Source organism: Peromyscus californicus, unplaced genomic scaffold, assembly GCF_007827085.1.
Source record: "Peromyscus californicus insignis strain IS unplaced genomic scaffold, ASM782708v3 Scaffold_24__1_contigs__length_46423439, whole genome shotgun sequence".
NCBI classification, from domain to species: Eukaryota; Metazoa; Chordata; class Mammalia; order Rodentia; family Cricetidae; genus Peromyscus; species Peromyscus californicus.
In genome coordinates, this window is record NW_026294535.1 from 37,233,246 (window position 1) to 37,521,603 (window position 288,358).

The 288,358-nt window shown below is 44.0% G+C and overlaps 1 protein-coding gene and 1 pseudogene across 1 annotated transcript; one reads left to right on the plus strand and one right to left on the minus strand.

The window, feature by feature from the left end:
- Positions 1 to 2,012: 2,012 nt before the first annotated feature.
- Hmga2 (high mobility group AT-hook 2) lies at positions 2,013 to 124,408 on the minus strand. The gene is made up of 5 exons (XM_052753775.1): positions 123,767 to 124,408; positions 121,006 to 121,092; positions 109,734 to 109,784; positions 14,839 to 14,871; positions 2,013 to 2,153 (listed from the first exon to the last, which is right to left on the minus strand). Exons 1-5 carry the CDS (start codon positions 123,875 to 123,877, stop codon positions 2,106 to 2,108), a joined length of 330 nt encoding a protein of 109 aa, XP_052609735.1. The 5' UTR covers positions 123,878 to 124,408; the 3' UTR covers positions 2,013 to 2,105.
- On the plus strand, positions 105,638 to 105,929 carry LOC128120020 (small ubiquitin-related modifier 2-like; annotated as a pseudogene).
- Positions 124,409 to 288,358: the final 163,950 nt, after the last annotated feature.

Here is a 288,358-nt window from a genome sequence, read left to right on the forward strand (position 1 = left end):
TGTACAAAACTCACATTGTGTAACATACATGAAAATATCTGTCAAGCATTACTCTTACAGGCAACTAATCGTAAAACCCTATTTTATTTTCTGATTGCATTAGGCACAAGCTGAGCTGTTTGTAGCTCACCTACAAAGTTTCAAGTTTCTTTGAAGGCTGGCTTGATCTATTCACTCATTTTTGCAAAAGTACGTAAAAAAAAAAAAAGTGTTCTATCAAGTGTCTTTTTAAAAAACAATTCGTTTTGATGAGGGCTAGGTGAAGTTGGAACTATTTCAAACATCAGAGGAAGAAACTCAGAGAACGTTGCAGGCTACAGGTTCGTTCCTTTTGAAGTCTGGAGGTAGGTCCTTGCAAGTCAATTAGTCTGTTTCTATCAACAACTTCCTTTGAGGTACAGACTTGGACAGTAATATTTGAACACTACAGACAAATTGCATGTGTACCTGCATGTGTGTGTGTGTGTGTGTGTGTGTGTGTGTGTGTGTGTGTGTGTGTGTGTGATACTATGTAGTGTCACTGAAGAAAATTATCCTTAAGAACCTAGGAGCGACTTGCTTAAAAAAAAAAAAAACTGTTTCAAATTAATGTAGCATTCTAGCAGGGAAGCTGCGATAAGCACTTGTAAAATTTTAATTGAAAAAAAAAATCACAGAAACATGCATAGCCACGCTGAGACAGAGTAAGGGCGCGTCTTTGACAAGGATGACAGAGAACTGTGGATGACGGCATTGCCTGCCCAGTAAGTTTTCCTCTCTTGCCGTGCTCTTGTCTAGCAGCGTGTAACAAGTGCAGGACTGTAAATTCACGGTAGCATTCAGAGGTAGTATTGAGTAGTGGGGATTAGTGCATGTCTGGCTAAAAGTGCAGCTTGAATGCAGAGACGGCTGACCGAACCAAGATAATGCACCTCGGCCGCCGACCATCTTATGTCAAAACAAAATGTATTACCTGAAGTAATACACAGGCTTCATTTGAGGTAAGTGGCACTGCGGTCTTTCACGGAAACTGGTATACAATGAAGAACGAGAGAAGAGAGAGAGAGAGGAGAGAGAGGGGCTGGGGAGCGGGGAGGAAAAGGTGGAGAGTGGGCGAGAGCTTTTTTTTTTTTTTTTTTTTTTTTTTGCTTTTCAAAAAAAAATATTGTCCTTTAACTATACAGCAAAAGAAATTTATATTTTGCTCCTCCCACCTCCTCCTCATTTGGGTGAGTTCATCAGGTATTGTACCTTTTCATTAAATTCCAAAAAAGGATAATTTCACTTGTCTAGGATGCTTCGAGGCTGACAAGTGTCACTTATTGCTAAGTAGCTTTCGACTGTGTAGGTCTCCCCAAGAGGGAACGGATGCTTGTGGGTGTATCTCTCCTGCTGATATGTGTGAGCCCATAAACACAGGAGTCAACATCTATTATTTGCTTACTTCCCTTTTTGAAAAATGAGCATAGCCTATCCCGGTTTGCTAGCTGAATGAAAAGATACACCAGCATTTTGTCTCATTTAGAATTAAAAAGAAAAAAAAAAAGTCAAGTAAGTGTCTACAAGATTATACGCAAAGGAGAGTAGTATCTACTTATCTTTGGTGTCCTAAGCAGAAGACTCACTATGATTGGGGTAGGGTGGCATCTGAGGGGACCCGCACAGAGTCACATACAATGCTTGTCTTATACGAATGCCCCTGGTCACTAGAGTGACCTGTTAGGGTTTGAATGTAGTGACTGATTAAGCCCAACACAGAGTTTTCCTCAGCCACCCACCCGTGCTTATCAGATAAACACACTATTAGTAGGTTAAGGAAAAAGAAAAGAGTCATTAAAAGTTGCATTGTTAAACTGTGTCCCCCGTGTTTACAGCAGTTTGTTTTTTTTTTTTTTTTCACTAAACCTGGGACTGTGAAGGGATTACAAAGAAAGTGATTAATATAGTCCTTCTCAAGGTTATGTGATTTCTCCCGCCCCGCCCCCGCCCCCTCGCCCGCCCCGCCCCTGCCCCACCCCGCAGAAAGTGGAAAGACCGTGGCAGTAGAGAGTAAGTGGTCACTGCGATGTCTTCTCCCTTCGAAAGATCCAACTGATGCTGAGGTAGAAATCAAATGCCGGTGCCCCCTAATCCTCCTCGGCCGACTCTTGCGAGGATGTCTCTTCAGTCTCCTCCTGCAACACAAGAGGGCAGGTGGGTTAGGCCTTGTTCTGGGCGCACGCTCTGCTCTTCCTGTGCGCCATCCTTCAGGGGCACAGAGCTGGTTGCCTCCACCATGCAAAAGCTGAGCTTGCTCAACTAGAGGATGGCTGTGACACTCCCCGCCCTCATTTCCCAAGCTCCTGACCCCGCGTCATTGAGGACTCAAAGGGTTGTCTTTTCCCAGGGCTGCCTTTAGTCACTGTTGGCTTAAGGCATCAAGGTTGCTGGTCAGCAAATTCAATTGTTTGCCCTCCGGAGAATGTGGATGTGGGATCCCCGGAAGCTTTACTCACTAAAAAAGAAGAGATTTTTTTTTTTTCCGACAGCATGCCAGTCATTGGTTTTTTAAAAACTGGCACAACTAGTCTTAAGAACAATGTTAAGGAATGTGAACCCATCCGCCAGGTACCTGGAACGGTGTGGTAGCTGGTGCTGTTTTGATATTTGCAAGATTTGTTGTCATAGATGGGAAAGCCCAGGATGTAGACGTGGGACCATACCCAAGTTTCCACAGCAAGCGGGGGCAGGTTTGGGTCAAAACTACTGTTTGGGGACTGGTGTAGGACTCCTCTGCAGAGTCAGTGGGAGGGCAAGAGCAGACCCACCCGGAGTGTGTGGCGGCATCTGAGAGCCGTTTCCTCATTCTTACATTTATTAAAGCACGTTTTGAGACAAGGAGCAAAGCTTGACATAACTGCTCAATCTCAATACTAAATCCGTCAACATCAGGCAAACATTTAATGGTGTGCCAGCCAAGCAGAGAAAACCTAATATATATGTTTTTTTTTTTTTTTTTTTTCCAGGACCTCTTCATATAAATCCAATTCCTCCTCCTTGTGGCTCTGGAATTTGTTGGGGGTTCTGCAAGCCGGTGTGAGCTACAAAGTCCTTTTAACGTTTGCTTATTTAAGAAACCTGCAACACCTTTCAGGACATGGGTGGTAAAGCGGAGACAATAAACAGTTCCGATAAAAAGTGTCATTTCGAGGGAGGTTGATTTTTATCAAATGCTGCTGGCCGGCTCCAAAGACAGCATGTGAAAGAGATCCGGGAAGAGAGGTAAACATTTACTCCCGGCAGCCAAGGGAGCCCCATTTAAGAATGGCCAGCTTATAACAAGCTTATACAGCCTTCATGCTTTAATAGATTTGGTTTTCCACACGGCTTCATTTTGTCTGGGTGGCTAACTGACAGAATTTATACCTCTCTTCCTTCACCAGGTCACTACAGAATACCACTCAGTGGGGCATGCCTTCCAGCTTGTCTGTACTACGCGGCGACCAAACTTCCATTCATTAGTGTCTGAAACACTTCAGCTGTGAAGGGGCTCCTAAATGTTACCATGTGTGACGCTTCTTCTTCGCAAATGGAAGGGGAGAAGACTGCACAACTCGCTCGCTGCTCATGCCCTCCCGTGAATGTGCACACACACATGCACATGACCATGGAATCTTTATCCTGTTTTTTTTTGTTTGTTTGTTTCCACAGACCACCGCTTCTTGTAAGTCAAAAAAGGATTCAAACATTCCCTTTCCCCCCAAAGACCGAAGGAGTTGTAAATCCAGGGAATAAACAACGCATACAAACGAATGGATTACAGCTTAAAACAGAGAATCATGGCAGGCAGCATCCAGTCACGGGAGTTCACACCGGTTTTGTTTAGTCTGCTTTTGGTTTTGTGGGAAATGTGGAACGCATGGAGCTACCTCCCTTCTCCTCCCAGGCCGCCCAACTGCGGGCTTCACGTCTTGACGAGGCAACAGGCCATGACCCCGAGATTCTCTGTGGAGTCCTGGTTAGAAAGGAGGATGTAGCAGGATCAAAGCCAGGGGCAGACGGCATATAGAGGCAAGCCCGGGATCAGCTGCCCCGTGACCCTGTGTTTTCACTTAATAGTTAAATTCCAGAAAGTCACTAAACTGTTTGGCAGATACCTTCTTTGTCCTCTCCAGAGGACTCACTTCTCATAACACGAGGTGTGGGCTCATTTTAGGTTGCTCCCTTGGAGCAGGTGGGCATGTTTTCCTCCATCCTCTCCCAGGGAGCAGATTTACAGGATGAAGTCAGGCTGGAACCCCCCACCGCCCTGGACTGAGCTATGGCTATTCTATTTCTATCAGCTCGATATTCTTTTATCTGTTCACCCGAGGATCGGGAATGAAATAGGATTTCTCAGGCCTCGAACTTGCCGAGACCTTCCACTAAATGGAATGTGATCAGCTTTATAGAATGTTCCCAGGAGCCTTGTTTGATGGGAGCTCCTGCAAATCCTGATAGTCAAACCCCTTAGACACAACTCAGCCCCAAAGGATGGCCCCTTGTTTCTCTTTACTTAACATTTCTTGACACAACATGGGGAGTAGGAGTCGTTTTATTTATGTGTCTTTCCTCTGACCTTGAAATTCTTTGGCTGGTAACTATCAATTAGGACTGGGAACCTAATGAGGAGGTCAGGGTGGGAAGTCCCGCTCCTCCGCTACATGTGGGGTGGCAATGTGGCTCTCCCATGTTCAGCATGGTGGGCTTCTCAAAGGCTTAGGGGAGAGCGTCTTTCCTGGCACAGCCTCGGTGGCGGCGGGCCTCCCTCCAAAACAAGGCCAAGGTGTCAAGAGGTTGACACTGGCAGCGTGGGTGGTACTTCCCAACTCTACCAGCCTCTGTTCTCATCTCTCTAGAGGCCTGGCCTTTTGCTCTCTATGCGGCTGCCCTCCTGTCAGGTGCAAAGATACCTCTGGAAAACTGACTCGAGTCCTACACTCACTAAACTGCACCCAGGGACCCCGTGCCATGCAGAGAACAGAAAAAAAAAGAGGTTATTTTGGGATAAGCAGCCATCTCTGATGTCCCCAAAGGAAGGCGATCACCACCAACCACAAAGAAAATTCCCATCAACCTCCAGGCTCAGTCCTCTTTAGTGGACTGTGGACCACAGCTTGTAACCCCCAGATGTGTATCTTAAAGATGGGCTTCACACTTGCAACACATTGCCCGAGGAACTGCGAGGGATTTAACTCGCCACGGCAGCCTTAAAGTACTAAAGAGATAGAAATACTGAGTTGCACACAGCCTATTAGGGGCTGGCTGGTGAGTGGGGAAACCAAACAGTAGCACTCTGGTCAGAGAAGGATTACCTGTTCAGAATGGGGCTTCGGGAATGTTATGCTCAAAGGACTTCAGAGTAGAATCGTACAGTGACATTTTGATGGGCAACCCTCACTACCTCCCTCGAACACTGAACACATCCCTGCTATTCACACAGCTACTTAGGAAGACAACCAAGGATACACCAAGCTGGGTGAAATGTGTTTCCAGCAGAAAATTGATGGTAGGGAGGAAGGGGGTGGGTAGAGTTAGAGAATTACGTATTTGTTATACCTCTCAGAAAATGGCACTCATTTTTGCCTTGGTTTTTCTTTTGTTCCTGCGGAACTCTGGCATTGCTTTGAAAGCTTTGCAGATAAAATCCCTAGGACATAGTCTGCATCTATTGTTCCATCAAGTTGGTTCAACATCATGGTCGTGTCTTTGGGTATACTTTAAGTGATTACAAAAGCAGGAAGGAGGTTAGCCTGGTACCCAGCATTAATTCTTGGTGGTTAGCGGTATAGGCAAGGATGTGAACTACAAGGAGTTTAGTTAAGAATAGAACCTGGGGCTTAATTTTTGGAGGAAGAGTAAATAGCAGGTCTGTAGTGGAGGAGAGCTTCTGGCAAAGTTGGTGGCAGGTGACATCATGGTGCTTTGTGATATTTGTGGTAAGGAGGGCAAAAATCACAGTTCACACAGGTTCTTATAAACCTTTGTGTGTTTTTTGTTTTAATTGCAAAGAATTCTGCCAGGGTTTCATCACCCGATGCTACAGATCAGAATTGCTTCTGTGAGCCAAGCTCTGTCACCAGCCAGCCCACAGAGGGCTGAAGGGCCGCTACAGTGAAATGACATTCTCAGACACACTGTTGGGATTCACACATATTTGAGGCCTGTCTTCTCAGAAGAGAGGTAAAGGGTTCTCCTCCTGAGCCTCAAGGAGCAGGCACCGATCTTGTCACTTTTATCTGAAGGATCTACAAGACTGTAAATTCAAGTTTTTCTACCATTTTTTTCCTTCTTCTGCCCTATAGTTGGAATCAAAAAATGGACTGGGATTGTGTGACTTCATGAAAAGTGATTGTTCCCTCCAACTCGGAATATTTGGCAGCAGATTTTCAAAAACCATGTGAAGTGCAATATAACCCACGTAACCTGGTGAACGCAACATAACCCATGTAACCTGGTGAGTGCAACATAATCCATGTAACCTGGTGAGTGAAGTGGCAGGAATATGTCCTTCAAAATGGAGATTTGGCAAAGCTGAGCTGTTTATAGCAAGACACGGCTCTTTGTTAGCGCTACATATATTCAATAATATATAACTATTAGGGCCACTCGTGTGTGCCACCTTCCACTCAATGAAGTTGCTTCTGAGGTCTTACATGGGCATGTTTCATATAAAGAAGGCTGTTTTTGTTGTTGTTGTTTTGTTTTGTTTGAGACAGGGTTTCTCTGTGTTGTTTTGGTGCCTGTCCTGGATCTCGCTTTGTAGACCATCTGGCCTCGAACTCACAGAGATCCGCCTGCCTCTGCCTCCCGAGTGCTGGGATTAAAGGCGTGCGCCACCACCGCTTGGCCAAGACGGCTGATCTTAGATGTCACTGACCACAGACACCAACCATGATGGCACTAGGAGGTCAAGTAACCAGTGTCTTATTTTCATTGTGGGAGACCAGGAAGGCCAATACCCATCTTGTGGCACTGTATGGTTCTCTGACAAAAGTGTGCCGAGCATATGGGTAAACACCCTGCTGGGGTGGAGAATGTTGATTATTAACCCAGTCACCTATTCTGTGTTTGTTTCTATATGTGTTATTGAATAATAAGAGTATTGAAAAGAAAGAAAAAAATGTTGTTAAATAATTCGCCATCAAGAAAAGAAAAAGAGCCGGGCGGTGGTGGCGCACGCCTTTAATCCCAGCACTCGGGAGGCAGAGCCAGGCGGATCTCTGTGAGTTCAAGGCCAGCCTGGTCTCCAAAGTGAGTTCCAGGAAAGGCGCAAAGCTACACAGAGAAACCCTGTCTCGAAAAACCAAAAAAAAAAAAAGAAAAGAAAAAGATGTCCTAGGTTTTTAAAGACGTGTCTCATGGCTAGGCATTGAATCTAGGGCCCTGCACTGTGTTCTCATTCATTGCTTATTTTGAGAGAAGGCATTCCTAAGTTGACTAGGCTGGTCTGTAGCCCAGGCAGGCCCACTTCATTCTGTGGAATTACAGGCCTGCTCCATGAGGCCAGGCATAAAATGCACTAATGTTTGTCTCGACATAGTTCTGCCGTGGAAAGTCTTGCAAAAGATGTAGCACTGGTCCCTGGGATAACAAGAATGTCTCTGCCCTGGGATCAAGGGCTAGTAAAAAAAAAAGTCTTGAGACGGAACTCACAATTTTCAATAGTGAAAACAGTACAAATTTTGTACAATAGTACAAACTACTCACACATTTCAGAAGCCATAATTTCTGAGGCATGGATTCTGCCACTTTTCCCATTCTTAGGACAGTAACTGAAGATGTAACAGAAGGATTCATGTGTGACGGAAAGCATTCTGGAAAAACTTCCAAAGTCACCCATATTCCCATTTTAATGCAAAATAATTTTAAAATATGGTTCGAGTGAAGTCCGCTCTTTGGATGAGTGCAGACTTGTTCATTGGTGGCACAAGCCAGGAGAAACCCTTTCTTTCCTTTCAGTTTCTTTGTATAAAACTTTGATTGGCCACTGTGTTTTACTGTTAAGCAACAGAACTTTCCACAACATTAATGAAAACTGTACCAATATTTTTTCATTATCCTGAGTTTTTTCTTTCCATTTTTCTAAGATTATTTTTTGAAATTTTATTTATATTTTATGTCTGAGTGCTCTGCAGGTATACCTGCGTGTTCAAAGAGAGCATCAGATCCTACTATAGATGGTTGTGAGCCACCATGTGGGTGCTGGGAATTGAACTCAGGACCTCTCTGGAAGAGCAGCCAGTGCTTTGAACTGCCGAGCCATCTGCCCAGCCCCACCCCCTCCTTTTGTGTGCATGTTTGGTATACTTTGTGTGTGTGCTCCTGCGTGTTTGCAAGCATGTGAGTACGTGTGTGCGCACACTTGAGTGCACAAGTGTGCACATGCGTTGGAGGCCAGAGGTTGGTGGCTTGTCGAGATGGGTCTTCACTAACCTGCTTGTTGTAGAATCTGCTAAGCCTCTGCCTTCCGAGGCTGGAATTTCCAGCATGCTACAATGCCCACTGGGTATTTACATGAGTCCTGGGATCTGGACTCTGGTCCTGACATCTGTGTGGCAAGCAATTTCACCGGTGATGCCTATCCCCAGCCCTGCTCCGAGTTTTGACTTTTGAACAATACTAAAAACAGCAATAATCATAGTAGATTAACAAGTAGTTATTATTCAGCAGACGTTCGAGGATTCAGCAATCCTTCCCTGCCTGAAACCCATCCTATCCTACCATGGAGGACTTGCTCAGAAAGACTGGGCTTCAAGGCTCATTACTACTTATTCTGTATTTAGTGTGGGTTGGCAAGTGTGGAAGATAATTTAGATATGTGATAAATACTTGGATTTCATCCAGCTGACATCAAAACGCAAAGGCATGGCCAGCCGTCTGAGATGGGAACAGGAGGAGCAGACAGCGCGGTGCTTTGCGGTGCTTTCACCGGTAGGCTGAGTCACACCGCTAAGAAGCTGAACTTAAATAAATAAATACATAAACCAACAACAATAACAGCAACAAAATTACAGCAAATGTGTCAAGTCCACTGTCCTCGCCTCTGTTAGGAGCTACAGTATCTCTGTAGCCAATTCTGGACGAGGCAGCTGGCCTCACCTGGCCAATGCTTCCTTATTAGGACAGTCAGCTAAGCTAATTACGGCATCTGTTTAGGGTTAATGGTCCTGATCTTTTCTCCGCGCTTCCTCCGCCCTCTGCCTCGCCTGTGCTGCTGTGCCCGTGAGCTGGGCAAAACACTGCTTTCGACTTTCCTCTCTCCTTTTCCCTTGACCTCTGCAGTGCCAAGGGGTCAGGTCAGAGGTGAAATCAGACAGTCTTTCCTATACAACAAGACATCGACACTCAAGGAAGTCTTAGATGGAATCCTTCGTGTTTGCCTCTTGGTACCAAACATTTATTGGCCCACAAAATGTTTTTACCAGCTTGGAAGAATGTAAGCAGGGAAATAAATCAATCAGTACCCTTTATGGCTTTGGTGCATAAATCACAGGCTCCGGAGTGAGCCGACTGGTGACTGTGAGTCTGATTTATTATCAACTATTTACTGCATTTTGGCCAAGGTACCATGTAAAAGGTGAGTGTTGGAGTGAGAACGCTCTCTTCTCTCTCTCTATCCTCCGTCCTTCTTTGTGCGTCTAGACTAAAAGTGCCCAGTAAAAATGCCTTCTTGGAGGAGAATATGCTGGCTGTAATTCATCAACTTGCTTGTCCCCCAAATGAAATCTCTCATTTTGCTCCAAACAATGTTTAGGTTGTCTGCCATATAAACATCCTTAAAACTGCCCTTGAAGTTGCTGTAAAAACATTCAACATCTTGGAGGGGGTGAGTACCACGTGAGAACAGGTTTTTGGAGATTCTGTTGCCCAGGGGCACACCTCACACAGAAGATATTTGCAGGTAAGAAAGCTATTTTGCTGTGGAATGCTTTGTTTCTGCTCTTTAAGAAAACGACTGGTTTTCAATTCAAAAGGAAAATTTTTTTTTCCTGCTTTAACAGCTCATGGAAAGCTTATAAATGGACAGTGTGCGCTGAATGATGGAATGTTGTAAAAATTAAACAAAAACAAACAAACAAAAGCTTGTTTTCCCTTAGAGCAAAATGTCTGAATTATATATAAGGGACCACGCCTAATTGCCACTAGACATGTTAAAATGGGAACTTTGAGAAACTATCACATAGAGAAGCTAGTGGAACCTTTTCAGAAGGTAGGGTTAAAGACAGAAACTCAAGAAAAAAAAAGTTCCTTCATTCGATATTAATAACTTGAAAGAAAAGTCTACCATTCCTTCTAAAACTAACTTTTTAACATATGTGGTTGAGGATTTACCTCAGTTTGCTGAAGAATTGGCTAATTTCTAATTAGCTAGTTTCTATCTATCTATCTACGGCTTACTTTATTACTTTAAAATACAAAGTAACATTTCTAGTAAGCCTTGTTTTCTGCAGTTTGGGAATTTAAAGAGAGTCAATGTGAACACAGCAGACATCTTCCCGGTTAGACTGGAGGGGATGAGTTCCTGCCCATAAGAATTATGGGAAAGACTTGCAGTTTGCGATTCATGGAACCTGGTGCACTTTCCAAACTCAATCCCTCCCTTGCAGAGCTTGCCTTACCTTTTATAAACACACATGCTTATAAATACAAACACATATGCTGAGACAGCATTATGCTGGATTTGCCCCCTCAGAGTGACCTTTTGATGCTTTTTATCCCAGGGAGTGCGAGCATTCTTTACCACAGAGCCTCTGTAACTCAGCATTCTTGTGACATATATATATATATATATATATATATATATATATATATATATAATGGAGGTGATCCTGGTGGTCTTCATCTTAAGGGTAGGATTTAGCAATTGCCATACAATTTCCCCCAATTAAAAAAAATCATTTTAAAAACATGTAATGGAAGCATTAGGGGGAAAGGGGACCATTTTGAATGAATAAAAACCTCTGAATTTTTTTTGAAAATTTAAATCTTGAAATATGAAAAACTTAGCAGCCAAAGTAAGCTAGAACAAAGTAAGCTAGTTCCCTGATATTATGAACTTCTCACACTTTTCTTGAGAATTAGGGAAGAGTCGTTGTTATCGGGCCACATTTCCTAGATGGACACACAGGACAAAGTCCAGGGATGGCCAGAAGGAAGCACTGTAGTCATATGCATGGCAGTCTCTTTGCTTTACACGCGACATACTTAATCTGGCTGATTGCCACCATCTCAGAGCAGGACCTGAACGTAGCCCTGAGTGATGAAGAAAGGCTATGTATGAGTCCGAGTCAATCCAGACTGCTGGGGGACAAGCCCTCTGGGGCGGAATTGTGAAAGAAACAGATGGAAGGGAGTCTTCGACTGTTCTGTAAAATTTACATTATCCTCCGTGAACTTCCACGTAATGCCCGTGTTTACATAATTCATCACTGTGCCTCGAGACAATGTAAATTAGGCAGTCCAACGAGCCATGTTCTCTTCCCTCCTAATTCCATCTGAGTGTTTTTCCTTTAAAGGGAAAATTTGGAACAAGGTCTGTAAAACAGCCAGACAGATCAGGGGACGGCCATTGCTTCTCTTGTGGCTTCTTTCAGATTTCTGATTCCCCTGGGTGTGTGTGTGTGTGTGTGTGTGTGTGTGTGTGTGTGTGTGTGTGTGATTTCACTTATATTGTCCTTGGTGTTTTAAAGCCCAATTTACAATCATTTGCAGAGCCGTTAATGATTTCTACCTATGATGCATATGTCTATGATGCATATGTTTGTGCCTTTCTACTAGCCTACAAGCCATTTATTTCACCTACAGCATCTCCTTCTACGTCTCCACTTTCCCTTCTGTGCCTAGATAGGCCACAACAAAATCAAAGAAACCCATGAAGTTCAGCTCTTAGGGAATCCATCCCCTTAATAACCCATGACTTTCTACCCATTCGTCTGTATCCCTTACGGATCACATACACACTGACATTTTGTGGCCATTTGCTCATTAAACAAATGTTCAAACATCTTGCCATGTTTTTTTTTTTTTTCTTTTTTCATCGAGCATGCTCGTTCTTGGCTGCCCATTAGGCTAACGTGGAGAGTTCATAGAAAGTACTTAGGCAAAGGTCTTCCAGCCAAGCAAGCAGAATGGATGACATATGGGGCTAGCGGTTGTAGGTAAGTGTTTAGCAACTTGCTGTCTAGGAAAACAATGGTCTGGATAGGAGGCTTATGCCAATATTCCCATGGTGTAAAGACTCACACATAGTGGACTTTGAGGGAACACAGGATTTGAAAGAGATGTTCACATCCAGCTCAGAGTTTAGGCGCTTTGTATTATATGCATATGAATCTTCTCTAAGCACAGCTGCAATAGGAACCTCTGCACCCCACAATTCTTTTCTCTCTCTCTCTCTCTCTCTCTCTCTCTCTCTCTCTCTCTCTCTCTCTCAAGATTTATTTATTATGTATACAGTGTTCTGTTTGCATGTATCTCTGCAGGCCAAAAGAGGGCGCCAGATCTCATTACAAATGGTTGTGAGCCACCATGTGGGTGCTGGGAAGCAAACTCAGGACCTCTGGAAGAACAGCCAGAGCCTCCCAACCTCCGAGCCATCCCTCCAGCCCCCTGCATCCCACAATTCTCTGACGAGTTACTTTTTGTTCAGTGTGTCTTCCCTATGACACCGAGAGGAGAATTGGAATCAATGCTATCAAACCACATAAGGTTATTAATCTGTAGACCATGATGCAATGCTGAGCCTCAAAGTCGCCTCTGACTAAAATACACAGCACTGTTCATTTACTTTCTCTTGATTTTTCTTCCCAGTGAAGGATGAAAGGCTATCAGAGCATATTGAGTGTTTGTTTACATTTCGTTTAATTAAATATTGCTTAAGAACACTGAACATTTTTAGTACTGCCCATGCCAGGCTGGGAACAACACAGCGAATGATTTTCATTGTTGTCCTAGTACAGCTTAGGATTTATCAAACTCATAATACATTACATGTAATTATTTTCATTCACTTCGCCTGTATCTTTATATGCATTTGAAAATTTTAGAATTTTTTTTTTTTTTTTGCTTGTTTGTTTTTCTATGTAGCCCTGGCTGTCCTGGAACTCACTCTATAGACCAGGTTGGCCTTGAACTCAGAGATCTACCTGCCTCTGCCTCCAAATTGGTGGGATCAAAGCTGTATGCCACCACTGCTTGGCAAAAACCTTAGTCTTATCCCAAGCAGTATTTCTAGAGAGGTGTACCTATGTTAAGGCTGCCTGCATGGTATTTTTCTAAGCAAAGCGATGTAGTTTTAGGAGAAAGCTCTCTAGAGAAACCAACATTTCTACAGCTATTTTTAATTACAGGAAAGAGGTCTACAAAGAACTTCATGACTCAGGACACTACTTATGACACTACTTACTGACTTGCTTTACTAGGTTCTACCTGCATGTCCACATGGGGAGAAAATAGCAGGACCTCTTTTTTCTCCCTGCTTTTCGTGCTGAGAACTGAACACAGGTCCTCATGAATGCTAGGCAATCTCCACCATGGAGTTACGCTCCAGAATATATTCTTATATTTTCTTAGTTTACAGTCTTGGAAATGATGATTAATTTATATGTCAGTAATACTTTCTTCGAGATATATTTCTTCCACGAATACAAATTCCATGCTTCTATGCATACACTGTAGCTTGGACAAGAAACTCCAGGCTTATGGACTGAAAGAAGTGAGGATAATTTTAATTTACTATTGCCGAGTTATTTTTAAGTGAGACCTGAGAGTTCGGGAATGTGACACACTGGCATAATTTCCAGTTGGTCAGTCTCACTGTAGGTGTTTTAGGATATCAAATACTACAGAACAATTCAATGGTCTGCTGTTTTCAGCCATACATCAAGAGTAATTTACAACTAGTAAGTCCTATGGCAAGTCAAAGAACTGTGGACAGTCAGGAGGAAAAGACAAAATTTAGTGTTTAAGATTGATAAAATGGGCTGGAGAGATGGCTCAGCGGTTCAGAGCACTGGCTGCTCTTCCAAAGGTCCTAAATTCAATTCCCAGCTACCACATGGTGGCTCACAACCATCTGTAATGAGATCTGGCGCCCTCTTCTGGCCTGCAGGCATACATGCAGGACGAATACTGTATGCATAATAAAAAAAATACATCTTTTTTAAAAAAAGAATTGGTAAAACAAGCCAGGCACCGTGGCGCACGCCTTTCATCCCAGCACTTGGGAGGAAAAGGCAGGTGGATCTCTGTGAGTTCGAGGCCAGCCTGGTCAACACAGTGAGTTCTAGGACAGCCAGGACTATGTAAAAAGACCTTGTGTCAAACAAAAAACAAAACAAACAAACAAAAAAGAATTGATAAAACATAATAAAATTAAATTCTTATTTACAGCCCTGATATAGTTTTTTTTTTTGCATGTTACTTGTGTTTCTTTTAGACTAAGGCCTTTGATGTTTTGTTTCTGTTTTCACACACACACACACACAACACACACACGAAATCATGATGTGTGAGTGGAGGTCACAGAAAAAAATTACCACAATTGTCTTTCTCCTTCCAACATGTGGACTCCGGGGCTTGAACTCAGGTCATTAGGTTTGGCAGCAAGCGCCTTCACCGGCTGAATCATCTCACTGGCCCTGTTTGGGTTTCTTAATAAATAATCTCAGACTATGTATATTCCTGACTTGGAAGGATATAACAAATGTTCAAGACTATTTGGATGCTGACATCATCAAAAGGAGAAAATGCTAATTGAAGGCATGGAAACCTTTTTTGGTACATATTTTACTTGCGTTCTTTGGGGAGAAAAAAAAATTGTAAGGGATCATGCCTTACCTGAGCAGGCTTCTTCTGAACGACTTGTTGTGGCTAAGGAAGAAAGAAACAAAAGAAATGTTACATTTTAAAAGGAAACATACAGAGGGAAAAAAAAGCCAAGTATTCATGCTTTAAGTGTGGGTGTGGATCTGCAAAGCAAAGGGGAAAATTCAACATTCAAAAAGTTTATCTACGTTAAAGAGTGTTTATTCATAATCTCCACTTGTGAGGGAAAGAATACACGTTCTTTAGTACTCATATTGAAATAAATTTGCTATAAGAATAACTCAGTTTTCAGTCTGCATGTCATCAAACTTGAAGAGGGGAAAACCCCAACATCCTAACATTTTTTTCTAATTCTTTACCAAGATAAAACTTACAAACCACCCAATTCACTCCTTTAAAGTGGCTAATTCAGAGGAATCTTTATTCAACAGGTGCATGATTAGCACCACAACCTAATTTTAGAACATTTTCATTGTCCATACAAGAAACTTTGTATCTCATTGTGACCGCTCCCCATGGCTTTCCACCTCCCTCGGCAACCTCCTGAGCTGAATTTACCATCAACTTACCCTCTGTTACATTAATTGGCTTGTTCCAGACATTTCATAGTGGAAGAATCATGCCTCAGGTCTTCTCATGTGTCTGCCCCCTCTCATTGACGAATTTAATTTCCAAGTGAGGAGGGTAATTCATACAGTAATATCTTAGATGGCTAATCTTAATTGCATTGACAATAACCATGGGAATACACCCCTGCCTGGGTGTGTCTGCAAATGAGTTTCCAAGAAATGTTTAACGGAAGAGAGAGGACCCACCCTGAAAGGGGCAGCACCATCCCATTGTCGGGGTCCCAGGCTGAATGAAAAGGAGGAAGAAGTTGAGCAGCCACACTCATCTCTCCGCCCCCAAAGAGAGAAAGTAAAGTGACCACCTGCCTCAGGCTTCTGCACCGGCTGCAACTGCAAGTCCAAGGCTACCCTTAAGTTGCCTTTGTTGGGTCTTTTGTAACAGAACTGAGAAAATGGCTACTATAGTATCGACAGTTAATTGCTTTGTATGCCCAATGTATACCAACCACATTTTACCTATCTGGATGTTCATGAGTTGGTGTCTATTCCGGCTTTCTTCATCTATTGGCTATTATGAGCGGCTCCTATGAGCATTCATAAACACACTGCAGCATGGTTATGCTTTCATCCACTGTGGATGACGTAGGAGTGGTATTGCTGAGTGATAATGACAAGCCTCCCCAACCCTCTGCCAGCCGCCCTAAATTGAGCAGCTTCTAGATGGGTTTCCAAAGCAGTTACGCTATCTTACAGACCCGCCAGGGATGAAGGAGAGTTCTAATTTTTCCACATATGTCCCAGCACTTGTTACTGTCTGTCATTTTTATTCTAGACTTCCAACTGGGTGGAAAGCTAAATGCCATTGCTCCTATTGAAATTCTCTATTCCCTAATTACAGGAAACATTTTTCATGTGCTTACTAGTCATCCACTTAGCTTCTGTAAAGAAATGTGTATTCTACTGCTTTGCTCATTAAAAAAAAAATGTTATTCATTTTTCTTTCAGCACTGAGACCTGTGCTGGCTAGTTTTATGTCAACTTGACACAGGATACAGTCATTTAAGAGGAGGAGACCTTGGGGCAGGGGGAGGTCTCCCTAAAGTCAAGCCTATAAGGTGGGGTCATCCCTGGGCTGGTGGCTCTGGATTCTGTAAGAAAGCAGGCCGAGCAATCCATAATGAGCAAGCCAGTAAGCACTCCTCCATGGCCTCTGCATCAGTTCCTGCCCCAGAGTCTTGCCCCATTTAAGCTCCTGTCCTGACTTCCTGCAGTGATGGACTGTGATGTGGAAGTGTACGGGAAATAAAGCCTTTCCTCCCCAACTTGCTTTTGGCCATGTCGGTCTCATCACAACAATAGAAACCCCTAGCTAAGACAGGACCCAAGGTTCTTTCATGCTCTGGGTATAATCCTTCATCAGATCCACAGTTATGAACATTGTCCCCTGTTCTATGGATCCATCCACTTGGTTTGTTCATTTGTTTTTTGAGACAGGGTTTCTCTGTGTAGCCCTGGCTGCCCTGGAACTCTATTTGTAGACTAGGCTGGCCTCGAACTCACAGAGATCCACCTGCCTCTGACTCCTGAGTGCTGGGATTAAAAGTCACATGCCACCATGCCCAGCTCAGTCTATTCACTTCTGTGATGGTGTCTTATGAAGATTTATTTTCCTATCTCCACCTGTGCATTTCATTGTCCCGGTAGAACAGGGCTCCTCTCTTCTTTTCTGAATGAAACTTCTGAGTGAGATCTTCCTGCAGCCTAAATTAATTTTTCAACGAAGTTCCAGAAATGATTGTTACTCTTCAGCAGTACAAAATGTGTATTGGAAGCCCCGGCCCTTCAATAGATTGCTTCCTGAGAACATGTTTATGTCTTATTATAAGCCCTATTAATTCCATTTACACATTCCTGAAGTTTGCAAATATAACTAAGCCACCTTGATTCAGAGATTCAAGCGAAGGAAATGAAATTGCTACAGCCCTTCAGAAACATAAGAGATGAATTAGACTCCCTTCATCCAGAATATAGAATGTCTGTAATGGAATGATGTTTTCTTGGATATTGAAAATATTATGTAAAGTTAGCAGAGTATTTTTTTTTTTACAGATGGATTTTTTTTTAAAGAAATTAAAGACTTTTAAAAAAGGGAGGAAAGGATATTTTTACTTGGGGGGGGTTGAAAAGACTTTGAACAGCAGTAGAGATAACATCACCATCATCAAAGCCCAGGTTTTGAAATGATTTTTTTTTTTCCAGGCAGACTTGAACCCAGGAATCACAGGGCTTCATGCCTCTTAGGATTCCAAAGTGTGTGCTGAGAGAGTATTCATTTCCGAAAGTCACTTTTAAGAAGAAACCGCCTTGCTTTTTTCTCTTTTCCCCTGCCACTTACACCTGTACACTTTAACTCCCAAACCGTTTCAAATCCACACACATTCCTGCAGGCTGTCTGGCTCCTACTGCTCGTCAGCCCCCTCCTTTTTCTGGCTGGGGAGCTCCATTCATGCGAGTCCCGCACAGTGCGTCTCAATGAAACTCTCTGAGAGGGCTGCCAGCTCGCCCAATTTTCCATGAATTAGGTCCTGACACTTCAGTGAGGGGAGAGACAGTGTCTGAACCTCTGCCAGCCTTGGCTCCCGGCCTAGTTCATGTCACAGAACTTCTCACAGCTACACTTCATCCTTCTCAGGCCACCAAACAAACAGACCCTTGAATGCTTTCAATGCTGGTTGTGGTTAAGGCTGCCGGGATGTTTTCCCAGCCTCTGGCACCCGATGGCTCCAGACTGTGCCCCAAAAGTTTTTTTGTTGTTGTTGTTTGTTTTGTTTTTATTTTTTTATTTTATTTTTTTTATGAATGGCTTTGGTCTAAAGACGCAGACCAAATCATAATAATACCACTGCCATTCATAAAAACAGAAAGGAAGCAAACTGCCAGCCAGGAAGCTTCCTGCACAACAAACTGTAAGCCTCTTATCTCGCCTGAGGCATTTCTTAGCTCAGAACTAAGTACTGAGACGGGGAAGCAGGATTCTTACGGTTCCTGGCATCAAACACACTTGGCCGCTGCACCTTCGTAAAGATCGAGTGATAACTCTGCTTATCAATCTCTAGCGCAGCCAACATTATGTTTTCATAAATCTTAAAAAGAAAAAAAACCACCTAATATTTTACATATGCATATCCCGCAGAAAGGTGAAAATCCTTTATATTTTTAACACCTGCCCCCACATGCCTGGGAAGTCATGTACCTTAATGTTTTAACTTTCTCACCAGGAAACTAAGGCATGGGAGCGTTAATGTCCTCTAGTTTATTCCTGAGACTGAAACAACCTGAGTTTATTAATTCCCTTGATCTCATGAGGAGACGCATTCACTTCCAACAATACAAAGCAGTTCAGTCTAGAGCCAGCCCAGAAGAAAGGGCTGGGCTTCCTGAGCTACCTGGGGTGGAGGAAGAGGTTGACTTTCGCCTGTGTATCTCTCAGGAGCCCCCCACCTCACCTCCACCCCCTGCTCTCTGGCAGTCACTGCTGGGCCAGGCCCTGCTAGGTCAGCTCTTCTTAGGTACTGATGCCAGTAGTCAAGAAGGGGCCCCCACGTCACCTGCTCTTCTCTTTCTCTCTGGGAGATGTTTTAAAGGCATGGATTCCACTGAAGAGACAGCGGTACCTTTCAAGTTGTTCACGTAAACAACAATTCTGATGGTTCTGTTGCTGGCAAGCACGTGCACCCAGCAGGCTTATACGGCGGAGGGCTGGTGTGCAGCCTGGCCATGTGTGGAGAATTAGAATTCACCGCAAGAGATAAGACACCTGTCACAGTGCTTTCATGAACACCTTCTCATTTAAACTTCTTGTATGTGTTCCTGGGATGTATGTGCTCACCTAGGTGTGCACATGCGTGTGTGGGTGCACGTAGAGTCTAGATGTCGATATTAAGGTGTCTAACTCAGTTGTTCACTACCTTAATTATTTTTACACTTATTTATTTATTGTATGTCTCTGTTCACACACACATGTATGGGTGCCATACCATATATGTGAGGGCTGAGGACAACTTGTGGGAGTCAGCTCTCTTCTGTCCTGTGGGTCCCATGGAACTCAGACCATCCATCTTGGCACCAAGTAGCCCTCATCCGCTAAGCTGTCTTGCCAGCCCTCCATCTTGCTGTCGGAGACCAGGACTTTCAGTGAACCTGGAGCTCACTTATTTGTCGAGGCTGGCTGGCCAGCAAGTTCCAGGGATCCATCTGCCTCTGCCTCCCCAGCACTGGAGTGAGCTGCGAGAACTGTGAGCCGACACACCTGGCTCTTCCTGTGAATGCCACAGACCCAAAGTCTGGCCCTCATACGGATGCATCAATCCCGTGACTCACTAGCCGTCTCCCTAGACTCTTAGTTAAACTTCTAAAATTCAATTCAGGAAACTTTCTCCCAGAACAAAGCATCCCCGTCACCACCAGCAGCACCATCAAGAGACTTAGAAGAAGAAATGCTTTGTGTTAATATAATATTAAAGTGAAACCGTGAGATCCCAAAAACTCTCCCGATGGGACGTATCCTAGAGAGGGGCCTCTCTAACCACACAGCCTTCAGTCTACTGCCCTACAGGTTAGCTCAATCATGGCTAGTCCAACCTTAACCCAAAGCATTACACTCAAGCAAATTAATAACTGTTGAAGTCCACGCAAACAGCTTAGGAGTCAGAATCCCATGACACTGTAGAATGTACATGAAAAAAAAAAAAAAGAAACACATATTTTGGGGATTCTGAGAACTATGCATCAATGCAGTAAAATAGTTCATTGATTGATTGATTGATTTCTTGGACACGGGGTCTCACTATATACCTTTGGCTGTCCTGGAACTTGCTATGTAGACCAGGCTGGTCTTGAAGTCATAGATCTGCCTGCTTCTGTCTCTCAAGTGTTGGGATTAAAGGCACACACCACCACACCTGACTAGGTTTTCTATTCTTAAAAGTTCACGTTGTATTTTTGCTTTTATGACTGTGCAAAGGGACACGTAGGCAGGAAACAGTCCGCCATTCTACCTATGTGTTTTAGAGGGAGTTCCCTAGCGCTCTTGAGAATACAGTCTGTGGTTCCAGCGAGTCGAAGTCCAAATCTGCCTTGGTGCTGATCAGCATTAGCCTGTATGTGAGGCAGAGATGTATGATTCCCTGGAACTTGCTGGCTACTCAGCCTGGCCAAATAAATGAGCTCCAGGTTCACTGAAAGTCCCGGTCTCAGACAGTAAGATGGAGGACTGGTAAGACAGCTTAGCGGATGAGGGCTACTTGGTGCCAAGATGGACAGTCTGAGTTCTGTTACTACTATAGCCATGGCAGCTCTCTTAGGACAAGATTTAAGGGATGGTAACTTTGGGGGTTTGCCTTCTTTCCGGTGTCTTAAATATATCTTCAGGATGAAGGGACCGATCAAGAAGGAACCCTTTTAAAAAATTGGTGTCCTGAGTCCTGATTGGTCCCTGCATCCATCCTGCCATCTTGACCTTGAACTTCTCTACTGGCCCATCCAATAGAAATCAGTGTTTCTCAAGCTGTGTGTCCGACAAGAAACACGTAAATAAGAAACATGACAAGGAGCTCAGAGACACAGGAGGGAAAGTAGTGAGGAGGTACACGGTGGAGAACACAGTACAATTTTCAATTCGTTATTTCTTTTTCCTACGGGACATTCTTACATGTGGGAAGACATGCTCCTCAACGCCACAAACAACAGAAAGAAGAAAAAGGTGCCCAGAAGGTTCCATGGCCACAGGTTCCTCTGAGCGGAGACGCGCATCCTTATGACTCTCAAAGGACAGTGCACAAAGGTCTGAAACAGCGTGATGAGGATTTGCTCCGCACAGACTCGAGACAGATGCTGGAGCCAAAGCCTAAACGTCAGCAACCTGAGTTCAAGGGGCAGAAAGACCCAGGGGCTGTGTGTGATGAATGAAAACATCTATAAGGTAATGGAAGTGAAATCAAATACTATTTGAGGAGAAAAATCATTAATGTACAAATTTGCTGTCAATATTCCAACTCGTTGGTGACAGACTAGAAAATTGGCTTAAGATCCCTACTGTAATTATCCAGAAAGAACTTATGTTAAGTTGGATTTGGACTTGCATTATCATATATATATGATATATATATATGATATATATACACATATAATATTCTGTATAATGTGTATTGTACCCTGTATACTTTCCCATGTGTGCTTATGAGAGGAAATAATGGGGTCATGTTCATTACATTTTACTTTCATAAAAAATTTAGAATTAATACTTCTTTCATTGGACCTAAAAACATTGTTTCAGGTCATATTGAAACGTGAAGTTTTTAATTATTTACTTATTTATTTAGGTTTTGGGGACGGGGTCATAAGTAGCCCAGGTGTAGTGGAGGCTGGTTTTGAATTCTTGATCCTCTGACTTCACTCCAAATACTGTCATAATGGGTGTGTACCATGCCACCACACCCAGTTCTGAAATGGCTTTATAGTTTCATTTGGCTCCCTAAGTATTTCCTAGAAACTACAACATTTAGTCACAGAAACTGAATTTTAAAAGCTGAATCACGATTTTAGGCATTTCCTTTCCTAAAGGATAAATTTACTGTTAATCCCTCATGTTCTCAAGAACTACAAAGGGATGGTCTATGGGCTGGGAGCCCTGTGATACTTAACTGACTCATATCTCTCCTGGAGCCCGAACTTAGCACTGTTTTCTTGGCACTGATGTGCGACTAACTTCAGCTGCAGAGTTATTTTCCTTGGAGGAAGCTTAATATTCAATCTGAGAAATGTTAGCTATTCCCGAACGAGTTAGCTTATATCCTGAAACATTTTTAACAGTTGCGGAAGTGAGTTCTTCCTCTTCCACATTCTCACACTTCCAGAGTGGCCCCAGCATCCCGACTTTTCCCAAGGATGTCTTCCTCTTGGATCTTCCCTCAAAAGTTTTCTCTGCATTTCATGACTCTTTCCTTAGACTCTGAATTACAATGTCTCCATTCTTTTTTTTTTTTTTTTTTTTTTTTATTAAGAAAAGCTATTTGGCTGGCTTCCCGACTTACTCAATTCCAAACCTAAAAGGAACATCAAGTCAACCTCGGAACTATCGAGCTCAATTTGGCTTCTTGGATAGGCAGTTTGTCATCTTCTAACCAAGAAGCTTTGTTTAGAATGGCTGGCACATTCCAGAAATGTATTTCTGAACATTGCTTCATGAGCATATCACCAAGCAAAAACCAACATTAATTATAACTCGGGTGAGATGAGGATGTGGCTTAATTTCCACTGTCCAGATGGGATAGTACAAAATGTGTTTAATTAAGTGATTTAGTGCGTATCGCCCAACGTTATTTCTCACGATGGCCATCTGAAGTACTGCCATTCAGCGTCACACATGAAGGTGGGATGGCCTTCAAAAACTTACAAGGTCAGCCATAGGGAAGTCCCAACTCCAGCCCAGGGTAGCTGGTCCACATCTTTCGATCTCCATATAACATGGTACCAGAGAGGTAGGTCTTTTGGGTAATCATTAAACTTATCCCTTGCTTTTAATTTTTCAAAAATGGAAAACCAGTGTTTTGGTACCTATTGTTTGAAACAGTGTTGTTTAAAGAATATATAATTAAAATATTTCTAAGACTATGATTTCATGAAGAAAAAAGACCAAATGAGAAAATCATATTTTAAAAGTAACATTTTTTTAAAAGAGCAGAGTTAGAAAGAATGTCTCCAATGTATTTTAAGAACAAATCAGCATTAGAAAACTATTTTTATAGTAACAGTATGGCTCAGAAAAGAAGAGGTTTTCGTGGTTATAAATCCAAGATGTCGAACCAGACATGGTGGTCCACACTTGCAATCTCAAAATTAGGGAGGCTGAATGAAGCAGAAAGGTCATGGGCTTGAGGCTAATCTGCACAGGTTACAGTCCCTGGTCTCAAAAATCAGAGACAACCAACTAAAGATTCAAGTGTTTCGCAAATCAAATAGCATCTTGTTTCTCATTAGATTTCAGTTGAAAGTAGAAATTCTACCTCATCAAATATAACCCTATCATTATCTACATACCTGTCTTCATCCTTTTATTTATCTCTCATTCCCTTCAAACTCTAAAAAATTCAGTTAAGGCTGTGAGTGCAAAGGCACCTGTGATGAATGCTAGTGAATTCTTGTTGTATTTTTATCGCTTGCTCTCAGATTTTGATTATTAGCTATATATTCTATGGTGCATATAGCATAGGAAATACAAGATGTAGTTTCTACAACCGTGGAGTTTATAATCTCATGCTGTGTATTATTGTTTGGAACCAAAATGTGAGGGCCCTTGAAGATGCTTGCCTTCTGTACGATGTCATATAAGTCCCCATAGAAGCTCTACAGCATCAGGCTTTTCTCATTTCCCCTCCACGGCTTTCTATTAAAGCAACTGGTACATTTCTTGCCTTTAATCCCTTGTCGGGCATGGTCTCTGTACTCACTGGCTGACGCCTTTGGGAATGTGCACATTCCTTTGGAATGTGACCACCAGCGACATTTAATTTTTACCCATGGTTCATTGCATTGCTGCACAGGGGGAGTTATATAAAACATCCCATTTCAAGTTTGCTTACACATATAATACTTATGCATATTTATATAAAGGTGTAATTACCAGTCAAAGATCCCAACGATGACCATTTCATGCCCAAGTTCAGAGAAAGCTGAGTTCACAACTGGGGACAATCTAGTGCGGAATTTCAATGAGAGTCTTCCCAGATTCTGTCCACCCACTTGACCCAGCCCCTGACACACTTTTTGTCTAATATGTTGAATATACTTTCAATAGAGTTTTCCAAGTAATATCTAAATCCTCTCATTGCCTGGAAGAAATCTTCCTCTTCTCCAAAGCAAAAGGGCCAGACCTCTGTGGCCTTAGATGTCCAGAACTATGAGATAAAGTGAGACTTTCTTCCTTTTCACTCGATTCTCTCGGGTATTTTGTTATAGTAATAGAAAGTTAATACGTGTATTAGAGATGATTTTATCTTCTTATACTTCATATAAACCAGCACATGTGAAAAGGGCTAATGAGAACTACACCAATGTATAAGAACCTAGATAATGGATTCTTAATGAGCCTCAAACCTCAGAAAAGGACTGAGGAAACCTCACCTCCAACTGACTAGGAAGGATATAGTTTATCTAACGTAACAAGCTTATTGGTGATGCACCTTCCATGGTGGTAAATTCTGTGGGTCAAGAGTCATTCAGAGCCTGGCCGGAATTCCACCCTGTCACCTTACAGTTTTTTTCTCAGTCTTTCTCCTTCAGGATCACATGCGTGAGAGTCGTGATGCTTTAGGGATGAAATGTCCAGCCAAACAGGGGTTCTCAACCTTCCTAATTCTGTGGCCCTTTAATACAGCTCTTTGGTTGTGTTGAGCCCCCAACCATAACATTATTTCCATTGCTACTTCATAACTGCAATTTTGCTACTTTTATGAATTGTAATGTAATATCTGTGTTTTCTGATGGTCTTAGGTGACCCCTGTGAAAGGGTCGTTTGACCCCTGGGGTTGAGAACCGCTGAGCCAAAGGTAGAAAAAGCTCCTCCTTCATGCTGAGCAGATTCCCCTGTAAGGTAATAGGGTGGGCTCCAGCAAGTCAAGGCATCCCTGAGCCATGAGAAATGTCACTTTGTGTCACCAAAGAATGACAAGAAACAGAGAATGGCAACAACCAGTTTGGTGGTTGATAGGACCCCCTTCCTGGCTCTGAAATCAGAGCACTGGCTGATTTCCTTGCTGGTTGCTCCATCCTGCCTTTGTGGGCTGCATCTGATGAGGCAGAACAGCTCTTTCCATACAATGTACAGTTTCAGCTTTACAGTTATTAGGACAGAGCTTTGTTGGCCGGTCTGGACCGTTCCTTTGGAAACTCAGCTCTGAGTTCACTTCATCGTGGTCCGAAGAGTGAAGCCTTTCCCGACAGCCAGTGCATGGATGTGCCATGCTGCCTAAAACCCGGCTGCAACTCACTGGTCGTGTCCGGAAGGAATTCCGGAGATGATGGGCAGCCATTAAATCACATGAGCTCCGGCCCCACCCTCAGGAGTCCGAGTTAAGTGTCTAACGGGCTTTTAATTGGAAGTCAACTGGAGTTCTGCTCAGTTACACGGAGGAGCGGAACCCCAGGGTGGGCAGGGCCCCCCGAGCCCACAATCACTGCTCTCTTTGTTTTACGCTGCTCTTCTGACTGCCTTGCAGTTCAGCAGGGAGGATCCCAACCATATAAACAAGTTGTCTATTGAAATGAGATGCTCAGCTCTCGGCAGATGCGGTGGTATTCGAGTCTTTGGCTCTAAATAATGCATGCTTTGGTGTGTCTGGACTTGCTACCAGATATGTGCATGTACCTCTGATCTTGGAGGGGATGTTAGTGCTGGTAGCACTTTTTTAAAAATTTTTATTTTATTTATTTATTTTTAATAAAGGAAGGATGTTTAGAAGGCACCGACTACCATTACCTTTTCAGGATGTGGAAGCTAGTTTGAGCGATTACAAGGCAGGTTTTTGGCCTTGGGGTGGGGAGGGGAGTCCCTCTAAGAAACTCCATTGACTTTTTAAGCTTCAGAGGTAACGTTTTGGTACCCGAGGAGTTCTTCTGGGAAAGGGCTTGCAAAATGGCGTTAGAAAATATGGTTTTGGAGTTAGAAAGACCAGAGAGCGGAGCTGGGACTCACTAGGTACAAGCAGTGTAACTCTTCAGCAATTGAAATGTCACTTTCCTCATGATGCAGACGCCTCACTGGGTGGTTGGGGGTAACTACATCGGAAGTCACCAAGGTGCACAGTTCCACTGCTGGCGGCGAACATGTAATAAACACCACTTAATAGCACTAGGGTGGGCGGCCATCGTGGCAGCAGCAGCCGCAGCAGCAGCAGCAGCAATGGAGGCGCATTCAGTGTTTATGATTTCATTGTTCGATATCAGAGACCTTGGTAGCACCCTTGGGAGTGATCACAGGACTCCGCCCTGCACACTTAAAAGCCACATCGTCCTCCTGTTTGCCAATTTGTCACTTGGGCCTTGTCAAAATTTTTTTGTGGCCAAAACAGAGCGTCCCATGCACTTTGTTCACATACCCCACACGGGACAGTGGCGGGTTTTCTTTGTATTGTGTGAGGCATCGTCCATAGATGCACAGTCCTCCTCGGAGATGGGATCTATTTCCTTCATTCGGCACTAGCCGGGCTATTTAAAGCACCTAACTGGCAGATAGAGATGCCCTCCCTCAACAATCTTAAGGAAAGGAGGGGAGAAAGGAATGGAGCAAGACACATGCACACATGCACACACACACACACACACACACACACACACACACACACACACACACACACACGAGAGAGACAGACAGACAGACAGACAGACAGACAGACGAGAATTCTGGCGTTCATAATAGTCATGAAGACAGAGAGACAGAGACACACAGAGAGAGTCTTTGCATTCACCACGGTCACAAGGAATCAGTACTTCATAGTCAAACAGCCTGCTAATGGTGGCTTACAGATGACATCTGACCTTCGGGTCCTGTGTGTGAGTGGATCTGGCCCCACAAACATGGAAGTGACAGAGGAGGCATGGACCAGAATTCCGTGAAGCTCCTTCACAGTACTGCTCTAATACGACACTGCATCATGGCTGCCACCTGCAAGGCCTGGCTTCCAGTCTTCCCTGTGCTCCTACCTGCAAAGCTCTAGGGTTCTGGAAAAGCGAGGTGGAGGGTTTCTTTAGGGGAAAAAAAAAAAACTTTTATTAAATTTGTGGTTGGAGAGATGAGTCAGCTATTAAGAGCGCTTACTGCTCCCGCAGAAGGACTGGGTTTGGTTCCCAGTACCCACCCTGAGCAGCAGTTCACAAATGCCTGTAACTCCAGTCCCAGGGCACCCAACAAACACCCTCTTCTGACCTGGCTGTGTCCCTTTCTGCTGGGATTCCTGGAAGGGGGAACCGCTCCTGCCTCGTTCTCCTCTGCAATCCCCTCAAGCCCTTCAGAGAAGGGCCACTTCGTGGTCACAGAGTGGCTGAATCTGTCCCCTGGATCCTGTGGAGACACTTGGCTCATTCAGAGTCAACAGAGAGGACTCAAGGAAGTCAAGGCGGTCACTGCCAGGCTGTAAGGTAGGGATTTATACATTCCCGGTCCATCGACCTATATGCAGATCACTTTCAACTCGAAAACCTCCCACGATAGGAGGAAGGCCACACAGCGGCATAAAGCTCCCGGGTTATGCTCGCCGCTCAGCGAGTGACTGTGCATGCTGCAGCAGCACCGAGAAACGGAGGCATGATGAAGCACGGCTTGGGTAAAAACACAGGGGCCGGGGCTCTTAGGAAGGCAAGTCTTGCATTCTCCAGTTGCAGCCACAACATATGAGATAGTAAAACACAGGAATGCAAACAGGCCAGAGGGCTGGGGAATAAAAGGAACCATCCAGGGGCGTGGATTCCAGCGGTGCCGTAAATGAGACGCAAAAAACATCAAAGTATAAAGAGACGCTAACGTTATTAAGCAATATGGTCATTACCGTAACGCAGAGGAAATGGGCGCAGGACACTATCACCCGATGACACGTGCACCAGACTCTCTGTAATTTAAGAATGCCCTGTAAGTCACCGCCGTTGAGAAGCTGTGTAGGGTCTCACTTGTTCAGCTGGGTGGAGCAGTCGATCTCCCAATGGACACCCCATCTAACTCAGAATTAAAACGCTCATGCCACATTCTCTCTAGGTGGCTCTGTTTGAAGAGGTGTGAGGACTGTCTTCTCTTGGGAGGGGCGCAGTGAACACAGAGATAAGTGTAAACTGTGTGTGAGGAATCTGAGCAGTTGACAGAGACCTACAAATCATCCCGGGAAGGACAATGCTGCTGAAAAATGGATGTCAGAGAAGAAGGGGAGGTGTGGCAGTGTGATGGTGGAGCTGTAGTGTCAGCTGGACCGGGTTTGGAATCACCATGGAAACATACTTCCAGGTGTGTCTATGAAGGTGTTCCCAGAGACATTTCATTGAGGGGAGAAGAAGCACCCCGGAGGTAGGACGTACCATCCAATGGGCTAGGATCCTTGAATGAGAGAGAGAGAGAGAGAGAGAGAGAGAGAGAGAGAGAGACAGACAGACAGACAGACAGACAGTTGCTGAGCGAGCACCAGCATCCTCTCTCTCTCTCTCTCTCCATTTCTTGACCACAGTTAAGGCTGTTCTGCTTCATAGGCCTTAGGCAGTTCCTTTTGCTAGAGAACCTAGATCCCAAAGCCAAACGTGTATGTAATACCACAAGACAATTAAAGAGGGAGCTTAATTAAACTATGCAAATTCAATTAGTTGATCCAAGGGTCAGATAGTCAGATAAACTTCAGCGTCTTGGATTCGTTAAATATTTTGGCCCTCCACTGATTGTGCCGGTCTTTCCTATCAACTAATAGATCCCACATTCAGAATTTTTCAGTGGGGAAGAAAAACGTAGATGTTTAATTGGCAATTTGTATGCTAAAAATGCTGTGAGCCTTTGTACACATGGGTATTAATGTACACCTCTCCGCCCACATACACGTACCTTCATATACACAGAGCTATAAACTCAGTTAGCTCCTGGACTCCATTCTTGTAGCCCTTGGTAAACAGGGGAGTTATAATCATATAAAAGATTTTTATGGGGGTGAAACTCTTTCAACCTTGGATTGCTTTATATAGTTGTGAGATGGCGGTTTAGGGAGGGAAATTCCAAAATGTGAATGGTATTTAAACCTCTTAAATTTTTTTTTTCTTCAAAGGACGAGAAAAAGAAGAAAATTATGTTTTCCTATCCAGAGCAATGGTGTGCAGAAGGACCATGGGCAGAAAAGTCACTTTACAAAGAGTAACTAGAAGAACCCATGGCTCCAGCCCCCTTTCATGAAACACGTGGGTTTAAAAAAAGAAAACTCAGTGGCTATAAAACAACCTTTCTTTGATGCTGAACAAAAGGCAAGCTTGAAATTTAGTGCTGCTGAGCAAGGAGAGGAAAAATACACACGTCTTTACCTTCAGCGCAGCTCAGATCTGCCGTCTGAACAGCCTCGTGCTTAAGTCTTTGTACGAGAAATGTGTCAAAACATCCAGTCAATAGCAAAGCCCTAGGGTAAAACCTAAAAATAGGCCTTTTTCTTCTTTTTCAGAGTCTTAAATAGTTAGAGAACTCCCCCGTTCAATATGGTCTTTCTTGTCTTTCCCACGTTACAAAATTAAAGGTAATACATAAGAAGATTTATGTCATTTCCCAGTATAGGACCGCAGTTTAATTTTTTTTTTCAATTGAGATATTGATTACTTTAAATATAGAGCTTTGATAGCGTTTTCATTTTCCAAAGTCAGTTTATAATACGGATTTTTTCCCCAAAGGTAAAAAAACAATATATTAAGGAAATACCACCTGATACTTAGGGCTTGCACAGGAAATTTGCATTTCCACTTTTCATTAGCTGAAGGGAGGAAATGACAGTCTACTTTGCTAGTCCAAGGCAGAGTCCCAATAGCTGCAAAGGAGCAGGCAGAAATTTCGAGAGGCAGCCAAGGGTCCCCTTTCTAGCTGAATGTCACAGAGACTGCACTCTCAGCGGGGGAAGGCAGAGAGCATATATGAAAAGCACCGGATCCCCCAAGGTCTCTCCTCTGCTCCCATTAGTGCTGGAAGCGAGCCAGCCCTGCAGAAGGGCAGGTATGGGCACATTTCTCAGTCTTTCGTAAACAGTCCCGGAAGGATCGAGGTGGTGGTCTTGGCCATGGCCTTTGACTTGCCTCCAAAAGTGAGGAGGAGCTCGCCGTGGAGAATGCCCGTCTACAGTTCACTAGACCTCCTTTCGCAGTTTTATTTACAAACCAAACAAGGTTGAAGATAGATTACTTCCTACCGGCCAGCCACAGGAAAGGAGCCTTTGGTGGGGACATAGGATACGCGTTCAAGAACAAAGGCGCTCTCGCGGGCATCTTTCCTTAGAAGCACTCAGCCACATCAGGGCTCATAAAACACTGTACTCTGAAAATAGTCTCTGCCAGCTCAGCTTCTCTGAAGTGTCCTCTCCCTATCCATCTGCTGTGATTTCCTTCCGCCTGTGGTCTTTACTTATCATCACAGAACAACCTGCTGGCTCCTGCCAAACACCTTACGCTTACGTGCAATGCTATGTCTTGACACTTTAAAAAACTTCATCTAATGGATCATTGATTGATTTGGGCAAGGGTAAACGGCCATTTTAACCAACTGCTCAGTGACTGGATTGCACAGTCGCCTGGAAGGCTGCTCTCCGCTGAATGTAGTCTAAAACTGACCAGAAATAAGTACTCCTCAAAGTCCTTGATGGACATTATTTGAAATACCTAGAAGATTTATTTTATTTCCCTGTGTGTATTGGTATTTAAATACACACATTCTTTTAGAACGATGAAATTGAATTTGATTTTTTTTTAAAAAAAAAAAATTCAAACCAAGGTGAGTATTTAAAGTTAGCAACATCTTTCCAGGATCTGGGAGGAGTTGGGAGAAGGAAAAGGAAATGATAGAAATGCACTGCTTGAAATATTCTTTTAAATCAAAAATAATTAGCAGTATCTTCCTTTCATCTTCAAATGTATAGTCAGTGTGGGCTGCGGAAAAAGTTAACACGAATCACTGCTTTGTAAAGCCCGGGTGGTGGGGGCAGCCACACCGGCACACAGAAGATGGAGATGTGAGGCAGAGAGACATTCTTGTCAGAAGTGGCTCACAGTCCCCCATTCCTAGTATTTAGGTTGGAGATGGCTCCAAGGGCAGAAGGGCGTAGCCCCGTCCCCTCAGAATCCAAGACTATACAAAGAGTCGGACAATTCCCTGTGTTTTGTTTTCGACTCTGCAAGCTTGCTGCACACAGGCCAAGTTAAAACTTTTCACAAACTGAGAAAATGAAAAAAGCTTAAAGTAAATGAGAAGGAGTTGGGTTGTTTAGCTTGGAGGTCAGAACGTCTGTGAGCATGACCTGTCTAAGAGGGAGGGGGAAGCCGGGCGGTGGTGGCGCACGCCTTTAATCCCAGCACTTGGGAGGCAGAGCCAGGCGGATCTCTGTGAGTTCTAGGCCAGCCTGGACTACCAAGTGAGTTCCAGGAAAGGCGCAAAGCTACACAGAGAAACCCTGTCTCGAAAAACCAAAAAAAAAAAAATAAAATAAAATAAAAAAAAAAGAGGGAGGGGGAGAGAGAGGGAGGGAAGGAGGGGGATAGAGAGATAGAGATAGAGATAGATAGAGATAGAGGGAGAGGGAGAGGGAGAGGGAGAGGGAGAGGGAGAGGGAGAGGGAGAGGGAGAGGGAGAGGGAGAGGGAGAGGGAGAGGGAGAGGGAGAGGGAGCGAGGAGAATGTATGAATGAAATGAATGAATGAATGAGTGGCATCCAGTGAGCCTTATATTCTAAGTGGTGAAATCAGGAGACATTTGCACTAATCTGGCTAAGACAGCTGTGGAAAGCCCACATCACAGGGAACTATTGGTCATGATTCCAGCTTCTCACTCATTTTCTGCTTCTGAATCGCTCTGAGGCATTAAGCAAATCTCTTAAATTCTCTGGGTTTCACTTCTCCTGTGCCAACGGAGATCTCTTCCAAATTCTGCAAAATACAGCTTTTTGTTCTTTAATTACCAATTTTATCTCTAACCCGGCCATTTCAAAGGGCTGTTGTGTTGTGTTGTTGTTTGTTTGTTTGTTTTTCAGTGTCCTTTACGCACTGGGCAGCAGAACTGAACACAGGCAGAGGCAGAAGGAGTCAAAAGACACACAAGCTGTTTAAGGAACACCCCCCCTTGCACCCCCTCCACACCCCCACCCCCATCTCCTTATATGACTGTGATTCCTTTCACAGGCCTGGCTTGGTCTCTCATGGCAGCTCACAGGACTACATTTTGGAAAATTGTCTCCCCCCCACACACACACTAACACAAAGGGAATCAAACACAGTTCTTCTAAGTATGGGCCATGATAACCATCTTGAAATGAGGAGGGAAAGAAGCCATTTGTACCAATCAGGCTAGGTTTCAACCAAAGGCTGGTTCCAAACCTGCGATAATGTTATCCTTTGAAAATTAGCACTAAAACTTTTAAAACTAGTGGTAAAACTTGAAAAGTGCTGAAAGCAAGCCACAAAGCACCCTTCCGGCTTTACTGAAAGGAGCGCTGGTGAGGGCCACCTAGGCACTGCCATGATACACCTCACATTGCACTCAAGCAGCAATAAGATTATCACGGTTAACAATGACCAGCGTGACCATGCCAAGGGCTAGAGACAAGAAGACCTTTATTTCTTTTCTAGAGACAGCCTCGGGCATTGCAGGGTGCATTTTTTCCATATGCCATGGCCCCCTCCAAGCCAGTGTCAGGGGATTGGCTGGAGGGAGTCTGGCTGGATGACAACGGGGTTGTTTCAGGGTCCCCCCCCACACCCGCTGTGGCTGGGGATCCCCCGCTTACCCTTCCTTTGTGATCTTGGTAGTTAATAAGACTGTAAACCAGCATCCGAGCTGATTGAAGGCGGGTATAAAGGGCAAGAGAAAACGGTGGCCGTTTAATGATTAAACAACTTTTTATTACTAAACATCTCAGTCGTTACCTTTTAACGTTTAAGTCGATGCTCGCACAGAACGTACAAAACAGTGTGCCGCTGGGAAACAGGCCAAAACAATACAACTTTTCACACTGTAGTGCAGAGGAGGAATGAGTACTATCCCTTTAAATCTCACGTGTGACCTTGGCTCCAGAACCCAGCTCTCCACTCCTCTCCCTACCTCCCAGGAATTGATTCTGCAAAGTTAAACACATAATTTGTAAAGCTATTGAGAAGTAAACTTCTTGTCCACAGTAACTGGAGGAGTTGCCAAAAGCCGATAAATCTTCAACCCCCCCAGAGTAGGAACCCCATGCCGCTCTGAAAACAATTGCTAGACTTTGCCCCTGTGGAGACGGACTGAATGTGGGGGCTGCAGACAGAGCTGTTGGTCTCTCTCATTTATGGCTTTTAGGGGGAAAATTAACACTTGGAAAAAAAAAAAAACAGCGCTTCCTTAATAAACACTGTGATTTGGTGGAGATGTTGACGGTGATTTGGTGGAGATGTTGTATTCCTAAGAACAATGTAAATTATTTTGAGCTGAGCAAGCGGGGTAAATGAGAATAGAGGCTGTGTTTGTTGCTCAGAGATGCCTGGGAGCTGGTAATATATTATCCCCTGTATGTCTTCCCAAAATAGACTTAATGGAAAGAGGATGCATAACATCCCCCCTTCTCTGAGGAAGCCTTCCTCAATACAACAGAAGCAGTCTTTCTGAAAATAGCCTTCTGGGTCTTCAGTCAATAGCTCTATTTTCTCCTTTTTCACAACTTCCTTCCTTCTGCCCTGTAAGAACCTATGTGGGGACTCACACATCCACCTCCCGGTGGTGCACAGAGCTGGAAATGTCCAAGGTCTGCAGCTCCCCCTGCAAAGGTCTGTGAGATCCTTGCGACATTAAGGATTGTGTGTCATGGCTTTTGCCTGAGCACTTTATAATGATTTGCATTTAATTTCACTTTCACTCCCTAATGAAGAGTGAAGTACTGTGACTCACAGGGTTAATCTCAGGTCAGGGAGCAATTACCGAAGTGCCTACTGTGTTTGAAGCACGGAGTCAGCTCAGACTCAGAAGCAAAAGGCAGATAAGGACAGTGATCTCAGAGCGGGGGTGACCTCAAGCCGGGCATCCAGAAGATGGATAAAGACAGGGGTGGGCACAGAATGGGAACTCTGGTGTCCAAAAGGCCTCTTTTCAATTTCAGCCATGCAGGTGAGATGCGGGCCAGGTTACTCATCCAAGGACTTGGGAATGAAATGTCCTGGGGGTCGGGTGTGTGTTTTCTTCAGTATACTTCATAAACCGGTAGGGCATTTCCTCCTGCTCAGGCCTAAGTGCACCCTGATTGGAGCAGATGCAGTTGCAATGGTGATTTGGACACGAACGTTTCTCAGCTTTGGGACACATCTGTATCACGGGTGAGTACAAGGCATAACCTGGTGGTAGTTAGATTCTAAGGCAAAGTGGCCAAGGCTTATCACTTAAATGTGGCACATTTATATCCATCCAAAACTGCTAAAACGTATACCTTGGAGCGGCAGTGTAACGAATTTAAAAAATTAAAAATTTCTACAACGTATTTTTTAAAATTCACCTTGGAATCTGACAGTTGAGGAAGACCAGGGTTGAATAAAAGACAGTGGGCAGAAACTTTTAAGGAGGGTCTGGATGGAGGCTCCTGGGCGTTCTCAAGGGCTGAAGATAAATGGCATTCTTTCTTTATTCTGTTAAGATTTTACCTCAAAACATATGGTTTCTCTCTCTTCTCTGATACGTTTATTGCCAGGGCCACTCTAGAAACATGACAAGATGGTAGGAGAGGCATGGAGTGGGGGAGAGACGTGTGCCCACAGACCTGAGAAAGTCGGAAAAGAGGAAGGGAAAAGAAAAAAAATGGTTGAGAAACTTACAGGGGGTGAAAAATCTATGCAAGAATGAAGTCCGGAAGGATGTGGAGGCAGAGGGAGCCATATCCCTGAGCCATATAGCACAATCTTCTAATCCAAAGAAAATACCCTCTGCCAAACTTCAAATTACCTTCTGAATGGACTCAGGAGTCTCTCTCTCTCTCTCTCTCTCTCTCTCTCTCTCTCTCTCTCTCTCTCTCTCTCTCTCTCTCTGTGTGTGTGTGTGTGTGTGTGTGTGTGTGTGTGTGTGTGTGTGTGCGCACACACACCCATCAGCATGGTGTTGTGGTAGGTAGGGCAACTAAAAGGACATCTAACTGGTAATTATAGTCCTAGGGCTACACAATTTGATTGCCTGTCCTTAGACCCAATTGACACCCCATAAACTACCACACTGAAGAAGTTTGGGGCTCTCTTCAAACACAGAATGAAGAACAATGAAATTAGGTAAAGAAAGGTGAAGAAGTTGAAATTGATTTTTTTTTTTTTTACCTGAATGTGAAACTAGTTCATTTAAAAACTCACTTCTGAGTGTGTGATGTAGCCACAGTGGAAATAAAAATGGCGGCTGCCCACAAAACTGAAAACAGACCGACTGTAAGATCTGACAGACCACTGCTGGGAAAACACCCACAGGAAGCCTAGTCAGCACACGCGTGGATGCTTCCCTGTCTTCTGCGGCGTGATTCCACAATGAACAGGACATGTAACCAGCCGAGATGACATCAACAGTTGAATGGGTCTCTCTCTCTCTCTCTCTCTCTCTCTCTCTCTCTCTCTCTCTCTCTCTCTCTCTCTCCTTCCTCTTGTGTGTAGGAATATTGTGTGTGTGTGTGTGGGGGGGGTATTGAAGAACCTGGAATTTGATTCAGCTGTAAAGAATGGAATTATGTATGAAAAAAATGAAATTGAAGATTATTGTGTTGAAAGAACTAAACTTAGAAGACAAGTATCACGTTTATCATCTATCTATCTATCTATCTATCTATCTATCTATCTATCTATCTATCTATCCCTATCTGTCTGTCTGTCTGTCTGTCTCTCTCTCTCATCTGCCTACCTATCGACCTACTTACCTATCGACCTACTTACCTACCTAGATATCATCTATCTCTCTGACAGGGAAGCTTGGAGGAGCACTGTGTGGGAGAAACGGGAGTCTAAATGGAGGTGAACAGAAGGTGGTAGGGAGGAGATGCCACATGGAGTCTTGGGATCTCTCTTTATGAATGGCCTTAGGTGGTGTTTTTGTTTTTCTTCTCTTTTCCTTGACCGGGCCCAAGTTTACCAATTGTGTCAGCTCGAGGAGCAAGCTACCTTTCTTTGGAGTCTGCCAGTCAGCGGAGATGCACAGTTTCCCCTCAGCATCCAATAGGGGAGACTGACGGGGCCTCCTGGGAATCCATTTCCCAAAGCCATGCTTAGAAGAGCGAGATCTAAAACACACATTGAAAGCAATGCCTTTCCATTTTCCCCATCCGCCCCACCTCTTTTCCTCACGAGTCTTCTAGTATTTTTTAGTATGCCCTTGATATTTTCGAAGACTTGGCGTATCCCCAAATTCACAGCCTCTAAATTTGGGAATCCAGGAAATATTTTGCTCAAGTGTAGAGGGTTCTTCTAAAATCTTATTACTGCCTAGAGGCACAGGTTTCCTGTGCGTACCCACTCTGCAGGTCAACTCCCTTTCTGCACTGGCCAGGACTCATCTCTCACGTAAGAGCAACTTTCACAAAGGAAGTTTAAACACAACTTTCGTCTCTTGAAGAGAGTTGCTATGCAAAGCTCAAGTTAGTAACAACCCGAGCTCTGTGGGGATGTGGCGACAGGAAATGTGTTGAGTCACAAATAGAATGATTTTTCTTTCCAGTACCAGCATTCAGGAGCTTTAACTTCCGGGCTGAGAAAACTGATGAGTGACTAAATCCTGGGGACCTCAGGCTCCATCTTTAAACGCTGAACACTGGTTGCCCAAAGTCTGTTGTGTTCTCTGTGAACCGTGGACAGTGTATGGAGTAGGACGGTGCTGACTCAGCCACAGAAAAAAACGACAGATCTGAAAACCCTCTAATGAGTTGGCACTATCTTTTCTCATTTATTTATACAGATGAGTCACCATTAACATCATTCTATGGCATGTGTTTTAGTGTTATCAATGGAATACTGGGGTTTTTTTGTTTGTTTGTTTTTGGTTTTGTTTTTCTTTTTTAAGACAGAGTCTCAAGCCCAGGCTAGCCTTGAATTCTCTTTGGAGCAGAAGAGGATGAAATCTTGAGCCTCTGACCTTCCTGCCGTTCACCTCCTGAGTACTGGGATTACAAGAATACACTATCACACTGGGGTCAGAGGCGTCTTAATCCTCACCATTTTAATGATGATTTTAGCTTGCAGAGTAAAGAAAACTACCAGATTTACACAAATGGCTGAAAACTACTGGCTTACTTTTCGAAATAACATTTTTAAAAAGTCTTTGATTTCTTCTGTTTTATTTCATGTGCTTTTAAAACTCTGCTCAGAAATCACCTCCTCTTACTCCTCGGCCTCCTCCTAGGTAACCAGAAAATCCACTCTTGCTTCCTCGAAGTTCTATGAGCTCCATGGAGGCTTCTCTGTATTCCTTATTGTTTGTTTGTTTGTTTCTTGAGACAGGGTTTCTCTGTATAGCCCTGGCTGTCTTGGAACTCAGTCTGTAGACCAGGCTGGCCTTGAACTCACGAGATTCACCTGCCTCTGCCTCCCGAGCGCTGGGGTTAAAGGCGTGCGCCACCACAGCCAGCACATCCTTCATTCTTATTAAAGTCGTATCAGAGCATAAACAGGGAAGTGGGGTCAGGAGAGACCTGGTTTTCCTTTAAAAGCATGATCACATTTTATTACATACCTTTCCTGCTTCAATCTCGCTCTTTGAAGTCCGGAGCTTCTGAGCTGCCGCTGTTGCTGTCAGTATGATAGATCTTACACGTTGTTTAACAAGCTTGCCATATTGCCTGATGTGTTTATCAGGGTGAGCGACAAAGGCAGCCTATTGTTCTGCTCAGGAAACCGGTCTATATTTTTATAGCGTTTTCTGTCTGCCATTTGGGGGACTTACACCACACAAATCTCTGTGGTGTAAAGTTTCCAAAGGGACAGGGCTGCAAATTTTACGAGGTCTGAAAAACACTCTTATCTGACGGCAATCTGTTTCTGTAGAAAAAAGTTCTATTAGACGAAGCAAGATGGGCTCAACCTTTCCCTTTTCTAGTCTAAGAAGAGATTTAGCACAGTGGTACCCTTCTTCCATAGAAATTAAATATATATATATATATATATAAATGATAATATTAATATATAAATAATCTTTATATATAACACATACCTGTATCTATCTATCATCTATCAATCATCTATCTATGTATGCATCTATGTATCTATCTATGTATCTATGTATCTATCTACCAATCATCCGCCTACCTATCTCTATTTCAAAGTGCTTTGAAAGTATGGTCACCCCACTGGTAGGAATCTTCTCCTCTACTATTATCACAGCCGTCATTCCTGAAAGTATGAGGAACATAGACCGACAGCCTTTATATGTTTGGTAAGTCACACCATGACCCTCTGGAACACTCTTTATGGCCCACATAGGACTGGTCTGGTTAAAAAAAAAAAAAAAACCAAAAAACTGTCCAACCACATCCAGCTGTCACCCACAAGGCAGTTCTCAGAGTCCTCTACCTCCTGAATTCTGTCATCTTGAGCTCCACCAAGGGTGATTTATTTTTTTTTCTCCAAAGTTGGAGAGAAACGTGTTTGATTGCCTTTGAAGTATATCTGATGTTCTGGGGCCCACCTTTTTTGTCTCTGTTGTACACAGGCTAGTCACATTTTGCCGTCGTTGTTGAAGTGTTCCAAGTATCCGGAATAAAAGAGATCTTGGAGACAAGTTATCAAAGTATTTCCCAGGTACCACTGGTATCCCAAGGCCCTGCTGGCTCCTTCATGGTGCGCCTCTTCCCTTAACAGCCAAGCTTGGCTTTCCTTTATTAATCTTCATATCACCAAATTAAATGAACATGTGATTTCCTTCAAGACCCAGTCGGTTGTTAGATCATTTACAAACTAGCGTTCTGAGAAATATAGCACAAGAACGGAGGAAAAACCAAGTGTCTTTCGTATTGTCCCTTTTCCAGTCATCAGAGAGGGCATTTTGGGGCACCGACTGAGGAGAACATGCCACCAGGCAACGCACCTAATGCCTCTGGGAATAATTTACTTAGAAAAATCCCAACTTAAAACCTTTCTCTGTGAAAAGGAGTGCTTCTGTTTTCTTTATCAAAATGGGAAGTTCCCCCCTGATTAATTTTTCTGGATAATTATTCACTTTTAGTAATTAGTGAAAACTTGCCTCTCTGCCCATATGTCCATTAAGTGTAGGGTGAGTGCTTGAGGGGCTTATTAGTGTCTATAAGGACACTCAGAAGCAAACCTTGTCTTCCCTGAGAAGCTTGAAGTCCCATTAGAGAGAGAAGAATGTACCAGAAACAATTAAATATGTAAGCGAACTAAAGGCCGAATCCATATTACTAAGTAGACGGTGTATCCAATGACCGCACAGGCCGGTAGGCCTGCAGGAGGCCTCCCTTTGGCTCTGTGATAACACCTTCTCTCCCCTTCCTCTACTGTATCTTCTTTCCTCAACTCCTTTTCTCCTTTGTACCCACCATTTAACACTTGGGATCGCTGAGTGATGTTTCTAGGCAGGTATTTATCTTCTCATTCATGAAAAGGAAAAGCGTGATTACGTATCTGCTCATTTGCTTGGGACGCGTACTCATCCCCCCCACTCAGCCACTCATTAAACACGTGCTGCCTCACTGCGGTAGGTCTCATGAGGGATCAGTCTCCTACAGTCTGCTCCAGTCCTGCCTGTGTGAAAAACAGAACACCAAAGCTCTTGGCTTTTGCCCTTTGCTTTCATGAGGGCCATCAAACCCATTCGAAGGGTCCACCGTGGTGGAGAGGCAACAACATCCTTCGGGCCTCGGTGGTGGGGGCCCCGAGGCTCTGGGCTTCTTGGATACTTTCCTGGGCTTTGTCTTCTCACCTCTCCTGCCTCACTCACTTCTGCAGGACCACTTAGTGATGCAGGGCTCAGCCTTCTTCTTCTTCTTTCCTTTCTCCAGATTCCCTTGGTGCACCCACATGGATTCAGTTAGCACCCATCACAGATGAGCCCCAGATTCCTATCACTAACCCTGACCTTTCATCCTCTCTTCAGGCCCACATTTCTTAAAGTCTAGAAAATATATAGAGTAGATATTTCACTGCCATCTACAACAGACAGGGCCAGATTTTATTCTTCTCCTCCCAGAATAGCCTCAGCGGGCTTCCTTTTCACCCCTGCACAAGCCCTAGCGCCCAAGTTCTGGGGTGGATTTCAGCAGCCTCCCCTTTCCTCTGTGTTCTTCCCTTTCCCCAGGATCCTCCCTCAAGTCTCCAATGAAGGCTTGCTAGCTTTTGTTTTCTATATTCAATTTGTGTGTGTGTGTGTGTGGGAGGGTGAGGAGCAGGCATTGAAACAGGGTCTTTCTACACAGCCCCAGGCTGGCCTCGAACCCCCAGAGACCCACCTGCCTCTGCCTTCTGGGTGCTGAGACTAAAGGTGTTCACCACAACAGCTGGCCCTTCTAGATCTTTTTTATTATTATTATTATTAATTTTTTTATTTCCACAACCAAAGAATTGTTCTAGATATTAACTGCCTCAAAGCCAAAACTACATCTACTAACTAACATACTACTTGAAGAGAAGTCCTAAATAAGAACACTTTCTAGGGGACTCTGTGTATTCCACGAGGAATCAGGAACGCTTGTTATCACCTGCTGTTTAATGCTTTATAGAGCATAAAAAAGTGCTTTAAGATGGAACTATCTGACTGTTAGCTTTTACTATTTACTTAACTCAATAGTTGTATTATTGTGTTCTCAGGCACTCTTGTGCGAATTTGTTGAGGTGCTGCCCTCAACAGGCACCTGAGAAATAAAAGGAGAAAAATCTTGACAAGGTACATTTAACGGCATTCCAAGCTTACCAATCAAAAGGTTCATCTGTAAGACATTAAGACGCCAGCAAACTTCACTTTGTCTTATCTTCATATGTCCCAATTCTTAATTTTCATCGCTTTCTACAGTTTTTGTTCGTTTGGTTCAAAAGTAGTCTCCTAACTGCTGGAGATCAGCTCAGGAATGCCTATGAGTTGCAGAGAATGAGCCCAAGCTAGCCAAGTCTTGTAGATCCACTGGCCACCACAACTGATTGGGCCAAGTGATAACTACACTGAGTCCTCCACAGTCCCCTGAGGGGTTTGTTAGGAGTGCAGTCGCTTCAGAAGATCATCCCTCAGCCCCTGTAAACACAGAACTCTCACTTCCTACAAAAGTCACCCACATGTTCATTATCCAAGTACTCTCTTCCCACCCATTGCCTCACCCCAGGCTGTTGAGACACTGAGATTCATGTGGCAGAGGGGGCCCATTAGCAAGGCTGACACACAAGTCCCTGCCAATCTTGTTAAGACCCTGTTAACGGGATGTGGAAGACGTTTGGTAAAGTCTGTATTGTGTAATCTCCAGCTGCGAGACGTTGTTGGAACGTCAAGAAAGGGGAACTCCCCAAAACGTGCCCATCAAGGCAGGCATGAAAAGGCACGCAAAAGAACGGCCCGGGCCAGCAGAATTGGAGCTCCCTCGAGTAAGGGATGCAAGGCTATTTATGAGGGGCATGGCAGATAACAGATACCGGGGAAGCAGACGAAGGAAGGAGGGGGCTGATGCCAGACGGCACTGATGAGCCAGTGCGTGTCTTTTGAGCATCTTATTTATGAAGCTGAACCACACCTGAGCCGGTGCTGTGGTTACTACAGGTACAACGGCACCTGAACGTTAGTTCATCCTCTGTGCTCTACGCTGGCCTCCCCCTCCCAGGCACAGCTCTGCCTCTGCCTCAAGTTAGGCACCTTGTCAAATCTGCACAACGGTGCCGTCAAAGATGGCCGTGCAACTCGGACTGAGTAACTCAGTATCCCGGAATGATCTGAATGACATCCGACGGGCCCCTCATATTGGAAAAGACCATAGATAAAGAACTAACTTTGGAAATTCCTCGAGGTTAATGTGAGATGAAGAGAATGACCTGGTTCCCTCCAACAACAATCAAGCGACTGTCTTGGATAGTGGTTGCCTTGGATGCTCTCTCTTCAGAGCGGGTCGCTGGGAGGAGCGCGTGTGTGAGTGCGTGCGTGTGTGCGTGCATGTGTAGGAGGAATAGATACAGTATGAAAATATCTACTAATGAACACACACACACACACACAAAACCCAGAAAATAATTAAGGGGATGTTACAGAGGCGATAGGCAGAGAGAATTATTTCAAACTCTCCACACTGTGCTCAGATCTAGGAAAAGTAGAAAACAGTGACCCGATGTGGGGGAGGGGCATGAAGGAGGAGGAAGGAAAGGAACCAACATTTATCACAACATTGAGAACAGAGCCAGGAAAGTTATATACATCATAACTTCTGGCAAGGACCCTGTAAGACAGTTCTCATTAACCCCCACCCAACAGTCAAGGAAACTGAAGTTCAGAGACGTTAACTCCGGCCGGGGTCAAGCAGCCAGTGAGTAACGTGACTCCGATCCCGACTCAGGTCTGACTCTGAAGCCCATATTCTTTCAATTACACCATGCAGCTTATTAAAGGGCTGACTGGTACGCCTTATGAGAAAAAAAAAAAGTCAAAGGAAGTTCTATAACTCATACTGGACAAAAAAGACTGGAAAATGATATAATGTTTTTGAAGTACTGTCTAGGAAGGATGAACCTAAAGGATGGTAACCAGCTGTTTTGAAAGCTGTTCTGAAGAAAGAGGAATAGGAAACGGAATTTAGCTGTCACATGAAGGGACGCTTCCTTACCAGAAGGCTCGCTGTTATGGAGTGAGTAGCTGAGGAGCAAACACCATGGAGTCTTCTTCCTGTGCAAGACAAGATGACTGACCCAGAAGAGAGGAAAAGTGGAGTTTGCTGAAATGGAAGCTATGATAAAGGAGTCGACAGGAAAAAAGAAGAGGAGGAAGTCGGCCTTGGAAGACCAGCACAGATGGCAGAGGGAACTGAGCAATTGGAGGAAGGCTGGATGGGGCGACACAGAAAACGGGAATCGTGATTATATATATTAACAAAAATATCCATGCTCTAAGTGTACCTAGTGTAGGGCTGGGCATAGTCAGTAAAGTTCTTGTTATGAAATCATGAGGAGCTGGGTTTGATCCCTGGCACCCCATAATGCTGGGCATAGAGGTGCCCTGTGTCAGTACTGGGGAAGCAGAGGCAGGAGGATTCCTGGGTCTCACTGGCTATTATCACAGCCTAATCAGCAAGCTCCAGGTCTGACTGAGAGACTCTATCTCAACAGTCAAGATGGACAGAACCTGAAGACTGATACCGGAGGTTAATCCCTGACTTATACTGCGCACACACACACACACACACACACACACACACACACACACACACACACACACACACGCACAGTATAACACCACCAAAGAAAGTATAATTGGTATAACTATGCCTACAACACCTGTTTCTCCAAAGATACTTCCATACCATATAGATTTTTATCTGAATGGAAGAATTTAAGAATGGCCCTATTTCCACACAGGAATGGATTAAAGCATTAAAGACTAAACGAGCAGGCAATTTAGGGGCTTTTTTGTTTTTTCTTTCCAAATGGTTAATTTAAAAAAAAATTACAAACTTTACATTTATGTGGGTTTAATAATGCTCACATTTCAAACACTATGTTGCCCCATTATGTCCCACTATATATCAGACAATCCCGTGACAATCTACATTTTAGTCTTGTGGGAACTGTGGCCCAGGAAAGAAAGCTAAGGAACCATCCAGCTAATAACCAACAGAGCCTAGGCCCGACTTGAAGTCCTTGATTTGAAATCGATTTCAAATCCCAAGATATTTTTTCCCCTGTGATTTTTTTTAGCCTATTCTGCCAAGCACGTTGTGAGGGCTGGCTGCCTGTCGACCACAGCCTTACTCTTTTCACTTCCATGGGAACCAAAGTAAGTGCTGGAGATTGCTTCCTAGGGCAGCTGAGGAGCTGGTAAACACGACTTATGATCCCGTGTAACAGAACAACAAAGAAGAGTCCCGAATCTAGACCACTAACGCCACCCTGCAACCTGATGAGACCAGGTTTGGGACACATGGAGAAACGACGTCTGAAAGCTTTGTTCTTTATTTGTTGAGACTGACTCCACTTCCAGAGGGGCATTCTTTCCTTCATGTGTTTACTCATTCATTTATTCAAATTTAACACAGATGAGGTCACAGTGTTGGGCCTATTTCTGCTGCATTGAAAAATTTTGGAGGCGTGTTCTTTGTGAAAAGCCAATTCCTGAATACACTAATTTAAAAAAAAATATTTAGGTTACTGACACAAAAATAATGTCAATGTCTGTCACTTGCCTTTCGAATTGTTCTGTGGAGTGTGGTAAGGAATGCGATTTGAGGACTTTAAGAAGAGCAGGAAGATGAAAGAGGAAAGGGGAGTGTCTAAATCAGGGATCCCATTTCAAGCCTGTACATGAGAGTTTCCAAAATGTGCATATGCATATATGTATTATGTGTATGTGTGCGCATGCGCATATGTGTGTATATATAGAATGTGTATATATGGGTCTATGCATGTATACATGTGTGTTGTGCATGTATGTGTAAATACACGTAGGTGTATGGGTGCAGTATGTGCATATGTGTATATCAACACATGTGTATATACATGGGTGCCTGTTGTATGTGTGTGTGTATACGTGTGTGTGTACACACGTGTGTGTGTTGTATGTGTATGTGTTTGCCGAGATTCACAGAGCATAGTCTTTAGCAAAGGCTTGCAACTGCAGCCGCCTCACGCCTGTTTGGTCATGCTTGTAACATCATTTCAAGCATGAAATTGTCTATACACATACAGCTAAATGAAGTGAATCCCAAATCTTGGATATTCGGTAACACGGGACCTTTATGACAGAAAGCTACTCTTTTCCCCAGAGATGCCCTGGATCCGTGTGGGGAGGAGAAATGAGGGGGGTTTGGGGCTCAGCTTGTTATGGATGGAAATTCAAACGGACTAGTGCTCACTCGGGCCTTGGCTTTGGGGACTGCCGGTGTTGGTGGAGCCGGCCATGCTGAGGTAACAGGAGGAATGGAGGAGCGGGGCGAGGGCGACCCAGCCCTGCTTCCTGCCTTCTAATCTCGCTGTCAGTGCGCAGCTTCCCCTGGATCCCTGCCAAACAATGTGCCAGCAGAGCAGCCGCTCCGATGAGCCGAGGATGTGGAGCCTAAGGACTCCGTCACCTGCTTCCGGGGGAAGGCTGGAAGCGTAGAAAGGTTTTCAGAAGCCCGGGTCTCCGAACAACCAGGCCCATTATGAAGCTACCCTTTAATCCCCAAAACTCACTTTCAACACGCCAAACGGTAGGGGTGGTACGTTTGTTCTCCTGACTTTTGAATATCGGCTTCTCTATGACAAGACCCGGATCTCCCCTGCATCCCATCGTGGGGCCCAGAGGCGTCTTCAGCAACACATTTAACTGGCCCTCAATGCTATAATTATCCAATATCCCCAGTGAGTTGGACGCACAGTGTTGTTCTAAAACGAAGGGTTCGTGGTGTGTGTGTGTGGGTGGGGGTGGGAATAAATACAATCACAATGCTTCATATATGTGTAAGAAAAGTTATAGCGACACCTGTGATATACAGCACTGAAGAGCGAAGCCCCTATTTGCTACATGTTAGGACTGAGCGCTGTTTCTTACTGTACTTCTAACACTCTGGCCCATTACTGCAGTGTGTAAGGGCTCCCCCGGGGAAGAGAATAGGGGTCCAGAGGAAACCCAGAAACGAGTCCCCCTGCTGCTGGCATTCAGTGAACAGTCATTGCGGCTCTGCAGTCTGTGTTTCAGAAACTTGGCCATTGGATTGGAGCTTCTTAATCCAGTCAGCCCACAGAACACTGAGTGGGTCCTCGGCTGTTTCTTTAAGGCGAAGGGAAAGACGTGGAAGATGGGATTGTCCTATAAAATCTAAAGTCAGGACAAACCAGTATCGACTGCCCACAGGTGAAGACGGCAGAGATTTTTAAAGGGTGGCAAAACCCTCTCACAGCACCTAGGTCCCTGGGAGCTGTTGTTGGTATAAGGACCTGAAAGAACCTACTGTCCTTGATAGTGGGGACGTGTGGGAATGTGGAGTGTGGCTGAATTAAGAGAATGAGCAGAAGCCACTGCTTTTGACACACACACACACACACACACACACACACACACACGCACGCGCACACGCACACGCACACACGCACGCTCGCAGACACGTGCATGCACACACGCACGCATGCACGCACACATATTTCTTGCTTTTTCGAGACAGGTTTTCTCTGTGTAGCCCTGGCTGTCCTGGAACTCACTCTGTAGACCAGGCTGTCCTGGAACTCACAGAGATCCACCTGCCTCTGCCTCCCGAGTGCTGGGATGAAAGACGTGCGCCACTAAGCCTGGATTGTCTTCTCCTTTCTAGTGGTCCATTTTCTAAGGCCATGGCAGAGCACCACGGAGTACAAAAACCCATCTGGAACAGCAGGGAGAGAAGATTAGGAACCTCTTCTTGCTGCTTTGGGCTTAGCCCCTCTAGTCTCCTCCAATGCTCCTTCTGGCTCCTTCCTCTCTACCTGCTTTCAAATACCCTCCCCTCTGCTGTTAACTTCATCTACACTATATCGTTCCACTGTAAGTGGGGAGTCTTCACATTCGATATCCAAAACGCAACCCGTACAGTCTCCAACCAAAGGCCCAACTCGTGGGCCTCAGCCAGTCTAGGGAGTGTGAGCTCATATGGAGGGCTGCAGCTTTTCCCCCAGATTCCGACTGACCAGTGTTCTGTCACCCCTTTGAAGGCTAATGTCACGGACCTATCAGTAGGATACACAGTTGTAATAAATGGATTTGCGTACAATTATGTCTCCGAGCTTCTGTTCGTGGATACTCTGCCCTGGCACGAAGACAAAGCAGAGGCATGATCTCATGCTGGAAGCACAAGCCGGTTCATTTGGTCGGAGAGCCCTGTTTTTACTTCACTAAACTTCTCATCCCTTCCTCTCTTCCTTCTCTGTTTTTCTAAAGTTTACCGCTAATGAGAACCTGTCACTCTTGGCCTAAAAGAAGGTGAGAAAATTTGAACTTGTCTTTCCTATGAAGGCAAGATTCAAAATATTCCTGCAAAAAGATTAAACAGAAAACTAGAGACATTAAATATTCTACTTTACAGGAACAAACCTGAGATTGGAAAAAAAAATACAAAAAAAAAACCCCTCAACCTATAGTTTAAATTTCCTGCCTGCAGGGCACACTACACCTTACACCCTCTTAAATGCCACAGGTAATATAATTTATATTAAATGGGGCAGGTCCCAGCAGAAATTTGTACTGGCGCCAGGCAAAACAATTACTTTGATGTGCATTTTTGAAAGTATTGTGGCTCCCAGGTATGGGGTTAATGTGTAGACAAAGAGAAGGCTTGGATGTACAATTTGGAATTAAAATTATTTAGTTACTAACATGATTATTAAGGGTAATACACCACCAAATTAAAGCTAATCTATTTACTCACTCTAAAAAAAATGACATCAACAGTTAAAAAGTAAGGGAAACCTTAACTCGGGCGGTCTGATAGTTTCTTAGGCTGTAGTGCCCTAGGAAACGAGAATTCTCTAGCAGCGGATGTGTCTGGAATGAAACCCTTTAGAGATGATGGCAGGATACATGTTGTAAAGGCAATTACAGGTGGAATTCAGGTGGGGCCACAGTACATCAAGATTAGTTTCGCAACAAAAAGCCTTTCACTGAAGATTGATCACGTTGCAGGAAGTCCTCAATCTGTGTAAGGAGTTGTGTTTCAGAAGCAAGTTGCTTTGTAAACTGACTCATCTGGAAAACGGAACGGACTTTCTCACTGCAATTATGATGGCTGAAACAGTAACAAGAGCATATTGGGTCTGCAGTAAGCCCCAGAAAAGTTGCTGAAGATGAGGAGTCCTTCCAAGACAGAAGCAGACACGTGCACTGTACAGCAGAGTGCCTGCCCCCCATCCCCCACTACCACAGAGGTGTTTTGAGGAAGTAGAGAAGTACCTTCGACGCCACTTCTCAACGTCAGTGTTTCCACCTCTGGGGAACAGTGAGGTAGGAGACATAGAGAAGGAAAGAAGAAAGGATGCTGTGGGCCAACGCCACATGCAGAAGACACCTGAACAAAATTTCAAAGTGGTGGCAAAGACTGGAAAGGCCGGAATGTGACGGAAACATTCAAGAGTAAGAGAACAGAGGGACCGAAGAAGGAAACACGGTGTCTGTGAGACGGCCCAAGCCACAGCTCTTGGTGGCGCCTGCTCACCTGGGAGCAAGGTTAAATCCAGGCAGGACACAGGCTGCCATTCGTACACAATGACTGTGTGAAGGCTAGGTTCTGGTAACCCAAACAGTGCTTTTATGTTACACCGTATTTCACGATGAAAAGTAAGGCAAGTTCTTCCAAAACTGTACCAAATTTTAGGCAAATTCTTACTTTGCTTGGCTGTTGAATCTGGCATCCCCTCTCCCCCCCCCCCCCCGCCCCCGTTAAAGTAAAGCATTTCACTTCCTTTATGTACTTGATCGGTAGATCATAGCTACAGCATCAGTTTTGCTGGGGATCCTAAGAATCCAGACACTGGACGGAGGGGAGACATTGGCTAGAGGGGGCCGGCAGACATCCTTTGTAAAGAGTGGGCTGCTGAAATGGCACTTAGGCCACATAGTAGTTGATGCCACCCAGAAGCAGGGGCAAGACTGGAAATTATGTTGGAAACTCAATTACATCATTACTACCCAGGGCCGCTGTTTAATCCCATGCCTACTGCTTCCCAGAAGCACTCTGCCACAGCACGATTGTTACCTAGTAACGTCCTTGGGCAGGGGGAATAAATGTGTGTCCAGTAATTTCCTGTTAATAACCAATTTCCCTGAACGTTGTCTTAGGTGTCTCTTAAGCTGCCACCCCATGTTTTTGCTCTGCCTTTCCCCAAACCACTGCCATTCACAAAGAGTTCACCCAAGTAGAGACTTCCAGGAGCTCCCAGGGAGGGACACAGGCTCCCCTGTTGGTCTCCATAGCACTTCCCCCATATGGTTATTGAGTGCTCAGTGATACCCTCACTTGGATGAAGACTGGGAGGCTTAGAACTCTCAGCTATGGCCACTTCCCCTTTTACTGAAGACAGAGGCCGAGTACTTGATTTCCCTTTATTCCCTGCCTCCGCCCGAGGAGCCCCAGAGCAGAGTGCTCGTTACCGCCGCCTGGGTCCTGGCATGTTCTAGTTCATCAGTGATTGTGAGGGAAACTCAAGTTGACAAGATCCTGATGGCTAATGCTCCCAGCCATCACAACGGCCTCATCGGCTGTTGGTCAATGGGACTGACTGGCTTTCAGACAATGGGATCCGACCCTAAGCCGATAATGCCTTATAGATAGGATTCTCTGCCTTCAAAGAACTTACAGTCTAAACAAAGAACAAAAGAAAATGTAAAGTCCTTACTCTACAGAACTGGACGGCTGACATAGTTTGTCATTTTTGGCCTTTTGAATGCCCTGGCTTCCCCGTCCCCCTGGCCCCCATTCCTCTCCCTTAGCCAGTACCCAATGTAATCAATGCAAACAAAAACCAAGTTTGTTAATTGAACCACCTCACAACTCAGAATCAAAAGGCTGGATGGTGGAGCCTGGAGTTGCCTTCCCAATGAAACAGAATATCCTGGACCACATCTCACCAAGAGGCTTCGGCCTCCATTTTCCCTGCAAAAGCCACAGAGCCCACTAATGACAGCACAAAGATGCATATAAACATTCAGTAATAAATATTGCCAGTCTTCTGTGGACCCACTTGTGTAGGAAAGGTCTGTTGAGGGCTCACGTAAAACACTCCGTACGCCTGCAAGAGGCTATCTGTGGAGACAGTAACCCCTGTCCCCCTAAAAAAACCCCTGACTGTCAGCCTGCCTTTCTCAGAAGAATTCCAAAGGATTGCCGCCTCTAGCCATGGTTCCATGTGACCTCACATGGCAACTTCCTGACATGAGTTAGCCTTGGGCTGGTGTCTAAAAGTTCAGTCACTATAAAAAGAAAAATGGTTTACTGGATGCAAAAGAGAGTTAGGACTTCAAAGGCTCTCGCTCTGTCAAATTAGATTAACATATGGAGCGGCAGCTAGGCTATGACTGGTATTAGTAGCATCAGCTATTTGGTACAACTCTGGCTGAGGTTGACAGCGACAGCTTGCTCACTGTCTTAAGTGAGCGGTTGCTGAGCTGGTATAGTTTCTTAAAAGAAGAGCGAGCGACGTGGGAAATGCATACAATAAAACGGGAAATGTGCACAGTCAAACACCAAGTTATAAGTAAGGCGAAATTCAGATTTTTCTGAATGAGTTAGGGCTCCATATTACACAGAGTGAAACAAAGCTCTTTGCTTCATAGCTGAAAAAAAACTGTACACTACAACATTCTCTCTGACTTCCTTTGAGCAGGAGGTTTAGGAGAAAATTGCATTTTAATCCTTGTTCTTTTTATGAACTATCCAAGGAAAATGGATTTTTTTTTAAATGAAAAATACTCTAGAGATAAATATAAGGGTGCTAAAAGTCCTGGGTGTGAATAGGTATAAGCACATATGTTCACACACGTGATGGAACATTGTGTAGATACTCAAGGAACAAATGTAGCCAAGAACTAGTACGCCCATGAGATGTAGGTAGTGGCTTTGAAATGAGCTATTTTATCATTCAGTTTTCATTGACTTATTTTTCCAATTTCGAAAGCTATACTAACATGCAAGCCATTCCTTACACCAGTAATAATATTTTATTTCCTGGTTTTGTTTCTAAAAAGAATTGATTTAAAATATAGTGTGGTACCAGTCAAGCTTGGTTGAAAAAGGTAAATAAAAGCATATAGCCTGAAGTCTAAAGAGACAGACAACATTCACTTTTAACCAACAGAAATAGCAATTCTGTTTGGTCTAATTAAATACATTAGTATTGCTATTTTATATATATATATTCATATATATATACATGAATATCTATTTTAATGTTTGTGGTCATTCCCATTATGCATACATTAAGTTCTATTCATTTTAACATATTATTCCTCTAGCCATCAGAAAGCCAATTCTATAAGAAATAGTGGGATACACATTTCAGAGTTTGCTGTATAAGATGGTTTATCCACGGTTGGGGGGGCGGGGCCGGGGGGGGGCTGGACATCAGACCCAAGGCCTTATACATGTTAGACAGGTAGGTACTCTACCATGGACTACATCATATGTACTTTAAAAAAAAAAGTTGATGCTATTTTTAGTTCATAATTTGTCCAAAAAAAAAAAAAAACAGCTGACTTGGCTACAGAGTTATATGTATTCAAAATGTTTGTTTTAAAATAAGTCATCGATTCCATTAGGCTGGCAGATAGGCTAATCTCCCAAACATCAAAATGATGGTTGACATTTTTAACAGATGGCTCCGTTCAGAATCACCCAACCGAGAGACTGGACATAACAGATGATTCTCTCTGTACTTTGTCTTACTCAATTATAACAGAGTAAGATTTGAACGAGAATCAGCTGGGGAATGGAATGCTATGGCTGGGCTATTGTCTCGATGCTAGATACTTCTGGCTGGAAAATTAGGATTAACCTACAACTACATAGGTCGAAAGAGAAGACTTGAGTTGGGTGCTGAGGTTGACACTGGACATTGTTTTAAGTGGAACGCTCCGCAGCCAGCCTTGTTAGATGAGTCTAAATCAGGGGCCACCACGAGACTTTGCTCACTCGCACCCCAAAGACTGGTGTAAAGAAAGCCTTAAGTTCAGACTCTAGCCCTGGCCTCTCAACCCATGGGCTCTCTGACTTTGGACAAATCTCTCCAACTGCCCCAGCCCAAGGGAAGCGAATGATTTAAAATTCTGGGTGAGTAAGTGGTACTTCAAAACATCACTCTACAACTCCAAGATAACATGACTGTCCCTGCAAGATGCATTTTTTCTTTTCTTACTTACTGTTGCTGGAGAATGTAACTCCCCCTTACCTCAAAAAAGAGTGCCCTCTCTTCATTTCCAATAGGAAATCAAGCACCTCTGGGCAGTCAGCATGGAAGTAAATTGGTCAGTGTTGAGCCCTCTTTTAATACAGCAGCAAAAAGGAACAGGGTTGGTGACCTCCGCCATCTCCCCCCAGCTGTGACATCACTGTAGGGTCACGTAGTCTGTGATTTAATCCCTACTCATTCTTGGGGTGAAGGAGCATTGCCATTGGAAGGCAGGTGATCTCTCTAGGTCCCTCTATGCAGAGGGGCAAGGCTGACCCAGACATTGGCTTACATCTGACCTAAACAAATACTCGCTCTGACACCTTAGCCAGGGGCCCATGCTCCACTCCACCCTCCCCAGCTGCATTAGCATGCTCATTTATGTATGATTTAACCCTTTTGGCTTGGTCTATGAGGCATCAATTCCCCAACTTGGATCATTGATTTCACTGTTAGGACTTACAGATCATCAAAGTTTTCCAGTGTGTTTCCATTTATATGCATGGAAGAAAAAAAAAAGACTGAAAAGTCAGATTTAAGAAAGTCCTCTGTTTTCCTTTCTTTTCTAGCACATATCACCCATAGATCTGTTCAATTTTGTGGCATGGTCTTCTGGGCATTGCTTAGTGAAGTAGTACAAGCTTCTGTTTTTTAATCAGCAAAGCCGCTGGATCCAAATTCTGTTGTTCGTGCAAAATAGATAAAGCAACTTTGAGATCTATATCCAGTGCAATATAAAGCAAATAAATGCCATTTGCTGTGATAACTCATGACCTGGTGCCTTCCTTAATAACAAGGTACAAATACAAACATTGAGGTCTGTGCATAGGAGTCTACGTGGACCATGGTTTCGCTTTCTTTCTAATCACACTTCCTGGCTTATGTGACTATTTTACTCTACAGAATTTAGGTGCTGAGTTCTGAATGACTACCAGGAAATAGCACACTGCCAGTCTGCACAGCAACAGAAGTTGAGGAAGAAGTGGAACTTCTCCTAAGGTATGTTGTGCTTTAATAAACAAATGACAGAGCATCTACATGTACGTCAAAAGATACGGTTGCAAGGAGACGCGAACATTGTTCTCCTTCCAAATGTCAAAAGACACTGACACACACAGCTGTCTGCTCCGTTTCCTCATTTCGGGGCAGCTGTTTTCTCATACTGCACTATCAACTGCGGAAAAAAGATCTGGCCACCCAGCTGTCATGTGGGATTGTTCTCACACTTGTTGAAAAGCATTTCCCTGCGCTCAGCCTGTGTTCAGTGATAACGTACAAAGGAATATGATTTTTTGTTGTTTTCTTTGTAAGAGGCTTTCGGGGTAAAATTCTTTGCAAGGAAGATCATTTCTTAAGTCAGAAGGATAGGAACTTGGGTCTCCCCTCTGTCGTTGACTACCAGCATGCAATTGTGCTAGTGTTGCTTGTCATGTGGAAATGGAGATATTAGATTCTAGTCCTTCAAAGATTGGTTTGTGAAGAATGGGGCTTGCATAGAATGTAGCCGTAACAGCTGCTGAGTCCTGTCATATAGTCCTGGGGATATAATTTCAGATTCTCACGAGCCTTCATGGCGTCTTACTTTCCTCAACTGACTGAGACCAGCCTGGTACTTGGTCATTTATTTGGAATGGGGAAAACAAAAAACACAAAGTGGCAGATCAATCATCTGTAAAGTGGGCAGATCCGTATTATGGCAGACCAACCACCTGTAAAGTGGGCGGATCCATACTATGGCAGACCAACCACCTGTAAAGTGGGCGGCTCTGTTCTACAAACAAGCATTTTGACTTTGATCTGGAAGTCAGGCTTGTGTCTTGATTGTGTAAATACAAAGAACAGAGGCCGACACACAGCTAGCTCTGGAAAGCAACCATGAACACTGGGCATGGTGGCCTTCTAGATGCTGAGACAGGAGGATCAGGAATTTGAGGTTAGTCTGGCTATACAGGCAGACCCTGTTTGAAAGAGAAAGAAACCGATCAACAAGCAGAAAATTGATACTTCTTTTTATGAAAAGTAAGTTAATTGACATCAATGTAGACTGTACTTGAAATACCACTTGGGAGGCCCCCTAAAAAATACTTGGTTTTATATCTAGTATGTTTCTGGTATATCAGTTCAGGTGGCTTTTCCTAAAACAAAATAGGTTTGTGGAGCTGGTTTCTCTCTCTTAGGTGTGTGTGTGTGTGTGTGTGTGTGTGTGTGTGTGTGTGTGTGTGTGTGTACATACACCTCTGTGTATACACTAGTGTATATTCACACACTCATGTGTATGTGTGTTCATCTCTATGTGTATATTTTCATGCTTGTGTACATGTTTTCCATTCTGTTTTAAAGGTTCTGCGGGTGCTGGTGTCCTTGGAACAAAAGAATCTAAAAACAGGAGCCAACAAAAATCCTGAAGGATGTATGGTTTCAGCTCATAAGGCTTCCATTATCTTCTACTATCTAGTAAATGTTTAACACCTGGCTCTGTAGGAGGAGAAATAAATGTGTGTGCACGTGTACATTTATACAACTATATGGTAAGTTTTATAAAGGAGTGCAAATATTTTATAAACAGTAAGAGAAAAAACTCTGTAAATTCTGTGTGCATGTAACATTACTTGCTACTTTCATGAAATGCACTACTTTTTCATAATCCCATTATCAATAATATCATAAATTGCCGGGGGTGGTGCTGCACGCCTTTAACCCCAGCACTTGGGAGGCAGAGGCCGGTGAATCTCTGTCAGTTCAAGGCCAGCCTGGTCTACAGAGCTGAGTTCCAGGACAGCCAGAACTGTTTCACAGAGAAACCCCGTCCCGAAAAAACAAAAACCAAACCAAACCAAAAAAATAATATCATAAATCACACCACAAACACAACACTTGACTACTATTCAAATCAACAAAAAAGCAGCTTATATCACTAACAAATGAGTACAATTCCAACATAGATGATAGCTGATAATTTTGCATTTAACACATAAGGCCAAACTGGAAAACCCTCAAAAACCCCATTAGGTCAGAATCTTACTCACTCATCAATACTGTGAATTTTTTCACTGAATGAACTGCAGCAGAGTCTTTGAACACTCAGGGAACATTGACTCTTTTATGCCATTCCCAGTGTAAGTGATACGAGCATAGCACACAAGTTTAACTGGCATTATTAAACCGTTCCCTGTGACATTCTTGTGCAGACAAGCCCTATGACATCTACTAAGCCCTCTCTGCAGCATCTGCCAATTTCTGTGGTGCAAATGCTCTCACTGTGGTGGATTTCACTCTTCCCATGGGTCACCGCTGGCCAGGGTTGGAAAGAAATGAACAGTGGTACACAAGTACACAGTGTCTTCTCCAGACAGACACAGTGAACAAGAACCACCACAGACCGTGACTGATAGGAAAGCAGAAACATCATTTGGAAACAGTGAGCTTTGCCTGCTACTTGTATATTTTAACCTGATTCATTTAATCATGAATTTATATGTTAATTTGCAAATAATGGCTATGCTGAGCAGCCAGTATACAAACTTTCTGAGAATTTAACAATTGGCTCTAAACTAGATCCCCTACACAAAAACAAACAAAAACAAAACCCAACAGACCAAAAACAAAACAAAACCCTTAAACACTCTGACTAGTTTGGGTGATACTAGCTAGCATTATCTGTCAGTGGATTTAATGAGTCTTAAGAACTGTGTCTTTACTATGAAAGTTAAACCCATTTTGCCCTTTGATTTGTCTTTTCCAGACCAAGGAAAAGCAGGACTCTTGCTGTCACCTTCCTACTGTGCTCTTTGAAGTAGTTGCAGCCCCCCTGGTGTCACTCCATCTCCGTTAGCACATTTTGTCCAAGGTCTACCGTGAGCTCAGGGGCTACTCATTGGAAAAGTTAACGACACTAGTCTGATTCCTACTTGAACCATGCCCAAGAATCTAGGCGTGTAAGCTCTGACCAGGAAACACACCTTACCTTGCTCAAACACACCCTGGAAGAGTTTGGAGATGACCTGTGACAACAGTGAATCACGGCTGCCAGCTTGGTTGGATCTGGAATCCGCTAAGAGATACACCTCTGGGCAGGTCTGTGAGAGTATTTCCCGGAAGGATTCATGGAAGGGGAAAGAGCTTTGCCCACAGTGCTCAGGACTTCTCATCACCCCCGCTATAGAAAGATCTGGGGGAAATTCAGTGAGGCTTTTGCCTGTCCACCTCTGTGAACAGGTGCATCCACTCCGTGGCACCTGCTCCCGCTGCCCCCTCTTTCACTGGCATCATGTGACCGAGCGTCTCCTGCCTCCCAACATGGACGGAAGACAACCAGTGGTGTCTAGGAACCTGCAAGGCCTTCAGGGCAAGACTGGCTGCTGAGCTACCCAGCCTCCTGGATGGAGCAGCTATGGGGTCTCAAGACTCTCCAGGGGATAGGCAGCCAACTGCTGGACTACCCAGCCTGTATCTGTAAGCTAATCTATGCAGTCTCCTCTGCAATAGATCTCCGTTCCGCTCCGGAGAACCCTGACTTAATACCCTTGGTGTGATAACAAAACGGAGGCCTCCGGGCAGCCCTACTCAGCCAATGAGTCTTGTCGTGGACAGCGCTTGGAAAGGAAACACAACACATAATAATTCAGAGGACAGTAAGGCCCAACCCGAAAAGGCAGAGCGGTGACTGAAATAATCCAAAAATTGCTTTCTCTGTCAATAGACTAAACATAGACCTGACCTAATGGGGACCCGAGAAATGTTCTAAGTTACATAATACAAAATAACCTGAAATAAGGAAGGATTTACCCCATGGGGGGGAGTTCGGGTGTGTGTGTGTGTGTGTGTGTGTGTGTGTGTGTGTGTGTGTGTGTGTGTGTGCAGGGGGAGGGTTCCTACGAAATACTCCTGTGACTGAGACAAAATACTTTCCCCTCTTTTCATTTTATTATTTGTAAAATTTCCTACATCTCTGCCTCCACGCCTGACTTCATGAGGAATAGAAGCCTCCAAGTGCCTTGAAACCAGTTAGGTAGGTGAGTACAAAGAGTTGGCATTTAAAATATGACTGGTGACCTCACAACGGAATAGGAAATGCTAGCCTTCCCAGCATGCCGTGAGGGGTATCTGAAGCCAGAGATGAGAAAGCTTCGGCTTTCATCATCACAAAAGGAATGCCACGGGAGAAAGACCCCCTCTCTCTCTCTCTCTCTCTCTCTCTCTCTGAAGAAGGCACAGGTCATGGGGAATGTGAGGAAAGGTTTATAGTATGCAAGGCCTTTCCCTAACCAGCATCCAGAAACATGGCACATCTTCACCTGCCTCCTATCAGACCTCGGCTGTTCCAGAGGGGGATGCAAATGCTCCCCTTCTCCATCACATCTTTCCACGATGCGGAAAATACCCTGCGACAATCGGATCACTCAGCAGAGTTTCCAAAGTATCTGTGCCCCGCCATAAGCAAGAGAGCCAGTGAGAACGAAGTGGGGCGAAGTATGAGCAGACTCGTCATGGGATGTTGAGGGGGGCGGCTCAGTGGGTAAGAGCATTCTGGTGAAAGCATGAGGACTTGAGTTCAAATCCCCACTACCCTTATAAGAAGCCAGACGTGGCCGTGTAACCCCAGCATGAGCAGGGGAAACGGTATAGGGACAGGTGGGTGCAGGTCACACACTGTACAGCCAGCCTAGCCAAACAGCAAGTGGGATGTTCATTGAGAGATCTTCTTTTAAAAATAAGGTGAAAAGCAACTGAGGAAAACACCTAATGTCTTCCTTAGGCCTCCACATGCACACACACACACACAGGCGTGTATCACCCCTCCCCGCCGCCCACCCCCACATCCCACATAAGCTAAAAAAAAAAAAAAAAAAAAAGTCACCATGGGGGAAACCCTTCCCATGTAGATACAATAGAGAATATATAAACATCGGAAAGAACTTGACCTCCAGCGGATTGTAAACTACCAGCTACGAAATGGAGAAATAGTTGGAAATATTTGGATACTGGATGGAACCTTTACGTTCTCATGGAGCATCTACTGGAGCCTGACTTAGAAACTTATAACCCAAATCATTTGCCCAGCAGGATCGTCATACAGCTCCCAAAGCTCTTTCAACACTATTTCCGGTGACCCGGTTTTCCTCTCTGTTAAAGCGGGAAGAACTGGGAGGTTCTTTTGCAGGATTGCTAGGGGTCCTCTTCCGGAGGATAAGAATCAGGGTTGGGCGTTTAACACGTGTGAAGATTGCCCCACTGGGATTACTGCGCGTATAAACAGAAGCGAAGCCTTTTGAAGGCTGTCAGATACATTCCACTAGTCCAGAGTGTGAAGTGCTTGGGAACTAAATGACAGTGATTTTCAATTGCATCATGTTGTTTCCCCATGGGGGAAAAGCGTGCCTCCCTGGCACCTCCCCAAGACTTGGTGTAACCTCGTTCTGCCGGAACCTGTAGCTACTTCAGGAGTCTACTGAGGTGGGCAGGTACTCATTTTCACTGACCACCGATGTGAATGCTAGCTTCATGGTTTACAACAGCCTAGACTACAGAAATTACAACAGTATTATTCAAAACACAAACCTGGAAAGATAATAATAAATGCTCTACTGAAGAAAGCAATTTTCGACCCTCTGGTTGACTGGTTTTTCCCCCTCACCCGTCTGTACATTTAGAAACTGAACAGGGGGACAAGGACTCGGGGACTGTAACACATCACTACTGCCACACTTCAGCTTGAAAATGGTCTGCAGGGATGGTTGTTACTCCCATGGAGATGGTTGTGTGGAAACAGCTCACAGCAGAATGAATGAAGAGGTTAGCCTCGGTGGCGTGGAGAACACAGCACATTGTGATATGGTGTTTGAATCCCCCCATTCCCCCTCAATAAATCATTTGGGTTGGCCTAATGCCCCCTTTGAATTTTTAAATTCTGGCCTTCAATGCTTACCGCCTCTGTGTTCTTCTATACTATTTTTTTAAAAGTCCTTCTGTCTAGGCTCTAGTAGCAAAAATTAAACATAAGAAAACAATGTTAAAAATTAGTAAAACAACCAGTAGCCCTGCCTGAAACTATTTCCTTCCAGAAACATGAATGAAAAAAAATGCTTTCCTAGAAACATAAACCCAACTACATATGTTCTAGTTCATGATATTGGCTTTCCCGAACCCCACCCCATCAAAAAATGATGTTCTGGTATCTAAAATCATTTTGAAGAGAAAGAATATTTTTTCACACACCCCCTTTTTTTTCTGTTATAGCAGAATCCAGTTTCCAACTTAGCAGCTCTCCATTCTTCTTGGAAACCAACAGGAAGGAATATAGCAAGGACAATGACAGAGATGCCCGTGAAGTCTGAGGCAAGATGAACCTGGCAGGGCAGTCACATGAGGTCATATTCTGTTCATCTCAACTGTGAAATATTTTCATCAATTAAATGCTGGAAGTGTAAGAAGGCTATCTAAATCAGATCCTTCAGGCAGTGTTCCTCTGATGTTTAATCCATCAGGAAAACACAAATCTCCCGTGGAAGGCCGTGGAACTACTAGACATCAGGTTTTAGAATCATCATTATTTCTGACAGAGGCCTGTAATCGGTTACTGACTTCCCAGCAGCAGCAGAGGTCAGAAGATCAGCTTCTAGAATTGGTCATACAGAATGCACACAAAATGTACAGTCATAGAAAGAAAGGAAAAAGAAGGAGAGAGAGAGGAGAGAGGAGAGAGCGAGCGAGCACATGAGTGTACAACACACCTTCCAACAACAGCAGCGTTGTGATCCCTCTGGTAATATTACCCAGTTTTTGTTTGCCATGAAAAGACCCCATTAATGCCTCAGCCCCATCAAACAGCAGACCCAGTCCATGAATGGCACCTATCAGAGCCCAGGGCAAATCCAATGATTAGAGGGAATTTGCCAAAGAGCCTTTGTAGCCGAGAAAAATGCCTGCTCCGGAGAGGAATGCAGAAAATTCCTGGGCACACAGGCTCCTCTTTGTTGGCAGTCTGGTGGTATTCTGGAGCAAATAAAGGACAAAAATGGGATCTTAGATGCAACGAACATTTGAAGAAAATGGTTTTCAAAGACCTCCTTGAAACATTCCTTTTAACCCCCTCCCAGGAAGGGGGAAAAAAAAAAACCCTGATAAAGATGAATGACAGAACTTTTACCCAAAGTGCCAATTTATAGCACAGCATAACCTTGGCAATCCTCAGCTGGAATATAGTTTTAGTGAGATCTCCCTTGTCCTGCTGAGTGTCTTGGTTAAACAGTAAACCAGAGTTAAAGCTTTACCATAGGAAACACACACACACACACACACACACACACACACACACACACACACACACACACAGCTTTACTGACAGAGTAAACTGAGTTTTAGCATAACATGAAGCAGCCAGCAGGAAAGCGGATGGGGAAGGCATGATGTGTATTAACCCTTTTTAGACCAAAACAAAGCAAAAAGAATATGCTGAACCTTCACTACCATCCAAACATATGTAAGCAACCAGAAAGAGAATCCACAGGCAGGCTAAACAAGGTAAAGATGGGCAGATAAGACACAAAGGACCCTGAGCATCAGTTGGCTGCCCTTGAGTTTACTTCTGTACATAAGAGCAGTGTTTGGAAGTCAGAATCCAGAACGCCAGCCAGATCCACCATGCTGGCATTGTTTTGCCTATACAATGGCCTAGGTCTGCGCGAACACTACCATGCCTCATTCAATATGCTTTCCCAGGAAAACAAACTCTTTCCCTGTTGTTTGGCGGGAAGCAACCAGTGTAATGGGGACGGATCAGAACCTTGCAGCACAATTCCCTTGTTCTATCCGAAAGATTTAGGTAGTCCTGAGCAAGTCATTCTGTACATCTGAGTTTCTCATTTTTCTGAAAAAGACCCCCACACACACCCCACCTCCTAAGGCCCAAACAATTTTAATGACTTTTCTGCACAGTGTGCCCCTAAGTGCAATACCTTTCCTCATAACTCTTGTTATAGACTTATTTTATGTTCCATTTTAATGTCTGCTGGGCTGAGGGGAAGCAAAGTAATAATCATGTAATTCTAGTTGAAGGTTTTCCTCCCCTTTCTCCTGGACTGAAATCTAATAAAATATTATTTATTTGCATCTTTGGAGAGCTATTCACTAACATTTTTCAAATCCATAGGAAAGGGCTCGCAAAGGCGATGTCTTTATTGCTCTGCGAATGTTGTTCATTTTACTGTTTGTTTTAAATGCCATTTTACTGGGACCAGTGGATTTACATTACAGACCCGAAGAAGGATGTTATTTGGGGTGCACACAACAGATGCAAACTTTGGGCTGTGCTTCTCCGTACTCACTTCACAGTGACATATAACCATATAAAACCCTTCTCCCAGACTTGCCTTGCAAATAACCGAGCATACATAACGGTGGGGCTATTACACCCCTGTTTATGGCCACCCCTGCCCTTTCTAAAAGTTACCCCAATAATTCTCTACCTGGGGGTGGATGTTTATGCCTCTGCACACCAAAAGAGAGCTCCATTTTGCCTTTGCAACATTAAACACACAGTTTTGCAAATGCTAATGAATACAATACTTTTGCAGCACACACAATGGTTTAGGAAGACAATGGACACACGCTCTCCTAATGTGTTTAGCAAACTTCCTTCCGGGTCCAGACTGAAATAGCTTGATTACTGGAGTCCTCATGAATTTTTTGCTCCCATTCTCCAAATGCAGAGAGTTGGAGCCGGATGCACACTTTTAAACCAAACTCATTTCATTCTGGCCTGATATTAGATCTGTTGCCCTTAGTTTTGTCCATGTAAATAATAATAATAATCTATTTGAAAGAAATGTCCAGAAAAGAAATACATCTAAATACAGCAAGAAGTAAATGCTCAGAATGATACTAATTCGGATACCTTATAAAGTGAGAGAGTACCTCTCCACCACTCTAGAGGCCTCTGAAATTCTGCCAAATGCATAAATCCTGAATGCGTCTTTTGAAAGATAAGAATGAGCTTGGAAAATGGATCATCAAAGAAACACGCAGTGCCAATAAAACAAACCACACACATACACAAAATTCTCATTCACTAGATCCCCAGTTCACAAATCTAGCAGATGGTAAGAGTTTTAAAAAAACTAAGCTTTGCAAATAGCAATCTGATGTTCCATCTAAGCCAGAGCCCTGAGCATGCTCAAGTCAATGCCGTGCACATCACGCCAACACCAGGGACACACAACCACGCTCACATTAACTTAGACAATGGAAGTAATTAGGGTTGAAAATTCAAAACAAAACAAACTAGCAATCACTATTTATGTAAGTTTTTATGTTTTAAGCTCACTTATAGTAGTATTATAGTTCTTTAAAACTCAACTCAAATGGTGTCATAGACAACTGACTTCAACTAGCAAGATATTTGTTTATCTGTTTTCATTTTGTTATATCTTTTGTTCTTTGTAAATTCTGAGCAAAACCTCCCACAAGGACACACAATGGCTGCCCCATGAGGAAGGGACTCTAGGTCAGAAAGTCCTTTGTTCTTCCTCTTTGAGGATTCAGTCCATTCATTCTAGTTTTTCTCCAACTTGATCCTCATCCTCAAACAACGGCTTTATCCCTTAAGCCCAGGAAGATCTTCGATTTGCTGCTACCTGGAGGAATCACTGCCCTGGGACTCTAACATCATCGGCTCTAACCATGGTGGCAGAGTCAAAGGCGAGGTCCCCCAGGCGGCACTGTTTTGGACACAGCCCCATTTGTAGAAACGAAAGCCTCAGCCAAGAAGGGCATTCTGAAGACAGGTCCTAGTTTACAAATATCTAAGAGGATCACATTTTTTTAGATTTATTTTATTCTATGTGTATGAGTGTTTGGCTCAAACATATATGTGTGCACCATGTGCTTGCTTGGTGCTGGGGGAGATCAGAAGTGGGTACAGAATCCCTTGGAATTGGAGTTACGGATGGCTGTGAGCCGACATGTAGGTGCTGGGAATTGAACCCGGGTCCTCTGCAAGGACAAGTGCTCTTAACCACTGAGCCATCTCTTCAACCCCCAATTTTTAATGCCCCCTTTTTGAAAAAAAATTTTTTTTTCAAAGTGTTAGGACTGTACTCTTAAGGAAGAAAAAAAAAATAAAACCACGTGGAAGACATGAATCTTAACAATGAGAGAGGGTGCGTGTTCTTTTCTAAAGCACCCTTTTGACCTCTTTTCACAAAGGGTGGAATTGTGGGGTGCCCTGCCATGGCAGATCTTGTCGTGAAATGAAACACCTGGGGTTTTAGCTGTGACCACACCTTGTGAGAAGACAGTGGATGTGGCTATGAACAAAGCGGGTCTTGCTATGGTCCTTGGAGGATCCCCTGTATTAACAGCAATTAAAGAGTTTGAGATGTAATTTCAGCCTCCTTCATGCTGGACCCCGCCTCACCTTCTGCAGGAAATGGGGCCTGAGTCAGTGGGGCATGACTATAATAGGAGTCTGTGAGTGGGGCACAGTGCAGCCATCGGTATAAATCTGTCATAGACACACTCGAAGAGGAAGAAGGGCCTCCATGCACTGCAGTCTTTACACTTTCTGATGCAGATACTGATTTATGGCACACGGGAAGCAGGGGGCCTTTGAGCCAAAGGGGCCCTGTGAATCAAGGCCATTTTGTAGGTTTCCGCCCGTTCCAAAGAACTACACATTTATAATTGTGCTTGAAGTCAGTCTCCTTCCAGCCCCAGGAGGCAGCACCATTTGGTTGAAATAAAACTGAGGACTTTTCCCAACAGCTGGCCAGTCCTAGTTTCAAGTTTTAACAACAGGATGAAGGGATTGAACACTGTGGAGGGGATCAAAAAGCATTAGGCCAGACTTTCAGAGACCCCCTTCCCTAGCCACCCCGTTTCCATGTATCAGGTTCACCCCTAAGATGGCCAACCCCTCTTTGAAGCATTCCCTGGCTTTGCTCATCCCACCCAAATGACTCTCACGAAGATAACTTAAAAAAAAAAAAAATGATCCGGATGAGACCTCCAGGGAACCGTCTCCAAACTTCCAAGCAAGGGGAAAAAAAGGAAAAGAGTCTGCTAAAAGTCAATGAAAACCCAGCCCAAAGTTAGTGTTAATTAATTAAAAACACAGTTTCAAAGTATCGCTAATAGAAGACTTCCTCCATGTAGCGCGGACTTGATTCAGAGTGACTCAAACATTAAAATCACACTCGGGGCGACTCTCATGGTCCTGGCAGGCCAAGTGCAATATTTTCCCTGTGAGGCATGCCCGTACTATAAAAAGAATGTGATGTTTGAAAACTAGTGTCTCTGCTCTGGGCTGGCATTCAAAGCCTCCCCTAGCCCCCCTGCCACATTTCAAGAATACAGTATGAATCACGATCATGTGATGAACCCCTCCTTGCCAAATTCTTTCATGCTGCTACCACAGTGTGTTCCCTCTTAGGTCTCTGCCAGCAGCTCCTGTCCCCTAGCCAAGACCATCATCGGGAGTGTTGGTGGAGAGGCAGAGCCCTCTGCTCCAGACTCGCCGGCCCGGAGACAAGGAGGCGCGTTATTGTAAACACTGCAATGGCTGATCTGACGCGGTGGGGGTAGGGGAGGGGGTGGGTGAGAGATGGGACAGAGAAAAGGTAGCAGAAAGGATGAGACATAGGGAAAGGGGTCTGCTGATCCAGGACGGTGGTCTCTGTCAGGCTGGCGTGGGATTGGGTTCCTGAAATTGACTGCCCTTTAATCCTCCCGATAGGATGGCCACGGACAGACATCTTGGGGGAGGAAACTGAGACCTGCTGTTCTAAGTGTCACGCTGCAGGCACGCAGTAAAGGGAGGCAGAGAGGCCTGTAACTCTAGCTTGTCCAGCTCTCTTATTTATCTCGACTGTGCCCCCCGATTCATCAGCTCAGGCTTGGGGTAGCCAGAAATCCCTTCTTTGACGATCTCGGTCCCCTTACGTGTTCATAGTATAACTTTCAACAGGACATATTATATGTAGGCAAGTATCTGTCACCCCAGGGAACAATCACAGGGTCATTCTTCCACAGAACCCTCCTTGATCCTTCCCTATCATCCCAAAGGCTACCCTGGGGTCACCATGGAAACCAGGAGAGTGTCTGAGGGAAAATATTGTTTTTCAACGTCGTGAATCACTGATAGAACCACTCGGGGGTTTATCCCCGATGTAACCACTGGGTTTCCTTGGTGTTCATTTATGGCTGTGGTTCGCGGCAGAGAGCATGGCCGCTTTCTGCAAGTCTTCTGTGGTAAGCCTAACACTACCTGGGTCCTCAGAGGCAGAAATGGATGGGGAACCTGGGAAGCTCTCTGGAGTGACGTCTATCTATCCCAGTCTTCCTAAAGAAGCCCATTAGGTACTACGGTTTGGCATCAAAGCAGTGTTTACATCAGAAGACATGTGTGCCAAGGGATAGATGAAGGAGCTGGAAAAAAAAACCCACAAAAGAAGCACTTGTGTGGACCTCAGCATTTCGGGGGTGGGGGGGACTCAGCATCTCACGGACTTCTGTTTTGCACGAGGGCAAAGTCCGTATGGAAGTGGGAGGGAGGAGGGATGATGGCCTATGTGCCTAGTTTGAGCGTGATGTTGGATACAGCTGCTCCCCGCCCCTCAAAGGTTTTATATTTGACACAGGATGTTAGAAACATAGTATTTGGAATAACACCAGGCGTCGGCTTGGCTCTCCTTTTCATTGATCAAGTCATAGGAATATATTCCTGAAAGATTCAGAAGGGTTATGAAAGGACTCAAACCAATGCCTGCTAATTTATTCGGTCCACTTCACCCAACAGACAGGAATTATACAGCAAGTGTGTCTCAGGCTGGGCTAAGGGTGGAGCGTACAGAGAAACACAAAACACGGCTTCTCTCCTCGGGGTGGTGAAATACAATCCAATAAAATCCAAAAGGAATGGGGGTGAGGCAGTGAAATGGTTCATCAGGTAAAGGCGTTGTTACCCACCGAACCTGGTGGCCTGAGTTCAATCCTGGAAACCCCGTGGGGGAAGCCCAGAACTGACTAGTGCCTCTGACCTCCACACACGCACTCGGCCTGCACACACACAGCTTATTAAAAAAAAAAAAAAAAAAAAAAGAATCAATGAACTCAAAAAGAAACGGGTGGTAAAACAGGATGCCCCTGAAGCCAAGCTGCCCGGCCCTCTCTGCCGTGGCTGGCCGTGGGCAACTTTATCTCTGTGCCTTGCTCTTTTCATCAGGGGAATGAGGATGATGGGAACGCTTATCTCACGGGGTTTCTTTCTCAAAGGAAACACAATCCTCACAATAGCCAGGGTATGCGCTTTCCCATGACCTAATCCACTTCCCAACTACAGCGGTTTGTCAACAACCACCTACCTACAGCTTCAGCTGCAGCCTTCTGCCCTGAGGCCTCCTGGGCCTCCTCTGCTGTGTTCCCAGCATCCTGGAGGAGAACCTCTCTAAACCACCCGCCTGCTTTTATCTGCAGACATGCGTCTCTGAACACTCAGTTACGAGATACGTGTTTACTATGTTACTATATGAGAGTAACCAAGAGTGGCCCATGAACGTCTACGCCCCCCCCCCCCACCATCCTCAATCCAGGGCCAACATCACTTTGTCAGAAGGTGGGGCACAGATGCCGAACCACACTGGCAGCTCGTGGCGCACCGTGTGTGTTTGAGTTCCTAGAGAAAAAATAAATAAAAATTAAATAAAATAAATTCTTTTTTCGGGGGGGGGCGGGGTGCGGTTGAGAAAGGGGAAAAAAAAATGACAATGGTCCTGTATTCATTATACCGGTTTTAGCAAAATCCAAATAAGAGGGGCCTAGAGTGATGGTTCCGTGGTTAAGAGCACTGGCTGATCTTCCAGAGGACCAGGGTTCTATTCCTGGCACCTACATGGTGGCTCACAACCATCTGTAACTCCAGTCCCTGGGGATCTGACCCCCTCTTCTGGCCTCTGTCAGGACCAAGCATGTATGCAGTGCCCAGAGATATGTGCAGCCGAAACACCCGCATTCATTTAAATAACTAAATAAGATTTAAGGAAGTGAAAGAAACCTTAACTGCCAATCAAGATGCCCAAAGTTATGTGACAGGGGCGGTCATGAAGTTCGAGAGGGCAGGACCAAGTAGTCCAGGCCTGTAATCCTACCTTCTCGGGAGACTAAAGCGGGAAGATGACAGGTTCAAGGCTAGCCTAGGGTAGAGCTCAGGGCTAGCCTAGACAGCTTGATGTGATGAGATGACCCCTTGTGTTTCAGGATTGTTTTCATGTACAGGACCAGTGAGAGGGCTCAGTGGGTAAAGGCTCTTGCTCCTCATTCTGACAACCCCCAGGACCCACATGGTGGAAGGAGGGGACTGGACCGATCCCTGCAAATGGCCCCCTCATCTCTGCCTGCTTACACGTGCAACTCCTTGAATTCCATAACGTGCCGGGGCTGGGTTTGAATCCACACCCCATCCTCTAAGTACCTCTCTGCTGTCTTGTAGCCAATCTCCTTCCCTGTAAAGGCCCTGCAAGAAAGACGGCTCAGAAGAATCTCCTTACTGGGAGGAGGTGGCAGCAGGAACTGGGGGAGCTGGAGAACCTTCAATTCAACCGAAATGTCAGACGGAAAGCCGTCTGAGGAGAGCCCTCAAAATTCTACTCAGTGGCCCAACTTCAGCATCTCAACCTCCTACACGGTGTGCCACCTACTCCGCAGCCACTCTTTTGCCAAGTGGAAAAGACACAGCCACAAAGACAGACATGCAATTCCAGCCGAAGGATCTGGTCTTTCTCTTGATTGACTTAATTCAATGACTCACCTTTAAAAAGGGTAATTCCCTGGCATGCTACCCGACATTATCCAATCACATAGCTTTTGAACTTCCGCCTCAACCATTGGTTGTCAATACTCCTATCTTTTTGGTTGTTGTGGTGGTGGTTTTTGCTGTCATTCTTACTTGAGGCAGGAAGCATGGAAGGGGCAGCTAGCCTTGCAAATACCTTGGCCAAAAAGAAACCGATTTGCAATATGGCAGGTGTGCTGTAAGGTATGTGAGTGGTCCAAGGTGTAATTTATTCCCGGGGAGTGTGCACCTTCCAGAGGCCGCCACCAGGGGCGCTGGTGCGCAAACAAGCAAGAGAATGAGACACACATTAGCTCATGTGATAAACCACAGCGCGTGCCAAATGGAAGAGAACAAAAACTTGGAGGAAAACAGTTTGTTTTCAATCTGCAAGGATATTAATAAAAACCAAAGCCCAGCATTGTGGCTACAGTTCCCAGGAAGAACTGTGTTCTCCAGCCAAAAGAGACGAACAACAAAACTCCGTGTCTCCGAACTATGTATCTCGTGATGTCATTTAAAACCTCATTATTTATCATGAACACGGCTGCCTGGAAACACATCTCTCTGCAACTCGGGCACTGGGAAAGAACACCCAAGGACAGATTTCCATGGCAAACTGTGTAATTCAGACGCAAGACAGCCAACAAATGCAATTTGACCTATTATATGACAGTTCAAAAGCAAAAGCGTTTTCAGATGAAAATCCGAAGGAACTCTAATTAAATTAAAACAAAAACTAATGTGCTGTAGTGCCCGAAAGAAGAGAAAGTAGTGGAATAAGCACACTTTTTTTGTTTGTTTTTTGTTTTTCGAAACAGGGTTTCTCTGTGTATCTTTGGTGCCTGTCCTGGAACTCACTCTGTAGACCAGGCAGGCATGGACCTCACAGAGATCCGCCTGCCTCTGCCTCCCGAGTGCTGGGATTAAAGGCATGCGCCACCACTGCCTAGCTATGCACACTTCTTAAAAGACTCTGAATTCGAATATAATTCATACTACAGACAGAAAGAAGAGGGCAGATTATGCAACTGGACAGCATCTAAAAATACAGCTGTGGGAAGGCTAGTTCTGACTGAGCATGCATTTGATACCACTGTAAGACAATTCCCATTTGGAAATCACCAGTGGCTAATGCTTTAAGTCAACATTTATATGATACTTTGTACACTCCAGGTGCAGTGTGAACTACTTCACATATGAACGGATTGAATGGCCTCTACAGCCTTTATCCACAGCATTGTCGATTCCATTCTGCAGCCTGAGCAACAAAGTCAGAGAGTCTGACCGAGTACTCAGAAGGAAGCAAGACTGTTCATTGTGCCTTATCTGGAAATATTTACAGTTTAGGAGGTAGCCCTGGCAATAATGCATCCAGCCCTTTATTGACAGGTGGCGAAACTGCCTGACAGACACTCACCTAAATCCCACTTACGAAAAGGCGGAGATTTAAGAGTCAACCAGGCCGTACCACCGTAGCTTAGCACAGGGTATGTACTTGGCCAGAAGCCCCGGGTAAGCTGCTGAACCTCAAACCCTGCCTTCCTGTCAGACCATTTCCCTGGGCTGTAGGAAGCCAGTGAGATATGGCAGAGTGCTTGCGCAATGCCTGCCACTCAGGGAGGGCCGAGGAAATGCCCTCTGTCGCTACAGCGACTCACCAGTTGGTTTCTGAACAGGGGACAAAACACTTTCAGAGGAAGAGGATGGAGCCTCTTAGCCCTATACGGAGCTGGGCCCAAGGGGACAAGAAGCGTGTTATTACTACGGCTTTATCCTAGGGCGCCATTGCTCACGGCCACCTCTCTCTCCCTCTCCTTTTACTCCTAGGACAATCTTTTGGCCCTTAAGGAAGTGTTTTCCCTCAGGTTGTCACTTTGAACTTGAACTTTTTAAACTCTAGGCACCATCATTAGGCGTGAAGTCTGAACACAGACACTCCTCTCTACCCATGCCCTCCTGCTTCAAGCTGGGCTCTTCTGGGAAACACGAATGCACCCGGCATGCTGGTCCTGCAGCTCCCATGAGGTCAGAGGACAACCTGTTCCTCTATGATACAGGCTTCCTGGGTTGCACTCCTCGGGTCGTTTGGCTCAGACGCAAGCAACTTTACCAACTAAAGCTGCTGTGCTTGCCCAAACAGTCGCTGTGATCTCGATTAAAATGTGTTCCTTAGGAAAAGCGACTCTCGCTCACAGATCCGGTACTTAAAACCAACGTTGACTGAACGGAGGCTTACGGTGATGGACACCGTGCCGTGGACTTTGTTTACATTCCCTCATTCATTTCTTACTACCCTTAAAGTTATTACTGCCATCCCCGTTTTCCGGATGGGACGATGAAGGCTGAATGGCTAGAAGTACCTGTTCTAGGTTACGGGATCCTTAGCCACCGATCTCTTAAAACCCAACAGAAGCGAAGGCGGGCCTTCGGAAGACGCCAGTTCCAGTCCTAAAGGGTCCGCTGCCCAGATGTGCAGCATGCTCGCTCCGTGGGCCTCAGTTTCCCAACCTTGGGAAGATTCAGCCATGCTCCGGGGTCCCCCGGCTTTGTTTTGAGTGCTCAGCTGCTCTGACTGGGCCCCTCTCCGGGCTCTGCCCTGTTTTGTTTCTGCTGCTGGACCCGGGACAGACACAGTCCTGGCAGCCGCTCAGCGGAGCCCAGCAGAGGTTTCCTCCCTCCCCCCAACACTGCTGGCAGCTTCAGTATGAACCGAAAGGGTGTGCAGGGGCCAACTGGCAGAACCGCACAACTAGCAGCAGGATTCTCCCTCCCGGGAGCCACGGAAGGGAGGCACGCCTTCTGCCCGGCTCACTGCAAAGGTTGCTTTGGGCACTCAGGCACCGGCGGTGTCTGGTGCTAGCCTCCCTTAGGGCAGGGCAGACCGACTTGGTGAGAGACTGATTACCGGGAGGTAATGAATGCTCTGTGGTCCCATGCCAGCAGCTGACCGCCCAGGGACAGGAGATGGAAACACGGATCTGCAAAAGGCACATTCAAACCTCACAGCCTGGACCTCCAAGTAGGCTGCAGAACCAGCCCCGCCAGGCTCTCTGCCTCAGGACATGTCTGTGCTAAAGGGAAAGGATGCAGTTGTTAGGGGTGTGTGTGTGTGTGTGTGTGTGTGTGTGTGTGTGTGTGTGTGTGTACACCCCTTCCCTCAAAAGCTGCAAGATGGGGTTCTAGGATCAGCAGGGCTGCTCTGTCTGGGAACTGGGGGCTGTGGAGGGAGGGGATTCTCTTCCTTCTCCCTCCCAGTCTCTCCCCTGGCCTGGGACAACGCTGAGGCCTGGACAGTTCCACTCACAACTGGATCTTCCCACTGCTTAGTAGCACACCAGAGGATTTACTGGAGTGGTGTTTGTTTTGTTTCGCTACTATTAAGCAAGATTGCCTCATAATCCTTTCAGTGTTTTTAGCCAAGTCTTATTTACATATCCTGGCCAGCGAGCGCGTGATTAACCAAGGACACTTGCAGAGAGAAGGTAACTGGGATACTGACACAAACAACATCTGTACTGAAGAACAGGACGACTGTGGTCTCTGTCACCAACAACGGGACCCCAAACTCTCAAACTGGAGATACTCTGGGACAAGGAGAAGCTGCAGAGGTAGGTTTTGAAGAGGCCATTTCTTTCCCGACTCCTCCCTTTCCCTCAGGATAGATGGATGCCCACAGCATCTTCAACATAGTAACAGTGATTCACTGCCCTATTAATACCAAGGCGGGGAGACTTGCTACCCTTCTCAAACTCCCAAACCAACCAGAAAACAAGCTATGTTTACACAGACTGTCCGGAAATGACCAAATGCATCAGCATGTCTGTAAATGAATGCTGTCAATATTTACTGGGTGACGCTCTCATGTGACAGAATCATACCCAACATCAGCATCCGTTTTTCACTTCATGGAAAGGCTGCCATGGAGCCAGTTATGATTAATATCACTTCTTAAAAATGCAACTAATGAGCCACCAGAACGTTAAACGGAGATCCACAGCTGGTGTGGTGGGGTTTTATTGTTGTTGTTTGGTTTTTGTAAAAGAAACCTTAGCTTCAAGATCCCAACTCTTGGAACAAGGTCTGCTCATCAAAGAGAAATCATTTCCCATTCTCCTAGAAATACCAGTGAGATTTTGACTAGACACTGTCCAGTTCTCAGGCAAACATGTCACATACTCATTCATAGTCCTTCCTTTCTCTCTCTTTCTCTCTCTCTCTCTCTCTCTCTCTCTCTCTCTCTCTCTCTCTCTCTCTCTCTCTCTGTGTCTCTGTCTGTCTGTCTGTCTCTCTGTGTCTCTGTGTGTGTGCATGCGTACACGCGCCTCTCTCTCTCTCCTGTTTCCGGCTAATCCTTCCAAATAGCCATGTCTCACACCCTCTTCAAGTCACGGATCCTCTGTAAGCACACATTTTACTCTCCTTAGCGTTTAGGGACCATATTGGGCCCTTCCATTTTCCTACCTAGTCCTGAGATAAAATACTCGAACATGAGACTCTAATAACATTGTTAGCGGCAGCTTTCATTCATTCATTAGTGCAGCAGATGCCTTCACTGCACAAAAATACCGACAAAATATTTTTCACAACATTCACCTCGCCCTTCTAGAAAAAGGCCAGCAAACAAAGGAGAAGCCATCCTGGGAAGTTTGGGGAGCGCCCAGCGGTGGCAGGGCCGACACAGAAGGGCGGGCAGAGGTTTGAATACTCTGTTTCGGAACTGAAATGCTCTGAAATTGATCCTGATTGTCCCTTTGGAAAATGCTTTGCCTCTGGTATCACACAGCAGTGATCTACAGTGACTGGCCAAGCTCCGCGAATGGGATTTCAGGATGTGGAAGAAGGGGCACCACATTTTTTTTTTTTTTTTTTTTTGGTAACTACTTGCATACTTTTGGTCAACCACTGTAAAATAAACAGTCCTTCCCAAATGTTTTTGTTGTCTTTGACAGTGCAGCAATAATTCACTTGGAATGCCGAGGAACAGCATTGCACTGAAGGCCACTGCTGCTGCTGCGGGGAGGCTGGCTTTTTATGATTTCTATTCATCAAGTTGTTTTTTATGTGAAGAGATGCTGGACTGAAGAGAACATAGAACATTTGGGAGCTGTGTTAAATTTACATCTTCACCCCATGGGCCCATCAAAATACACACACACACACGTGTATAAACATAGTTCTATGCACACTTCACATATATCTGAAACAACATTCATCTAAAGCATTTGCTGGTTTTGTCCTTGTACTTTTGTTTCAAACTTGAAGTGTAGCTTCCAAATTATGGTAATTTTTATCCATGCAAATGAAAGTTTAAATTAATATTTACTCCTGCTTGGAAATGTTTGGGGGAAAGCATGTCCTAACATGTTTTATGCTTACTTAGTTAGTACTCTTGATCCATTTTTCTCTTCCATGCATAGTAAAAGTGTATAGAAAAGGTATATAGATATATATGTATATTTCTGTACATATACATATATTTCAAACTTGATATAGTTTATTCAAAAGAGCTTGACTTTCTTTTGGAGTTGGGGGATTATTGATAGCGGTTACTGATATAACCTATAAAACTGAATAAATTAGACTTCTCTGTCAAGAATATGAACCTGAGAAAGCCCACAGACTGCGTGCTACTGCACAGGATGCCTTTGCAGAAGACAACATTGGAAGGACGAGATTGGAGTCTGGATGGTTTGTGCATCTGTGCCTGCCAGCCAGCACCTCATGACGGGAGCTGGTAGTCTTGGCTGCATATGGAAAAATCTTGCATTGAATGGAAGTGCGGTGGCCGGGAGTTCATCATACAGACCATCACACCTGCACTCCTTGAAAGCGATTCACCCGAAGTGTCTGGGCTGGCTTTGGGCTTCTCCAGCAGAGAGCAGTGAAATACTGTCCATAAACCGACTTCTGGAAACCACAGGAGATGGCAAAGCTAGGGGACCGCCAAAGCAGAGCTGGCAGGCCCGGCAGACTCCAAAAGAAACCGCGTTTATAGATTTAAAAAATATTCACTCAAAACTTGACGCCCTGGTATTATTTACACCATTGCATATATTTAGAGAGTTCCATATTAGTGTCACTTGGGAATAAGGAAGACAATCCCAAGGAAAAGGAATGTTTTCCAGAAGGGGCTACCTCTTTGAACTCCACCCTTCCGACAAGGCTGCATGTCTGCACTCAGGATCGTCTTCAGGTCTGTCCTGGAACCCTGCCACCCACCTTTGCCGATCTTCCTGCCTCCTTTGCTGCCAGCGCACAATAAAGGCTTGGGGGATGGAGAAGCAGTTGGTGCATACAAGGATGGAGACAAAACACTGTTGCTAAGAGCCAGCTTGGGAGGACTGAGAACAGTTTTCAATGGCTTGAGTTCAAAATGAGGTTCACAGCTGGGGGGTGTGAAGGGTGCTCCCAGGTGAAGTGATTTATGGCATTAAACATGGTCGTGTTGACAGGAAAGGGCACCTGCTGCCCAAACACCTCACTGCTAAGTGGGGGTGGGGGGGCGAAGGGTGCAGCGTACATAGGTTTTTTTCTTCTTCTTCGATCAACAATAGCCCCATGACAGAGTATTAATGAGTGGAACGGTTGTGCATCGCTGCTTTTAACAAAAACATCCATTTCCACCAAAGGAAATATGAGGCTCTGCAATTCCACCATGTGGCGCACGTGATTTGATCTGATAGGTTTTCTTAGGTGCAAAGGAGTGTAATCTTTTTTTTTTTTTAAGAAAAGATATCAAAGAAGGAATCTTAAAAATCCAGATGAGTCATGCATCTGCTTTAGTAAAGCTGGAAATGATACTGTACGTAAATACTACACAAACTCTTTTGGCGTGTAGATGGGTGCTTTACCCACGCCAAAACTTTCCTCCTCCTTGTCTTCAAAGCACTGGACTCCAATGCCAGCCTCTGCACGCAGGCTGCCAATAAACAGAGTGAGGCGCGGGGCAAGTACACATCAAAGCGGAGAGGGCCGTGTGGCACGGTGCCCGGGGAGCACGCTGTCTAGTGGAGGGAACTTGGAAGAGACCGATTCACATCAAAAGACACGCTTCAGTTTTTTTTTTTTTTTTTCCTTCCCCGTGATCGCTGTCAAGCTCTCCTCTGCCGTTCTATCTGCTGGTCTTGAAGAAAGCCACTCCCTCTCCCTACCCCTTTCCAGCAGCCTCTGTGGAGGAAAAACCTCCCAGGAAGAAGAAAATAGCTCCAGAGGGCAGGCAAGCCTTCAGCCAGTACGCCACTCCGCCCCAGCTTCCTGCTGCCGAGACAGACTCAAAAGCAGAGTTGCAGGTGACAAGAATATTCCCCTATCCCAGGTCAGCGTTCCATCCTTGGCCTTTGCCCAGGTGGTTGTACAGAAAGCCCGTCTTTAACTAACTCTTTCTTCTCCCCCACCACATTTTTTTTTTGTTCTTATCAGTTCAAACAAGAACAATGAATTCCTCAGGCCCACAAGAATGTGACAAGGTGTCAACAAAAGCAGCCAAGGAAGGTGATGTATGGCCCAGGCAGCTCCCATAAATCACTTCACAGCCAGGGCTACAAAGGAAAAGCCAGCCACCCAGAGCCCAGAGTCTGAGGCCCTCATACCCACCCTGCTCCAGCTCCAGTGTCCCTGAAGAGGCTCACCTGTACACACACACACACACACACACACACACACACACACACACACACATGCACACCTTTCCCATCCCTACTGTATAAGGGTTAAGATAAGTGCTTTCCCCAATGAAGCAAATACTACACAGATGTGGTAGAACACTATATAATTTAATGTGCTTTCAGGGACGTGTGTTTACATGGCTTTCCTAAAGGCTGTCTGGAAAATTCTATTTGAAACTTTAATTTAAAAGTTTATGAATGACAAAAGCATTTGTTCTTAGGTAACAATGTGATTTGAAGACACTTTAGGCTTCAGTGGCGCAAATGATTTTAGGGTTCCAAAAATCATAATCCAAAGCCAGGAGAAGCATGAGTTCTAGGCCAGCCTGGGCTACATGTCTCAAACAACTAAAATCATTCAGAAGTAGAAACTGTTGTATTGAAAATTACCAATCTAGAATCCCTTTCTAGGCTCATAAGACACGGATCACTTGAAAGGAGAATTTAGGATGATGCTGTGTACGTACTAAAATGAGGAGTGAAATGGTCTCCTGTGTCACTGTCTTATGCAAAGTAACCTGTGGGCACATATTAAAAATCAAAGAAGGTGTTTTATGGCCGAGTTTCAATAGGTTGAGCTCTGCTCTACAATTTGGGGAGGAGTGTGCCATATATATGGAGTACAAATCTTTGAAAAGATCTAAATGCAAAGGACTGACCAATTCCATAGCAACTTAGAATCCATTCCGTGGAAACCATGATCCAGAATTCCTAATGTTTTTCTTTAAAGTAACTTGCATGTGCGGTAAGGTGGAGCACAGCAGTTCCATAAACTCTTTGTAAGCATATGATAAATATGACGCATGCGTACGATAAACTGAATTGCAGCCGCTACATTCCTGTAAAGAAGCGTGTTTAGAAGAAAGACAAAGGCTTTCCAAAGAAACAGTTTTGTCAAAAACTGAAGACAAAATAACTAGAGATAACGTCCCTCCCGAATTTTTCACAATGAGAGACCAGAACGAGCCAGATAGGATGCAGCTCGATTTCTTCTCTCTAAGTACTTTTTATTTTTGGATAAAATGTTCTCAAATGAGCTGGAGAAGCAGAGCTGGGCTCTTCGCTACTTGCTAATCTTACTTTTTCTCCCGTGACTATAAAAACAACTCAGAGATAAGAGGAAACAGAAATAAAAATTAGAGCATCTGCAGAACTAGAACTTCAGACTGTTGGCGGACACCAGCCGTCATATGAAAAACAAGCTGAATACATGAAACTTCCTATAAAGCATTATTTGTCATAAACACTGGTCTTTGAACTAAGGGACCCATGCTTACTATGAATTGCAGTTTCTAGTGCATGTAAGTAAATCAGATGAATATAGTATCATTTTCTCATTTGCAATCACAACTGCCCTATTAAATAGTGAAACAACAAGGCTATGAGTGTCATTAACACAACCAGAGAAATATACAGTAAGCTACCATAAATCTATCTTCTAGGATGGGAATGGGGCAGTGAAAATTCAATTGAGGGTTGCACTGGAGGAATTATTCCTTGTGTGAACCACTCAATGCTACGTAGCATGTGAAATTCTTTTTACATTTACGCATCTGTAACTTAAAAAAAAAACCTACTGTGTGTGGCTCCAGTGTCAAGGTACACAGTAGGTCTAAAACAGTGTTCGTACAGGGCAAAAATCTTCCTGGCTGGATGAAGGGAGTGAGAACCTACTAGTACCTGTAAATCTGTGAGAGTCTAATATTTCTGCAGCGGAAACACCTGTAAAAAGGCCTCTTGCAAAATGTGGCTCTAGTTACCTGAGATGGGGTTGCAAACTGGAACATGGAAAAGGGGGCCAACCACTTAACGCTGCCCATCATTTTAAGAATCCCTTGAGAAGACATCAAGCTTCATCACATAAGTATACTTATATCTTAGGAATATGCATGTTATACACATGGGCATAATTTCTATGTCCAATAAGGCACTTTCTATCAAACTTTTCTATGGGAAGTTAAGCTTATCAATATATGTGGTTCACTGATAGTGATACTGAAAGTCTTTCTTCTTTCCCATAATGATCACCGTCCTCCAAGATGAAAAGCACACCAGATATCATGAGTAACCATGGCCATCTACAATTAACTTGACTCAATGCCCCAAAGAAAAGATACTGAGAGGAAATCAGGCTTTCCCGTTGATACTGTGTCAGAACATTTCCGTGGTCCCATTTGTTTCTGACATACTGGGCACCAGAATCCAAACAGAGACACAGAATCATGGAGACACAGACCCAGAACGTGGACACAACATTCATTCCTCGGATGCTTTTTACGACGGACACTGTGCTCCGCATTCCAAACTCAAATATCAGTGAACCGTAGTTTCGTGCAGGAAAAGGACATTAGTGGACAGCCGTAGCACACCGTGACCCATGTTCTGCATCAGGTGTGTGTCAACCGCCACATGGCAAAGAGAAAATAGCCATGAGATGTGAGAGGGGGACCACCATATTGGAACTGGGTTTGTGGCAATGCATTGACACTTTTTTCCAGACGGGAAAAAAAAAAAAAAATAAGAAAGAAAGAAAATACAATCTGACCACAGGTGTGAAAGAGCCCATGCAAGTTGGAACGACAGCAACAAATCTGTCCTCTGTGAATAAGGAACTAAAGAGTGCAGCTGGTGGGTGGTGGGAAACAAGATCAGAAGCCAGACCTCGTGCGTGCTGTATCAACATAAAATGCTTGGACTTTGTCCCTTGGTAGAATAGTAGCCATTGAGAGATTTGCTAGGAGAGAGATAAAGTTTCTGCTTTGACAAGAACACTTGAGTGATATTGGGGGTGGGGTGGGCAGAGAAGACTAGAAGTAGTGTAGCCAGAAAGAGTACAGACAGGGAGTGACAGGGACCCTTACAAAGAAGGAAGCAGAGTGGAGGGAGGAAAAGGAAGCTGGAAACATATGGTGCAAGGCATATCTAGGAGTAATGAATGACAGGACACCGTGCTGGAAACAGAGGAAGTCGGATCAAGGGTGATCAGGCGGAAGAGGGTGCCCTCCAATAAGCTAAGGGCATGGGCATTGAGAAGCAGGTAACAGCTGGAAGATAGGATGTGGTGGCGCTAACTCGGCGTGGAGACAGGGAAGGAAAACCAGAGAGATGAGTGACAGCCCCAGGGCAGGCAAGGTGAGAAGCCCATGTTGGACTTTCAGGCAAGAAAACACACAGGAGGTGAAGCTGTTGTTCTGGGATCCAAGGTAGGAAAACGTGTAATAGGGTATTTAAGCACAGACACTAGCAGAGGACTGGGGTGTGCTTTAGCATTTTCAGTGTGGAGTCATGTGACACATCACTTTAACACTGCGTTCTGTCAGGAGTGCTCTGTGAAGGAGGAAGAGGAGAAGCCCACATCACGTTATCTCAGGAGGCAGAGTATTCCCTGTCATGATGCGATGCCTTCTATCTACAGAGAGCAGGGTGTGCTGACTCCTCCTGCTTTACCCAAGCCCTGCAAACTCGGGAATGTTCTGGCACTGTACGACAAGTCTGTGATACCCATAAAGCAATTGGTAGGCCAGTGAGACAGGAGCAGCTCACATAGGAAAGTTAAGTATGTCATTAAAAGCAAAGGTTGTTTCTCTGTTCCCGAGCCTTCCAGAGAGGATAGGGCGTGGACACAATTCCCATGGTGATTTTCACACACCCCAGCAGCCCACTTGACGTAGCTCCGTGGAGCTGACCACCAGAGTACAAACTAAAAGTGCCTAGAAAAAGAATGCACCCTCTCTCAACTAAAGGGAAATCCATGCTTTCGAAACCCCCACGGGGGAGGGGGATGGTGATGGAGAAAACACATTCTACCTCATTACCTTTTTTAACTTTGAGACTTTAGACCTGGAACATTCGGAATTCTCCAGAGAAGGGGGAAAAGTAATAGCTGGAGGAAAAGCCAAAGGTCTCTTACTTCTATTAATGAACTCAAATTCATTTTCCATTCACACACTAGAGGAAGAAATCCATTTAAATGGATTAAGAGGGCCCAGAAGAGACAGTAAGGCAGGTGTTGGGGAACACGTTCTATTGTCAGATAATATTTTAGGCTTTGTTGGTTGGATGGTCTCTGCCATGGTTACTACACACTGCTGCCACCAGCAATACACACAAATCAGGTGGTTGTGTCCTGAACAATTTTTTTTCTTTTTTTTGTCAATACGGGAACTCGTAACATTTTCATGCCACAAAGCACTAGTTTTTACTTTATTTTTTCAATCATTTGCAAATACAAAAATATGCATTATAAACACGTATTTTGGAAGGTGGGAAACACAGGGTCTTGCTATGTTGCCCTAACTGGCTCCATACACCGACCATACATGACCTTACTAAATAGTTGAGGCTACAGGTCTGCGCCACATGTTTTCAAAACTGACTTCTAGAGCACAGAATTGGTATAGCAAATAGCTGTGCCGCTGGCGTCGTTAGACCGTGGCTGAGGAGAGGCCACTGTGTTCACAGCTGTCCTAAGCCGATTCAGATGGAATTAGTCATTCCCTGGCTTAGAAAGTTTAAGTTTCTCATTTGCCATCATGCCCGGCCACCATTGCATGTCCCGTTGGCCCCTCCCAACTTGCCGTCACCTACTTTGGAGGCTCACTGTCTACGTCCACCCCCCATACTGCAGCCCTCATCCACACTACCCAAACTCAACTTGAGGCTCTTGCCTGAACACACCCTGCACTTGCTTACCTTCCCTGATTCAGGGCTACCCTGACAGGACATGGAAGGCCTTCTCCATGAAATTCCTCTACTGGCTGCCCGACTGAAGTCCCTTTCATTCCTCAGTGCTCAGTTGAAGCACCATCCTTTGCATAAAGGCTTCCTTGTTTTACAGGGCTTAAATAAGAGTCTCATTGATCACAGTTTATGATTTACATCTTGACACATACATTAAATAACTACCTTATATGACTCTCACTAGGATTTCATAGTATACAGTGAGACAATGTTAATAAAGCTGACCATGATGCTTGAAACTGACTTACCCCTAAACTATAAAGCAACTAAAAGTCATGTTTGATTTGCTTGCACAAAACTCACAACGAACTGCATGCACATGTGATGTGCTCAGTAAACGTTTATTAAATATAAGTTGAATAATTAAGTGCTATGTCTTTTTTGTAAAGCATAATCGATGGCTTTAATCCTAAAACTAAGAGTGAGAAGGGCTAAAACACAAGATTTCCTTGATTTTTCTAGTTGAGTTGGCTATATGCTACAAAAAAATCATGGACCATGGTGTCTTATACACCCAGGACCAGGAGTCAGTTTGATTACTGTCTAGCTTGTGTATCTGTGTAAGTTGTTTAAATTTGCTTACCTTCTGTTTATTCTTATTAAAACTGTCAATAAAATGTCTTGAAGGAACACTTTAGACTACACTAATACTGCTTTCTATTTGGTAGGTTTTAGTACCTGTGAATGGAGAATATTAAATAGGACCCATGTCTATGGCCAGCACTCTGAAATGATGCTCAAAATAGTATACACCTGAATGAAGTGAAAATTATGTCCCTCAACCATTATTTTATAAATGTAGACAGAGAGCAGCAATCTCTTTGTCTTTCTTGGGGAGAAGAGCCAGGGAACTGAAGGCGTTCTGCAGTCTCCAAGGGTTGACCCAATGGACAACACCCTCTCTAGTGTTTAACCTCAGTAAACAGCTAGAGTGAACACAGCTATGACATGAGATCAGACTGAGAACCCATCCAGCTAGCAGGTGGGACTTGAAATACATCAACAGTTCTTCTTCCATGTCTTCATTATGACCACCATTCTTTCTGAATTGGTCTATGACTACCATCTTCCCTCTCCACTTGGACGTGTGAAGGTACAGGGTGATGGTGACGGAGATAGTATTGCCCTGTACTGGATAACGTACATCCACACTAATGTGGCCCAGGTTGTCTTCCACAAAGCCCAGCCACAGCCTACTTGGCGTTGAGTTGAATGAGTTGGATCCTTAGAAAACTGCCTGTAGCTACAGTCTCACTTAGCTGATTATTTCGTAAATAGTTTTTGCCTCAGTCACCAAGGAGCAGGTTAGGAATGCCAGTCTCTTACAGCATACAGTACAAAAAAAATAATGGCATCTCATTAGCCTCACTTTGATGTGGTGTGCTGGCAACTTGAAGTGCATGGGGTTCATGACATTGTCTATATTTTGTCACAATTCTTAATGTAGTTTCCATCTATTATCTTATCAAGAACATAAGCATATATATATATATATACACACACACATATACATACATACACATATATATACACACACACACACACACACACATATATATATATATATATATAAAACCAACAACCATGTGTGATGGTCATACCTGTAAACTCAGCATTGGAAGTCAAAGTCTGAGTGATTACAAATTCAAGGCCAGCCTAGGTAAAATGGTAATTTTTTTTTTACTTGAAAATGAAAACCAAACATAACAGAATTAATGACCCATGACGGATTACCAACCAGTTCAGCCATCACTGAACTGACAACTAAAACTGCTATGAGCATTCTCACTGAATCCAGTGGGGATTTCAGAGAAAGCGTCTGGGAGAAACAGACATGCTCTGGGTTATTCTGACATCTCGTAGTTGATTCCTTAACTCTCCTTTGAGATGTCTGGAATTGGACAAGAACTATGGAGAAGACAGCTATGATCTGTAGGTACAGTATCTAGAAAAATAAACTCTCATTTCTCCTTTTCTCTATCTCTGAGGTAAATGGTCCTTGGGCCCAAAGGGTGTAACTCATCACCTCAGTTCCCTCTTTCCTGTTTCAAGTTCAGACACTGCTGGGAAGTAACCTGACCCCTCTCGATCTTCCTTGGACAGTCTCCAGAATGAGGGCTTTCTTTCTCCTTGGACTCTGCAAAACCACCTACCACTTAGAGAAGCTCTTTGACATGTTCTGAACTCGAAGGACAAGTGAAATCAGCATTTTTTTTTTTTAAATCTGAAGGCAGAACAAAGGAGTCAGAAACATGATACTGCAAGACCAGGCACTTATCTGTACTCCCGGTGAAAAGGGAGGCTCCAGGCTCCCAAAAGGCAGCAACATACCCACTGCTTTCTCCCCTGGGACGTCACCGGCACAAGAGAGCCTTGCATTCCCAGTAGCACTCAGCAGATTCTCCCCCTTTTTGTGGGGCCAGCTACAGGAGGTCACTGGGTGTCTGTCCCTCCTCAGGTGCGGAGATTCTTTTGTGAGCAATGTAGGAAGACAAAAGGACTTAAAAAGGGGGAACATCGGGGAACAAAAGAGACACATTTACATGGTGTTTCTGATATCTGTTCTCGTTTTGTGCCAAGGTCGGTGACAGATTGGGAACCAAAGTTTTGCCTTTTTAGCAACATGGTACCCAAGTCTAGCCATTCCCGCTCTTGCTGAGTTCTGCTGTGGGAAGCCTAACAAGCAAAGGGGGAATTGCAGGAGCATATGACCCAGAGAGACCATGTGCTAGCCCCTGAGGGGCTCTTTTGTCTTACGTGTGAAACCTGAGGTATATGGATTCACATCTTCTTTTAATTTTCTCCAGAACCCAACCCAAACTTCTTGCTCTCTAGCCATCCTTACAGCGCCAACTAATAGCTCTTGCCTCAACTCTGTGTCCCCACCAGACTCATATCCTCCACTTTCACGCTCTTTGAGCTTGGCAGCAGTGCGCTTCGGTTGACTTGTGTGCGCTCGGTCCAACTGGTTTGTCGGTATCATGAGGACGGGGTTTCCGCCTTCTCGGTCCTTCATGTCTTTGTACACTCGTTCCTTCTGTAGCTCAAACACTATACACACTTGCTAAGGGAAGTCTTGCCGGCCAGTTCTGACAACCCCTGCTCAGATACCCCTCCAAGCATGCTGGCTCCCGACTCTCTCCCTGGCAGACTGAAGCTCCCCTTCCTGACGAGGCAAGTGGATGCCAGGCTGCCCCCGTGTCTGTCCAAAAGCAAAGATGTTCTCGACCGAGCAATCGTGAGAAGAGAACTGGGCGCCACAGTGGGTTTCACCGCTGCTCATCACAGAAACAGGGCAGGTCCACATCATTGGCTACATTCAGAAATACCAATGAACGAGAAGGGCAGGCCCTGAAGAACAGGTAGTGGCAGTGTGAAGTCAATCATGGCATGAGCCGGTGAGCTAACTCAGCTGAGGAGTCTTGTGTTCGCTCTCTGCTTTTTTCTGCCCCCATGCAAACGGTTTTCTCTCTCTGTCCTGCAGCATTTAGAAACCAGAGGCCCAACCACAACTCGTTTCTTTACTCCCATTCTCTTGCCCACCTGTTCTGCTCTCCACAGGAACAGTTAGTTAGTGTCCAGGTGGATGAGAGCACCCAGTGCCCATGGATACACGTTGGCCGCATCTCTGCTAGGCATGTGCGATCTCCTTCACAAGTTATCTCGACTAAGAAGAAGTGTGGCTGATTGCACTCTTGAGGACTCTGAACACTGTCTAACGTTTGTGGTGAAGACCAGGTGAGGTGGAAGGAGCAGGGGAAGATTATAATTATTTCATTCTTAAATTTCAAATTTAAACTTGAACAGAACAGATATAAATGGACCAGGTCCCTTGTTTCTCCAACTCTGAAGATACCCACAGCACATTCTCAGGTGATTTTTAGTGTATATAGGCTTAACTGTTAGAGTACGTTACCTATGGTGTAAGAAGTTCATTCTCATGTTATCAGAAATGTATTAATGTGCAAATGAGCTAATGTGAATAAAGGTATCAAGACATTTCTAGCCTTGGGTAAACAGGATTAAGAAATATAGATCATAGGCTTTCATGCTGCAATTTGGTATGACTGCAGTAGAACCCAAAGGCAAGCCTACCACAAATGCTGAATGAAAGCCCAAAAGTCATTTCATAAGATGTTCCTGGAGAAAGAGGATTATAGTCACGCCACAATGTTAATGCTAGTCATGAGTTCGAACCATTCTCCACTCTGTTGAACATTTCCCTGGGTTAAGAAAAAGCAAGATGCAGGGCAGTGGTGGTGCACGCTTTTAATCCCAGCACTTGGGGACCAGAGGCAGGAGGATCTCTGTGAGTTCGAGGTCAGGCTGGACTATATCATGAGTTCCAGGCCAGCCAGGGCTATGCAGAGAAACCCTGTCTCAAACACCAAAAAAGAAAGAAAAACAAGGACCCGAATAACAAAGCTGGCATTTGCTTGCCAAATGCAAACAGTGAACGTGCACTATTTTATAAAAGAGCAAATCAACAGTGTTGATAGTAGAAGAACTCGAAAAGGCACAAAACCAAGCAAACCACCCAAAACCCACCATTATCTTCTTAACACTCGTAATTCTGTTTCTCTCTATGTGATCTTGTCTGTATAACACTACTCAATTAAATTGACAGTTGGACGGAACGTAACTGTCTTGGCTGCTATGTGGCATTCTGCAAATCTCTTAAAACCCCATACTTAAGTCTGCTTTTTCTGAAAGGCACTTACTTACTCTCCGGGGTGTTATATGAATTAGGAGTCCTGGAACCCACAGTGCCTAAGCCTGGTTATCAGGTTGGAAGCTAATAAGTACAATGGAAATAGGGCCTACTTAGTTACTATGGATACCTCAGACATAAAGGATTCCTATTTGGGGGACTCATCAACCACAGCTAGCATAAAATCCCTCATACTGCTGGGACCTAAATATGGTCATAAATGTTTACTGCACATGTACAATATTCTAGAAGTGCTCTGAAATGGCAGAGCCGTACTGTGGGAAACTATTTCTTTCTTTGGGTGCATTTGCATTGCCTGTTTCTCATCTAGAGAAGCAAAGGTTTTTCTTCTGCAAGTCATTTTGCAGAATCGATTGTTTTTGCTAGATTGCCAAAACTGCTTTAGCTAAAATTAGGCACAAGTGCCATATCCGTGGCAAACCAACTCACCTAGAAACACTACATTTTGGGCTGGAGAGATGGCTCAGTGGTCAAGAGCATTGGCTGTTCTTCCCGAGGTTCTGAGTTCAATTCTCAGCACCCACGTGGTGGCTCACAACTGTCTCTAAGTGTATAACTGTAGTTTCATGGATTCCAATGGTCCCCCCTGGTGTGCAGATGTACATGCAGACAAAAGCACCCGTAGACATAAATAAATAAACCTTTAAAAGAAATAATCCAGTTTACAAAAGGTTTAAAAAAAAAAAACCCCACACTGCCTGCTCAGTGTAGAAGTCACACTATAGTAGCCTGACAAGAGGGTCCTCCTGGAAGTCAGGGAGATAGGCAGGGTACAGAGCCTCGTGGTCCTAATCTTTACCTATTCATGTGAAAACCTTCCAGGTCATTTCTTCTGAATGAATCCCAAATTACAACTTATTTTTCTCCACATCTGATCCAGGCAAAGGAAGTTGCAGTGATTATATATATATGTGTGTGTGTGTGTGTATGTATATGTATATGTATATATACACATACACACACATATTAATCTTTGCAATCTAATGATCCTTGAAGACAAAGCAGTTAGTTTAAACACACCCTGCATATGTTACTCCTCTTTACAAATGTTTAGTCCATACTGTAAAGAGGAAGGCGTGCGGGTAACTTTGGAGACCAGAGCTTACACTTGTGCCCTGTTTCAGCTTAATGACTTTAGTAAACCAACAGAAACACGCCGTCCCATAAAGATAATTGCACAACAAAACTTTATCTTTTCCAGATGGTGAATGGGATGCCACTAAGTGTGACTTAATGATCTGGCCCCTACAGGACCCTCTCCAGCTTCCTTTGCCTGCTCAACCGGGATGCGGATTCACTGGATAGACCTCAACGGGGAGCCTGGTCTGGGAGGCTGACGAAAGTAAGAACCAAGACAACGGTCATGCGCTGAGCATGAATGGAGAGAGGGCACAGACAAGGAGGTGGCTGGGAAAGATGACGGTCATTGGCAGCAGCTGGCCAGCTTCGTAATCTCCTCTGCATGCAGCGGTTCCTGGTCCCTTTCCTCCCCACTGTCTACACTCGCTTTTGTTTTCAAGTTTCTCTTGGGATCTCTACCCACAGCCAAAGCTTTGGCTCTTCCTCCAGCGGCTCCCGGTTTATAACTCTCCAGCTCAGTCCCTAAACTCCATGTATATGTAGCTGGGGACGCAAGCATTGCCTCTACCCAACATTCCACTTCTATTCTTTCTCTGCAGAATTTTTTTTTCCCCTTAGTTGAGGGCATGGGCACTTGCCAGGTGTTAATATCGGAACCATATTTTGAGTACAGATGTTTTCCTTACTTTTCAACCTTCTAGAACAGAAGTAATTTCCAGCAGCTAACTTCCTTCGTATACACACCCTACCGACTTATGCCGTACATATTTTTAAACAGTATTTTAATGTAATTTCAGAAATGCCTACTTTTTCCTTTTGCAACACAGTTTGCATGTTCGCTGCAAGATTTGGAGAACATGTAAATACACCTGATGTGTTTTGGTTGTTCTTGTTAATAACCTTTAAATTTTGAAGTCATGTTGTGGAAATAGGAGAATGCCTGGGTATAAACTGATCTTTAAAAAAAAAAATACATTGGCATGTTGGTTTTTAAAGTATAGTTCATTCAGGAAAGAGTCACATATTTCTTTCCTGAACTTATTCTTTAAGATTTTGTGCCTTGGGTTAAAGGCACTGGCTGTTCTTTCAGAGGACCCGGGTTCAATTCCCAGCAACCATAGGCTGGCTCACAGCCCACCTGTAATGCCGGTCCCAGGGCCTTTGACACCCTCTTCTGGCAGGCACACACATGGGACACAGACAAAACACCCATACACATAAAATAAACATTAAAAATGACCGCAGCTACACAAGCTGCTTAAATTATGTAGGTGAGCATATACATGGATGAAACATAGATAAATGGATGCCAAATACAGTGTTTTGGAAAAGAGGGAAATACATTTTCATAGCAAGCAGCATACATAGAGCAATGAACAAAAATATAAGAAATGTATTCACGTACAAGGTTTGCCAGATGGAAGTTCTGCTCTGTACACCATGACCCCCAAATATCTTTTGTTAAATGTTCCTTTCCCGCTTCTCAATAACCGACTAATGAAATGTCGGAGGAACACATCTCCTTCCAGTTCTGGTGAAGCACCTGCCGCCATGTTACCACAACCTACACTCCACAACTTCATCTTAAGCCTGTGCCCTTGAGCAAAGCCCAAATGAGGAAACCCCGCCCCCCTCTCTCTCAAGATTTTCCCCAACATCTACTGCTTCCTGTTTTGTAGTCTCACTGAAGACATTAGCGGCACTAACGTCACTTATATTTATGCCTCTAAGTGTCAGAGCCAAGAGCTCAGCCACAACAGTCACTCCTCTGGGTCCCGCAATTAATGACATCAACGCTGCGCAAATACGTCTTTAAGACTTTCCATCACGTAGTTTTTAAGAAGTCATTTTGTGAGGTCTGGGTAGCCCAGCACATACTACTTTTTTCTTCTCCACTCAATGTGTGTGAAAGAACTAACATGTAATACCACCTTCGATATTAAACACACACACACACACTGCAAGGAGCCCATGGTAAGGGGCATGAAACATGTTCCAAAAGGATCATTACAAGAGAAAACGTAGTGCTCTGAGCAAGCATATGTGCACCCCTGCTCCTTCTGAGGGACTGCCCGCCTCTGACTAGGAAGTCAGAACTGTTTGTAGATGAACTGAGAACACCGTCTACCCACTCACATTGGAAGGAGTTTTGTGGTGAACTGGGGCCACTAACAGGTGCATAGAGGCTGAGGCTGATGGGGGGGAGGGGAGGGACAGGGCCTTCAGGGCTGAGCTGGACAATGTCTTCGCTTCCCTCCTATTTCTCTGAGTGCAACCTGTGTCCTGTGATTTTTTTTTTTTTAAGTACTCCAAGAAGTCCAGCCCGTAGCTGCTGCTCGGTACATGTGGAGCCACTGGCTGATGAGAGCTTTCAAATGGTCCCCGGCATCACACCGAGGTAATGCCATTTGCATTTCTTCCTAAGATCATGGGTGCCAGCATTCTGGGATTATCAACATCTTCACTCTCAGGAACTCAACACAATATTTCTGGAGAGGCTTTTCACAATCTAGATTAAAATGACACTACATGATGACTAATTAAGGCAGCTTCCAAGAAGAACTGGGGAGGAACACAGGAGGGCAGCATTCTGACTCTGGTCTGGACTTCGGGTGGCTTGGCATTAAAGGGTCCCCCATATTGCAACATTTAATATGCTTTTTAAAACCCCTGAAATGTTGAATTACTGAGCTGTGTATCGCTCTCTCATGGATTCAATATGTAAAGATGTAAGCCTAAGGGTGCCTGTTGAATACCAGAGAGAGGTTGAAGAGGCCCAGCAAGGTCACCCCAGGGAGGTAGGGGGGGTGTTGTTTTTCCCTTTTCGTTAGAAAAATAATTACTACAAAAACAAATAAATAAACAAAAACTAAAACAAACAGAAAATAATGCCTTATTCCCTTAAGACTATACATGAAACCTGAGTATAAATATCTCACTGAGTATGATACTTACAAGACTCAGACCAAACTAAACTGTTTGCTTTCTCTCTCTCTCTCTCTCTCTCTCTCTCTCTCTCTCTCTCTCTCTCTCTCCCTCCCTCCCTCCCTCCCTCCCCCCCTCTCTCTCTCTGGGAAAGTATGGCTGAGAACCATAAAGTCATTCATAAAACATACTGGGGGATGAATCAAAATGGCCTGACCTACACTTGTATGTGTACACATTCGGTTTCTTGAACTGGTACATACTATTGGAAATGGCTTCAAACCATAAAAATAACTCATATGTCTGTTATGTTTTTCCATTTTAAGCTTATAATAGCAATAACGACCTCAGCCCAAGACATTTCCTTGGAATTAATGGCTGGCTGGAGGCAGAGCCCAGGGCCACTGGTTCCTCCCAGCTGGTCACTAATCCCCAGGAAATGCCTGCACCTCCATCATTATTGCTAAAGCACCATTACAGAAAATTCTCACAGTTCCAGTGTATGGAAATTTGAGGCGATTTTGCAAGAGCATGGTATTCATGGGAGTTAATAGGCCACCACTGAGCACAGCGCACGTAATTATCAACACGACAGAAGGGAAAATTGTGTGCTCCTAGGTCTGGAAGATTATAGGAAGTGGGGGCTAGCCTTATGGGAAGGGTATGGTTGAAGCTAAACCATTAATTTAAAGGGAGATTGGAATCCCATATATAAAAGTTAGCGGGGCGGGGGGGAGGAGACAAGGCAATTTACTCCTACTACATAGTTTTAGAATATTCTTAAAAGATACAAACTAAGATCATATATATATATATATATATATATATATATATATATATATGTATATTTCTCCCTAAACTAAACAAATCCTATTAAAGAGAATGAGGAGGAACACAAAGAATTGTGGGCAACCAGTGAAGTCTGAGGGAAGGGACACGGTTGGGTGGGTAGGATTTCCCTTATTTTTCATGTTTCTTACAATTTGTAGGCATCCACCGTTAAACATTTCACACAAACATTCTGTTCTAGACTTTCTGGCTACAGAAGCAAGTAAACACCGCCCCCACCACCACCACCACCACCTGAAGTTCTGCCGTTCGTCTAGCACGTGCAAACAGGCCAGGAAGGAGGATGAGACTCAGTCTACGCTCCTGGCCTTCCACACTGTTGCACTTAGCTGTCTTCTTTAAAATGCACACGCTTACGAGCTACCTTGAAAATGAAGATTAGACGCTTTCAAGTCTATTTGTCCCCAACGTTTAAAACACTGGGCCCAACAAATGGTTCAAAGGAAGGAATTAATCCAAAAATCACACCCCAAACAGCCTATAAATCTTTCCAATGTGTTCTTATAACAAACTACAAATGTTGGCTATGATGCTTCAGATTTAATGAAGCCCCATGTCCGTCCTCCTCGCCTGTTATAAAGATTTGCCTTATTCTAAAACAAGCTTGAAGTTAAGGAGGCCTGTTACAGGTTAAGTTGCACCCCTAAAAAGATTTGATGAAGTTCTAACCCACCCTGCATCTACAGGGGTGAAGGATTATTTGGAAGTCGGGTCTTTGTATACAGAATCAAGTTAAGATGGGGGTTATTAGCAGGGCCCTACTCAAATATAGCCTGACGTCCTGACATCCTCGTCCTCCAAAGAGCAGAGACCTCTAGACACAGGCCTGAAGGATAGCACGTGGCCACAGAGGCATATTGGAGCGTGGTGTGTCTAGAAGCCACGAAACATCCGTGATTATGTGATTATGAATGACACCAAAAGCTAAGGAAAAGGTACAGAAATGATTCTCACCTAGAAACTAGAGTATGTTGGCTCACATCTGTAATCCCAGCACTTGGGCGGCTCAGTAGGAGGATCGTTGCCAATTCAAAGCCAGCCTGTGTGGCCAGGTGAGATCCTGTCTCAAAAAGGAGAGAGAGAGAGAGAAACAGACAGACAGACAGACAGACAGACAGACAGAGAGAGGCACACACAGAGACAGAGGAGAGATTGTGCCAGACAGGCTTCTGGGAGAGCAGCGTGACCCTACAAAACACCCAGATGTACAATTTCCACGTCCCAGAAATGTGAGAGAGTAAGTTTCTATTGTGCGAAGGCACCCAGGCGTGTGGTACTGTGTTACATCAACCCTCAGAAAACCTAGTACAGGACCCAGGGGAAGGAAGAAGCAGGGCCAACATTACACATGGAAAACAGGGAAAAGCCAAGCCAGCAAGACGAAGCCATTCGTTAGCGGGGAAAGCAAAGGATGGGGAGTCAGGAAGCCTGGTTCCTGTCGGGATAATGAGGCTCGTGACCTGGAGCTGGACACGTAATTACTCTCTGACTTCACTTTGTCACCTGCGGAACATGAAAGCCTGGGACTCCGTCCGCGACAGAGCAAATCCAGACTCCTGTTTGGGGAGGTTGAGCACCAACAGGACGGCATTTTAATGCTTTCACAGCTCGAGTTTTGGCACCATGTGGCCTCGGTGACAGACAGCAGGACACAGGGACACAGCTGTGTCTTCATCTGCCGCATCCACACCAGCAATCTGCACACATTAATGTGAGTTAGGTAAGGACAATGAAGGCCGCCGTGGAAATAGTAGCAGTCTCTTCCGGCAGTCTCAGAATTTTTGTCCTTTAAAATGTTTTCCACCCTGCTACACTTCTAAGATTCTCTGAAAATGTCTCTGGTTACTTTAAAAGTGAGCTTTTATTTAAGTAAGATGAAAACCTAAATAAATAAATAAATAAATAAATAAATAAATAGATAGATAGATAGATAGATAGATAGATAGATAGATAAATAAATAAATAAATAAATAAATAAAAAATAGAACATCACTTGTAATTAAGAAATGTTTTCTTTTAAAGTGCCACTATGGAAAAGCATTAGCTCAAAGGCAGGAAATGACTCTTGTAGGAAACCATAGAGCAGGGACTTGGGCTCCAATAGGGCATTGGATCTAAATACAACAGCATATTCTCTAAGAGGCTCCCGTAGTAATTGAATTTAGACTTGGTTCACTGGGCATTATGTTCCTCTAGCTTTCTAACTGCTCCGATTCCAGGCATCACCAGTAGAAGGTAGCAGGCCTTGGCCGTTCTCAAACGGGAATGTTACGACTTTGAGCTATTTGTGAAGCCTTTTTCTTAGAGTGGAAATACAGAGATACTGAGCCAGAAACTGACCTTTACCAGGTTTTGCTATGGCTTTACTGTGTGTGTGTGTGTGTGTGTGTGTGTGTGTGTGTGTGTGTGTATGTGTGTGTGTGTGTCTGTGTATGTGTGCACATGTGCACACAGAAAGACGCATGCACACATGTGTTTATGTTTAAAAAAGATGCTTGCCATCTCTGTCTTCATTATTTATTTATGTCTTTATTTTAGCTGGAGGACCAACGGCTGTGGTACCCATATCTAGCGTTGGTATTCTTGGTGGCATCAAAGTGACAAGGTTCTACTGCGGTCCATATTAGAGACTGGGACAAATGACCAAAGAACGATTAGCAGGACTGTTTGCCCAGTACATATCTGCTTTCGTGGACATATACAATCAATGTGAAACTGGCCGGGTGGCGGTGGCGCACGCCTTTAATCCCAGCACTCGGGAGGCAGAGGCAGGCGGATCTCTGTGAGTTCAAGGCCAGCCTGGTCTACAGAGGGAGATCCAGGAAAGACGCAAAGCTACACAGAGAAACCCTGGCTCGAAAAACCAATCAATAAATAAATAAATAAAAATTAAAAAAATAAAATCAATGTGAAACAAATAAATCCTGGTTCAATTTTTGCTCATTTATTTATGTACTGGTTATTTGTTTGGTTTTTAATGTTGGCAGTCAAACCCAAGGCTTTGTGCATGCAATGCACATGCTTAACCATGGAGCTCTCCCCCAGCCTGTGTTTATGGAGGGGAATAAAGGTTTTTTTACCCACAACTTCAGGACCCTGGAGACATAACGTGAACATATCCCAAAAGTCAGACAGGTACTCGACTAGGAACGGTGTGTGTGGCCTCAGGAGAAGCACGTGTGTTACACTCCCAGGCTAGTTCCCCTTCTTGGCTTCTCACACTGGCAGAACTCTTAAGGCAGTAAAGCACAGGTTACTCCTGGCAAGTCAGGAACGGGATGCCAAGCCCGCCCCTGCTTCTGCTTGGGCTAGCCAGCTATTCACAACGAGGGAATCTGAAGGAGTAGCCATACAGCCACAGGAAGGAAACACGGGCCAGAATCTCTCTGCCAGTGCTCCTACAGCCAGGCAATGCTCTAGTATATTTAGAACACATGACGTATCTCCCCATGTCTGTCATCATGGGATAAGCTGAAAATTCTCAAGCAATTGTCTTAAAAGACAATACTTCTGATGGTAGGTTTCTGAACATGCGATAAAAACTGGTTACAGCGTAATCTGTACACAGACACACACAAATAATTACACGGGAAACTCGGAACCTGGAATGTGATCGTGAGTTTGGTTAACAGCCAAATCCTAGTTGAGAGAGTGTAACTATAGTTTATATGGGCCAGAGCATTGTTCAGTAGTTGAGGCTTTGGGCTGATCCCCAGAGCTGCAAAGAAAAATAAGAGGGGGGAAAAAGCCACCAGTGTTGGGGGAACTGGACAAAGTTTCCAAGGCACTTCTTACATCTGCACATGAGTCTTCTGGCATCTCAGGAAGACCAGGATAATCCAGCTGGATTTGGGAGTACAGAGAGAAGGAGGAAGGAAGGGCAAGAAAGCCCTTTGGGTTTAACAAATAGAAACAAGTAAGGCTATCACAAGTTTCTCCTCTAACTCAGTGTTCCTTGTCTGGGAACCTGGAGGAATGTAGAGCGCTTTTATACTGGCCTTTGGGCGGGCGGGGTGGAGATGGATAAAATATAAACAATACAGGCAAAACAAAGGATGTCACAAAAGTGATACCTATCAGCTATTCTTCACAGAAGTGTTTTCAACTGCCCTGACATTGCGCATAGTTTAGAAAATGCTGCATTAAGTTAAAATTCATTCATCGTGACAGAAACCTTATTAGGATCCACAAGTCCAGGAAGATTAGTTAGCCCAGCTATGAAGCCAGAGCGATGACCTCCCTCCCAGGTTGACCAGCTGGAACTGCACCCGCTCACATTTGCCCCAGCTCTCTCCATGAATTTCAGCTAGGGAACCCGCGGCTCCGGGGGCATGCTCGGATTTGAATGTTTCTACTTCAGCTCCCCAAAGAGACAGAAAAACAACTCAATTTATTGAGTGTTCATGATGTGCCAAGCACTGGGCATTGAGCGTCTCAGACCAGGAAGGGTGGGCCCCATGTGTGGTAAGGACACAGGCTCAGGCCCCAGACATAACATCACCCTACCACCCTGCCTGCTCCGCATCACTGGCTTGAGAGGCCAGAAACAATTAAACGATTCCATGGCTAAGGTCATGGGCAACTGGGAAAGATTCCCTGGGATTTTCTTAAAGACAGCTGCCCCCACGAGAGCTGGTTCTGCTAGATTACTGGAGCTTGCAAAGTAATCTGCAGAGACAATGGACCAAATTCTATGTAGTTAATGTGAAACAAAACTGAGTTGAAAAACAAAACATATATATATATATATATATATATATATATATATTAGAGAGAGAGAGAGAGAGAGAGAGAGAGAGAGAGACTTGTGTTTTGTGAACCCTGGCTGTATATTTAATAGATTTAAAATACGAAAGCAACGGTGTGTATAAATATTCCTTCAGCATGAGAATGTTTACTCTCATTTCCTTTCTCCCCAATTTTAATCCATTCACCTTTATCACTGGTCTTCTAGACAACATATCAACCTTCCTTCCCAACCTTCCCACTTAATGTATCTCTCTGTAGACTTGGCTGTACCCTCTCCTGTCTGGGGTCCCCACCACTGTCGGGTGGCTTTCACTCTAAAAATCCTTTAGTGGACCAAGCAAAATTTCCTCCTCCTTCAGCTGTGTTTTAACCACATGCTCTGTTGGAACTTGACAGTTACTATCTCAGGAGGTAAAGTTCTTCAAGCCTCCCTTTGCATGCCCATCTCTCATCTCTGCACCTCTTTATTTCCACTTACATCATTTGGCTCTTTCTAAGTATTACCCAACTCCACATACAAATAACACCTTCAGTGGTGGAACTTTAACCTTCCGACAACAAAAGAAGCTGGAAATGGAAACAGAGCCAACGCCTCACAACTTGAGTGGAAGGGGCTAGAGAGGTGGTTCGGCAGTTAAGAGCGCGGGCTGCTCTTGCAGGGAACCTGGGTTTGATTCCCAGCACCCACATGGCAGCTTACAACTCCAGCTTCAGGGGATGCCCTCATCTGGCTTCTGTGGGTACCGGGCTCACAAGCAGTGCCCTGTTTGTGCAAGTACAGGCAAAACACTCATACACATAAAACAAATAATTTCTGGGGAAGACGAGGGAGAGGCTGAAGATGGTAAGCAAAGTTTTAAAACGGACATGTGTGACAAGACCAAGTCCATTCTCCTGCTGTGGAATATCGCTTTCATTGCTGAGACTTACTGCCATCTCTTCATGATTGTGTGTGCTCTGTGAACTACAAATTTTCTTCTTACCTTATTCTGATCACAACCCACACAGAACGACACAGAAGGAGCAACTGTTACCCCACATAAGACGTGAGCAGGTAGGATGTTAAGTAACCTATCCAAATCATAAAGCCAGAAACTCATTCAGTAAAAGCCAGGCAGATAACATTTTCATTTCAAATACAGTGTTCCATCTAGCTTACTTGAGAACCATATCAGCAAATTATAAAAAACGAGACTTAGAAATGTCTGGAATGTGATGGAAAAGGGAAAACTGACTCAGTGTGTACCCACAGTTTTTAATAATAATGGCACACGCAATACCATCTTGAGCATCCCGTGGTAAGTAGGCACGTTAGCTAAAATTACAAAGGTTTCAACAATTTCACATCCCAGAAGAAGAAACTTAGGTTCAGAAATGTGACAGCAGCCTAAGGTTAGCAAATGAAAGGGATCAGACTCGATTGCAGATCGGCTAAGATTTACAAAAAGAATGTACTCTTGGTTGGGGTCAGCAATATGGCTTGGTGGATGGAGATGCTTCATGCACAAGTCCTGGTAACCTGAGTTTGATCCCTGGAGCCGACATAAAGAGGCAACTGACTCCATCTGTTGATCATCACATGTGTACCACGGCACCCATGTTTGCACACACACATGCATACACACACACACACACACACACACACACACACACACACACACACACACACACCACGCGCGCATGCACACACACACACACTCCAACAACATATACTTTTCCCTACTCTCAACACAACGGTTTATTTGGAAAAAGAACATTACAAATGAAATTGATAGACATGGGCTAAAACCCATATAAAGAGAATTTAGGATAACTGTATAGAAAGACAGACTTGTATACCTTGTGTTGGGACATTCATGAAATCTTATTTCTAGGAGGCATTTTTCAGGCACACATTGCTATTTCCTTACATTGATAATTTTATGACCGAAAGTAATATAAAAACTTTCTTAGGCTTGAAGGTATCTGACTCAAAAAAATTTTTAAAAAGCCACAAAACTCCTAAAATTTCACAAATGTTGAAAATTTGTGTTTGCTTCATGGATATTTTTAAACATCAGCTTCTCAAAGGAGGATCTCAGTGTTTACTATGATATATTTACTTGCGGGATAGTGAATTATAATTCTAAACATATGACATAATAATTCTTGGTTAAAAAAATCAGTTTTAACCACTGTTCTGATCTCTCTCTCTCTCTCTCTCTCTCTCTCTCTCTCTCTCTCTCTCTCTCTCTACCTGTCTATCTATCTATCTATCTATCTGTCTGTCTGTCTGTCTGTCTGTCTATCATCTATCAGTCATCTATCTATCTATCTATCTATCTATCTATCTATCTATCTATCTATCCGTCCATCATCCATCTATCATCAACTTGACAGAAGCCAAAGTTATCTGAAAAGACTGAACCTACACTAAGAAAATGCTCCTACTAGATTGACCTATGTGCAAGCCTGTGGGGCGTTTTCTTAGTGACTGATATGGGAGAGCCTAACTCACTGTGGGTGGTGCCACCCCTGGGCATGTGGTCCTGGATGGTATAAGCAAGCAGGCTGAGCAAGCCATGAGGAACAAACCAATAAGCATCACTCTCCATGGCCTCTGCTTCTGTTCCTGACTCCAGGTTCCTGCCCTGACTTTCCTGAATGATGGATGCCAAGCTGTAAGATGAAAAAACCCTCTCCTCCACAAGTTGATTTTGGTCATGATGTTTCTAATCACAGCAATAGAAACCATAAGTAAGATAGCCACAAAAGAATTCTTCACTTGTGACTATGGATGTAACCTCAGTCTATACAACCTCTGCGCCTTGAGCTTTCTATGAACCCAACAATGTAGAAATTTATTTGTTTTATCATAGGTACCAGAAAACACTATGAGACAAATGCACATAGCATGAACTAATTCTCTACATACTAAGAACCCCTAAGAACTTTCTACAATGCAGGAGGATACTAGCCATATCTGTTTATCATCACTGGAGGTGTTAGCTTTTAAGAATGGTCCCAGCTGATCTCTATCCAAATTAATGATTCAGTAGTCAAGCAGATTATTAGACAAACTTATTCTTTTGCTGTTTATAAAACTGGGAATTTGACATGGTTTTATGCAGCTCACTCATTATCTACCCAGAATGCAATGCATAAAGCCCTAAACAGAGTGATTCTGTCAAAGCGCACACACACACACACACACACACACACACACACACACACACACACACACCACGCACGCACGCACACTCACACACACACACGCACACACACACATAGGCTAGCACTGAAAGGGTATTAGTAAGTAACAAATGCTGTCTAGGTTTGACTGCCTCCCCATGAAGCCCTGGTAATACTCCCAGTGCCTTCTCATGTCATTGTAAATGCTGCAAGATACACATGGAAGATGAAAAAAAGAAAGCTTTATTAGCTGATTTCCCCCTTTTCTTTATTTTCAGGCTAGTTCTAAAATGTAAGGGCAAGGAAATGGAACACAAAGAAAGCACTCGAATGAACTTCTGTCAACAACACCAGGAACTACCATGGAAAACTCTTTTCTGAGGTTTAACCAACACTGAGCTTTTCTATTTGGGGGGGATGACACAAAGTTGGGTTAAAAAAGTGCTTTCCAGGGACTGTGCTCAAATCTACTTTCGAAGGCAGAATACCATTTCCAGGAGAGAAGAGCTGGAGGCAGTGACGGGAGGGAAAGGGTCAAAAGCCTTGTGGGGCCTGTGGAACAGAGGTGGTACCCCCAATTTATTAAGTGGTGAGGCATAAACCAGCATTTGAAACTATTTGGAGGCTAGGTTTTAATGACTACAGGCTATGCACTTAAACTTAGTATAATTTCTTTAAAAAACAAACAAACAAACAAACAAAACCCAAGCTATTAGGTTTGAAAAGAAAAAGAAAAGCCAAAGAATGAAATTCCAATTTACATGCACAACTGGAAAACAAACACTTGAAGAGCTTGCTTTATAATATGAAAGTTGATATACGCTAGAGAAAAACTGTGTTCTCATCACTAAATAGTTATGAAGCACTGCCATTGGCCTGGCCCGGTACTAATATCCAGAACTGCAGTGTGATGCGTGTGTGCTTGTTGAACAAAGTTTTGGGATGTCTTCTCACTTGGTTCTTCAAAACAACCCTCTGAGGGAGCTTCGTCTTGCATTCATGGAACTGGGGGCTGGCGACAATGGGTTGCTTGCCTTGATGAAGTGGTTATCTGAACCCAGGCAGACTAAGCTCATGACTCTGCCTACTTCTCCCGTCTCTGGCGCTATGGGTCGGAAGATAAATACGATATGCCTCTGACCCTCCAAGAGCTCATTTTTAGATACAAAGGGCATTACTGTTCAGAAATACTCACGTATACAATCAAATGTCCTTAAGACCTGGTCATTTAAAATATAATTTCATAATCATAAATCATAAATCATCTGCAAACAAGCACAGCAGGAACACCGAGACCAGCCTATGTTGAAGTGATGTCTACATGGAACTATTCTAGCCCGATTCCCCTTTTCTTCTCTGTCGAGCTTGTTGCTGACAGTTAATGCCTGTGTTTTCAAGCCTATAATAACTAGATGTACTTTGTCTCATTTTGACACACCAAATAGTATACATTCACTGCTGTCTGCATACCTGTCGTGGTGACAATTGGGTAACACAACACTGCCCCCACTGCTATACACCAATTCATACATTATGTATAAAGAGAGGTCCATTCAACTTATGGGTCTCGCCGGGCAGTGGTAGCACACATGTTTAATCCCAGCACTCGGGAAGCAGAGGCAGGTGGATATGTGTAAGTTCAAGGTCAGCCCGGTCTACAGAGTCAGTTCTACAGCCAAGGCTACACAGAGAAACCCTGTCTCCAAAAACAAAAACAAGCAAGCAAGCAAGCAAACAAACAAAAGCAAATGATGGGTTTGCTTTTCCGATTTCCCAGACTAAGCCACCTCCCATTTCCTTTGTTGGCCCTGACCTTCCAAGGACTTGACACAGGTTGGACTCACAGTACCATGAGAATACATTAGCAAAATGTTTGGAGGGGGAAAAAAAATCACACAATCCCAGAGACTCTGAATTGGAGCCCTGGGGATTAAATGGTCTACCCAAACAAAAGATAAACAAGCAAACAAGGGAACGGAAGTGTGTTTAAGCAGCCTTATCTCAGTGTGGTCCATTGATGTGTTCAAGCTCCATGTTCTGGGCAAAATTATTGAAATTGCAGTATAAATAATCACCTGGACTTCTTTTAGACACATGGTTAAGGTTGTCTTTGTGACATTTTTCCCCCATTAAATTTATTACATGCTTAGGGCATCTAAGCTTTGTAACATTTTTTTTTTTTTTTTTTTTTCAAGACAGGGTTTCTCTGTGTAGCTTTGCGCCTCTCCTGGAACTCACTTGGTAGCCCAAGCTGGCCTCGAACTCACAGAGATCCGCCTGGCTCTGCCTCCCGAGTGCTGGGATTAAAGGCGTGCGCCACCACCGCCCGGCAAGCTTTGTAACATTTTAGCAACCAAATAAAACCCTTTCAGCATCATAGGACAATCCCATGTTGCCTGAACTTAAAGAACCTAGTGTATTAGTAGATGTGGTGCAATTGTTGGAATTTAAATATGGACAGAAAGCCTTAGATCAAGTGTAATGTGCAGCTACTAATCAATGCTGAGGGAATGTTTACAATGGGTTTACTATAGAGCCCTGAAAAGAAACTTGCTATCTAAGTTGTACAAGCATATTGATTATGAGAACAGACAAGTACTTTGCTGTCCTGGCTGCCTTCAGCTCTTCCTGAGGCCAGTGTTTAGGACACTGAGAGGCCTTGAAAACCTTCTGTCGGCCACGATTACCAGGCTTCCTCCCATCATGCCTTGTACCAGAGCTGGCCTCTTGTTCCTGTTCCCATCTGGTGTAGGCGCTAACAGTGAAAGAGCCGAAGAGCGACACCACAAGAAGGCGGCAAACAGGGAGCCCAAAGGCTCCATCATCTACAAGCTCAATCATCGGTCCCTGGGTGATAGAGCTGGCTAGAATAACATAGGGTTGTATGTCTTACAGTTATTATTTGCATTATTTACATTATTGTGCATGGCACTCATAGACGAGGTTTCCACGGGGTCCTTAAGTATGAGGAAATGAAGCAATGTGTAAAAAAGGAATTTAGATCCTGGAATTCAGAGGCCCTTATTTCAGGCTGGAGTGCACAGGGGAGGCTTGATGTGATGGCATAAAGTGTTGGATTTTTTTTTTTATGTAAAATATTGAGGGGTTTAGAATGAAGAGCTTCTGACTTAGGGAAAAAGGGAATTTCAAAACAGACTCCACCCTTAAAAAGTAGAACAAAAGTATTATCTTGCAATGTAAAAAAAAAAAAGAGGAGTTATTCTTATTTGTCTAGCAGAAGTGTCATGGCTGGGCAAGGTGGCATATGCCTTCCACCCTGGCATTTGGGAAGCAAAGGCAGGCAGGTCTCCTTGAGTTTCGGGCCAGCCAGAGCTACATAGTGAGATATCTCAAAAAGGAAAAAAAAAAAAAAAGTGGCATGTCAATGCTATTTATACACTACCAAGCTTCCACTCTTTGGGGACTATTTACAAGAATCCACAAACACTGGAGCCTGAATAACTACAGGTAAATATGAGTGAGAGGGAATACGGAACATTTATTTCCAAAAAAAGACTTAACTGCATTTATACGAAAATAAATGCAGTCATTTGGATTAAATGTCATTAGATTAAACCGATAATGAGGTAACTGTCTAAACCAGGATTCCATGTACCTGATGATACTGTATAAGGACATAGATCACTTATGTTTCTGAACTGCCTCCTATCTATAATTCACTAGTTAGCAGGCGCAGAAGAAAGTATGCCCTCCCTTGATTTAATAAGCTCATCAGGCACCATGACCCTGCCAAACACCCCTCAGAGAGGCCGAGGATGTAGTCATATTATCTGTATAATTGTGAATGGCTGGGGTCTAGGAAAAAGTGACTGTACCAAAAGTGTGCAGATGACCAAGAAAGGTTTGCAATTATCAGCCTCTTTCTTAAATAAACATCATTTAGCACAATAACCTAGGGTAATACTAACATTAAAACTAACCAAAAGAGATTAACTTTGAATGAAAATGTATCTGAGCTAATTCCAGTATTGCTCTATGGGACTTATTAATGTTTTCATAGTTAATCTTGCAATTTCAAATCTTCATTCTGAGAACTTCTTAAAAAGAAAAAAAAAGCTGCTTATTCCATCTTTTCCTCCGCCAAGTTCTGTTAAGGTTTGGACAGTTTGCCACCTTTATCAGAAAACATAATAAAAAGGTGCTTTTTTTAAAAAAGAAAATATTGTATATTGATTTTTAATGTACTCTATGCATCAGGACATGGGCATTTTAATTACTAAATATATAGAAAAATCTATTTGCTTTACTGATGGTGCTTTACGGTAATGAACTCAGACATAAAAAGTGGAACAGCTAGATTAAGTGGCACCCAAACACTTGTCCTGTCCCAAACACTGTCCATCCCAGTGAACGAACACCCATGTTGTCAGAAGGGCCATTCCGAAGCCACGGAGCATCACCTGGGCTTTCATACTTTATTATCAATTGCATTCTTATTCACTTCTCTACCACAAAAGAAAAATGATGACAGCTGAAACTACTAAAAATATTTGTTATTTTAAACAAAAATATTTCTCTTTCATGACTCACATTCTTTTTTGCCTACATTCTGTCCATCCTTATCAACTAATAGCATCTTTCCCTTGGTCTCCTTTCTAAACGTTAGACCCAACGTTAGTCTATACATAACCATGCTGTCACCTGTTTACATACACACATATGCATTACAGGCTAGGATCTGCATATGAGGGAGAACATGTGATTTTCTTCTGAGTTTGGGCCACCTCACTTAATATTATGCTTTATGAATCTTTCCACATTCCTGCAAATTCTATGATTTCATTTTTCTTTAAAACCGAATAGTATCCCATTGTGTATATGTAGCACATTTTCATTATCCACTCACCTGTTGATGGTCATCTAGGCTCGTCCCATCTCCTTGCTATTATAATTAGATGGTAATAAACATGCGGATGTGTAAATATCTCTATGGTAAGATATGGAATTTTCTTGTGCAATAGCTGGGTGGTGTGGAAGTTCTGCTGGTTTTTAAAGCATGTTATTGTTGCAAGTTTTTAAGGGAAAGTGGTCTTGCTTTTATAAATTCCACTTAGCTGGTATTTTTGATGTTATATCAAGGTCATTTCTTCCCCTATGGCCCCAGTAAAAACTTAAAATTATCTGTACTCTGCATTATTGTATATCTCTTCTTAAACACTGAAGTTATATTTCATTGTGAACAAGGCAAGTGCTAAGTTACAATAGGTACAAGTTTTTCAAAAGGGAACAAACATCTGGAAAGGAGAGAAACAGAAACAGAAACCCAATGCTTTGGTTTCAAGGAGATTTCCAGGTTCTTGTGCATGTGAATGCTTGAAGAAAACAGTTTCCAAGGGGTTGGAGAGATGGCTCAGTGGTTAAGAGCACTGACTGCTCTTCCAGAGGACTGGGGTTCAATTCCCAGCACCCACATGGCAGCTCACACCTGTAACTCCAGCTCCAGGGGACCCGACACCCATGGCAAACACCAATGCACATTAAAAAAAGAAGAAGAAAGAAAGAAAAAGAAAACAGTTTCCATCAGTCCAATGAGAGGCAAATTTATTCTGAGTTAGTGTCTCCTGCCTGTCAGCTCCAATCATCTCTTACATTCCGAGATTGCTACAGATCAGGAAAGACCTTGTCTATCTGGACTCTTCACGTGTGTGACTAACAAACGAAATTACATCACTTTCCTGTGTATCACAGACTCCTTACTATAAGCAAGTGCCGCTGGAAGGAGGTGAAGTGGAATTGTGTATTTTTAACTTAACATCCTGTACACACCCCATTGCCAAATTAAGAGTTTCAACAGCCAAGGAAACAGCTGGGCCTGTTAGCAGCTTTCTAATGACCATCTAAGCTCGGCATCTGGTCCTTGGGTCAACGTCTGGGTCAATTTCATGATCTCCAGAATAATTTTTTCCTTTTGAAAAAAAAAAAAGTATTCATTTGTATTATGGTGTATTTTCCTTTATTGAAATATTCTAAGAGCAAAACCCTTAAGGGCCTACTTGTCCTTGCCCACTTATTCCTGGTATCTGGCCTTTGCTGCTTTTCTCCCAGAAGCCCTGGTGGTCTTCCTAAGAAACATCTGAATGGCATGTTTCATGAGTGAAATGAACATCTTTGCTATCTCATGGCGCCCCCGAGCCTGAGCTCCATGTTCTCAGATGTTTGCCGAACATGTTCTGTCCCTATACCAATTACGTGATGAACTCCTTTTTGAGGCAAAAGGGAGAAATGCAGGTATTATCTGAACACAGAAGGTGGGGGAACTGACTGATGGAATGATATAGAGGTTCTGACAACATTCAAGTTTCTATAAGTACATATTAAGGTAAAAAGCATAAAAAAATACTTTTCAAATTCAGTAAGACACAATGTCAGAGAAAGAAAGCCTTTTAGTATCAATGTCAAATTTTCTCCTCGTATGAACAGACATAAAACTAACTTGAATATCACTAATAAGCAATTCATAAACTTGATAATATTCAACAGAGACACATCGTGGTAGTTTGAATGTAATTGGCACCCATAATCTCATAGGGAGTAGCACTGTTAGGAGGTGTGACTTTATTGGAGTGAGTATGGCCTTGGAGTATGGAGGAAGTGTGTCACTGTGGGGGCAGGCTTTGAGGTTTCCTATGCTCAGGATGGCACCTAGTGTCTCAGTTGACTTCCTGTTGCCTGCAAGATGTCGGACTCTCAGCTACCTCTCCAGCACCATGTCTGCCTGCATGCCGCCATGCTCCCCGTCATGATAATAATGGACTGAACCTCTGAACTGCACTCGAGCCATGCCAACGAAATGTTTTCCTTTTATAAGAGTTGTCATGGTGTCTCTTCACAGCCATAAACACCCTAACGGAGACACTTTGAAGACATGGTACCACCAAGAGAACGTGGTGAGTACAGTGTGTGGTTCTCACTTTACTTCATGCGTGACTACCAGTGGCTATGGATGATTAAAGTGCGGGGTGTGACTGACGTTAAAGGGAAAGCACATGCTTCACGATGGAGGGAAGCATAATCTGGGACAGTGACCAAGCATGCCGTGTTATGAGGTTTTTTTTTTTTTTTTTTTTTTGAGCCTTTGCACACATTTCCTCCTTTAACACACACAAGAATTCCTAGAATTCCTTTACCTTTGCCAGATGAGCATTGGGGCCCTGGGACAATCATGTCATTTGTTCAAGATGATACAGTTAGTTGGGGGTGGGTCAACACTTGGACCCAAACCACCTGAATCCTGATCCTTGGCTCTTACATACGAAGGAAATTTAGGTCCCATTCTTTCTCCTTTCTTTACCTCTCACCCCGGACATACACAGACAGAGACTGAAAATCCAGAAACTGAAACTCCTATCAAAGTGATAGACGTGAAGTCTAATCAAACCAGAGGAAAGACTAGACCAAAGGAGGCAGTGGACAGTAGAAGGATCCCTAAACATCTCTAGTTAGCCTGCTTGTAAGGATCCCTGGACCCACCAATCCCCTGTGCAGGATGCCAGATTCTCTTCAGATCTAAAGGTGAACCAGCTCTTGATTAAATATCCGACTACTGACCCCAGTTACACTAAATGCTCTTTTCCAGGTCACTCCCGTGGATCAGTATGATTAATAGGACAGGGTGTGTACCTGATGCCTCTTTTGTGAAGAGGCAGCTGAGGTGACTCCAGTACTTGCCATGGTTGGTGAGAAACCCAAGGAGGGAGTCCAGACTGAGAAGAAGGATCACATTAACTTGAAGGTGGTGGGCAGGATGGCTCTGTGATACAGTTTAAGATGAAGAAGCAAATGTCGCTAGTAAACTAACAAAAGCTGCTCGGAAACTATTGTGAATAACAGGCTTGTCAGAGGTAGATGAGATCCCAGTCTGATGAGCTACACCCGACGGCACAGACACACCTGCACGGTTGGAAGTGGAGGAGGAAGACATGATTGATGCGTTCCAGCAGCAGACAGGAGGTGTCTACTAGAAAGGGAGCCCGCTACTTTACCCCAGGGTTTTGTTGAATACATTCTCAATTAGAAAGTCTCAGTCTGGTTCTATCACATCCTAGTTTTCTCTGTTCTTTCATTTCCCCTTCCCCACTTCTTTATTAGACACATGCATATTGTGTTTTCTTTCTTTTCTCTCCTTCCTCCCTTTCTCTCTCCTCTCTTTCTCTCCTTCTCTCCTCTCCTCTCTTTCTCTCCTTCTCTCCTCTCCTCTCCTTCTCTCTCTGTCTCTCTCTTCTCTCTCTCTCTCTCTCTCTCTCTCTCTCTCTCTCTCTCTCTCTCTCTCTCTCTCTCTCTCTCTCTCGGTAACCGATATACTATTCTGGTCAGCATCACATGGAACTGGTCTGGGGAAGGCACTGGTTCTGAGGAAATACCCCCTTCCTCCTTTAGTGGCACGTTCACTCAGCTCTTATCTCAAAAATCCGGGAAGTTATTTTGTTCACGTTGATTTAATTTAAAAGCTCCATGACATAGACTCTCTGTATACTTTGTTCATTTGGAGAATTTCACTTATCATTGTGCAACCAAAGACAAGCTTGTAATTTGTAATATAGCTGCTCCATGTAGGGAAATTGTCTTGAGTAGGGGTAAATTACATTGGAAAAAAAATGAATCCTTAAAGCCCCTTTAAGTAGGTATCTTCTTGTTTACATAAACTTATTTTTTAAAAAAAAAATTTATAGGATATATTTTTTATTTTTATATTTAGCAAAAGAACTTTAAAATGAAACAACCTATAAGAATAAAGGGAACTAACTATTTGGCCTTTAAGCCAAATACCAAGTCAATCCAGTCAGTCCAAACATCTATCTACAACTCAAGGAAATCAGTGAATGTAACTGTTGGAAAGAATCGTACTTAGCATAAAGCACAAGCCCATTTCCTATGGAAAATGCAGTGATTTCTTCATCCATACAAACCTCCCGGCAAGGAATGCCACCGAGCAGAAGGCCTCGCTGGGACTGCCTGCGCAGTCGCCAACAGAAGCAAAGAGGAAACACGTTGTCTAGGGAAAATACACCATTTCCTTTACTTGCCTCTCCCAAATGGAGCTGCTCTTCTTCGGGGACCAAATCAGGAGCTTGCTACAATCACACACACACACACACACACACACACACACACACACACACACACACACACACACAGAGTTCCGTTTTCACAGCCAACAAAAAATTAGAAGCCGGGTGAGTCAGTGAGGGTCACACAGCTGTTCCCAGGAAGCCAGGGTCTCCACGGTTGATACTTCCCAAGCACTCTTACCCAGCCTGAAGATCATGTCTAGAATCCGGGTACCCTCCAATAAACCAGCACCCCTTAAGAAGAAAACTGTACACGCCCTGTAAGTGTTCTGTATTTGGTAGAAACAGTTGTGTGAGCCACCGAGGAAGTTGGTATGAACTGCAGGGCTCTGAAGCACTGGACTGGGCTGGAATCAACTCACCCACCAGTTCTGGGGCTGCAGACAAGATGGAGATCTATGGAGGACCTTAACTCGAGGACATTGGAGGGGCGGTTCTCAGCCTGTAGATCGCAACACCTTTAAGGGTCACATATCGGATTCCGGCCTATCAGATGGCTACGTTGTGATTCATAGCAGTAGCAAAATTGCAGTTATGAAGTAGCAATGAAAATAATTGTATGGTGTGTGTGTGGGGGGGTCACCACAACATGAGGAACTGTATTAAAGGGCCACAGCATTAGGAAGGTTGAGAACCACTGCATCCGAGGGTACCCCAAAGGTACCCTCTGCATTGGGTATGAAAAGCAGAGATTTATCTGGTCGAAGGTATTCGCCTGGTTGATTTTCTCTGTAACTGATTGCAACTTATTTCATTTTAGTCTTGCTAATCCTATGACTTCAAAGATCTCATCTGTTGACCATTCCGTTGCTTATTAGAAAAAGTATGCGGGTCTTTTGATTCATCAGTGGGAAGGGGTATCCTTTAGCATGCTTAGGAAAGAGCAGGTCTGTATTTAGTCTATGTGCACTAGAAGCTTAGCCAGCCCTGTGCTCACTAGAGTGGAACAGTAGTGGGACTTTTTGATTTCTAGAAGTAAGTTTGTGGTGCCTTCCCCATTACTGACCCATGAGTGTAGATAAGAGGCCCAAGACCATCAGATCATAGTGTGAGCTATCTGAGGACACTCACAGACATGACCAGATTTCCAACCTACCAAAGAACCTGAAGTTAAGAAGCCTTCCAATTCCAGGCCCCGAATGTTAGAGGTGTGTCTAAATGCTGGAGTCCTCTTAGCAGAGACTTTCTGCTCTGCCCTGTCCATACTCATGACCCAAAGAACAGGTAAGCATAATGAAATAGTGTTTATACATATCGGTGTAGTCCCAGAAAATTGATTAAGCAGCAATAGACAACCATATGTACAAGAGAGGAAATAAACCCACTGTTTGCAGAACCCACACCTGGAATACGATCCTTAGCTCTGCGGAACACATTTCAGAAGATTAAAAAAAAAAAATGTACTCAGAAACAAGTAACAAGAATGTTCCTTTATGCAGGATAAGGTAGGGGTGGAAGGGTTGGAGATAGTTAATTGTCCTCAAATATGTGAAGGCTTACTGTGAATGAAAGTGGGAAAAAAATGCTTTACATTTTTCAAAAGGTAGGCATAGAGATGGGGGTTGTTTCCAAAGTGGAGTGCAAGATTTTCTTTTTTTCTAAGTCCTGAGCATTTGTGGAAGGAAGAGGAGGCCTAGGGGGCAGTGTGATCCCTTTGTAATGGGGCATAGATTGGAGGATGGCCATGTAGATAAGGTTGGGAGAGAATTCATTTATTGGAAAACAGGGCTCCATAAAATGCCTTTCCTTTAAGGTTCCAGTACAACACTAAGATGTTTTTAATCTAAAGATCATCCCCGTTTCCTTGTGCTAAGAAATCTAATCCTAACACATGTGGAACCGAGAGGGGGAAAAAAATACAAGATGAATACATTAAATGAAAGACAATACCAAAGTATAAATAGAAAGTGATACGGAACTTGAGAAAGGAACAGCAAAGGAAGAGGGAAAATTCACCCCAAAATTCAAAGAAACGTTCAAAGGTGGGGGGACAGGAACAAACCAGGGAAGAGCTTTAGGGGAGGAGGAGGAGTAACGTAGACAGGCTGGGGCCAGACAACGCCTGCCACCTTCTTGAGAAACAGCGTCGTCCTTAAGGTGGAGACGTCAGTGGAAAAGACATTCCAGAGACTGTGGGTAATGCGCCTGGCACCATTGTCCCTATGCAGAATGATAATTAAGGTTCGCTGGGACTGCTGGAAATGACACCTGTTTCCTGGAGAAATCAACGTGATAAAGAACACGTCAAGCACCCAGGAAATGAGACTAGTCCAAAAGAAAGGCCGGAGAAGAAACCACAAAGAGAAAAACATTTGAAAAAAAAAATTATCTCGTTCATGTTTGGTCTGTGTTTTATCACCACTGTAATCGAATTCTGAGGGTTCGTAATAACTTTAACTCTAGTTCCTCAACCCATAAACACATCATCGTTGTTACCCTTTGCAGGAAGAGTGGGGGACTCCTCTGATGTGGAAAGAGACAGAAGGAAGGAGTCACCTCCAGGAACAGAGGCAGGGAGTTCTGGAGACAAATGGTAAGAAACCATCATTGGTCATCAGCCTCAGTCTCCCAAACACTCATCACACCATAAGGTACCAATTCACATCATCCACGAAATATAAGGTTTTTTTTTCACTTTCATTTTAAAAAAATACATTCTTTTCCGTTGAAGAATGGAAATTGTATCTCGTTACTCACCCATTTCCTAGGTCTGCCTCTTGGCCGTTTTTCTCCAATGGCCTCTGCTTTCTGGAAAAAAAAAAAAGAAAAAAGAAAAAGGAAGTCATGTCTGACATTATTTACAAGTGCTGGACCAAGGGCTCTCTTTCCAGTTAGAATGTTCTGGACTGCATATGAGGTATCAAGAATGTCTTAACAACTTCTTTCTCTTGGATACTCCGTCTTCTGTGTTTTTTAGTGGATGCTTCTTTGCTGTTCGCTGTGTGATATAAAGAGGTATCTATGCAACCCCTCACCATAAAAGACTCCCATGGAGTGGTCTCTTATGAAATGCATGAATACGCTTTTGTGAAATCCACTTTGCCTTTGTTTCTGATCAGACAAAAGAAATATTCCCACACTCCATAATTTATGCAAATTAATATTTTACAGAATGAACATTCTTCTAATGGTCAAGACTCTCTTTTCAGTTACAACTAGCCACAGAAACTAATATGGACATATTAATTATAAATAATAAAGTAGTTCTTTCTATGCTACTATGGAAGGCAAATCTGAATGTAAGAAATAATACATAAACACTTTAATAAGAAACAATGAACATCTATCAAGTTCTATGTGGCTAATTTCCTGTTCTTTGCCCAAAACAATCACCTATTAATCAGTTGCCTAAGGCAGGGAGAGAGGGAGACAGACAGACAGACAGACAGATAGATAGATAGATAATTAAGATAAAACAGTAAAAATCACCAATATTTGTCCCAGAGATTTAAACCATAGCTGCATAAAAATTATTAAATAAAAAATGGGATTAACAATAATTCCACACTCAACAGGACATGGATCTATTTCCTGTTATCTTTCAAGTTTGTTTCATTGCTATACTGTATAGATTTTTCTGATATTAGTAATTTATTTCTATTTTAGTTCTAATTTTAGCATTCATAAAGTAATTAACCTTAGTCACCCTTACTCCATTCCCTAAACATGTCAATACACTGATAGACACACATACACACACACACACACACACACACACACGCACACGCACGCACACGCACACGCGCACACACACGCGCACACACACACATCTACCTTCAATAAAAAGCACACATACTTTTCTGAATAAAGAAAGCTGAGTACTTATTGTTTTGTGTATAAGAACCTTCCCAAGACTTCTCATGCAAAAATCTAGGCAGACTGAGTTGGAACAACTTGTTTTGGGACTTAGTTTTGTTACCTGAGTTAACAGCCAGTGGGTCTTGGTACAGTGATACTAAAATGAGATATTAAGAGCCTATCATGCCAAATGAAACATTCCTTCCCCTCTTCTACTTAATAAAAGCAGACAAAGATAGATAGATAGATAGATAGATAGATAGATAGATAGATAGATAGATAGAAAGAAACATGGATAGAAACATTGACGCGTGGATGGATGGATGGATGGACGGACAGACGGACGGATGAATGGATGGATGGATGGATGGGTGGGTGGGTGGGTGGATAGGTGGATGGATGGATGGACAGACAGACAGGCAGGTTTGGTAAATGATAGACAGACAATCTGCAGATAGACACCTGGCATTGCTATCCAGCCATGGGTTAATCCAGGCCCACAAATGTCAGAAGCTCTACATGATTATAACTTTACCTCCAATTTTTAAGCATTTAAAACACTCTGGTCTAAGTTAGGTACGCATATTACTTTAACCAACTTACAGCAGGCTTGTAACAGGAGCATCAGGATTTCATTTACTCTGCAGATGAGTGACTAAATCCTAAATGAGTTAGGACACACACAATGCCAGTAAGTGATGCACCTAAGATTCGAACCCAGCTCTGCTTGATTTCCAAAACCCCACCCACTGTTTGAGAAAGCTGTGGTAATAGAGCCACTGACTTGGCTCATTTCTGAGAATTAAGAGAAATTCAGGAGCTCTTAGCATCTTTAGCTAACTGCCAGATTTGGCTGTCAGTTGTTTCTGGGTCAATAATCTGAAATCAACAAGGATTTCTTTAAGGTCAAACTTAGTGCACTGTCTCACCTTTGGTCATGAGAGCATGGATTTTAAGGTAAAGGAAAGCTGGGCATGCCCAGAAAACCACACAGCCTTTCTCAATTGTCCTCTGGAGGGATGAAGGTGTCATGCTTTAGAAAGCTTAGGTCTAAGACCTTTCTCAGATATTCTAGCTTTATGACTGGGGATATGTCCCTGGAAGCCTTAATTTGATTTCCTCTGTAAAGTGGAGATGAGCTCTCCTTTGAGGGGACATTAAGGTACTTAGAAGTGCCCACCCTAAACAAGACGCCTCAAGTTAGTCCAATCCCACAGACAAAAATATTCCAGTATACTCAACCGTCTCCTTTAGAAGAAAACTTTGAAGAAACACAGGCTGGAATACAGTGAGTTGTAAAGGATCACAGGCCCTTGGGAGAGAGCAGCATTTGAGTGCATTTTGGAAGTAACTATAAGATTGCACAGTTTACCCAGTGATGAATTACAGGAACATGAAACACAGAAATCCTTTCTCATGGGAACTGGGTGGTCCTTGGAGTAGAGAGGAGGCTGCTATTAACCTTGAAGGTTAACAGTGCTCTGCCAGGGATTTCTATATAATTCTTACATCCTGGGGGCTATGATATGACCTGGGTGTATCTGAAATCTACCGAAGAGAAGGAGTTCTCTAAAAGGGGCTTTCCTGCATTTTAAAGTCAGAGAAAACAGATCTCTCAAAGAGGGAGGGGAGAGGAAGCCTTGCAAATACGATAACGTTTAAATGAGTATCCCATTCACAAAAAGCCCATTGAGAAACAAAATTCATACCATTAACGAAAGGGCACAAGACTGCGATTATCACTTGGACTTGTTAAAAGTAAACTTGCTCCTTGGGCATAGAGGCTGGTGTCCCATGTAAACTGAAACCCTCTTCTGAGATGACATCTAGGAGGAACATGCTGGATGCACTGTGTGGCCTCGATCTGGGAGGCTTGATTGTTCTCTAAAACCCACATTACTGGATCCCTCTGATCAAACTCCACAAAGGCTGCAAAACAAGCTGGGCTTTTAGTTTGTACACCAGAGCAGCTCCAGGGTTTTCAGAGACTGGAAAACTGTGGTTTTAACAGCTTTTGTGTATTGTGTCTCCAATGCTCTTTGGGGCGTTGTCTTTCAAAGAAGGCAAACAAAACATCGAGGGTACTTGTTTTAAAATATCAACATATACAATACTGTAAAAGCGAATGTTTGCCTTGCCTTTGCTGGGATAGATTTGGGGTCTGGATTCCATGTACATGTATAATTGAGACCTAACTACTTCTAAGTGTTTTCAGCTCTTCTAGAGGGGAGCAAGGAGAACCAGTAGGCTTTCTGCATTTGTGAAAACTAGAATTTCAGACTTTGACCAGCACCATTACACAAGTACCCACATCCCTCACACCACAGCTTATTCAAGGTGCTCTCCTCCTTGGTTGGCTCCATTATATTCTTTATGTCTTTGTAAAGTGCATAATTCAGAATTGCGTCCTAAATTTTAGATGTTGAGAAGCAAGTTCTCGAAAATGTGGTGGTGGGGGGGAATGCTGAATGGAAGACGTATTTCTTTATTTAAGAAGTGCTGGGTACTCTAAGCTTATTTAATGTTTTAAAAATTTTTAAAAAGGAAATTTATCTTGTGACCATCTCCCTTGACTTTGGAAATGGTGATTATGGTTAGTGTGGATCTATTAGAGGCGCGATTCACTACCAGTTTGTGAAAGGAAGGAAAAAAGAGAGGCATGGAAAGGGGGAGGAAGGAGAGAGGAAGAAGAGAGACAGTGGGGAGCCGGGAGACCGGGAGGTGAGAAGCATTGGTGTTTCCTGTGTGTTTTGTTGTCCTACTACCATCAAACCTGAAAGCTTCGTAAAACTTCAAAACCATCTCTTGGAGGCCTTTCATTTGACAAAGACGAATATATTTGGCTTATTGCAATCCCCAACACTTGTGGATTTCTTTGGGGGTTCAAAGTCTCTGCGTATTAGTGGCAGAAGGCACACATTTCTTTGCCCTCGTGTCTTCACATTCCTCACACTTCTAATTGAGTCTGTATTCAGGTCATTGAGGAAGCTGATAGACATCAGCCTTGTGGTTGGTAGTGTATAAACACTGACCAGTGCCTGGACGTGAGAATGAGTTTGAGAAGAGTAGAACACTGGACACGTGTCCGTTCACAATTTTGAATCAGTTTCTTTTTTTTTATCATTTGTGAAGACCACAGAGAGAATTCAATGAGAAATATACTCGTGAAGTCTCAGCAAGACTGCTGTATTGAACAGGCACTCAGATGTCAGGTAACTCTACTGCTTTAAAACAATGGCCCTGCGAAGAGTTCCTACTGAGCTTGGAGGTCTCCACAGTGCCATTCCGAGAACATTTCTATTTAACTCCTTCCCTGGTTTCCCACTTCGTGGGAGATTCTGTGACTTGCCGACCTTCGCAGGGAATGGAACTTGGACTCAACCTGATGTCAAGACGAGAGAGCTCTTTTCTTTGCTGAGATAGTCTCAGATATAAAACACAATGGCCACACTCTAGGCAAGGTATGAGGAGAAGAAGAGATTTTTTTCTTTTTTAAGACCAAGAAAAGAAAATTTTAAAAAGAAGAATGTGCCTTAGGATAAATGAGTAGTTAAAGGAAAATGCTTTCCCTCTTCCTGTATTGCTGTTAAGACATGAACGAGGGCGGTGGCTGAGAACTAAGAGACAAATTCAAGTCTGACTTCAGGTAAACATTCAGAGAGCTATCAAATTTTAATAATTCTAAATGTTCTCATCATATTTTTGTGTTACAATGGGCATTACCTATAAGCCAGCCATCCCTACTTCAAACCAGTAAGTGTTTGAACACAGAAAAAGAACTAGGAAAAAAAAAATTTGTTTTTAAAACCCAGCTGCATGAGAAAGTGGCTTGGTTTGTCTTCAGATATTTGTATTTTGATTTTTTTAAAAAAGACTAAATCCTGCTTGAACCCAATAGTATGCAGAAACACAAGAGTGTATGAAACTTAAGGATATCTAATCAAAATCCAGAAAAAATAAACAATTTCTTCCAACTTCTCTCAAAATAAACAAACAAAAAACCATAAGCAGTGTGAACTAACATTCACTGAAACTGAATTCAACTGGATCACTCATTTGGACTAAACATTGAGTAAATTCTCATTTCGCCATTTTGATAACCCAGCTCTGTGGGTTTCCCGAGGTTAAGTACAACCATTTTTAGTCTTGAAAAGATGCTACAGTTTGCTCACATAGTATATTTTCAGTGAGAAATAGAAGAAATTCCCATCATCCATTGCAGCTCACACTCAGTTACCCAAGGAAACACATAAGTGAGTCTTCCTGCCATTATTCCTGCACATGTCTGCTTCCACATACATATACAGTAAGTTAAACCCAGGGGCAACGTTTTGGAAGAGTTCTCGAGTTCAAGGCTGGAGACTTTCCCGCTCTACACTGTCCCCTACCTCTTGTGCAATCAGATACAATAGCAATGATGTAGGGCTCACAGGAAAGGCTGGGAGCGGGTGATATAGATATGATAGGATGAAAGGGTAGATTATTGGATCTACTTGTTTAAAATGGTTCACGTTGCTATGGATTTTAGTTTATTGATACAAGTTTAAACTTAATTTTGTTATACTGCATATATATTTCTATTCTTGTTTGAGGTATTATGTTTATGTAACTCATTTAGATTGTAATGGATAATTAAGAAATAGAGATTAATAATTAGTCTTCTATGATAGTCAAGCTTATAGTCATGTTGTTTTCTAGGTATACATAGATATAATTCAATTTGGTAGGTAACCTTCAAACACTTCAAAGACCTACAGAATATGGCATTTAAAATGTTTTAAAAATTTAGACTTTCTGGACAGTGAGACATGTCCGCTCCTGGCAGTACTGATTTACTTCAGAGAGGAGGATGGGCATCAAAGACACTCTATATGGAGTTTATCTTCTTCTTGGCAAAAATAGCCATTTGGGCAAGAAACTGTTCTTGCTTGGACTGCTTGATCCACTGGACATGCAGGACCCATAGAAAGGTGACCACTGAACTTTGCTTGGTAAAATGGTCCTTCAGGTTCCTGTTTGGAAGAGAGACACTGCCAGCCGCCGCCATGACAAGCAAGATGTAAGGTACCGGTAAGCCACGAGCCATGTGGCAACTTATAGACTAATAGAAATGGATTAATTTAAGATAGAAGAACTAGATAACAAGAAACCTGCTGCAGCCATACAGTTTGTAAACAACATAAGTCTCTGTGTGTTTACTTGGTTGGGTCTGAGTGGCTGTGGGACTGGCGGGGTGAGAGAGATTTGTCGTGACCGTGGGCCAGGCAGGACTAGGAAAACCCCAGCGACAGGCAGAGGGTGCAGATATGGCTCAGTGACAAAGCACTGTCCTAGGATATGCAAGGCCCTAGATTTAATTTCTAGCACTAAAAGATAAACAAATAAGTAACAGAAAATGCCATTCAAAATTGTCTTGTGTGTTAAGGCCATATAAGTAAGTAAAAACCAGTTTTAAAATATTGCTGTTTCTCCGTTCACCTTTGTCTACTGGTTATCTGAGCACAGATGCTCAACTGAGCTTCTTATCATGGTGCGTGCGCGGGGGGGGGGGGGGGGGGGGGGGGTCTGAATTTCTCTTTCCACCCCCATGTAAGCTGTGAGGCTCTAAGGTGAACTCTGGAAAATGTAAAAAAAAAAAAAAAAAAAAGTCCACTCACAAGACAAGACAGGCTTGAATGACTTAACCAGCATAAAATGCTCTTCCTCGCCCATCTGTTCTCAACCAAGATCAGAAATGCAATGGGATCCCAACCAGAAGCTCTGTTGAGACCCCCGTGATAGGAATGAGGATATGGGCCATCTATAGCAACGGGGAGCTTTGGAGGGAAGAGTTCAGAGGACTGGTAGCTGCCAGGGAAATAGAACTGTGGGTCTCCCTGGCACTCAGTTACTACATAAAATAATCCTGGTGTGTCTGAGTCTCCCCTGTTTGCACCATGCGCTAGGACGACTGGGTGGCATTGTCGTGTGGAATTTATAGCTGGATTCAGGCTTTTTCTTCCCAGGCAAGGCAAAGTTAAAAAAAAAAAAAAAAAAAAAAAAAAAAAAAGAGTTCACTGTTGAAGTCAACCTCAAATATCAAGACAGTGGAGACAGCAGTCTTCATTACCCCAGCCTATGTCTACTCTGCTCATGCCCTGAATCTCACACAAGAACTTACCTGTCCTATAGTTTAATGTGACCCCCCTGTACACAGAGGGGTCACATTAAACCAGACTAGTACTATGGAAACTACAGGGCTGGAATCTTATCATCACCCCTAGTGTCATCTTTGACTGAGTCAACCAAGGGTGCCTTTGATCCCTCTCGTCCTTGGCCTTCCACGCTCTAAGGAAAATCCTCACACAGCAACTAGACTCCGCAGCTAATATGAAATGGTAAGACCTACCTCTCTTCTTCATTCCTAAAATGTCTGTGATTGATATTAGTAATAATTTATGAAAAGAAAAACCCAATCACTTCCAGGAATGTGAATGATGTGGAATATGACTCAGTCTATAGAGTACCCAGGTAATCTCAGGGTTTGTTTACATTGTGTATGAAGATGAAATCGAATGTTTATTCTTAATGCATCATTCAAAGTATACATACATTCACCCAGATGCATTTGTCATTCTGTGCTCTGTTCTCTAGTCTGGCCATTATATCTCCAGGATAAGGAGAGGGGCAAGCAAACTGTTAACATTATGAAACAAGGGGACCTCATGCCTGAAATCTTTCTATTAAAATTTAACCCAACCTCAGAAACACACACACACACACCCCTCCAAGCACCTGAGTGGGACCTGCTTTGAAACTTGAAGACATATGACTTGTGACCTGAAGCCAAAGCCTTTAGTGACATCCCCCCCCCCCCCGCCCCCACCAGTATTCTCTCCTGATCATAAAGAAACAATAAAACCCTAAACACAACATAAAAGAGATGATACCTTCCTCCTCTCCAAGCATAAGAAATGTGAAAATATAAAGTGACTCCAGAAAGCCCAACCACATGGAGAAACCAAAACACAATACCAAGATTAGGAGGTAAGCGGTTATAAGTATACCTGAACCTAAAAACAAATGAATATAAATACACTTGCATACTCAGATAAATCATTTACTCCAGAAGATGGCAACTTCTGATTTCTTTTTAATAAGGCTACACTCAGATTGGAAGATTTCCCAGGAAAGTCTATAATGGACACACAAGGGTTATCAATGGAATTAGTTTTGATGAGAGAATAATTATCTTCTCTTCCATAAATTCTAAATAGGACAAATTGCCTCTTTATAAATGTGTTTCTTGTGCATATTACACAAATCTACTTCCTATTGAAATTAAAAGGACAACTAATTTAGTAGGGTGTTCGTGCACCTGGTCTTGCAACATTCTGCATGTATTGTCAAGTTTCTCACTGTTAATTTTCTAATGAGCAGTTTTGCTTTCAAATGCCCCAAGGCCAGTTGCTCAGTCCAAGCATAAACTTAGTTTAAGAAAAAAAAAGTTCAAAGCTTCAAGAAAATTTAAACAGCATCATCAGGATTCCAGTGTACATTGTATCTGCTCTTATTTGAGAATTTGTTTCTCTCAAGTACTTACCAGCTGTGTGTGTGTGTGTGTGTGTGTGTGTGTGTGTGTGTGAGAGAGAGAGAGAGAGAGAGAGAGAGAGAGAGAGAGAGAGAGAGAGAGAGAGAGAGATATGATTACCAGAGTGCAGAAAAATATTCCCTTCCTTAATCTTATAGAAGACTTTTCATGTGTATTCAGCTCAGTCTAGTTGGGTATTTTCATCTTGCATGTTTTGAACTGTGTAACTAACTCTTTCTAAAAAGGTTTTCAGTTCAAAATCATAATGGGCATATGCCTTGTTGGAATACAATACACAGTTAATAACCTAATCATGTGCCTAAAGGCATAGGAACATCCTCCATAAAAACTGATTTGAAAGGGAAACACTTGAATTTTTACCCATTCCAGGAATGACTTTTCAATGTCCTCGCTCTCACCTTCACCAAATGAAGTGTAATTTATAAAAACTGAAGAAAAACAATAGTCATGTTCTAGGCTCATGTATTTGTTCACTCTTACTAAAAAAAGGAACATTTGTAATAGAATTATATGAAATAATTACACCTTGAAAAATGAAAGAGTCCAGAAAAAGTCTTCTTGAGGGGGGGGATTTGTATTTTAGTAATTACGCAAGTATGTGTATATACAAGGAGAATTACTGGAAGAGGGCAGCCTGCTGGGGCCATCTGTAGATGCTTATGGCTAAAGTCACTGAAAAACCAAACAGACTTGGAAATGGATAAGATTTTTTTTTTTTTTTGGTTTTTGGCTTTGTTTTGTTTTGTTGCTTTATATGTTAAATCAGGCACAAGTCTTAACTTTCCTTTTATCCATAAAGATACTCTTAGTCCAAGATCATTTTTATAAGATAAACTTTGTAAAGTGGAAAGACCATGAGAGGACCATTTCTACCTATTCATTCCAGTGAAAGTGTCACACAGAGACATTAAGAAGATAATCCACCTTCCTTTTTATATTAGCTTTCAAACCATTTATTGATGGTGAGCTTTAAAGATTCCTTAAATAGCATTATGATGAGGCATCTGAAGAGTGATTACATCATATTTTAAATATCTGCTGATAACTACCAAGACATTCCTGTGCTGCCCCAGAGCAGAAGCGTCACAGAGTAACTCTGTGTTTTTGTTTTCTTTTTAAGTCCATTTTAGTTCATTTATAAATAAAAGGAAGAGAACGCACTCCTAGGAAGAATATCAGATTGGGTATTATTTCTTAATAAGGTTATTTGGAAACACTTGAGGGTTAATTGGTTAGATACTAACTACAAATCTGAATTTTAAAATGCAGTTAATTCACATAGTAGAGAAATCTGCTCTTTCAACTCTTTTCAAAGCTGTAAAAATGAAACAGCCAGAAGTCATACTGACTTCCTAAGTGGCTTTTGTACATCACTAGTTGCTATGACAGGATACACCACTGAGAACCGTTACATCTAATGTGGTTAGTGGCTGCTCTCACAGAAAAATACGCACAGACTATTAATCCCCCCAAAGATGAACATAGGGTCATTTTGAACAAATGCTGTGTGTTTAAATCTATTGAAAAGTTACATGGGGAGCTCTTTCTAATTTTTGAACCACTCCTTTCAACTGCTACACAGGCTTACAAATAAGATGCAGGACTATTTCCAATTTATTTTCTAAAACCAAAGATGACAGAGGTTCTTCATCACTCCTCTATACAGGCATTTACTGTGGGGTACTTCCTCTTTGCTACCACACACAACCAACATGAGATTATTTTAAAGGTGCAACTTAAAATCTGTTAAAAAAGATGAATGTCAAACTTGATTGGGGGGGGGTCTATCACACACACACACACACACACACACACACACACACACACACACACACACACCCAAAATATTAAGTAAGACAAGTAGTTGCTTTCCAAACTTCTTGTTGTCTAATGAGAGTACAACACTTTGGGGGAAACTTTCTTTTGATTGTGACAATATTTATTATCTTACACATTTGTCCTGCACATACACTTTATCACATTTAAAGTTGTAAAAAAAAAAAATCATGAGTTGTAAAAAAAAAAATCATGAAACTTTTTTCCAGTAACCCATAATTGGATTTTCTTTTTAATTAGCATCTATTTGACAAAGTACTTAACTTTAATAGGGAGACTTGGCTTCCAGTCATCATGTAAATAAGCCCTGAATAAATGAATCTCAATTATTTTTTTCCTCCCGGAGGAAATTGCAGGAACATCATCACCAATCAAAACCTCTAGCTTTGATTTATTATGAACTAGTTCACCATGGGTGTAAATATTAATGATGTCATTTCCACCCCCATCCCACCCAGCCCTGTCCCCACCCTACCTCCCCCATCGGTTCTCCTCCACCCTGAAGATTTAGATTATTGATGGCTCTTTGTTTGTCTAAAAATCACTGTCTCTCCAGGAAACTTTTAAACTAAGCATCCACGAAGGAAGAAGAAGAAAAAAAAAAGTTAAGACCCATCCAGTAAATACAGGAATGATGTCTTGGGTTACTCAGCCGGGACCACTCCTGGTGTGTGGATTTAGAATGGGGAAATTTACAGGGAGGTCATTGGTAACATTAGAAGAACTTCACTTGAAATTTCTCACCTTCTGAGCTGCTTTGGAAGGACTCTTGTTTTTGCTGCCTTTCGGTCTTCCCCTGGGTCTCTTAGGAGAGGGCTCACAGGTTGGCTCCTAATTGTAGGGAGGAAAGGAAAAGCTGTTGAAGCTAGACTGGCTGAAAGATATGGACCCTGACTCTGCCTGTGTCTTGTGCATGTGCTGCTGAACAAGCCTGCTGGAAGTCATTCAGGTCATGCATAGCTGGAGGATGGTGGCACAGCCCTTACAAAAAAAAAGGGGGGGGGATGCGGGCTGGGGAGGGGTAGGGGGTGGGGGGTAATAACGGTAGTTCGAATCCCAGTGCTCAAAGAGGAAACTATATTTCGAAATCAATTGCATATTCTAGAAAGTCACATGTTTTCCAGGTACAAAGTTTACATGGCTGTGCACTTGGCAACTTGCAGAAATAATAAACATTTTTTGTATGACTACCACTACCCAGTCTACTGGGATTTCAAACAACAGAAATAGAACCCAATATCATAGATAGCTGGAAAGATAGATGGACACATTGAAAGGATGGCTTGGAATAACTTCTGTATACCTGTTTCAGGTGGTTTAGGATTCAACCCACCCATGCTGAGTGCAATATTGGAGCGATTATCCAAACTCTTCAGCTCAGAATAATTCCATACCCCGTAAAAATTTCCAAATAATTATGGTAAATCTGAGGTGGGAGGTTTTGCTTGAATTATCTAGATAATTGCTTCAATTCTCCACTTCCTTTTGGAGAGACAGGCATAGTCTCCAGTCGAAATTGAAATATCTTTTCGCAAAAATAAACACGTTGTCTTCAAATTCTTTTAAAAAAGAAAGTCTTGTGGGGGGTGGACGGGAAAGGAAAGGGGGTAATGCGAGAGGAGTGTAAGTATCTGGGACGGAGAAATTGAAACGGCCAGGTCACCAGGTACATCAACACTTTCTTGTATTGGGTGCTAGGCTAAGTAGTCAATACTCCAGCAGTTAAGAAAATGTGATGATTGATACTCCGGGGACGCCGAACGTCTCTCCGATGAATCATCTCCTCTCATTTCATTCAGATTGGGTGTTTAAAACGAGACTAATTACAACTCATCAAAGTTCTCAATGGAAGTTCGCGTTCCAGTTAGAGAGCGTGGGGAAAGGTTTCTTGGAAGCTTCCCTTAGATACTCGCGCCAGTGGGCACTTAGAGCAAGCGCATCGGAAACACATTTTTCTTTGTGAGCTCGGCCTTTACTCAAAGGTAAAAACTCCCGGTCACCTCCGGATCCCCTTGCGTTTTCTTTCAGACTTTTTTTTTTTTTAACTGAGGGGAGGGGGGAGGTGCGATTAGTAGAATTCGGAAGAGCTGGGTGGCTGGTTGGGGAAGCAAGAGGGTAGAGCGGAGACTTCCTGGGAGGTGTAAAACAGGGTCCAAATGCACAGTAAAGTGACGCTAAGGGCAGAGCGGGAAAACTCGGAGGCCTCCAGATTGGCTTGTTTCCTTTGATGATTTTAAAAAGGTACACCCCTCGTTTTTTTCTAACATTCTTCGATTTCCTACCTAGCACCCGGGGGCAACTCGGGACTTTAGGATTGTTTTCTAACCCTTCTTTTTGCCCGAGGAAAGAGATTTAAGGCAAAAGAAGAAAATAGAAGTTTTTTTTTTAAAAGTCCAGGAAGCGAAGTTTAACTGTACTCAATAGTCGGGTCCCTAGGTTTGGAAATTGCTGCAGACTCCCCCACCCCCTCGGCCCCCGGCCCTGGGCGCCGCACACAGCTCTGCAAGAGCCGGCTGCACGCTTAATTGGTTGCATCCGCAGACAAAACCCTCCACTCCGCGGGGTCCTGGGTGCCCCTCGACCGTCTCCTCCCAGCTCCCAGTTATTCGCCCACGAGGACGCTAAACTTCTGCTGCTCTGAAGCGCGGGATCCAGGAGAGCCAAAGCGGGGACGGACAGGGCTCTTGGCGGGGAAGCGATCCTAGCTACCGGGCACTCTCTTGGACTCTCCCTCCAAAGCTCACGGGGCGAAGCGCGTTTCCCGGTCCCTCGGGGACCTGAGATCCCCCGGGCTCCCTTCCCTGCCAGCTTCCCGCGGCTGCAACTCGGCAGCCGTTTAAAGATCCCGAGGAGCAGCCGGCAGGCAGTCGGCTCCGCACGCGTTCTTTGTCGGGAGGGCGCGAGCCTTGGGCCATGGAGTGTAGGGAGGGCACCGAGGGGACGGCCGCCGCGCACCAGCCTCTGGCGGGCAGGCAGCCCCGAGCCGCTGGAGAAAGCCGAGGGGTCTCGGAGCCTCCGACCCACCGAGTCTCGACCCCCCTGAACGCCCCAATCCCTAGCAAGCCCTCTGGCTGAACAGTTGCAAAAGCGGCTGACAAAGCAATGCTTTTTTTTTTTTTTAGTCTGTGGGACCCCAGAAACTCACTGTCCCCCCTTGAGCCACGCCGCGCTGCTCCGGGGCTGCGCACAATAGCGAAAGTCCCGGTACGCGCGCCTCGCGCGACCCCACCTCCCGCCGGGTGGCTGCGGAGGGCAGCGGACCCCCCCACCTCCCGGAGCCGTGGGGGGCACGGGCACCCGGGAGCTCGCACGGCGCACTCGCCGGTGGGGGGAATGGATCTCCCGCCCGCCCGCCCACCTACACCCCGGGGCTTGGCGGGCAGGCTTGCGCCGCCCTGGTCGCTGCGCTCCCGCGCTCCGGTCGCCCGGCTTGTCGCGGGGAGGCCCCCCGGGGCAGAGGCGTCGCGGGTGGGCTGAGTGACCCCCTCCGCGCCGGCGTACTGACTTGCTGCTGCTTCCTGGGTCGGCCGCGTCCTCGCTTCTGCGGCGCCGGGGCGGCAGGTTGTCCCTGGGCTGAAGTGGACGGCTGCCCGGCGCCTTCACCGCGTGCGCTCATCCTTGCCTCCCGCCGCCGTTCCCGCTGCCTCCGCCGCTACCGCCGCTTGCAGCCGCTCGCCCGCCGCCCGCCGCCGCCGCCGCCGCCGCCCCGGATCCGCCCAGCACCTTTCGGGGAGACGGGATGGAGAAGGCTGGAGAAGGCAGGGGCGACGAGAGCTGGCGGAGCTGGCGCGCGCCGAGGGCTGCTGCTGCTTAGGCTGCCGCCGCTGCCACCATCAACACCGGACGTCCAGCGGCTGCCAAAAAGAGAGAGAGGGGAGGAGGAGGAGGAGGAGAGGAGGAGGAGAGGAGGAGGAGGAGGAGGAGGAGGCGCTGCGGGCGGTGGGTGGCGGAGGTGGAGGTGGAGGTGGAGGTAGCTAGAGGAGGCGGGAAGCAGCGAGGGAGAGGGAGAGTGGAAGGTGGAGAGAGGGCTCCTCTCTCTTCTGAGGACCGGGAGCTGCGGGCACTGGGAACGTTTGGCAGCGGCTTGGAAAGGGAGACTCGGAGTGAATTGTGTCCCTTGCAACGTTAGGCGGGGAAAGAATTCCTCCTCCTCTCCCCCACCCTACAGAGAGAGAGTGGAGAGGAGGGGGGAGAGAGAGAGAGAGAGAGAGAGAGGAGAGAGAGAGAGAGAGAGAGAGAGAGAGAGAGAGAGAGAGAGAGAGAGAGAGAGAGAGAGAAATTGGAGGGAGAGCGAGATTGGGAGACAGAGACTAGAGAGACTGAGACCGAGACACACCGAGAGGGGCAGGGGCAGAGAGACTGACCCTTGTGCCGTCAGGAAGCAGGGAAAGGATGGGAAGGAAGGTTCTGCCCGGATCAGGGTAGGGCGCACAACTCAACTCTAGCAAGGAAAGGAGCAGTGGGTGGCACCACGCCTCCTCGGGTGGCGGGGGCAGGCGGCGGCGGCGGCGGCCCTGCAGTGTCTTGGGGGAAACAAGCTGCTGGCCTCTGAGTTCTGCACCCCGTGCGTGCTGCCGGGGTTGGAAGTTTTCAGAGTTCCTGCCCAGGATTCAAGAGCGATGAGTGTGCGCGCGCGCGCGCGTGTGCGTGTGCGTGTGCGTGTGTGTGTGTGTGTGTGTGTGTGTGTGTGTGTGTGTGCGCGCGCGCGCGCGCGCGCGGGCTTGCGGAGATGGGGGGCGGAAGGGGGGGCGACTGCCCACCTCTGGTCGTAGGCGGATAAAGGGGAGGGGGCTGCAGGAGAGGCCCAGAGGAATGGGGGGGGAGGCTGGGCGGACCGCCGAGCCGAGGCGCCTGGCCGCCCGCCAGAGGCAGCGTTCGAAACACAACTGCCTTGGCGGCGGCGGCGGCGCGGCGCCCGAGTGCCACCCGGAGCCCCGGCTCACGTGCTCCCCGCCGGCGGGTGGGGTTTAAAGAGACAGAGCCTAGGCTCTCCAGCCCGGTCTTGCTGCCAATCTAGTCCCTCTGGCCGTCCGAGGTCACCTACCCCTGGCCGGTTGTCCTGGGGAGGCGAGAGAAAAGGACTGTCTCAAAGCCACCTTAGGGAGCGTGGCCTCTACCTGCTCTTCCGCCGAGCGGAACCTGAAGGTGGCCGGAAGCATCCCGGGCCAACCGCCGCCGCCGCCGCCTTCTAGTTCAGCCCCGGGGAAAGGGCGACCAAGGAGTCGGCAGAGCGCGCCCCGAGACAGCCTCGCTCCAAATGAGAGGTGCCCTCACCCCAGAGCGCGCCGGGCCGGTGCACAAACACAGCATGCACAACGATACACATGCGCCCACGCGTGTGATCTCACGCACACTTGCACGCAGATGCACGTGCACACATCCACACTCCACTGGGAAACTCACACGCTAACAAACGCGTGCTTACGCACACTTCCAGGCACACGAATGGCCCCGCGAGCACATTCGCAACAAATGCACACATTTGCACACTGCACACAGGAACGCCAAGCGCGCCAGTTTCTGCATCGGGCTTTTTAATTCCTCCGGGAATGACTACTGGAGTTGGCGCTGCACACCCGTCTTCGGACGCCCACAGAGCATAGGGACCTTATAGATTCTTTTCCCCACCATTGCCTAACTCCCTTTAGTTTACCTTCATTTAACCTTTTTCCTCAGAATTCCTTTCTGCCAAGTCCTAATTTTTATAGCCTGGACTGTGTTCTGGGTTATGTGAACACCATCATGACCACAGTCCAGTTTTTAAAAGGTGGAGAATGTTCTCAAATGTACCTCTTTTTCATCCTTGAATAACACAAAACTGAAAGGGAAAAAAAAAAATCTTAGGTTCAGATTTTCACACATCACACTCCCAAAATTGTCTTGGATTGACTCCAAAATAAAGACGATCATCCCAATGAAGTTTTTTTTCTTTTTCTCACAAAGATGCAGACCACCGTGGAATAAAAATGCCTACTCTGCTGCCCTACAGGCCGGGAGCTAGGCTCTGCCATGTTCCGCTGTACTTGAGGAGCGTTGTAAATGTCTGCCTGGGCGCGACAGTGCTGATTGGTTGGCGTTGCCATTTTTAAATCCATTTCTAGCTGCCCTTTGCAGAGTTGGGACACTTCTCTGTACGTTGAGTGCTCTGCAGGAACCCGGGGCTGGCGGTGGGTCTGGGAATGCTTAGCTCTGATGGAGAGGAAGAGCCCCCATACCTCCAGATGGAGCCCAGCCACTGAATAGCAAGGGGAGGGGGGGGGGGTCTAACAGGCACCAAAGGTTTTGTCAAGGCTTGGCTGAAAGATGGTATCTTCATCAAAGGGACTGAAATTTCACCTTCTAACAAGTGCACTAACATTTCCTAGCTGCCAAGTTTGCACGTTTGCGTGTGTGTGGGTGTGTGGTGTGTGTGTGTGTGTGTGTGTGTGAGAGAGAGAGAGAGAGAGAGAGAGAGAGAGAAGAGAGAGAGAGAGAGAGAGAGAGAGAGAGAGAGAGAGAGATGGTATTCTTACACTTTGGTGCGTGCATTTTACATACGTGAATAAAACGGGCTTCTGGTTTTGTTCTTGTTTAGTTGCGATTTGCCAGAACGACAGACACAGTTCTGGGGTTGGATTTAGACAGAAGTCACTCAGGATTTCAGCCAGCTAATTTTATACTGGGAATCCCATTATTTCCCTGGATTTTTGTTCATTTGTTTGTTAATTCACGGAAGCTAGCAAGCAGAAGATTTCAACTTGTGTTTGGGGGGGGTTGTTTGTTTTTGTTTTTCGTATGTGTGTGTGTGTGATGTTTTTTCATTAACCGAGAATCTAAGAGAAACACATAAAAAGTTGGGAAATCAAGTCGATTGTTTTCATTCCATTTTGTTCTCAGACTTGAACCCTTTTGAGTTCATAGAGACAAGGATAGAAACGAGTTTTGTGTTAGGTTTTATCTAAATTAGCCATCCTTGGGTGCCTATAATCCTTTCAAGTTGCTGCATTTATTTTTTTTTTTTTTTGCAGGCAAAGCATAAGATTTTGTTTTCGTTTTTTAAATTATCAATACTTTTATTATTGAAGTATTATATTTATCTAGTCTTTTAATTAAGCTCAATGCTTATATTTTCTTTTTAAGGAAACATTTTCCTCATTCACATTTGAGAAGTGTAATTCCCAGATTTAAATTTCTCAATCACTATTCCCTCTTCTATATCTTGCTATGTAGTATTTACTCATCACAGGTTAAGCTTTTCCCATTCTAATACGAGATTATGCCAAGTGGTTTCTGTCCACATTAAATTGTTCCCTTTCTTCTTCTTCTTCATCTGCTATCAAATCAAACATTAGCACATCGGCTGTATATGTCAACAAACTTTCTATTGACCTGTGACACATGATTTAGATCAGTGTTTAGATTAGGTACACACAATAGTGGTTGGTAAAATTAAAAGAGTGGACCCAGAACACCATTTAAAAACAATAAATAGAATAAGATAGAAAAATTGGGACCAAATCCTTCCCATTTAATTCTCTGCACAAACATAGAATTGCTTTAAGAGCCTCAGCCTCATGCTTTAGAAATTGGGATGCAGCCTGGCGGTGGTGGCGCACGCCTTTAATTCCCAGCACTCGGGAGGCAGAGCCAGGCGGATCTCTGTGAGTTAGAGGCCAGCCTGGACTACCAAGTGAGTTCCAGGAAAGGCACAAAGCTACACAGAGAAACCCCTGTCTCGAAAAACCAAAAAAAAAAAAAAAAAAAGAAATTGGGATGCAGCCAGGTGGTGCACACCTTTAATCCCAGCACTCTGGAGGCAGAGGCAGGTGAATCTCCCCGAGTTCAAGACCAACCTGCTCTAGGACAGCTAGGGCTACACAGAGAAACTATGTCTCGAAAAACAAAACAAAACAAACAAAATACACAAGGAAGAAAAAAAGGAAGGAAGGAAGGAAGAAAAGAAGGAAGGAAGGAAAGAATTGTGGTGCTCAGAATTCAGGATGTCTTAGCACTGTTAGGATATAGCAGGTAGAATCATATTTATTTTGGTGCTATACTTGATTCAAGGTACATCTTACATTGATAGGCAGCCCTTGCTTATCATGGGTCACAATGAGACACTTTTAAATGCAACTGACTTGGATGGTTGGAGATCTGAATTCATTTAAAACACTCTCTTGATGGTTGTGGTGCTCTCCACTCTCTGTATGGCAGTGCTCTTGTTTGCAAAATGGATGTTCAGGTTCTTCCGACACATTGTAAGGACATGTGTGATACCCTCGTTTTCTCCTTTTGGCATGACTGTATAGAAGTTGAGTGTATAATCCCCAAAGACGGGCAGCACTTCCATTACCTTATTTATTTTTATCTTGCTAGTTTTATCTAGGTGTTACTTGGTTCACAGCAAACTTTCGGTAATTATTATTAAGGGATTACTATGACAAAGGTAATTTTTAACAAAGTTGCAACTTTATTAAATGTACCACATGGGGTAAGAAAAGTATCCTGTAATAAACATCTTCAATATTCTTTTGACTAAAGGAAGATTCATCTGTGATGAGGAGGTCAAAACTTCTAAGCTTCACCCAATATATTATGTTTACATTTTAATATAGTTACTTCAAAAATAGCTTATAGATTTTTTTCTTCATAACTTAATGAATTCATTATGGATATATTTTAATATATGGAATTATTATAACCAGGTATTTTGAAAATGACTTTGTACATGGTCACAAAAGTATAGCTAATATTTATTAAGTGGAATTTTATGCATATGCAAATTTACTTAGAAAAAGTACAGTGAAAAGTACATACTCTTGCCTTTAGAGGCTTGCATCATAATTTGGCTGAAAAACATTTCAAGTGTTTAAGATGAGCTCGTTTGCACACAGCTCAAACCCAATTGTGTTTCTTCATGAGTAGTATTAGGTGATATGTAAGAAAGAAGACCACTGCTCATTTCCCTACAGTGTGGCAATGAAGCGCTAATTTTCACAAAGTCAGGCTTCTGTTGGTAATGATGGGTGTGCGTTATTTGGACCAATCCCCTTCTCCTAATGTAGGAGATTTATCAAGCAAAATACATTTGTTCATTCAACAAAGGTTGGGCTTTAGTGAACTGAATGTATAGTGACTTGGCTTTTACAGAAATGTCACCTGTGGTTCTCCCAGGATTCAGAGGTGTATTTTACCCAGAATTAAAGAACCTTTTTAAAAACAACTTTGGAGTGCATAGTGTGTTAAATACTAAGTGTTTACCCTCTATGTAGTTCATAGTTCCCTCAAAATCTGTTTTACTGAGTGCCTCATATGTGCTGTTAGCCAAAGTCATGGGAGGAAAATAGAATTTCCTGTCTCATCTTAACAAATGGAGTTAGAGACTCAAAGCACAAGGAAGATGTGACCCAATATTGCAAGTCTGAGGTTTGAGGGACCCTGTGACAGGAATGTGAGTGGTATTTAGGAGCTGGGGGCAGCTTTAGACTCATCCGCCAGCAAGGAAACACTGACCTGTAGTCGGACTTTCTTTTCAGCCACCAGCCCCAAATAATGACATGGAAACTTATTAATTATGAAAGCTTGGCCATTTTCTTAATCTTGTTCCCAAGTTACTCTTATAACTTAAATTAACCTGCTTCTGTTAATCTACATTTTACCATACGGCTTTTTAATTCTCTTTCATGCTGTACCTCTGACTTTCTCAGTGTCTTGCTGGTATATCTATCTCTGCCTCTCTTCTTCCCAGAGTTCCTTTCTCTCCCCAGAAGTCCCGCCTACTCTCTCCTGCCTAGCTATTGGCCATTTAGCTCTTTATTAAACCAATCAGAAGGTGCCTTGGCAGAGACACATCTTCACAGTGTTACAAAAAGATTATCGCCCACCAGAACCATTGTGCTCCAACAAGGGTTCTTCAAACAGGAGGCAGTCAATTCTACCAACAGCAAGAATGAGTTTGAAAGCACACCCAAGTCTTCCAGCACCTTGCTGTCACAGGGACCTCAGCCACTGGATAACTGATTTCTGCCTTACAAAGCCGTGAGCTAATCACTCACGTGTAAGCCAGTGAGGATTTTTCGCTTGTTGTACCACAAAGGAGAATTAAAGCAAAGCAATTTGGTCCCAGAGGCTTCCCCTCCTGCCTCCCTTCCATCAGCTGTTCAGAACAGTTACTCGGGCATCTGTCTTGAGCTGCGTGCCCTGCAGTAGTGCCCACTCCTCCTAAGACATGTTTCTTGGAGCCCATAGGGAGGCAGTGACCAGAAAGGCAGTTCACTGTCTTAATTTGCTTTCTGCCCCTCCCAGCCTCACCTCCATGTCTCTTGATTCTTAAATAAGATATAAATATGAATCTCAGACTCGGAGTCTATTATATATGACCCAGACTACGGCACCCAGAAATTTAATCTCAACCTCATCGATGGAGCTTTTAAAACATGTTGGTGTCGGGCATGGTGGCGCACGCCTTTAATCCCAGCACTCCAGAGGCAGAGGCAGGAGAATCTCTGTAAGTTTGAGGCCAGCCTGATCTACATAGTGAGTTCCAGGGCAGGCAGAGGTACATAGTGAGACCCTGTCTGAAAAAACAAACGAGCAAAGGCCAGGTTGGCAACATCTTCACCTTCACCAAGTGTGGCATTTCACCCACCCTTATCTCCTAGAGTAAGTGACTAGCTTATTCTGTTCACTTAGAATCTAGTGACTATACAAAAGGCTGTCAAACCAAGGCTTTGTGACTCTGGGAGCCAGGTAAAACAAGGCTAGAAGAACTCTTACTTGAACTCCATCTCTCTCCCCTCTCTCTCAACACACCTCGGAATCCCTGAAGCAAAATATCAGAAGCTGCCTGGGAGCCGCCATGCTGGAGAGACCATGGGAGGAAGAAGAAAAAGGAAAGAAGGAAGAAGTCAGCTTTGCCTGCTCCTGGGTGTTTATCTTCCCATCAAGTCATTTACACCATTCTACATCTTCCCAATCCCTGCACTGAAAGCAACCCAGACTGATGGGGATTGGGGCATGAGAGCAGAGGGATGAGCCCTCCTCACTTACTTTACATACACACACACATGCATATATATATATATATATATATATATATATATATATATATATATATATATATATAGTTTTTGTTTAAAAACTATGTTTTGGGATGGATCATTAGGCATCGTTGTCTCTTAAAAACCAGATTTGAGTCCAGCAGTGGTGACAGCCAGAGCTATACAGAGAAAACCCTGCCCCCCCCCAAAAACATAACAAAAAAAGCTAGAGTTGATAGACATATCTTTCTAATTAGTATTCCCAAAGGGGAATAAATAAATAAAGTAAAAGCCTCGGATACCTTTTATCTGGGATTTTCACACAGCCAGGAGCCAGGATAAGTCTCCCTTCCACTCAGTCCTCATCCCTATAGTTCTGCCTTCTCGACGTTTCTTGCGTGGTCTGCTGCAGTCAGGGCCTCTCCATTCACTTTTATGTGACTGTGTTATCAGTGCCCCTGAGCTAGCCTTCACTCTCGTCCTTTGCAAATCCACTCTCACGCCATTTCTACAAGATATCTTTTTAATAATTTGCTGTTGTTTGTTTTGATACAGGGTCTCACTGTGTAGCACAGGCTAGCCTCCAACTCTTGTTGTTGTTGTTTGGTTTTTGAGACAGGGTTTCTCTGTGTAGCTTTGCGTCTTTCCTGGAACTCACTTGGTAGTCCAGGCTGGCCTCGAACTCACAGAGATCCGCCTGGCTCTGCCTCCCAAGTGCTGGGATTAAAGGCGTGCGCCACCACCGGCGGGTTTAGCCTCCAGCACTTGTGTTTCTCTTCCTCAGTCATCCTCTGTTGCATTTGGCTTTGGTGAATTTTTCCTCTTGTTTTTTTTTGTTTGTTTGTTTTGTTTTTTGTTTTTTTTTTTAATCACAAATGTGCCAGAAGATGCATTAATGGAAATAGAGGTGATAGAAAAGTAAGGTAAAAAAATCCCTGTTCGTCTATCACTCTGAGATAATCCCAAAACATGTTAGCCTTTCCAGAATTAGGTGAACAAATACAAGTTCATCCTGCACATCTGAAAACATAACCTGTTTTCAACTGGATAATATGTTGTACATGTTCTTCAGATTAATAAATATTCATCTACAACATCGCTTCTAACAGCTCCATTGTATATATTCTAATTTCCATATAAAACAGAACGTATAGAACACAGCACCTGGAATTAAGTAAGCATTTAATAGAAGTGTTTATGACGTCCTTGTGGAGAGCTAAAGAAACACGTCTGTGTTGTTGCACATTCCTTTGTCCTGACACCAACTTCAAAGGTGGTCTCTTCTATCAGCGTCCCGGGATAATTTTCAAATTTTCAGATGTCCTCGAGGCAGAAAGGACCACTCACTCTACCAGTGCTCAAATTCAAAGTCAAGGCTCTCTCAACCAACCATAATACAATCTAAGAAAAACCATGTAGAGTATATTATTGGTTTTGAAGGATGAAGGAAGTCAGCGTGCCAGCACTGGGCAGAAAAAAAAAAAAAAAAAAAGACCTAAAAAAACAATGTCTGTGATTACACATAAGACTGAAAAGCAGATGTTTGGAAGGTCCTAATGTACATTTCTTTTACACGGATAGAGGGTCTACCAAAAGGACATCCCTGGCGATGACATGGACGTATGACCAGCTGTAAAACTGTATCCAATGGTTCCTTGGAGGTCATCAGGGAAAACAGAGGCAGAAGTCTTTGAGAAATGCTTCTGCAAAAACCCTTTGAACAGATGATTCTGCAGGGAGGGTTCTCACAGTGTCCTTAGATCTCTTCCTCATCGTCTCTTCATTTCCAGTCAGGAATGTAAACAAGGTAAGTAAAGCCCCAGAAACCATCTCTGAGATTATGAAGCAGCTACACACTGAGACTAGTAGAGAAGAAATATGGAAAGGCTATGTTGTCCCGTTTACTTGTGAGGTTAGTGTCCCAGCCCTGACCTCTGACCTCTACCCTGGATTTATGGGCAATGACTTGGATCTTGTTTGAGCCACTTCTAAATTCTCATGGAATCCCCAGTCTCCATCAGGTACAGCCGCATGTAATTGCTCATTGACATATTCAGTCACTGCATGACTGGTACAAGTTATTTATAGCAAGGCTGTCTTTTTTCTTCCCTTTAACTCTTAAATTTTGTTTTAGAGAAGTCTTTGGGTCGTACAGAATTGAACAGAACATCCTTCATGTCTTCCTATGTGTACACAGCTTCTCAGTCATGGACACTGGTACCAGTTACATTTATCAGAATCTGTGTTAATGAATCATTAGCAACAGAGTTTACACAAAGCCCCACTGACAATAATGGACATTCTCTTATTTTTCCAAATATGTGAGGTTGTTTCAGCCACTGTAGTTTCCTGTAGAATAGTTTCCCCTGTCCTAAAATTTCACTTTGATCGACCTAGTTATCCCTCTCTCCCCAGTAACTCACGGCAACTGTCTCCTCAGCTTTGGTTTTTCTGGGTTTTCAGATTTTCTTCTACTATTTACAGGCATTTAAGATTCTCTCATGTCTTTTCATGGCTTGATACTGATGAATACTAGTCCATTGTCTGGACCAGTGGTTCTCAACCCTCTTAATGTTGCGATCCTTTAATACAGTTCTTTAGGGTGTGGCAATCCCCAACTAAACATAAAACTCTTTTGTTGATATTTCATCACTGTAATTTTGCTACTGTTATGAGTCACAGTGTAAATACTGATATGCAGGCTATCTGATATACAGCCCGCAAAGAGGTCGTAACCCACAGGTTGAGAACCACTGGCCTAGAGGTACACATATTTGATCCTTTTTGCAGACTAAAGAGTATCTTTTTTTGCTTAAAGCTTGGGCAGTTATGAATACCAGTGCTTATTTTATTCACTGTTCTGTGCTGTGGAGAGACACCACAACCAAGGGAACTCTTAGTAAAGGAAGCATTTAATTGGGGGCTTGCATAGTTTCAGAGGCTTAGTGTATTATCATTGTGGTGAGCATGGCATCATGGAAGAAGACACTGGAGCAGTAGTTGACATCCAGAGGCAGAGTGAGAGAGTGAGAGAGAGAGAGAGAGAGAGAGAGAGAGAGAGAGAGAGAGAGAGACTGGGCCTCGAGTGGGCCATTGAAAACCCAGTGGCACATTTCCTCCAACAAAGCCACACCTCCTAAACCTTCTAATCCTATCAAAAAGTTCCACTCCCTGGTGACTGAACATTCAAATATAGGAGCCTATGGGGGCCATTCTTATTCAAACCACCACATTCCACTCCCTGGCCTCCATAGGCTTGTAGCCATATCATGCTGCAAAATGCATTTAATCTAACCTCAAAAGTCTCCATGGTGTTTCACAGTCTCACCACTGTTGAAAAATCAGAAGTTCAGAGACTCCGGGCAATCCCTTAACTGTAACCTCTGGAAAATCAAAATCAAAAAAGCAGATCACATACTTCCAACATACACTGGCATGGAATAAGCATTACCATTCCAAATGGGAGGAAAGGGAGCGTAATGAGGAAATAATGTCACAAAGGGAGACCAAAAGCCAGCAGGGAAAACTGGAAATTCTGTTTCCACGTTTGATGTCTAAGTGCTCTGTAACACACTTCTCTCTCCTGGGCTGTTTCCACTCCCTGTTATCAGCTTTCCTTGGCAGGTATCCCATGACTCTGGCATCTCCAACATCTTGGGGTCTGCAACACAATCCAGGCCTTGCCCTCATAGCTTCATACAATGGCCTCTCTGGGCCTCCATGAAGGGTCCCCCTTGACACATAGCTGGTCCCAGTGGCTTTCCTGAGCTGTGGAGGAAGATTCCATAATCCCTTCTTTGTAGCCTTGACTTTAAAGCCAGAACCATGTGGCCAAAGCTACCAAGTTCTTCTGCTTGCTGGGGCTGGAACTTGGCCCCTCCTTCAGTTCCATTTGCATTAGCTTTCCTTTGTTGGTGGTTTTCTTCACTGATTAGACTTTCCTTTAATTCCTTTCTATAGGTTGGAAGCCCAGCTGGACGGGGTCTTGCCCTGAGGTCACCACTTCCTTTATGCCCTTTAACATTAGGCTTTTTTAAAAAAAACAAACAAACAAACAAAAGAAACCAAACAAACAAACAAAACCTTTTTATCTCCTTTAGCACAGGACTTGGCTCCAACAAAACACTCCCTGGTGCCCCTTTTCTCCTCAAACTGTACAGTTCGAATTTTTTCTTGTTCTGTTTGCTCCTTTTCATTGTAGATTGGCATAAGAGTGAACACTAATAACCAACCACAGGACACAGTCAATACTAGGCTGTAGCATGAATCTTAAAAGGTCTTATTAATAAGAACAAACCCGGAGCCAGGTATTGGGGCGAATGCTGGAAGATCAGAGAAGCAGAACAAGCCACAGCCAACCTCACCTCACCAATTCCCTCAGCTGATTCTGTTTCCTCAGACTGGAAGCCTCTGAGTCCTCATCCAGAATGAATCTCAGCTGAACTGCTGCTCAAAAGCCTGAAAGCTTAACCAGCTAAAAGCTTCTAGCTTCTGGTCTTTACATCTTATATACCTTTCTGCTTTCTGCCCTCACTCCCTGGGATTAAAGGCTCACTTCTTGGGATTAAAGGTGTATGTCACCATGCCTGGCTGTTTCCAACGTGGCCTTGAACTCACAGAGATCCAGATGAATCTCTGCCTCTGGAATACTAGGATTAAAGGCGTGAGTGCCACCATTTTCTGGCTTCTGTATCTAGTGGCTGTTCTGTTCTCTGACCCCAGGTAAGATTATTAGGGTACACAATATTTTGGGGAACACAATACTACCACACTAGGCTATCTTGAAATCTCCTCTACCTATGCCAGTAGTCTAAAGCTCTTCAATTTAGCCTCAGGCAGATTTTTAGGACAAGGGCCAAAAGTACCCACATTCTTTGTCAAAATATCACAAGAATGGTTTCTAGGTCACATACGAATGTTCTTCCCCTCTGAAACCTCCTGTCTTAGGGTTTCTATTGCTGTGAAGAGACACCATGACCACAACAACTCTTATAAAGGAAAAGATTCATTTGGGGCTGGCTTATAGTTTCAGAGGTTTAGTTCGTTATCATCATGCTGGGAAGCATGATGGCATACAGGCAGACATGGTGCTGGAGAAGAAGCTATGTCTCGATTTGCAGGAAGCAGAAGGAGACTATCCCACCGGGCATGGCTGAGCGTATATGATATCTGAATGCCCACCACCATAGTGACACACTTCCTCCAACAAGGCCACACCTACTCCAACAGGCCACCCCTCCTAATAGTGTTATTCCCTATGGCCAAGCATTCACATACATGAGTCTATAAGGGCCATTCCTATTCAAACCACTGCACCTCTTTTCCTGGACCCCTATACTCCACATCACACTCAGCACCACTGTTTCCCATGCTCCTACCACGACGGTCCAGTAAGTCTTGTTTAAAGCATTCAACTACTTTTCTCATCCAAAGTCCCACAGTCCTTCATATTTCTCCAAACACTGTGGTTAGGACTGTCACAACAATACCCCACTTCTGGTACCAATTTCTATATTAGTCACTGTTCTATTGCTGCGAAGAGACACCATGACCAAGGCAACTCTTATAAAAAGAAGCATTTGATTAGGCTCTCACTTACCCATCTTCAGGGTGTTTACTCACCAACCCCACAGTTCCCCAGAGTTTTCTTGAGTGCAAGCAGCAGGAAATATTAGAGAGAAGGATTTGGAGTGTAGAGATAAACAGATAGAAAATACAGGATAGCCTCCAGAGGGCCTGCAACCTATTCCAAGGAGCTTTGACTGTCTCTGCCCTAAGGTATTTATAGCAACGCCAAGGGGTGGAGCAAAAGACCTCCCCCACAGCAAAGCCAAGTGCAGACCATCTCAGACACCTGCATTCAGGCCCGTGGTCCTAATCATCCTCTCTACGCAGACCTGCTGGGTAAAGCCACGAGGAACCTGAAAATGGGCTCCCACACCCATCTCTCCAGCCCTCTGCATTTATTTTGAGACAGAGTCTCCCTTAGTTGTACAGCCAGCCTTGAAATCATCTTATAGTCCAAACATGCTTTGAGTCCTCCTACCTCAGCCTCTCAAGTTGCTGGGATTACAGATCTGTACCTTCAGTTTCAGGTGAATATGGGAGCATACATGAGTTTTTCCTTTGATACCGAAGGGAAGTATTAGAAGAAAATTAAATTTATCCTCCGAAAATTCTTATATAAAATCATCATGGTTTAAATGATGAATGGTCCCCATAGGCTCGGGTATTTGAATACTTGGTTCTCTCCCTGTTGGTGGCACCATTTGGGGAGGTTTAAGAGGTAAAGCCTTGTTGGTGGAAGCCCATCAGAGGGGGTAGGCTTTGAGAAGGTCATAACCACTACATGCTTCCAATTTGTTTTCTCTGTTTCTTGTTGAGGTGAAGGATATAAGCTCTCAGCTTCCTGTTCCTGTCACATGGCTGCTACTTGCTGCCATGCTTCAGCACCCACCCACCCCCACCCCACCCCCTCACCCCCCAGCCAGGTGAACTTTTATTTCTCTGAAACTATGACCCCAAATATGCTTTTCATAGGTTGCCTTGGGCATGGCGTTTTATCACAGCGACAGAAAAGTAACTAATAAAATCCTCTACCATAGACAGTTGGCCGTCTGCACTAAGAGTTCCATGTCCTGACATTCAACCAACAACTAATCTGAATTTTTTTTTATCTGCACAGAATATGTACAGACTTCCTTTTTGCCACTATTCCTTAAGCAATACAGTGGAACCACTATGTAAATATTTAGAGAGTAGCTGTATGGTATCAGGTATTATTATGATGAGCAGTGTAGATGCTTCGAGAATATTAGAGGTGTGTTTACAGGTCCTATACACTATTTTATAAGGAACTTGAGCATCAGCAGATTTTGTCATCTACAAGAAGCTCTAGGACAAGTTCTTTGCAGATACCAGGAGGCAGCTGTGTGGATCATAGGTGAACATTGCCCATAGGTGTAATAAATGCATCACCGCCAAAGAAACATTTATACATTAGTTGTAAGTGTCCATCAACAACTAGAACATATTCTAGTTCTGGGAAGTAGCCCCAAGTAGTAAACAGGATGTAGCACTAAACAGTAAACAGGAAGTAATGATAAGGAAGTAGTCACTAAGTAGTAAACAGGATGTAGCACTAAGTAGTAAATAGGAAGTAATGATAAGGAAGCAGTACTAAGTAGTAAATAGGATGTAACACTAAACAGTAAACAGGAAGTAATGATAAGGAAGCAGTACTAAGTAGTAAATAGGAAATAATGATAACCATGAAAGATCGAGCATCCATTTCGCATCAAGCCTTGCTCTGGAGAACAGCCAAAGGCTGGAGAGGAACAAAAAGAGAAAGTGGGGGGGATGAAAGCACGTCAGAGCAGGATGTGGGTTCCCACTTGAAAAAGTTGAACAAGTGGCCAGAGTTCCGTGTATACAAGTCAGTATAAGGGAAAGCAGAGAAAAGAATAACTATCAATTATGTGTTGAGTGTGGAGGACATGGTAGACTCCTTGTGGGTAATGGTCCTCAAGAGGGTCTTGAAGAACAGCTAGACACAGAGGTGGGGCAATGGGATTTCAAGCAAAGGGAGCGTTATGAGAAAAAGCTGCTGAAATGAAAACCTGAAACCGTGCACCGGAGAGGTTTTATTTTCTGTCAGGCAGATGGCAGCTGGAAGCGATTCCCTGCAGATGGTCCTTGCGGAGCTGCAAAGGCTAAGTATAGAGATCTTACAAGTTTATAGGCACCAAAGAGAAGTGTTGAAGTAACTACATATGAATAACGCTGAAGAGCTATGGTCACCATAGACTGGAAAGAAAAGAGGGAGGAAACCATGTTGAGGACCTGGGCACAAGTCAGAGCCCTTGAGGAGGAACTTTGTGTGATGATAGGAGCCTAGGCTAGGAAAACATGTGACCAGTGTCAGTGAGGAGGCTCCGGAGAAGGGACGAGGTGAAAGGAAGTACCCCGACCTCTTCACGTGTCTACTTCGAATTCTTAGGTCATGCTTCCCATTGCTCAAACTCATAGATAGGCACAGTCAAGGTACCTTGGGTGACTGAGGGCACCAGCAAAAGTGTAGGACAAAACAGCATAGAAGGGTGAGTGTGGAAAAATGTCCTCCAGACATGGTATGGCTGTGACTGTCTTGAAATTAGAATTATGATTACCTACAGAAGACCCTCAAGATAGGACTAGCCTACCCAACATTCCTTAATGGAGGAGGGACCCAGCAGGAGCTCAGGTTTCACGTGAAGACCTTTTTCTTCCCAGGAATATTTAAGTGACTAATAAGTGCTCGGGGGAGAGTGCTTTTTAGTGGTGTAGCCATCTGTAAATGAGTTGCCTGTGGCACTATGGGTAACCTCTCACCCATGCTCCTCTAAATGACCCCAGTTACATTCATGGGTTCACCAAGAAAAGCTTGTGGGGAATTGTTTCTACGGCGTTTTGCTGATGCCCTACCTGAACTAAGCAGACATTTGTTCAAACCTCCCCAGGAAAAGGGAACTCAGTAATGAGGAATAGACCTGGAGTGGGTAGCCCATGAGGGATCAAAGGTTAAAAATTTGGAGAAATGTTAAATACCATACTAAGGAATTTATCGATTACCTGGTGGGAAATTTAAAGGCAGTGATGTCTTATCAACAAGAATGTGACTTCCAGTGGACCCCAAGTAGGACAGAAGTTCATGAGTGTCCCTGTCTGCCTTCCTCCTTCCATGCTGTGCCCAGATTCTTAGCCTCACCTGTAAAATATGGCCACTTCACCTCGGGTTCACCAACCATGTGCCAGACAAAACATGAACAAAATAAGGAAAACAGCCTTGCCCAGAAATCCACATCAGATTTCCACAAGGTCAGTCTTAGCTTCAGACAAAAGAGGCTGCAAAAATCAAATCAAACCAAATGTTTTACTACTCTGAATATGCTTACTTGGGACTTGTTTATTTATTGAGACAGGATCTCACTATGCAAGTCAGAGTGATCTTCAACTCACAATGTAGCACAGGCTAGTTCTGACCTCATGATCCTCGTGCCTTAACCTTAGAAGCATTGGGATTCCAGCCATGTGCCTGACTCAGAATCAGTCACTTAAATTTTTCTTCATATTTATGTCTACGTGCTGTGTGTGCATGTGTTCACAAGTTTGGGGTACACTTGTGTGTGCAGATGCACGTGTGCACAAGCCTGTGGAAACCTGAGATTGATGCTGGATAATTTCCCTATGGTTCTCCACATTTTATGCTGAGGGGCTCTGATGAACACGGAATGGATTGTTTCCCCTAGTCTAGCCAGCCAGTTTGTTCCGGGGAAGCCCCTGTCTCTACCTCGGCACGCTGGGATCACAGCTGGGCATGAGGCCTACTCAGCTGTTAGGAGGGCTCTAGGGATCTAAACCCCGCTTCTCACACTTCTCCTATGGGTGTTTTATTGGTTGAGCCATCTCCCCAAACTCTAGAATCAATGAATTTTAAAGAAGGAAGGAAACAGATAAATTCTGGGTAGCAACTAGCAATATCTGATACGAAAGAGGAGCTTTGGTGAAATCTGGCACTCTGATTCTTAATCATTTCAGCTTCTAATAATTTCAAATTTCAGTATGTTCCCCCAAATGGAGAACTTGAGGTGAGGCATGATTTAGGGCAGGGATGAAATTTCTGGGATCTGGGAGGATGCCCTGAAGTCTGAGTGTTAGTAAATAGGAAATTGGGTAGAGTTGAGACAGAGAACTCAGTGGGGGAACAACTATTGTTGTTCCTAATAGTTCATTTCCTTTTTTCATAACATTATACTCTCTTGTTCTTCGATTCTACAAGCCAAGTTTACTCACTGGCTGAATTGAAATTGGGTTTGGTGACAGGAATTTTTTTTGGACAGCAATTTGAAAGCACGAGTGTCACGTGCCAGATCCAGACCACTTGAATGTTTCTGCTTGTCCCTTGAGAGCAGATGCCCACCGTGACAGAAGCAATCTCAGTTCTGGAATGAAGACACACGAAATAAAATCAGAAAGGCTACCCAGCCTAGCCCCGCAGAGGGATGCCAGTGGTTGAAGCCATTGGATTTCGTGGTTGCTTTTAATGCAGTGCTGTTGGAGGGAAGCATAGTGGGTTCAGGTGTCATCCTGCAGAGCATATGGAAATGACTTCAGGCCCACTAGGATGCCGTGGTCATAAAAGCTGATGATAGAAATGCTGCCCAGGAGACAGGGAAACTGGGACATGCAGGCATTGCTGGCGGTGGTGAGATGTGATATGGTTGCTTTGGAAAACAGTCTGACTGGGCAGTTCCTTAGAGCCTTGCAAGTACAATTTCCAAATGACCCAACACACCTAACCATACTACATCATATCATTTACATACATGCATGGATCTATGAAAAGTTTAAACATACATCCTTGTCTTAGGGTTTCTGTTGCTGTGAGGAGACACCAGGGCCACAGCAACTCTTATATAACTGTGGCTTACGGTTCAGAGGCTTTGTCCGTTGTTTTCATGGCAAGACGTGGTGCTGGAGAAGGAGCTGAGAGTTCTACGTCTTGATATGCAGGCAGCAGCAACAATTGTGTGAAGCATGAATCAACTGTCTTATTAAATAAAAACCCATCAGATATGGAGGGTGAAAGCTGAAAGAGCAGAGAAGCAGAGCAGCCAGCCACCAGAGACTTCTTACCTCTACTAAATCTTATACCGAATGGGAGAGATCCTTTCTCTATGAATCCTCAGACTGAATGGGCCGGAGATTCTGTCTCCACCAGCCTCATATTCCTGTCTCCACATCCCTAGTTTTGTTATTAAAGGTATGTGCCACCACTGCCTGACCTCTGTGGTTAACAGTGGCTAGCTCTGCCCTCTGATCTCCAGGAAAGCTTTATTTTGTCAGAACACAAACAAAATATCATACAACATGTCCCCCTTTTTGTCTAAACAAAAAGCAAAAGTTTTAACTAATATACAAAAACCATATGCAATAAGTATAATAACTATATACACATATATATAGGCAATAATTATATTAACAATATCTAGTCCATTAGCATTGACAAATTTAGAGAAAATACTCCATTATCTATTCCATCTTGGTAAGTTGAAAGTGTTGTACCTAATTCGTTTTCTATCCTAACTTGCATTACCAACCCAAAACTATCTTTTGATGTCTCTCAATTTTGTGAGTTTCTTTTCTGAATTTGTTAAAAAGGAAAGCTATAACAATAACTATCTAGTCTTCAACTCCATCAGAGACCTGAGAAGGATATAATATTACCTGAGTAAACAAGAAGTACAGAGCAAACAACTTCCAAAAATAAGAAATGATAGACACAGCTAGCTGCCTGGACAGTCACCCAAGGTTCCTCTGCAGCATTGGGGCATCCATCTTTGGCCTACAGGCTTAGAATATCTGACAGGCTTATCTGTAAAGCAGGATTTTCTGAAGGGCTGTCCTATCTTATCTTGGCAAAGTCCAGCAGTCACTTTCTTTTCTGTCCTGTTTGTCCAAATTGGACAGCATACTGTCAGCAGTCAAGGCAAGGGCAGTTTCTTGCCCAGTGGCTAACTTTTGCCACAAAGAAAGTAAACTCCATATGGAGTTCCTTCAATACCCATTATTTTCTTTGAAGTAGATTGATGCTGCCAGGAGCAGACATGTCTCAAAAAAAAAGAAGAAGAAGCTTATGTTATTAGAACATCTTAAATGCAATATTCAGTAGATCATTGAAGTGTTTAAAGACTATCTATCTACCTAAATATATCTGTTTGACCTTGAAAACATAATTAATGTGACTACAAATCTGATTGTAATAGGTGACTAACTACTAACCTGCATTTCTTTATTATCCTAAATAGTTTGTAATAATAACTTTCAATGACTAGACATTTACATTACATTGTTAAGTGAGCTGTACAGGTATAATACCTTGAACAAGAGTAGAAACGTGTACAGTATGTTCTAACCAAAATAACCTTAAATTTGTATCAATATACAAAAATCCGTATCAATATAAAAATATTTAAAACTAGTAGTTGTTTTTTGGGGGGTTAAAAGTAGATTCAATAATCTACCTTTTTATCCTATCATTTCTGCAACATATATACAGTATAACAAAAATAACCTCAAATTTATATCATTATACAAAAATCCAAGTCAATGTAAAATATTTAAAACTAGTAGTTCCTTTTTAAAAGTAGATTCAATAATTTTATCCTATTTCTATATCTCCCCTTTTACTTTTTAGAATGAGATCCACGAATCTAATCTTCTTTGTTCAGCTTTTTCCTGACCATTACCAATAACAACTTGTAACCACCCCCCTAAACGATGACAAATATCTATAACCCACTAAACGACCAAAAACCACCCACACCTCCTCTTGAGAATGTGGGCATTGTGTTCTTAGAATTACTTCCTGATGTCTGGGGTGACAACATCATCAGGGAACCCTGAAAAGAAATTGGGATAATTGTCAAGTCCTGGGAGAGGTGGATGTATCATTTGTTGTCCAGTCTCTGTGTAATGGGAAAGCACAGGTCTTGTCTCAAGTTCTGGCTAAAGTAGTCTGTGAGGCTGGATCATTTCAGCCAGCCACCTTGAAAATGTCCTAAGCAGTTTGTAGTCCAAAGCCAATCTTTAGGTGGTGTTTGTCAGCTTAGTGGTGTTACCATAGTCCAGGTGGAATCCTCATTGTGGGACCCCATGATCTTTTTGGAGACTTCAAAGATCACATTAGGTCAGCTTATTCCTTTTCTTGGTAATTTTTTTCTGGGTAGTTCTCCCTTCTTCTTTGGATGCTTATTTGTCCAAAGGTCTTTAAATTCCTCAAGATGGTTGTTTTTATTTTCCAGAAAAGAAAAAAAAAAAACCTTCCCTAACTCTAACTTTGGGGAGTTTCCCTTTTGACAAGTTATATATGATCAAATGAAAAGCATTTCTTAGTCTTACAGGTTAGTTTAGATTGAATGGTCACACTGGTTGATGAACTATCACCTCTTCTCATCAAGAGGTCTCTTTTGTTCAAATCTAATATTTATCAATTTTGAGTTTTGCTTTCTCCTGAAATTTTTGTTTTATTTTCTAAAGCTGTTTTATCATCCAGAGCGGTATGGTTTTTTACAGTAGGCATTAGGTCTTTTAATTGCTCTGGGAAGGAGTTTCCCCCACGGTGACAGGGAATGACATGGAGGCCTCACTTCCTTAGTGCTGAGATTAAAAACATGAGCCTCTCATGTGCTGGAATCAAAAGCATAAGATCCCAAGTGCTGGGATCAAAGGTGTGAGCCACAACCTCCTGGCTCTGTTTCTCTTGTAGACTAGTTCAATCTCATGTAGCCCAGGGTGGCCTTGAATTCCTGATGTTCCTGCTTCCTCATTCCAAGTGCTAGGATTAAAGGTGTGTGCCACCACTGCCCGGCCTCTGAGGTTAACTAGTGGCTAAATCTGCCCTCTGATCTCCAGGCAAGCTTTATTTGTCAGAACACAAACAAATATCATACAACAACTATGTGTCATGCTGGGTGTAGCTTGAGCATAGGAGACTCCAAAACCCACCCCCCACAGTGGCACACTTCCTCCAGTAAGGCCACACCTACTCTAACAAAGCCATATTTTCTCTTAGTGCCACTCCCTTTGAGGGCCATTTTCTTTTAAGCCACCACAATAAACATAATAGTTAAAACATGGGAAAAGCACAGATACAAACGTTCACAATATGGTTAACTAGAAAAATGAAATGTTATGTTCATTCCTTCGTGATATGAGATAGTATTCAACACTAAAAAAGGAATTAAGTACTCACACGTACTAAAGCATGTATGATGCTTGAAAAAAAATGTGCTGAGCCAGACCCCAAAGCCTACTGTTGAAAGGTTCCATTAATGGGGCCGGAGAGATAGCTTAGTGGTTAGACGCACTATGTTGCTCTTCTAGAGGACTGGAGTTGTGTCTCCAATATCCATGTTGGGCAACTCACAACCATCTTCTCTAGGGATCTGACACCCTCCTCTGACCTCTTGGGGCACTGAATTCATGTACACATGCCCAAGTGCAAACATGTGCGGGCATGCGCGCGCGCGCGCGCGCGCGCGCACACACACACACACACACACACACTCACTCATAAATAAAAATAAATCTTTACAAATGTTCCGGTTATATAAACTATCTGAAATTGACAACAGTATTGATATGGAAAGTATGCTCACATTCTGTGGAGGAGGGGAAGAGGAGTAAAGGAAGTGTCTGCTGATGGGGGAAAGCTTAGCATCTGGGAATGAAAAAAGAATTCTAAGAATTGATTGGAGTAATGATTTCACAGCCCTGTGAATATAATAAAAACGAGTAAATTGTGTACATCAATAGGCAAATTGTTCGATATGTGAACTGCATATTAACGTAGACATTTAAAGCAATGGACACATGATGGAGCATGGTCCCCTCACAAGACATGGGCTGTGAGCTAGGACAGGTACAGAATCACACTGTTTCACCAACTCTGGACTGTGGCAAGTGGAAGCCAAGACTGAGAAGTCGGTGCGATTTCTGTCCAGCAACGGACAGATTTGTCTCTCTGTGATGCTAGGTAGTGCTTTGGTTTGCTGTCCTCATGAAAACGCCTCTTCTAATGTCACTGCCACTTTAAATAACAAGTAAGACGGACCTTCGTGGGTGGGCTTCATGGCGTGATAAAAGGTTCCTGAGGATCCCTTTTCTCATTTGCTCTCCTGTTCTTTCTGCTCTCCCACCTGCCACTAAACGAGGGTGAAGAATTAATTCCTCCTCTCAAGACGAGGCAGTGTTTGGGGTACCACGCTGGAATGCCCAAGAGGACCCAAGAATGCCTTGGTCCTGGCCTTCGCGGCAGAGCTGTTCACTGTAAAGAACCTCATCCGCCGTAGTCTGTTGCAACAGCAAGAAGCAGACTCAGAACTTGGCTGCATGGGATCAAGGCGGCTGCTCATGGCCTTGTCGGTTCCAACTCAGTGGTTTCCAAGCTCTTCTACAATGTCTCCGCCAAAAAACGTTCCCATGCTATACTTCAGGAAACTCCCATTGTAGAACGTTCAAACAATTCAGAAATATTTGCATCCAAACAGGGAAGTTCCTCTTTCCCATACTTTTAGTTCTGCATTTTCTCCTCCTCAGAGGCAGCTATTGGAAACAGTCTTTGTTTTAAGCATCTGCATATATATATATATATATATATATATATATATATATATGCAGATATCTAGTTCTTTGTTTTAGAAATGTATACATTGTATTGAAGCCTGCTTTAAAAAAAACTTACATGCCCCCAAAATGCATTTTTAAGTATGTATGGTGTACATGCATGTGTGTATACATGGTGTGTGTGGGTGTAGGTGCACATGCAGGTGTGCAAATACACACTTGTGTGTGCTCATGTGGAAGCCAGAGGTTGACATGGGGTGTTGCTGTGGGATGGTCTGTATGTCAAATGTGTTGCTGATTGGTCAATGAATAAATCACTGATTGGTCAGTGGCCAGGCAGGAAGTATAGGCGGGACTAACAGAGAGGAGAATTGAGAGAACAGGAAGCTGGGTGAAAGAGACACTGCCAGCCGCCATCAGGACAAGGAAGATGTAAAGTACCGGTAAGCCACAAGCCACGTGGCAAGGTATAGATTAATAGAAATGGATTAATTTAAGCTGTAAGAACAGTTAGCAAGAAGCCTGCCACGGCCATACAGTTTGAAACCAATATAAGTCTCTGTGTTTACTTGGTCGGGTCTGAGCGGTTGTGGGACTGGCGGGTGGCAGAGATTTATCCTGACTGTGGGACAGGCAGGAAAACTCAAGCTACAGGGTGTCTCCATCATTTTGATGATGTGTACTGTGGCAGGGTCTTGGCCTGAATCTGGAACTTACCGTTTTAGCAGGTCCAGCTGGTCAGCTTGCTCAGACAGGGGTGTCGATGTCCTTGCCTCGCCTGCTGGGGTTACAGGAGGACCACCAACCCCACCCAGGTTTTATACGAGTGCTGACATCTGAATTCTCGTCCTCATAGCTGCACAGAAAGTGTTTCACCCTCCGAGTTACCTCCCTGGCCTCCTTCTGTACATTTTCATTAGCTATAAGGTATTTCGTACTACGGTTATACCTTAGGTGGATCAGATGTCTTCCTTATGTTGTTACCAGTTCACTACTGGTAATTTTCACAGAGACGTTTTGATGCGTGTATCTTTGAGAATATGTGCAAGAATTCCTACTAGATTTTTTTTCTGGTTGTATTAGCCAACTCTCCCCTGCTGTCACAAAAAACCGAGTCCCTGTACTTATAAAGAAAAAGGAGGTATGCAGGCACACTATTTCTGAGATGTTAGTTCGTGGTCGCATGGCCCCACAGCTTTGGGCTAATAGTGCTGTAATACAGCATGGCGCGAGCATGTGGTGGAAAATGTCTGTTCACCTCACAGAGGCAGGAGGATGACAACAAGAGGGGGGGGCGAGGCTAAGGGGGGCCAAGGTCTCCACATGCCTTTCAAATCCTTGCACCAAATGATTTAACTTCCCGTAACTAGGCCCCACGTTTGAAAGATTCTCTTACCTTTTGATAGTCCCACTATAGGCCTTTGAGGAACATTTAATATCCACATATACTTCAAATTCTTCTTGGAGGTGAAGACAATGCAGATCTTAAAAGTCATTAACTTTTTTTAATACACAAAAATGATTCTTTTAAGTTTTTTTTGTGGAAGCCCAGCCCTAAGAGAGTCAAGAGAGAAGATGCAAAAACAGCAAGAAAGTGGGCCTTGGAAGATCTGCTTCTTGGCCTCTTGGTCCCTCTAGGCACCTTTGAGGGGACACAGACTCTCCTAAAATGCAGAATAGAAACTGCCACTTCACCCAATTGAGTTGACATGTTCTACCTCAGGATACAAGAATGGATTTTTTTAAAATGTAGTTTATATAGCGAATTAATTCCAAACCAGAATTTTAGCTACTCCTAAGAGTAGTATATTGTTGGCCAGGCAGTGGTGGCCCACGCCTTTAATCACAGCACTCAGAAGGCAGAGGCAGGCAGATCTTTGTGAGTTCAAGGCCAGCCTGGTCTCCAAAGCGAGTTCCAGGAAAGGCACAAAGCTACACAGAGAAACCCTGTCTCGAAACTGCCCCCCCCCAAAAAAAAGAGTAGTATATTGTTATATTATGTCAAAAAATTGGGGCACTGTCATCTAGAATGACGTATTAAAACAATGGTAGGCCCAGAACTTCTAGAGAGGAGTCCTGAGGGAGGCAAGGTGATTGCATCAGATTCCTCCTGCTGCCATGTATGAGTCGTAAGCCCCATGCCTGGTGTGGCTTTGGGAGTTGATGTATCTTCCTTGGGATATTATATCCTTCTCCAAGCTGCCACTTGGCTTGAACATATTGTAGATATTTCATAAATCAAAACTGTGCATCAGGAAGAGCTATTAATTCAGATCCTAGATGTTATACATCTTTATTCCCTCTGGTTCTATATTAATTCTCAGGCTTATAAATATGAACTCAGAATGCTGATATTACCATTCGGTAAAGGAACACATATGGAAAGCAATAAGGTTTTGGTATTCCAACATAAAACACAAGGCGGTGCCATCTGATTCTAAGGAAATCTTTTAAAAAGTGCAATTGAAGATCACGAAATACCTTCTTAGTAACTTGTTTCAAAGACATCTGTGTTGGGCTGCAAGACAGCTCAGCAGGAAAAGGCACTTGCCACCAAGTCTGATGTCCTGAGTCAATCTCTAGAACCCACATCCTGGAAGTAGAGAACGGACTCCTGCAAACTGTCCTCTGACTTCTACATGTATGCTCCACTAAACACATATACACTATATATATGCATATACATGTAAAAAAAGACACACACATAGCTTACCTTTGAAATCACCATGAAGATTTACAACTTAGAGTTTCTGTTTCTGTTTAATAGGGGAAATATAAGTAAATCTAGCTAAATCGAAATAGTGAAAGGTTCTATGGAACCATAAACCAAAATAGACTCTTCCTCCTATAAGTTGCCTTGGTCATGGCGTGTCATCACAGGGACAGAAAAGTAACCAATCCGTATGTTCAGTTAAAGTCCCATAAATATTTATTAAAAAAAATAGAGCCCGTATTCAATGAGGTCTTGTTCCCACTTCTTGTCAGAACTGCAAACTCCTTCCTTGAGCTCTTCATGTGGCCCACTGGAGAGATGGCTCAGAAGTTAAGAGCACATACTGTTCTTGCAGAGGACCCGAGCTCAGTTCCCAGCACCCATGTCAGATGGCTCATAACCATCTGTCACTACAGCTTCAAGGGATCCAATGCCCTTTTCCGGCCTCCGAGAGCATGTGGGACTATGTGAGCCCAGTTGAAAATCGAGAAACTCAAAGTTAAGAAAAATGTCCCACTCAACCTCCAAACTGTAGCTCAAGGTCAAAAATCCATGAACTGCCTTTTTGTTTATTTTACATCCTTTCGGTATTAGTCTACAGGTGGTGGGTGAGTGGTGGTGTAAGACCATGCAGACCTTTGGTGGTTTGAATGAGACTGACCCCCAGAGGCTCATGCCTGTGCATGCTTAGTCCCCTGTTGGTCAAGTGTCTGGGAAGGATTAGGAGGTGTGGCCTCATTGGATGACTGTGTCACTGATAGTGGGCTTGAAGGTTTCAAAAGCCTATGCCAGGCCCAGTGGTGCTCCCCCCCCCCCCCCCGCCCCGTGGCCACTCCTGTCCCACCCCCACAGATCAGGCTGTAGCATTTGGCTACAGCTTTTTCCATTGCTTCTCCAGCACCATGCCTGAGAGCTGAACACTGAAAAAAAAAAAAAAGACCCTTAGGTTTTTCAATTATATAATCCAACAAATTTTTCTCTCTCTCTCTCTCTCTCTCTCTCTCTCTCTCTCTCTGTGTGTGTGTGTGTGTGTGTGTGTGTGTGTGTGTGTGTGTACGTGTACGGGAATGTATGCACACCCATGAGCATTTGTACGTAGGTGCCTGCAGAGGCTGGAGGTCCATGCCTAGTGTTCCTCAGGAGCTGCCTTTCTTGTGGTTTATTTGTTTGGCTTTTGGGGTTTTGTTTCGTTGTTTATTCGTGTGGGTGTTCTGTATTATGTGTGTCTGTGCACACCATGCGTGCCTAACCGTTCGTTGTAAGCCACTATGTGGGTGCTGGGAATTGAATCTGAGTTCTCTGGAGGAGCAGCCAGCGCTCCTAACCACTGAGCCGTCCCATCCGCCCTTCCTGTGTTTTGTGACAGGGGCTCTCTTTGGCCTGGAGTTTGCTGATTAAGTGAACCTCAAGGATCCTCTTGTCTCTGCATTCCCAGGGCCACAATTACAAGCATACGCACTTCAGCCGCTTTCTCTACGTGCCCAGGTCCTCATGCTTGTGTGGCAAGCACTGACTGCCTGAGCCGTCTCCGCGGCCCACATTTGCCTTATACTCAATTATAGTCTAATTTATGTTTCTGCTTTCCGGTACTTCGAAAGGGGATACTGCAAAGCTTGAGCGTTAATCAGCAACTGATCACACACTGGAAACTCGTCTGGCTTCACTATTTGTGGGAGCAAGCAGCTGCTGGGCTACTTATTAAAGATGCACATTCCCTTTCTGTTGGAGTCAACCATGCACTGAAGGATCTGTGCTATTCTACCCCTTTTCAATATTTTCCTCTCCACATAACCAGATGAGGACATGATGGAAGCATGCCTCTTGTGCTCAGATGAGCAATCACAGGAGGACAGTTCTGCTCAGGTGACTGACTGAACCACTTGACACTGTAGGCCGCTGAATTCTCAGTGACTTGGCATCGATGTTTCGGGATTAAATTTCTCTTGTGGTTGCAGTCTTTGCCTTAAAACATGCATCCCTTCAAGCTCCCATTTCCAGGAGATATCATAGAATTACATTAATATTGATGTGACAAGTTATCATTTTTATAAACGAGACAGTGTCTTTCCAACATGACTCCACTGGGAACTCAGCGTACACAGATATTCCTGGTTTAAATTCTAACACATGATAAAGATAGAAAGTGACTCAAAAGTCAGTCCTTTTTTTTCTTGACATGCTAATTACATGTTATTCAAGCTGATTTCCACCACTTATGCCGTTACTTAAGTCATGTCGTGTTCGTCTCCCGATTTGTAATCTATTCACCATTTATATTCATGCAAACAATGACCCTAGAGGGTGTGCTGTGGGCACAATTGTGTACGGTACTGATAATGAGTACAGGGAAGGGTATGAGGGACAGAGTTCTTTTGCCTACAGAGCTTATCACCAAGTAGGAGCAGGACTCAACAGACAATACATTCTGAATATAGTGTAAAGCTATGAAGTAAGAGGCAGGGAGAAAACAAGCAGTATATCCAAACAAATGAAGAGCTGGTCAGACGGGGAATGGGAACACCACGTAGCTGTGTGACTTCAGTAATTCCATCTGGAAGACTCTGAGAAGAGCAGAAAGCACAAAGATAAAGAGCTGGGGTATGGCCAGTGAGGGTTCTGAAGGCCAGTAAAAGCAGTGTATAACTGCTACAGTTTGGGTGTGGTTTGAACATCTTCCAGACTTCAGTGTGATTGAGGGTGTGGTCCATAGAGTGGTAGTGCTGAAGGAAATTTTGGGGTATGGATTCCAGTGGGAGGGCTTTGCATCGTTGGGGCTGTGTTCTTGGGTTGGAGGTCTCCGTGACCTCTTGAGTTCTCTCAAGACGGTTGCATTAAAAGGAGAAAGCCTGGCCCCAGTCAGCTCTGCTTCTTGGCGTGAGATATGACTGCTCACCTCAGCACACGCTACTACACATGCTCATCCTTCAGTCATTCATTACTGAGCCCCATTGTAGCATGAATCTTAAAAGTTCTTATTAATAAAATCAAACCTGAGCCAGGTATTGGGGTGAACACTGGAAGATCAGAGAGACAGAACAAGCCACAGCTAACCTCACCTGGCCAACTTCTCAGCTGGTCTTGTTTCCTCAGACTGGAAGCTTCTGTGTCCTCATCCCAATGGCTCTCAGCTGAACTGCTGCTCCAAAGCCTGAAAGCTTAACCAGCCAAAATGCTTAACCAGGCCAAATGCTGCTAGTTTCTGGTCCTCATGCCTTATATACCTTTCTGCTTTCTACCACCACTCCCTGGGATTAAAAGCTTGCTTTCTGGGATTAAAGGCGTGATGAGTCACCATGCCTGGCTGTATCCTTGAACACATGGATTTCTGCCTCTGGAATGATAGGATTAAAGGCGTGTGCTATCACTGCCTATCCTTTATGTTTAATATTATGGCTGTTCTGTCTCTGACCCCAGATAAGTTTATTAGCATGCACAATATTTGGGGGAATACAATACCACACCCCATCCTAGCTAAGCTGATGCAGGCAACCTGCCCCCGAGCTTCCAAACTGTGAATGAAAGAAAACCTTTCCCTTCATTAATAGCCTGGGTCGGATATTTCACTATCATGATAAAAACTGATGCACCCTAAACAAAGGCTGAAGGGTTTTTGTAGGAATTGATGAGGTGGAAACCTAAGGTTTAGGGATCTTGGTGTTAGAATTATACCAAGTGAATGGATGCCAAGCGTTATTAATGGGGCTGTGGCAAATACTTTTCCTTAGACACGCATGACTTTACCAACACTAGTATGCTGCTGAATGGTACTTCTGCACAAATATGGGAATTGATAGACGCCGAGGAGATGGATACAAGTCATAAGAAAAGACTGGTCATTCTGTGGAATCCACAGTCTGGAGGATTGGCTGGGAGTGCAAGATGGCTCTAAGAGGAATAGATTTCTACCCCTCCTGGGACCTGTGGATGGAGATAGCAAATTGGATCCACCATTTGCTTCAACCCATCAAGTTGCACCATATGTTTATAAATAATGCTTTTGTTATGAGCCTATTTGAGGGAGATTTAGTGTAGCGGCTAGCCGATTTCAGGGTCGCTATTGTCTAAGATCTTGAACTCTTTTAAAAGTTGAAACAGAGAACTAGACTAAATTGCACATATCTGCTGCCTGGAGAATTTATATTTTCCTTTTGTTTGTTCTTAAATTACCGCCAGTCTACTCATCTGCAGACTATTCAATTGCAGGATGTCCTGGCTTGGAGCCAGATGTCCTGTCCTGTGGCTCGCCCTTCCCCCTCCCGAGAGGGGAGAAAAGGAAAAAGGCAGAGGAAATTCAGTTTTACTGAAGGTCTGGTCCAAAAATCAGAGAAAATTGGGGTAGCACAAATATCATTACAAAGCCTATCTCTCTGGTCAGTCAAAAGGCTTCTTCTTACAGGAGGATACGGTCCCGTCACTCCCTGTGATGGGAATGCAGACAGTATGCATTCCAACATTTCTACTGTGCATGAGTGAAACTTGGGACTGCACTCAATCTCCACTCAACTTGCAGAAGGGGCCATTGACCTTGCTGCCCAGGGCTGTGTGTGGACTGTAGGGGGCAAGGAATACTTTCAGCTTTGCCACAGAGGCCAGGCGGTGGGTTTCACTTGTCACTGGGCCGCTCTGTCTTCCTCTGTCCCTTATTGGTCCACTGAGCATACACCTTTATGTAGTTCAGAAGACAGGGAAGGTCTGATTTAATGATGCACCAAATACTTTCCATTGTGAGCATTGCCCAGGAGCAGTCTGATTTTATTAGTTAGTGTGGTACTTTCCACATTCCAGATACCAACCAGACTGGCTCCTCCTTCCTTACCAGTCTGGTTTCCATATCACCTGATACTGCCTCCTCTTCTCCCTTTCTCCCTTTTCTCCTTCCTTTATTTCTACTCTTTCTTCTTTCATTTCTTCCTCTCTCCCTCCCTTTTATGTTACTGTAAGTCATTTCATATTTTGCACGTGAAAGGGAATTAAAAAGAGATTCTGTGTCTCCACATAGTTTATGGTTGCTGGGAACCGAACCCAGGATTCCTGTGTGTTAGGCAAGCGCTTTATCAATTGAGTTATATCCATGTGGAGACACAGCATTTAGGAATGGAGCAGAGGGTTGTAAGTTCAAGGCCATCTTTGGGTACATTGTGAGTTTGAGGCCCGTATGGGCCTTATGAGACCCTATCTCATTTTTTTAAAAAAATATATATGTATGGGTATTTTGACTGCTTGAATGTCTGTGAACCAAAGGGGTGCCTGGTATCGGTATAAGCCAGAAGAGGAAGTGAGATTCTCTGAAACTGGAGCTACAGTTGTTGTGCGCTACCATATGGATGCTGAGAACTGAACCTTGGTCCTTAGGAAGACCAGCCAGTGCTCTTAACTGCAACTTGTGGTTTTTATAACATTTTATTGGAAACAATTTCAGGAAATAAAGAATTGTGATGGAGAGAGAGAGAGAGAGAGAGAGAGAGAGAGAGAGAGAGAGAGAGAGAGAGAGAGAGGAGAGACAGACAGACAAACAGACTCTGGTGGCTGAGAAAATCAAACGCCACTCTCGGTTCCGGAAAGCTCCATGTTAGCATCTAGCTTACGCTGTCACGGAGTAATGGATTTTGTCTTAAGTTGGTTTTAAGCTGTAAGTTGTTAGGCTTGGCATACCTGCTCGAGGAAATCTATCTTTCGGGAGGCACTGGGGGTAAACTGAGCTGTTCATCCCTAAACCTGAGACTTCCGAGGCAACCCTGGCCAGATGCTTCCACAGCGGAAGGCGGTGCCTGGCCGCAGGAGTGCCCAGCTCCAGGAGGAGGCAGCTGCTGAAAGAGCAGTTATAGTCTGTCTTCTGTAGCTGTAACTAACACATTCTGACAGCGCTGGGAACAAAGGGACTGTCTGGAGTGCCACACAGGAGGTTCCCACTGCATATCAGTTTCCTGGGGGACGGGTAGCTCAAAGCAATGGAAATCTCTTCTCATACAGTCCCGAAGATGAGAAGCCTGAAGCCAAGAAGCCTGCAGTTTCTTCTGAAGACTCTGAGAGAGGACCTATCCTGGGCTCCGCAGCCAACTTTGGGTGTCTGCTGGCTTTGTCTCCCCTTCTTTCCATCCTTAACTCCATCTTCACACCGCCCCTATGTGCCTGTCCATCAAACTTGCCTTTCTCTGCCCTGTTAGACACCAGTCAGGACTTCTGGGGAATACCCTCTCACAGTCTAACCTCATTTTGGGACCCTTAATGACATCTCGATGGTCCCGTTTGCAGATGTGGTTAGTCACAGGAATCAGTGAAATAGTTTGTAGGGAGAGCTTAGCAACCAACGCATCCCCAACACTGATGTAGACACATACACACCTCTCCAGCCAAAGCATCCAGCCACCCCACTCCAACGGCTCTCCAGCAGCCTCCTCACAATGTCCCTTTTATTGTCTGACACACTGTGGACGATAACCTCAACTAGAGACAGTGTACTTGACCCAGCATGGCCTAGTTCTAGACCCATACGCGGGCATTGTCCTTTGAGGCAACTTTTGGGGAAAATTCTCTATTTACTATCTTACGCCTGTGTGTGATCACAAATGCGTATGATTAAGATCAGATGCATCATGGGAGAAGACAGGCGCTGTGAACAAAGGCTCACATAACCCAAACCTATCAATCAAAACAGAAAACCACCCACACTTCGTCCTGAGCTACTGACTCCTGGTAGACCCACAAAAGGAAGGATTGAAAAAAATTAAGCCAGTTCTCTTGAATAAAACTCTCAACCCACCACTTCCTTTCAGTTTACCCACTTTGTATCTCTGCTCCGCTTCTCAGTAAAAATCCCTTGTCTCTTTCCTATTGGTGTCCACATCTTCAATCACTTGAAAAAGACTCCAAGAACTCAGAAACACTTGCCACAGACAGAGATCCACTGCTAACATCCTTTGGGGGACTGCCCAGATGAAAGCATTCAGATTCAAACCTGTAAAGCTGTTCCAGTGCTGAGGCAACATTCAGCCAAAGCACAGGGATCTTGAGCTCCAGAATTAACTCATGACTTGTCACCTCACAGAAGGGCACATATGTGCCTTTGTGTGCTCAGAATCTGGCTATGTAGAACGGTGTCTTAAGTTGCACAGAGAGCTGCCCATCATGTAAAAAAAATAACCAACTGTGAGGTGTCCACTCCCAATGGATATGTGTACAACACAACTCTAAGGCTCAAGGAACATCATGGAGTAGGGGTCAGGAAGACTGTAGGAGCCAGAGGACCAGGGCATGTGCTATTAGATAGTGGCCTGTGTGTGAACTGAAGTGGTACCCATGAAGTCTTCGTAATATGGCCACCTAAACACTCGCACGAAGATAACAGCAGTTCACATCTCAGTGTGGAGGGGGGAATCTCACAAGGCCCCACCCCTAGATGAAGAACTTACAGGCGATTAATGGCTGCTAGGGAAGGGAGAGTCTTTCCACGGATAAGCCCCTGATACATTATCCAGTCTCAAGTGGTCATTCCTAAACACGTATGTATGTGAGCAACAGCAAATGAACTCAGCGAGTATAATTTCTTGTACACACAGTCACACATGCACATGGGGTAGAAATGATGTAAATAAAGTACTTCTGTGTGAAAATCATGAAAAAAAATGTAGTTGTTAAAAAAGAAAAGCTAAATCAAGAAAATAAAACGAGAGGTTATTCTCCTTAAGCACTAATACCATACCCACAGCCACTTAGAAACCAGACCCAGAAAAAGGATGCAGTTCCTCCAATGTTTTCCTGAAAAGTTAGAAATGAGAACAAGAAGAAAAGAAATATAGATGTTTCCTTAAAAATCACTTTATAGTTAGGAGCCAGGCTGCAAGCAGGTGTGGTGGAGTCCCAGTTACACAGGGAGACCCTGTGTGAAGAAGGAAAAGAAGAGAGAGAGACAGAAAAAAAAGGAAAGAAAGAGACAGCAGGGAGGAGGGGGGAGGGAGGGGGAGAGATGGAGGAAGAGAAGAGAGGTGAGAAGGGGAGCTGAGGGCGGGGAGGGGAGTGGAGAGTGGAGCTGAGGAGGAAGGAAGGAAGCCATGCTCTACTAGCTGGGGATTGTTTACACAATCCAGAAGAAGATCAAGAGGAAAAACTGTTCAATCAGGTTATTTGGGCAGGGGTGGGGGTGGGGTTGAGACAGGGTCTCTCAGTTTAGTCCTAGCTATCCCAGAACTTGCTCCATAGACCATGAACTAAGAGATCCTCCTACCTCTGCCACTCGAATGCTGGGACTAAAGGCATGTGCCACCAAGCCTGGCTGATTTAATCAGCTGAAAATCAAGTGGTCAGTTTGAGAAATAAATCTGCCAAGGTCATTGTTTTAATTCTGAACTAAAATAAAATGGGAGGCTTCATTTAACCATCAGAAAATCTCCGATGAACTATTCCACGCTTCTGATGTTCAAATCACACTTTACACTGCTTTAGGATGGGGGCTGGAATCTGTGCATGGCTCTAAAAGATTAGCATTTTCTGTGAACAGAGCGGTTGGTACAATTTAATTGCTGTTGATAACTGTTTACACATTCCTGTTTCACTGATGTTTTTATACAGGTGCTTAATGGAGGCGCTTGTCTTCTGCAATGCCAGCCCTCATCCACCTACGTCTTTCTGAAATCTCAGCTAGTGACTTTGCACACAGAGAAGTCCTTTGGAAAAATCAAACACTTCAGAAAGATAGCTCAGGGACCACATTTTTGCCATCAGTCACAAATACGGAGATGCTGAATAACTTTACAGTTACTAGGGCAGCTAAGGTAAATCAAGCCTGACCATGGGATTTAGTTCTTGGTGCCCACATTCAAGTATAACCGCAACAATGCACGTGACAGAGGAGTGTTTCCTAACACCTACCGTTTCAGATGCCCATGCCTCTGCTTTCTCCCAACAGCCGGACTCATCAAGAGCTGACTTCCTATTTGCCCTTGCTTCTAGAGACATTTCACAATGTAACCAATAGGCAAAAAGTGGCAAGATGGCCGGGCGGTGGTGGCGCACGCCTTTAATCCCAGCACTCGGGAGGCAGAGGCAGGCGGATCTCTGTGAGTTCGAGGCCAGCCTGGTCTACAGAGCGAGATCCAGGAAAGGCGCAAAGCTACACAGAGAAACCCTGTCTCGAAAAACCAAAAAAAAAAAAAAGTGGCAAGATGAAGTGTAGTTGTGTAATTCAAGTGGCTTCTAAGATGAGGCAGTTAAACATTTTGACAGCAAATTGACAGGAATCATAATCATCTGGCATTTTGTTGACATGATTTCAACGGGGAAAAAACTTGCTTGGATTATTGGTTGTGCAGACATTTGAAGTTACACATATTCACGATTAGAAGCACAGAATGGGACCCTCTTATAAAGCTGTGTGATTCTTCACTGGTCTAAACACTAGTACCTGGGGAAATGCACATAAAATATGAACCTTATGTGAAATATGTTTATTATGTTTAATTAATGTATACTCCCATTGAATGCAGAGAGATTTGTGCCTGCATTAAAAAATGCAGAATAGGGCCCAGAAGTACTACAAAATTCTTGCAGCAAGGCATTTTCTTTAACAAAACTGTAAAACAAATATCTAACATGCTTGGCTCATTAACAATAGTTCCTTTTATCAGAATTAATAGTCTACGTATTTTCTCTGGCAACAGCAATGCTGATGTTTATATGAAATGTAAACAATAATGTAATGATTCACATTTTCCAGTTTTTCACTGTGATAGATTCATTCTTCAGAATTTTGTGTTATCTCAGCTGAAAAATTTCGAGATAATATGTTGCTTCATTGTAGTAAGTGAAGCACAAGTTGGACTCAGGAGTCCGAAGGTAAAAGGCAACGTTCATGCATGTGTTTCTTATTTCTTGAACAAATCTTTTGGTAGTCCTTAAACCACTGATGAGTTAGTAAAAGACTCAATTTCTAAGCAAGTGGAAAGATCTTTCAATAAATAAGTGTCTACGTGGATGTGAACATTTGCATAGTGCAGGCCAATATCTCAGTCTTTGCAGGATACATTCTTAGCAGCATAGAGACAATCATGAATATGTAATTCTAAAAATCTGAATCAGCTTTATAAGGAAACGGAAAGATGAAATCAAATGAACCGTTCTGTGAATTAACGTCTTACTCCAGGAGATCCCACGTATCCGGCCCTACTTACTTGCTTTTTCACTAAGCATACTTAAAAGTATTTAAATATAACCATGCATAAAACACATCATGAATTTTGTTTGTCTTTATTTTCTTTTAACAAGGTCTCACTCTGTAGTCCAGGCTAGTCTGCAACTCACTGTAGCATAGACTAGTCTGGAACTCACTGTGTAGCATAGGTTGGCCGGGAACTCACTGTGTAGCATAGGCTAGCTTAGAAGTGGTGATCCTCCTGTCTCAGCCTCCTGCATGCTGGGATTAAAACATAAGCCACCATCCCTAACTGATATATATATATAATTTAAGTTGGCTCAACTGAAAATTTTAAATCAATCAAAGAAATTCTTGATTAAAAAAATCTGAGGGTTGAACATCAAATTATGAGTAGTGGATAGAAATTGACAGTTTTAGTCTTTAATATATCACCAGCTTTTATTAATGTCTTGATATATACAAAACATTCATATGTTCACTCATTAATTCTTTGAAGTAGATTCCCTATGCTTTTAAACAAACAGCCAACTCTAAAATTCAGAGAAGTCAAATTTCCCACCAACACATCTCAGGTAGAAGAAGGCAGACCCCGTCCTCTTAAGCATAGGCTGCATTTATGTCTCTAAAGTGATTCCAATTCCTCATCTCCTATTTCCTCCGTATCACCTATGCTCTGAAATGTCACTAGATCTATTTTTTATACTTAAATGAACAAAATATTTTTCTTTCCTGTTGAAACAGACAGATGTAGAGAGAAATGGAACTTTGGGATGTTAAACTATTTGAGCAATGCCCGGCAGAGCCAAGTACTAAATAGCAAGGATGACATTACACATATTTCCTTAGGAATCAGATCTTTACAAGAGATCATACATATTTAAGCATAAGCATAGGATGTGATAAAATGTCAAATAGGGTAATTCTTGATTCGACATAGCTTCTTTCTTTCTTTCTTTTTCTTCCTTCCTTCCTCCCTCCCTTCCTCCCTCCCTCCCTCCCTCCCTCCCTCTCTCTCTCTCTCTCTCTCTCTCTCTCTCTCTCTCTCTCTCTCTCTCTCTCTCTCTCTCTTTCTTTTTTGAATTGTAGACTGTTTATGGGATCAAACCCATGGCCTTGTGTGAAGGAGACAAGCACTCCCCTGGCTGAACTTTATCTCTGGCAATGTAGAAACTTTTTTATCCTTTAGATTATTAACTGCACAATGTAAGTTTACTGTCAATTGCTAAATAGCCTCTTTGTTTTGAAATGTGCATATATAGCCTTCAATCTGGATCTTAACATTCAGGAAGTAGAACACGCAAGATCTCCAGCAAACCCAGGAAAGCAATGTGTAAAAGGAGGCAGGTCACAGCAATTATTCTTCTCGTTTTCTTAATTCAACTCAAGGATTCCAGCCTGGAGCAGATTCCCTCTTACTGCTTTTTATTTTGAAATGAGTACTAGTTTTACAAGTACTCATTTTTCTCCTATTCAAAGAAAGGTCCTCTCTCTTAGCCATATAACCTTCTGGAATAAAGACATATTTTCTAGTTTCTCTTGTGGCCTTGTGAGTAATTCCAGTCATACCGGACAGGTTTATATCAATTTGACACAAGCTAGAGTTATTGTAAAGGAGGGAATCTCAATTGAGACAAATGTCTCTATAAAATCCACTATATGACATTTTCTTAATTAGTGATTGATGGGGGAGGGATCAGTCCATTGTGGGTGGTGTCATCCTTGGGTTGATGGTCCTATAAGAAAGCAGACTAAGAAAGCCATGATGAGCAAGCCAGTAAGCAGCGCCCCTCCATAGCCTCTGCATCAGCTCCTTCCTCCAGTTTCTTGCCCTGTGTGAGTTCCTGTCCTGACTTCCTTCAGTGATGGACTACGATGTGGAAGTGATAAACCCTTTCCTCTCCAACTTGCTTTTTGGTTACAGTGTCTCATTGCAGCAATAGAAACCCAAACTACGACACCAGTCAATGGAATGTAAATGGAGTTAAAAGGCCAACATATCAAACCTCTTGGTGCCTTTCTTAGGGAAACTAGACTGAAGGCATCCTATTGACGACGACTTCTTCTTCTTCTTCTTCTTCTTCTTCTTCTTCTTCTTCTTCTTCTTCTTCTTCTTCTTCTTCTTCTTCTTCTGCCATCTTTGAACAGAAAGTGCTCTTGAACTGGAGGCTTCCCATACACAGCAGGGCAACAACCTGGAAGGAGGTTCATCGCTGACAGGAAAAGCCATTTGGTGAGGATCAATTATCTTCAGGCTCCATAGTCACAAGTGCTGCATTTCCTACCTTTGTGGTTGTGAACCTAGTCTTTAATGGCTGAGGCATCTCTTCAGCCTTGTTTCCAGCTTGTTAAAACTGCATCTATCTGTCTGTCTATCTATCTATCTATCTATCTATCTATCTATCTATCTATCTATCTATCTGTCTGTCTATCTATTACCTTCTATCTGTCTGTCTATCTGTCTGTCTATCTATCTATCTATCTATCTGTCTGTCTGTCTATCTATTATCTATCTATCTATCTGTCTATCTATCTGTCTGTCTATCTATCTATCTATATCTATCTATCTGTCTGTCTGTCTATCTATCTATTATCTGTCTATCTATCTATCTGTCTATCTATCTATCTATCTATCTATCTATCTATCTATCTATCTTGCAGCCAAACCAACCTAGCTGAAACACAGTACGACTTAATATCACATCTGATCATTTTCATTGCTGGTAAAGTTGCACAACAATTACTAATGCACTTTAGTTTTCGAATTCTCTTAACAGACTCAGGTGATCAAAAGTTTATTGAATTTTGACAACTTTTAAATTGGCTTCCTCGCTTACCTTTCATGTATTTACATGACACAGAATTGTTTTCCTTGGTTCTGCATAACCTATGACATTTTTGAGCTCAGTAGATAGTTCAGGTTAACTACTCATTGCAATACGGGAGTTAAATACATCCTGTCCCTACCTTCACGAGTTTTCTGAATCTGTATGCGTGTGAACAACGTAGGAACTCATCCATGTGCAGAAGCTTTGCTGTTCTGCATTCTTGGGTGCTCTGGATGGCGTGGGGACATTTAAGGTGGTCACCCTTAAGGTGAGCTTGGCTTCTGTAGACCCTCTGTGGTCACTGAACTCACCTTAACAAAGACCCTCCTCAGTAGAGGAGTCACTGAGGACAGAGGCCAACCACAAAGGGCCAGCTTGCAGCTGTGTCCCAAGTCTTCACGACATTTGTACAGAGGCATGATGCTTAATCTTGACTGTGATTGGTTGCATAGATAAACTGCGGTGACCCAAACTTCAGTTGAGTGTTTAGTCAAGGGCCATCAACTCCTGATTCTATGAGGCCCATCCTGCTTTCTCTTTGATTTTTAATAAATCAACCATTCATTAGACTTTGTAAAAATTCTAGATATGTTTGCTTATAATTCTAGATGTAACTTGTTTGTCATGGATACACCAAAACCAGCAATCACCAAGGGCTACACATTTTATATATATATTTTTCAGTATTTGAAAGTTTCCATTTTAAAGGACTTATAGTTAAAAGTCTTTGGGTTAAAAAAAAGTGGTTGAATAGCTATTTCCTTCTTGAATGGCGAAACAAATTTTCCTTTCACTTAAAAAAAAATCACATTTGAGAAGCAGCCACCAGGGACACTCGGAAGGAGACTTTTTGAGAAGGTTCCAAGTGACTGAGAGAAGAGACTCATAATGGAATTTACACCACAGCTTTTATTCTGACAGAGGGGCTATTCATCCTATGGAATTCTTTTAAAATCACTGACCTGAACAATATGCTTCTGAGAATGTTTTCCTGCTTAGCTTATAAAGATATTACTATGCATCTATGATATAATCACTAGAAAATGCCCCCTCCGGGGCATGTGTTGTTTCTCTAATTATCAGAGCTGATTGCAAAATCGATATACCTGACTTGCTTCAAGGAGCACCAGGAAAGTAGATAGAATCTTTCAAGGAAATTGCAACTTCTGTCTTTGGAATAAAATCTGCTGTAACATATAACGATCCTGTTGATGAAAGAACAGGCTGGAAATCCATTCTTTTAAATTTAACAAGCCAAAAATTATGGGGAGAGGGTTAAAATAATGATCCCTGCAGTTATTTGTGATTTTGATCTCGAGACAAATCTACTTTCAACTATACTCTCTGATATAAATTACCACTTGCAGTATATTTCTGTGAAACAGCTAGACACATCTCCTCTCTCAAAGGACTGATTTAAGGCTAAGGGAGGGATGACGGGGAAAGGGGTCTCACTCCATGCTTACCTCTGTTTCTGATCATTTCGGCCGAGGATCCATACACTCCTGATGCTCCAGGCTATAAATAACACAGATTTATAATGTAGCCATTATTTTGGTTGTGAAACTGACAAGGGGCAACTCCATAAAGTTACCTGAGACGATAAAGAAATCGCAGGCTTTAATTGTCAATTAGGTCTCCTCAATTATTCAAACTATTTGGGAAGATCACAGGTGAGGTTAATGAGAAACAGCTGTGGAACTAGAATTTCTGTACACTTGGTTTTGTGGGGAGTTTGGTTCCTACACTTGAATATTTGTGTGCTTGGTGGTCTAGAGCGTTTCTTGGAAGAAAGGGATGAATTCACTGAGGAGGCCTGGTTCAGGTTCAGAGCAAGCCACCGATCTTTCTATCCCACTTCTCTCAGGGGTTCACCCCTTAACCCACACATGGCAAAAGTGCCTGCTTTTCCTTAACTGATGAAAAAAACAAAACAAAAACCAAAAAACCAAAAACCTGTGCTTTCTCAAAACTTAGTGTCACACAAACAAGGTTAAATGTTATACGATGAAGCTTTGGAGAAAGCTTGTCATATGTGATTGCACAGTCATCTTTAACATTATCGAAGGGACTTCAGTGTCAACAGAGGTCTTGTGAGAATACAACATCCGGTTCTAGACCAGATGACAAAGCTACACTTCTTTCATTCTGCATTATCTATTGCAACATAACTTTTCCCTACACTTGGTAGTTCAGTGGGGTCATTCTGGCTCAGGGCAGCTCAAGGCTGCTATTATCTTGAAGGCTTGACATTGATCAGGGTGGACCATCTCCTTCTAAAATAATGCATCAAGTGACTGACTTCTTAGTTATTTATCCAGTATGTAGGATTTAATGCTTTGGCAGGGATGCTGGGACTAAAATGACTCTAAGGAAAAAAAATCAAAGGATTTCACTAAGTTAGACTCATGTAGACATTTGTAGACATACCAGAACTTCCATGGTAGTGTGAGTAGGAATTTAAAACCTTAGGGAAATAGACATGCCAGAGTTGGTCTATGTCAGGCTAGGAAACAATTGATCCACAGGGGGCCTGGGGTAAAAATAGCATTTGCCCAGCATCAAAGGACATGCTAATAAGGGGCAGTACCAGTATCCTTAAAAAGCACTGAGTGACCATTCCCAGTGAGTGGAGCTAATGGCAGAGATATCATTCCTAACATCAGTGAGGACAATAAAAACCCCAAGTAGACACAATTATCAGAATGAAAAGCAGTTTCATACAGGCAAGAAGAGGGGTCTCCTGCTCAAAGTATTATGGAAACTGTTCATAGAACAGAGTCCCTATGGGCAGAGTAAATGGGTAGCACCAACCAGGGCTACTCAATCCATTAAAAAGGAAAGAAGTGGGGGATGGAGGACGGCAGTCACCTTTTCAAGTGCTTTTGACCCTGAGTTAGCTTCTGATCCTGGTACTCAGGGATGAAAGAATCCAAGTTCCAAGAAAGAGGACCCTGCAGTGTTATAGGACACACATGTGCGTGTGCCCACACACAGTACAACCATCTGCTCTGCCTGTCTCCAATGCAGCCCGCATCCATTTACTTAAAACTGAGACATCGTTGCCCTGCAAACACACGGCCACATGGAGTCAAGTTCTGACTCTCAGTGTCTGTGAGAACTGTAGACCACCCGATGGTCATTTCTCCACTTTCCAAGTATATTACTGCAAGACATATATATGTATGATAGCTGGCTGACCCCGACCTTCATGGCTGGGTCTGTGAGGTCAGAGGATCAAAGAGTCTGGAGAGAGGCCAAGCAGAGCTGCCCCACACTGCCATCCTGCTCAGCCAAAATAGTAAATCACAAAAAAATATTGCTTCCCAAGGGAATGATAGAAATTAGAGAGGAAAAGAATTCTGAATGCAGTGTCTCCTCCTGAGATCCTCACACGCCTACCTTGTTCGTGTTGGAATTGGACATTAAGCCTTCTATTTTGTTACCATGGTCTCCAAATGGAAAGGATGGTCTCCAATAACAGTTTCATTCAAGCCATTATGACTATATTCCATCTGGAAAAAATTCCATTAAAAACTTTTTAAATGGAATTTTACCTATATGAGTGTCTCTAAAGGTACTCTAAAAAATTTCAGTTAAATGCTTGCAATATTACTTGCTTGAGGCTTGGAATGTAGCTCAGTGGTAGAGCATGTATCTAGCTTGCGCAAGGCCCTAGATTCAATTCCAAGTACTGCAATAATTAATAATAATAATAATTTATTATTATTATTAATAATAATGTTGTGAGAGAAAACTTTTCTTACAAAGATATTTTATTGTAATATATATGCTCACAGTTGTTAGAGTAGTAATGTTATTATTTAATTTTTTGATGCATGGTGGCTTTGCTTCCTTATCTGTGAGATCTAAGCTTGAAGAGAAAACAGACACATTGAAAAAAAGAAAGGAAAACCAGACGCAGTGGACTTCTGTTCTTTTCTCTACCTCAGATCTTCCAATGTTTTCCCCACTTCCTTCTCTTTCGGGAACTTTCTGTGGATAACTCTACAGTGTCCCAGAGTTCAGGAAAATGAGAACATCTTGCGCATGGCGTTCGGCATTGGACTAGGTTATCATTTCCAAAGACAACTGACTCTGCGTTGCTAGAGTTAAGGAAACGATTCTTTAGTGGGGCACTTCATTCATCTTGGAAGGGAAACCTTTATGATGTTAGTGGTAGACTCTTCCCTGACATGTCCCAAAACAGCTTGTTCCTTGGACAAGATGGCAGTTGATCATCGAGGAAGCGTTGTGAAAACTATAGATCCTTCTCATTCCCTGGCACTTTCAGACCCCAATGCGGGACGTGGTCGGTGACCATGAAAGGAACCTGGCTCTGGTAGTTAAAGAGACAAGTCTAACTTCTCGAGTGTCCCATGAACTTGCATAGGCACTCCGCACTCGTCTGGTCAGGGGTCAGGGGAGACTAGCCCTGCTGGGCTTGCTCTAGACTCCGGGCAGTTCCTTAAATGGTGAAAGTGCTGATCAGGAGCAATCGAAGACAGTGATTTACAACGACCCCACACTTTTGCTTCTGATCTTTACAGATCACAGGCAGGCACAGCATTTACACTCCTTGGTGCTAACATGGCACTTATGATCATTTTGAATTAAGAGCGTGAGTACACGTGGAACACCCAGTTCCAAGTGTACGTAAACACGAGCACGTCCATTATTGATATCATTGGTCCGAAATGGCTTCATTCTTGGGCCTCAGACCAAGGGCATCTGCGCTTCACTGGGTCGGCGTGGTGTTTTCAACACAGAAAATTCCCTGGGGGTTAAAAAGGGAGAGTGTTGCAGAACTGGAATATGTGGCCAGGGTCCCCACTCTCTCATGGCCATCTCCAGCTCACTCTACCCCCCCTCACATCCTCTGTATCTGAATGCTACACTGGACTGACAGTGGCCATTTAGATTTGCATACCCTGTGGGCATTTCAGCTTGCATATCCATCACAGAGCACCTTGCTTGCCAACAGCATTAGAATTTGCAAGGTCAAGGTACGGCATTCCCTCTTCATACTTCTGACTCTACGAGTCTGTTATTATTGGTCTGCTTCCTAAGGATGCAGCCTGCTAACACACGCTTCCTGGAAAGGCCTCCTGTGGCCTCCATGTCTGGGACCCTCACTACTGCATCCAGCCATTGTTGCAAATGTGAGTTCTACCGAAGAGTTTCAACAGTCACAAGGCTATTTCATGAAACAGGGAATCTTCTTTCCTCTATAAAGTGTGTGTGTGTGTGTGTGTGTGTGTGCCCTCAGAGGCCAAAAAATGGTGCTGGATCCCTTGGATCTGGAGGCTTGAATTATAGGCATGTGGAAGACTGGGCATCAACACCTATCCTGTGGAAGGAAAGCAAGTGCTCGTAACCAAGGAGCTACTTCTTCAACCCAACCCTGGGACTCTCTATTTGCTCCTAGCCTATCCCTCGAATAACCCGGCCAGGCCACAATTCTACTATACTTTAAGCAAAAAAAGTTAAGACCTCTTCTAACAGGAATTCTCGGGCTGAGGACCGCATAACGTTCTAAAGAGAAAGAGTATCCTTGGCCATTTGAAAAACACCAGTTGCTTGAATTCCATAATTGACAATAATTACGGTGTTGTTTTTCTTTTTTAATTTTTGCTTTTTAATGCCTTATCTGTGTTGGTGTTTAGATAGCCTTGGGAAATTATCTTCACTTTGATTTTTATAAGGCAACTGACCTTTTCTTGTCATGTCTTAGGACAAAGATTTACTGAAGGTAACATGCTTGGTGCCCAAGTGCAGGGTTTCCTGAGGAGTGCTTTAGTATTTAAATCCAAAACTTAATCTACTCTCATTACAGATTTTTCTCCCCAAAGTTCCACATTGACAAATGTGGCTTTTCCATCACTCTTTAGTAATAATTGATTAGGAGTTCCAAGGCCTGAATTTAGGGAGTCTGGACAGGAGCTAGGAATGCATCTCCCTGGGTAGAGTGCTCGCCATGCATGTGAGAAACCCAGGCTTGGGTCCCCAGCACCAAATAAAACAGCATGGAGGTGCATGCCTGTGATCACAGCACTAGAGAGGTAGAGACAGGAGCATCAGGAGTTCAAGGTCATCCTCCGCTCTATAGCCTGCTGTGGATATCGCTCTATATAAATAAAACACTGATTGGCCAGTAGCCAGACAGGAAGTATAGGCAGGACTAACAGAGAGGAGAATTGAGGGAACAGGAAGGTGTGTGTGGGGGTGCTGCCTGGAGCTGCTGCCAGGACAAGGAAGATGTAAGGTACCAGTAAGCCACGAGCCACGTGGCAAAGTATAGATTAATAGAAATGGGCTGAATATAAGAGTAAGAGCTAGACAATGATAGGCCTGAGCTAATGGCCAAGCAGTTTAAATAATGTAAGAGTCTGTGTGTTTATTTTATAAGTAGGCTCTGGGACTGGCAGAACTCGGCGGGAGCTGGAGAGAAATTCTCCAGCTACAATAGCCAGTTCTGGGCTTCTCTCAGCTACATGGTAGATACCCCCTCTCAAAGGGTCAGGAGAGTCCAGGTGCAATTCGTTCCTTAATTTTGCTTTAACAAATGACGAAGAGGAGCAAAACTTCTAATACTTTTATTACTTTCCTAATTCATTTTCTAGATTTCTTCTCTTCCCTCCCCCAGATGAAACATTGAGCAACTTTTCCCACTGCTCGGATTCTCGGACAATCATCAAACAACCATTTTATTTTGCTGGTGAAACCCGCCTACTCTCCTATTCACTGTCTACTCCTAATCTTTCTGCATTCTCTTCAGAGTTCCTCTTCTCTTCCACCTTCTCCCTCCTCTGCTCTCTTGCTCCACCTTCCGAGCCTTGGAGAGCCAGAGAGCTGGACAGAGAGGGTGGACAGAGAGGGTGGGAGGTAGACATGCCATGGGGTCTTGGTAGCCCCTGAGCAGGTAGACGCTCTCAGGCAGGGCTGTGGCTAAGCGCATGCTGACGCCTGACCAGGAGGCCGACTCCCATCCTTATGCAGAGTCGGCTGCATGATTAACACCACCCTTGGGGATGGGGTGTTGGGATGCCTCTTCCTTCATCAGGATCACATCTTTCTCCAGGGCTGCATCCCACACTGGCTCCCTTTGACAGCAGTCTAGCTCAGACAGTGATCTGAGCTCCAGGAAACACTAATTTTTCCAGCTTGCGGGAGAATGAAATTTGTTGCAGACTCAGGGGCCCATCGATGACTATGGGTGTGATGCTTGTTATTGTTAGTAAGTATCAGATCCAGAGCTTGTGTTCCCAAGCTTCAGAGGGTATACATGAGTCCTCTGTGGGGTTCCTTTCAGGATGCTTGTGTTGAGGTAAAAATCCTCCATACGTTTTAATAAAGAAATCCTCTCACTTAAATGAAGGCGATGATGCTGGGAAAGCCACTTCAGTTATATCCTCTGTAAGTTCAACGTCCGTGGTTGAGCTCTTATTTTTCTAGGAAGTACTGGGGCCCTCTTGCCTGCTTCCTGGACTCTGGGGGCACCCCCTACAATGGAGCAGCTGACCCTGGTCTAATCATTTAATGGCTGCCTGGGGTTCAGTGGTTTGATGGAACTGGTATGTCCCACGGTCGTTATTAAAATTCAAGTGACAATATAATTGCAACCAAATGAATTATATTGAAAAGAAAGGTAAACCCAGGAGCCTTCCCCAGCCAGGGGTCCTGAATTATATCATGTTCTAAATCTGTGGGTTTAATCAACCTTGGGTAGAAAAATTTAATAGACTTCGTACATACTGAATATGTACAATTTTTTTTCTTTTCGTTCCCTAAATAATAAAAACATAGGAACTATGTGCACATAGGAAGCACATTTGCATACAGGAGGATGTACATAAGATAGATATGCAAGTATTACGTCATTTTGTATAGCAGACTGGAGCATCTTCAGAGGAGTCCTGGAACCATGCCCAGGGTCACCCAAGGATGACTTCATCCAAAGATCATCATCACATCCTCTCATTTCACTCACTGTCATTACCTACGCGGTCCCCTCTGTCGGGATCGTATGGTGGCATGTCATGGCATATTTCCTCCCACTTCTGCAACTGCAGACTTCACTGACAGTCTGCAGGCATCTGTGGTGAGCGGATTTATACCAGTGGTTCTCAACCCGTGGGTCGCGAACCTTTCGGTGAACCTCTATCTCCAAAAATATTTACACGACGACGATGCATAACAGTAGCAAAATGACAGTCAGGAAGCAGCAACAAAACTCATTTTATGGTTGGGGGAGGGAGGGTCGCCGCTACATGAGGGACTGTCTTAAAAGGTGGCAGCGTCAAGAAGGTTGAGAACCACTGACTTAACGCAAAGGAAACTTGCGGATAAAACACGTCGGGCTCTCTGGACTCTCAACCTTGGACTGTAAGTATTTAATAGCTCCATAGTGCTCAGGAGCCTCTCTTTAGCGCTGTAAGGGGTGGAGGTGAGGGCCAAAGTGAGCTAATTCATTTCCATACAGAAAGGATGCTTCCCAAGATGAACAGACGCAGCACGTCCAGACCAAATGTCTCTCCCTCTCCAATGCTTGCAGTTCCTGGGAGATCAATTTGGTCTCTCTTCACAGGTACCCACCCTGAGTACATTTTCAATTGCAAGTTGGAGATTAGAGAGAGAGAGATGCTCCCACAGCTGCACATTCCTTGGCAGCCCACATCATAATTGCTTTTGCAAAAAAAATGCCTCGCCCAATTTTTTAAACAGCTCTGGACTGCATTTAATAGATGATGAGAATAATGACTTTTAAATACGCCACCACCGCACAATTAGGCCACTAAAAGCAACTGGGATGGTTTGGGACGCATGAGCCTGAGAAACAATACCAAAGGAAATGTGGGGGGCGGGGAGTCAAATGCTGTACAGGAAAGAAGGTAGAACCCTGGACATCAAAATTTGCATTTTTACAGTCACCTTGAATAAACATGAGAGACAGTATAAAAGAAACAAAGAAACAACTCTCGCTTCCCAATGGGTGGTGTACATGTGCAAGGTCAATCATGTCTCCTTTCTTTCTGTTTCTCTTGAGCAGATGTGGGGAAGACCTGTTGGTGTCGCTGCTTCTCAGAAGTGAGGACAGAGAAGGGAGAGCAAGGGTCCTCTGTAAATGCAGGCTTCCCCACAGATCGTAGAAGGGGTCTGTGGACATCATGGTGGTTGTTGAAATGTGAGCTTTTAAAGAAAGGAGCTACAAAGGCAAAACATTAGACATACCAAGGAGCTGTTGAGTGGAGGCACGTTCTTTCTAAGTTGAACATCCCTCATGTCTGACCCTGTCCTAGGTTTTCACACGTCTCTATTTGGACCTGGAAGTATGGTTTCCATCTGCACTATACAACCCCCACCCCCCCAGATAACCAGCACAACCAATCTTCTTATGACCAACATTCTCTCTGCTTATCTGTCTCCCGTACTGCAGCCATTATTAAATGTGGCTAATACTAGTCAAGCAACCCTACTCCCTAAACTCTGAAATCCCAAATGTTCTAAGGCCTGAGTTCAAGTTTCTGATGCTCAACTATGTGCAGGTATTTGAAAGTCTAAAAAAAAAAAAAAAAATTCTGAAACCTGAAATGTTTCTGAACTCAAACATTACAGGCAAAGCCTGGGGAACCTCTGTCCCCTTTGGTAGCACTGAATTCCACAAGAACACTCACGGCTAGAGGGAAAAGGTAAGTATTATTGGTTCCTCTTTACAAATGAATTCTCTCTGGTCTCTAAGCTCAAACCTGACTGAACACGATATAGAAGCTGCATTTGCATCAGGTGCGGTGACGCATGCCCATCTCAAGGCTCAGGAGGCGGAAGCAGGAAGCCTGCAAGTTTTAGACCAGTCTGGGCTCCGTAACGGGATCCTAGCTAAAATAAAAATGATAATAAGAATTAGAGAAACTGAACTTGCTACCTCCCAACCTTGGATCCAGAAGAACCTAGGAGAAAACAATAGGAATTAATCTTCTATTGCAATGTAACCAATTCCTACAATCTCTGCCAGGGGAGCAATACCCATGCATTATGTCGAAAGTTCTGTAGGTCAGGAATCCTTGAGTGTGGCTGCAGTCTCAAGGCTGAAGTAAGGGCCCTGGCCGTGCTACTGTTCTCTGAAGCCCAGCTCTCTTCTGGCCTCACTTTACTAGAATGCAGTGAACAGGCAGTACAGGATCAAGATTCCTGCTGGCTGCCAGTCAGGGCTCCCATTTTTAGCTCCCAAAGTCAACCTTCGAGATCCTAGCACCTTAGGTGGCAGCTGTTTTTTTTTTTTTTCCCCCACAAAGTCAGGGATGGAGCATTCCTTGGCATTCTGCAGAGTCTAAACTCCTGTAATGCTACCCCAAGAGCAACAATCCCATCCCATTCCCAAGTGTCACCCATAATGGAGGGACCTGGACCCCACGGGGTGTAAGCACCGCGTGTGTGGGACCCAGAGGGCATCTTGGAGTTCTACTCCCTCAGCGTGCCCTGTGAGACTTCACAGTGCTAACATCTGGACAGGAACTGCCTTCTCCAGGCATGGCTGACCGTGGCTTACCAGGGCAGATCCATGTGTCTCATGTTCTGATCATCGTAAATTGACACGCTACAAGCCACCACAGTCTGCCTCCAACCTCATGCATTAGCAATAAAACCTCATGCGTTAGCAATAAAACAGGAAATAAAAACAAACAAACTAGTTCATCTGACTTGCTACATCCTCCAGGGTCACTTGTATTAGCTACATCCTAGTAATCGACATCATTAACCCAAATAACCCTGTACGGTAGGTGCCACTGACCCATTTACCAGGTAAGGAAGCCGGGGTTCCTAAAGGTCTCTTCTGTAACCGAATGCACACAATGAATACAGAGCAAAACTCACAACAGGAATCTAAGCTTGTGAGGGGATATCCCATCTAAGAGCCACCCACAAACTAAAGAGGGAAGGAGAGAGGGAGGGAGGGAGGGATGGACAGACAGGCAAACAGAGAGAGGAGGGAGGGAGGGAGGGAGGGAGGGAGGGAGGGAGGGAGAGAGAGAGAGAGAGAGAGAGAGAGAGAGAGAGAGAGAGAGACAGAGAGAGACAGAGAGAGAGAGAGAGAGAGAGAGAGAGAGAGAGAGAGAGAGAGAGAGAGAGAGAGAGAGAGGCTAATTTTATGAAGAAGGAATGCAAGGAATTTCCTTTTCCCTCAGGAAGAACCTGGGCCCTTTTACCCTCAACAGAGTGTTCCAGTTTTCCAAGTTGCGAAGGGCCACAGTCCCTGCCTTGAGAGAAAAGGACACCAAAGGATATTTTGCGAAAGAGGAGAGAGTGCAAACACTAAACTAGGGGTGGTGATCCGTTTCTCTGAGAGTCACTGAAGGTTGAAGGGCCGAGGACTGCTTTGTTGCCGTGCCCTGCAACACCATTATCTTCATGGTTCCAAATCTCCAAATCAGAAACAAGGTTTAATGGCACAACAGTCCTTCAAACGTTATTCCCTGATTAAATCTTCCCACTCCGGGGATGGCAACCCGACCTACAATTTCTAAATCCAGAAATAATACCGTCACGGGGAAAGAGACTCCAAAGCCCCCAGTGAAGGCCAGGAGATGCCTGACCAGGCAAAGCTGGTACCAGACAAACCGTACTTAAGCTCTGGCCTTCCTTTCTTTGGTTTTGACGTCACATATTTGCTGACAACTCACTTGAGCACATGTATAGTGCATCAGGGAAGCACTCAGACTCATTGGCTTTGGCAAGAAAAAGCATTAAATGAAGTGGTTTCTTCTTGAATCCTTTGAAAGTTTAGTGAAAGGCCATTCACATTTTTTTTTTTGTCTTTGACTATTCACAATTTTACATTTTGTGTCCAGTTGCCAATGTAAACAATTGATAACTGCCTCATAGATTAGGTCCAACGCTTATTTTTCTTCCTTTCATCAAAATTCTCTAACTTTGTGTTTTAAGTCTATCGGACATATTTTTATTACATATTTTGGATTTCTCTGGGTTACAAACAATTGTATACATATGTCGGAACACGGATCAAGAATGGAGTTGTGCGAGGGGAATTCTCAGCGCTTGTGAGAAAACTCCAAGACAAGCGTCTTGTGATGTCAGTTTCCTAAAAAACATGGATGTTCTTGGGATGTGCTTTCATGCCCCTCCCAGGTGCAGCGGACAGGAGTGAGCTCACTTCAGCTGTTGTTTTTCATATGACTCCATGGGAAAACATGTTTTTGCCATGTGTGGCTTGCCCGTGCGGTTGAACCACTTATGCATGTGATTCTTCTTAACCCTCACAGTAGACATTGTCCGATACTCTGAATAAAGCTGGTTATTGCATGAGACTGTAATCCACCTCATAGTTAGGACCCACTCTCCCAGGTTCACACTAGCAACTAGAACAGTAAACATACACGCACACATGTGTAGATGTATACGGCACGTTTGCTGTTTGACATATCCATATATTGTGGAATGACGTCTTTAGTTAGATTTTCTTTTAGAAAGTGGGAGTGAGGGTTGTTACATCTCAGTGGATGCAGGTAGCAGGTCCGTAAAGTAGCCATTTATGCTTCAGTGAAAAAGGAAGGAAGCGCAAGGGTGAATGGAAATGCCTTTTTGAGTGTGTTTTCAATCTTATTTTGGATTATATATATGTGTGTATGAGTTCATGTGGGTATGTACATATGTGCAGGTGCCCTCCGAGGCACGGGACTCAGACGTGGTTGTAAGTGCACTCAACTTGGGAGCTGGGAACTGAAAGCCGGAAGAACCTGGGTCTGAGGCACCATCTTTCCAGCCTGGGTCTGATTTTTTTTTTTCATTAAAAACTGCATCTCTCTGGCTGTTGAAGAAACAAAGCAAAAATGTCTTCAAAGAGCTTGATGTTCTAAACTGAGAAATGGGCTCTCTGAAGCTGCACAGGGAAATGGCTGAAGTCATTGTCCAACCACAGAGTTAGAGAGAGCTCTGCTGCTGAATCACTGACATCTCAGCTAAAGACAAATGGGCTCTGGAGAATAATACCAAGCCAAGAGGATTGTCGTAGGCTGGGATAACTCAATCCTAATAAAATCAGGGGCTTTGCTCAGTTGCAACCATCTAACTCTCCAAAACGGCTCAGGTGCGAATTAGTGACGTGCAGCGGGCAGATGTTTTTTGCTTTTTGTTTGTTTTTGTTTTTGTTTGTTTGTTGGCTCAACAATGTATCTAATTAAGACTACACCTTCCAGCCTCTCTTGTGAAAAAGTTTAGACAAGGAGCTATAAAAGGGAATTGTTTGCCAATATTTTTAAAGATAGCTATTGTAGCCAGACTTCCTTTTCCACCGCCAGACCCACTAATAATTATTGTTTATTAATTGTTTAATAATCGTTATTAATTATGAATGCTCGGCCTTAGCTTAGACTTGTTCCTACACTAGTTCTTGTATCTTAAATTAACACGTTTTTAAGACTATGTTCTGGCACACGGTTCGTTTCCTCATCTCTACTCTGTCCATCCTGCTTCTTCTGACTCTGGATGGCGACTCTGCCTTCTTCTTCCCAGAGATCTCTCTCTCTCTGCCTGGAAGTCTTGCCTCTCTCTCCTGCCTAGCTATTGGCTATTCAGCTTTTTATTACACCAATCACCACAATACATCTTCCCAGTGCACAAATATCCCACGACAAGCCATTCAAAAGCGGGGAGACTGGTTTGGGAGCAGCGTCCCACATCCCTTTGACCTCTGACCCCTTCTTCCTGCTGGATCTAAAGGTGATGGCTGGAATTGGAGCAGCTATATTGGGTTACTGATGATGGACATGAGTCGGGGTGGGAGGGCAGAGAGACAAAGGGGCACCGAGTCCCCGATGATACCGTGGAGCCTCTGTATGGCTCTGGACTGAACTTGTACCGGGCTTCCTATACATGAGGGAATAAACCCTTAACTAGTTAACCTTCCTGTCAGAGCTCTGTTACCAGTTAAGTCAGAGTCAATTTGTGACACTGTCAGCAAAATAACTGATGGTGAAAAGAACCCACGTGGTCTGAGACAGCGTTATAAATGCCCCTGGGTAAGAGTAAATAAAACAAGAAATTCATAACAACAAAATTATTTCCTTTTCTTACAGTTCACACACACACACACACACACACACACACACACACACACACGCACACACACAAACACAAAAGTGCTTTCTTTAAGACCTCTAAGCTGTCATGTCCTAGTTGTTTCTTTTTTTTTTTTTTTTTTTTTTTCAGTCAGCTTGACACAAGCTACAGTTATCTGGGAAAAAGAACTTCAGTTGAGAAACTGCCTCCATCTGATCGACAGTAGACAAATCCGTAGGGCATTTTCTTGATTAGTAATCGATGTGGCAGGGTCCAGGCCACTGTGAGCAGTACCAGCCCTGAGCAGGTGGTCCTGGGGTGTATAAGAAAGCAAATTGAGCAATTGGGGTAGGGTGGGGTAATGTAGTAAGCCTTTAATGTCTTTTGTGTTACTCGGTAATGGCTTCTGCATCAGTTCCTGCCTCCAGGTTCCTGTCTTGAGGTCCTGCTTCAACGTCCCTAGGTGATGGACCTGGAAGTGTAAGATTAAAAACAAAAACTTGCCTCCTGTGGTGCTGTGAATGAACATGGCTCCCCCACAGGCTCATATATTTGAACGTTAGTTAGCTGGAAACTGTTTGGGAAGGATTAGGAGGTGTGTCTTTGTTGGAGGAGGTATGTCACTGAGTGTGGGCTTTGAGATTTCAAAAGACTCAGCCATTTCCTGTGTCGGTCTCTCTCTCTCTACATTTCCATCTCTCCGTCTCCCTCAGCTACTGCTCCAGTGCCATGCCTGCCTGCCTGCCTGCTCCCTTGCTCGCTGCCATGATGGTCATGGACGCTAACCCTCTGCAACTGTAAAGCCCAACTCCTTCTTCGGTAAGTTGCCTTGGTCATGGTGTCTTATCACAGCAATAGAAAAGTAAACGAGGACACCTTTTGGTCATGGTCTTTGTCACAACAATAGAAACCTGAAATATGGTATTGGACTGATCTGGATTTGAAGAGCTCAGAGGATGTGTTTGGAAGGCTTACAGGGGCAGAAAAAGGCTGGCCCTGGGAAAAAGGCAGTGCAGCAGTCCTGGGCGGTACCCAGAGGTGATCATATGGTCATAGAAAGAAATGGCTCCACAGTATGCAAGAGAAACCTGTGTAGCAGACATTGAGGCTGTTATCCCAGGTTTGGCAAGGACCCACCCTTATGTTTAAGCCTCAGAAGGGAACCAGGGGAGTAGGCTGTCTCCACATGCCCTGGAGGACATCTCCCATGGGGCACTGTGGTCCCTCAGTTACCAGACCCACACAGAACTGTCTCAACCCCTGCCCCACTTGAACGGGAAGGCGGCAGTAAGGAAGGGATATTGAGTTTTCCGTAAGCATCATGATGGAAGGCTCACAGATTTGACCTAACTCAGAAAAACAAGAGTGCTTTCTCCTACCTGCGTATGGTGAAGTAAAATTCCTCTCTTACAGTGATTTCTAAAAGAAGAAATAAAGGCTGATAATTCTGCTGTTTTGACTGTGATAGTCCAGGAGGGACAAAGGAACCAGAGGGTGGGCGTGGCTAACCGTCTCCACCCACCACCTATTCTGGAGCAACAGCAATCCCATGTTGTAGGATTTGTAGCACGGGTTCCCCTGGAACCTTGTGGCTCCCTGGTTTCCTCCAGTTAAGTTTGGGTGGATGATAGCAGAAATGGTCTTTGTGGACAGATTTTCCTCGAGGCAGCTCATAGGTGCCCTTCCATCACCCTTGTCCACCTCCTCCATCCTGCTTAGAATTTGGTTGTCAGCACAGTGACCTTGATGTGGAAGCTGCCCCCGGAAGAGCCGCAAGATGGACTCAGCATAGGTCTCAGATCTCCACGGAACACCTTGCCGGAAGTGAAGCACCGACCTAGAATTCTACACAGAGAAACGACTTCCGTCTTGTTTGTAACGTGTGTGGCGAAATGTAACTGGTCCAGAGGCTTGTGGGAATCCATGGCTACAACAATGAGCTGGAGGAACAGAGTCGTCCTGGCCCGGAGAGGAGCGCACCCAGAGAGCAAAGGAGACTGTTTTCTAAAATCCGAATCGTTTTGCAGACCAGGCATCAGCCTTACCTGTGTGGCTCCTTTGGGCAAATCCAACACCAAAGAACAGGGCTCTAGGAAGGAAGGTGTTGGCAAGAGATGAGGTGGACCGAGTGGCCATGTCACTGAGAGTTGAAGCAGGTCTCTTGTGGACCCTGTGCCTTGAACTTTAAGCTGAGGGCAGACACTGCACCCTCCCATTTCCCAGATGCCTGATCCCTTCTTGGAGCTAGAAAGGGCTTTGCTTCCCTGGAAAGAGGAGAGAGCCTCACTGAAAACGGGGTGGGGTGAGGTAGGGGGTTGGGGGGAAGAGGCCTTTGCAGGGGCCAATGGTGTATGAGGACAGCGCCTCCCCCAGCAGGGAGCAGAGTCCACTGCTGCTTAAATTCTGTCATTTTCCACACTTGGATGGTCAAGGTATAATATAAGAGAATGCTGGGGAGAGAGGGGTAGGCATAACTTTCTAACAGAAGAACGATTCTGGGTTGTAGCCATTCTAGGGAGGAGAGTGGAAGTCCCCCATAAGTGTGCAGGCGTGGGATCTCCAAAGGAGAAATTCTTGAGAAAAGGCAAGCCACTCTGCAAACATGTGCATCAGTGGTTCAGCCATGCAGCAAACCTGGCCATCTTGATCCCATTCAGAAAATGTGGGCTTTATGAGTAAAACTGTATCAGATGATTCGCTTCCCTTTTATCCCCAAAGCCAATTCAGGTGTGCCCTTCTAGAGAGCACCACAGACAGTACATTGAAACCCAAACTTGACAACATATAAATTAGGGAGAGAATAAGCTGCGTCTCCAAAACAGTCTGAGAGCTAACTTCTGAGGAGACAGGCAGAGCTAAAGCTGCTGCCTCCGCTTCCACAGAGCTCTCCCCGAAATGGCATGTGAAGCAATGCAGAAAGGCTATTTGAAGGACACAAACTCCCTTGAGACGTCTTTACGATGAGGTCATTCACTGCCAGGAGAAGTGGTTAGATGTGTTTGGAGACTGGCAGTTTAAAAAATAAATCTGTGACATTGGGCTATGGAACAGAGTTCGCCATATGCTCCGTCGGAGGTAGGTGTATGTGTGTGTGTGTGTGTGTGTGTGTGTGTATGTGTGTGTGCCCATGGGAGATAGATAGGTTTTGGATATCTTCTTCTCTTTCTCTCCACATGTTTTCACAGTGTCTCTTGGCGAACCTGGAGCTGGCCATTTCTGCTAGACCGGCTGGCAGGAGAGTCCCTGGGATCCAGGGTCACCCTGTCTCTGCCCTGTCCCCAGAGCAGAGGTTACAGGCCAGCACGGTCGTAGGTGCTGGAAATCTAAACTCAGGTTTGGTCAGCAAGCAGCATCTTCCCAGTCCCAGGACACAATTCCTTTAAATAAAATTGACCTGTGGAAATGACCAAAGTAACATTGCTTTCCAGGATACTTCATTACCAGAGCCCTTTGAACTGCTCATTGTGTAGGAGGTCCTTAATGCATTCATGTAGTAAGCATTAAAGCCATTGTCCCTGGCATCAGGTTGAGAGCTGGCGATTCCAACCTTGAGTCACGGAGGGACTTTCAAGTGGTCCATTCAACAGGCACCCGGTTCACAAACCCTCGTCTGTGATTAAGGTAGCAAAGTATTGACAATCACCATCACAGCTTGCCAGTCCGGCCCTGGAGCTTGTACCACTTCCTTCAGAATAGATGGCTTTGGCACAGGACCTCTGGTGCCTGCTCTACCAGGTCACACCAGGCTCAGCAGTCACGACTGGAAGCTTGTCACAGCTACTAAGGGTCTCCTTCCTATTCTCGAGCAGACATGGCCACTGAGAGATTTTGACTTCAAGTTATACTCTGTTTCCATTGGAGGCTCTGGAAACAAAGAGAAATTTTTTTTATCGTTTTACCTTGATGCCCAGCAGTGATAATAATATATATATTTAAAACACCCTAAGAGGAAGTTTCTCTTTATTAGATTAGACATGAAGAATGAAAAGTAGTATTTCACGCTGTCCACTATCTATGTATTGACCCAGGGATATTTTATAAAGGTGTTCCACAAGATGCTTGTGATCTGAAAAACATGCCGTTCTTTTGTGAACAAAAACTGAAACCCAAATTAAACCGAGTGGATGAGGTACCACCGCAAGAGATGGAAGCATCGTGTTTTGAACCCTGGACTTCTCCTGCCAAAACCATGGACGTTTTCCTGAAGCAGCAGAAGAGATAGTTTCCTTTCCCATCATTGTAGAAGTCCTAGCTGGCTGGAGGACTCCACGCGTCTTTTCCTTTGTTCCGGGAAGAGTGTGTTTTCCTAGCACGTGACTTCAGAACAGGCAGAATGCAGAACAGTGGGCCCGCTGGGAGAGGTGAGACCTTTGTCCATGGAAGGATGACAGGAGAGTTCTAGCGTCTTTTGTCCCAGCACACAGCATCCTGGGCTGGTGTTTCAGCATGGAGTAGGAGCTGGTCATGTGGGAGAGTGTTTGGCAGAGGCAGGGGAGGAGTGTTTGGTGAGGCTGGCAGCTCTACCCTAGATGGAGTCTGCAGTGTTAGAAATGAGCCCATCCGAGGCTCTCACCAAGACAGAGAGATTTGGGTATGTTTAGAAGGAAAGGTATGCCTTGACCTGCCCCCTTTCTCTTTGCTTTGCTTTTGGAAATGGCGTATCTACGAGAGGACCGTGCACTGGTATTTTGCTTTACTCCTTTGCCCCCTTGGGTTATGATCATCAGAAAGGCAAATCCCTTCTTGGGAGAGGAATTATGGTGCCTAAATGCTGGTTGTGAAAGTGCTGTTAAGTCCGTCTGATCCTGGCAACTTGATGATAGGGAAATACTGGTCACCCTCAGCACACGCACCCTCGCCTTCTGTCTTATTTCTCACCTGGTCCCGAATTCAAGTGGGAAAATGTGCATGCGTTATCCACTGAGCTAAAGAATCAGGGCCATTCGAAATTTACCCCACGTTGCATGGTTTTTCCTGGAAAAAAGCCCAGAAATGCCTATTTAACTAAGATAGGACACCAACAGACCGAAGAAATGATTCCACACAAATCTTGCCTGGTGAATCAATCAATTTGTTGGTGCTCCTTACAGAAGCGTGGATGAGTGCTTACAGGAGCAGGGGCGGCTCAAAGACAGTTGCGTCTCCCAACTGGCCCACTGGAGTCTCCATCTCCAGCTGACCTCCCATCTCCAGTATATGTTAGCACCCCAAGGCCACATTTAGCTGTGGATTACAGGATTACCTGCAGCTGGTAGGAGGTGTGGTCCCAGCCACTTACCTCTCTTCTAGATCCCACCTCCCACCAGCTGTGCCTAATCCCACATTATCCTCCCTAGCTCCTTCCACAGCGGAACACAGGCTGAGTCTCTCCCAAAGGTCTTGTGGCGGTAATCATGACTACTTTGATTTCAAGATGACACAGCCGTGTTACATTCTGAGGACAGGGGTCCTCAACATCCCAGTATCCAAAAATAGGAGGCAGCCTGCTGGCCTTTTCCCAGGTTCCGTTCTTGGAGTGTTTATAGGGAGGTGACAACTAGAGCCATGGCAGCATTCTGGCTTACAGATCTGAAATGTCTCCTTTTCATTACAAACATCTATAATCTTTAGAAAAATGTATACTATCACATAAACTTTTTTGTTGGTATTCTTTGCTTTTTTAGTAGTGTTGTGCTGCTTTTTTCTTTCTTTCTTTTTTTTATTTTTGTTTTTTCTGAGACAGGGTTTCAGTGTAACAGTCCTGGCTGTCCTGGAATTCGCTTTGTAGACCAAGCTGACCTCGAACTCACAGAGATCCACCTGCCTCTGCCTCCCCAGTGCTGGAATTAAAGGTGTGCACCACTACCGCCTGGCTATACTGCCTTTTATTTTTGTTTTTGTGGTAAGATTATATATATTTATATATATGGATTTGTAAAAGATAAACTGTCTGTCCCAGTCAGTGTTCTGTCAACTTGACACAAGCTAGAGTCATTTGGGAAGCAGAAATGTCAGTTGAGAAAATGTCCCTGTGATTCAACTGTGAGCAAGCCTGTGAGGCATTTTCTTGATTAATGATTCATGTGGGAGGGCCCAGACCATTGAAGTGGTATTATCTGTGGGCTGGAGGTCCTAGGGTGTATAAAAAAAAAAAAACAAAAAACTGAGCAAGCCATGAGGAGCCAGCCAGTAAGTAGCACTCCTCCATGGCTTCTGCTTCAGTTCCTGCCTCTTGGTTCCTAACGTGAGTTCCTACCCTGACATCCCGTAGTGACCTGAGAGTTGTAAGCTGAAATAAAACTTTGCCTCCCCAAGTTGCTTTTGATCATGGTCTTAATAACAAGCAATGAAAACCCTAACCAAGACACTGTCCAAGGGAAAAGTTTGTGTCAGTAGAGTCTAAGAAAATGGTGATTGCTGTTTTCAAAATATCTGCATAAATCCTCTAAGGAGAGCAGTTTGATGGAACTGTATCGTGAAGTGATTCTGTTTGAGGGAATTACTTGCAAGGCTGCATTCACCAATTCTCTCCAGACCCCAGAACCCCTGTCATCTGGACTCACAGATTGTATTTTCAGATTTTTCGAATGTTCTCTTACCTGTGCTGACAGAGCATATATTTGACAGAATAATATTAAAAGTATAGGATGGCAAGCAGATGGTCAGAATCTTGAGAAAAGAGATCTTACTAAAAGAAATGCTTCAGGAACGCAGACCATGCTTTTGCTTGAAGAATGTCCTTTTAAATATTTGATCACCAATGTTGGTCTTGAAAAAGCTCAGCTCAGTGCCTGTTGGACGATGCTAACTGGTCTCCTCCCCCTGAAATAGGGCCTCCCTTTCGAACAGGAGGGAAGAGAAAGGCAAAGAAGTTTCTTCAACTCCTTGCTGCCACATGTCCATATTGCTACCTAAACAAGGTGGTGAAAAAGCCTTCTCCCGATCCCAGAGGCCCCGTGCAGGTCTTTGTCAACAAAGAAAGGCATGGGATTCCATCTGGCAGAAACAGGAAGCAAAAGAAGGGATAGATGAAGAGTCATACAAAAGGAATTTCTGTGAATCTAGTATTTACTTCCTCCGCTAGAAGGATAGGGTAGTGAGACGTGGGGATTCTGCACTGATCCTTGGAATTTAAAAATAAAAAGCATTTTTTTTAAGTCTATCATGATCATTGAAAACCTGATATCTGCACTCGTTGCAAAGGAAACTCAGACATCTTGGAGAGTCTCCTGTAAAGACTTTTATTTGGTTGGTACCCATGTCCAATTAAAAGAGAAATAAAAAAACCAACATGAAACAAACCAACCAAAAAAACATAGATCAACGTTTTGGCAGTGACACTTAATGCCTTTCATTATCTAGACAGTCCTTTCTACTACCCTCTCCTCATCATTCTCAGCTGCCACCAGTGAAGATTTCAGAGGGGAGATGCTTGCTTGGTTTTCCATACTGTCAGATTCCAAAGTGATGGGTATGTGGTCTCTGGCTCCTGTTTCAATTTCTTGAGTATGTGGTCAGAGCAGCATTGACAAAAGCAGGCATGAAAACTGCTGATACCCAGTCCTACTCTTTACTACCATGTTTGGGGAATGTTGTTGACTGCTTGGCAGGTGGCTCTTCCATCTTTGATACACATATACCTATGTGATACTTGTATACCTATGTGATACATGTATACCTATTTGATACATGTATACCTATTTGATACATGTATACCTATGTGATACATGTATACCTATTTGATACTTGTATACCTATGTGATACATGTATACCTATTTGACACTTGTATACCTATTTGATACATGTATACCTATTTGATACATGTATACCTATTTGATACATGTATACCTATTTGACACATGTATACCTATTTGACACATGTATACCTATTTGATACATGTATACCTATTTGATACATGTTTACCTATGTGATACACATATACCTATTTGATACATGTATACCTATTTGATACATGTATACCTATTTGATTCACGTATGTAACAGGAATCTTAAAAGGTCTTATTAATAAGAACAAACCTGGATCCAGGTATTGGGGTGAACGCTGAAAGAGAGATCAGAGAAGCAGAACAAGCCACATCCAACCTCACCTTGCCTAGTTCTCAGCTGATCTTGTTTCCTCAGACTGGAAGCCTCTGTGTCCTCATCTGAATGGATCTCAGCTGAACTGCTGCTCAAAACCTAAAAGCTTAAAAGGACTCTAGTTCCTGGTCCTCATGCCTTATGTACCTTCCTGCTTCCTGCCATCATTTCCTGGGATTAAAGGTGTGTGTCTGGTGTGTGCCTGGCTATTTCCAGTGTGGCTTTGAACTCTCTGCCTCTGGAATGCTAGGATTAAAGGTGTGTGCTACCACTGCCTAAACCTTTTTTTTTTTTTTAATGTAGTGGCTGTTCTGTCTGACCCCCAAATAAGTTTATTGGGGTGCACAATATATCAACCACACACGTATACATATTTGATACACGTATACCTACTTGATACATGTGTATCTATTGCCCTCTTTGTGGCATACCAGAGTCTTCACCTGCATAAAAAAGTATCCACCATGGGGCTGGGGAGATGGAAGGAGTGCCTGCCACAGGGCATGAGGCCCTAAGTTTAGATCCTCAGGTAGAAAGTGCCTGTAATCCCATTGTAGAGGAGGCAGAGACAGAGGGTCCCCAGGGCTTGGCGGTCAACCAGTCTAGTCCAACCAGTGAGCTCCGTGAGAGCTCACATCTCAAAAATTAAAATAGAAATGATTGAGAAATATCCAACACTGATCTCTGTGGCCCCCACATACATGTGTGAAGATCCAAACACACTTGTACACATACACACACACACACACACACACACACACACACACCCAAGTGGATTTATGCCATTTAATTTCCCTGTGTATGTTCTTTCATCTACCTTCTTATTTTTTTTTTACAGTATTAGGTATTTTTACCCACTCACTGAATTCTTTCTCAATTTTTAAAAATCTCCCTTTATTATTGTTTTTATGTGTACAAGTGTTTTTATATCTATACGCCATGTGACCGCCGTGCCCCAGGAGGTCAGAAGAGGGCCTTGGATCCCCAGGGACCAGCATTACAGACGGTTGTGAGCCATAACGGGTGCTAGAAATTGAACCCGGGTCCTCTGGAAGAGCAGCCCATGTTCTCAACCACAGAGCCATCTCTCCAGCCTACATACTCCATTTTTCTAAAACCTAAGTTTTTTCTCTCTTCAGTGTAAGTTGCTTATCAGGTAATTTTGCCCTAACACAAATTTCTATTACATTATTAACTTGTTAGAAAAAAAATTGACTCAATGAGCAAATGGGTCATTGGATCCATTAATCGATTGACAAATCGCTATTACATTAAATAAACTTTAGAATAATGAATGCTATATAACAATATGAAGTAGTATATGTCTTTCTTTGAACAGTTGCAAAATCTATAATTTGTCTCCCAATAATTTTCTTGTCTCTGTGAACATTCTATTGTTTAAGATTCTCAGCATACAGTCTGGTAAGCTGGTTTAAATAGTGAAGTCATCTATCAATAAATATTAAGCACCTGACTTGAAATGTTTTATTATACACATTTAGGTGAGGAAAAAAGTGGAAGTATTTTAAAAGGTATGCTGGATATTCATTTTAGTCTCATAAAGAAGACAAAATTTTCATTTATTAGCTGACAAGAATAATAGACACATACTGTCTTTAGGGATTTATTACTGTGAAGAGACATCATGACCACTATAACTCTCCTTTTTTTTTTCTGATACAGGGTTTCTCTGTGTAGTTTTGGTACCTGTCCTGGATCTCACTCTGTAGACCAGGCTGGCCTCGAACTCACAGAGATCCGCCTGCCTCTGCATCCCAAGTGCTGGGATTAAAGGCATGCACCACCACTACCCCACCACTATAAATCTCATAAAGAAGAACATTTAATTGGGGCTGCCTTACAGTTCAGAGGTTTAGTCCATTGTCATCATGGTAGGGAAGCAGGGTAGCACACAAGCAGACATGGTACTAGAGAGGTAGCTGAGAGTTCTACATCTGGATCTGCAGGCAGCAGGAAAAGAAAGACACTGGGCCTGGCTTGAGCATCTGAAACTCCAAAGCCTGCCCCTTTAGTGACACAGTCCCTCCAACAAGGCCACACTTCCCAATAGTGCCACACATTCCATCAGAACATGATCACAAGGGCAGCTCCTACTCTCTGTTGAGTTGTGCCCACAATCTATTCCCAGTGTGCAAGCATGAAACAAAGCCTTCCCCCTAGAAAAAATATTTTTTTTCCTTAGCAGGTAGGATATCTTTCCATTTTGAAAAGTCATAAGTATTTTTCTCTCTGCGCCAATCATTCTAAATTTTTTCAAGTGTATTTCTATTCTGTGACTCACAGATGTCTGTTGTGATTTTAAACTCAAACTCAACAGGAGAATAATTTATATGCAGTGCATTTCCTAGTATAGATGCTTGAAAATACACCAAATGAATATTTTAAAAGATGTATGCATTTATATATATTTATAGATGACCATTTTAAACAGGACATCCGGGATCAGATGTCTTTAAATATCTACTTTCGAAATCCTTCTTGTATTCAGAGAAATTTTGGTTCAAGTTAAAAGACCAGGTGACTAGTCAGCCAGCCAAATGAAGACCTACAGAGAATATAGGAGGCTTATAACCCTGTAATTTCAAAAGATGTATTCTCTATGTAAAATGCAGTAAAAGTTCCCAGGGATGCCAAAGGGGGTAACCGGCTGTGGGTCCCAAGGTTTGGGGCCTCTGATGTTATACACAGCTTTTCAGACATGCATCTTAATTACATGGAAATACTTTTAAAAAGTAACCACACATTAGAACAGGTCCCAAGGCATGGGGATGGGGATGGAGTTCAAGCAACACTGTCCTCCAGGGAGGTGATCACTTTCGTTTCATGTAGCAGTGTGTATAAGGTTACTGGTCAATAAATAAATTAATAAAATGCTCACAAAAGCACAAGCTTCCATGACCAGAGGGAGCTTTCACAGAAGACAGGAACAATATTTTACAAATACCGACAATCAAAGTGGTACAATTATGTGGCTAGGTTTCTCTCCAATACTCGTTGATATCCGTATAATCAGGCATGGCTCGTGTCCACGCATTCACTTTTAGATGTCTCCAGAGACAGTTCAAGATGTATCTAATGTGTGGCATGTAGACTTCACTATACTTGAGCATCAGCTTAGTCAGAATTGACCAAACAGAAACGCCTGTTCTTAACATACTTGCTGTACCCATCCACATCTGTCACCCTGTTCCTTACTCCTTACAGAGATTCATTACTGGATTAATATCAGTGATAGTTGCCTTGGAGCAGGAGTCAGCAGACAATTTTTGCAGGAAGCATTTTAGGTTCTGTGAGTGCAAGGTGCTCATCACAGCTACTCATCTCTACTGTGTTTGTGGTCTGCAAACAGCCACGGACAGCAAAGACTGAGCATGACGGTGTTCCATTAAAAACCCATTTACAGAATCAAGTGGTGACTATGATTCAGCCAACCCCGGGTTTGGCAGAATCTGCTATGAAGTGAGGAGCTCCAGGAATCAGGAGAGCAAAGCTAAGAACAGAACCTGTTCTTGTCTTCTCGACCCAAAGGACTCAGGTTCTTCATGCTTTTGTTAGATCCGACTAAGTAAAAACCACCTCCCACTCCTCAGCCTACTCTCCCTTTGCCAATCCCACATCCACGTAAAAGGAAGACACAAGTAGCCATCCCAGAAATCATCTACACATTTTCTACAGGTCTTCAAGGGTGATGGAATGTGTTCAGGAATAGTAGACACGCTGTGGCTGGTAAGGCAAGGATGCTGTAATGTAAGTGGGTGGTACCTAGTCATAGGCAGGAGAAAAGATGCAGATGTAAAGAGTCAGGATATGAAGGCACTACTCAGCTCCAAATACAAGGTCCTCATGGTCGAGCTGATTTTGGAAACAAAGGAACACATAGCCAGGGATAGAGTACAGGGGAGTCCGAACGTTCGGTTGTGAGTGGTTTCTGCACCTTAGTGATTCTGCGACCGTGGGCAGGATTTCTCAATTTTCTGGAGTCTACTGTGCCTCCTCTGTGAAGTGGAGCTAATATTTTTTTTTCTACATTTGTAGAAAGTTGTACCACTTGTGGTCTGTAAAGTACATAGCATGGAGCTGGGAACAAGAGACACTTGCCCTCCAGACGGAGGGAATAATGGATGCTCTGTTACAGAATTTTGCCAATTGTTTACCATTTGGGGAAAAAAAACCTACAGCCTAGGCCACAAAAGCTGGGTTTTTAAAGAAATGACCATTTCTTTGGTGTTTCCATATTTCTGAGGGAAAATATCAATTGCTTCCATCACTCCAAGCAACACCTATGTATGGTCAATGCTAAATCAGAACTGTTGAGCCTCTCACCAAAGTTACCTGTGTCTCCTGGGTTTGCTCTCTCTGTGTTTTGGCTGATTAATTAGAGTTGGGGCCTGATTTGGTCATACAGGGTCTCTGTCAAGTGAGAATTCATAGGCTCTGTCACCACAGAGTCCAGAATAAAGTCTAGTTGTGTTCTACCTTGGTCTTTAGATGATTGGTAATGAGAGAGAAGGCCAATGTACTTCCCCCTTTGAAGGCAGCCCTGGGACCACCCAGGAGCTTGCCTTGCTGGAGAAAGTAGCGGCGTGTTTACGTAGGAATCCAAGCTGTAGAGAACATGGAACACCTGTGCTCTGTGGGCTTCATGGCCCCAATTAGCTTCTGGAAAGAATTCAGGGTAAAACTCCTTAATGCGATGCCCCCAAAGTGCCTCAATTCTGAGCCCTGAAATGGTTTCCTCAGGTCTGTGAACTATGCATCAGACGCGCTCACTAATAGCTCGCCGGCCCAGTCAAATACCGTAAAAGGATGGTTGCCATTCAGAAAGGAGAATCGACTTACCATTAACGAGAACATGGTGTTTGCACAGGAAACAGACAGCAAGATGTGAGAGAGGACTTTCAAACTCCAGAAGCACTCATGATGGATTTGTGTGCAGATGATCTGCTGGAGGAGGAACTGGGGAGAAGGTGTTCACAACGGAGGGAAGGAAGGAGATTTGAAGACGTTGCAGTTGTCGTGTGTGTGTGTGTGTGTGTGTGTGTGTGTGTGTGTGTGTGTGTGTGTTTAGCAAGCGTTTCTGAGCCCTCACTATACGTGAACCAATGCTTTTTTAGTTCTGACACATTGAAGAGGCTTACACACACACACACACACACACACACACACACACGCACACACACACACACACACACACATACACACACACACACACACACACACACACACACACGAGGTCCAAACAGCAATAGTTTTCCCTTTGGAACGTTTGCAGATGAGATGGGAAGATCCCAGCTGGCTAAGGATCCTGACAGGACACAGCTCGATGACAGCTCAATGACAGTGACACTCCAAGTCAGGGCACTCTGAGTGGGTGTGCCAGCCAGCTTCGGCTGTCGGCTTGACACGGTTCAGAGTCATCAGATAAGTCTCAATTGAGTGACTGCCCAGATCAGGCTGGCCTGTGGGAACATCTGTGGGGGACTGTCTTGATTGCTAGTGGATAGGAGAGAGCCCAGTCCTTGGATAGGTTTTCCTGGACTGTGTATGGGAGCCAGCTGAGCATGGGTTGGAGTGAATCAGCAAGCAGTGTTTTTCTAGCTTATGCTTCCAATTCTTGCCTTGGCTTCCCTCAAAGATGGGCTGTGGCCTGGAAGTGTAATAAGCCCATTCACGGGGGTTGCTTATCAGAGATCCTGCATATCAGATATTGACGTCACAATTCTTAACAGTAGCAAACTTACAGTTATGAAGTAGGAATGAAATAATTTTCTGGTTGGGGGTCAGCACAGCACGAGGAACTGTATCAAAGGGTCCCAGCCTCAGGAAGGGTGAGAACCACTGGGCTGGAGTGTTTTCTCATGGCAAACAGAAAGGAAGCTAGAGTGGCAGGCGGTACTTAGGGAAGAGTGCTTGTAGCACTTGGTACTGAGGATTAATTAAGGGGAATTACATGGAGGAAGGAGGCAAGGAGCAATTCCAGGCAGAAGGAACAGTGTAAATGAAGGCACAGTGCAAAACAAAACGATGCTCCAGGTAGTTTAAAATAGTGTCACGAAGCGGGGGATGGTGGCACATGTCTGCAATCCACAGGGGAGGCAGGGGCATGAGAATCAGCTAAGCACATCCTCAGCTCCTTGGTGAGTTCAAGGCCAGCATGGTCTGTTCAAGAACCTATCTTAAATAAACGACGTTTTAAAAACAAAAATGCTATCACTAGTGGTGGGCCACAGAACTGTTGCCAAGCAGTCTCATTTGTTATAAAAAAAAGAAAAAAGAAAAAATGCTGTCCAGGAAGAATCCCTAATCAGATCTGAATAAGGGGAATCTATGATGATATTCTCAACAAATTCAAATAGCAAACAAAAACAAAAACAAAACAAAACAGAAAAACAGTAGGAAAGACATAGAGATTTAACAAACGATTGTAAAACCAACGACTCTTAACTGCCTTTACATTTGTTTATTTTGTGCACATGTGTGTGTCACCACATGAATATTGAGACCAGAAGACACTGTGTGGGTCAGCTGGGCTGTGCAGCACATGCCTTTCTACACTGAAGCATCTCACAGGCTCCCAAATCAACAATTCTTAAGGTGGTAGGGTGCAGAAACACAGTGTGGTAGACCTGGGCAAATAACAGCCTATAATGTAGAAGCATATTTTCAGCTGGATATGGTAGTACATGGCTGAGAGCCGCTGTACACGTCTGTAATACACCACTTGGGAGGTTGAGGCAGGAGGATTGCTAGTTTGAGGCTACCCAGCAGGACTCTATCTTTAAGAGCAGAGAAGAAAAGGGAGGAAGATGTAGTAATCTCCTGTTAAGAAATGCAAGCTGCCAACATATTAGTCTTGACGATGAATTTGCGAACATCTCCGGTTCTCCTTTCTGAGTTGCTTAAACATTTGCAGCTTTCAAGCATACTCTTGTTGCTAGCAACTATAATTCAATAAGGAGAACAAGTTGCCAAGTGTAAGTTTTGGCTGGCCCAGCAGAAGCAAGGATTCAACGTGATGGTTTATCATCACCTGCATCTGTATGACCAGACCTGAGATTCGCACTTAAGGGCATGTGTGCAGATCTGTTCTGAGGAGCTATATGAACGAGGAGAGGCTCAAAGCCCAGCCACGTTCTGTGGGAAGCTTGAAGAAATGATGATCTGTGCAACTGTCTCAGGAATTCTAATAACTGCCTTCAAAGACTTTCCCAGAGAAGACATTAACCTTCTTCACTCAGGTTCAGAAGGCAGGCTTAGCATGGTGTTGTGTGTGTCTTTAATGGAAACAAATTGAATTATGTAGGCCCTGAACAAATAACCCATTTTTTAAGAGAAAAAAAAAATGCAATTACAAAGTGTAGGCCACACCTCTAACCACTCTACTTAATGAGTCTGTGTACCCCAGAGTAGTCATGAATTCCTTCTCTCGTGGGTATTTCCCCCTCAGAACACGAACATCTTGTCACTAGGAGTGTGAGTCTAGCCTTAAAAAAATATGTGTAGGGGCTCTGGGGATTGAATTTAAGGACTTTGTTCACACTAGGTATGTTCTTCGTCACTAGGCTATCCCACTAGCCCTGAAAATAAAATCTCATTTTTATTTATTTGTCTCTGATATGTAAGCTGACAGCCACCTCAGCTTTCAACCAGAGAAATCATGATCAGCTCCAACAGGGGGAAAATGTTGGCTGAAGAACGAAATGGCTGGTAACCGTTGGAACCTCCATGAACTTGACCCCGTCTGCACCTGATGCCTCCTGGGGACTTTAGAAGCAAACTTGTAAACAAATGGCACCCAACGGGTTGGCAAGAGTTTCCACCTAAAACCTGAGAAAGAAGATTCTAAAACGGAGCTAAAAACAGCTTCCTAGTTGTCTCTCAAGTCAGCGGCAGCCTGCGGGTTTGAGTTACTATGACGGGTTCCTGGCGTGTGCGTTCGACCGGCAGTATGGTGGGAGTGAGGCGTCTGCAAGGTGCACATTACGCTGCATGGTGGATTTAGTGTTTGCTGGTACAGAAAAAAAAGGAGGTTTCTGGGCTACAGGCTGCTTTGATCAAAGCATAGAACAACTGTTTCTAGGAGTTGCTGGCTCCCAGAGCTGGTGGTAAATGTACCACCACCATGTTGAGAAGCTGAGGTGGGCGGAGCCAGCAGCCAAAGTTGCTATTTTAGCCCTCGTAATGCTGCAGTTTAAAACAATAGATTCACAATAAGACAGATTCAGATGGAACAAGACTTTAAATGCTTTACAATGGGTGTAAAATGTACATAGGCTTGGAAGAGAGAGAAAAAGGAATATATATAGTTATATAAAGAAATAGTTTTTAAAAATAAAGTCTTTAAAGAGACAGTAAAGGTAGTATAAAAATAAGCTACGTAAAGATGGATATTACACAGAGAATCTGGATTGTGTTGTCTTTGGGATTCTTAACTGCAGAAAAGTATTTGATCATAAAAGCTGTTGAGTTAAGCCAATATGTATATTTTAAAGGTACCTTGACTTCAAAATTTGGATGTAAGGATATGTTGCTTTGGAAAGGAGGCTCTGCTTTTGTTTCCACAGAAAGCAAGAGGCTATGGATTTGTTCCAGATTAAGATACATCAGGTTTGACCAACCAAGACCCCCTGAAAGGTCTCCGATGACACCATGGCCCAGATGATCCAATATTCAGAATGGTTTGAAGGCAACTGGCTCAGACAATACACCTTCACAGACTACTCCATAATCCTAAAATTTTCTTTGTGTCCCCATAAGATACAGTGCCCACCTCCAGCAGGAAGTAGTAAGAGAAGCTATGCCCAAATTCCCAAATATACCAAGCTGGGTTTGGAGATGGAATTGGCTCACTCCTTCTAAACCAAACATATTGCTAAAAAAAAAACTGAGAAATTCTTTTGTCCAATATCAGAAGAGCCATCTGGTGTGGGACAGAGAAAAACCAATATTTTTATTTAAATCAGGTTGATTATAAATGCAATCTCTTTCTAAAGAAGAAAAGGGGATGTAGATATGATAGGATAAATAGTAAAAACTTGTTTAAAAATGTTTTACATTGCTATGGATTTTAGCTTATTGATACAGGTTTAAACTTAATGTTGTTATACTGTATTGCTGTGGGATGGTCTGTATGTCAAATTGCTCTGATTGGTCAATAAATAAAACACTGATTGGCCAGTGGCTAGGCAGGAAGTATAGACAGGACTAACAGAGAGGAGAAAAGAAAGAACAGGAAGGTGGAAGGAGTCACTGCCAGCTGCCGCCATGACAAGCAGCATGTGAAGATGCCGGTAAGCCACGAGCCACGTGGCAAGGTATAGATTTATGGAAATGGATTAATTTAAGCTATAAGAACAGTTAGCAAGAAGTCTGCCACGGCCATACAGTTTGTAAGCAATATAAGTCTCTGTATTTACTTGGTTGGGTCTGAGCAGCTGTGGGACTGGCGGGTGACAGAGATTTCTCCTGACTGTGGGCAAGGCAGGAAAACTCTAGCTACACTGTATGTGTATGTGTGTATATATATATATATATATATATATATATATATATATATATATATATATATGTATATATATATTATTTCTACTCTTGTTGGAAGTATTATGTTTAGGTAACTCATTTAAATTGTAATGGATAATTATGATTAGTCTTCTATGATAATCAAACTTATAGTCATGTTAGTTTAGTTTTCTAGGTATATATAGATATATTTCAGACAGATAGATAATCTTCAAACACTTCAAAGACCTACAGAATATGGCGTTTAAAATATTTTAAAAATTTAGACTTTCTGGACAGTGAGACATGTCTGCTCCTGGCAGCACCAATTTACTTCAGAGAGGAGGATGGGCATTGAAGACACTCTATATGGAGTTTATCTTCTTTTTGACAAAAATATCCATTTGGGCAAGAAACTGTTCTTGCCTGGACTGCTTGATCGACTGGACATGCAGGACCCATAGGAAGGTGACCACTGAACTTTGCTTGGCAAAATGTTCCTTCAGGTTCCTGTTTTGCAGAGGAAACTGCCAGACATTCTACAGGATACAGAGAAAAATGATTGGGAGACTCTAGGCCTGTGGGCTGAAGACAGATGCCCCAACTTTACAAAGGAACTGTGGATGACTGTCCAGGCTCAGCTGTCTCCGTCTACTCTCACAAGACTCCCAAAAGTTGCTTGCATCCGTTTCCCATTTCTCAGGTAATATTATATCCTTCTGAGGTCTTTGATGTAGTTGAAGACTAGATAGTTATAATTTTCCTTAGTTATGATAAAAGATAAGTTAGATATAAAACCTTAGACTCACAAATATAGGATATATAGGATATCTTCTTTAATTTTGCCAAATACAAATAGACTAGATATTGTAATTGTAATTCTTGCTTGATAATTGTTTTGTTATCTGTAATTTTACTACGTAAAAGTTAAAACCTTCCTTTTTGAAAAAAAAGAAAGGGGGAAGTACTGTGGATATTGCTCTGTATAAATAAAATGCTGATTGGCCAGTAGCCAGACAGGAAGTTTAGGTGGGACAAGCAGAGAAGAGAATTCTGGGAACAGGAAGGCGGAGTCACGAGACGCTGCCAGCTGCTGCCATGAGTACCAACATGTAAGATACTGGTAAGCCACAAGCCATGTGGCAACTTATAGATTAATAGAAATGGGTTAATTTAAGATATAAGAACTAGATAACAAGAAGCCTGCCACGGCCATACAGTTTGTAAGCAATAAAAGTCTCTGTGTGTTTACTCGGTTGGGTCCGAGCAGCTGTGGGACTGGCAGGTGAGAGAGATTTGTCCTGACCATGGGCCAGGCAGGACTGGAGGCTAGTTCTCCACAGAACCACAAGGGAAAAGTTGCAGGGAGCTTTCGCTGGCTCACCCCGAGGAGGAAGTTTCTGGTACCTCTGGGGAGAAGTGACAGAAGAGCCATCTAAACAGAACAAGAGGATGATTTTTTCATTGCGGATGAGACTGAGGGATTTGATGAGAGCCGTACACGAGACCAAACCTAATTAGCCCCTTTGTGATCCACAGTACAAAGACCAGCCTCAGATCCAAGATGACCACTCCCTTCTCTCTGTTCAAGCCTTCCTTCATCAGACTGTCTTTCTGATCTCTTGGATACAGCTGTCTCTATTTAGAAAGCATTTCCCAGTGCGTCCCAGTTCAAATGCAGTAAGTAGATGGTGTGCTGTGTCTGCCTATGCCTTCATTTCTTCTTATGTTTTTTGTTTGTTTGCTTGTTTGTTTTCAAGACAGGGTTTCTCTGTGTAGCAGTCCTGGCTGTCCTGGAACTCACTTTGTAGACCAGGCTGGCCTCGAACTCACAGAAATCCATCTGTCTTGATTCCTGGCCCTCATTTCATAAGGAACCCCCCTTTTTCCTGGTCAAGGTGGTTTTATGATATGTAGCTATTTCCATGATGATATTTGAAGAATCAACAATGAATTCCTAGCGAAGGAGATGTCAAGGTTAAAGCCACAGAGTGATACAAAAAACATTCAGAGCTTGGTGATTAGATGCAATCTTTTCCTTCTTTCTCACAAATGGGCAGTTTGGGCAGAGTTTGGCAGGGATAGCTCAGCTCAAACACTGGGAATGACTTCTGGGGAGGGGGCCCACCCACTTAAAGGTCACCAGCGATTCCTATGAGCTGATAGGAGAGGCCACAGAGGCCTTGGAACCTACATGGAGCTTTCTGCATGTGGCTTCCCGGTTTCTTCTCAGTTTGTTCTCTGAGGTGCAGGAACAAGTGTCCCCCAGAGAACAAGGTGGATGCTAGATCTTCTTCAATGGCTTAGCCTTGGAAGTCACATTCTGCCATGAGTGTAAGACTCATCATGTTTGAGAAGGGAACGTGAAATCTTGTTTGTTTATTAGAAGACTGTGATCATCAAGTTGTATGAAGAGTATATGGTGCAAGAGAACCCACATGGACCCTTTTGGGAAGTAAGATCTGCCATATAGTGGTTGATTGGGAAAAAAGAAGGCTGGAGACTTTAGTCTCATAATTTGCCTTTTCATTTATTAGTGAAAAAAAATGCCTTGGCTCTGTTTCTGACATTACTCTTCAGCATATGGTTTCAAAATCTATTGGGATTTTTTTTTTTAGGTGACATGGTTAACTTATTAAACATATGCAAGGAAGTTAAAGCAGGTACCCGAATTAGGGTAAAGCTATGTGTAGCATAAATGTAATGGACAGTTGCTGTGACCACATTAAGAGACAATACTACTGTCAACACTTATCTTGTCAAACTTTCTTTTCACTTGCATTTGCTGCTGTCAGGCACACACGAAGTGTTTGTACTCCCCTGAACACAGTAGACATGCCACCCAGCCAATGTGGGAGTCAGCACAAGGGGCTGGAGAAAGGATGCTTCTCAGTCAACAAGTCAAGAGAACCAAACTTAGTTGTGTAAAGCAGTGGTTCTCAACCTGTAGGCTGTTCTCAACCCCTTTGGATGTTGAACAACCCTTTCACAGGGGTCACCTAAAACCATCAGAAAATGCAAGGCACTTATACTATGATTCATAACAATAGCAAAGTTACAGGTATGAAGTAGCAATAAAAATAATTTTACGGTGGGGGGGGGGGGTCACCGCAACATGAGGAGCTGGATTAAAAGGGTCGCAGCATTAGGAAGGGTGAGAGCCACTTGTTCAGTAAGACAGTGATGTTTTGAATCTTTGGGTGGAACACTGAACAACGGTTGGTCTCATTGCAACATGAGACTATGTGTGCTCGTGCATGCACAGTGCACACTCCAAAACTTCAAGGAACGGTTCTAAAAATCATATTTGGAAGCTTCCAGATGACTGGCTTCTTTTGGTTCACTGGAGTCTGAGAAGAGAAGTAAGGAGGCAGAGCAGAAGAGAGCAGAGTGCTGGGTCCCCAGATCTGACCTGAATCCCCCTAGGTAGATAGACTGCTACCATTCAGTCTCAGAATATCTTGAGCATGGTGAGCATCTTGAGTGTGACTTCACAGCCTCAGAAATGGCGGAAGAACCAGCACCGAGATAGTCACAGGACACTTTCTTAGCAACTCGGCCTAGGGTCGGGGATGGCAGCCATCTGCAGGTAGAGTTTCTCTGTGTCTCAGCAGCTGCTCCCAAATAACTATTCAGAGACTTATTAGTAATTATAAATGCTTGGCTGATAGCTTAGGCTTGTCTCCACAGCCAGCTCTTACAACTAAATTAACCCATTTCTATTAATCTGTGTGCTGCCCTGAGGCTTGTTTACCTCATGTAAACTTTCCATGTTGCTTCTGCTGTGTCTGGCTCGAGACTCCTCAGACTCCCTGACTCCTTCCCAGTATTACCTCTTTCTGGAAAATCCTGCCTAGCTATTGGCCAGTCAGCTTTTTATTAGCAATGAGAGCAACATAACTTACATTGTGCAAACATTGTTCCACAGCAACCAACAGATTCTCTTCCTTCCTCCCTCCCTTCTTTCCTTCCTTCCTTCCTCCCTCGCTCTTTCCCTTCCTTCTTTCCCTTCTTTCTTCCTTCCTTCCTCCCTTCCTTGCTTTCTTTCTGGGGGCTGGGGGTAGAGTATGTGTTTTGAGACCATCCCTTTCTATATAGCCCTGTCCTGGAACTCAATATATAGAGCAGAATGGACTTGAACTCACAGAGATCCTCCTGCCTCTGCTTCCTAGGCATTAGGATTAAAGGGGTGTGTCACCAAACCCCACTAAGAGCTTTTCTGTGACAGAGAACTCGTTACTCTTATGGGTCCTTCACAAACAGTGAGGGAATACGTTCAGCAGAGCTGTGGCGGCTGCAACAATGGCTTGAACCAAACGCTAGGGTGGTGGGCTACTCCAGAAGAATCTTAGCTTTTTTGTTTTTCTCTCTCTTCAAGAGAACACAGTACTTCTCGACTTGTCTGCAACCTTAAATACATCTGTCAACCCCACTGCCAAACTGTGTTCTCTTCGGGGTTTCCTGTTAAGGAAGCTGCTGAGTTCTGCAGGCCTGGAGGTGGGACGCATGGTGGGGGGTGGGCAGGGCATGCCCTCTGCAGCTGAGTGCAGTACTTCCTCTGATGGGGCCATCCAGGTTGAGACAGATTGAATGAAAATTCCATAACAAACAGAATGCAAGCTTCAGGGACTGAAGAGCGGGTTATGTCTAGTAAGAGAAAAATCAGTCTCCCTCCCACCTCAGAAATATTTGGGATGGTAAATAGCATTTAATTTTTTTCAGGTTCAGATTGAGGCCTGGCAACAAGCATTGATTTAGTAGATCAAGGGAGAGAGCCTTCCCCTCAGGAAAGGGTCATGACTCAAAACCCCAGTGGTCAGCTGGAGTCAGACCAAACACACACCTTGGGGACCAGGGACGTTTGTCTGTCTGGCTCATGGGTGTGAAGTAACTCTCTGGGGGCTGAGGGACAATAAGGTAACCAGGAGTGAAGGGGAATTTGTGAAAAGAGGGAGAATCGATAAAATGGGAAAGAATTAAGGGTTTCTGTCGGCTGAGAATAAACAGAGGGTTTCTGGTGAGATGGATTCAGGCACCAAAGACCCCAAAAGATCAGGTGACCACATAGGGAGGGAGGCTAGAGAGGGCTATGCTTGCCTTGGTGGTACTGAAAGGGTTTAGTTTATAAGGTGTGAGCCCTGATGCTGGAGAGCTGATGGAAGTCTCAACCAGACATTCCAGTGTGAGCGGTATCTGTCTGGGTAAATGGGTGTCAGCACCAGCAAGCATCTCCCATCCCCCAACCCCCAACAAAGATAACCCAGGGTGGTCTCTGAGCATCAGTCCCCATTTTCCTCCTGAGAATTGGGGGCTTCTGATAGCCAGCCTGCCTCCCAGCTAAGTCACGTGACGCTGCCACCTTAGCAAATGCCCAAGAGTGCTGCAGAGCTGGGAAAACACTGGTCTAGTGGGACAGCAGGAAGTCCTCCTGCTTCTTCAATGGACAGTGCGTCCTTTCTCTTGAAGGGTCCTCTCCTATCTTTCCAGTTCTGTTCAGGTACTCAAAACAGTCCTTCTTTGGCCAACTCCAGTCAAAGCTGGCTTTAGCAAGCTATCATTTTTTCACAACAAAGTTGTGACCCACGTTCAGAAAATGAGCTCCTTTGACAATTGTTTCTTATTAAAAATTCTTAAAGATTTAAAACGTGATTTCACAGAGTGTACACACACACACACACACACACACACACACATGCACACGCACACATGGATTTTACACAAGGGAGAGAGTGAGAAATTTCCTGGATAAGAAAGTGAGGGTTGTATCTAATAAAGATAATGCTGTACTAGACAGGAGGAAACATTCTTCTAGCTTGTCTCTAGGAGGCCAGCAGTTAAGAGAATTTAAGCCATTGTAAAAACTATGAAGGGGATGTCAAAGAAAGCCCAGCCAACCTAAATCATAGGGCCTCTGACAGAACACTGCCCCAATGGATAAGCCTTTTAGATGTGGAGAAGGCCTCTTGTTTTGCATCAAAATTGGAATACCTAACCAGGCAGATCTCTGTGAGTTCGAGGCCAGCCTGGTCTACAGAGTGAGCTCCAGGACAGCCAGAGCTACACAGAGAAACCCTGTCTCAAAAACCAACCAACAAACAAACAAACAAACTGGAATGCCTTCTTGCTTCCAGGAGGAGGCATGATGCTCTTGTGCAGGCTGTCAGCTTCTGTGTGAGATGGTCTCTCACACATACTGGGTTCTCCTGAATCAGTTTCTGAAGGATAACTGGAGGGGCTCCAGGTACAGCCCCTCTGAGGACGGCATCTACATAAAACTATAGAGAAGGTAAGATGGCCGGGTCTCTTAAAGAAGGAAAGGGAAGGGACTCGAGGAAGTTGGGTGTGATCTGAAGGTCAGTCTGCCTCACCTCAGGCCTGCTCCAATGTTGTCACTCAGGCTTCGGGAGCCAGTTCATCACAGAGGATGGCTTATCAATGAGAGAAAATGTAAAATTCGCTGAGACACCGACAAAGTTCAGCCAGTGGCCAGAGTTTAGAAAATGATATTCTGGCCGGGCAGTGGTGGTCCACGCCTTTAATCCCAGCACTCAGGAGGCAGAGGCAGGTGGATCTCTGTGAGTTCAAGGCCAGCCTGGTCTACAGAGCGAGTTCTAGGAAAGGCACAAAGCTACACAGAGAAACCCTGTCTTGAAAAACCAAAAAAAAAAAAAAAGAACAAAAGAAAAGAAAATGATATTCTGTAATTCTAGAGGAGCATATGTTCAACTTCGGATAATTTAGATTTTTTTTCAGGTAGTGTGTTTCAGCATAACCCTGTTAAACTGGCTTTTCATTTCAGCCTTGGGTAGGCATTCTTGGGTCAAATGCACTGACTCTATTTGAGGACATCTCAGAGCAGCAGCCCCTACCAAGGTCACTATGCCTCTTGACAGCATGTGCTTGTCAACTATGTCCTAGGTCCTGTACCTGATAAAATTTTCACATAGCTCACATAGTTTCAGTATAAGAGGTTTGAGATATACGGCGGAGACACCCCCGCCAGACTGCTCTCCAGGGCACAAGGTATATTTGCTTGTACAATGTACTCTGTCTTCAAAGTCTTGTGAAATGGGTGGTTTGATTTTGGTTTTGACTAGTATACCATTTATTCCTTTTTGTCCATGAATAAATTCAACTTGGGTGTGTGTGTATATATATATATATATATATTGCCTATTATTTCCATAGGGTTTTGAAATACAGTCAGTTCTCAGAACCTTGTAATGACTTGAATAACCACTCAGTTATGAGGCGTGGGAAATGTTCAACCTTTGGACTTGGAGAGTTTGTTTTCATTCCAGACTCCAAGGAGTTCCAACACCTTGTCTCTTCTACCTAAGTAAATATTTCAATTTGCTTTTGATTTTAAATGAATTGTGATTTTTAAATGAATTACTCCAGAAAGTGCCATGAATTCTGGTATCTTCTAACCCAGGGATTTCTATATAGAATACCATATATTTTGGAAAGAAGTAAAATATTTTGTAGCTGGATGGTTCCGTCGGCCTGGACATAGACAGCGGCTTAAATATAAGTCAATCTTTCTTTAGTATTGTAACAGCCAGAGAAGCAAGTGCACCTTCCTGTCTGGACTTCTCATTTGAATGGCGTCATGGGCAACAGCTCTTTGCCAAAACACTGATAAGCAACTCGAAGGACACCTGCCTCAGGGACAGAGACGACACTGTCAACAGCAGGGTACCACATCTAAGAGCAGACAAAGTCATCTCAACGCTCATGTGTAACCCCAAGCTAGAAAACATTTATCCAATAGGAATATTTGCTGTCTCCCACAAACAAATCTGGAATTAAAACATCATTTTTTCTCTTTCTGTCTTGGCCATGGCTCTAGGGGGAGAGGGTGGAGGGGTGGGATCAACTTTTTTTTCTTTTTTTGGTTTTTCCGAGACAGGGTTTCTCTGTGCAGCTTTGCGCCTTTCCTGGATCTTGCTCTGTAGACCAGGCTGGCCTTGAACTCACAGAGATCCGCCTGCCTCTGCCTCCCAGAGTGCTGGGATTAAAGGTGTGCACCACCACCGCCTGGTGGGATCAACTTTTTATAGTGATTGACACTTATTTAGAATGACTGGTGGGCCATTCATAAAGGTACTGTGGGTTTTCATCTCCAAGTTCATGTTTGCAAAGCTCTCCAGAGTTTATTTTCTTTCTTAGAGGTGACTTTACTATGGCATAAATCTTGGTTTATTTGGTTGTTCTCAAAGCTTTCAAAAAATATTGCATGGCTTGGTCGAGTCAAGGTTAAGGTCCTTCCCTCTTCCAGAGTTTCTTTCATGAAATCAATATCCTCAATCCTGTATTGCAAGGAAATGCTATTGGCCCACGTGGGTCACCTTCTCACCACTGGAAGATAACTGTTGACTTACAGGGAACAACAATACTTCAGATGTAGCTTTCCTCTGTGTGGTTGACATCTTACAGCCTTCATATTACAGCTACCTTGGTCGCGTTTTAGATCATGTTTGGAACAACCACTTCTGTTTCGGCAAAAAGTTTCCTAATAATAAACCAAAAGTACTCATCGACAACTCATTTTAATTTACAAATTAAATACTTGCTACATGTACGCATGGTGGGGGGTCGGGCAAGGGGGTACCACATACGACATCTGTGTGGAGGTCAGAGGACAGATTACGGGAATTGGCTCTTTCTTTCCATCATGTGGAGCCTGGGGATAGAACTTGGGTCCTCAGGCTTGGCAGCAAGCTTCTTTAACCATGGAGCCACCAACTGATTTTAACAGTAACAAGGTACAATACTGTAAATTTGCTCCATTTCATACTTGATTCTGAGAGCTTTACCCACCCACAAATGAAGACACCAAAGAAGCCCCTGAGGTTAAGTAACTGAACTGGACAGCTAGTTCCTGAGTTGCCAAGCTGTTGGGCTAGCCCTAGGGTAGGAACCAGAGATACAAAATGAATAAGGAAAAAAAAGCCCTGCTTTGTCACCATGAGTAGGGAAGACACAGAAGTAAAGAAACAGGGTGAGTCGGTGAGGGAAGAAAAGGCAGGATCAAGCTGAACAGGTTGCATGCTCGTGGTCTTTAAAACACGTGACCCAGTCGGAAGTTCAGTATAGAGCAGAAGAGATGGGAACACGAGACATGATGCTGACAATACACACCGGGAGCAAATTCTTCATGGCCCAGGCTTTATAATTTGATATAGACAATCAACCAGAGGTAGTCTAGACTTTCATCAATGTGTCCTATTGGAAAGGAGTTGGGTCGATACAATCAGATTTCTTCTGCAGGAAATGAAGAGGGCAATTTGGAAAAATGGTCGAAATGGAAAGAAATCCATGAAAGGGAACAACAAAGGTTTATTCCCCCAAGACGCTCTATTGAATGATGATGGTTTCAAAGGTATGAATTCGTGGTTAGGAAAAACTGAATTAAAACAGCATATTATTTCCACCTCTAGGGGGCAAAGGCAGGGGACACAATTTCATATACAAGCCAGAAGACCAGCACTACAAGTTGTTATTACAACATTATCTCTAATAGGGAATGGCAGGTGAATACTAACTGTTTGCTTGGAGGGGAATAGGTTTTTGTGTATTTATACAATGAGAGGCAAAATAAAGATGAGCATTGCCTCAAAAGAAATAGATAGACATTTGTTGTCGGATAAAATAAACTGTCTAGATCGTGAAGAGTTTGCAGGAGGGTATGCCATGCTCATGAACACTATCATGAATTATTCTTCATTTCTGTTTGTGCCCCTTGCCACCAACGTTTTTAGAAACTTAATCTTATTATGTAACTTTGGCCCATACTCTAAATGAGACACAATTTTGATAACTTATTTTGTTATTGTTTTTGCTTGTTCTTTTTAGACAGGCTGCCCTGGAACTCACTATGTAACCCAGGCTGGCCTCATACTCATGGAGATCCGCCTGACTCTGCCTCCTGAGTGCTGGGATTAAAGGCACACAACACTATGCCCAACTGGGATGCAATTTCTAAGAGAGAAGTGGAGGAGGCCCTAAGTTACCACATTGGTCCTTTTTCTTTTGCAACAACAACAACCACAACCACAACCACAACAGCAACAAAAAATCCCAGACTGGATATTTTATAGAGAAAAGAGTGTTATCTGACTCAGTTTTGAAAGCTGAAATCCCGAGATCAGGTAACATATTGGTTTGGGCTCTGAGGAGACTTAAGTGGGTCACCTCATGGAGGGTGGCACCAGAAGAAATGTGTGGAAGAAAGAGAAATCACCAGATTAGACAGAAAGCCAGGTCAACAAAAGGGGCCACAACCCGTCTTGCCAGAACCAAGCATGGTCCCTCAAGAACCATATTAACCCAACCCCTTTTGAGATTATCTCATAGATTCTACGAGTATCCACGTAGTCACCGTTAGGCCCAGGCACCACTGGAAGGCAAAGCCTGTCCCAGTCGAAGCAGTTGACATCTTCTAGATTGGAGCAATCTGTGACCGGGTTCATCTTGTGTTTGCAGCTGAGACTTCCAGAGCAGGAGAACAATCATGATCTCTGAGAGTGAGAGATTGTATTCTAGAAGCTTGTCATTTGTAAGGGCGGACATCACTGGGAGGCTGAGGTGTTCAGCGGTCGTCTCCCGGCTCCTGGGTGTCCTCACTTAGATATGTAATGTCTGTCTTTAACTTATTCCTTTCAAAGGCCGTGAAATGATGCTGAGATCGCCCGACCCCCCACCCCCACCCCCACGCACACCTTTTCCGTAGAGAACCACAATCAAGGTGCCCAGTCCTAATATTTTTAAGTGTGTGAAACAGTGTTTCGCAAGCTTTTCTGTAAAAAGCTGATTCGCTTCCACTCAAGGTAACCAAAGACGCAGCAGCTACAGTGAATCACGCACAGGGAGCCATCGCCCTCCCCAAATCTCACACTGCAGTTGATTATAGATACATATAAATCGATGAGTGTACTCCCCAGATCAATGGCGAAGAGGCTTAAACCTTAACGATTCCCGCCAAAGCCGTCTTTATTGGGTGGAGGAGGAACCTCTCTCTCTGGGTTATGGCGACCACCCAGGTGGTGCCAGAAGTTGGAAGTAGCCCTCCTCCCCCCGGGCCTCCATCAGTGCGGCTCAGAACGAATTGGCTTTTTCGGGAATGCTGAGAGAAAAGGAAAAGCCGGCCAAATCTTCCGGGCAGAAGTAGTTCCGATCCGAGGATTAGAGCCTGTCAATTAGAGGTGTCCGAATAGGAGGGAGCGGAGAAAGAAGGAAGTGTGGTTTAAGCTCCTGGGGATTTTTTTTTTTTTTTTTTTTTTTTTTGGAGAGGGGCAAGCACTAGGAATGATTTTTCTTTTCTGCTTGGGAGTTAGTCCCGATCCAAATTTCCTATGGAACGAATCGAGGACCTCGCCCAGGTCTAAGGGTTGGGTGGGGGTGGAGAGGGGGTGGGGAGGTGGCGGCCCCAGCCCAGGTGGCCCAAGCGTGGCACGGCCTTGTCGGGGACTGTCGCCTTGGCTAGACCCGAAGCCATTTCGATACCCACGCGGCTGCCCGCGGGACCGAGCCCGTATGGATGTGCCAACCGGCCTCCCCCATGCCGAGCGCCCCAGCCGTCTGCCCTGCGCACCGGGTCAGGAGGCCCGCGCCGGCGGGGGAGCCTTTGAAGTCTCGGCGGCCGACTGGGTGGGAGATGGATGACCCAGGAGGGACAGGGACGAAGGGGCTTCCGCCTGGTTCCCACGATTTGCGGCGCGAGGGGCCGCCGCGCCTGGGGCAGAATGCGAATGAGAGCGTGCGTGTGGGTGATCCCGGAGGATGCGCGCCTGGACCGTCCCTCCGTGCGAGCCAGGAGGTTTCGCGGGGACAGCAGGGAAGGTGCCACCGGGAGAGAGGAGGCCGGCCGGGGCGTGTGGCCCGCACCAGGGCTAGGGCCCGAGATAGCCTCGGTGAAAGTGAAGGTGGTTGTCTGTGTGGGGACTAGGAGTGAGGTGGCGAGGATGGCGAGACCCGTAGTGTGGGGGTGCTCCAGGAGAGGGGAACCCTGCAGCGTGCTTGCTCCGTGCTGCTGTGCAATTTGATGTAGCTGCTGCGGGTGCGAGCAGAAAAAAGGCCACCCAGGCCTAGGCACTCCTGCCGGGGGACAGCCAGGCCCGCGGCTACCACCGAGCACCCGAGCTCGGCCTCTCGGGACCAAGGATGGAGAGACTCGCCACCGAGCCGCGACAGCTATGAAATTGTTAGCATTTCTTCTCAAAGGGGGGAGTGGAGGGGGGGAGACTGACAGATAAGAGACCTCCAAGAAGGAAGGGATCGCGAGGTGGGGTGGGGCCAGCAGCCAAATTGCTACTAGGCCCCGCCCCCTCAAGGCCCCGCCCCCTCAAGGCCCCGCCCCCTCGGACTGCGCGGCGCCGACCTGCAGCCAATGGGCGTCTCGCAGCCACGGCTCCGCTGCAAATCACTGTTAGGCGCGCGGCTGCCCCAATCAGATCGGTGTCTGGGGTTCGACCTGAGTCGGGTCTGGGGTCTGAGAGGGACCCGGCTAGGTTCCCGTGGTCCAGTCTTTGGGTCTGGAGGGAGCTGAAGCTGCTGGTTGGGGCAGGCCCCAGGGAGCTTGCATTCTCTCCAGTCTCCCTCCACCTTTAGGACACGGGTCACCCTCTGCAGGCTCATTAGGTAGACATTACAAGCTCAAGGCTCTCCTGAGGGAGAAGAGACCTTCTCCCCTCTCCCTAAATTACTTCTCGAGGGCTCCTCGCGTAAATCTGCAAACACATCTGTTCAAAAGGACCAGTTCTTGCTTGATCTAGGAGTGAAAGTGACACAGAAGGGAAGGATTTGGAATCTTGGAGGGACAGGATGCGATGAACAGGAAGGGGTTTTAAAGGTCACCTAGATCAACGCCCACCACCCACCACCACTCCTTAATTTTTTGTCCTTCATGTTCAGAGTGTGATCTTGGGGTGCAAGGAAATTTGAATTTCCTAAGATGTGGTGGTGTGAGGAACAGAGTTTTGAAGTGAACGAAGAAAATACTGAACGGAACAATTTGGAATAATGAAAAACAAAAAGATGTCAACGCGGACGGTAAATGACACACGGTACTGGGACACTCACAGAATTGCCTGCTGTGCTCTTCAAATTCAACTGCCATCCCTGCCTTTGTTGAGCGAGCACTCAAATCTGGGTCCCGAGGCAGCTGCCGACAACAGTGTTAGAGTTGAGGGATGTAGTCATGACCCAAGGGACGCACCTGCTACAAGTCTGCTGTGTTGGTGGGTGGCACTCATAGCAGGCCTTTTGTTTGGGGTTCTGGGTTTTGAACCCAAGACCTGGTGTAAATAAATGGCTTTTCTCTCTCTTCCTCTCCCTCCCTTTCTCCTCTCCATCACATGCAAATTACTTCACCCTTTCTTCCTTCTCACCCACCTACCTCTAAGTTCTGAGAAAAGAGACTCGCCGCAGGACAGATTTCGTTTCATGCTGCTGCAAACAGTTGGTCATCATAAACTTAGTTCCAGAACAGCTTTATATGGTGAACAATGGTTGATATCTTTTATCATATATAAATATACATTTACCCTATATAAAATATAGAAAAGCATATATTTAGCTATATATCTTACAAAAATACTATTGATTTGCTTATTTGATAAGCAAATATCTCTTGTAGAAGATATTACTGTAATTGCAAGTATTGGTGCAGGGACGGGGTGGGGGGGACTGGATCGGCTCGGTGGGTAAAGTGCTTGGAAAAAATAAATAAATAAATAAAGAGCTGGGCATGGCTTGGCCTGTTACTCCAGAGCTGGGGCAGTGGCAGGAGGATTTCTGGGACTGTTGGCCAGCTAGTCTATCTGAAAGGATGGCACTCCAGGTTTAGGGAGAAACCCTATCTCAGAGAAAAAGGTGGAAGACACTGGACATGGCCCCCTAGCCTCCACACAGGGGCACCCACAACACAGATATTGCACTTATTACAATTAATTGGCATTAAAATGAAAAAGGAAGCATCTAGATAATGTTCACAAAATTGTAATTGTGGAGGCTTTGAAATTAAACTGCATGTTCTTTTTAAAAATCAGTCCGACGACTTCCAATGCCATGTCCCAATTTCTTTTTCCATTTGGCAATATAGATCATGGAGGAAGGGAGAATTTTATTTTTTTCCCCTTACAAACAGCTCAATAACAGTTCTTTTTATAGCCTGTATGAGGCATGTAAGTCAGTAAAAATACAATGAATACAATGAAAAATAGGTTGAAAAGGGAACTTTCCCATTGTGTCCTGATGTAGCTTTACCCCAACTTGCTGTCTCAAAAAAAAAAAAAAATCCACATTGTTAAACTACTTAAAAACAAAAACAAAGACAAAAACAAAAATAAATCTTGATTGTCATCCTCTTTTCTCCACTCAGGGTCCCAGATCTTATTTCTCACACCTCCAAACTGCTGTGGAATAATCCCCTTGTACATTATAAAGATTTGTCACTGGAATTGGTTTAATAAAATGCTGATTAGACAAGTAGCCAGGGCAGGAAGTATAGGCAGGTAACCAGAGGATGATGGGTAGGAGAAGGGTGGAGTCAGAGGGCCGCCAGCCAGACGCAGAGGGAACAGGAGACGAACAAGCCATGCTAATAAAGGTACCACCATGTGGCAAAGCATAAATAAGAAATATGTAAGAGTTATCTAATAACAAGCCTGAGCTATTGGCTGATCATTTATAAATAATACTAAGCCTCTGAGTGGTTATTCGTGAACTGGCAGGTGAGAGAGAACCATCCGATTACACCAAACTAAATTTAGAAATCTCCCAATCTCATCCTCTCTGTCATTGCTTTCACCAGGAGTGTTGGGTTAGCCTTGCTTACTGGAACAGAGCTGCCCACAGTTTAGGTGGATCGTCCCACATTGATTGGCCTGTCTACACAGGCCTTAACAGGACTGTCCAGTGGTTTATCTCCTAGGCGATCCAGCTCCCGTCAAAGAAGCAAGGTTAACCATCACAGGCTTCCGGCTCTTGAAGCTGGGGGCTCAACGTGGTAGTAGTCCCGAGTCCTAACACTCACTGGCTGGAGGGACTCAGAGCTTCAGGTGTTGGGACCCTTGGCAAATTAACCTTTAGCAGCTCTCTTGAACTCTCACAAACTCTGCTCCTGCCTTCATGTCTTAGCGGCCAGTCATCTTCAGTATCTCAGCTTCCAGCTATCTCATCCCTCCACACTTTGACCATCCATAGTCCTACAGATTCTGTCTTGATCACTCTCTGGAGTTCTTGTACCATCTCTCAGTGTTCTGGCTCAGGGCTGCAGGCATCAGGCCCTTTGGTTTTACAGCTCTGAACCTTGGGCAAGAAGGATCTCTCTCTGCTCCTAGGACTCTGGAGCTGTACTGCAGCTTCCTTCCTGCAGATTCCTGGGCTCCGAGGGGTTTGGTCTATTCTTTGCATAAGGAGCTCAGTCAGCTCTACCAATGAGGCCCCAAGCATGGAAATACCATTCGGAAGGAAGCTTAATTGTGGCCTAATGTTGCAACACAGGAGAGAAGCCTCTTGGAGAAATTACCTGTTTATTGTAGCTAGAAAAGGGTTAGAAGTGCTAGTGTTCCGGTCACCATTTCATCAGCCGCAGTCCTGTAGTCAATTCTACCGGCCACAGGCTCTTAGATAAGTCAGGGGGCAGGTGTCTACCTCCCTTCCCTGCATGAGAAAGTGGAGGGTCATTCAGAGTTCTCTGAGGCCGCTGTTACCTGGGGTGGAGTCTTCCAAAGCAGATGAAAGGTTCCTGCAGGAGTCGTGCCTAAAAATAAGACCTCTCGCTCGGGAGTCACGTTTTCCACAGCAGCTGCGGTTGGAGTGGGTCTTGCAGCTAAAGTGGCATTTCCTTGGAGCAATCATGGAATGAATGTTCACATAAGGCAGTGAAGGAAGGAGCTTGCTTAGCAAACAGCTCCAGGCTCAAGGAAGCCAGGCCTGAGGGAAGGGTCTGCCAGCTGTCAATCAAGGGACCAAACAGCTGTTTCCTGCAGCTTTGCTCATTTATAACATCAAAGGATGCTTAGGGTTAAGACTACGCTCTGAATTGACATTATCAACATTACTCAGCTGTACTTCACCTACAGCCAAACACGCTTAGGGACAGCTTGGTTCCTCTGATCTGTCTCCCCCGTTTCTTCCAGGATTGGTTCCTGGTCATGATAACTGCTATAAATTAGATCTGGAGTGCTCCAAAGGTCATGCATTAAATGATCAGTCCCAGCCTGTGGCACCGTCAGGACCCAGGAGAACTTTTCAAAGGTAAAGGTTGGTGGATGCAGCCTAAGAGGTTTCATGAGTTGTTCATCCTTTCCATGAGATGACCAAGCTTCCAGGGTGACATGCCAAGATCATGGGTCCAAAAGCAACAGGGAGAACTAACCACTGACTGAAACCTCTGAAAAAAAAATGAGTCAAAATTTAAAATTTCCTTCTTTTTAGTTGTCTCGCTCGGGTATTTTTGTCACAGCCACAGAAAGCTGAGAAGCACACTAATGTCTTCGATGCTCCCCCCCCCCACAGGCCAGCCTGCCCCTCCCTTAGAACAACACACTTGTGCTGTGGGATGTCCTTCTGTACGCTGTGAATATGTGTTGCTCTGATTGGTTGATAGATAAAGCCGTTTGGCCAATGGCAAGGCAGGATAAGGTTTGGCAGTACATTTGAACTGAAGAGACAGAAGAAGGAGAGTGGGGGAGATGCTGTGAGCCGCCTCCAGGAGAAGCAAGATGTAAAAATACCGGTAAGTCGTGGCAAGACATAGATTAGTAGAAATGGGTTGTTAAGTTATAAGAGCTAGCTAGCGAGAAGCTTGAGCCATAGGCCATACAGTTTGTAATTAATATAAGCCTCTGAGTAATTATTTTATAAGTGGCTGTGGGACTGCGGGTGGGAGAAATTTGTCTGGACCTCTGGGCTGGGCAGGACCAGAGAAACACCCAGTTACACACTTGTTTTTACTTTCTGAAATGTTTCCTTCCTATGTCCACAGGATTCCCTCTTTTACATTCTTCAGCCCCTTGCTCAAATGTCTTCTTTTCCAAAACACTTTTTTGTGTGTGTGTGTGTGATGCTCTGAATAAGCATGGCTCCCATAGACTCACATGTTTGAATGCTTAGTCATCAGGGAGAGGGCATGACTTGGTAGGGATTAGGAGGTGTGGCCTTGTTGTCGGAAGTGTGTTGTTGGGGGTGGGCTTTGAGCTTTCAAAAGCCCAAGCCAGGCCCAGTGGATCACTGTCTCTCCCTGCTGTCTGTGGATCTGGATGTGGAACTCTCAGCTCCTTCTCCAGCACCATGTCTGCCTACATGCTGCCTTGCTCCCTGCCATGATGACAATGAACTAAACCTCTGAAACTGAAAGTCAGCCCCAATTAAATGTTTTCTTTTACAAGAGTTGTCACAGTCATGGTGTCTCTTCACAGCATGAGAACAATGACACACTTTTCTGATCTATTCATGGTGTCTCAGCTTGTAGCCTTGATGGGCATGCCATCCGGGCTCTTTGGTCCCCATCTTTTCTCTCTGTCCTCACTGTCCCCTCCTTCATTTACCCTTCAAGCAACTATAACAGTTCTGCTACACTGGTTCTTTCTTCCCAAAACACCAGACTCCCAGGACTTGCCACACACCATGTTGTACATTCTCCTAGGCTTTGGGGTCTGATATTCCACCTTCCAGGAATGTTCTGTTGCTTCTTCCTTAGCTTAGAAACTGCTACTCATCGTCTAGATCCAACCCAACCCAAGAAACTGCACCGCAAGAAAACATGCTGGAAAAGAGAATCATGCTGGGCTCTGTCCACCAACACTATTTTTTACATACTTCTACCTTAGCATTACCACTTCATGTTGCAACTGTTTATTTCCTTGTCTTTTTTTAATCAATGTAGTGACTACTCCATCCATGTTTTATTAAAGGAGTTTTAGATACTTAAGGGCCTGTTTCTGACTAAAGCTGTATTTGAGAATGAATACCACACTGAAATCTTTCTCTTTATTTCCTCTTTCTTTTCTTTAAAAATGAAAAACAGAACTAGGTGTGATAGATAGTTTTGTCAGCTTGACACAAGATAGTCATACGAGAGGAGGGAGCCTCAATTAAGAAAATGCTTCCATAAGATCTGGCTGTAGGCAATCCTGTAAGGCATTTTCTTAATTCGTGATTGATGGGAGAGGGCCCAGCCCCTTGTGGGTGGGGCCATCCCTGGACTGGTGGTCCTGGGTTCTATAAGAAAGCAGAGTGAGCAAGCCATAAGGAGCAAGTCAATAATCAGCCTCTGCATGGCCTTTCCATGCCCTCTGCCTCAGCTCCTGCCTTCAGGTTCCTGCCCTGCTTGAATTCCTGTCCTGACTTCCTTTGATGATGAACTGTGATATGGAAGTGTAAGCCAAATAAACCCTTTCCTCTCCAACTTGCTTTTGGTCATGGTGTTTCCTCCCAGCAATAGAAACCCTAACTAAGACACAAGGTCTCTCCATGTATCCATGTAGCCTCAGGCTGGCCACCAACTCATAATTCCATTGCCTCTATCTCTCCCAAGTGCTGGGACCACAGATGTACTCCCCAGGCCTGGCTACATGGAAATCTGATTCATAATTTGGTTGGCTAGAGGGTGTGGGAGGGAGAGATAGCATTTAGCAATTAGTCTCAGATGCTAACATTAGCCAGGAGGAGAAAGTGTTTTAAACAAGATGAACTTGTTTGTTTCATCTGATTGTGTGGTTGGTTTTTTGTTTTGTTTTCCACAGAGGCAATCCAGAGCTGGTATGATAGCTCCCAAGTTCTGGATGACTTATTTTTCACATTTCCTAGAGGTTCAAGATTGCCTCATGGTCCATGATGGGAACTACAGCCATTGCATCCTTGTCAAAGACAGGAAGGAGGAGGACAGGGCGTTCGAGTCGCAGAGGAACGGCATAACCTTTCGTCTGCCGTTGGTTTCACTCAGACTGGGTACTACGAGGTGCTTGGTCATCAATGCAACTAATTGTAACTCCAGGTCAAAGCAATTTGCTAGTGTGAACGTGAAGGCGGCGGGGGCGGGGTTATTCTTCCTGCTGAGAAGTGGACCGCACATCCACTACACGACAATCCTAGGAAACCTGTCCTGAACCAACAGAGGGCAAAAGTGACTTCCAGAAGTAGGTCAGGAAGGAGCACAGCTCTGCCTTCCCCTCGGATCTCTGGGGATCCTTGTGCTAGCACTAGGTCTCAACTTATGAGTCTCGACCTCTGTGGGAGTCGCATATCAGGTATGTACATTATGATGCATAACCAGAGCAGAATTACAGTTATGAAGTAGCAACAAAATAATTCTATGCTGGGGGGTCAGCACAACATGAGGGACTATATTAAAGGGTCACAGCATAGGAAGGTTGAGAACCACTGTGCTAGAGGAAGCAAATGGTTATGGAGTGAGTCTAAAGACCCTGTAAGTGCTGTGCTTGCATAGGTCTCAGGTCTATTGACGGTCCTGGCTGATCTCCAACCCAGAGCCAACATCCTCAGCTCAGCCCTGGTGGCTGCACAGCTCTGAACAATCTTCCACGGATGACAGCTGACATCTTGGGGCAGCCATATGAGAGTCTCCCAGAAGGGCCATCCCCGAATTCCCAACTCACAAAATCGTGAGTGAAATGGCTGTTTTAAGCTGTGGGGTTTAACATGTATTTGTTCAAGCAATCAATGATGTTCGTGGCCTCTGCTGACCGAGAGGAAGCAGCTTTGCCAGATTATTTCTTTTGAACAATTCCTCTCATAGGAACCTGTTCACACACAGTACCTATTGACAAGCCCCTGCACCTCACAAATTATAAACTTAACAATATTTTGCATAACCAATTTAAACCCTCCCTTCAGATTTCTGTGCATCTAGTGTTTCCCTCTTATTGTGTGGGAAAACATGCCAAGAATGGTGAAATAGGCTTGCAAATTTCACCAGCTCTTCCTTTTTTCTGGAAAGGAACTGGCCACAGTACATGGTCTCAATATAGATTGTTAGCACTGTCCCTTTAAAAACATTCTCCTTGGAGACAGTGTGCTAAGTGAAATTAGCCAGTGGCCAAAATACAAACATTCCATGATGATATTTATGTGAAGTATCAAGAATGGTCAGATTCATAGAGACACAAACAAGATGATGTTTTCCAGGGATGGGGAGGGGCGCAGTTTAAAGAGGAACTCACATTTAATGGATAAAGAATTTCTACTGGGGAAGATGAAGAGTTCTGGGGAATGGGTGGGCAATAACAGTGTGAATGGAAATGCCATTGCTCGGATACTTAAAAGTGATCGACTCCAGGGGCTGCAGAGATGGCTCAAGAGTTAAGAGCGCCTACTGCTCTTGCAGAAGACCCATGTTTGGTCCCTAGGCCCAGCTTAGATAGCTCACAATCACCTGTAACTCTCCATGTTCTGTAGTTCCAGGGAATGTGGGGATCTGAAACTTCTGACCTGTTGAGGGCACCTGCAATCACATGTACACACACACACACACACACACACACACACACACACACACACAGAGAGTTAAACTAATAAAAAAATAAACCTCCTTAAACAGTGGATGACCCCTGACTGGAGGCTGTACCCAGCTGCCTTAGATTGCTGCCTTCTTCCTCACCCTGATGCCCTGTAAGCCAAAGTAATAAACTCTCCTATGAGTTTAAAGAAAAAAAAAATTGAAATGGTAGGTTTTGTTTTGCATATTTTGTCACAGTGCTGTGGGATGTTCTGTATGGCAAATGTGTTGCTCTGATTGGTTGGTAAATAAAACACTGATTGACCAGTAGTCAGGCAGGAGGAAGTGTAGGCGGGACAAGGAGGAGAATAAAGCTGGGAAGTGGAAGGCTGAGTCAGAGAGACACTGCCAGCCGCCACGATGACAAACAGCATGTGAAGATGCCGGTAAGCCACGAGCCATGTGGCAAGGTATAGATTTATAGAAATGGATTAATTTAAGATATAAGAACAGTTAGCAAGAAGCCTGCCACAGCCATACAGTTTGTAAGCAATGTAAGTCTCTGTGTTTACTTGGTTGGGTCTGAGCGGCTGTGGGACTGGCGAGTGACAGAGAGTTGTCCTGACTGTGGGCCAGGCAGGAAAACTCTAGCTACATCACAGTAAAAAAAAAAAAAAAATTCAAAAATATTCTTCATTCCAATACCCTTATTAGAATCAAGTCAAACAAAATATCAAACACGATATTTATGCTCCTCATAAAATGGGTGACTGCTTTTTCCTGAAATTGTCCATTGTCACAGCAATTAGGAGGATAAACATTGTCCCATAGTCTGCTGACCTCGGTTGATTGTTAAAAACTAGAGATGTCTGTAGTATCTCACAGTGGACACAAACACCAGCATTTGGTTCTATTTTGCCACAAGTTCACACCCTGGAGTGTAACGGGAAAGCCACCTTGTCCAGTCAGAGGTGCTGATCAGAGGCTGGCTGAAGGTCTGAGGTGCTGATCAGAGGCCGCCTGAAGGTCTGAAGTGCCTATGGGAGGCTGGCTGAAGCTGTCCACTAGCCACTGTGGGTGATACAGAAACAGCAGCTTTGAAATGGTTTCCATGCCCAAATCGTGTGGAGCTCTGGGGACTCGAACATTTGTTCAAGTATTGGAGCTCATTCAAAGCGACTTCCTAAGGAAAATTTTGGTTCACCCTCAAGAGGACCCACCAGCTACCTCTGGGGCAATCTAGGGTGGTCCTTCTCTATAAAAACACTGTTTCTGCCACTGTTGGAGAAATCTGGCTGTTTTAGCCTCAGTGCCCGAAAAGCGGGCCTCCATCATCTCAAAGCAATACCAACACACTGGGCTCTTGCTTAATTTAAAAATGGCTCATATCGAGATCCTTTCAAAGAGACTAGCTATAGGGAAAGCAGCCTGGTGGCTATGCCATTTGGTGTTCAAGGTGGACCCCTAAAAACACAAGTCTACAAAGATTCCTTTTTTTTACTCAAATCTTGGGGGTTTTTTTGTTATTGTTGTTGTTGTTTGTTTTTGGTTTTTGGTTTTTTGAGACAGGGTTTCTCTGTGTAGCTTTGCGCCTTTCCTGGAACTCACTCTGTAGACCAGGCTGGCCTCGAACTCACAAAGATCCACCTGCCTCTGCCTCCTGAGTGCTGGGATTAAAGGTATGCACCACCACTGCCCGGCCCAAATCTTGGTTTTTATGGGAAGCTATTTCAAGAAGCGGGTCTGTTATGTACACTTTTGTTTTTCTATAAAAGCACCATTAGGACATTGCCTGTTACATCCCCCGGTACCATTTATGGGTGCTCTGTGATGTAAACCCCTTCTATAACTTCATTTAAAGATGGGCATTCTTTTCCCAGTGGTGAGACTGATGTCACTTAGACCTCTTCTCTCTTTGCCTTGGCTGCTAAGAATCTCAGACCCAAATCTAAAACCAACTCTCAGTCATCATGGCAACACTTAGATTTGGCTCATTTCAAATCATTGGGTGTTTGTGGTTTGTTTTTTTGTTTGTTTGTTTTTTGTTTTGTTTTTTTTTTTTTTTTTTTGCTTTCTTTTTTTTTTCTTTTGGGGCTCCTAGTTTGATTTGACAAATTCATTTTACATGGGGATCTCCAGTCACAGACCACCCAGGTGCTTTTTGGAAGAGTCATAAATAAAATCTATTTAGCTCGTAACTCGTAAGTTCCTCGGACTGGGACTCGGTCTCAGCCCAGCTTCGTTTACAGAAATCAACCCCAAGGGCCAGAAAGATGGCTCCGCTGGTAAGGGTGTGTGTGGTCAAGGTTAATGACCTGAGTTCATTGTAGGACACACACGGTGGAAGTAGGGAACTGACTCACATCCACCAGTCTACACACACGTACACACACACGTGTACACACACACACATACACACACACACACACACACCCCATAGCATTTGCGCTTGTATATGAACACAAAATAAATAAGAAAGACGGTTAATTATTTTGGTTAAAAGAAGAAATTGACCTTGGGCAGTGGTGGCGCACACCTTCAATCCCAGAACTCAGGAGGCAGAGGCAGGTGGATCTCTGTGAGTTCAAGGCCAGCCTGGTCTACAGAGGGAGTTCCAGGACAGCCAGGGCTACACAGAGAAACCCTGTCTCAAAAAACAAACACTGAAAGAAAGAAAGAAAGAAAGAAAGAAAGAAAGAAAGAAAGAAAGAAAGAAAGAAAGAAAGAAAGGAAGGAAGGAAGGAAGGAAGGAAGGAAGGAAGGAAGGAAGGAAGGAAGAAAGAAAGAAAGAAAGAAAGAAAGAAAGAAAGAAAGAAAAACTCCTAAAACAAACATTTTAGAAAGAAATTTTAGAAGGCGCAAAGTCACAGCTTTAAGCTGGTAAAAGGATGGATACTGGAAGTTCTAAAAATAATGTGCTTATTCTATACCAAGGAGGCGTCTTACAGAAGAGCAGCCATCCATGAACATCCTTTCCATGGGCTCCATCACAGTTCAAGTCCGGCCAGACTTGGTTTAACGTGGAACAGCCCTTCAGCCGGAAATAATCTCCCTTCTGCCGGAATCTCCAAGGCTTTATTTCCATCCTCTCTAGGGGTATCAAGGCTTTCTACCCCTTGTTATCACCTATTGGTAAAAATTTCCTTGTCTTGCCTGTTGCTAAACTGGATGATTTCTGAGGGTAGGAACCTGGTGTTTCTCCACATTCTAGAAATCCTCTGATTCTTGGTTACCTTTTTTAACCAGAAACAGGTGGTTTAAATATTCAATGAATGGGGTGGGGGGAGGCGAAAGCACCCCCTTCTCTAACTAAATAAATGATGTTCCTTGGAAAGCTCCCTTGCATGTGTGACTCACTCCTGGGAGCTGCGGCAACTTCATCCTTCTCTCTGTAGTGTGGAGTACTGGACACTTGCCCAGAAAGGATACCAAGATCTAAAAAGCCCCTGATGTTCCTCCTGGGGCTTTGTTCTTGGCTGCGATAGCCATAAACCCCGGTCCTTTCTGCTCCCCTCCAAGATTATCTTGGCCGTTAATTTCCCATTCTAGATTATCATACTTATTTGTCTCAAATGATGGGAACTTACATTTTTTTTTTTTTAAATTTGGGGATACAGTCCTAGAAGCCTAGATTTAAAACTACCGATTTGTATGACTGTCATGTGTGATTTCAAGCAGGCATTTAAAAAAAAGAAAAAGGTAGACCTCTTCTAGGGAAAGTTGTCAGCGGACTTCCACCCTGAAGTGGAAAACTAGGAGCTGAATTTGCACTGCTGTGGCGGGGAGATGGGGGGAAGGACAGAGGGAGGGAGGGAGGGAGGGAGGGAGGGCTGTGGGAGGAGAGGGAAAGATGAGGGGAGAGAGGGAGGGAGGGAGAGGAGAGGAGAGAGGGAGAGAGGGAGGGAGGGAGGGAGGGAGGGAGGGAGGGAGGGATTAAGAAGGAAAGTCCACCAAGCTAATTCTTACTAAATACAGTGTACACACAGCACTATCTATGAGTGGGTACGACCTGCAAGGCATTAGTGTTCCCTGGGTGTGCTGCCTGCCCGGCTTTGGGCTTGCAATAGCTTCTGTGTTTCGCCCTGCCCTGCCCCTGGTGCGAGCTGGTGCCTGCCCTCTACCTGCCTTGGTCCTGCACCAGGTGGAGACACCAGCAGTGCCCTTGGGCGGCGCCACGTGGCACCCGGGATGCGGCACCTGAAGAGCCAAGGTTGAGAGGTCTCCGGGCACAGGAAGTGGCCCAGCCTGACTCTTGGTGCCTCCCACAGGTGCACAGCCCTGGGGTCCCCATGCTGTCCGGTCCGGGCTGTGAATGCTGCGTGGTGGTGCAGAAAGCCGTGTTTCTATTCCCAGCGGCGTGTGGAGAAGAGGTGTGGGATGCAGGAGCTGAGGGTGCAGGGGCCGAGGATGCAGGAGCTCAGGGTGCAGGAGCCTAAGATGCAGGAGTCCAGGGTTCGAGAGCCAAGGGTACAGGAGCCGAGGTTACAGGCCTCTGCTCCTGGAAAAGGCGGGGGTCTGCGCCACCTCTTCACAAGCTTTCTTTTAGCTCGACCACATCTCACGCCAGGAAGAGTGGACTTCAGGGGGAAATTCTGAGATGCCAAGCGCATTTAAAATTACTCCTGTAAAACACAGTGCTTTGAAGAGGATGGAGCGGGATTCTGGATCGGGCACTAAGGGAGAAGTGGGTTGTTCTGTTTTGTTTTGTTTTGTTTTTTTAAAAATCTCTGCCAAATCACAAGGAATATAACTTGCTAGGAGTCTGTGGCAGTTTATCCCTGGTCCTCAAGTGTCCTTAGATTAACCTGACAGTTCTTTGTCTAAAAATACCAAGTAAAGCTGCCATATCTGGAGGAGTGAGGGAACACAGTCTCAGGAATCACATTTTTGATTGTATAATGGGCACAGCGCAGAAATGACAGGTTATTATGTGAATACGGACAAATTGTTACATAAAATGTTTTGATACTGATTGTTTCATTAGCCCCTTGTGATTGTTGCTGTTTCCTGGGACTGACATGTTAAACAATACTCAGCAGGATAAATAAACCCAAATGGTGTAAACTAATTATCTCTGTCACATATAACCACATTCTATAAGAATTATTAACATGGTTATTCCCTTGGGATATTTACATAGAAAGGTTTTTTTTTCCCTGACGCAATTGCTTCTCGCACAGAAGACATACGCTAACATAAAGTCAATTTGAGTGACACCCAAGTCTGAAAAACGGATCCTTCCGGTGTTTAAATATATTTTAGATTGTTCTATCTGGAGACCTTTAGGAAATTTCTGTTGCATGCGTGCCCCGTCTTTTTCAGAACAATTTTTTTTTTTAAGTCAAGAGATGGAATCATTAATCAGGATTCTTTAAAAACATATGTTTAATCTACAGGTTGGAGAGATGGCTCAGCTGTTAAGAGACCTTACTGCTCTTTTAGAGGACCCGAGTTGGGTTCCCAGCACCCGGGGCAGCAGGTCACAACAGTCTGCCACTAACTCCAGTCCCCGCGGATCTGGCGCCCTCTTCTGGCCTCCCTGTGCATGAAATATCACCTCAGGCCCACACACCTACATGTAAAATGAAACAACGAAGTAAATTTTAAAAAGATATTTCACTAACAAAAAGAGAGAGAGAGATGGAATTAGAATTTTATTTTGTAAGAAGAAAATCCTGTGCAGTTACTTAGTTACATGTAGATATACATTTTAATTTTAGTAGTCATGAGCATATTGATTCAAATATTCAACCGGTCAGTTGATGTTTGGCTGACGAAAAGAAACAGCACCCCAAACCCTTGTATTTTTTAGAGACAAAGGAAACCATTTTTAATTCTTAAAATATTTTTGTTTTATTTTATGTGTATGGGTATTTTGCTTGCATGAATGTCTGTGCACCAAGGGCATGCCTGGTGCGATGAGGCCAGAAGAGGGCATCAGACCCCCTACGACTAGAGTTACAGACTGTTGTGAGCCACCATGTGGGTGCTGGGAATTGAACCCGGATGCTCTGCAAGAGTGGCCAGCGATTTTTAACTACTGGGCCATCTCTCCAACCCCGACGAGTCGAGAACTACTAACAAAGACTCTAAAAATGAAGACTGACGTGTCACCACAGAAATAGGCAGAAGGTCGGATTTTACATTCACGGTTGTGTCCCTTCTCTGTAGCTGGGGCCTTACCTCTAGGGAGAACTGGACTTGGAGAGGGATGGAAGATAATAGAAAGGGAGGAAGAACTTGAAAGAACAGTATTTCATGAAGAACAACCAATGTTCTTCAGTAAGTAATTCAGTAACAAATATTAAAATCACAATTCTAACAACCCTGCTAGAATTCCCTGAAGCACAGGCAAAGCAGTTCCATCCATACCCTTGTGTTAACCTCATTCTGGGCACTAATTTAGCTAAAAACCTATCTCCTAATAAGAAGTAAAGTTCAGAAGGATCCCCAGACCCCCGTTGCTTCTCGGGAGGGCAGCCTCGCCGTGCAGTCCTCACAGCTGGCATGAGGCCTTAGCTTTAAGACCCAGACTCAGCCCTATCTATGGAAGGGGACCGAGAGTCTCCACTGTTGCTCAGAGGGAGCCCGATGAGCTAGACTGTTAACACGTGTCATTCAAAGTATTCCAGGAGTGAAGTTTATCACCCCAGAGAGGAAGCTGGAGAGGAACAGTCCCAGGGAATGATGTGAGTTATCCTTAGAGCACTGGGGCAAGGCACGTCAAAAGATTTAGTGTAAAGAAATGAAACTCTAGTTGACAAGGGGAGAGACGCAGACGGCAGATCTGCCTCAGTAGATTGTACTTGCTACTTTGTCGATGCTCTAGAATATTCTGAACTAACTGGCAATGAAGGCTGAATCAGGGTTCTCCTGCCTGCTTACTGTGTAGCTCTACAAGGAAATACATATATATACACACACACACACACACAAACACGCACACACGCACACACACACTAAGTGCATCTCACTAAGATTGCTTTCTATTCTTCCTTTGGGAAAAGTGTTTCTATAATTTATTCTTTTGTATGGTTAGTCTGCCATATACTAACTCAGATTGACTGGATACAATTCCCTGAGCATCATTATGGTAATTTCTACCTCATAAGCTGCCTTGATTATAAAAACATTATAAGGAAAGGAAAGTCGTACTTCTGAAAAGGAATTATTTTCTCATTGTATGTGTGGTGGGAGGAGCGTGTGCACTTGAGAGCAAGTGCCCTGTGGAGGTCAGAGGCATCGGATTTCACTGGAGCTGGAATTACAGGCAGTGGTGAGGTGCCTGACATGGGAGTTAGAAACTGAACTCTGGTCCTCTGCAAAAGCATATGGACTCTTAACCGACGAGCCATTTCTCCACTGCTAAAGTCACATTTGTAAATAGACAGCTGTGACTAAAAGAAGCTTTCTACACATTTATATAGTGGATAATGGCTTTCTAGATTGCTTATTGCTGCGTTTGACGGCTTATTCCAAAGCAACTAAGCAACCAAGAGCATACCTGTTTGCGTGTGTGTGTGCATGCGTGCCTGCCTCTGTGTGTGTGTGTGTGTGTGTGTGTTACATTCACACGAGTGTGCCTGTGTTTGTATATGGGGAAGCCAGAGGACACTATTGGATGTCTTTGTCTATGGTTCTGCCTTGAGGGCAGCACTTCTCATTAACTAGCTAAGCTGTTTGGCCAGTGAACTTCTGGAAGCTACCAGTCATCACCATCCAACACTGGGGTTATAGAAAAGCACACCCATGCTTGAATTTTTACGTGAGTTAGGGCTGGGGATTTGAACTCAGATCTTCGTATGTTACACAGCAAGCCATCTTACCTAATGAGCCATTTCCTAAGGCCCCACACGTGCATTTTCATACACACACACACACACACACACACACACACACACACACACACACACACATTTTCTTTTGAGAAGTTGAGTGAACACAGTCTTGGATACCTGCCTTTGGCATGCTTAAGATACCAACTGGATGCTAGATGTGAACAACAGACTCCCTACTAGATACCCACAGGGATGCAACTTACACTCATTGAATCAAGAGTCCAGGAACCATGGTTTCTAACGTGCCATCAATCAAATGCATGCCCCCAAACATGAGAGTTCTTGGACAGAGAATTGAGTATACTCTCTTTGTTATCTAACCAGTTAGACCAGTGCTGTTTGAAAGTTTAGACCACTGAATGATTCTAGCTGATTGATGACTATCTTCATAACTTCACCAAGTTCATCATTCAATCGATGTCTTCGACTGCCTTGTGAGCTTTTCTGGCCCACATTTATTAACTCAAAGGGGTGTATAGAGTATTAGGCGTCTCAAAGATGTCAGAGTTCAAACTTTAGGATGACTTCAAAACTTGTCAGCCATCTCTTTAGACGGAGAAGGATGTGCTAACAATTATTATGCTAGGTGCAAATTATATCCCCTGAAGACATTTCCAGAGAAGCATATGGTGGGTCTCTGGAACTCAGACGTCCTGTTCTGGAATCAGGCTGGTAGCCTCAAAAGGAGTGTGTCTATACAACCCAAATGACAGTGTCCATCTCCTTTGGGCTTCTGGATTTGAGTTAGGCTGTTTGTGTGGCAAGGAAGAAGAAGGAATGTGAGTGGTCCTAAAATTCACACCGGTGAACCTTAGGAGAAGAGGAGGCCTGTTCTTACTGGAAAGTGACGCTGTTTTCAAAGAAGACATGTTATGAGGTTAGTATGGCCGGGGACCCTGATCTTGTAAATCTGCGGCTGGCCTTTGGGAACAGTCCTAATGATAGGTGTCTCTAATGGCTAGTGGCAATTCCTCTCTCTTTGTTGGCTGGATCCCTCCTCCTCGTTTCTCACCTTTCCTCTGAAAAGCTCACACGTTTTATAAGCCTAACGTAATTAACCGTTCATATTGTTCTGTCTCCCTCTGCCTCGGTAACACACAATGCTTTCATCGTTACTTTCCGTACCTTCCTATCGGTCGACATCTCCATCTCTTTATTCCCCCTTTTTCTGTGATGTTCTGTCTGGAACCCCACACGTCAGGAGGCCTGACTGTATGTTGGAAGACCTAAGTTAACAAATGAGGAGCCAAGCGAAGAAGGAGACAAAGCTGAATGGAAGGAAAGGAAGGAGATGCGTGAAGTCCTCATCCTTAGAGAGCTTCTGAGAAAGGGTATAACACACAGCTTGGGATCACACAACAAAGCCGCAGCCTGCTGGCGATTTCCACGCCATTCTGGAAAATGCAAGAATTGGAGGCGCGGGTGGGTGTGCATCACACACTTGAGCTTTCCTAAATTCCAGTATAAGCCGCACTATTGTGGTGTCAACCCACACATTTATTTCTGTCTTAGAATATTCTGTTCTCCCCTCAAAAGTAGAAGTGTATAACTGACTTGCATATTTAGTCCATGTGAAATTTGTTGTTTATGTCATTTTATCCCTATCTTCATATTCTCACGTGTAATTCATATATAAACTTAAATTTTTTTTATTTATTCTTTGACAATGTGGTGCATATTTTTAATTCCCTGGTGCATGTCACTGGGTCTGAGGGGGTAAAGCACACTGCCTCCCTCCTCTTTTGTAAATCTCAGCTTCCTCTGCCCCCTCCTATAGAGGGGAGCCCCGAATGCCTTTATTTGTAGTTCATTTTTGAACTCTCTCTAAGGCTTGAGCCCCTGTACATTATCACAACCCTGAACTCCGCAAATTACTTCCCTCCTTTTGACTGAAAAAATAAAGGAAAGGAGTCTTAAAAAAATAAGGTCGGCATTTCCAGGGGGGTGGTACGAACGTTTCATATAATAAAACTTGAAGGCAGGAAAGGTCATGCCACCGTGGCCATCACTGCCTACACAAAACATTCACCATTTTTATCAAGCTTTTCCATAAATACGGATTACTCGGGGGCACATTCTTGCCCTTTTGGAGGTGAAGGGAACGATCAAGTTAAAAACCATAAAAAATCCTGAAGTTTCAGTTTTCCTTCTTAGGATTATTGGAGTTCGAAATAATGAGTTCCAAAATTAAGGGTGCAAACGCTTCGAAAACCAAGACCTTACTAAAATATGGGAAACGAGGAAGCGACTCAGCTCACGTTACAGCGGCCGCCTCTCCAGCCCCGCCACACTCTCTCCCTTGGAAGTTTATCGTCTCACATTGTTATGTATCTAGAAAAACAACCAAAGTCACTCCTCTGAGAGTAAGTGCATGAAATAAACAACAGGATGACGGAACACTCAAGTACCTGCAACAAGTAAGTGTGAGTGTCCAAGAGTGATCTGATCTTTTGTAAAACCTGCTACCTCTTTTTTCTCTTTTTAGTACTCCACAAAAGCTTTGCTAGGAGAGGAATTGTATAGAAAAATATTTAGGGGTGTGTGGGAGGGAGCGTGGGGGGAGCAAAAAACAACCAACCAAACAACAAAAACCTAACTTTGGGAATTGCCTCAGAGTGGAGGCGGGGAATCCAAGACATAGAAACACATTGAACACATACCTGGTAATTTAATAATATTTTAGTTCTTAATTTATCAGTTTATCAGTTTAAATGAACGGTGATTTGAAATGTAGCCTACCGTTTTCCTCAATTAGCCTCCCCTTCATTCATAATAAAGTGAGCCATGCCCTAGTGTGAGACCTTCCATTCTTCAAAAAAAACCTTGCTTGATCTAGGAGACTTGTCAACGAATCAAAGAAACAAAGCAACACGTGGACCAGGCACACCAAGGAACTGAGGTTACTTAGCATGGCTTTTTGATCAGCATCTTTATCACTCTGTGTCCCACAAATCCCTGGGGTTCTCTGCAAAGTGAACATTCTCAGGGGTAATCCCTCTTTTAGCCAAGAGTAGACAAAGCCCAGTAAAATGCTAAGGGGCCACGGTACCACAAGGAGAGCAGACATCTGGAGAGGTGAGCGTCAGATTGGCAAGGGTCTTAGCAAGACTCTACGTCCTTATCTGTTTCTTTCCTTGTCAACGAAGATCATCTCCAGTTAAAAAACAAAATATCCGCTCGCCAGTGACACAACTCGGGTGCCTTGAAACAAATCAGAAAACAAGTCCCACAATCCATGTGGTGTTTTCCAACGTCTACTTAAATAATCTTAGAGTTGTTTCACTAGAAGTAAAAGGGAACCCAGAAACACAAGTTATCACCCGACAGCTTGATGTGTTTGTAACCTACGTGTGCACATTCGCAAACAATAAGAACATGTACAGGTGTCAGTCTTCCAAGGCTGTAAGAGTATCTGCCTCTGAATCATCAGAAAAAATGTTACAGGCAGATCTGTCTTACTAGAACATGGAATAAAATCTTTATATAATTCATGGGACTGTGGTTTACTAGTATTAAAAAAAAACTGATCAATACATGCTGAAGTCTCCTTGAATCATGGTCACATCATTTTAAAGGTTCTGTGTGCTTTCTCTCCTTGGCGATTTAATAGAGTGGGTAACAAGCTCATCTGGGGACCATGGAAGCCACAGTATAATAAAGATGGAGCAGGCTACGTGAGGGACTGGTGCTTGGCTGTTTTAAGCATGCTGTTCATCACAGTAGGGACACTCTTGTTAGAAGCGGTGGTGGGATGATGTATTGCACGGCTTATCGTAAAGAACTTTTAACCACCAGTACCTATAAACCTCAAGACTTCAGCCACATCACAGATCAGCTTGATGTTTGTCCCACTTCATTATTAATGCCCCTGTACTGTGTCAACGGTGTTTATAATATTGCAATGTTGCCTGGCTAAGGATGAAGCATTGGCATGCTTATCATTCAAGGCGTCCTTTTGCAAGTCATGACGTTGTCAGCTTGGCTCAGTGTAGGTTTGGGGACTGAGCCACAGGACCTTCCTTCCAGGTGACGTAACACCAGGCATGCTGCTGACAGTGTACGTAGCTTTATAGTCTTTATTTTTCAAGTCTTACGGGTATGGGTATTTGTCCTGCATGGACGTCTGTGTGCCCCGTGTGTGCAGAAAGGGAGTTGGATTCCTTACAACTGGAGTCACAGTAAGCTACCATGTCTGGAGGAACCCAGGTCCTCTGCAAGAGCAGCCAGTGCCTTGAACCACTGAGTCCTCTCTCCAGCTTTGTGTAGGTATGTACTTTAACAATGGAGTTCAAATACAGTTCACAAAATACCTAGGACTGGAGCCCCAGGAACAGATGTACCTCCCTCCTTACTCTATAATTTATGCTGTATCGTCAGTATTAACCTCCCCCTGCCTGGCTTAGCTATTTCAGAGAAGTGCGTTTGAGAACGTTGAGGGACTCTTCCCTCCTTCTTTACCGTGTATCCATCCTCTCCCTCTTCTTGCTGATGTCTGATGGGTGAGCCGTCACAGGGAGAAGGAGTTCCAAGTGCAAATAGGCATTTAGTGATCTGGCATCCTAACCAGGATAGTATAAATGACCTACATAGAATCCCCTCCGGGTTTCCAAACGGAAACCACATGAGATCAAGAGTAGCATTTTTAGAGCATTGCATAAGCACTTCCGGATCGTCTCCTTCACTATAGCATCCCATACCAACTGTGCCCATTTTACAGCAGAGGCTGGCGAGGTTTGGGGCTGGCTGAGTAATTATTACTGTAGTTACTACAGACCTTACACATAGGTCTATGCTTATCTCATCAATATTTCCTGTTCTGTTTTGCCGCCCCCTCCCACCTCTGCCTCTATCCTCGCCTGTGAGAAGTATCTATAAACTCCACTTAGAATCCCTTCACCCCAGACTTGGTTCAGGAAGATTCATTTTGTACCTGGAGTTCAGATAGGCCTGGGGGAGGGAAAGAGCAGTGAGGAAACACCTTGAAATTGTTGATTTGCAAAAGTACATTTTTCAAAAAGAGGGTCCCCAGTGTTCTAACTGGGTTCTCAAGGAAATAGTGACCACAAAACACTAAACAATGGCTTGCTTCAAAATTTGGGAGCACAGAGATGGGAGAATGGAGTTGACGGAAAGTAGATTCTAGCTGGGCAGTGGTGGCGCATGCCTTTAATCCCAGCACTTGGGAGGCAGAGCCAGGTGGATCTCTGTGAGTTCGAGGTCAGCCTGGGCTACAGAGTGAGTTCCAGGAAAGGCGCAAAGCTACATAGAGAAAACCTGTCTCGGGAAAAAATAAATAAATAAATAACTAGAAGGAAAGTAGATTCTTTGTGAGGTCAGGGGCACACAAGCACAATATACTGTGAATTTTGCCAATCAGCTCAATATTTTTTTTTAATTTTCATTTAAAATTTTGTATTAGATTTATTCATTTTATTTTCTGAGTGTTTTGTGTGCATGCATGTCTAGGTGCCATATGTGTGCTTGGTGACTGGAGAGCAGAGGAGGACACATTCCCTGGAACTGGAGTTATAGATGGTTGTGAGCCACCGTGTGCATGGTGGGAACAAAACGTGGGTCCTCTGCAAGAGCGCTACATGCTCTTATCTACTGAGCCGTCTCTCCAGCCCCAGACCTGAGATTTGCTAGGTGATGTCTTGTCCGTGTTTTCCTGCCTACTCGTGATTTGGCTCTCCACATCATGTGTGTGACCAGTAGCACACCTATGAGGTGGCATAAGGCAAGGGCAGGGACGGCGACTGTGGAGCACACAGCAGGCACACTTGATGCGCCTTACTTCCCACCGGCTCTTTCAAGAAAGGCACTTAGTCTCACAGGAGGCTTTGTGAGCCTCCAGGATGCCCCTAAAGAAGTTGAGGAATGTGGGGGGAGATGATGGCAGGGTGTGTGGCAGCTGTGGTCTCCTTAGGTCCCTGAATGCTTCGTCAACACTTGCGGTTTTCACAAAGTGGGTCACCTGATGGTCTGAGACAGAATTCTATGTTCTAATGAAGTCAGACTATGGATCATATTTGAAGTGTTAGGAGAACTGACCATAAATGGTTATTTGACGCGATGGAGGAAGGGATTTGGTGGTGAGTGGGCAGGCAGGGAACACTTTTCAGGAGACTAACATATTAACGCAAGGAAAAGGACTGATGGCTAGTGGAGGGAACCCCAATTCTAATGCAAAAAAGAGAAAACTCCATAACTCCCTGAACCTATATTCTCATGGATATAGGACACAGATCAATCGCTAAAATCATTACCTTCTGGAAAATAATGGTTGTTGACCAGGGCTCACCAAGGTGTGTGTGTGGGGGGGGGGGGGGTGATAAGGGGAATACACAGGACATGCCACTGTGATCCTTTCTGTTGAATTAAAGAAGACAGAGCTGAGGGGATTAGACACAGGGGACTGAGCCATCCAGGAACTGCACTGAGAATGTGGCTTAGCATCATAGTGAAGCTGCTAGAAGAGGCTGCTGGAGACTTCGGAGCTGGACACTGGGAAAGTCTCCAGGCAGAAGAATCAAATCTGGGGGCTTGGCAGTTAAAATTCTTAGAAAAGGGAAGACATCAAAGGAGGCCAGAAGACTATGTGTGAGGCAGTGTGTCCTGCGGGGTAGGGGTGTGTGAGGCGGTGTGTCCTGTGGGGTAGGGGTGTGTGAGGAGGTGTGTCCTGTGGGGTAGGGGTGTGTGAAGCAGTGTGTCCTGTGGGGTAGGGGTGTGTGAAGCAGTGTGTCCTGTGGGGTAGGGGTGTGTGAAGCAGTGTGTCCTGTGGGGTAGGGGTGCGTGCGGGCAGCATGGAGAAGGACGCTGGACTGAAAGGTAGATCTTGCTAGAAAGTCTGGCTTTCCAGGATTAAACTAAATGAAAACCTTGAGTGTGTGGGAGAGAAGTTCCCTCATTGAGGAGCTGCAGTGTTGACCCTTAATCTTATATAGTTTAGGCTCCCAAATTCTCCAGACACACAAAAGTCATACAAGTTCATGTAAAATGGACTTTATAGCCTGTACAAAATAACCCTGGGCACAAGCCATAGCCTAACATTTGAATCTTCCTACCCTAGCGCTTTTTCCAGAGTCTACCAATGTTAATATTTCTAAACGAACAGTGGGCTTGGAAAATTGGGCACCCCCCCACACACACACGCACATGCACACACACGCACATACGCGCACACACACGCACATATGCACACACACACATGCACACACGCACACACACGTACTTTATTCTATACATCACACATATGCATTCTATGTGTCAACAGCATATAGATCACAGCCTTCTCACCTTTAAATTCATGTAGGTCTGCCTCGTCCTATCAAGGGCTGCATATGACTTCAAAGCGTCCCCACACTGTGATATATTTAGCTATGTCCTTGACCCCATCTGTCTTCAGCAGACTCTCTTCCCCTCGTTCATTCATTCACTGAATTTTAAACATCACTCCCAGCATGTCAAACACAGCCTGAAAAATTCAAAATTGACATTGTCTGTGCTCCGGGCTCGCAATCAACTGGATGTGATTAAGATAGAGTTGTACGAATACAGTCATGAAATGCAAGATGATTTAGATTTAAAGTCACCTTAAATCTTGCCAACCCTGCAGCAGGGAATGGGTAGTAAATAAATAATGAGATGAGAGTAAATAAATAAATAACCGTTCTTGCCACACCAGAGCAACTCTGCACCAGGACCATGAACAGAGAGCCACAGGAGTCCAGAGGAGCAAGATGGCTCTCAGCAGGACTTTCCTGCCTGAGTCCAGGCTGCTGCCCCACCAGATCAATCTTCCCACAGCAGAGCTTTGATCTTTCTTCTCCTCTGCTCAGAGACCCCCTGTGACCCTCTGTGGCCCGGCCTCTTCCCCCATCTGCTGCAGGAATCACTTCAGTGACATCACTGTCCCATTAGAATGGAGGTCATTGTGATATGGTCCAAAGGGCCCTGGAATTGTTATTACAAGTCCCAGGTGTGAATTCTGCATCTGTCACTTTTTAGCTGGGTGACAGTGGCCCATCCACCAGCCTCCGAGATTTACAATCTTCACCTGTGGATTCGGACCATCTCATAAGTTTGGTATAAAGATTAAATGAGATGGTATGGGTGAAAAAATGCCAAGTGTTGTTGAGTATAAGATATATACTCACAACATACTTGATCGTGAATTTATAAAGACAGGTAGTGCTCCTAAATGTATGCCCAAAAGTAGTAGTCTCTCTCTCACACACACACAAATGGAGACTATCGTATTTGTTTTGGACTCTGAAAAGTTGGTAGGAATTTGAGAAGAGAATGAGGGAACACATTCCAGTCTGATGGAATGGCATGAGACTGTGTTAAGGGGTCTTAAAGCCCACAATGTGTTTGGAAAGCCACAAATCATCTGACTTGCCCAGGCACAGGGTTTACTCAAAGGGGAAGCTGGGGACCACATTGCAAAGGGCGGAGGTCCAAGACTGAGCCCGCTCACAGGGGCTGGCCAAAGAGCTGGAGGGGTAGGGGTGCAGAGGAATGGTGAGGTCAGAGGCAGTCCATCTCTCAGCATCCTGAGAGGTGGACAGACTGACCCACAGGAGGCTGGGGAGGAAAGGACAAAGGAGCTGAGGATTATGGCAATGAGAGATCAGTTGCCTCATTAATATTTGGAACCAAAGACATGGAAACACAGAAATAAGTTAGTGAGAGCGTGATGAAACCATACAAAAAGGAGGATTTCTCACTTGATGCTCTTATGGGTGTGAGGGGATGAGCCCACTGGGCAAGAGAGGAGCTGGAGTTTAGGGAAGTTCACTTATCTGCCTGGGAGGGCACAGTAAGAGAGAAAAGAATGATGGGAGTTGAATTAGCTAAGGAAGCAGCAGCTGGGTCAGGGAGCACCCCCTACCCCTTCGTTTCTCATGGAGCCCTAAGCTGCGCTGAAATACTATCTAGGAACAAAAAGCGCACCCAGAAAAAATAATAATAATAATGGAAACTAAAGTTGGGAGAGAATTCATAAATCTCGAGGGAAGACACAGGTTTCAAAATCCCACTTATTAGAAACAATGAGCTTGCTGATTATAATCCATTCTCAGCTGTCCCCTCCGTGCCTGAAACAGTTTCCTTCAAAGGAAACTGTCTTCGAAACTTTATCAGCCATGTTTCGGTGACTGTCCATCCTTAAAAGGGATCCAGATGCATCTCTGTACAAACAGTCTTCGATTCAGACGTTTCCCCAGCTCCAGCCCACTTTGATTTCTAAGATGTTTGACTAAGCCAGGCTATGCTGCAAAGCTAATCTGTTTCCCAAGGATTTAGAAATAAGTTGGGAGCCAACTGTAAAAGACACTCCCCTGGAAAATCCCGGTATTTTGCAGCCAGATGTCTCTTAGAGCCTTTAACCAAAGAAAGCCTCCGTTTGCCTTCCTCCCCAAAGGAAATGGAATCTCTCCCCATTGTCAAAACTAATTGATGTTTCTGTATTTTATGTGGGTTTCCTCCATTCCATCTTAGAATATACCAATGTCTATACCGAGAACACCAACTGGATTTGGTTCCTCTTAAAAGTAAAGTCATTTTTGTAGAGATGAGAGTGTGTCATGGAAATTAGCTCTCTTAATGGGACCCCAACCAGCACAGAGAAGAATCAATGATCTAAAACCCTGAGTTTCAAGATGTTTTATTGCCCTTTCAAAGACTTTTTTTGGATGTTCTAGGTATTTGTAATATTTTGAAGGGCTTCAGTTTTGTATTATGACTTTTGGAATTAAAATTATATTATCAACCTGCTTTAAAACTTTGCAACAATATAAACTTACTGTCATAAATAATAGTTCAAAATCTGAATGCATTATGTAGTCAAGAGGGACTGCTACGTTCAAAAACAGCAAACATATCTGATGAGAGGCAGAAAGGCAGATGCTTGATGCACAATTCCTCAGCATATGTAATGGAGTGTCAAGAAATGGATTGGTTTTTTGACCAGTTCATTTTCTAGCAACTGAGACTAATATCCAATGTCTTTTTTTTTTTTTTTAAAGAAAAATGAAAACAGTTTCCTCTTTGGTTTAGCTGGGCCTGTTGAGGATAAGAAAACGTTGGAATGAATGTGTGGCCCGTCAGAGCCACAGAAGCCTCTATCTTTATTCCATATGGTCTGAAGTGAGTCTGATGGGATTTCAGATTGTGGCTCAGATAGCAGAGGATGAGGCAATACTCCTGAATGAAAACGCTGAACTTCTAAAGCCGGATCTCAAATTCAGGTCAAGTTCATCAAGAGGTTTGCTGAGGCTGATGGACCTCTGTGTGAACTTGCCTTGAGCCCTGGACTAAAATGAGGGCAGATTTCAAATGAACCCAAGATGAGTTATGGTTTCAGGTGCCGGTCATGTGGTACGGTTCCTGCTGCGTTTCTGTTTAAGCTGAGGGTGAAGATCCACAGGAGGTAGAAATGTGTGTCTCGTCCCAACTTCTCCCGAGTCCCACACAAACAGAACACATTAACCTCTAGCAGCTGGAGCTGGTGAAGTTCTTACAGCAGGCAGGCTCAGTCATTCACTTCCTACACCTCACTTCCACACCATGGAGGCTTGTGGGGTCTTGACACAGAGTGGGGAGGCAGGGATGATCTGGGCGTGTTCTTTATGGGTGTTGGGCTTCATTCATCCTGCCTTGAAGTAGGCATGTGTGCGAATGTCTTTAAACAAAAACTCCGTCCTGGGTAGACTGGCTTCTTAAGCCTGTGACTGGCTGGAAGCATGGTCTACTCTTCCTGGAGAGAGAAACACAAAGGGGCCAGGCTCTGGGCTCCAAATCCGAACGTCCAGGACCACAGCCCTACACAAGTAACATGAGCACAGTGACTGAGGAAGGGCTGTTTGTCCCATCCCTGGTCTTCCAGCATCTGCGTTTCCTATGCCGCCGCTTCAAAGGTGAGGTAACAGGACTTGACAACTTCTTGTGTCCTTCTACTACATGGATTTATATAGTCTTGGGAGTTTTCTTTCCTCCCTCTCTTCCTCCCTCCCTCCCTCCCCCATCCCTCTTTCCCTTTCTCATTCCTTTCCTATGAAACATACTAGCATTTGTTACCTTTCAGACTTCTACCCTCTAGTATGACTGATCACTAAGTGATCAACTCCACTGAAACCAACATGGAGACTGGCCTCATCTTCATTTAGACCAGCGGTTCTAAACCTTCCTGATGCTTGGACCCTTTAACACAGTTCCTCACATTGTGCCGACCCCCAACCATAAAATTATTTTTGTTGCTGCTTCATAACTGTAGTTTTGCCACTGTTATGAATCATAATATAAATTTCTGACATGCTGGATATCTGATATGTGACCCCCCCCCCAAAAAAAAGTGTCTTGACCCATAGGTTGAGAACTGCTGATTTGGAGTACTGGGCAGTTTCTGAATATCTATTTTCAAGAAAGCACCTTAGATACTCTCCTGGGGGTAGTTAGAAGACTCCTAACATTGTCATTATGTGAGAAACAACGGGAGACCTTTAAATGCTTAGCAGTTCTCCTAAAGACACTGAAGCAAGCCTCCAGGTATAGCCCGAATCTTGAGGAACACCGTGCAGTCCTCAGAAGCAGAGGAGATAACGGTTTGCAACTCCCCAACGGCAGCCCCGCTTCCTTGCACTGTTCCCTGCAGACGGTACAAATGAACTTGGATGTCTATCTCCAGTTCTCCGACACATTTCGTCTCTTCTGAATTTTATTTTACGCCCAGACTAAAAACTCCGAACTCTTACCGTCATTGACATCTTACCATCATCGCTGGAGTCTTGAGATAAGCATCTCAAGCATTGCTTGTGGCTTCCGATCACGTGACCTTGGGTTAGCCTGACATTTAGGGAAGGGTGACTGGATTATATCAACCCTTCAACGATGCAGTCAACAGGCAGTTAAAAGATACTTTTTGAGGAAGAAATTGAAATCCCGGCGGCAGTCTGGAAAGCGCCCTCTGAGATCTGGCTAAAGCGATTAATGGTGCTGCTGAAATGGGAAGCCGCCCCTTGAAGCGAAGTCCCAGAGATAACAGTAGAACAGTGCTGTGCCACAAAATCTTTTTGTTTGTTTGTTTGTTTTTGAGCGCTGGGAACCAAACCCAAAGTCCTAGTCATTTTAGGCAAGTGCTCTACCATGGAATTATGGCCCAGCCATCAAAACAGCATTTTAAAGAACAATATTATAACTGTGTGTGAGCGATAGGTTTCTTATTTTTAAAAATGATTAGGAAGAACTACATTATTATTAATTTTTTTAGAAAGAGTTGTTAATTTTTATTTTGTGTGAATGGGTGTTTTGCCTGCATGCATATCTGTACACTATGTGTGTACAGTGCCCTGGAGGCCAGAAGAGGGTGTCAGAGCCCCTGGTACTGGAGTTTTAGATGGTTGTGAGGCACCCTCTGGGTGCCAGGAACCAAACCCGGGTCCTCTGTAAGAGCAGCAAGTGAGTGAGTGGCTGAAAGATTTCTGTGGCTCATTGCTAGATTTTTCTACTGCTTTCCTAGTACTTCGGCATCCACAGCTGAAATTATGGGAGGTGGGGGTGGGGCTTGTAGCTAAAGATGGCTGAATATTAGCACATTCCACAGTAAGGATGATTTAACCCAGTTTGTCAAACATCTTCAAAGTAAGGATATATATGGAGGAGGGAAACATTTTTTCTTTTAGGACTTCCATTGCCCACGGCTGTTCCAGGGTGTGTCCTGGCCATTTGCAGTTCTGGGCTGATGAACCTCTAAATCTGCAATGCTCCTGGTTTATTTTATCTCCATTTTCCAGTTCTCACAAACACTAAAACCACCCCAGGATTTCTCTGTTGTTCAAATCTTAGATAGTCTTTAATAATAATAATAAAAAACCAGAGCCAGATATCAGGGTGAAAGCTGAAAGATCAGAGAAGCAGAACAGCCAGCCACTAGTTCTTAGCTCTACGAAATCCTCAGCCTAAAGAGAGTGAGCTCCTGTTTCCTCATGCCTTATATACCTTTCTCTGCCCAGACATCACTTCCTGAGATTAAAGGCATGTGTGCTTCCCAGTACTGGGATTAAAGGTGTGTGCCACCACTGCCTGGCTCTGTTTCCAGTGTGGCCTTGAACTCACAGAGATCCAAATGGATCTCTGCCTTCCAGTGATAGGATTAAGGGTGTGTACCACCGCTGTCTGGCCCCTATGTCTAATCTAGTGGCTAGCTCTGTCCTCTGATCCCCAGGCAAGTTTATTAGAGTACACAGTATATCACCACACTTCTCTTTAGGACTGAGTCAAGCCAGAATTGTCCAGAAGTGACATCGTCCTTTGCCTTTGATGTCAACACTGTTCTCTGTGTGTGTGTTCAGTGTACTGCCCATACTAACCTCCGTTACATGGGCACGGCCAGCTGTGTTTCAGATGCACTGGTCCCTTAAATAACAGCAAAGTGTAAACGGACCGGCCAGTAGTTACTGGGGTGCTGTCTGTGATGCACTCACTGGCTTCCCTAGGTATGCTTTAAGAGTCAGCCCTGGGAGATACCCAGTAAGAACATTGCATCGTTATGGTTTATTATTTCTCTTAGGATAGAAGTAATCTAAATTGAAAATGAATTCATTGATGCAGTAAGTCTTGGCACAAGCTCCTTCTACTCAATTCATGGGAACACCAAAGAAAATTCTTTCTTTTTTTTTTTTTCTTGAGGGGTGGGAAAGGAGAACAGAGATATAAAGCTGGCAGATAGTTTGTGCATGTGTGTGTGAGAGCGAAAGAGGGTGATAGTTGGGTGGGAGCATGGACATGTCTGGGGGGGGATAGTACATGTGCATCCAGGTATATATACCTGCGTGTGCATATGTGTGTGAGAGAAATGGGGTGGTAGTTGGGTGCAGATGTGGATATGCTCGTGTGTGTGTGTGTGTGTGTGTGTGTGTGTGTGTGTGTGTGTGTGTGTGTAGGTACAGGTGCATACAGGTACATGTATCTGTGTGTGCATATGCGTGGCGGGTAGAGGCTGATGCCAACCACCTTCCTCAGTCACTCTTTTTTTTTTTTTAAGATTTATTTATTTATTGTGTATACAGTGTTCTGCCTGCATGCCAGAAGAGGGCACCAGATCTCATTAGAGATGGTTGCGAGCCACCATGTGGTTGCTGGGAATTGAACTCAGGGCCTCCGGAATAACAGTCAGTGCTCTTAACTTCTGAGCCATCTCTCCAGCGCCCCCTTGGTTGCTCTTTACCATCTGTATCGAGGCAGGTCTCTCATTTGAATCTGATTCTGAATCAAGTGTGTCTTCCACAGAACTTTCCAGCCAAGAGATACTTGTGTCTGTATCTCACTGTTTTCCTTATCATAGCTCTCATCCATGTTTGTGTGTGTGTCATGAAAATCCGTGATTTTCATGGATTGATAATATGACTGATCTCAAAAAAAAAAAAAAAATTAGGGAGGCCCCGGGTTGCTGTGGGATGTTCTGTATGGCAAATGTGTTGCTCTGATTGGTCAATAAATAAAACACTGATTGGCCAGTGGCTAGGCAGGAAGTATAGGCGGGACTAACAGAGAGGAGAATAAAGCTGGGAAGTGGAAGGCTGAGTCAGAGACACTGCCAACCGCCACCAGGACAAACAGCATGTGAAGATGCCGGTAAGCCACGAGCCACATGGCAAGGTATAGATTTATAGAAATGGATTAATTTAAGATATAAGAACAGTTAGCAAGAAGCCTGCCACGGCCATACAGTTTGTAAGTAATGTAAGTCTCTGTGTTTACTTGGTTGGGTCTGAGCAGCTGTGGGACTGGCGGGTGATAGAGATTTACCCTGACCGTGGGCCAGGCAGGAAAACTCTAGCTACACCGGGTACACACTGGAGGTGACCTAGCAAGAGGAGTGAGGGCAGACGCAATGTGGACAGACATAAAGTCAGTGGACTTCCCATCGGCCTGCCCATACCTGGAGGACTTGAAACTCTCCTCAAATCAGCTCTGGATCCCGATAGAGGAAGAGAGAGGTTTGCTCTGCCCTGATCAGTTACAACTGCCGCCGTGGAGGCTGACTGGTGGACCTCACTGCCTGAGCACCCACTTACATGAAGTGAGGGGTTTTGGTGTTTTCTGTTTGTGAGTCTGGTCATGTTAATGCTCTCTTGTGAACCTTCCCTTCGTCTGCCTTGAGGCCAAGAATAAAATCTAAGCAGGGCTCGCACACAGCGTGAATGACAGTACCCTCCCGGTCTATACCATCTGTTCTCTCTGCAAAGCCCTATTCATTCAGTGATGCAGAGGAGAAGGTGTGGAATCCCTGCGTGGCCACACCCACCTCTGCTCTCACACCTCTACAGCTGCCGTGGCAACACCACCCTCCCTCTTTCATTCTCCTGAGGCTTCTTATTCAACAAATTCCCACAGCCCTTTATTTCACATCAAATACAATTTCCTCTCATCAAGACTTTCCAACCTCTCCCAGGCACTCCCCCCCCCCCCCGCCCCCACTTTCTACACCTCTCCATGACAGAGTAGCAATTATTTTCAGTCTATCTTCCTTGGAGGCAAGTATCACTGGCGGTTTCATTTTTTGAATTTCTGACGTTTTAGCACAGCTCCTGGCACACAATGGGTGCTTCATTGAGATTCCTCAACTAATTAGCGAGATAAGAATTAGATCTTGGATGTAACAGGCAGTGACTTTTTTTCTCTGCTAAGGAAAACTCCAGAGTCAGAAAGCAAGACAATTCCGCAAAGTTTCCTAGTTACGGCCTTTCCCTGTTTCTTTCTGCTGTCGCCAGAAGGATGTACATAATGATTTTTCATCCTCCATCTCACTGTGGAAGGACCATAAAGTGTTTTTTTGTTTGTTTGTTTTATTTTTTAAAGCCTACTTGGCTGGCTGGAATAAATGTACTTCAACAAAACCCCAAGATCTTCCTGAAAAAGCTCCGCGATCATCTAAAGAAGGGAACCCTCTCTTGAATCCAGCGGCTCATCAAAAATTCAAGTAGGACCACAGCTATCAGCACCTTTTAACCGCAGAACTAAATTGTAAACGTACAGTTGCTAAGCGCCAGATAGTGATGGTATTTCTGGCTTCTCCAAAGCTTTCCCATCCATCTCAATTTTGATTCTAGGAGAGGAGGCAGATCTTGTCTGCAGTTTAACATAACCCCACTGGCCTCAAAGTCTGGTGGTTCTGGGGCTAATCCCTGGGAAGCAGGCTAGACAGGAAGCGGCGTTACCTCTTGCTTCCCCAAGTTGTAATGGGCTTCCAGATCCCATCTGTGGTCAATGACTGTCCGGAGCTGAGCTGGCCAGCCTCCAACAAGCTTGTTTAGACAACTTGATGAGTTGACACAGGCAGTGATTCTTCCCAGTGCCGTTGGTGTCTGAACATTAACAAGCTACAGCGTTCAGTGCAGCTATTAAAGAGAACGGGCGTTTTAATCTTTGTTTTGGAAAGGAGCCTTCCAAACAAACCCATAGTTTAGAAGTCCCCGGAGCAAGTGCCTGGGTGGTAGCAAAAGGGCAGAAGGAGGTGGGCTGTGGCATTGAGGAGAACTCCGCTCACGGCTGGACTAACTGGAAAAGGAAAGGAAGCTGGCGAGTTCCCAGACAACCACCCTTGGAGAAAGAAGTAAGTATACAGTGCGATGAATTTTCAGCACTCTGTCAGCAATCCTGCACACTTAAATTCCAAGCAAATCATTCGCAAAGGACTCCCTTACCTTTGCTAACAGCAAAATAAACAACTTTCCGGGGGAGAGAGTTTCTCATCTTCCAGGAGGTCCCTTACGATTCTGAGATGGCCAGGATGGGATCTAGAATGCCGATGCTGGGAACGGGTGTGGATCCCAGGTGTATCGCTTCACCAATAATGGTCTCGTTTGAAGAGCGCAGATGGCGGTAAGAACATGACACAGGAGGCTGCATTTGTCCCCAAGAGTGAGCCCTCTAAGCAGAAACAAGGACAAGTGATCCACGTGTGAAAGAGAGGCAGTCACCCTGGTTCTTTTTCTCTTGTTCTTTTGACAACAAAGAATATGGAGTCTATCCTGAACTAAGGTTTTGTGCTCTGAGGTCAGTCTCTTTTGTGTGTTATTGAGGTAGAGTTGAAAGACAAAGGCCCCAATAATATTTTTCATCATAGAGAACTAACCACTTAATTTTTCTTCTAGAGATCTATTGAAAATAAATTAGAAAAAAAAAACAAACTTCTCAGCATCCATGATTATCTAAAGAATTATTGGTGGGGCTGATCTACCAACTCAACTGCCTTCTGAGTTTGTAGGGCAACACATCATTCTTTAGTCATTAATACATAGTTTTTTTTTTGAAAGCAAGAAATTCTTTGGTGTTCTACAAAATCTGCTTATATCCAGATACTCAGAAAACTGGATCCACCATCAGTTTGATTCACTTAGCGAGGCTGAAATTGAAACACGGAATCTTAACTATAGTTTACGGCAAATTTCATGAAAGTGTTTTAAATAGGAGCGAGACACACATAAAGCCATCACGTGATATTTCAGCGGAAAAGGAAGAGTTAAAAGACCCTCCCTATTCTACCACCCTGCTGTGGGCTGGTCTTTCTGTATGCTGTGAATATGTGTTGTTACCACTGGTTAAAAAAGAAGCTGCTCTGGCCAATGACAAGACAGGTTATAGCCAGGCGGGAAATCCAAGACAGAGACAGGGAGGAGGAGGGCGGAGTCAGGGCAGATGCCATCCAGCTGCCCGAGGAACAAGATGCCAGCAGAACGGTAGCACCACGGCCATGTGGCAAAGTACAGATTAATAGAAATGGGTTAATTTAAGATGTCAGGGCTAACTAGCAATACGCCTGAGCCATAGACCAAACAGTTTATAATTAATAATAAACCTCTGTGTGTTTATTTGGGACCGAATGGCTGCTGGACACGGGAAAACTTCTGGCTACATTTGGGGCCCACAGCTATACCCTCCCCTGCCATCACTGAAGAAAATCGAAGTAGTAGATTTTTTTTGAGAGCTCAACTGAATAGCAATTTTATTGAAATTCCTGATCAGAGAAAACAAAATAAAGAGAAAGAAGTAGTAATATACTCATTGATGTCAGTGATTACAATCAGTGACCATAGGCTGTTGGAAATATTAAGGGGCCTATTTTCCTGAATATTGAAATGGAGATTGGCCAAGATTATCTGACCTCTGCTTGATTTATCTATACTCTCCTGTACTCATGTTTTAGAAACATTGGTGGTCTAAACTACTAGTATAATCACCTTAGCTTATGTCGAAGCCATCTACCTTCAACATAAGTCACATGTATGCCACTCTGCTGAGTTAAATGATAACACCCCTCCCCTCAGATCCGGGTTCTGGGACCTCTGAAAGTTGCTCTCTATAACCAGCAGATTTTTGCAAGGCTTTGCCAATTATGTTAAAGTTCTTGAGATGAGGCAGGGGTGGGGACATCATCCTGTATTATCCCAATGAGCCTTAAATACAAGAATCCACAAGATGAAGATGGGTAGAGACAGAAAGAAAGGCAACCAAACCAGACGCTCTATTGTAGCCTCTGAAGATGGAGGAATGGATTCTGAACCAAGACAAGCAAACAGGACTGGAAAGCAGAGCTAGTCTAGGCAAGTGGGCCAGAAGCCCTGCTGGCACTGTGGTACCAATGAGACCATTGTGGGTGTTCTGTTTTTCAGGCCACCAAGTTTGTGGTCACTTGTTGGAGCAGACACAGAAAGCCAACACAGTCATGTTCTCTTTAAATGACTTGGCAAATTACTCATAACATTGACAGCTCTTCTTATAAATATGTCCGGTACATACAGGAGTCCTGGGTTTCCTAAGATGTTTGCTATAAAATAGATGTAGCAAATTAAGACATTCTTTTAAAACTGGTCATGCTTAGAAGGATATGTTTTGATTTAACTAGTCTGGCTGGTTATTTTTTTGGCTCAACTCACTGTTGGCTTACAATTATACCATATGTAATAAACATTAAATAGAGTATCTATTTCAAATCAGCACAATTTTCAATTTAATTACTTGACTTTTAAATTTTTTATTACTTGGTATTTAAATTTTTCCAGTTTTCATTCACTGTTCTCTTTTATAAAAAACAGAGTTTTTTTGTTGTTTTTTTCCTAAAACTGTTTGTTTCACTGAAATTTTTTAGAAATTTCATGAAGTAATGCTGACGATACATGTTAAAATGTTGGCCCTTTAAATGGTTTTCAACAGCTCTGGAAGGACTGCAGATCAAGCATCTAGAAATGGCATATGACCGTTCACAGGTAATGCTTCTGGAGAGGGCAGTGGAAAGACACGTCCAGCAATGGGCACACTTCATTCCCAACCCCCTTTGGGGTGGGGACCTTCTCCTCAGCACACTGATATGTATGTAGCTACGACACCTTTAGAGGAATGCTTTTCTTCCCTTATACCACCCCCGCCTGCCTCCAAGACTGAAAAATGCAGAAGCAGAGAACGTTATCGGTGAAATCCTGCCCACCTGATAATATCGGGGGGAAAAAAGACTCAGTCAATCCAAAAGGAAAGTCTACTGCAAACGGAAGTTGGACGGGACAGAAAGCTCCGCCTCCAGTTACAGTCTACTGTTAGCTGTCTGATCACAGGAGCCCAGAGAGACCCGAAACCACGGGTGGGTGTTGGCTTCCTGCCCCTTCCCCTCTGTCAACGGGTACTTTTCTCTTCTCTAACCTTTAATATAACTTAGTTAATTTAGGAAATGTACTTGGATTGTCAGTAACTTTGAAAGCCACGGGTTTTTAAGAAAAAACAAAAAAGTTGTCCGTCATCTACTCAAGTCATACAATTGTCAAGTAAGACTGATCCGGACAAGATGTTCATTCTCATGCAGATTATCTGTGCTGAAATGAAGCCTGGTTATGGATAGGTCTCCCCTTTTTTTACACATGGTAAATCCAATGTTTATTTTTTTCATTCACTTCTCTATTTTCAGCAGCAACTCTCAGATCCTAAGAGAACTTCTTCTACACTATTTTCTTGGGCTGTCCTCCTCATCCTAGTTGATGGACGGCTTGATGGCGCTGACCCCACCCCATCCGGAGTAAGTTAGAGGCTTAGGAAGCCAAGTTCCTCCCGAAGTGCTTGCTTGTTTTTGTGTCTTTTGTTTTTTGACAAAGTAGACATCCAATCTTGAGAACACAGTAGGTTCTTCTCCTTTCACTGGAGACTCAAGAGTGGAAATAAAATTGTCCTAGCTTGCGGAAACTCTTAGGGGAACTGGTACCCTGGAACTCTTGAAATCACTTGCCTGAGAGCCTGCCCTTACCCCGGGGCCTCCATGCACAGCGACTTTGAAAATCCCTTACAGCAACTGCACTCTATCACAGTTTCATCCCTTGAAGACCTTGCTTCAAGACTAAAGGCCATTCCGGGTCTTGAAGAACATCTTTACGGTTTGTCATACTTCTATCTCATACAACCTCATGAATTTACCCAGCCTATGCGAATGGTACCCACCATGACAAACAGTGTACCGCTCTCACTTGGGTGTACATCTTACTGTCGTGTCTTCCTTTGCTTCTTTCTCAGGTAAAAATTTCTGCCCTACACCCACGACTGTATGTGATTTTCCTGCTCCACCCATTGATGGTAGTTGAATTCTTAGAAGTGGAGTCAAGTACTGGTTTTAGGGGCCAGAAGGTTACTCCACAGTCCCAGTTCTGCTGCTTGCTGGCCTTGTAACTTGGTTTGACCCTCTTAATCTTTCATTGTCTTCATTTGTAAAGTCAGAAGTGAGAATATCTATACATAGTGCTTATAAAGAACAGGAACAAATGGAATAACACATGCAAATATTTTGAGCCAATCCTTTTGTCTTGTTTACTTTTCTATTGCTGTATTAAGACACCTTGACCAAGGCAACTTATAAAAGAAAGTTCATTTGGAGCTCATGGTTTCAGAGGGTCAGAGTCCATGACCACCATGGTAGACAGCATAGTGGCAGGCAGACAGGCATGGCTCTGTAGCAGTACCTGAGAGCTTAAGTCTTGATACACAAGTGCAAGCCAGAGAGAGAGAGAGAGAGAGACTGGGAATGGCAAGGGCTTTTGAAATCTAAAAGCCTGGCCCCAGTGTTATACCTGCTTCAATGCCACACCCTCTCATCCTTCCCAAACAGGGGATCAAGCACTCAAATACCTCAGTGCACAGGGCTACTCTCATCCAGACCATCAAATGTGGGTACTATTGTTCTAGGTGAAGAGATGTGACTTCATACTGCCCTGTTGAGACTGGGTCAATGAATAAAGCAGGACTCTTTGGAGGCCAGTATTCCAGAGTCACCCTGATACAACAACATTTGTTGTAAATATCTGGGCTCACTTTGATTGGGTAGTACTCATACTAGACTAGCCACAGAATAAATAGTCTAAATTTCACTCTTTCCACGATGAAAGTTCTTTTTGGAATTAAAGGTGGTCAATGCAATGTATCTAGGGTATTTAAAACAATCCTATAAAATCGAATGCTCCCTTTAACTATCACCCCTTGATATCCTTTTTACAGTTTCCATCCCAATATCTGCCCCCTCAAAACTCAGTTATTGGACGATGATTCCCTGCACAGTGTTGTTTAGAGCTGGGGCTGGCGGAAGGTGGTTAGACCGTAGGAGCCCTTGCTCCATGAATGCATCTCTCCATTTGTGCAGCCATCACTTACTTACTGCTATCATGAGGCATCATTACTTACTACTGTCGTGAGGCAGTAGAACCCATAGAAACTGGAGCCGCATGGGAGAAAGTGCATATGACTGGAGTTGGGCCCTGGGAAGGGTCTACTTCCCATTATACCTGGTCCTTCCCTTTTCTCTTCCCCCTTTCTCCTTCCTGGCCTCTCTGAGATGAGTAGCTCTGCTCTGTCACATTACCCATCATCCCCTTCTGCCTCACTATGGACTTGGAAACATTGGTGCAGAGCAGCCACAGACTGAGCCCTGAAAAATGAATCCCAAACCAGCCCCTTCCTTCTCTAAGTTGCTCTGCTCGGGTGTTTTTTATCACAACACTGAAAAGGTAATAGGATCCTAGAATAAGAGGTATAGGTAATTCAAGTCACCCACCTAAAAGAGAAGACCCAACGGTTAGAAGAAGCGCGACTCAGGGAAGACAACTCATAATCAAAATCACATGTGCGTCCGTATGTAAATACATGGACAGCGAGACACCGAAGACATAACAAAGTGATTATCTGCTTGCACTTATTTATAATGAGTAAGTATGGGTTCAGAAGGCCGCAAGTCCTTCTGTACAAGATGTTTGGTGAAATGAAACCGGGAAGTCGAAATGGATACAGGAACAAGAAGGAGAGCTGGCTAAGTACTAACAGGCTGGACATTTTTGTATCTGATAATCCAAAGAAGGGAGTCTTCTTGATTTAAGTGTGGAAAAATGCCAATGAAAAATAAATTCAAAGTCTACGAATATTCTTGCAAATGGGCTAGTCCATGTTTATAACTGCAATGTCAAAATAATTCTCAGTGTTATGACATGGATTAGGAAAGCAACAAAATATCAAAGAAAATTTCCTATCTTTTAAGACATGCAAGTCTTAGATCTCTCTTAGGATGCTTTTCTGTGACATCTACAGATGCAGACACACAGGTTTGCGGTCCAGCCTACTCAAGACTGGTGCATCATTTTCCAAAGTGCAAATGAATCTTGCCGAGGAAGATCGTAACAAAGCCAAGGATATCTTTCTTTTGCTTTTTGGTTAGTTGTTACTCTGAAATTTGAGCATATCTTAAGAGTGTTTCCAATACTTTGTGTCTCTATACAAAGTAACATTTGGGGTTGTGCTCAAATAACTGCAGACAAATTCTCCTTTGTATGACTATTTGGTGGGGGGTGTTTAAAGGATGAAGAATTGGCTTCCTCTTTGGGTTTTTCCTCTACCTTGTAGGGCATTTAGTAACCCTGATCTGTCAGATCCTGTGGAGAACAGCCAACAACTGTGGAAGCCAGCTGTGCTCCCAAGAATTTCGGAAAAGGCCTCTAGGGGGCGGTACCACCACTACTGAGAACCAACCAGATGGTTGATCTTGTTAGCCTTTGGCAGGCTTTTTTCTATCCAGCCTCTGTGTACACACTTTCTGTTTGTTTCTTGGTTGCCTAACCTAGGAAGTCTGATGTGATAGTTCTGATTTCAATGACCAATGCACTATAACAATGTGCGTGTGTGTGTGTGTGTGTGTGTGTGTGTGTGTGTGTGTGTGTGTGTGTGTGTATACACACACACATATAAAGAAACCCCTGACTGGAAATACAACTTGATGACTCTGTTACCTGTATATACATCACATGGATGGTAACCTAGGAAGAGAGTTACTTTGTGGTATTTCTGGACTTTATGTTGCTTCTCCATTGATGAGAACAGTTATCAGCATGTAATCATGGCTTCTGGTGATTTCTGTTGCAAACACCAAAGAAGACATGTTCATACACATTACCATAGAAAAGAGGGATGGTCTCAGTGCTTGGGACCACACTCACTTCTTAGGGAGCACAGCCATCCATCAAGACATATGCCTGAAGGCCACACAGGCGTAGGCATAGCAGGAAATCTGCCCCACCGATTCCTGTCCTGTATGAGACCCATAGTCTACTAGTCCTTCTGAGTGACCTTCAAGAGCAAAGTATGAGGATGTGGAATATTAGCTTAAGATGTGTTATATTTGTTTATGAGGCAAAAATTTTTTGAACGATGCAAAGATGTGTTGCATTCTTTTCTGTTGCATTTGTTTTACTCTGCGAAGCTGCATTACTTTGTCTGCCTAAAATACCTGATTGGTCTAATAAAGAGCTGAACAGTCAATAGCTAGGCAGGAGAGTGATAGGCAGGGCTGGCAGGCAGAGAGAATAAATACGAGAAAAGAGAAGAAGATGGAGAAACGAGAAAAGGAGGAGAGGAGGATGCCAGGAGCCAGCCACCCAGCCACACAGCCAGCCATGGGGTAAGAAGGAAAGAAAGAGACATAGAATAAAAAAAGGTTAAATCCCAGAGGTAAAAGGTAGCTGGGATAATTTAAGAAAAGTTGGCTAGAAACAAGCCAAACTAAGGTTGGGCATTCATAAGTAAGAATAAGTCACCTTGTATTTATTTGGGAGTTGGGTCGTGGGCCCCCAAAGAACAAAGTTTTTGGTTTTTTGTTGTTGTTGTTGTTTTTTGTTTGTTTGTTTGTTTGTTTTAATCAACTACACTATGAAGTAGAGACCCTGATACCAAGGTGCAGCAGCTGATCTGAGGAATTAAGCCAGGAAACTGGCTGGCTTCAGAGCAGAGCTGAAGGAGGGGGTGTGGTACTATGGCAGGGTCAGCAAGTGGGGGCGGGGTTGGGAGAGAAGGTGGCTGGTGCAGGGCTCTACAAGCAAGCCGTGGTCTCAGCTCTCTGATGTGCCTCACAGCAACTGGGATCCCAAGAGTCATGTGGAAAGGTGAATGTCTACTGTCGGACCTTTGCTCGGGAAGTTGATGGTGTTGAGTTCAAATGAAAGCGAACCCGTGGTTGAGTGACTCTTGGGTTGATGGAAAAGGAGGCTCTGTCTGGGCTCGCTCAATGTTAAAGAACTGGATAAAACAAAAAAAAAAATGGAACCCAGCTGGGTGGGTGGTAGAAAAGGGTGGTGGTGGTGAGGTAGAAACCATTATTTATTAAGAACGAAGTTAAGTAGGGTGACATATTTTACCTAAAATGTATGATGAAGTATTTGAACTCTTAGTAGTTTTCACTCTATAAGTAAAATCATGGGAACTAAAGCTTAATTATTAGTGTCCCAAATAGAGGGCGAGCTGATCAAAACTTCCAGGTTTTATGTTGAGTAAGTAAATGTTAGGGAATGGCCTAAAGTATTCCAGATGGAATGTGACTTGAAGTGGGAGGCAGGAAGAAGGAAGGAGCGTGAGCCATTTCTCACCTTGACTTTACATCTGTTATTTCTTTCTTATTTCCCTGAAATACCAGGCTTGTCTCCACAAAAACAGTCCCCCTCTTCATGCATACTACCCCTGAAGTCTCCCCTCCAAAAACGCAAAGAAAGCAGAAGCATAAATGTGCGATTCCTTTGTTTCTAAACCCATCAGTAGGATTGATTTTATTTGAGCAACAGTTATCCTAAATTTCGATATTGTCTTACTTCTCAACGAAGTCACGACTACCTGCGCAGAAACCAGTATCACATCACCATTTAAGGAAATGGATGTGATGACAGACTATTTCACTGTAAACAAAAGTCTCGTTTTATGTTATGGAAATCTTAACCTTCTCCAACAACACAATGGTGTATTAAGGATTCATGGTGAGCATTACTCCCAAGCAGGATCCAGTGGGAACCCCAGATGGTCTATAAAACCTAGCAGAAGTCATTATTTCAGCCTAACATTTGTGTGTGTGTGTGTGTGTGTGTGTGTGTGTGTGTGTGTGTGTGTGTGTGTGTGTGTGTCTGTGTCTGTGTCTCATGTCTGTGTCTGTGTCTCGTGTCTCTGTGTGTGTGTGTGTGTGTGTGTGTGTGTGTATCAAAACAAAGAAAGAAACATAATTGTTTGAAATAATGGAAAGCAAAGTAAGAAAAAAAATAAGAACATATCTGGGGATCTAGGAAGCCAGGCTTGCTGGAAAAAAAGTACTGTTCACTCTGTTGGTTTGTTCATGGGTTAGACTTAGAAACAGTACTAGATTCTGGAGGCCAAGATGAGGTTTCCTGTAGTGGTGCTTCCTGGCAATCTTAACAGCTGGAGACAAGGACCTATGATGCTGTGACCCAAGGACAACAGCTGTCAGAGGTCGGCTTCCACCTGGAGGATAATTAGCAACACATTGCTGTCACGCTGTATGTATCAGTTCACACTGTTTTCCAAGTCATGCCACGTAAGCCGAAAGCTAGATTAACCCACAGGAACAAAAAACCCTTCCATATTTAATAAGAAGCATGATTTAAAAAAAAAAAATCCAACCCTAACCAGGCTGGATAAGTTAAACCTACCCTTGTTATTCTGGAAATGGGCTGGGTTTCTCTTTCCCTTAACTACAATACCCTCTTTCACAATACCCTTTCCCTTAATATAGCACACCCTGTGCTTATCCAAGCATGTGCCTCAGGCCTGGGGAAAGTCATTCATCACTGTAGGCCTTGGAACTCACTGCCTGCCTGCCTGCCATAGACCCGATAAATCCTAACTGTATACACTGACTTGCATTTCTGAGTGTGTGTGTGTGTGCGCGCGGCGCGCGCGCGCGCGTGTGCACTCTTGTGGCCTTCTTTACCAGGGCCAGTATCCCCTCAAAGTGAGTCTACATTGGAATTGTATCTAAATGAATTACTATTTTTGGCAAAATGAGCTGCCCATTTACAAAGCACTTCCCAGCACATCCTCCTTCAATCCCCATGGTAACCTGGTGATGAGGTTACCATCATCACTCTGATGATATAGATCAGGAGATAGTTCACGGTGATCAGATTATCTGCCTTGAAACCCTCAGGAAACGAGTTGGCAGCATTCTGGGATTCTGAGCCCTGAAGTGTACCCACTGTGTCCAGGCGGCTCCCTCCTAATAAGTTGCTTGATCAGCTACTCTCAACCTGTGGGTTGTGATCCCTTTGAGGGTATAACAACCCTTTCACAGGGGTTGCATATCAGATACCCTACACATCAGATATTTACATTATGATTCACAACAGTAACAAAATTGTAGTTATGAAGTAGCAACGAAATAATTTTATGGTTGGGGGTCACCACGACATGAGGAACTGTGTGTTAAAGGGTCACAGCATTAGGAAGGTTGAGAACCAAGGTGCTAGATGGACCTTTATTAGAGTTACAGAAAGGGGGCAGCATGTTTAACTCTTGTGTTTTATAGGAAGGAACCTAGTCTATGAAAATTCACATGTAAGCGCTTTGAATGAGTCGGCATTATTGAAAGAGATTGATGTGAATGTCTCTCCTATCATTGGCTGGGGCTCACAGCTTTACACATATAGGACTGTATATTTAATATGGTGAATGGAGCTAAATTATACTCTTCATTCTCATCTTGCTCATGTTTATGAAAGAAAACTATTTAACCATCTCTCTCTCTTTTTTAAGCTATCATGTTGTGTTCCTAAATGATAGTTACCTTATCCATTAGCTCAGTCTAAAAGAGTGGTTGGTTCTCAAGCTTCCAAATGCTACAACCCCTTTCATACAGTTCCTCATGTTGTGGTGACCCCCCAACCATAAAATTATTTTTGTTGCTACTTCGTAACTGCAATTTTGCTACTGTTGTGAATTGCAATCCCAGTATCTGATTTGCAAGATATCTGATATGCGACCCCTGTGGAAGGGTCATTCAATCCAAAGGGGTCATGACCCAAAGGTTAAGAACCGCTGATCTAAAAGTAAATTTAGTGGTCTGGGAAAGTACAAAACAAAAACACCAAAGAACATGGCTTTGTCGAATTCTATTTTGAAGGTTGTTAATATTGTCCATTTAGTCATGTAGCAACGTTCTTAGGAAAACATTTCAGTTATACATAAAAGCATGAAAACCACACGAATTCAATTTAAAAAGTTACCTCACAAATAGAGTTGGAAGTCACCACACCTTCTCCCCAACATGTCCCTTTCTGTCTACTAGATTATCACTGGGTTTATAATATGGATATGTATAGATGGTTTTTTCTAAATAAAAGTACTGTTTTATATGTCTTCATCTCTGTGTGCATTGTTATACTTTTTGTATGCCTTGACTTTTCGTTTTCTTATGATTGTTAGATTTTTGAGATATGTCTGCAGTGTTACATACAGCTCTAACTTACTCATTTTCACCGTTGTGGATCATGCCAAGCTCACGTATCTTCTACCCTATGAAATGTCCATTAAGCCATTTTCCATCTCCCACACAGATAAACACCACCGGTCAGGGTTAGTTTTGCGCATGTCTCTTGAGCACATTGCTGTGGTTTCTCCCCAGCCAACATCAGGAAGTGGAAATGCGGGGTCCTTCAACCAAGGTAACTGTATCCATGGCATTTCTACTGATACTTATTGCCAGACTTTGGGGGAAAAAAAATGTTTCCAGAATGATCAGCATGGAACTGTATCTCTCCGTGGTTTAAATGCATTTTTCTAATTACCAGTACAATAGGATCCCTTTTTGTAGATTTATTGACCACCTTATCGTCTCCAGGTAATCTGTTTATAGTCTGTGCTTGTTTTTTTTCTGAAAGTTTTCCTATTGATTTAGTAAGTTCTCAGTTGTACGCACTGTGGACATCACTCACTAACCTGTTCTGCGTTAACTATGGACGTTTGAACTGTTAGTATAGATGCTCATAGTAGGTTTTCATTCCGGGTTTTTAGCTGGCTTCTGAAAGAGTCTTCCTAACTCAGGGCACACGGGTATTTCCCTAGAGGTTCTAGTGCCCTGTCTCTCTAATGCCTGGTTCTTCAGTCCACCTTGCTTCCTGTAAACAGACGGCGTGAGGCAGGGGTTTCCTTACTTTCCATCTGGAAGCCAGGTGTCCTGGAGCTCCATGCAGGGTAACCCTTCACTGACCCTCCACCCTGTTTCTGCATTTACCCAGTTTCCGCATCCGCTTCAGGACCCTTGATGTGGACTGTCGTTTATCCATGCTGTGTTCCTAGCTGTATAGCTTCTTACTGACTAGAGAAGGCCTGGCACTCTAAAGTCATGCTCTTTGTTCTTCTGTGTAAGATTAAAGATTACATCATCTAATTTCACAAAATCTTCCAGTAACTGATTACATTAATAATTGCATTGAATTTATAGGTGTACTATAACCATAGCTTAAATAGCTAAAATTTCAAATCTCAGCACTTAACACTTACTGTGTTAAGCACTTACTGTGTGTGTGTACAGTATCTATATATACACACACATATGCACACACACATACACTCACATATATGCACACACACATACACTCACGTATATACACACATATACACTCACATACACACAGACACATACACACATACATACACACACATATATACATATACACTCACACATGCACTCATGTACACACACACATAACACATACACACACAGATCTACACACGTATACATATATGCTTACACACTGTAATTGCCATTAGAAAACAACTTCCTTGAGAATCAGGACTCTGTCCATTTCATTCCCTGCAGCACGCTGGTGCCCACAAACGTGTGCAGAGCACAGGAAGCGCTCAACAGCTATTGGCACAACACGCGACGAGTGAGCGGGGCCGGGTGTGCTTCCTCATAAGCTCCTTTTCTCACAACTGCATTTTGAAATAGCTTTGAAGCCATTACGGAGAAGCTAAATATTTTTCCTTGTAGTTTTGCTAAAGATGAAACATCGCTCTCGGGAGACATTTCCTACCGTGTGCTATGTAGACATTAGACCAGGAGGATGCTGTGGGGGAGAGCCTTTGGGAAACGGCTTCACGTCATGCTCACCTCCCCGTCACTGTGTGCATTAATAGTTTTGCTGAGGAAACTAGTTGAAATTTTTGTAAAAATTGTGTGACTCCCACACTTTGAAATAAAAAGCCACCCCCCTTTTCCCCCAAATACTAATGCTATTAAAGAAAAACAATTTGTATTGTATCTGGGAGAGGGTGGAATTAAAAAATATTTAAAAATATAAAATGGTTTAAACCTCTTCCCTTAGATATTTGAGCATTTGTTGGGGGGGGGGGGTCAGGCTACAAGCTGTGGGGACATTAATTCACAGAACTGATACACCTCTAGAGGAGTTTTCATGATTATATTTTTCTGCTGTTAGTAAATAAACTGACACGATCAGTTGATTTGAGCCTTCAGATTTCCATTAATTAACACAAAGACATTTGAGGCAGAGAAGTCTCTGAAGACTGGTTTCATTTCTTTTCCTCTGGAAATGATAAGCCTATAAAGCCATCTTCCATCTGTGAGTCTGTGATTAGATGGCACTAACGTAGCAACTGTAGACGGAACTTTCTCTCCTGCCTGCCTGTTCCCAAATACCCAGCAGCCGCTTCCCAAATAATTAACTCAGAGGTTTAATATTATTTATAAATGCTTGGCCAGTAGCTCAGGCTTATTACTAACTAGCTCTTGCACTTAAATTAACCCATAATTCTCATCTATGTTTAGCCACGAGGCTTAGTACCTTCTCTCAGCTCTGCCTTTGTCATCTTGCTTCCTCTGTGTCTGGCTGGAAACTCCTGACTCTGCCCTTTCTCTTCCCAGAATTCTCTGACTTTAGTCACCCCATCTATACTTCGTGCCTGGCTACTGATCAATCAGCATTTTATTAAACCAATTTGAGTGACAAATCTTTACAGTGTACAAGAGCATTATCCCACAGCAGGCAACCAAACTGCCTCTCCACACCTCTCCTTATTCTCACCCTTTTGGTCTGATAGAACCTCAGCTGCTTTGGCATCAATGCTCAGTAAGCCATCTCCAATCTCTGCTTAATGTGGCAGGTGGGATAGCCTTCCCTAAGAGTGAAACCTTGAGAAGCTATAAGGAAATCTTTACACTTCTTCCAAACAACAAGGTGAGATTGTAGGGTATAGAGATTTTTTTTTTTTTTTTTTTTACAGAAGCTTGTTTGAGACATACTAGTCACAGAAATACCTCCCTTCTCCACTTTACTTGATGACTAATGTCACCTTACTGAAGGTGTTTGATCCAGGTGTTTTGTAAAAGTCTACTAACCCAGGCATGTTTAGACTTTCGCCTCATATGTATATAATACGATGATAAACATAGTGAGATACAGGTAAAGACACATCTGCTGTCTGTAGTTATCTATTCCACTTATCAGGAGTTCTCCTGGAGGACAGTTTACATCTTTCAGAAATAAGTTAATCAGACCTGGGGCTTTAGTAGCAAAAGAACGTTGTTGTATATCCCATTGAATAGTGATAGATGGGTGTAGGTGTGGATGTACTTAGAGTAAATGGCATACCCAGATGTGAGTATAGGTATAGATGATGTAAATATGGACGTAGGCAGCCATCCACAAAAACACAGATACAGCAGATGAATGATGCCTTCCTACTTTAGCATCATAGTTCTGAAACAAGAACACGTTATTACTTTCAATGCTATTTACTTTTCCTGACTGTTACCGTCTCTGGAGTCCAAAGAATACTTGAGTCACATTATGAATGTGGTCTTCTTCTCTCAGGCAATAACTTGATGTATTTATTCATATGATAGCTGGTTTGGAAACTTCTTCAGGTCTTTGTTCTCCCGGCTCCCTACCCTGGAGTGTTCTTTCCACAGATTCCCTAGTGCATACATCCAGGCATCATGCAGAGATACATGCTATGTGCTGGACTGATTAATGATGTCTATCAGAGAGGAAGTCCTGACCACTCTGGCAAAGAGGTTAATCCCCCTCCTCAACATCAGTCTCTAATACTCTTCTTCATTGTATTCCCGTTATCTGCCATTCATGATTTATCCTTTCCTTATTTATCCTACTCCCCTCCATCTTTCATTCCTTCCTTCCTTTCCTACCCTCTCTCCAGATGACTCTCTAAAGGGCTAGGACTTCATTTACTTGGTGTTATAGAGTCAAGTGCCTATGATAGTTAGTATGGAATAAGTGTCAAAATATATTTAAAACTAGGAGGCAGGAAGGAAAGAATGAAGGATTAGGGAAGGGGAGGGGAAAGTGGAGGAGAAGGGAATAATGATGGATATGTACTGGCTAGTTTTGACACAAGCTAGAGTCATCAGAGAGGCAGGACCCTCAATTGATAAGATGCATCCATAAGATCCAGGTGTAGGGCATTTTCTCAGTTAGTGACTGATGGGGGAGGGCCTAACTTATTGTGGGTGTTGCCAACCCTGGCCGGGTGCTCCTGGGTTCTATAATAAAGCAGGCTGAGCAAGCCATGGGAAGCAAGCCAGTAAGCAGCACCCTTCCAAGGCCTCTGTCATCAGCTCCTGCCTCCAGGTTCCTGCCCTGAGTTCCTGTCTTGACTTCTTTTGATGCTGTGTAAGTGTAAGCTGAATAAACCCTTTCCTCCCCATGTTGATTTGGTCACGGTGTTTCATCACATCGATAGTCACCCTACCTAAGATATCCATCTTCCATAGCTAGAGAAAAAAAAAATCACATTTTTTCTAAAATCCACTACGGTAAGAAAGGCTGCCAATATCACTCCTCAGTCACATGTGTGGGATGGAACGATTGTCTTAACTTCTCTAGTTGAATTTCATTTCTATGTTGGGTCCTTATCCTGTGGGTCTGGGCTTTGGTTAGGGGTTCCATTTTCCTTTTCGGGGTTATCATGTGTCGGGGAGGGGGGAAAGGGAGGGTTTTGTCTGTCAGTTGTCCATTCTGGAATCTGGTGAAGCCTTGTTGCTGTCTAATCCACAATTACTCATCCCCACGGATGTGGATGTGATCAGCTAACTCCTGGCAACACTAAAAGCCAGAGTGAAATATAAGGCACGCCTGCCTTCTTCGTCTCTTTAAGATGTATAGACTATGTTGTTACCTCTGAGTAGAAAAGATAGGCCAGTGGTTCTCAACCTTCCCAAGGCTGCAACCTTTTAAAGCAGTTCCTCGTGCTGTGCTGACCCCCAACCATAACATGGTTTTCATTGCTACTTCGTAACTGTAACTTTGCTCCTGTTAGGAATCATAATGTAAAAACCTGATATGTGACCTCCAAAGGGGTCTCGACCACACGTTGAACACCACTGAAACGGATAGAGGAAGGTAGGGCTTCTGGGAAAAAAAAATTAAGAAAGAAGCAGAGGACCAAGAGGGCACCTGCAGCTCTGGAGATGGCCAAGAGGCAAGGTGAAGAGGGGGCAACTTGGGAAGCCATGAAGGGGCTTGTAAGGGAGATAGCCAACAGTATCAAATACCTCAGACACTGAGAAAAAGCAGTGGGAAAGCAAGGTCTTAGTATCATGTTCACAGGATGTCCGAACAATAATTATATGATTAAAAATGTTTTAAGGAATTAAAAATAGAGATTGGCGCTATGCCATATGACATAGAAAATAACGTGTGTGTGTGTGTGTGTGTGTGTGTGTGTGTGTGTGTGTGTGTGTGTGTGTGTGTTTATTGAAAAGTTTCCACACAGGAACTTAATGCCAAATGCCACATGCTGGTCCAGCGTGACCTTGTCACTTTCCGTGAGCTCATGTACAGCAAGGTTTCCTCATGCCCTGGTTGAACTAACGTGGCCCACTTTGAAAATGTTCAGCATTTCCTCCTTCGCTGTGTTGTTTCTTCGATGTCAGTGACCTTTGGCTATGGTCAGTGTCTCGCTTGCTGCCCACCTCACCCTCCCTGAAGGGATTCCTCGAGGCATTACACAGAACAGCTGCTGGGAACATGCAGAGGCCAGTTTACATTAGGCTGTTTTTTCTTGAGAAAGTCATAGTTTAAACAAATGGTTGTGTCTATTTTAATCATTTTTGCCCTCTTTTGAAGTGTTTTTTTTTTTCAAACATAAGGGTTTTTTTTTTAGAATGGAGTTTTGCATTATAAATTAGCCTGCTCTACCATGTTCCTTTTAAACACAGCTGTTACTACAATGTAAACAGAGTTTTTTAAAATGTAGATAAACAGTTACTAGAGGAACAGCTTCAAGTGTTTTTAACACATGGTCATTTTTGCTTACTTGAATACTGTGGTTTGAAAGCTGAATTCAAAATACACTTTTGATTTCACAGATGTTAGCCTATTCAATACAGCTGTTCCGGATGACCCCAAAAAAGGCATTTTAATTTCACAGTCAGCACAATTTGACAATATCACATTTTTGAAGTCATGTCAGTAGTAAACCTAAAAAGAATACGGAAATTCTCTAATGGCACCCTGCACAATACACATGCCTTTCTGGCATGAATGTCATCGAGTGGAAAAACTATCTAGTGGACCGAAGCTAAATTATGAAGGGGTTTTGCATGGTCAACCCAAGAATGTGAAATGCATAGTCAGTGTCCGTGTTTTGGGAGGAGCTCCTGTTTTATCCAGGGAAGAGACCATGAAAATACTGATTCGTTAGTGGGAGGACCATATGCGCTAAGGATTTCTATTGAAGCCTACACCTTAAAATGTTTAAAAACAAACAAAAAACAAAAACAAAAAAAGTTTAAAATCTGATGTTATTTGGATAGAAAGCTTTTGACTAATCTAAGTGTATTCTTTTAATAAAGTTTAAACAAAGCAACCAAATATAGCAAACATTTCATATTTGGGGTGTGGGGCGTGTGTACTGCTGTACGTGTGCAGACACACACAAGTGAAGCCAGACGTCAACCTGTGTGCTGTCCTTAGGAGCCAGACACCTTGCTTTTTGAAACAGGGTCTCTCATGAGGATCTGAGGCTCACCTATTTGGCTAGCAGGAAGCTCCAGGAATCTGCCTGCCTCTGCCTCCCAGGCACGGGGATTACATATGTGCCAGTGTGCCTGGCTTTTTATGTGGATGCTGCGGATTGAACTCAGGTTCTCAGCCTTGCATGGTAAGCATACTGCCAGTGGAGCGATCTCCTCAGTCCCAAGAATCTCACACCTACTCAGGTCAAATACAAACCTTACGTCTCCCAGGTTCCAAAGAAACACAGCATTTGGAACCAGGAATCGTATTAGAGCTAGAGCATTTGAATAATTTTTCAAGATAGTGTATTTGAAATCGAGTCTCACATGAAATGCCTGAAAAATCTATTAAAATATTCTAATATTATGAATCATTTTGAAAATTCACCTAATATTTAAAATACTACTTCAATTTATTATTTATCTGTAATGTGATTTTTGCTATTTAAGTGATAATTATTTGAATCACATAGTTTTCAAAGATTATTTGGCAAATGCATCTCTAGGCAATGCCACATAAAATAACACTGAAAATAACATTAAATTCTATCTAAAATGCAGTTTAGCTAGAAATAACATTCATTTAAATGTCCAAGAATAACATACAGAATTTCTACCCATATTTTTTCCCAAACCACTATGTCTAAGTTATGGATCTTATAGAGGAAACCAGGTTACTAAACTTAATTACTCTCTGTTTGCCTTGGAAAAATAGTTAACTGATTATTTTGCTGTATCACACACAACCCAACATGACCTCATTTTCAATAAAAACACATGATTTGATCCAAAGCCTTCTGTAGTACTCCATAATTAGACACCTTACCCATCAGGCTTCAAGGAAATGGCGGTAAGGAGAGAAAACAAGAATTTTCATGTGTTAAGTTATACACCAGAGGGAGTCCCATGAATATAATACAAACATACTGATATGCCAAAGAAAAGTCAATTAAAAATTATATGCACTCTAAGAGTCACAAAGCTCAAAACATGTATAAGCCAGGCCAAAGACCACTGAGTGCAGATATTCATGAACATTAGACTCCTTATTAGTTACCATCCCTAAGATTGAGAAGGATTTTCCTAGATGGATTTTAGAACTGATACCAAAACAGCATAATTTCTTCATCAGAATGTTCTGGGTATTTGCACCTAAGAACACACATATTATGAACTTACAGGGAACACTTGATTTAGATCCCACCCCACCCCCAAGATTTAATCGTATATCTCAACCTTGAGCGTTTCTACCATGGATAAATGTTAATCTTGTTTCAAGCCAAATTGAGCAGCCTCCCTTCCATGAAAGAGAATCTTGATTTCTTCCGAACACTTGAGTCCTGTATTTATGTCAGTGGCTGTCTCTTCTCCATGCCAACATCATGTAAGGGGCACTAAGATGATTCACTTCCGTGTCTGCCATCCTTTCCCCTGCATTTTTCTTTTTGATTCAGTTTTATACTGTTCAATTGGCCTGAGACAACAGTGACTCTGGGCTTTGGAGGCTGTGGTCCCCAGAGAGCTTCTCCTAAGGCTTGGAGCTCCCAGATCAAGCAATGCTGTTATTATCCTCACAGGCACTCCACTTGCTCATTCATATTAAAAATAAATAAATACTGTAAAATGGTATTTTTCCCTATTACTTCGGCCCATTGATATAATTGTATCCCCAAATGTTACTTTATTAGCTTAATACTAAAAGAGCCTCCCCCAATCACTGCTTTCTGACTAAGGGGAAAGAATCAGTTGAGATACTTAAAAAATAAAAAATTTAGACCACGTGTTAAATCGCTGGTGAGAATGTAGATTCTCCTGATAATTAGTCACTCTTTGGGAGGTGAACACTTAATGTCACACTGAAAGGGGCTGTCCTGAAGTTAGATATTACAAAAGTTTTGAGGGTCATGAGTAAGATAAGAATCCTATGAGAATGTAACTCTTCAGCATTTCAGCATAACATATTTCTGCAAATATCGCCATTCCTCACAGATGCCAATTCCCATTTTTATAAACAGAGCCAGGGGTCTTCAAGGAAGGGGTCACTGTAGTGAATGGAATCCGCTATTCTTTCTTCACTGTCCCTTCGACTTTCATGACCAGCTAGCATTCTCTAGTCCTACCTTCTGCCCAAAGGCCCTCACAGTCCTCCACCTCAAGTCAGCTGCCCAATCTTCAGTTCTGATTGAACAAGAGAAAGGCATTGGTGACTGAGCAGCTCAGGAATAGGTCTGCAGAGTTTCAAGTGTGACTTGATTGAGGGGCTTCCACGATGTTCCTGAAATCTTGGATTCTTTGTTTTGCATCCTTCTGCTAACTCAGGCTCCGGGGACACATACTCCCAGATGCAAAGTGAGAGGAAAAGTTGCAGCTCCCTCCCAGTGGCTGAGTGGTTTTTTTGTTTGTTTGTTTTTGTTTTTGTTGTGTTTAACCACATAAATTTTAAACCTTTGACAAAAGAGCTGTCATGGTCAGAAGTTCAGGCTCTGATGTCAGGTTGTCTGAGTTCAAGTCTTCATTCCACCGATGACTAGCTGTGTGACCCCGGGCAGGCCTTTGGGTCTTATGTCCTGGTTTCCTTGAGAATTTAGATGATGAAAATATCTGCTCAAAGCATTGTTGTGTTATCCATATAAATGACTTAGTCCAAACACCGAAGCCCCTCAAGCCTCCTGGAGTCTTTCCTCCTACCGTTTCTAGAAAGGGACACTGTTGAACAGAGAGATATGTCAAATAGATTCTACACTGCTGACATCTATCTCACAGATAAATCAACACATGCGCACTTCCTGACCTTTGTTTCTTCTGTTCTACACAACTGTGTTTCTACTTAAAGGTGAGCAGAAAGAATATATTAACTTCTCTCTTTCCGATTCTGGTCAAACTGTCAGTAAATCTATTTTCCTTTGCCAATGTATTCACTCCCTTCTTTTGAAATGAAGGGCCACTGAAGGGGCGGGTGTGTGTGCTCAAGTGTCTGGTGCCACTTCCAACATCACACGTCTCCAGCCCTCAATCTACTTATCTGTTCTAGGCTATTTGTTCCAGGAGTGAGCTTGGCTTCCTGCAAGGAAAGGTTAACCAAGTTCTTTTGAAATTTTTATTTCCATCTTGTAAATTCCCCAACACTTCTTCTATCTTTCTCTCTTTCCTTTACCTCTGTTAAAAAAATAAAATAAGATAAAATAACCTAAATAAGTAGTCCAGGATGCCAGGTGACTGGATTTTCTGTTGTTAATTGCTAGTTATATTGGAGTAGGAAGGACCAAACCAGGAAGAATAGTTGGTGTCACGAATATAGAAAATGTAGTGAGATAACTGTTTTATCTCTACTTATTTTCCATAGACTCAGTCCTTGGCTAGGACCTTACTATGCAGTTGGTGAGTTAATCTTCATATGTATTGAGGTTTTTTAGCTTAGCTGTGGATGCATCAATAAAAAAAGCAAATGGGGGAAAAATGAATAAACCTCCTCAAAAGCTGAGAGAGAAAAAGACAGAGAGAAAGAGGGAGAGAGAGAGAGAAAGCACTGATATATGTAGGAGCATGACCTCCAGGTAAACAGGAACAAACGAACAAGCAAGACATAATGTATAGTAAGTGAGATACAACACTGGTTGGCAGTGCTCACATCACAGAAACTCTACCCTCTGCCTCCTGGGCCTTTGTACTCACAGGGGGAAATTAGCATTCACCCTTCTGGAAAGGGAGCCAAGGAAATCACTTTGAGAAACAGAACGTCCACCTGGGGCCAGGCTTTGTCACAAATGAAGCTGACTTCTTGGCATCCAGCACTGCCTCTACCCATTGCGCGGGCTGACGTGTTGTGGACATCTGCTGTTTGTGTTTCCCTAGCATCCTGCTCCTCCTATGGTAAAATACATCCTCCATCTCCATTTGGGAAATCAACCACCATAGAATACAGTATTGGCAGGATGTGGTAGTTGGAATGCAGTTGGCCCCCATAGGCTCATAGGGAGTGGCACTACTAGGAGGTGTGGCTTTGTTGGAGTGGGTGTGGACTTACTGGAGGAAGTGTGTCACTGTGGGGGTGGGCCTTGAGGTCTCCTATGCTCAAACTAAGCCTAGTTCAGTTCACTTCTTGTTGCCTGCGGATCAATATGTAGGACTCTCAGCTCCTTCTTCAGCACCATGTCTGCCTGCAAGCTGTCGTGTCCCACCATGATGGTAATGGACTAAACCTCTGAACTGTAAACCATCCGAATTAAATGTTTTCCTTTATAAGAGTTGGAGTAGTCATGGTGTCTCTTCACAGCAATAGAAACCCTAACTAAGACACAGGACCAATATCTGATTTGGCAAGGAGTGGGAACGAGAGCCAAAGGCAGAATCTCCATTTTCTCTCCTGTGATGTGATTATGACTGTCAAGTCCAGTGACTCAATGAAGGAGAAGTACCTGGGTTAACTCATCCTGACTCTAGCAGCCTGCAATGGCACAAGAACATCTATCTGTTCCCTAAACAGCTAGAGCTCTGCTGGGCCCCATCTTCTTTAACCCCGAGGCAACAAATTTAATTCTCCTTAATTATGAGAACAACACTACACCTTCTAATAATTCCTTTATTGGTTGAATTGGCCTGCCTCGGTTTCCCTAGCCTGCAACTGAAGAACTTAGGAAATCATCACTGGACAAAAGGAAAAGTGAGTCAAGACCCCCGAGAGTCGTGACACCTTGGATGTAGAAGGGTCACTTAATATTTAGCATCATTTTCTCTGACAGTAGATGAAATAATCAGGTTAAACGGTTACAAAGTCTTTTTATTTTGTGACATTCTGGGATTTTATGTTATGAGAAAATAATCTGTTCTCTTAGTTATATTCATCTTAAAATAGAATATACTGAGTTCCTTTTGTACTTCTTACTGGAGATACAGAAGTGAACTTTGGATGCACAGGCATTATAATCTAGTTCAGAAAGTGAATTATAAATAAATATGCAAATCAAGGCCCTTAGTGTAATCCTACTCAGGAGACTAAGGCAGAAGGTTGGCAAGTGCAAAGTTAGCCTGGGCTGCAGGATGAGTTCAAGGCCAGCACGCATAACTTGGCAAGACACTGTCTCAAAATGAAAAGTTAACCAAGAATAAGAAAGAAAAGAAAAAAGGGCAAGAAATGGCCAGAGACAGAGTTTAGTGGTAGAACCCTTCCCTGGCTTGCTCGGGGCCTTAGCTTGAGTCATTACCATGGCAACCACATAAGCAAATGACGTAGTAGGTATAGATTGCAAGAAGGGCTTTGCAAGCCTGGAACCAGTTCATAAGATAGAGAGTCAGTGGGTGAGGTCAGGTGAGCTGGCGCAGCCAGGGAACTCTGTTTAGAACACTGGAGTGAGAAGTCATGGATGAGAAGAGCTCAGTCATGAAAGAGGAGAGGAAGGGACAGTCTACGCAGAGAGAGAATAGAAATGTCAAGGTCTCGGGTTAAGAAAGGGCCTTGGTTCCTAGACTATAGAAAGGGATGGGGAGAATGGGCGGAAAGGGGATACGGGATGATGGAGACTTGGTCCTCTGTAAGAACAGCCTGCGCTCTAAGGAGACATCTCTCCTGCCTACAAACTTTTCTATTCTAAAAGATCCAACTCGGAATCTCTGGGAAGCTCTGTGGGGTCCAGAATAACATCAGATGGGTACAAGGAATTTAGACCAGGAACCTCGGGGGAAGGGAGCGAGAGACTGGACTGAAAAGGTATCAGTAAGGGACAGAGAGAAACCCTTGGGCTTGCTGTCACTCTGGGGCCAGCAGGAGAGGACTCAAGTAATAGGAGTTTCAGGAAAAGAGAGATACCTAAGATTACCCTTGAATGCTCCGTCTGAGTAGGTGAAGCTGTTACCCTGTGTGAGAACAGAGGGATCAAGGGAGTGAGCGGTGAAATGTCCATGATAGCGGAAGAGACAAGGGGAGATTCATTTTACCCACATTAGAAGCTTAACATCCTTATTAGACATACCAAGGTACTGGAAATAGAACCCAAGAAGGTGAATATAAATGTCTGGAACTCAAGGAAGAGATTAAGGCTCTTTGATCTTTGATCAAGAGATCAGATCTTAATAAAGATTTGAGAATCTAAGCACACACGTGCTATTCAGCGCCACGTGAGTCTGCGTGACTCTTTGGAGGAAGGAGTTTAAGTAGAGAAGAGTTCCCAATTAGAGGCCAAGCAGCAATTAAGACTCCAACTAAGGGTGCTGAGAAAAGAGGAGGCTGGGTGGGAGAGAGAAGGAGGAGGGGAGGGGAAGGGGGGAGAAGGAGGAAGGGAAGGGGAGGGGGAGAGGGCAGGCCCAGGGCATAGATGCTCGGGATGGATGCTGAGCGTGGAGGGTGTTCCCTGAAGGAGGGAGTGGCTGACTGCGCTACTGTTCAAGGTTCCTGAACATCAGAGATGCCCAGAAGCCACTGGTGACCGTGAGCAGAGTAGTACTAGGAGAGTGATGGGGACAAAAGCCAGAATGGGAGTCCTGGGGGAGTGAGTGAAGAAGTGATAAGGTGCTGACGACATGTTCAGAGGCGTCTTTGGAGAAATTGTACTCTGGAAGGAAGCGGAGAAATGAGGCAACGGCAGACGAGCCTAGCCGAAGGAAAGATTGTCATCGGGGCATGCTGTTAACATAGCCAGCTGGGGAACGCTTCAGTAGGAGAAAAGCACTGGTGATACACAGAAGTTAAAATTGCTGGCAACGGAATGTCCCCGAGGAACTGAGAGGAGATGGGGTTTGAGGACGAAGCAAGAGACTCCTTGCCCCTTGAATGCATAGAAAGAGCTTCTTTCACAAAAGTCGGAAGTGCACACCGAACAGCAGATGAAGGAGTGGACGTGTGGGCTGAGCCACCAAAGAGCTGGATGAATGCCCGAAGCTGGGTGCCAATAAACACCTTGGAAATCTGCAGCAGCGAGAGAAAAAAAAAATGATTACTTAAAGAGCGAGAAAGCAAGTCATAGAAGGAATGAGTTGGAAACAGGCGGTGATCACGCATCTTTGGGGATCCTAATTTCAAAATGGGTCCTGTGGGCGGGATGGATCTGTGAGGGAAGATTTAAAAAGGGGCTGAGGTTCGCTTACATTTGGCCCTCCCGCCCTCCTTACGTGACTCCCATTTTCCCTCCTCCTTCCCCTCTTCCTCTCCCTCTCCTTCTCTCTCTTGTTTTAACCAGGAGACGCATAAAAGGGATAAAGGGTGTTCGGAATAAAGCCCAATGGCATCCAAGCAGGGTAAGAGGGAACGCGAAGATGGAAGGGGTCATGAAGTGTGTGCCGGGAGTGGAAAAAAATGAAGGAGAAAGAGGTGGGGTCACTGAGGGAGGAAATTGTGGATGCAGAAGCCATCCACAAAGGCCAGTTGCAAGGCTGCCACAAAAGTCAGCTGCAAGGCTGTGAGGCACGACTGAGGGACCAGGTTTTAGAAAATCGAGATTTGAGAAGCCTGCTGAATTAATTGATTTGCCTCGGGGATGGGTTTGAGGACCCAAGTGATAAGAAACGTAATGCTGATAGAGAGACAGACCCGTAGACCAATCCATTTGCTTTTTTTTCTTTTTTTTTTTTTTTTTTTTTTGGTTTTTCGAGACAGGGTCTCTCTGTGTAGCTTTGCGCCTTTCCTGGAACTCACTTGGTAGTCCAGGCTGGTCTCGAACTCACAGAGATCTGCCTGGCTCTGCCTCCCGAGTGCTGGGATTAAAGGCGTGCACCACCACCGCCCGGCGCTTTTTTTTTTTTTTAAATCACTCACTTTTCTTTTCCTAAATTTGAACCTTTTTTCCAAAACATAAGGAGTTCATTTCTAATCGAACATGGACTTGAGGGTGTCCCAGCAAGTAGGCTTAACCTGTCAGCTAGAAATGCATTTTGCTACAAATAACAGAAAGCTCAAACAACAGATAGACAGACAGTCACTTTTCCTGTGTAAGTAGAAGTTTAGAGAGCGGAGACAACTAGTTTTGTTTTAGGACATAGCCTAGGACTCCCCCACCTTGGCCTCATGGTCACATGGTGGCTGCAACATCTCCTTGAGTCACAATTTCTGGGCTAATTCTTTGCGGAGGCCTGTTTTAAATTCCAGGGGAAGGATAAGAGAAGAGATCCAAGTTGGGCAGGCCCAGGAGTCTTTGATATTTGGGAACTTCTGCCTGTTGTTCCTGGCTAAATTACCACACCTTTCCCTGTAACTGTTAAATAATTAAGTGATCCTCTGACTCCAAGCTTTTTTTTTTTTTTTTTTTTTTTTAAGATATGTATGTGAATGTACAAGCTGGATCATTCAGAAAGCTGTAATTTATCTTCGGACAAAGAAATGGCTCAGTACTTACTATTGGGATTTTAGACATGGATGTAGAAAACTGCAGTCAAGAAATATGGGTTTCACCTACAAGGACTTTCCAGCCATTTCTGAAACCCTGCAACCTCCTCCTACTACCCATAAATCCTGAAGCATATCCAGTTTCTTATTGGAAGCAGGGGGGAGGTTTTCAGGAGTTACCACCTCCATGCGAGTGACTTGAGGTCTAAGAGCTCCGGGCATCTGTGGAATCTAAAATGGATGAATGGGCTAATGGAGGGAAAGTAATTAAAATGCTATATTTAGAGCAGCAACCACCCAGCTTCAGAGGAGTTGCTTAGCTATTTTAAATTCTTCTAATCTTCCTTATCGAAATAAAAATCGTAGCTAGATATACTGTCTCAATTTCAAGCCGTTTGATCCCTGACATTTATTGGGTTTGAGGTACTTGGTTTTATTAAATTATTTTATTGTATTCCTTGATTCTCTGCTGCATTATGTCTTGGTGGCAATTAATTATGTGTGTTTACTATCGCTGAATTTAACAGCTTAACAGGGCAGCATGCCTTCAGTTGAAGAGGTGGCATCCAGGTACCCACGTGGCTTCAGTTAGTAGTAGCTACATGTAACAATCTATGCCGTCAGAACACTTTTAAATTCGCACAAGCCCATGACAAGGGTTCCTTAGAAAATGCTCTTCACATTGCTTGCTCTTTATTTTATTTATTTGTTGTTGTTTGCCCTGCCTCCCCCCCCCCCCCCCGGCCCCCCTGCCACCTCTTTCTTTTTTAACACAGAGTTTCATTATGTAACCAGGCTGGCCTCGAAGACACAGAGTTCCACCTGTCTCTGCCTCCAGATTGCTAGGATGTAAAGTGTGCACCACCATGCCTGGGAATATTGCTTATTTCTTTAAAACGTAACTATGCCCTCACTATAGATTCTAGAAAAGCCCAGACAAATATGTTCATAAATAATGGACAAGTTAAATATACATTTACTCTTGACCTTAACATTCCCCACTGAAAACTCATGATTTCCCTGTATAGAATGGATAAAGGGAAGTTTCTCTGATTCATGGTGCCCTTGACATATTTACACTTTCTTCAAAGTGCCATTGACCAGCATGCTATCAGCACTGTCACTGTCATAAATAATGATTAAAAAAAAACCTCTGAAGCTGTAGAATTATATATACCTAATTTTCTTAAATATTTATTTACGTGTGTGTGTGTGTGTGTGTGTGAGAGAGAGAGAGAGAGAGGGGCCACACACACGTGTGGAGGTCAGAGGACAACTGAGAGTCAGTTCTCTCCTCCCACCACGTGGGTCCTGGGGTTCAAACTCAGGTCGTAGGCTTGGCAGCAAGCGCCTTTACCCACAGAGCCTCCTCACTAGACCTATGCTCAAATTTCTCTTTGTTCTTTCTACTTAAGCCACGAATGACAACATCTCTTTCTCTTGCCATCATTTAACGGGAAAACAAGAAACTTGTAAGAGTTCCTAGGGGAAGAGCTCATCCAGTGAGCAGGATTTGTGAGCTACTATGGAAATGCAGACACGAATACAGAAATTCTCCACAAGAACGCAGAAAAAAAATGTGTGTTTCTATTCATTAGTGTGTGCACTCAGCCTTCTGATAGGAGAAGGAGTCCGAATCCTCTTCATCATCTGAAGTTGAGATGGGCGGTTCAATGTGGCTGGAGATGCAGAAAGGTCCTTCTCCCACAGCTCTTACACCTGCCTTTGTCCGTCAGGACTCAGCGACTCGGGATATTGTTGAAAGAGAATTGAAGTCCCAGGTACATCAAGGTTATGGGAGTCAGTTCAGAAGCTAGGAGAGTAGACATTAATACGAATCTACATAAAATTTACTGAACATCTCTTTCAGCCTCAACACTGTGCTAAACACAACACCACACAAGACAAATTCTTCCTCCACTCTTTCTGTTGTTGTGAGAAAGAGAGGTGGGGGAGGGAAGGAGGAAGGGAGAGGGAGAGGGAGAGGGAGAGGGAGAGGGGAGAGAGAGAGAGAGAGAGAGAGAGAGAGAGAGAGAGAGAGAGAGCGAGAAAGTGAGAAGTGTTGTACATATGATGTGATGTGTAAGGCCCAAGGTCAACACTCCCGTGTCTTAACTTAATCACTCTTCTTTATTTTTTGAGATAGGGTCTCTCACTGAACCTGACATTCATTGGTTCAGCCAGGGGGGATGGCCAATGAGCCTCGGGGACCTGTCTGTCTCTAACTCATCAAGCCTAGAATCACAGACACAGGGCACCATGTCTGGCTGTTCTGTGAGTGCTGGGGATCCGAACTCAGGCCTCCACGCTTGCCTGCAGTCACGATGCCAACTAACCCATCTCCCTAGCCTCTCTCTCTACCTTCTTTCATCCTTTCCCAAGACTTGGAAGACCTGGGAGAGGTAAGAAGATTAAGGGAGAGAAAAAACAAAAAGCTGAGCATCTGAAGAAACCAAATGCTTCTGATGTTGTTTTGACAGAAAGAACGGTAACGGTTGCCATGGATCAACAGCAAGACCAGCCTTGAAAGTACTAATTGCTTTGTGCAGGATGCAAGTCTTCACACGACTGCAGTTATCACCCCAGAAGACTGACGAGCCCAGCTCTGTTGACAAACCATTAGGACCACCGCCAGGTGTTTAGTGCCGTCTTTGAGTCCCGACGTTCAAACCCTAGCAGACTCAGAAAAGTGTTAATAGCTCTCTTCCCACGCTTGGTTGACATGCTGGCTTGGGAAGCAAAGGACCCTTAGCCTTCCCCTTCATATTAATTCAATTTGGCCATGTTCATTTGAAATGCATTGATGACATGACTTGGCCTTGGGTGTTTGGAAACCTCTTCATACCTCATTTACTCACTAAATCCAAGTCTCCCTGGCTTCAACTGGCCTTTCCACGTATTTTGAACCCTAACAGACTCCGCCTTCTATGTGTCCTATCTCGGGGTGTAGAACACTGTCACTTCAGATAACCAAGAGTGGAAAAGTGACCTCTTTTTCTTCCTTAATCCCTTAGGCCGCTGGTTCTCAACCTTCTTAATGCTGTGGCCCTTTAAAATAGTTCCTCATGTTACGATGACCTCCAACCACAAAATTACCTTCATTGTTCCTTCATAACTTGACATCCTGTGCCATAATGGGACGCCAGCAGGAAGTGTGTGATATCCTTGTGAAGAAGCCAACAAATCCAAAAAGCATTCAAACACTATTTTAAAAAGCAGGATAAGAGAAAGGAAAGCAATGTCATAACTAAATGAAGTTGTGCTTAGTTAGATTCTGGGACCTGTGGTGGTATTGTGTCCCCCAAAATATTGTGCACCCTAATAAACTTATCTGGCGTCAGAGAACAGGACATCCACAATATTAAACACAGAGGATAGGCAGTGGTAGCACATGCCTTTAATCCTAGCATTCCAGAGGCAGAAATCCCTCTGGATCTCTGTGAGTTCAGGGCCACATTGGAAACAGCCAGGCATGGTGACACATGCCTTTAATCCCAAGAAGTGAGCCTTTAATCCCAGGGAGTGAGGGCAGATAGCAGAAAGGTATATAAGGTGTGAAGACCAGGAACTAGCAGCATTTGGCTGGTTAAGCTTTCAGGCTGTGAGTAGCAGTTCAGCTGAGATTCATTCTGGATGAGGACTCAGAGGCTTCCAGTCTGAGGAAACAGGATCAGCTGAGGGACTGGCAAGGTGAGGTAGCTGTGGCTTGTTCTGCTTCTCTGATATTCCAGCATTTACCCCAATACCTGGCTCAGGTTTGATTTTATTAATAAGACTCTTTAAGATTCCTGCTACAGGGACCCAAAGAAAATTTAACAGGCTGCAGAAGATAATTCCTACGGAAGTGTTCTTCCAGAGCTTGTGTGTGCTAGGGAAGTTTCACGGAGGAGAGCTGGAGGCCTGTGTCACTCTGGCTGCTAGGCAGAGAGCAGACTGCAGGACAAGGGAGGCTAGTTGGGAGGCCCTTACGTGAATTCTAGAGTGAGGGGACTCAGAGGAGGTGGCATCTGGAAGGCAGGACATGCTCAGTTCTTTGTAGGTTTTAAAGCCAAAGCCAGGGTCGTCGCTAATACACTCACCGTGGAGTGTATATTTTAAAAAAAGGGTCAACAGTTACATCAAAATTTCACATGTAGGCACCTGCAAGTGTAATCATTACCAACACAAGTAGAGAAACCACACATCAAAGGGGCTCCATGACATTCAGATTGGAGCATAGGAAGTTTTAATAGCTTTAGTCGACTAATCGAATGCATTGTGTGAGCCGCAGCATATTAGAGTGTAGAGTTCAGAAGTAAAGATAGACAGGGGAATCCATGGCTGATATGTAAAATTAAATTAAATTATAAAATTAAAAAAAAATATATCACTCAGCACCATAACAGAAAAAAAAGAAGTAAAGGTAGGAGAGAAACTTGAACACCATCCTAAGATTCCTTAGAGTTGCTGAGGGAGAGCGCATATTAAGAGAAAAGGAGAGAAGCAAGGATTGGGCCCTTGGGGATGGAGACAGGTCTGCCTGTACCATTAAGATGTTGATTATCAGCACATTCAGCCCGAGTCCGGAAGTAGTTGCCAGGTCCTGTAGACTTGATCCCCATGCCCACTGATCCTGATTTGGCCTGGTCTGCCCCATTTCCCCTTTGCATGATGATGGTGTGAGATCCCGTGGGCTCGGAAAGACACACTGCTTGTTCTCGCTGACATGTGGACCCTGCTAACTGAGAAGCAAAATTATTTAGGTGAGATGAGAGTAAGTGTGAATAAGGGTCAAAAAACTAGGAAGAAGGGCCATGAGATGGGGGTGAAAAGGGGTGTGGGGTGGAGGGTAAGATATGGAAACTGAAGTGGGGATACACTGGGTGGGAGAGGGTACAGCAGGCAGAGGAGAGAAGAACGGTCATGGAGGAGAGAAGTGGGTAAGAATCAACCCAAACTAAGTGGGCGTCGAAGTGCCGTAAGGTAACATAGAGATTGGTAAGCTAATTTAAAAGGATAACATATTAAATATTCAAATGAAAAAGTTAACCAAGCAAAAATAAAAACCAGGTCTCTTAGCTCAGCACAGAGGATCCTTAGAGTCTAATTCTTGACTTCTCTTTCCATCTTAGCCCGTATGCCTTCCCTACAAATCTCCTGTCCCGAGCTCCAGCTGTGCTGAACCCGCCAAGTCCCTGCTGACCGGATGAGCGAGACGCAGGTACCTGTCCCATGAAGGGTCAATTTCAGCAAATAAACAACAACAAAAGCAACTGTTTACTTGAACCTGCTGATCTACTGCAGCCCAAAGCAGGGTGTTTAAAATAAGGAGGTCTTTTAAGAAACGTTGGGAAGCCTAGAGCAGTTCACTTGTAATTCTGCAGAAGGCTCCGAAGAGGTGACCTCAGACGAAGTTCATTCAGAGCCCTGACTCCATTTCCTGTGTGTGCTCTCATGGTACTAGGAATCACAGGGGCTGGGTGCCCTGATTACTAAATTTGAAAAGCTGCATTTGGGTGACCCCTCCCAAAAGAGTACATGAGTCAGGTGATGAGCCGCTCATCAGTCATAGGAAACATGCAGCACTGAGAATTTAATACAACACCCCCCCCCCTCCCAAAACCCACACAAACTAGCCACAATTTCCTATCACAGGGGATGTGACTCACATCTCAGCAGGGGTACACATGCCTTCTTAGAGTCACAAAAGAAAAAAAAAGTGTCTCAAACAAATGTCTCCCCCCCCCCCCAATGTCATCTGCACGGAGCAGTTCTTTGGTGAAAATCTTTTGAAACTTACAGAGTAATTTCTGTCTTTGTGGTTGGTCCGTATTGCTGCGGTTTGTTCTCACCACAGTGACTCTTGATTTAAGGAACAAAATGATGCCAATGACTCCTTTAACCAGAGTCAAATTGGGGAGTGAATGGGGGAAAGAGGAGGCCCTTGGCTGACCTAGCCTCTGGACCTCCCAGAAACTGCTCCCACACTCCAGGGGCTGCCCCCAGAAACCCCACAGAGAAAAGATCCTGAGCTGACATCTTTGTTCGTAAGTGGATTCCTTTTTCCTATAAATGAATATTCCTTTTCTTGCCTGTAGGTGGTTGGAGGTGGGTGGAAATGAGGAAGTAAGAGAAAAATCACAAAATACACAGCGTTGATCTGAACCTGTAGCAAAGACGTCTGAATGAAATCCACCTTCAAAGTTGCAAAGCGTCTTTGGCGATTTTGTTCATAAACGGAGAGTAAGATGAATGAGGGCCAGGCAGCCTGGAGACCTCATTTATGTAGTCACTCGATTATTCGGTAACAGTAATTGTGGAGGGAAGATGGAGTTAAAACACAGAAGAAGAGAGGAGGGGGAAATAACAGCAAGCATATCTGGAGAAGTCGTAGGAATCATACTATTAACTACCCGCCTAAAAAAATTCTACGTATCTATAATAAAGAAGTCTATGTTCAAGAATACACACAGAGTATTTAAATAAAATTTTCTCATTTTGCTGACTATGCTCCCTCAAGAGTCAAAGACGACCTGACAAAAACACTATCCCCAACAATGAGAAAGCCTCTTTTGAGCTGTCGGTCAGGTTTGTCCTAAAGACTTCCAAAACATGATAGACTATCACTATTTTCCTTCGATGCCCTCCAGAGGTGGAAGTAAATCTCTATTGCGGAAGACACTTCAGACGAAGGACCCAGAGGCCCCTGAACTGGATCTGACCTGAATGCCTCTTTCCTAAGGACTAGCTCTCCTGGTTCCAGAGGGCCCCATGCGAGCTTCCAGAGGAAGAAAACAAGCAACAATTTACCCAACTGCAGTGCCATGGACCACCGCAATGACCAGCATGGCACAGTGAGTCTAAGGATGCAGGGGTGGCATGCATCCTTTGGCTGTAACCAACAGCTCTCTAATTGGACTTAAGACCCCCCTTCAACAGCCTGATACTGGAAACCTAGCCAGGTTACCCAGGACTAGTGAAGTCATGGACCTTTGAGGAAAAATCATAACCACCACTTTACTAAATTAGATTAATCCCTAACTACACTCTCAAATTTGTCCCCATACCTGGAGAAAAGTGTAGTCCTTACCCTGCATCAAGGGAACTTCTCTTTGCAACAGATGGAGATTATTACGGAACACACCACCAGGCAAAATGTGGAGTTGTGGTGCCCTGTCCCAGCGGATACACCTGCAAAATAACTCCCACACCGAAGGCTGAGGGAACGTTGTGGAAGAGGGGACAAAGGGACTCTGAGAGCCAGAGGACCAGGGAGTTGGCTGTGAGATGATGTCGTTTAATAAAGTCAGAAGCTGCACGTATAAACTTTCACCCACGTGATTGTCTAAATAGGGGCTGGATAAAGATAACAACAGACATGTTAAAGTGGTGGTGGAGAGAACGGGACCCCAGGCCTCAATCCTACACAAAGAACTACATGTACCTGAGGAATGCCGAGAACAGGAGAAACAGCCTTCCCCAAGGAAGAGCTCACCCATTGGTTCTCCAATCCTAAGTGGTCAGCCCTGAGAACAGATACATACAACATCATTATATAGACTGAGCGGGCTCATACATATATACACATATATGTATGTAACAATTAATGAAAAAAAAAAGAGGCCATGAATCTGAAAGTCAGTAAGGAGGGGCATGTGGGAAGCCTTGAAGGGAAGAAAGGACAGGGAGAAATGGTGTCATTCATAAACTCAATATTCAAAGAAGAAAATCGTACTGAAGGGAGGAGCTTTTTAACCCAAAACTTTTGGATTTTTCTTCTGTTTAAAATTACATTATCATTATAGCATTGTTTAACATGTAAACTGTATAGCTATATAAAAAAATGAAGTATGATCTAAACATTCCTTAATCTTTATAGGTAGTTCTTAGTGTTTGGCCCCTCCCTTAGATATTTAACCGCTTGAAAAGTCTGTAGGCAAGGCACCCTGCCCTATGATGAACTAACGACTCCTAAGTGGTGGTTGACCATATCAGGGTTTACTGTAGTGTAGATATATTTGTATTGGGTTTGCTAGAGAACTAGGGATAGTGACCAGAGTCCAAAGTAATTATACTTTCAGGTAGAATCCTTGACCTAATGACATTTTCGTGCCTTGTGTCTCTGTGATGGTGTCACACAAGTGGAAAAATGGTCAAATTTTCAGTAAAATATTCCCTTTGTTGAATTTATTTATTCAATATTTGTGCTGGATATTGAACCCAGGGCTTTATGCACGCTAAACACATGCTCTACCACTGCTCCTCATTCCAGAACTCCTTGACTGAATTAAAGAGACGTCCCAGGCGTCTCTGGTTCCTCCAGGCATTGCCATGTCCCTACATCCCACCAGGGTGTAGCACCAGATGACTTGAGACTGGCGACCAGTGCTGCAGGGCGGGCTCAAGGCTCACAACTAAGTCTGACAGAGACACTTCAGGGGTCAGTTCCTTTCCGTAGAAGTCTCCTGTGACAGGCTGAATAAGAATGGCTCCCCGTAGCAGAATCTTAAAAGTTCTTATTAATAAAATCAAACCTGGGGCCAGTTATTGGGGTGAGCACTAGAAGATCAGAGAGACAGAACAGGCCACAGCTAACCTCACCTGGCCAACTTCTCAGCTGGTCTTGTTTCCTCAGACTGGAAGCTTCTGTGTCCTCATCCCAATGGCTCTCAGCTGAACTGCTGCTCGAAAGTCTGAACGCTTAACCAGCCAAATGCTTCTTGTTTCTGGTCCTCACGCCTTATATATCTTTCTGCTTTCTGCCATCACTCCCTGGGATTAAAGGTGAGTGTCACCATGCCTGGCTCTTTCCAATGTGGCCTTGAACTCACAGAGATCCAGAAGGATTTCTACCTCTGGAGTGCTAGGATTAAAGGTGTGAGTGCCACCATTTTCTAGCCTTTGTATCTAGTGGCTGCTCTGTCTCTGACCCCAGATAAGTTTATTAGGGTGCACAATATTTTGGGGAACACAATACCACCACAGCTCCCAGAGGCGCCTAGATCTGAATGCTTGGTCAAACAAGGAATAGAACTATTTGAAAGGATTGCAAAGATTAGGAGGTATGGCTTTGTTGGAGGAAGTGTGTCACTACAGGTAGGCTTTGACGTTTCAAAAGCCCATGTTAAGCCCAGTTCTCTCCGTCTCTCTCTCTCTCTGTGTCTGTCTCTCTCCGTCTCTCTCTCTCTCTCTCTCTCTCTCTCTCTCTCTCTCTCTCTCTCTCTCTCTCTCTCTTCTCTCTCTCTCTCTGTCTATCTCTGTCTCTCTCTGCCTATGGATCAGAATGTAGCTCTCAGCTACTGCTCCATTGCCTGCCTACCTGCCACCCTGCTCCCCATCAGGAAGATAATGGACTAAACCTCTGAAACTGTATGAAGCCCCCAATTAAATGCTTTCTTTCATAAGAGCTGCCTTGGTTTCTCTTCACAGCAATAGAACAGTGACGAAACAAACAAACAAAATTTAACTTCCATCTTCAAAGGATTTATCTAAATGTTATCAACATCCTTAGAAAATGAAAGCAAGAAGAAGGTAGTTGATAGATCTCAAAATAATGCAGTGTGGCTGTCTCTATTTTCTTTTAACGACATTTCTTAATTTAGGAGCTAGAGGATATCTTGGCCATTTGTAATTAGTTAAACATTTTAAAATTAAAAATTTTAATTTTAAATGATTTTTTTAACCAATACCTGTTAACTGTGTGAATTGGCCCCAGGAGATTTAATGGTCAATATTCTTACTGAAAGTAGGGAAGGATTCTCATTGATGGTTTCTCCACGTATGAAGATGGAAGCGCTTCCACAGGGGAGTTCTTGGGGTCCTACCAAGTATATCACATTATGCATAATTAATAGAAAAGGCTTTGTCATTGTTTTGGTTCTAGCTTTTGGACTCTTTGGATGGCTGGTACTGTCTTATGACCCTAAACAAATGCACCAGGGTGGACATGAAACTGACATGCTGGGAAGAGCTAATTGGAAATATGGGGGGTGGGGGGACTAGGTTTTGTTGTGGTTTGTGTACTTGTTTATCTGTGGGTTGTTTTTGTTTTGAGACAGGGTATCACTCTGTGGCCCAGCCCGGAACTCACTATGTAGCCAAGGCTGGCCTCACAACTCACATGTGATCCTTCTGCCTCAGCCTCCTGAGTGTTAGGATTACAGTGTGAGCCACTGTACCTAGCAAGCTGGAGTCCTTCAGCTGCCATTGACCTCGGGACCCAGAGGAAGACAAAGCCTCACTCTAGGCTTCTTGGTCTGTGACCAGTGAAGCTCTTAATCAAAATACAGATTTTGAGTTACTTGTAGCCGAATCCTAACAAATGCAGTGGATGCAGATGATAATTTAGAGGCCCTTTAGGACACTTTAGGAGTATGGTGGCATTCTGGAGAGGGTACTGGGATGGGAACAGCTGGATAGTTATGAGCTGGCACAACTAAAGCTTTCAGACCCTGACCAAAAACAGCTTCCTTCTGCTGTGTATGTCTCTTTTCCATAATCAAGGTTTGAATAGACTGCTCTGTGAGGCTTCTACTAAATTCTAACGCACTTATTTCTTAAACAGGCCTCGGCCAGTCTCCTCTGTGACATGTATATAAGAGAAGGCTCGGAATACTAACAATTTGCTTATGGTTAGGGTTAGTTCAGCAGATAGTATCTAAACCTTGTGTCTGATCTCTTGACTACCAACCAGTCCAGCAATGGCCTTTTCCTGTCTTCTCAGAAGGCATTTATTAGAACGTCTGGGATCCCCACAGAGGTGTAAACTATCTAGAGACAGTATTAGTCGAGGTCCTTTGGTCTTGGGAGAAAGAAATGCCACTCCAACTAACTCAAACCCAGAGGTAATTTACTGACTTTCATAACCAGAAAGTCCTGAGATTAATTTGGCTCCACACAGGGATGAGTATCGAGGTGCACACCATGCTTTCAGCTCTCTTTGGTGCATGCCCCCTCCTCACACCTCATTCCCTCATGGAGGAATCATGTTCCTTGTAGAGGTGTGTGTGGTTTTGCCCAACAACCTCTTGAAAGGAGAGTCCCAACTTTTGTAACAGACATGACAGGAAAGCGGACAGCTAATCCATCTTCTCCTGTAGGACGGGTCATTTCAAATTGATCACTTAAACTATTCCATCCCCCTGTCCCCTGCCATTAAGAGAAAGGTCTTTCTAGGGGCCTTTACACAGGAGATGGTGATTCAAACGTGACTAGTCTGTCAATTATTTAAAAGAGGTGCCAATCGCTATGCCCCATGCCACTCTGTACCTATAATTTCAGTTATTTTCCAAGAACCATGTTCTTGGTTACTGTTTTCAAAGAATAATGCAGCTATACTTCTCTAGGTAGTAATGTTTATACAGTTTAGGAGTGTTCTTGAATTTGCAATTGAATCTACTTTCTCAGGAACCCTGCAGTGGCTCCCTAGTGCTGCCCACATCAATTCCATGCTTCTCTGACTAAGCTTAAAAGCATTGACTTCTGGTGATCCGCTAATCTGGTGCATACCACAGAATTTACAGTTTTAAAAAAGCGTCCTGCCGGGCGGTGGTGGCGCACGCCTGTAATCCCAGCACTCGGGAGGCAGAGGCAGGTGGATCTCTGTGAGTTCAAGACCAGCCTGGTCTACAGAGCTAGTCCAGGACAGGCTCCAAAAATACAGAGAAACCCTGTCTCGAACCCCCCCCCCCCACACACACACCAAAAAAAGCGTCTCATCACATCATCGAGGCTGGTCCTAAATTGGGAATCCTCCTGCCTCTACCTCCCAAGTGCTGGAATGACAGGAATGAACTGATCCCTGGCACACTACGGATTTTTTTTTATAAGCTCCTTTTCATATGCAAACCAGGACCTACATTTCTAAATACTTGGTTGATCAACCTGGTTCAGCGTTCACTTTTTGTTAAAACTGCAATAACATGCTGGGTGTGTAACTCATGGTGGCGAACTATGAGCATGGCATGATCCAAACCCCAGATCTAATCCCCAGCCCTGCAAAACCAACTATCAAAGAAAGATATTAGCCACTTTTCTCATTGCTATGAGGAAGTACCTGAAAGGTATGACTTCAGGGAGGAAGGTCTTATGGTGACTTGTGGTTCAGAGGGGACAGTTCATGGTGGCAGGGATGCATGGTGTCTGGGGCAGCTCCACCCGTAGCAGCAGAACACGAGGCAAGAGGCCCTCACATCTTAGGGATCAGGACGCGGAGAGCTTAGGCAAGAACCAGAAATGGGTGCCGCTTACAAAGTATCAACAGCTCACTTCTGCTAGCCTAGATCATAACTCAAAGGTCCCTTAACTCATCTCTAGCTGAGTACCTAATATTCAGACCCACACAGTCCTGGGAGACATTTCAGATCCATTCCATAACACTGCATCACTTCGGCGAACCAGTCAATAGGAGGTCTCTATCAAAACCACAGCCGGCTGCTTCCAAAATGCTCACTTGTTTTCTATCCAGAAGAAACAGGTCAAAGTCTTCTTTCATCTGTTTCTGTGAGTGACTATGTCCCACTCAAACCTAACAAGGAGGGAGGGGCCTTTGAGCTTACAATGAGTGGGCATTCCGAAGGAGCAAAGGGTACTGGAGTCCATCCGGTCTTGTGATGCCATGAATATTCAGGTCATTGCTGTGCTTGGTTTGAAGTTGAGTCACTTCAGGAAATCCAGAGGGGTCTCATTACACATGGTGAGTGTGCTTCCTGCAGGAGGGACCGTACTTGGCATCGGCTGGATGTGTGTGAATCACCACTCCATCTGGCTGCTACACAAGTACGTATTGTTTTATATGAATAAGAGAATAGAAAGTCACAGAAAACATCGCATACTACAAATGGCCAGGGAATAATTTGACTTGCCGTGGTGCAACTTAATTTACACATTGGTCTCCTAGAAAAAAAAAAAAAAAAAACCATCTGTTCCATAAATACAGCTTAGTCTGGGCACATGGACCATGAATGGCTTTGATTACTATTTGTTTTAGTTGAATTCTCCTAGCTTTATTTTTGAATTGTAATATTTTAAAAATAGAATAAAGTGCTTTCAGGCAATAAGAAAATGATAAATAGTATGAAAATAGAAAAAGAGCTTGTATTAGGCAAAATAGATGAAAAAGGAACCAAGAACAAAGATTTCCCTCCCAAGTTTTAAAACATCGTAAATTTTTCCCAACCTTACTAAATATAATCCTCTCCATTACAGGGCAGACTTTTCTCTCAAACATCTGATTTGTGGCCCTATTTAAGACTTGACATATTGTCTCAAAAAAGAAAATATAATGAACTTGTTTTCCAAGTCCCCTTCTCCCCTAGTGCCTCTGGGTGGCAAGATGAAAGTGTCTCGCTAAGGTGGTAAAAACTTCTTCTTCCTTCAAACTTTTGCCTTTCGTCTGTGCCTCAGATTTCAGTAGTCAAGCCCTGTCCTAGAGCTCCCATGAGGCAACGGGCCCCAAGATGTCTGCCTGCTTGAATATAGGAAGAAAAGTCAATCAACACCTCGAATTGTTACCCAAGGGTTTGCTTGAGGGCTTTTTAGTTTGGGATCTAGATGAGATGCTCTAGGCTCACGGTGGAGATGGAAGGGGCTTTGCAAATTTGCAATCAAGTTTGAACGACTATCATAAAAACGATGAAAGATGATAAATGCAGTGAGGAGGGAGAGAAAGAGGAAGGGACGTACTCTGTTGGTGGGAATGTAAATAGCACAGCCTGTTACAGTAATCTCAACACTCGGGAAGCAGAAGCAGGCAGATCTCTGAGTTCGAGGCCAGCCTGGTACAAAGTGAGTTCCAGGACAGCCAGGGCTACACAGAGAAACCCTGTCTTGAAAACAAAACAAAAACAAACAAATCAAAGAAAACAATGTGGACATTCCTTTAAAAACCGAGAACAGAATTATCCTATGTTCCAGTGTTCCCACTCTGGGGTATATACATCCAAAGAAAATGAAATTAGCATATGTAAAGAGATGTCTGCCCTCCCATTGACTATGGCACTATTCATAATAAGCGAGAACTATGGAAATACCCTATGTGTCCTCCAGTAGATGGATGCAGAAAGAAACTCCGTATGTGCACACAAAGGAACACTATTCAGCTTCAAAAAGAGAAGGAAACCCCATCATTTGTGAAGACAGGGATGAAGGTAGAGAGCGGCGTGCTGTGAGAAACAAGCCAGGCATAGACAGACAAAGAGCACACCAAGTAACTATATATGGGATGAAAGAGAAATCTGTCTCACGGACTTCGAGACAGGAACGGTGCTTATCTGTGCTGAGGGCTGGGGGTGGGGGGACTAAGGAGAGGAAAACGAAGGACACAAGGTCTCTAGCAGGAAGAACGTGCTTAAGAAATCTGAAATAGAACACAGTGACTATGTTCAGTGACAATATTGTGTAACTGAGAACTGCTTTTTAAAAGAAGATTTTAACTATTCTCACCATAAAAATAAAGTCTGAGGTAGTACCTATGATAATTGGCTCAATTTAGGCATACCATAATGCTACATGATTCAACATATCAGGATGTGTCCCATAATTTTGTTTTGTTTTGTTTTGTTTTACAAGACAGGGCTTCTCTGTGTAGCTTTGGTGTCTGTCCTGGCTCTTGCTCTGTAGACCAGGCTGGCCTCGAACTCACAGAGATCCACCTGGCTCTGCCTTCCAGTGCTGGGATTAAAGGCGTGTGCCACCACCGCCCAGCTCATCATGATGTTTTAAGTGGACCTATTGGTAGCCATATCAGAATCTTTTTAGATGTTTTCAACAGAAATGATGCCCATGTGGCTAGCTCTCTGCTCCATGACTGATAACCAGAGGTGCCCCATGGAAGCTTCAGCTAGTCCCCTACGTGACAGCTGGTTCACACTCTCTGTCCCTCTCTCTGTTTCCTTCTCCCTGCTGCTCAGACACAGATGTGGTGGGGGAGGGGGGGGGTGCAAAGCCTCCAGGTCGGAGCCGGAGGAGACCTTGGATGGAAGCCATGTGTTGTGAGAGAAGAGTGACTCTGAGTTCCTGAAGCTTCATGTCCCCAACCTGCCACCAGGACCAGGAGCCTCTTGCCTCTGTGACCAACGTCTTCAGAGAGAAATGTCTCTCATCTCATTTTCCTTCCCTCTCCGGGCTCCAACCATGTGGAACTGGTCATTATGCGTTGAATGAATCCTGAGATTTCATGAGTCTGGGCTTTGCCTCCTGTTCCTCCACCATCGCGTTGTCTTTCAGGTGGGCTCTGTCGATGTAGCGTCCACTTGGCATCTCCCACCTAAGGAGGTTCCTGAGATCTAGGCAATGCTCTCCTTTCCCCCCTGGTTACATCTATGTGTTACCTGGGCCCAGCAATTCATTCATGGCGTGTTAGCGCCTGTGATTTTTTTTTAAATCATTTTTTTTAATGTCGTAGACAGTAAACTCCAACAGATCAAGGCTATGTTTGTCTTTGCATTTCCAGGGCCTACTACAAAACTGGGTCCTAGCGAGTAGCAGCTATGTGAATGAATGGTCAGAGAAGAGGCACTGAGTTCTCATTAATCTTCAGTAAAACGTCAGTAGTGACAATCCATGTCCTGTAGATGTTCTTAAAAGTCTCATGAAAACAAAAAACAAAAGTTCCGAGTGCTAATCTGAGCCTGTTTTCCTGCCAGTTACCTTAGGTAAGTATAACTTGTACAAAACTCAGCGTTACTGATCTACTTTGTATCTACAGAAAACAGAAAGTGAAGACTAAGTAGGGAAAAAAAAAAACGTGTGCTTCTGATTTTAGGCATGTAGACTCTAACAGTATACCTAAGGCTCCTTCTGGTCAATTCAATCTCTATCGCTAGATAGTTCAGTATAACTGAGCCAGGTTACCTCTTCAACCAGTGACGGGCCCAACTCCGTACAAATGAGTTATCCTTAAGCTAAAATACACACAGTGACTAGCAGGGCAAACTCGTTTGGGGAAACCCACTGTTGGAGCCCAAAGCACAGGGCATGCCCCTTGATTTGTCTGAGGCAGCCTAAGCTGGAGCTTGGTAGAGGCAAGATGGCCTCAGGGCATCGTCTGGGGCAAATAGACGCCGTAGATGAGAGTCCTGCTCAGAAACTCTCTCGGGACCTTTCCCTTTCAGGAATGTCTTGGGACTCTGGTTTCTTCTTGGGACTATCCTAAGTCCTGTGTCGGCATCAAATCACCCATCAGGGCCATTCCCCCATCTTCCTGGCATCGAAGACTTCCCAGCTCTCATGTCCTGAAGTCAAGATGTCTTTTATAGCCTTCAATTTGTTCCCACCACACCTGTGGATTCCAGTGTTGGTTTTGCCTGTGTTTTCTAGTCGGAGTGGTAGCAGTGAGGGGGTAGGGATAGGTTGAATGTCACCATATATATTAGGAATTGGTGACATCAGCTTTTAAAGCCAAAAGTATTTGTAAGATCTCCTTTTAAATCTATAACAGATTTAACTACCTCCACTCTTCCACTTGAACTGGTTTCAGGAGGAAATGTAGGGTTCAAAGCAAAATCCGGGCCCTTCTCTGTAGTTGCAGATGAACAGAGCTGGATCTGTTGTGTCCTGACTGAAAGGCTATCTATTGTACAGCTTTATGCATCTCTTCACAGAACACCCATGAAGTCACAGCTCATATTTCTGCTCTAAATATTCGATCTTTTGGCTTTAAACACCCATAAGGGTTATTTGTCAAAATGGATCTTAAACTTCGCCCCACAGTTCTGCAGCTGATCTTTAAAGTAACGCAGGGGTGGAGAGGCAGGGGTGGGGGAGACGGGGAAAAGTCGGCCATTCGGCAAGCATTTATTGAGTGCCAAGTACGTGCAGAGCATATGGTATCTAGTAATAGGTGCTGTGAGGGGGATAAAAAAAGAAATGGAATACGTGTTCTTGCTCTCAGGATGAAGGAGACAAATATAAACACTGTCTGCTCAGTGCTACATCCAGACATTTCAACCTTGTTTTCCAAAGATGCTTGTATGAAAATCAGGAGCCGACAACATGGGGCATAGAAGAACATTTTATCAGCAGTTTGTGTGTGTGTGTGTGTGTGTGTGTGTGTGTGTGTGTGTGTGTGTATCTCTACATCTGTATGTGTGAGTGTGTATATGTGTATGCATGTGTGTGTGTGTGTGTGTGTGTCTGTCTGTGTATATGTGTCTGTGGGTATATGTATGTGTGTGTGAGAGTGTGTGTATCTGTGTATATACATACCTGTGTGTATATAACTCTATGTATATGTTTTTGTATGTGTGTGTCCAAGAGGGGTGTGTGTGGGGGGGTGTGGATATGTGTGTATGTGTATATAACTCTATATGTTTTTGTATGTGTGTGTCCAAGAGGTGTGTGTGTGTGTGTGTGTGTGTGTGTGTGTGTGTGTGTGTGTCTGTGTCTGTGTCTGTGTCTGTGTCTGTGTCTGTCTGTCTGTCCATGGGCCTGTGTGTGTCCTCAAGCATGTATATTTGGCTGGCGGGGGGGGGGGAGGGGGACAGACAGAGTAGGGTATTTGTGACTATAGAAAGAAGATTGATGACGTAAAACAGAGTTTATCCTGTGTCCATGATGTATTTTCTCTCATCTTCTGACCCAAGGTGCCTTGACTTCACTTTCTGAGATTCCCAGCAGTGCCCTTGCCTCCCTTCACTGCCTCACCCCCTTTCTGACCCTTGGGTTGGGGTTATTTTCTTTGTCAACTTTGCATCTCCTTTGGCCTTGGACGAGGACAAACTTACCTCGCTGCGGATGGCCGGTCACACTTCCCGTAGACCGCGTGGTAACCAGACTCTTGGACGACACTTGCTCTGTGTGGGCCCTAGAGGCCTGCCCCGGAGGCCTGTCTCCATCTCAAACAGATGTGGCCACCCTGAGCTTGCCCACGAGAGTCCCCTCCACCCTGATTAATGCTGGGGTTGCAGAAATGGCACCAGAAAGTTCTCGAGTATCACAGAGATATGCTTATAGTCGTGACACCACCAAGGCTTTGCCTTGAATCCTACTTCCAATATCCACGAGTGCATCAACAAAACTTCACAAGAACAACTGATCGTCACATCCTTCATCTGCTAAACAAAAAATTCCCTCACCATTATTATGATAATTAAATGAATTAACACATAGAAATCAATGAACACAATACTTGACACCTCGTGTCTTAGTTAGGGTTTCTACTGCTATGAAGTGACACCATGACCATGGCAACTCTTACAAAGGAAAAAGAATTAATTGGGGTGGCTTATAGCTCAGAGGTTTAGTCCAGTATCATCATGGTGCGACATGGTGGCGTGCAGGCAGACCTGGTGCTAGAGAAGTAGTTGAGAGGCCTACATCTTGACTCAAAGGCAACAGGAACTCAAACAAGGCAGGAACCTGGAGGCAGGAGCTGATGCAGAGGCCATGGAGGGGTGCTGCTTACTGGCTTTCTCTGCCTGCTTTCTTATAGAACCCAGGAGCACCAGCCCAAGGATAGCACCACCCACCATAGGCTGGGCCCTTCTCATCAATCACTAATTAAGAAAATGCCTTACAGCTGAATCTCATGGAGGCATTTCCTCAGCTGAGGCTCCTTCCTCTCTGATGACTCTAGCTTGTGTCAAGTTGACACACAAAACCAGCCAGTACATCTAAACAGCATTTAATAAAATTTTAGTAATATATGAACTGACACAATGGCTTGGGTAGCCAGGTCATTGCTTTACAAGCATGAGGAGCCAAGTTTGATCACCCACAGAAAAAGTCAATGCTGAGGCTGGACAGATAGATGACTGTGTGGATCAGTTGTTTGCCACACAAGCACAAGGCCTGGAGATTTGATCTCTGGAATTCATATCAAAGCCAGGCAGATGTACAGGGACACACAAGATCTCTGGGGTAAGTTGGCTAAACTATCCAGGATTCGGTAAGATCAGGGTTCACTGAGAGACCCTGCCTCAACAAAATAAAGGGGGAGCTATTGAAGAATATATCCAGTGTTAACTTCAAGCATTTACACACACACACACACACACACACACACACACACACACACTAAAAATGATTTTAAAAAGCCAGATAATAGAGCCAAGTGGTGGTGGCACACACCTTTGATCCCAGCACTTGGGAAGTAAAGGCAGGTGGATCTCTGTGAGTTCGAGGCCAGCCAGAGCTACACAGTGACACCCTGTCTTGAAAAATCAAAAAAAAAGGCCAGATACTATGGTATGTGCCTGAAATCTCAGTTAATCTCAGCGCTGGGGAGGCAGAGACAGGAAGTTCCCTTTGCTCACCGGCAGTCAGTCCAGTCTAATTGCTGAGCTCAAGGCGCAGACAAAGACCTTGTCTTGTAAACATAGATTGCAGCATTTGCAGCATGATCGAGGAAATACCAGATGTTGACCTCTGGCCTCTACAGGTGCCCACCCACACATGTACCACAAACTTAAATTTTATATTAGTATCATTTTTATTAATATTCATCCACTGTCTGGACACTTACTTGTGATGAGACTTTTCTGTTTTGTTTTGTTTGTTTTTCTGGGACAGGGTTTCTCTCTGTAGCCCTGGCTGTCCTGGAACTTGCTCTGTAGACCAGGCTGGCCTCAAACTCACAGAGATCTGTCTGTCTCTGAGCCTCCAGAGTGCTGGGATTAAAGGCATGCTCCACTACCGCCCAGTATAATGAGATGTTTTTGTATCCGCCTGCAAAGTCTATGACTAAGAGAAAAACAGGAGCTGGTATTCACTCCATCCTTTAAGCCTTTTTAAAAAAATGCTGGCCTCATAGCCAAGAGCTGCATCGGGGCCTTTCCTCTGCCTCGCCTCTTTCATGCCCCCACAAATGTTTCTTGAGTTTATTTGAAGTATTGGTATTGCATTAGATTCTAGGAGAATGATGGGGAGACAGACGCAACTTATGATCAGGGAGAAAAAGGACATGACCAAATTACTCCATGGGTTGAGCCGAAGATGAGCTTCACATCCTTCACCAAGAGTTCATGGAACCCAGAGTCTCCACAAGTTCAGGCAAATAGCATGTTACGAATTTACATTTTTGAGGCCCATTATTTGACTGTCATTGACTCTGGTATTTTCACGATATGGTCCCTACACAAGGCCACCATTTTCCAATGAGGCACCAAATCAATTCATAAATTTCCAAGCCCATATTTTAAGTGGCAAAGGGGATGCTTGTTTTCAGATTTGAATATAGCAGTAAGGCTTTACCTGTTAGCTTTCATTGATTAAAATAAAAAAACCAAACTATGAATTTAGTTAAAAAAAAAAAACTTTTCAAAATATAAGTCTTTTCTTCAGCCAAGAGTTCCAAGGCTCTTCTGGATAACTCATAGGAATGGAGAATTTATACTGACTGATTGATAAATCAATCACAGAAGCAAATGCAATCTCATTTCATTCACACAAGAGGGAAGGCGAGTCAGTCTGATTCCTATCTCTTTTTATGTGTTAGGGAACTGAGACTGGGAGTACTTGAAACTTAGTCCAAATTTGCATAACACGCTTATATTTAAGGCCAAGGATACTATTGACTCTGAATGGTACTCCTAATTTGGGTATGAGTGCCCAGTGTCAAGCACAGAGGAGGATTCGGTCATTTATAGAGAGACAAAGGAGTTTCTTCCTACATTCCTGGGCCGTGAGAACTTATATAAGTGCTGCTAGTGTAAACAGGATCTACTTTTCCAACCGTCCATCTCTTCTCCATTGCCTAACAGGTTCTAACCATCCAGCCATAATGTTCTTTTTCCCATTCACAGAAAACGACAGTGTTTATTTCTTAAAATAATGTTCTATGTTAAACCCCCCTTTCTTATTTTTTTTCCCTCACTCTTTCATTCTGATCATCAGCTACTAGGGCCCCTACGATTGTTTCATATTGTCCTGCGTAACTCTAAATCAGGTTTCCTGAGACTCTGTAATGTCCCAACTGGAGAATCACAGCCCCAGATCGTAAGTGTTAAAGTGATGGTTAAGACCCTTTAAACTCCATCCCCAGCTCACAGTTCCTATTAGTCTTCAACATCCTTTCCCTATGTGGTGAATCCAAGTTCCTAGCCCAGTGTCAAGCACGGAGGAGGATTTGGCCAAGCATCCAGCCATTCACATATTGTTCACAGAATGCACATCGCTCTGGACCATGCCTCCGTTTTGTGCAGGCAGTAGCCCTGGACCATCCCCGGGCTTCATGCATACAGTAGCCCTGTTTCCTCCTCTTCCTCTCTGCTTTCGTCTTCAAATGTAACAGTTTATATTTATCTAATGTTTCTGATACTCTGGTAGGTCCCAAAGCTACTACGTGTGCCCTGTTTTAATCCTCCCAATACTCTGATGCGGTGGGTATTAGTAGGAGTCCCTCTACCCCCAAGATTTGTGTTTCTGAGTTTGCTACATGGAAATTAAAATAATGCTTACCTGACCGGATTGTTGTGAGTTTTAAGTGAGTTACAGGAGCGTTATTTGACTATCTTATAAATTTGGAAATTGAAGTTCATGTGGAGTTATAACCAGAACACTCAAAATTCAAACACAACCATGTCTCCAGAGTCTAAGCCACTTTTCCACTAGACTCCACCACCTCCATTTTCCATCCTCCTTACTCAAATATCCCACCCTCTCAAATGCCAGTCTTCATTTGTATTCTAAGAACACCCTTTCAATGTGGTGCACAACCCTTTCAATGTGCTGTATAGCATTGCCCCTGATTGACAGCACAGAGCTACACACCTAAGACAGGTAAGATGTCAAAGAGATGAGATATGACCTTCCTGTGTCAGTTGCCTTAATAAATGATACAAATTTCCCATTCTCTGCATGTACTAAGAAGACATGTGGAATAGTCCCTGTGGATAGTCCTAGCTGGGGCTAAGATTCTTTACAGCACAAAGATAACAAAACAAAATCAGCAAAGGGAAGTGGTGCTTGGGGCAAAATCTGGAGGAATCAAGGCCTAACTTCTAGGTATCCTCTCCCAGTGGTATTCCTCAAGATGGGCCCATTTCTCTGGCAATAAGTTAGGATGGCAAGCAGGAGAGGGAAGGTTCTCAGGGGTGCTCCTCGGAGATGTTTGCCCAGGGGGTTCACTGTGGGCCTTTCACACAGGCCCTACCTAGCATATAATAACATTCCAGACTGATGGTCCCTTTCTGTGGCCCTTTGAGTTCTATGAAAGCTGGTGTTCAGTCTCAACCAATCCTTGTATAGTTTAGACACACCACAGTTCTCTTCCAACTTTGGAAATGTGGGAACACTCCAGTGGAAGGAGGTTCTCTGTGTTAACTTGGAGGGGGGTTGTAAAGAGAAGAGTGTTCGCATCCGTGGGTTTTTGTGGCTATAAATAATACAGATGAGCCCTATCTAGTGAACAAGAAACCCAAAAGAAGAGAAACCCCAGCCTGCCTCCTGAGCACAAGGGAAATCCTAAACAGACGGCTTCTGGACTTAAAATCGGCTCACTTGTGTTTCCTCCCACCAGCCTGGGGACTGGAACTGTACATCAGCTCTTCGGAGTGGCCTCTTAGACACTCTGTAGACTCTGGACTCACTACCAGTGGCTTGTAACCCTGTTAGTCGGTTTCTTAGAAGACATCATTCTGTATATATGCTCATCCTACTGGTTCTGTTTCTCTGGAAACCTTGATTCCTCCCCCAAGCCAGTTTTCCCAGATACCAGCCAAGGCTCAACCTTGTAAGTCGGTTTTGCAAGAATAGCAGCGACCTTGAGAGAAGCCTCCCTTCACCCTGCCCGTGTACTCTTTTCTGCACATCCTTAACTTCTGTACCGGTAGAAGTCACGTGGTAGCTAATCCATGGAACAGTGGAGCTCACAAAAAACATAAAGTTGAAGAAAAAGTACATGGAGAGAAGTTGACTGTTGGCGTTGGAGAAGTTGAGGCAGCAGGCACAGACCCAGATTAGTGGCTTTCTTTAGGGGAACATTCAAAAAGGACTCAGGAGTGTCATGGCTAATTGAGGAGGACTGGAGAAGGCTAGAAGCTCTTTGCCATTCCTTACATGAAGAGGTAGAGTTGATTTCCTGTATTCCTAGATCGGAATGGTACATATTTACTGTTGCTAATAGAATACAGCCAGTGTGGCATTGGGGAAGATCTAGAAAGGAGCTTTAAGAAGCCTGACCCTTCTGTTTTTCTGTCCTTGGGACCCCTGAATGGACATGTGATGATGCCCAAGTACCCTGCTGAAGAAACCAAGAGAAAGGGTGGAGGAGAACAGCCAGACACAATAGTGCCAGCTGTTCCAACTGAGGTGACACCCAGCCAAGTCACTGTGTCTTAGCTGGACGTCAGCCTCAGGGGAAGCTCTGGATAAAGACAAGACCATCAGAGCATCCCGCTGCAGGGTCCCACTTAGAGAACGGGCATCATGAACAAATAATACAACAGGGTGGCTAGAAGCCAGTAACTCTGGACATCTGACTTCCCGGCAACAGATAACCATTACGGTGTGGCAGTTGGGACAGTCCAAACGCACGGTGGCTTCCTTGTCGTGATCGAGCCCGGAGCAGAAAGCAGGAGCGAGAGAGACATCTGAGCTGAGGCAGCAGGGTGGCTAGGCTCCTTTCCCTGCCAATTTTCCACTGTTTCACAACACCGACGTGTGTCACCTCACAGCGAAAAC

Coding starts and splice junctions, on each gene's coding strand:
- Hmga2 (XM_052753775.1), bottom strand. CDS start 123,877: ATGAGCGCACGCGGTGAAGGCGCCGGGCAGCCGTCCACTTCAGCCCAG. Junction 121,093..123,766: donor GACCCAGGAAGCAGCAGCAA/GTCAGTACGCCG, acceptor CCCTACAATTAG/GAGCCAACCTGTGAGCCCTC. Junction 2,154..14,838: donor TTCAGAAGAAGCCTGCTCAG/GTAAGGCATGAT, acceptor CTTGTGTTGCAG/GAGGAGACTGAAGAGACATC.